General features: G+C 46.4%; 28 protein-coding genes across 52 annotated transcripts; 15 read left to right on the top strand and 13 right to left on the bottom strand.

The window, feature by feature from the left end:
• Positions 1–37332: 37332 nt before the first annotated feature.
• On the top strand, positions 37333–38007 carry LOC1274225 (uncharacterized). Its single transcript, XM_313313.4, has 4 exons — positions 37333–37499; positions 37588–37649; positions 37720–37834; positions 37899–38007. Exons 1-4 carry the CDS (start codon positions 37465–37467, stop codon positions 37957–37959), a joined length of 273 nt encoding a protein of 90 aa, XP_313313.2. The 5' UTR covers positions 37333–37464; the 3' UTR covers positions 37960–38007.
• Positions 38008–38354: 347 nt separating this feature from the next.
• LOC1274221 (zinc finger protein 90) lies at positions 38355–42000 on the top strand. The gene is made up of 6 exons (XM_562406.5): positions 38355–38799; positions 38933–39080; positions 39172–40033; positions 40115–40534; positions 40626–40826; positions 40905–42000. The coding sequence occupies exons 1-6, from the start codon at positions 38680–38682 to the stop codon at positions 41458–41460; spliced, it is 2307 nt and encodes a 768-aa protein (XP_562406.5). The 5' UTR covers positions 38355–38679; the 3' UTR covers positions 41461–42000.
• Positions 42001–42155: 155 nt separating this feature from the next.
• Positions 42156–45356, top strand: LOC4577339 (zinc finger protein 59). Its single transcript, XM_061644194.1, has 6 exons — positions 42156–42447; positions 42521–42653; positions 42739–43837; positions 43906–44325; positions 44400–44600; positions 44673–45356. Exons 1-6 carry the CDS (start codon positions 42322–42324, stop codon positions 45226–45228), a joined length of 2535 nt encoding a protein of 844 aa, XP_061500178.1. The 5' UTR covers positions 42156–42321; the 3' UTR covers positions 45229–45356.
• Positions 45357–45771: 415 nt separating this feature from the next.
• Positions 45772–50646, top strand: LOC4577300 (zinc finger protein 665). 4 transcript variants are annotated; one of them, XM_061641264.1, is made up of 8 exons: positions 45772–45983; positions 46138–46264; positions 46324–47452; positions 47526–47945; positions 48022–48222; positions 48303–49609; positions 49777–50164; positions 50232–50646. In XM_061641264.1, the coding sequence occupies exons 1-6, from the start codon at positions 45858–45860 to the stop codon at positions 48853–48855; spliced, it is 2556 nt and encodes an 851-aa protein (XP_061497248.1). In that variant the 5' UTR covers positions 45772–45857; the 3' UTR covers positions 48856–49609; positions 49777–50164; positions 50232–50646. The 4 variants fall into 4 exon arrangements, with proteins under 4 accessions (XP_061497248.1, XP_562408.4, XP_061497247.1 ...); XM_562408.4 differs by having other exon boundaries at positions 45777–45983; positions 49777–50062; XM_061641263.1 differs by having other exon boundaries at positions 45777–45983; positions 48303–49649; positions 49777–50062.
• An 81-nt stretch (positions 50647–50727) lies between these two features.
• On the bottom strand, positions 50728–56398 carry LOC1274219 (UDP-glucose:glycoprotein glucosyltransferase). Its single transcript, XM_313307.6, has 6 exons — positions 55772–56398; positions 53599–55682; positions 52770–53518; positions 52576–52696; positions 51026–52499; positions 50728–50950 (listed from the first exon to the last, which is right to left on the bottom strand). Exons 1-6 carry the CDS (start codon positions 56016–56018, stop codon positions 50910–50912), a joined length of 4716 nt encoding a protein of 1571 aa, XP_313307.6. The 5' UTR covers positions 56019–56398; the 3' UTR covers positions 50728–50909.
• Positions 56399–56949: 551 nt separating this feature from the next.
• On the top strand, positions 56950–118929 carry LOC1274218 (glypican-4). The gene is made up of 8 exons (XM_061643002.1): positions 56950–59246; positions 104868–105035; positions 114395–114629; positions 114756–114912; positions 115015–115281; positions 115361–116064; positions 116145–116317; positions 116398–118929. The coding sequence occupies exons 1-8, from the start codon at positions 58955–58957 to the stop codon at positions 116808–116810; spliced, it is 2409 nt and encodes an 802-aa protein (XP_061498986.1). The 5' UTR covers positions 56950–58954; the 3' UTR covers positions 116811–118929.
• A 3431-nt stretch (positions 118930–122360) lies between these two features.
• LOC1274215 (large ribosomal subunit protein uL3) lies at positions 122361–126170 on the bottom strand. The gene is made up of 6 exons (XM_313303.6): positions 126038–126170; positions 125440–125632; positions 125017–125185; positions 124014–124149; positions 123256–123645; positions 122361–122997 (listed from the first exon to the last, which is right to left on the bottom strand). Exons 1-6 carry the CDS (start codon positions 126038–126040, stop codon positions 122635–122637), a joined length of 1254 nt encoding a protein of 417 aa, XP_313303.6. The 5' UTR covers positions 126041–126170; the 3' UTR covers positions 122361–122634.
• A 112-nt stretch (positions 126171–126282) lies between these two features.
• Positions 126283–128344, top strand: LOC1274214 (multiple inositol polyphosphate phosphatase 1). The gene is made up of 3 exons (XM_313302.6): positions 126283–126907; positions 126976–127933; positions 127993–128344. The coding sequence occupies exons 1-3, from the start codon at positions 126706–126708 to the stop codon at positions 128186–128188; spliced, it is 1356 nt and encodes a 451-aa protein (XP_313302.5). The 5' UTR covers positions 126283–126705; the 3' UTR covers positions 128189–128344.
• A 141-nt stretch (positions 128345–128485) lies between these two features.
• Positions 128486–129048, top strand: LOC5667467 (uncharacterized). Its single transcript, XM_001688380.2, has 2 exons — positions 128486–128758; positions 128849–129048. Exons 1-2 carry the CDS (start codon positions 128568–128570, stop codon positions 128991–128993), a joined length of 336 nt encoding a protein of 111 aa, XP_001688432.2. The 5' UTR covers positions 128486–128567; the 3' UTR covers positions 128994–129048.
• A 41-nt stretch (positions 129049–129089) lies between these two features.
• On the bottom strand, positions 129090–130088 carry LOC1274213 (transmembrane emp24 domain-containing protein eca). Its single transcript, XM_562397.5, has 4 exons — positions 129940–130088; positions 129719–129850; positions 129412–129647; positions 129090–129307 (listed from the first exon to the last, which is right to left on the bottom strand). Exons 1-4 carry the CDS (start codon positions 130073–130075, stop codon positions 129158–129160), a joined length of 654 nt encoding a protein of 217 aa, XP_562397.4. The 5' UTR covers positions 130076–130088; the 3' UTR covers positions 129090–129157.
• Positions 130089–130327: 239 nt separating this feature from the next.
• On the top strand, positions 130328–131587 carry LOC11175894 (DDRGK domain-containing protein 1). The gene is made up of 3 exons (XM_003436476.2): positions 130328–130581; positions 130651–131141; positions 131228–131587. Exons 1-3 carry the CDS (start codon positions 130488–130490, stop codon positions 131495–131497), a joined length of 855 nt encoding a protein of 284 aa, XP_003436524.2. The 5' UTR covers positions 130328–130487; the 3' UTR covers positions 131498–131587.
• LOC1274211 (histone-lysine N-trimethyltransferase SMYD5) lies at positions 131537–132939 on the bottom strand. The gene is made up of 2 exons (XM_313299.6): positions 132444–132939; positions 131537–132370 (listed from the first exon to the last, which is right to left on the bottom strand). Exons 1-2 carry the CDS (start codon positions 132854–132856, stop codon positions 131608–131610), a joined length of 1176 nt encoding a protein of 391 aa, XP_313299.2. The 5' UTR covers positions 132857–132939; the 3' UTR covers positions 131537–131607.
• An 87-nt stretch (positions 132940–133026) lies between these two features.
• Positions 133027–134712, bottom strand: LOC1274210 (chitobiosyldiphosphodolichol beta-mannosyltransferase). Its single transcript, XM_313298.5, has 3 exons — positions 134073–134712; positions 133438–133998; positions 133027–133360 (listed from the first exon to the last, which is right to left on the bottom strand). The coding sequence occupies exons 1-3, from the start codon at positions 134618–134620 to the stop codon at positions 133147–133149; spliced, it is 1323 nt and encodes a 440-aa protein (XP_313298.4). The 5' UTR covers positions 134621–134712; the 3' UTR covers positions 133027–133146.
• Positions 134713–135395: 683 nt separating this feature from the next.
• LOC5667456 (proliferation marker protein Ki-67) lies at positions 135396–145175 on the top strand. The gene is made up of 5 exons (XM_061643494.1): positions 135396–135737; positions 135824–136137; positions 136291–138090; positions 138171–138326; positions 138479–145175. The coding sequence occupies exons 1-5, from the start codon at positions 135549–135551 to the stop codon at positions 145023–145025; spliced, it is 9006 nt and encodes a 3001-aa protein (XP_061499478.1). The 5' UTR covers positions 135396–135548; the 3' UTR covers positions 145026–145175.
• A 3958-nt stretch (positions 145176–149133) lies between these two features.
• On the top strand, positions 149134–152094 carry LOC1274209 (solute carrier family 35 member F6). The gene is made up of 5 exons (XM_313297.6): positions 149134–149678; positions 149824–149971; positions 150336–150489; positions 151006–151293; positions 151388–152094. Exons 1-5 carry the CDS (start codon positions 149602–149604, stop codon positions 151870–151872), a joined length of 1152 nt encoding a protein of 383 aa, XP_313297.3. The 5' UTR covers positions 149134–149601; the 3' UTR covers positions 151873–152094.
• A 127-nt stretch (positions 152095–152221) lies between these two features.
• Positions 152222–155737, top strand: LOC1274208 (MMS19 nucleotide excision repair protein). Its single transcript, XM_313296.5, has 3 exons — positions 152222–152460; positions 152570–155169; positions 155231–155737. Exons 1-3 carry the CDS (start codon positions 152373–152375, stop codon positions 155432–155434), a joined length of 2892 nt encoding a protein of 963 aa, XP_313296.5. The 5' UTR covers positions 152222–152372; the 3' UTR covers positions 155435–155737.
• A 99-nt stretch (positions 155738–155836) lies between these two features.
• Positions 155837–158141, bottom strand: LOC1274207 (MORN repeat-containing protein 4 homolog). 6 transcript variants are annotated; one of them, XM_061640784.1, is made up of 4 exons: positions 157914–158141; positions 156596–157027; positions 156483–156502; positions 155837–156352 (listed from the first exon to the last, which is right to left on the bottom strand). In XM_061640784.1, exons 2-4 carry the CDS (start codon positions 156779–156781, stop codon positions 156085–156087), a joined length of 474 nt encoding a protein of 157 aa, XP_061496768.1. In that variant the 5' UTR covers positions 156782–157027; positions 157914–158141; the 3' UTR covers positions 155837–156084. The 6 variants fall into 6 exon arrangements, with proteins under 6 accessions (XP_061496768.1, XP_003436523.1, XP_313294.4 ...); XM_003436475.2 differs by having other exon boundaries at positions 157879–158120; XM_313294.5 differs by having other exon boundaries at positions 157905–158120.
• A 7184-nt stretch (positions 158142–165325) lies between these two features.
• Positions 165326–212315, bottom strand: LOC1274206 (tight junction protein ZO-1). 12 transcript variants are annotated; one of them, XM_061641669.1, is made up of 16 exons: positions 211560–212314; positions 205848–205899; positions 197501–198182; positions 180512–180681; positions 179940–180384; positions 178073–179854; positions 175925–176155; positions 175385–175571; positions 174772–175318; positions 174399–174523; positions 174177–174324; positions 173141–173363; positions 172719–173067; positions 172063–172198; positions 167644–169961; positions 165326–166651 (listed from the first exon to the last, which is right to left on the bottom strand). In XM_061641669.1, the coding sequence occupies exons 1-16, from the start codon at positions 212005–212007 to the stop codon at positions 166428–166430; spliced, it is 8067 nt and encodes a 2688-aa protein (XP_061497653.1). In that variant the 5' UTR covers positions 212008–212314; the 3' UTR covers positions 165326–166427. The 12 variants fall into 12 exon arrangements, with proteins under 12 accessions (XP_061497653.1, XP_061497655.1, XP_061497657.1 ...); XM_061641671.1 differs by having other exon boundaries at positions 172746–173067; XM_061641673.1 differs by having other exon boundaries at positions 172860–173067.
• Positions 212316–213231: 916 nt separating this feature from the next.
• LOC1274203 (maternal effect protein oskar) lies at positions 213232–215993 on the top strand. Its single transcript, XM_313289.6, has 4 exons — positions 213232–213690; positions 213796–214277; positions 214365–214461; positions 214539–215993. Exons 1-4 carry the CDS (start codon positions 213576–213578, stop codon positions 215045–215047), a joined length of 1203 nt encoding a protein of 400 aa, XP_313289.4. The 5' UTR covers positions 213232–213575; the 3' UTR covers positions 215048–215993.
• Positions 215994–216030: 37 nt separating this feature from the next.
• On the bottom strand, positions 216031–218016 carry LOC11175468 (uncharacterized). Its single transcript, XM_003436470.2, has 5 exons — positions 217888–218016; positions 217471–217816; positions 217342–217392; positions 216280–217279; positions 216031–216201 (listed from the first exon to the last, which is right to left on the bottom strand). The coding sequence occupies exons 1-5, from the start codon at positions 217902–217904 to the stop codon at positions 216122–216124; spliced, it is 1494 nt and encodes a 497-aa protein (XP_003436518.2). The 5' UTR covers positions 217905–218016; the 3' UTR covers positions 216031–216121.
• A 24-nt stretch (positions 218017–218040) lies between these two features.
• LOC1274201 (abasic site processing protein HMCES) lies at positions 218041–219361 on the top strand. The gene is made up of 2 exons (XM_313287.6): positions 218041–218221; positions 218295–219361. The coding sequence occupies exons 1-2, from the start codon at positions 218202–218204 to the stop codon at positions 219283–219285; spliced, it is 1011 nt and encodes a 336-aa protein (XP_313287.5). The 5' UTR covers positions 218041–218201; the 3' UTR covers positions 219286–219361.
• LOC1274200 (translation machinery-associated protein 16 homolog) lies at positions 219346–220141 on the bottom strand. Its single transcript, XM_313286.5, has 3 exons — positions 220046–220141; positions 219899–219984; positions 219346–219820 (listed from the first exon to the last, which is right to left on the bottom strand). Exons 1-3 carry the CDS (start codon positions 220046–220048, stop codon positions 219367–219369), a joined length of 543 nt encoding a protein of 180 aa, XP_313286.4. The 5' UTR covers positions 220049–220141; the 3' UTR covers positions 219346–219366.
• A 473-nt stretch (positions 220142–220614) lies between these two features.
• LOC1274199 (epoxide hydrolase 4) lies at positions 220615–224683 on the bottom strand. 2 transcript variants are annotated; one of them, XM_061649072.1, is made up of 7 exons: positions 224475–224683; positions 222321–224383; positions 222154–222252; positions 221887–222074; positions 221674–221806; positions 221195–221603; positions 220615–221106 (listed from the first exon to the last, which is right to left on the bottom strand). In XM_061649072.1, the coding sequence occupies exons 2-7, from the start codon at positions 222567–222569 to the stop codon at positions 220922–220924; spliced, it is 1263 nt and encodes a 420-aa protein (XP_061505056.1). In that variant the 5' UTR covers positions 222570–224383; positions 224475–224683; the 3' UTR covers positions 220615–220921. The 2 variants fall into 2 exon arrangements, with proteins under 2 accessions (XP_061505056.1, XP_313285.4); XM_313285.6 differs by having other exon boundaries at positions 222321–223955.
• A 912-nt stretch (positions 224684–225595) lies between these two features.
• Positions 225596–233933, bottom strand: LOC1274198 (elongation factor 1-alpha 1). 4 transcript variants are annotated; one of them, XM_562379.4, is made up of 4 exons: positions 233788–233933; positions 228349–229365; positions 228061–228266; positions 225596–227221 (listed from the first exon to the last, which is right to left on the bottom strand). In XM_562379.4, exons 2-4 carry the CDS (start codon positions 229169–229171, stop codon positions 226862–226864), a joined length of 1389 nt encoding a protein of 462 aa, XP_562379.1. In that variant the 5' UTR covers positions 229172–229365; positions 233788–233933; the 3' UTR covers positions 225596–226861. The 4 variants fall into 4 exon arrangements, with proteins under 4 accessions (XP_562379.1, XP_003436516.1, XP_003436515.1 ...); XM_003436468.2 differs by having other exon boundaries at positions 233744–233840; XM_003436467.2 differs by lacking the exon at positions 233788–233933 and adding an exon at positions 232824–232954.
• Positions 233934–234840: 907 nt separating this feature from the next.
• On the bottom strand, positions 234841–240448 carry LOC3290860 (GRIP and coiled-coil domain-containing protein 2). 2 transcript variants are annotated; one of them, XM_562377.5, is made up of 5 exons: positions 240229–240448; positions 240031–240139; positions 235709–239964; positions 235526–235634; positions 234841–235458 (listed from the first exon to the last, which is right to left on the bottom strand). In XM_562377.5, the coding sequence occupies exons 1-5, from the start codon at positions 240253–240255 to the stop codon at positions 235412–235414; spliced, it is 4548 nt and encodes a 1515-aa protein (XP_562377.5). In that variant the 5' UTR covers positions 240256–240448; the 3' UTR covers positions 234841–235411. The 2 variants fall into 2 exon arrangements, with proteins under 2 accessions (XP_562377.5, XP_061505053.1); XM_061649069.1 differs by lacking the exon at positions 240229–240448 and having other exon boundaries at positions 235709–239962; positions 240031–240105.
• A 354-nt stretch (positions 240449–240802) lies between these two features.
• On the top strand, positions 240803–242102 carry LOC1274196 (uncharacterized). Its single transcript, XM_003436466.2, is given in 3 exon segments — positions 240803–240975; positions 241049–241482; positions 241484–242102. Coding segments are annotated over 3 exon segments (975 nt in total). The 5' UTR covers positions 240803–240866; the 3' UTR covers positions 241916–242102.
• A 117-nt stretch (positions 242103–242219) lies between these two features.
• LOC11175551 (follicle cell protein 3C-1) lies at positions 242220–242826 on the top strand. The gene has a single exon (XM_003436465.2). The coding sequence runs from the start codon at positions 242225–242227 to the stop codon at positions 242789–242791; it is 567 nt and encodes a 188-aa protein (XP_003436513.2). The 5' UTR covers positions 242220–242224; the 3' UTR covers positions 242792–242826.
• Positions 242827–242834: 8 nt separating this feature from the next.
• On the bottom strand, positions 242835–243779 carry LOC4577344 (large ribosomal subunit protein eL42). Its single transcript, XM_001230916.3, has 3 exons — positions 243658–243779; positions 243228–243401; positions 242835–243120 (listed from the first exon to the last, which is right to left on the bottom strand). The coding sequence occupies exons 1-3, from the start codon at positions 243658–243660 to the stop codon at positions 242983–242985; spliced, it is 315 nt and encodes a 104-aa protein (XP_001230917.2). The 5' UTR covers positions 243661–243779; the 3' UTR covers positions 242835–242982.
• Positions 243780–278941: the final 35162 nt, after the last annotated feature.

Below are 278941 nucleotides of genomic sequence, written 5' to 3'. Positions count from 1 at the left end.
AAATAAGAGTGCGGTGAGAGCGTTACGATGGCTTTCGTTTGGTTACTCTCTTTTAATTATCAGAGACGATGTCGCTTCTGCATTATGTTCTATTTCTCATTATGTTCTTTTCTGAGGCCAATCACAGAGAAGGAAAGCACATGATCGAAATCGATCACTGCTACGCCCAGAGTGTTAAATGCAGAACAGAAATTACTTTCTTGCAATGCACAAAGCACAGTATATAAAGCTGATGAGCGTGATGCTTTGGCTTACTATCGTTCTCTCTCTCTTCTGATCCTTTGCGACAATGGTAAAGGCAATGGCAGTTATGTTCTTACCCTTTTTTCCAAATCTATTTGACCTTCTGAGATTAAATACACAGAAGAAGAGATTATAAAATCCATCTATCGAAATCGATCACACCAGCACTTAAGGGAAATTCATACTAAAAAATGTAATCATCACTGGATTTAAAATAAACTCAAATGCCTGATTCTCACTCATCCTACACTTGGTTACAATTCTTTTCATTTATGGTTAGCATTAGATTGCAATGCATTAGACGGCTACCTACGTACATACAAGGTTCTTTGGTTGGTACGTAAAGTAACGACTAATCCTCAAAGCAACAGTATGTGCTGGGGTTGTACATAACATCCACATGATGATTTCTAGTGAAATTAAATACTATGCAATATTATTTATAGAAGCACACTTCTCCGTTTCACAACTAATAAAAAGCATACAGTTCAGTTTTCTCTAAAACCTTTAAGACTTTGTTGAATGCTTTGGAAACAAACCTTGACCTTATACAAGGTAAGGACCTTCCTTCTCTAATTAAAGAAGATGTGTTTAAAATTTTATTTAAAAAGTAGATCCGTAATCATTCTTTGCAGACGGGTACGTTCACTGCAGAATACTGCGTCCGAGAGCTGTTGGACTAATTAATTTGTTAAGTAACACATCTTATCACTGATTCTTCGTCCTTAAGGAATTATGCATCTAAAACCATTAAATTTCTTCCCATTCATTCGCCATCCGAAGTCTTTAGAGCAAACATCTTTGCAACTCCGCAGTCATTATGTTCCAGCAACGAGTAAGCTCATTCCGATACGAATCTTTTATCAAATCCCACAGCTTCAAGTTGACCCCGTGGTGTCGATGGTAAAAAAACAACACCCTAAGGCTAATCTAGCAACAGACAGCTAACAACAGACTGCAGTCAAAATATCGATCAGATTATCCACAGATAGCGATGGGGGAGACTTTTCCGCATGGTTCAATCATTCTGCCACTCACCGTATTGATTTACACTGCAGATTAAGCACTTTGAAGCAAGTAACGCGTGCGTTTTCTGCTTCAAATGGTTTAAAGCTCTTTGTACGTTGCAAACGAGATAATCATGTTGCTATCATCCTAAACGATCTGAATCATCATCATTGAGGTCATGGCAGAGTTTTATCAATAAATCAATCATTCCATTTTTTTTATTTTAAATGTTTCGACTTGAACATTATTTTTGATGTATCTAAGATCTACAAATTTCAACTCTTGAATCATTTCATGGGTGTAGAATAAAAATGCCAATATCTAACATACTCGAACATTTTTGTTTATCAGGAAGGATGGCTTCAGTATAATGGCTTAACATGAATATGTCTATCAAATATACTAAAATCAACGTAAAATGTGCCATAGCGTTAACAAACACTTACATCTCAGTTTAGCTACTATAAAGTCAGTTTTCCAAGTAGCTTTTTCAATTATACTAATTATATTATCTAAACTACCTACATAAAAACATACAATGCTACAGGCTGATCAAATAAATCTTTTCAACCTTAACAGTAAACCTCATCATACATACAGTCTTCTATTCAGCCACCTTTCAAACTCTACCACACCACTTGACTGTTGTTTTGAGTTTTGCTCCAGCATAACAAGCAGATCACTTGAACTGGAAACTGAATCGCACAACAAAAGTCGCTCCAGAAATTTCACACCGCCTCACGCTCTCCGCCGCACACATTTACTACCGAGCCACCCCAATTAAAGCGTCTGTTACGCAGTGACGGCATGTTTCGAAAACACACATCCCATCGTCCCACTTATAGCCCCATTATGTTCAACAGACGCTTGAAAGTCGCACCAAACCGACCCCTCGGTCCCGGTGCACACTGGTATGATGCGAAAGCTCCCCAGCTCCCAATCCACACAGTTCCAGCATTTCTCATCCACCAAAACAAGGAAGCCAAACAGGCGCAGCCCAATGGAATGCCTTCCATCGTCTTGGTCACAGCTTGCAGGGCGCAGAGTAAGATGCGGTACCGTAACGGTCAGACAGTGGTCTCGCTACCGTGGGAGCACAAAATTGTATGTGCGAAGAAATGTTGACATTCGGTAAACAGCGGTATCCCGACTCGCAACTACAGAAATGAAATGAAGGAGACAGCAGCACGAAACAGGCCGGCCGGGAAACCAACGCAACGGGTGGCAAAATTAAACCGAACCCACGGATGCGACGTGTTCTTCAACCGTCCCCTAGCGGTTGGCAAGGACGGCGTTGACATGGACATGGACAATGGTTGTAGCCCAGCCCAGAATCCAAACAGCATTCTTGCGTGATTTTGTTTGCATTATTATTTTTCGTATATTTTCATTCTCCTTCTTTGCCACCGTTTTCCGCATGCTTGTTGTTTGCTGTGTTGTGTTTTCTTGTCTTTCTTTTTCCTTTATTTCCAACTACTAGCCACTAGAGTGCTCTTGCTTACAAGATTATTTTTTTCCAAGAACAGTACGTTACGGTGGCAGCTTCCGCGCAACTGATACCAGTATCAGCGTCGGCTATATTGCCTTCTCTGTCGATAGAAATCGCTCAAAAGCACTTTTAAGATTGAAGCATCCTGTGAAGAACCAATTACCGTTTGTTTGCTGTTACAGAATTAAATTCGCTACGAGACACTACAACAATACAAGACGGTTAAACAAATTATAAGAAACCGGTTTGAATTTCGTTTTCACTTTCGTCGTCATCGGTGACTTGGGGGGAAAATGCGCTTAAATCCGACGCATAAATTGCTTGGCCAAAATTACGCTTGATAAATGTTAATTTTATGCAAAAGTCAACCCAAGTCTTGTAAGCTTGAGGAGTTACTATGAAATGTGTTCGCTGACGGGGATCAAGCCAATGCAAATATTTGTTGCAGGAGAGGGAAAGAGAACAAAACGGAATTGAAAGCATGAGCAATTATTCTTATTATAATAAAAACTACATAAATTTGGATTGCACGCCCCACGGACACTTTTCCTCCACTGCCGATACATTGACACAGTATATGGGTTTGTTTTGTTGTATTCAAATTGAGATGAGATGAAAACTAGAAATGCTAATACTTTCAGGAATAGGGGTACTGTAGAAATGATCCAATTCTTGAATAAAAACATTATAACGGTTTTAATTATTTTCAAAATATTCAAAACCTTGCATTGTTGTATTAAGTTATCAAACTCAAGTTAAAACCTATAGAAATTGGTTCTATGTAATTTTTCTATTTAACAATTAGATTTGATATAAACAACTCAAGCGTAATGGTACTTGTATTGCTCATAGAAAAGGGCAATGCAGCGTTACGGAGTAGTGTAATTCGTTAAAACTTTTTAAATGTCGTTTTAAGCGATATTATTGGCTTCTTCTTCTTCTTCTTTGGCTCAACAACCGATGTCGGTCAAGGCCTGCCTGTACCCACTTGTGGGCTTGGCTTTCAGTGACTAATTGATTCCCCCCCATAGCAGGATAGTCAAGTCCTACGTATGGCGGCGCGGTCTATTTGGGGATTGAACCCATGACGGGCATGTTGTTAAGTCGTACGAGTTGACGACTGTACTACGAGACCGGCCAATATTATTGGCACTAGTCATTAAATTCGGTGGAGAAACTTGATATCATGTAATAAAACATGTTGGGAGCTCAAATCATTGTGGCGTGTAGTTTGGGATAATTAGGCTTAATTTCAGTAGCAGAGTTCTCAGAGCAGAAACTTCTCACACAAAAAATTGCTTGTATCGTATAAAAACCTTTTTTTGCCTGGCGTACCAAGCAAATTCATGAAAATTTAAGTTCTCTGAAAAATTACACAAAAACACTATCGAATCGAATTCAAAATCAAAATAGAAAATTCTGAATAACACAAATGTTTACAATTTTGCTTCGCATCACGCATCACATCTTTTAATAATTTTTATTCCGTATTTTTATTTTATTCCGTTGAAGAGAATTGAAAAAAGATTATCACTACATTTGTTGTACACTGCATGCTTAATGCTAAATGGGCCTTACATAAAAAGAAAGAACGATTTTAAGACACATGTTATCAAAAATACGAGACTCTTATAGTGTACTTCTATTTCGCTTATAATGTACTTCTATTTAAATTCAGGAATTCCTTGATATTTCATTCAATAAGCCTTTACAAGATGAACTAATAAAATAAAAGAAATATTATATCTACTTCACAACAAGAAAAAATCATCACAATCAACTGAGAGTTTAAATCTTACCCTATCTATTAGTATGTCGATGGAAGAGAAAACGACACTACTACAGTAAATCAAACAATATTTATCCTGCAAACATCCTCACATAGCATAATTAAAATAGTTTGTTAGCTTAAAACAAAACTTCGACGACAACATCCACAAAGCGTTATGAGCAAACCATCTTACCAAAAGCGCCCAAGGTAGGCTTCTGCTGCCGATTAGCACTCAAACGTAACACAGTTCAAACAAAGGCACCCCTTTCACGGTTGGGCTCCCAAACGCACCCATATCCCAAAACAACATCAACGACAACAGGTGGCTCGTCTTACATTGTTCATTGTTCATCATGTAGCACCATATTTTAATTAATCATTTCAAGTGTGAACCATTGTGCCACCCTTTGCAAACAGTGCGAACCGCATGTGAAATTCCACGAAGGATAGATTAAGGCCCTGGCTGGCCACGCATTGTCCTATGACTTGGTTATCGCAAGCATTTCATAAGTTCACACTAACCGCAGAACAGATTTACTTGTCGAACTACGGCACGTGGTTGAACTCGTCGATTTTGTGTAAATAATGTTACGTTGGATGCCGGTCTCATGGTACAGTCGTCAGCTCCTACGACTTAAGAACATGCCCGTCATGGGTTCAAGCCCCAACTAGACCGTACCGCCATACGTTGGACTGACTATTCTGCTATGGGGGGTAATCCAAAAGTCACTGAAAGCCAACCCCACAAGTGATAAAGGCAGACCTTGACCGACAACGGTTGTTGAGCCAAAAGAAGAAGAAGAATGTTACGTTGGAGAAGTGAATCCGTTGGCAGCATGGTTTCGCCAGCAATCATCCACTGCACATTTCAGTGAATATGTTTCATCGCAGATTTAAATCTGCTTTCAAAGTTTTACCGCTCTCCGAACAAGGCTCAATTATCTATTTTTTGATCGTTAAGAGTTTCGACATATTTTTAGTTTACGGAAAAAACCAACATTCTATTTCTTCCTCACAATCGCAAATTTAAATAAAAATTTCGCAGAATCGTGAATGCGCGATAAATCCTTTAACCGACACTTGAAACAGTTTACGGTGGAGGGTTTCGCCGTTATTATACCTCCCGTCCATCATCCTGCCACCCTTTACCCATCTTCAGGCGATCCTATCAACACAAACTGCGCGGCCGAACCGGGACTTCCAGAACGTGAACGCTCAAAAGCAGCGAGCCCTTCAACTCTTTCTTGCTGGTTCCATTTTTCCGGCTGGCAAATTTTGACCAGGGATAATTGAACATTACGTTCGGTGAATTAAGCTGAGCAAACGAACCAGCCAACCATCCCTGCCAACGATACTTCTTGGGATTGTGAGTGAGTCCCGTTTAAAGTGAAGAAATGGCGGCCGAACCAAAACCGGAATGAAGCGTGCCGAATGAAACGGGGCCGTGGCGAAAGCAAAGCACCGTGCCCATAATTTCAAGAGCCCTTCTGGGGACGGTTTTGTGCTGAATATAGTAAATGTTCTATGGAGCAATTTCAAAAGTAACGAGCAGTAACAACGAGCACCACACTTCATCCGAGGCGTTTGCAAAAGTGTAAGGCCGGAAAAAGGTTTTCCCCGTACTTCTGTTCCGTTTTTTTTTTTTGCGGTTTCCCTATGGCGAGTCCAATCCATCCTCGATGACTTTCATTTCACATTGACTTTAAGGCGTATCGGTTGGAAACCGGGTAGGAAAAGCCGAAAGAACTCTAAACAAATACGACCCTTTTTTGAGCAAACATTTTTAAATAGATGTTTCAGGGCAATCTGTTCGCAGCGTATCCTCGATCAAAGCGTAAAATGCTTCCCCCCCTCCTAACCAACCCGTTTAAAAGTTGGCTCATCCCATCCAACCCAGCCCAAGTCAAAGATAACCGAATCTCCAGCTGAGAACGCATCCGGAAGAGAAGCACGACGAACGAAAACTTCGTCCGCCCGTATCATCCAATAATAATCAGTCGCCACCGGAGAGCCATCCCCAGTACACGGAGCGAAACCGAGAAGTACCCGAACTTTCTTCTAAACTGTACGCAAGGGTGACGTTTAAATGCGGCTCATCACATCACAGCGCTGACCTTCACGCGCGACGGCCAGCCATAAGGCCCGCGGCAAAACAGCAGCCCCAGTTTAAGGCTTCTGCAGCTGCAATGCATTGTCTGTTTTGTTGCTGATGTTTTGGATCTGTGGGGGGGGAGAATGGGAAGGGAAAGAAAAAGTTAGCAAAGTTTTTCGCACAACAGCAGTTTGACACTTTAGCAAGTGCGACCCGGGGTACTGGCCGGACCGGTGAAAACATCATTATGAATAATTCAACGGCACCTTCGCCGTTTCTCTGACTAATTACCATAATTTTCAATTAACGAAACACTTTTCCAGATCAAATAGAATTACGATGGCTAACTTTGCGTCTGCTCAGCTACCGCTCGGCTAAAAGCACGGTTCGTATTTAATCCCGAATTCTTCCCCAGCTGCAACTGATCTTCCTCCGGCACGGGTGGGAAGAATGAAACTCATTTATAATCTAAACGCTGGTGACAAAACATGCACGGAGTGAAACCAGCAACAATGCGGCGAGATAATGCAAGGGAGAAGTAAGGGAAGCAATTAGAGGACATAAGAAACATCGTGGAAGAATGGGATAAGAAATGGGACCCCTCCATAAAGATCGAAGTCAAAAGCAAACTTTGGCAAATTATAAAGAAAACAGTAGGTACAATTGGTGTATTGTTATTTTTTCAAAAGAGGGTTTCAAGATGATGGTAGCATTGCTAGAGATGAAAATCTCTCAACAAATAAACCAATTTTGTATATTTGAATTACACTTTACAAAATTATAACACCTATTGACTCTAGTTGATGCTATATTTATTAGTAGTAATAATGTTCATTATGAGAAAATAAATCAACCAACGTGTGTCAAATGCATGAACTAACAATCCCTTCACTAACCCTCGTTCAAGGTTTTAAATTTTGCAAAGCGGATCTTCTTAAAGGTATGAAGCTCTATGATTTGTTATTTGTCGATCCTTTTCGATCTTTGTTCTTGTTTAAAACACAATGACTTATAATAAACACTCTACTACCCACGAGAGTGCTTACGAACGAATCAGAGAGGAAAGAATGAACCAGATCGTCACCATTACAACGTGGTTAAGGGCTATGGAGGCGCCTGGTACTTTATTACCCGAAAGAGTTGAATCATTATGTACAACAAAGTAAAACATTTTTTTCGCCGGTCTGGTGGTACATCGTCAATGATTTCAAGCCCCAAATGGAGCGTACCTCCATAAATACGACTGCTTTATTCTGCTATGTGTAATCAGTAAGGCACTGAAAGCCAAGCCCACTAGAAAACAAATTTTATATCAGGCTAAAAATAATACAAAAGCAGCAAATTTTAGGTAGTTTCTCATAACTATACAATGTCTATTTTGTCTGTTGTTGACTGTTATGTTGTTGATTCCCACAATTTCTCCCATTTCATTAATTTACCATTGCTTATAAAAAACACATTTTCCGAGAAATAGTTGAAATCTTACAAATGTCCCAAAATCGAATACTTCTTGCTCATTATTATTACCCAATTATTAAGTTATTCCTTGATATTGCATTTTTATTTTCCATGCCAACGCTGACCAAAGTGCTTGTGGTAACGACCAAACGTAACTTCTTGAAAGTATTTTGGAAAATATCATAATGTCATCGTCAGTGATGGAGGATAGCAAAACGAACCGATAATGTGATGCGATGAACCTCGCACAAATAATCGCCAAGTACCCTGAAAGCTATCATTAGCACAAGCTTTCCCCTCATCCGGGCGCATCAATTTCTAAACTAGTAAGCAGATGTGAATGGCGATTAATTATGCTAAAGCGAAGCAGCCAACGGATTCTCTCGCTACATCCGCCCAGATAAGAACAATACACCGCAAACCTAACCGAACCGATAAAGATTTTCTTAAGCACTTAATAGCGCCAAAGGGTCGTCCCGCTGCCGATGACGATAGATTGCGGTGCAGGGTGTTGCTGTTCCGCATTTCCAACAGCAAAAATTAAATTGAACTCATTGCGCGAAATCCGATTATAAACACTAACTGCAATTTAACTTCCGCGCTACCGTTCTCCCTTCGCTATCAGTCCCAGTCTTGTGCAAAGTCATCCATTTTGCGTCGCGTTAAGGCGCTGCTCTTGTGCTTCACCATTCGGTTGGTTTACGTAAGTTCTTTCAGATGCTGTAAAATTTTAATGGAAAAACTTTGATATTATCATTCCCTTTTGACTTTTGGCCCGGTTCGTGGCTGGGCGAGGTGCATCTGCATCACCATCGCTCGGATAGCGATTCTTTACGGGGTGCTGTGTATGTATGTGTGTGTCTGTGTATCAGTGCAAGAGTTTGGTTGCAAGCAAAAAGACTCCCGAAGGAAGCCGACCAAAAGTTGGCTAAAAGTTTGATTTGTGATACTTCTAGTTTCACTTTTTTCCCTTGGTGCAATACACGTCCTTCCACCTTTCTGCACAAGTTAAACGACGTTTTCCAGCGACACACGATGCGCCTTGCCCTTCCGCGATACCGTACAACAATCGGAAACCGTTCCACGTTCACGCTCGCTATCGCAATCATGAATCTAGCGAAGGAACGTTTAGATGGAAAACGTTTTTTTGTTTTGTGCAGATAGCTGCACAAGGAACGGTGGACAGCAGTGTAAAAGCCTCGAATGCTCACGTTACATGGCCGTGTAGAAGAGGGTAACATTTCTATTCTACCGTACCAAAAACGGTCGCTAAAAACTCGCGCTACACTGTGAGACGCCCGAAAAAGACAGGGCCGCGAAGAAAATTTGCTGTTAAAACAAAAACTTTCCTCCAAACGAATTTGCAGCCTCCGGTCGACTTCGCTGAGGCGCGTGGGGAAGTAATGTGGCAGGGTAAGTGAGCTGGCTTAAAAACAAAATCAGCGAAATAACAAAAATAACACCCAAGCGCAGCCCTTGTGGTGGAAGTAATCGCCAAAACAGCATGAGCCGGGGTATTTGCTGAACCAGAAACTTTATATTCTTTTTCGAAACGTCTTCTATGTTTTGTTTTCACGTTTCAGTTGTGTGTTTTTTTTTCTTTTTTTCAAACTAACTTTTTCATGCCCTTTAAACCATTTACGCTACGCAGCTTCTGACGCTGTGTGCACACATGCATGCAAGCAGCAGAAAAAGAAACACTTAGCGATCATTTCTGATTGCCCCGAGGGACACGATCAATTGCAGAAGTTTGGCGGTGGGATGTGAAACATTACAGCTCATTACATCGCAACAATGTAACACAGACCGCTTTGACGGAAGCCGAATGCATGTGCTAGACAATTTAAACGTTCCATGCCTCGACCGACTCACCATTCCGTTCCACTGTGAAAGCATAACTTTTAAGCTCGCTACTACGTTCGATGGAAAACGATGATACCAATGAAGTACAATTAGCTGAATCCCACAAACAGAAGCCCAATGTAATTATATTGAAGCGGCAATGGATAACATCCGTACTCGAACGATTGCTCAGCAAACTAACAAACGGATTGAATCGTTATTGTGTTATCTAGATGATTATTGATTATAAAAGCACTTAACGAAGCACATTCATCAAGTGCTTTTCATTCGGCTCAACAGAACCGAGATAAACTTCAATGAGTTGGAAAATAACAATTGTTTTTAAACCAACTACTTGAATGTTTTGTCCCCGATTATTCTGTGTAGTTGTTGATTGTTCCTGACCCATTTGCTTCCTCTTCATTTATTTAATATTAAATTTAATGCGATTCTATGCGATTTAATTTAATTTAAGCGTTTTCAAGAAGTCTTTGTATGCATCGCTAACAGTTAATAAAGTACAAGGCGCCCCCTTGCTACTCATCGATGGAGACGCCTAGTAGCTCATCTACACATAGACTAGACATAAGACTAATTATCCAATAAATCCTCGCATAAATGAGTAGCAGTATGTTTATTAAGTGCTATTTTGACCGGTGCTTCATTTCTCGTTATTTTAAATAATTTCTCTAGTCGCTGGAAGGTTTATTTCTTCCAAATACACTGATTAAGGGTGTTTGATGAAATAAATGCATCACCAATTGATATAAGAAGTAAAATAAATCCACAAATTCGGTGTTCATATTTTCCCACGATAAAGTGTTCGTCTTTCCCGATTTGGTGTCAGGATGTATACATCACAAGAAACAAAAGATTTTTTATTGCTTTACCACAACTCATTTATGTAATTAAACTTCCAAAAATATAAACGATGCAAGTTAGAGAGCTTGAGATCCGCAGTAATCAAATTAGTTCCACAAGGGTGCGAACGATTGAAAAAATTTTTTGTTCGTGAATTTAACCAATTTTGCATATAATTTGCCAAAAATGTTCTCAAAGGTGTTGTTTTACTTTCAATTTGGATGATGCGTTGTTGAATTATTCGAAAATTACCTTTTTCATGTGTTTATGAGATGTGTCCATTTTACCCGTAGTGTCCGTCTTTACCTACTTTCCCCTACATGTACTCCATCTTCTTTGGCACAACAACCATTGTTGGTCAAGGCCTGCCTGTAACACTAGTGAGTGGGCTACTTGGCTTTCAGTGACTTGTTGATCACACATAGCGGGATAATCAGTCCTTCGTATGGGAGAATGGTACATCCGGGACTTGTACTCATGACGGGCATCTTGTTAAGTCGTACGAGTTGACGACTTTACCACGAAATTGGCATTATATGTACCTATTAGTTGAAATATGATAGTTAAATTTCTATCTTTCTTACGAAAAATCGATCGATACTATCGTATCGTACGATATATGATAAATTAAAGTGTATATGTCCATGATCAAACATTATTGATTCATCTCTAGATATCGTATTTTCACCATTATCTGTTCAATCTTTTCAACTTCCACAAAATAATTAAAGCAACATCCAAATTACATCGAATACTAAGTTGAAAGATAATGTTGAGTCTCTCATTAAAATATACCGATCACACACACCCGCCCTGCATACATGTACATGTGAAAGGAAAGGAACAAGAAAAAACATCAAGTCAATACAACTCCGTTCTAGTTCCCTCGTATCAAGATTTTTACCCCTTCCGGAAACGAATGCTCCACATCTTGCAAAGAAAGCAACAACAGCCACCAACGCCAGAGGGTGGAAAAAAACGATACTACACCCTGATCGCATAATCATACTGCATGACCCAAGGGGTAAGTAACGGGTAAGTGAAAGCAAGGGAAACCCATTACGTTAACCCTATTTCCTGTTCAAAATCCGCTACGAACACAGTAACGCGACCACCTCAAAGTGGGACGGTGCTCTAAGTGGCAGATTAAACACCCAGCCAAATCCCCTAAATAAAATCATATAATCCCCTGGTGCCCGGGAGCCACCAGTAAACCCGGCAACGCTTCGATTTCTGATACCCAAAAGACGCCGACCGCGTGCTGTCCTGCATCCGGGTGCGTCTTTATCTTGTATCCATCCAAGCTGCGTTAGCTGCCATCCCAAAGCTTCTCCAAAGTGCCTGTGCAAACCATCACGCTAAACCTTTGTCCCGGAAACACACGTTCTTGTGTGTGTATACGTGTGTGTGTGTGTGTGTGTGTATGTGCTTTTTTGTGTGTAAAGAATAACCGGAAATGTGTGCTGCTCGAGCACGGGAAAGGATTCGACTCTTTTTATTTCATTTCAATATCATCAAATTGGAATTTGGACGCACTCAACCCAACGGTGTGCGGTGGGGGGTGAATCGACCGGAAAACGGAACGGGTAAAGCGATGCGTGTGGATGATACCTACCCTGTCGTCTCGTTTCTCGGATTTTTGCGATTTTTTTCATACCAGCTCGCTCGCTAAAGCGTGCTGGAAAGAATGTGGCAGATACGTAGATTTTTTCCCCTCCACGGTATGTGTTTGTTTATCTTTCGCCTGTGAGGGTGTACCTGGTATAAGGGAAGTGGTTGTAGAAGCGACACCTATCGACAGGAGCATAGCTTCAGATGGGTGTGAATCAGTGCATGAAAGTAAGACGCAACCACTAACACTTACATCACATCCAACACATAAAAACGACGAACTTTACTCCACTGCATTATCCCAGAGTACGCCTAAGGGAAAGTTACGTACGCAAATCTATGTACAACGACACACTCTACGTTCGACACACTCAGTAAGGAAGGGATCCTCTCTTTCGTATCGTTTCTGCACAACAGCAGCTAATACAAACCACACAAACACGATCTATCGACTGCAGGGGTAATGTTTCATCTTCCTGACCAGATGGTTGCACCCCATTGCCCGGTTACCAAGCTAGCTTGCCGTGTAAAGCTTTTCTTTTTTGCTGTAAGTACCAGCGTGCGCCAACACTTCGACCTTTATCGGTCCCCACATTTTTCTAGTTCGGGTACGATTTATTGCTTATAAAAATCCATTCCGATACGTCTGCCTCCCCGTTCCACGTGTATCGCGTTCGCTCTTTTTTTTCGCTGCGCTTGCGGTGGCCTTGGGCCGGCGCTCTATCAGTAGGTAGCGCATGAAGTTAATCAACATTTACCCAAACACCCATAAACACTAAATTATGGAGTCTGGCCGGTTCCATAACGATTGAGCAATAATCGTGATTGCCACATGAAGAATATGTTTTCCCCTTTTTCTCCTTTCTTCCTCCACGCTTCCGTTCTTTCTCTTTCGCCCTTCGACACTCGTACGCCCGATGCTCACTACTGGTACGGATTTGGCACGGCTTTTATTTTTCGCTCTATCGGCAATCAATCAAACCAGACCGGGGGCAGCATAAATGAGTTCGAGATAGCTAAAATGCTTTAAAACGCGCAGTAAAAACAAAGTGCTGAAACCATTCATCGGCCCAGCGCGCTGACCTTCGGCTGGTACAGCCCCCGGCCCGCTGAGCGTTTTAGTTAAAAGGCACTGAACGAATTTAATGTCATGGAAATGCGTTTCAATAACGTTCAGGCAGCTCGTTTCATTATCGATCTGCCATTTTGCTGACGGAAGCAATGATTGCATCCCACGAGTAGGTGAGGTGAAAGAGAATTGAAATAATAAAAAGCACAGCTACGATTCCGTACCGAATCGATATCTCGCCAGAGTAGTGGAGAGATAGCGCCTGCCCGAATGTAATGTACCGCTTACTTGCCATTGTCCAATGAGTGAAGGGAAAAATGGCTACAAAAATCATAACTGCAATCAACGGATAACCTCAACGCACTGCCCACCCAGCTACAGCACATTACTCATCATCACAAAAGCAGAAAGACCTTCGAAACGTGTACAATCTGTTTAGCAACAACATAAAACAACATTTACGTGCGAAAGCAAATTCGGACAAGCCCGCACCGAGCAAGACAAAAACGAAAGCATTGGCCAAGAAAAAAAAAGTCAGAAAGCCCCGTGCGGATATCCTGCTGTCAATGATATTAGATAATTTGATCTTGATAATAGATTGATTCGGTCCTGATCAAAGACGACGAATGGCGAACACGTACGAAGCGGCTGAAGCAAATGGCGAAGATGGCTCCACAAGACCCGACCAGAAGAGAGAAACGTACTGCATCGTAACAGACCAGCGACCGACCGACAGCAACGAAAACACAACTATTGCTCCGATTGTGCCAAGGGTGTGTCCGGGACACTCTCTTACTTCGATCAAACACTACCCACCCGACGATTGCTGATCCAATCGGAAACACAACCAACCACCGCCCCGGGGGCATTCGAGGGAGCGGAGGAACCGAACCGGTGCCCCGGGATTAGAATAGCGGCAAAGTTTCCATCCGTGCGCTTTTGCCCCTTTTCTTTTCTGGCGATATGTTTTATTGTGCCTCCGGAACTTTGGTGAGGTTGCTGAGTGCTACACCGTTGAATGTGCGTCCATGATGAGACGATCAGCGCAGGCACCGGGCTCGTTCGCTTCATGCTCCTCGAAGCGCCGACGGCCGACTCAATCTCTTGCGTTGTTTAACTGGCGCGTCAAATGTATCTGACTGACCTAGATGTTGCTCCGACATAACTTCCTCCCCTGCCGGCTGACTATCTGAGGGCGGACTAGGAACCAGTTGACTGACGGACTAGCTGTACTTCTTGCAGCAGCAGCAGCAGCAGTAGAGCCTGTACCGGACGTCAGCTCATAGAACCGTTGGCAAATGAGGAGGCTACAGGAGCGTTGCGATGGGGTTTGTAAAGTGCCTGCAGGACTGCAGGGCGTATGGCTCGCGTGAGCTGAGACGCACACCGTTGGCCCTGAAGCAATCGAGCAACAGAAGCACAGTACTACTGCCTGCCATCAATCACTTTCGTACACATTACGTGTTGGGCCAGGGCGAGAGTTTCACGGTAGAAGTAGCTTGCTACCAACGCTCTGACAAACCTCGGCCATAGTGTTTGTTGTCGAGTGCATTCCGATCGCAATCAAACAGCCATCAAGCAGAGGGGGGTAGTGGTTGTGGCCGTGTTTTGAAACTTTTGTTTCAAAGCGCTATACATTGGACGCAACCTTGCCGGTTGGGTTAGTTGTAGTTCGCTTTTGTATGTGCCTATGGACCATTTTTCATACATCATACTCAATATCTCTCTCCCTCTCTCTTTCTCTGTCTCTCGATCTCTTTCATGGCCGTGTCCTTTGACAAAAAAACGACAGCCGTACCGTGACAGACACGTGCGAGACACGCAGGACACTCGCACAAACCGAAACGGTAACCAATGTAGACGTACTTCAATCATTGCTCTCCAGTCACCGGTTGCCAGTTTTTGGACAACATTGGAATTTCAGTTTCTCTCGAATTTGGCATCCCTGGATCGCCTGCACCCCGGATGGCTGCTGCACGATTCCCGTTAATCAACCAGCAGCACCGTTCCCAACGTCTGCAAACGCACGCCCATTAAAACATCCTCCTTCGGGCGAGGTTGTTGTTTTGTTTCCGCCATCCGTATGTCCATCCGGAGCGACAGTGAACCGAACACTGAGCAGCCCGCTGGTGAACGTTCTGCGTAAAAATAGCGCTCGCCTTTCAGTCACCCCGACAACTATTCGCACAGAAACTGCTGACCAGTGGGCCAGAATAGTTGTACCAGCGCGATGGTATCAAATGCGACCGGGGTAGGGCAACACAATGGCACATCAGGAAGTGGTGCTTCGCACGACGAAACAGAAACATCATTTAACATGCCAACTTGCAGTGCTGCTGCTGTGAAAAATGCAACCTCGCAAAGCACTTGCCGCAAACTTTTCCCCAGCCCGACATCAAACGCGTACGGATGAAAAGTATTAAAGTTCGGTGTTCGCTTCAACTCTTAAAGGGCGGAGTACGCATACGTGACAACGGTTCGCTCTTCGCTGATTGAAACGTACTTCATACGGTTGTAGTGCTTCCCTAGGTTGTAACGCTTAATGTGTTCTTCCAGCTGCAACGCATAGTAAACGCCTGCACACCGCCTGATGATTGACGCGCAAGTCAGTGGATGCTGTCACTGACGGTTGTGTCTGTGTGTTCTTGTGCCTTTCCTCCCAACAAACGGGCTGCTTTGGTTGTTTTTCGCTATCGAAACGACCATCAGACTGCAGCGACACTGGTGGTGGTGGACGGAACCCACCCACTCAGGTACGGCTCTCAGCTCGATGTCAGTGAGTGGTGAACACAGCTGTACCGTGAGATCCGATTTGCTATAAACATGCACCAGAAGACCAATTTTGCCATTGTTTATGCAACAGAATGTGTTTATATAGCTGTTTGTTTTTTGTTCATATATAGGTCGCACAATCATTATGTTTTCAGTATTCTCAAGGGTTAACAAAATTGACTTTTTGTGTTTGTGGGTATTTTAAGCAACTGGTTTTTGTTAAATTCAGAGAGATGCAAGTATTTTCACGAGTATTTGCACGAACAAAAGACTCATAACGATACCACTTCAACATCCCTCCTATTGATGCAATATTTTACAACATATCATACATTTTCCTAAGCACACTAAACATCCCCTCTTTATCATCCACCCAGACAGTAACAATAAAGTTATCTATTGATTATTACCCATCTTTAACACCCACTTCAACTTCTACCACACAGCTGCTGCCGGGAGATTACCTCTCGCTCGCCACTCGCCGTTCGCTTTTGGAAACGAAACATTGTACACCATTTGTTTGATAAGATTTTGAGCTGAATATGATGATTCGAGACAGACAAAAAAAAGAAAGGAAAAAACCACTCAACAAACGATAAACCCGACACGGCAATTCGGTGGTCAGAGAAAACGGGAAAGGTTGATGGCAAATGTAACATTCCAATAACCGTTCGACACGGTACACAGAACAGAAGAGGGAGAAAGGGAGAGAGAGAGAAAGAAAGCGAAGAGCAAAAAAAACACATGCAAACCATGCACGAAACAAACTAATAGCACAAAAGATAAATGATAAAATTTTACCCCAGTGAACACTTTTTACAAATTGTTTCATTTCGCACGTCGGTTTGTATCAACATTCTGCTTCCCTGTGCGCCATGTCCTCCATACATCATCGCTGATATCATCGGCACCAGCGCACATGTGCCGCACGCGTTTGGTCCCGCAACCAAACGCAACACACGGGACGATGAGTTTCATTTCACGACAAGGTGGATATGACATACTTGCTCCTCCAATCCCGCCACCCTCCCTTTAACCCAGCTCCCGAGGTACGGTGATGTGATATGAAAACCCTTGGCATCATGGCACACGGTGGTCGCAGGCGCACAACGCCTGGTGGAGGGGATCATCTCAGCATGATTCTTTTACGACACTGATGTGGTGAGAATGGGATCGGTTCCGCTCACCTTCACCTTCCCATCGCCGGCACGTACCGTGGGCCCACGGTCCGGGAGATGTCGTCGATATATTTTACACTTTATTCAAAACACGTCCTCAAGCTCGAGGGTACACCACCGAGCAACGGTGCGCCGAAGGTGCCCGCACCCGGGCACCGTGCAAAACTTCAACCAACCCGGCCAAACACGGGAGCGTTACGGAGCGCTGCTATAATAAGCTCTTAAAATGAAGCCCGGTCGGCCGAGGAGGGAATGAGAATGGGGGAATGAGGGGTGGTGACCGTCGGGTCGACTCGAGAGCAGCAGCTGAGCAGCAGAAAAGAAGAACAATGAACCATCGAAGAATGCGGGCTGACGAAAGTGCGAAAGACACCGAACACGGCAAGAAGTTCCCATCATCGATGCCTCGAAGGATCGGCGTGTATCGGTTTTTGCGGCCGGGACCGGTACCGGAGACGATAAGAGATCATGCAGCGATGCCGATAGAGCTGCCGCTGTTTATCACAGTTTCCGAAACGAAGGTGAACGTCTTTTGTCTTCTCGGTGTCCCCATCTCCTTCCCCAAACGTGTGGGGAGGAAACGTCTCCACACAGTTGATAACTTCATAACTCTTCGTGCGTCTTCCTGCGCTCTGCCGGCCTCTTTTCCCGACCACCCAGACAGGTGACATGGCAGGTGGCGATGGGACGCGAGCGTCGAAACACCAGCCACAAACCATCGGCAGGCTTCATACGATCAATTTCGAAGCCGCTTGCCTTTCCGAGCCACGGGAAAATGTCCTATTTTATGACGACGTAGCAGTAAAGGCAGCAGCTAGCCACTAAAACGAGTATATAATAAAGTACTTTCACGTGTATCTGCATAATGGCACGGAGGCTCGGTGCTCGAGCGCACCACCATCAACACCGAACGAATGTTCCCGCGTCGTTTCGATCAAACAAGCCTGAAGCGTGTGCGCTCGGTGGTAATGTTATGCAGATTATGGGATCGCTCATCGGGCGACAGCAATAGTACAACCAAACTTTCCTAAAACTAGCACACACTCGCACACTCGCGCGTCATGCTTTTTTGGACAGACAGTTGCATTTTAAAATCATTACAAACACTCGTGTATGCTCACCCTAGAATGGGTGAATTGTACGTTGCTGCAAATTCTATCCAATATCTCGTGCACTCTCTCTCTCTCTCTCTATCTATCTCGCTGTCCAGCGCTGGAAGCCTGTCCCCACGTGAGGTGAAGTTAGTGAGGTAGAAATTTTAATTAAATGCACCCTCCAAATTATGACCAACTGCAGCGGCAACGCCACCGCCGCCCAAATCAACCCACCCAAAGACGATGGTCATTTGATGAAAGTTCATGGTTCACCACACCATGGCGATAGTTTTTGGGTTGTTTTGGACATTTGCACCCCGTGGTTGTGTGACGGTTGTGTCGGGAAGGGTGATGCTTGCTGCTTGAAGCGCCTCTCCAAAAAGGGAGCAAAGAAATTAAAACCAAAACACACACACCCAGTTACATGGTGTGCTGCTACATACTGCCAAATGGACAGTTTGCGTGTGCAGCCACGGTTGCCAGCAGGGTCGTCGCCGTCGGCCATTAGGTTCGAGCAAGAAAACGAACGAACGAACAGCAGTCGGAGATTGTAATGACTGCAGCCGTATAATTACTCTTCTAGCGGTGTAATTGTACCTTTGGATTGCTTCATTCGGTGCGGATTCTACGGTTTCCTGTAGTTTTTAAATCACCAAAGAAGAGAGGGAGAGAGAGAGAGAGAGAGAAAGAATTAAAAATTGACCGAGGGAGTAATGTTTGTTCCGAATCTTTCTCAATGGTTTCAACACTTTTTTGAAAGGCTCTCTGCTAGCACCTTCTTCGCACACTGTCAACCTTCCATCACATAATCTTAAGCCGCTCTTTTGTCATACATTTTCCATCCATGCACTACCATTACCATTATTATTACACAACAAAACAAAAATCAAACTTCCATACAGTGGCTCCCCGGTAACGCCAAACAACATCACTTTCCCTTGCTCCCCAGGTTTCACTTGCTTGCGCTCCAAACACACTCGAGCACAGCAGCGGAACATTAGCTATTAATGCAAGTGCACATTCGCTGGGAGGAGGCAGGGTACCGTTTCCACCGATCTTCCACAAGCCATTGTTCCGTATTGTTGTTGCCAATGTTTTTCCCCTTTTGAATGTACCAAAACGTCTGCATTAGCTGCAGCTACGAATTATGCACGCTATCCTTGCTTTCATAGTAATAAGGCGAAAGGGTGTGCGGCGGTCGACTCATCTCCATTCCAGCAAAACGAACAGTAAAGGCACTGCAAGCCACTACACAAAACCACAATGGAAGCATCGTTTCATCCCACCCCAAAAAGGTCCACCAGGTCCATGGTAGCAGCGGTTCGTGGTACTCCAAACTACAGCATTATTTTGGCCGATGGCTCTGGCCACCAGTCACTGGCAGTAGTGGCTCTCAGTGGTGCGTACTACGGACCAGCTCCTTTCAGTGGTAAAGGATCGATCCAAAATTCCGATGACTTCGTTGCCTTGGCTGTACGGCCTGCATGTGCGCACCAGGGTTGCATGGCCCGTTCCAGGGTTTGTTGTTCCAGAGGCACTAAACTCTGTTTACGGTTATGATACACTAGGCTCTCGGGTGGCGCTTTATGACAAAACGCGTAAACAGTGGCATTAGGGCGGTGATGCAAACCTGAGAGAAAGACAGAAAGCGTAGAGAGAATGGAAAGCAAATGATGGGACATGCTAAACCATAGCCAAATCACGTAACATCATTCCTGCTCTAAGAACGTGTGGTGCAAATAATGCTCCAGCCGATGAGAACATTTAATTACAAGCACAACAATCGTGAAGGCATTTATTTCGCCTTTAAACATGCAACAAGCACCAAACACCAACCCCCACTAGACCCCACCCTCACGATAAGTATCATAACAAATTATACCGATTTTACCAAGCAACCAAATAGACACGTACATTAAGACATTCTTTGACGGTATTTTTTTGTTTTATTTTCCCCGACCATTACCATCCCTGGCCCTCCCCACTGGAATGTCACTGGCGTGTGTCGTATCGCTGTATCATTCGCCAGCGCTTCTAAATTGTATTCATTTTCAAACTACCGCACCTAATCAGTCCATATCATTAATCAACCAGGTTCACTTCCTGCTGCTGCACACCTACACACGGGCCTGGGGTCACCATTTATTGCGAGAAGCTTCATTTCACCCACACCTTTGCCTCATTGAGAGTTCTTAATTTTGCACGCACACACACACACACACACACACACACACACACACACACACACACACACACACACACACACACACACACACACACACACACACACACTCACTCGCACCTTCTCGATTGTGTTCTAGCGCGTGTGTTGCGTGTCCCAAAATGTTATACCGCTTAATATCCCACAATGCTTTCCCTGACCAAACAATGCCATATGTGTTTTCCCCCTATCGGGCCGATCATTTGTATCATTTCTCTAGCATTTCTTTCACCCCCACCACGTGTGAATGGAAAGGAAAAGGGCAGCAGGCGAAGGCGAAGCGACCGGATTGAAGATTGACGCAGCGAGCGGGCTCGTGAAAAAGGTAAATATTTTCCCAGTCAGCTCGCTTCCTTAAGCCAACCGTCATTCGGCTGTAACGTTTCGTTGGCACGCGATCGTAATGCGAATGTAATTTAGCGAAACCTTCTTCCCCCCCGTGATGGGGAGGAAGAGAGAGAGAGAGGGTGCGATTGCCCAGTAGCATTAGTTTCGGGAAACGCAAACGGTGAAGATTGGCTTCGAAGCTAGGTCCCATTTTTTGCTGTTCTTTCGTTTTTTTGTCTCCCTTTTCCCCACATCTACTCGCACCTTGCAGACACCACGATCACAATCGACCCGGGGGAGCTAAGCATGGTTCGCCTTTCCAAAGCCGAGGCTCGCGGTTGTTTGGCCATCAATAGCACACTAACCTATCGACCCTGCCACGGTGCTGTTTAACGAACGGCTACTGAACCATCTATGTATATAGCTGGCTGCTACCGTTTTAGAAGGGAGAGCGGCCGATCGCGACTAAACGTGGCACCACCGGTCGTGCACCACCGCGGGCCATCGTAGCGTTCGCAATGACAGTGTCCTTTCATGCAGCGGGAGTGAAACAAAAGCCCCAAGCAAGCGTTTACGTTGACCAGCATGTCATGAATTGCTAGATTTTATTGCAATAAACACGCCAAATGGTCCATGGTGAAGGGCAACCGGTTGGCATTTTATTGAACTGCAGAGGGCAACAACACCTGTCGTCACGGTCGAGCACTTGTGCTGTTGTTGTGTTTTGCTCCTTCCCTTTTGTTTTTCATTGCCGTATGGTTTATTTTGCTTGCCCCAACCCACCGGAGGAGTCCTCGCCCCATGCGAATGACATGCGATTGTCGAAGTATTTGCTACTTTTTTTTTGCTAGATCGCAATGCATCGCTCGCTTTTGTGCCGGTGTGCCGTCAGTGAAATAAAGCTCGCTAGTAACGCAACGGATGCCGTACTGATAAACGCAAGGGAAGGAGGGGATCGGTTGGCAACGCGATGCGACAGATTGTCCTGGCACATATTTTACCGTACATTATTAGCCCCAATCTCCCTTACCCACACCGCTGTCGCTCCTTGAAACAGAAAAGAGATAGAGAGAAAGGGCCGCTTGGCAGTAGTAGTTGGTCGTCATTTCTTGGAAGGCTGACGTTTGCCTGCACCACTAAACAAAAGGTTTGCGGCCCCGTATGTACGATGACAGAGCTTTGCTTACCGGTTCAGCGTATTGGTGTCGGGCTTGCTTTAGAGCTTTGTTTTTCCGTTTTAACCTGTTTCACCTGTCGAGTCAGCGTGGTGAAACACCCGTTTCATGCAAACGCACAATGAATGGGCAAAACGTGGCAATCAAATATTTATGGTTCAAAGCATGCCCTAAACTGCCCGAAACGCCTGGCCAGCTGGAATGTCGCGCTTCGATACCTTTTTCGAGGTTGACTTGCAATCAATTAATCATCATTTGCCCGAGCAATCAGCTGGAAGCGGGTAAATTGTAATAAATGTATCTACTATTTTTCTCCCGCAGGCAGCAGGGTTTGTTTGTTGTTTCTGCACCAGTCCCAGCCCGTCGCTTTCTGCTTTCTACTGGTGGCGTGCAGATATTTCAAATTCGAATAAATAATGCTAACCGTTTGTTTGATCCATTCGATAGCGAAATGCGTTTGGTAAAGGTTGGTTTGTTGAGTGGCGTATTTGCAGGAATGGATGAGCACCACTACAATTATGGTAAAGTAAACATACACAATTACCGATTTGTACAGCATTGCAAACACGGCTATCGTAAAGCATGTTAGCATATTATACATCGTTACTATCATTTTTCCTTAACAGCACAACAATGCGATAATTGCATTATTACCATCACAAAGCCAAAGAGACATGAAAAGGGTGTAAAATTATTGAATGTCCTACATTGCATACATACTATTACACATATGCATACATTGAATTCTTTATCTCTTTGGTGTAAGCATCTACGCAACTATGCTGTCCGAGACTAATTAGTACCATGCAGCCGGATAGTAAATCCTTCCTACGGATATAGAGTTTTGGTTGGGAAGCCAAGCAACATTTGCTAGGCCTTTTACACTTAAACATGTCTACATAATTCTTTATTACGAGTGTACTAAGCCATAGCCATAGTTTTAACATGTCTTTTGAAGATGCTAAACATGTCTTTAAAGTTGTGAACCCTTTAAAACGTTCAGAAGACGCTGATAGAAGTCTATAAAAACTAAAATTGGAGTTTTGATGGGTGGCTTTAATCAACCTGTCAACGTATTTACAAGCACGTTTTAAAACTCGTTATTTGAGATTAAGTCATCAAGATCAACTGATCTTATTAAATGCATATTTAGTCTTGGCTAAAGGGAACTTCAAACTAACTATTTTGCGGTTTTCAACCATAATAAATTTTATCATTATAAAATATTTCAACAGTGAAATGTTCTTGGCATGGATTTCTTCTCATACGCGTCCGATTTCATGAAAAAAATATCAAAACACCATTTGGCAAATAATTCTCACTTATCTCTTCGTTTTCATTCCTTCATTTCCGTCTTAAGAATATATCCATAGCAATAAGCTGTAATTTTGATAGTTAATTTGCGCTTCACATTTTAAAAGGTAACTGTTTTTAGCTAGTACTCTTCAAAAAGATCTGTAGATGGGCCCTTTCAGTATTAAATGAGTTTTATTACAGCCTTATTACAAGAAAATGAAATGGAAAAGGTAGACTTAATGAAATAATCGTTCAAAAATTTAAAATGCTCCATGCGAATAGATATTGTCCGGCTTATAAAAGACGGTGGCATTTAACACATCAAAATAAGCATTCAAAGTTCCTCAACTATTTTCATAAAATTAAGCACAATACCTATGAGCGTAACCATTAGTAGTGAGCAAAAAGATGGAACATCAGCATAATCAATCCCAAGAATGACATGTATTTGATTTATTTATATGCTCCGGGGCATCTTTTTTTACTTTTATTTTTAGACTGCACTGTGGTAGAATTAGAGTTAAATGGAATTAATTATTTGTATGTCAGTGTTTTATATTGTGTTTCTTTTGCAACGACCCCACCGCATTGCTGCTTTCGTTATTAAAATCAAAACTCACAACACAATAGCCCTTAAAAATGCTTGACGTACGATCAACCCAGCACACCCTCATCGCCCACTACTTCAGCGAAGAAAAAGTGCCCGTCATTTCGCCACATTCCCGAAAGTAATTAAAATTGTGCAAATTTTCAATGTCCCCCACACACACACACATACTCGCCCGCCGCAGCCGGACAGCCCACGCCGGCCCACACAGAGAGTAATAATAAAATGTTCATCGGAAACATCCCGAACGAGCGGACACACCATTAAGAAAGGAAAATATTGTTCTACTTCCAAATATTGCCGAGACAATTTTATCCGCCGAAAGTCTCATACACACACACACATACTCAAACCTCCGCTTCAGCATACCAACGAAGTCCCGCTTTGGAAGAGACAAAGTTGCCATTATTGCACCATTTACGCCACAAGTTTTTGGGGGGGGGGGCAAGGGAAGCCGATTGGGAGAATGGGGATGTTACTGGGTGACGCGACTTTTCTTCGCCCGTTTTCCCTCAGCGCTTCCGATTGGACGGCGTGCAAAAGTGTAAACTCATCTCGTCACCGAACGGTGGGGCTGCTGCTAGTCTCCCTAAGGGCAGACGCTGCCATCCCGCGAGGGGCAATCTGGATATAGCTAGCTGGGAAGGGCATGGAAAGGATCAACACAACCCCATTGCCTGCGCCCGAGAGATTCCGGCAGTTTGTGGCTGCAAGCTTCAAGAACCCTCGTACAAAATGTGCATCCGGGAGGGAGGCGGCCATGTACGCGCGCTAGCCCACCAACAGTCGACAGCGGAAGAAAACCACCATATGATTTATGGATGGTAAGTTTTAGCGTCATTCTTTCGCTCTCTCTCTCTCTCTCTCTCTCTCTCTCTCTCAGCTCTCTCTCTCTCTCTCTCCCTTTATTTCCACTTTCTTTACTTTGCTTGAATTTCTTCATTTCTGTGCTTGCTTGCTCGTTCTTACGACTCATTCGTAAGCGCAAGCCCTTTTCCCTGTAACAAAAGCAATAAGACGTATTGTGCTGGCATAAAATAAGAAAGTTTTGCGATTCACTTTTTCCCCCCGCGGCTGATACTTACCAAGTGGGCCACTAGGCTCCCTGCTGATCCCTTCTACCAGCTTCTGCTTGTTCCCCTCGCGATCAAGGTGGATCAATGCATGGGTCGGTTTCATTTCGCGTGGAGCCTTTTTTTTGCCCTTTCGATTTACTGACAATGACAAGAACCGGGAATTGTGCACAGGACACAGCGACTGTCCCGGGGAATCAGGTTCCCAGGCTACGGGGCATCGATGGTAAGCAGGTGAACTACCACGACTAGCACACATCCCGGAATCGGTGCAAGTTGGAGTGGAAAAACGGAAAAGACAGACAATGTTTGTTGGTCGAAATTAAATCGAGCGAGTCGAAAGTTGAGATGCGAATGGGCAAAGTGTCCGGGACGCCAAAAACAAGCAGCAGAAGAGTAGCGTCCAAACCCGGACAACTGGTGGAATGGGAAGGGAAAGTTGCACATATCGCTTTCGGCATCGCTAAGCTGTCGTGGCCACTAAAGCCAACCAGCGACATCCCAGGGAAGTCGCGCGGATCGATTCCGAATGAAGTGGAACAAAAACGCTTAGCTCGGCAAGATAGCGGAAAACTGGATTCGACCGTGTAGCCGTGCCCGCGTCCGTGCCGCATGGGCACGGGTACGGGGTTTCGCAATTTCCCGACTGGTATGCCCATTGGAATCGGTGCACGCGTCAGATGCAATTGGAAACTGCGGAAAAGCTAATTATTGGCGAGTTGGCGAGACTCTCCGTTGTCTTCGAGAGCGAAATTAAGCGCGAAACGGTGTCCCGTGGGAAACGGCAGGCGACCAGGCGGGGTTTTGTGCCCCGCGAGACACAAAAACCGCCCCGACGAAATGCGCTGGTGGCGTGGGATTCCATCGAGACCGTTGTTTTTGTAGAGCAAAGGGCATATGACGGCAGCGTAAGAAAAAGGAAGTCGCTTCCGTTAAATCCTCCGTCATCCAAGTGAAGGATGGCCAAAGCGCAGCGTAGCTTCTTGTGTGTATGTGTGTGTGCAAGTACCAAAGTTTAAACCTCCGGGCTTGCCGGAAGCTACAAATTAGTGAGCAAATTTACTGCGAGCAGCGTTTTGAGTAATGAAAGAATCGTTTCTGCTAAACGAGGCAGCGCTGCTAAAGTGAGTCGAAGAATGACAACAGCACCACGCTTCTCGGGAGCCAAATTCGTGCCCGGAGAGCATTATCGGAATTGGAGCCCAAAACTCCTTCCTCTATGAACCGGCTTGCAGGGAAAGGTTTCTTCCAACGGTGCAGCAGCCGTCTATCCCTGCAGCGTTATGATCGCTGTATTACAATAGCTGACAAGCTGTAAGCACGGCCCGCACGGCGTGCGTAAATTGGTTGCTAAAGTGGTGCGGTGGGTTCGCTTGAATCGTTCAGCTTTTAAGGGATGTGATTTGTTGTTTAGCGGCTTCTTCGTGGAATTAATTAAAAACCGTGTCAGGGAAAATCGCACCAAATTAGGAGTATTGACCCGAACTGTCGTTAGCTTTTTGTTGTTTCTGTTTGGTTTAGCTCGAAAACAATTGAGCAAAAAAAAACAGATGAATTGCTTTTAACTACAGTAGAACTTGAGGCCCTCTTTCCAGACCTTTAAAGTGATTACGATAGCGCAGCCACAGCGTCATACGATCTTTCAGAAGATAACAAGGCTAGTTAGAATGACCAACGTTATTCTTGGTAAAAGTTGATGAAAAGTTCATCGATCGAAGCTTTTGCTACCATAAAAGGACGATGGACTTGAATGTCAATGTGGTGCTTGAAATACTACTTCTTCTGGCGAACCTTCTTTTATGTAGTGTAGTATGTAGTAGTTTGTTCAATAAAATAGACAATATAGTTTCAGTTATATAGATAAAAGTGAACAAAATGACTATCAAACTACAGATAACCTCTTCGTTATAAATCGAAATTCACACAAATCAATATCACCCAACGTTTCACACTTATTGGTACAGTGGAACCCGTCATAACGAGTACCCTTTACAACGAGTTTTTCACATAACGAGCAAGTATAAATGCTCTACAAATACCCCTCTTTACGTGTAAAATCTCGCATAATGAGCAAATTTATTGTTGTTCCCGATAAGAAGTCGTGATATTATTCTTATTATTCCGAGTGTTTCAATGCAAAGAATCATTAAATATAAAGTTATTTTCAAAGCGGCAATGTAATAGTATTTAAGAAATGTGTAAGGAAAGTGACACACTAACGCCCACTACCAGTCCAAAACTTGAGGCTTGTAGAGAGAGATCGACTGTCAAACCGAGTGGTTGTGCCTTCCTTGTGCTCCTGATTTTTGATGCTGTTTTGCCGTGTTACTGCCTGATTTTCAACATTTGCAACATTGGTGCTGCTGAGTTGCTTGTACTGGCTAGTGCGTGCCTTCGATTGTTATCAAGTTGCACTTGAGTTCTTGCACCTAGTCTCCTGTTATTTCGTCAGTTTTGCCGAGATATTATTTGGCTTCCTGCTCCTGTCACTCATCAGTTTGTGCTGTGTCATCGTTATGCAGTGCTCAACCTGCAATGCACCCACCGATAGTGCAAATTCGGTGTCCTGCGCCGGTGTGTGTGGTTCCAAGCATCATACCCATTGCACGGGTTTGTCCCGTGATTCTACTCGTGAGCTTGGGCGGAATAATCAATTGTTGTGGTTGTGCAAAAATTGTAACGAGTTTCGCAATGGCACAAACTCACTTCTCACAAGTGAGATAGCAGCCCTACTCGAGTTGGTGAAAGCAGATATTCTCACCACGATTGACTCATCTCTCTCTTCTCTTAGATCGGCTATCAAGAGCGATTTGCTTGCTGAGATCCTCGCTCTCGCTGATAAGCTAACACCCATATTAGCTAAGCCGTCTGTTTCTCACGCATCGCGAACGCACACGTCCACTAATGCATCGTCACCCAACGCCACTAATACCAGAACGACTAAAACAGCATCCACTGTTTTGTTCACTGGCCAGCGAACGATACCAACACTGTGGAAGCTTCTGATAGCTGCAACCACTACACTCATCGTACTAAGGTGACTAGTGATATTAGTGCTGGGCACGGCCGAACAAATACAAAATCATCTTCTGATCCTGTTTTGAACCATGATACCACGAACACTGGCATAGCAGAGAAAGTATGGTTATACTTCACGAACATCAAATCGCATGTCTCCGCTGATGATATGCGTGTGTGGCTTAAAGCTGTGCTGCCAACCGACAACATAGATGTTTACCGTCTCACGAAAAAGGGTGCGAACCTTGATTTGATGTCCTTTATATCGTTTAAAGTGAGTATTCCTAAATCACTTAAGGATCTGGCGCTTCAATCTACTATTTGGCCAGTTTCACTTACTGTTCGTGAGTTTGTTGATCGTGGCCTACCAAAGCAACGTATACATGAAAGGGCCCGATTTGACCCTTCTGCGCTTACTTCGCATCGTTCAAGCAGTGCAAATTGCTCTTCAGCTGCGCCAAAAAGCACCGCTCATCCGGATCATTTTTTGGATCATCGATCGCCATCCCCACAGCGCGGGAATCAATCACTATCCCAGATGACCGAGATCCTAGAGGCTATCCAACCGGAGTTTCCTCCCACACCCCCTCAGTTATCACCGGGGGTGGGGCCTCAATCACAGAACAATCTCAGCAACACGAACCGCTCACCACAGATCAGCCCGTTTGCCAAACGGATAGCTCACAATTAATAGACCCCTTCGTGATCTATTACCAAAATGTTCGAGGCCTTCGCACCAAATATAATGAATTGCGCCTTTCTGCGAATGAATCAGGGTTTGAAATGCTTGCCCTTACTGAAACCTGGTTAAATGAATCGATTCCATCCAATATGGTCCTGGATAGTGATTCTTACAATATATACCGTTGCGATCGCAGCAGGTTAAACAATGAACGATCGCGTGGGGGTGGTGTGCTGCTTGCATGTTCCAGTCGTTATCCGTCTGTGGCACTTAACATGAATCAACCTACGCTTGAAGCTTTATGTATTCGTGTTTCTTTTCCTAAGTTTCGTCTTTATGTGGGGATTGTTTATGTGCCACCGTATTTGAGCAGCAACCGCAACTATTTCGAATCCCTTTCTGCTTTCATCAGTGATGCATACATGCATATGAAACCAAATGATCATCTTATCCTTCTTGGCGACTTCAATCAACCGGCGTTAGGGTGGTCGCCTGCAGCCGCAGTAAGGTCAGATTCATCTTTACCTATGAGACATTATGTGCCACATATCTCTTTGAATTCATCCAGTTCCTGCTTTTTGGATGTGTTAAATTTGCATGAACTCTATCAGCTGAACGGGGTGCATAACCATTCAAATCATTATCTGGACCTGGTGCTCTCTAACTCTGCTGTTGCTGCTTGTTCTTCTGTGTATCCTGCTTCGTCACTGCTCCTGCCCCAGGATGTCCATCATCCTGCTCTGGAAATTGCGTTACCGTCTTCTTTATTTAGGGCTAGTAGGGTTAGGAATGAATTGCCTTCTGCTCCTAATTCATTGAGTGTTCGTTATAATTTTCGTCTTACAGACTATCGTAAACTTAATTCTATTCAATCTCGTGCCGACTGGTCTTTTTTTTTATCAGTGTACATCGGTCGACGAGGCTGTCCTATCGTTTAATGCTTTGTTATCCTCTGCACTCCTTTCATGTACACCTATTTTTCGATCCCCTCCTAATCCTCCCTGGTCCAATCGTACTCTTCGCAACCTCAAAAAGGATCGTATGAAATTTCTTAGCAGATATCGTCTGAACCGATCTGCCTACAACTTTCGTTTATTTAAGTACGCTGCCTCTGCGCATCGATTGTACAACAGGGCTCGTTTCGAGGCCTATTCGAGTAGACTGCAATCGCGTTTCCGTTCTGATCCAGCATCCTTCTGGCGATTTGTTAGGGTACGAAGAGGGTGCAATACGTTACCTAACGAAATGGTACTTGACTCTCTAACTGCCTCTACTCCTGTTGAGATTTGTGAACTCTTCTCTGCCCATTTTTCCCAAATGTTTGAGCCACCGGTTAGTGACCCTAACCTTATCGAGGGTGGGCTACTCTACACGCCAGAGAACTTAATTAATCTCTCTGATATTTCAGTTAGCTCTGAAACAGTTGTACAGGTGTTATTTGAGTTGAAACGTTCTTAAACTCCTGGTCCAGATGGCATTCCTGCCTCAGTTTTAATAAACTGTAAGGACGTGCTTGCTCCACACCTTGCTAAAATTTTCAACCTTTCATTTTCTCTCGGGGTCTTTCCTGCTCTTTGGAAATCCTGTTGGCTTTTTCCGGTACACAAAAAGGGATGCCGTAGCATTGTCTCTAATTATCGTGGGATAACTCAAACATGTGCCACAGCCAAAACTTTTGAGCTATGTATCTTTCCAACCATACTTCATAGTTGTAGTTCCGCTATTAGCCCTAAACAGCATGGGTTTATGCCTGGTAGGTCTACTTCAACTAATCTCATGTCTTTTGTTACCAATATTTTCAGATCTTTTGAGGCAGGTACCCAACTTGATGCAATATACACTGACTTTCATGCTGCATTTGATAGTTTGCCCCACTCTTTACTATTAGCTAAACTATCTAAACTTGGTTTTGGTGATGGCATTATTAGCTGGCTGTCCTCATACTTAAGTAATCGATCTTGCAGGGTTAAAACTGGGTCGTACTTATCTGAGGAGTTTTTTTGTACGTCAGGTGTCCCTCAGGGTTGTGTGCTAAGTCCACTTCTGTTTTCTTTGTTCATCAATGATGTCTGTAATGTTTTACCTCCTGATGGTCATCTCCTTTATGCGGATGATATCAAAATCTTTTTACCTGTGTCCTCTTCTTCTGATTGTATGAGTCTTCAGCATTACCTTAATGCATTTGTTCATTGGTGTTCATCCAACTTACTTCGCTTGTGCCCTGATAAATGTTCTGTTATTTCTTTCTCTCACTCTCTTTCTCCTATTTCATTTAACTATACTCTCTCTAACTCGTCTCTCTCTCGTGTTATGTCCATCCGTGACCTTGGTATTATACTCGACAGTCGTCTTAACTTTAAACTGCAGCTTGATGAGGTTCTACTAAAAGCTAATCGAACTCTTGGGTTTATTTTACGTTTTACCTCTATTTTTAGAGATCAAAGCTTCTTAAGAAACCTTTATTGTGCTCTGGTAAGGCCTCTTCTTGAATATGCTAGTATCATCTGGAATCCTCCTACTATTGATGGCTGTTCGAGAATTGAAAGCATTCAGCGCCTTTTTACCAGGGTTGCTTTTCGTCGTTTGTTCGGTGCTGCCTCACTACCTCCCTATGAAACGCGATTGCAGTTATTCAATCTTCACTCTTTAAGCTTCCGCCGCCAAGTGTCTCAGGCATGTTTTATTGGTGGCTTATTACTTTCTGATACTGATGCTTCTGATTTACTCTCGTCCATCTCGTTGTATGTTCCCTCTCGTTCCCTTCGTCCTCGTGATCCTCTGTCAATTGAAACACGTCATACTCTTTATACTTTCAATGATCCTATTCTATCCTGTTTCAGGTTGTTTAACCACTTTTACTATCTCTTTGATTTCGACTCCTCTCTCAACTCTTTCCGTAACCGTATTTTTTCTTCTAATTCTCTTTAATTATTCTTCTAAGTTTCATTAAGTTTTGATAGTCTCTACGCTCTACCTATGTTTTTTTCTTTAATTTTTTTGCTAGGTCTAGACTAGTTTAGTTAGGCTTAGCTTTTCATGAATTATTTTCTTTATTTGTTAGGGTTTATTTAGTTTTAAGTCTGCCTTATTTAGCCTTGATGGCGGATATTGTATTAATAAATGAAATGAAATGAAATGAAATGAAATGAAAACTTACGAAGTCATACAGAAACCGAAAGGCGCGTCCACTCCACATCCAGATAACTTTTTCAGATCAGATTGCGGAACTGAGAGTTTTGCTGCGCTTATCGACAGGTGAAGTAAGTGAGCTAGTGTCTTCAGTTTAATTGCTCAATTTCTTCATTTCTTATATGACAATATTGGAGGCTCTCTTCGGCTACGGCCGTGGAAGTGGGCAGGATGTGGATTTTAGTGTACCTCCCTAAGAAGCGGACGTTTCACAAGTGTGAGGTGTATGGATGAGTGTGTTCTTGCATGCATTCCTCATCTACTTGGACGTGAAGGCGAGAATTTAGATGCAAAGAATTGATGAATGTATTACTGTTGCCACTTGGAGGAGTTATGTATGGTTGTGATGCATATAATCCCTATATATCTACAGTTTTCTTGACCTGGACCAATTATTTCACTTTTCAATTGTAAGAGCCTCTCGCATAATGAGTTTTTCGCATAACATTCCAATGACTCGCGACGGATTATAGTCGTTATGAGGGGCGCCACTGTACAAGCAAGTCACAGACAAAATATAAATTCAAACAGAAAGTAACCCTTGTAGAAACAATGCAGTACAACACCCTCATTTGGCAATTACTCCAAAGAGCCTATTCGAAAAGGGTGCCTTAGAGTCCACGTCACATTATTACATTATTAATTAGATTGAAAGATTGACTACACCTGCTGCATAAAGTAGAAGAAAAAAAGTTAAAAGTCGTAAAAAAGTTATATATTTAATAAAAACACAACGGCCGAAATATAATTCCATGATAAAAATAAAAATAGATTTACTATGTTTTATTTTGACGAAATCTGTAACTAGACGAACACTTGTTAACAAACATATGTTAACACAAGGTAATAAAATACATGGAAATGATATGGAACGACATAAAAATAATTAAAAATAATATTATATAAATAATTTTTCCCAAAAATGTATCAGCAAAAGGTTGAGCTTTGTTCGTTTTATAAAACGATATAAACTACATGTCTAAACTTGTCTTTCAAACACCGATGCCAATTTGTAAACATTTTTATTGCAAATTCCAGTGCCTTTCGGAGAGAGAGTTTAATCTTAATATGAAATGATTAAACAACCAGCCAGTCATTATCACCCATTTTTTCTCCAAATAACGCATTAAACTCCCGCCACATAAACCGCGATACTACTAACACCGACAATCGCTCGCTAGACGATTTCTATACGCTTTTATCAATCCACGGTGCTGTGTTCCAGTAGACACAAAAAAAAACTGCCTCGAAACCAGTAGCAGCAAAAAGCTGGTGAGTAAAATATTGCCAACCATCTCCTCCCATTCCCCTGCGTGCCACCGAAAGCCGGCACGTCATACTTTAATCAACTGGAAGCCTAGATGCATTTTACTCATTCATGGCGGTGTGTTAGCACCGTCTTAACAGTCTTTAGAGAGTTTAATAGTGCCATTATTTCTGCGCACCCGACAGTATCTTGATTTCCATCTGCGCCCCGCGTAACCGCAACCTCCCCCCCCCTCCTTCCCCTTCGAAAACGTGCCCCTCGCCCCATCACAATGCATAGAATCGTCTAGCTCCCCGTCCTGCCTGCTCCATTGCCCACCTCCATTTCAAACCACCAACCGGTCACGGTACGTTGTCGCCCGGTAATCCTCTGCCATATCTCTCGCGGGAAGTATTCAAACCCCGTCCCTGACAGCCAGGCGAAGGAGTCTGTCAAAAAACCCGACAGCATCCAACAGCAAACGCAGCACAGCACGACGGTACAAGGGATAAGGATTTAGGTCGGGATGTGGTTAGGCCCATGATGCCAGTACTACGCATAAAGCTCACCCCAAGTACCCTCACAGTACGCTGAGCCTTTCGCGCTGCCGCCAAACAAAAGCATGCGAACTGCTGCTGGGATTCCGTTGGAACGGTTGGAAATAAACGGCCGCCGGTTGTACCAGAACGGGAAAAATCGAGCCCACAAGCGTCGTAGTGGTTGAAGAATAATATATTTCTTTTTTTTTTTTTGCTGCTAACACGGCAGCCCCTATCATAACGTGGAGATTTTCTTGCTTCGTTGGGTGGTTTCCTACCATCCACCCGGGCCTCATGAGCCATGGGCTGCCATGCATTGTATTGTCCTGTGTGGCCACGATGCCTAGGGATATATATATTCTACACCCCGATGTTCTTAGGTGTCACAGCCGCAACGCTCTACAGCCGGGGCAGCTGTGAAATCTCTTTACGCCTAAAGCTTGATGGGTTTTCCACAGAACAGAAAGTAAACAGTTATTGGACGGTTTTTGGGGGGAGGTTGCACGGCGTTTCTTACGGCTATGGACCGTTCTTTAGAGCAAGATAAACACTTCGGAGTTTGGAATTTGCTGGAACCGGGCAGAGCAGACAGTTATGATTGTGAACGTTTTGCGGCCCCGCAAAAGATTACTTTTCTAATAGCGAACTTATCATCGGTAGCCAGAAACTCTGCTCGACTATTAGTGTACGATTAAATGTACCTTTACATCCAGCGAGTGGCGTCTCGCACCCGTCCAATATCTTTAGGTGCACCGTTTGATAATCAAATTCCGCTAATATTATTCCAAATGAGGCAATTCCTCTGCAGCTTCTGCCCGAAAGTTGTGTTAGTAATGCCTATCCAACTTCCTTTCGGAAATGTAAAACACCAAGCGCTGTCGGCAAAGTTCTCCGAATATCCAGGCGTCTGAAATGCAACCAAAAAAAAAATGCTTCAAACTTTCGTAGTTGCCAAGCCTTCTCCGAGGTAGTCTCCATCGTCCGGCCGCCGTCCAGAGCGCATAAAAAGGGAGTGTAAAATGAAAGAATTCCATTCCATTTCAACTTTTCTGGTTTGTGAGGGGAATATGGTAGCAGTCTAATGGAGCCCACTAGAAGGGAGGGCGTTGAGGCAAGGAGCAAACGTACCTGAATGGTTGGGCCCATTCAAAGCTCCACTCAAACGAATAATCGTGAAAAGAAAGCGGAAACCATGGTAACGGAAATAGTTTGAAACCGCGCCCGCGGGAGGACGCGCGCGCGCACACACTCTTTATACGTCATATCCACGCTTGCTTTTGTACAAACTTAAACATCCTGTTCTCCCCGCCACTGTCACGAAGCCAGCGTCCATCCCATTTCCCTCCCAGTCCAGTCCTTACCCGGCTGTAGGTCACTTTTCCAAATTAAAATGTTCCACTGGAGAGTTGGAATTCATTTGGAAATTATGTCTCGTACAGCGAGCGTAGTGCTTCTCCTTCCGCCCAGACACGGTGTAGCGGAACCTATGTGCCGGATTACGAGCTGGAGAAGCTGAGCTGTTCTTGTGGAACCGGGGGGGGATGAGAAATCGTTCAGATTCTTACTCTCACTACCGTTCATGCCCGGGCAGCGTCAGTGTAGGTAATATACATAAAATTTAACTGAGCTCTTAGCCATGAGGTACGACAATCGCAGTTACGGGATGCGCTACTACACGGAGCGCCACTGCGTCCAGCGACTGGAAGTTCATCCTTCTGGGCTATTATAATCATTTGCTATTAAACACTGTCGCCACCGGTTCGACAGGTTTTCCGTTCGACACTGAACATCGTTCGGTTAAAGTGTGGCCCAAATACGATGCAAAACTTACGTAGAGGATGCTGCCAAACCAGATGGGCGAATGGGAACCTTTTTCCGGGATGCTTACTCTCATATACTTGTAAAGTTTCTTCTCATTAATCCTCCCACGAATCTTGGTAATACAGCGTGAATGGGCAATGATATTAGTCACGTCATTTGATCTACGTTCTTTTAGTAGTGCTTAAGAAATTAGCTGCATCTGTTGGATGTCTTGAAATACTGCAGATGTTGAAGTTGTATGTCTTCTAACAGGATTGTAAACCCTTTAACTGATAACCGAATCAGACTATACAATTAAAGTATTTTTCGGAAAGGCTGACATCGAGTATAATGTGAAATGGTGCGTCTTCTATCATTAAATTATCTAACCGCTCATGTCCATAACGCTATAGTGCCTCAAAGCATGTTTTTATGCCTACAACCTTCTATTTAACTGAAATACAATGTACGTGAATAACGTTTCTTTTTTATTTTTGCTCAATTTTATATTGTTCTTTATCATTCAATATTTTTCTCATTTTATGCTTTCATTTTCATTTAGGGTTTTTTAAATGTTGCATAAAAAAAATACGGTACGACCTTTATGGGCTGTTCCTCCTGAATGAAAAAAAGCTCAACGGTTTTTTTTAATAACTCTTGCAAATACAGTAGAACGTCGATTATCCGGGCAGCTCGGGACCGGACGGTTGCCGGTTAATCGATTTGCACCGATAATGGTCCAAGAAATGTCAAATTCATATCAAAATTATGAAATCCACTATTTTTTCGATTAATTCACCTTGAATCAATCGATTAACCGTTATTAGAATTTTATTTTTGAAAATATCTTTTTTTTTAACTAACAATAACTAGGTTTAACAACTATTCATGAACAAAACTGAATTTCGAAAATACTACTAGACACTACAGAGCTGCACAAAAAACTGGTTGCCCATTTGACTATCGCTGCAAATGTTCGCCGTACGTTCGAACAGCAGTCACATTTATGCGCACAGTTAAGCCGCCCGCCGGTTAACCCGCCCCTGGATAATCGACGTTCTACTGTATATCCACCTTGTCTTCGACGCGTACCGCGTAACTACACATCTTGCGACACATGAAGTGACAGTTTTTGTCGGAAGTTTTGTTGGGATTCAGCCGCAGGCCAAAATCCCTCGCCAACGCTCCAAATCGGTGTGAATTTCCCTCGCTAGCGACACTTTTTGTAAGTAGTTCCCGTTATACATTGCAAGGGTTGCGAGTGATATTATCTGCTCGAAATCCTATAGTATTTTATATAATATTTTTTATTCATAAATTTTATTTTTTGCGGTGGTATTCGTCGAATAGACCACTATTTCTAATTTTGTGGTTTTTTTTAAAATAAAATGTCAAAATTCAGATGGTAATAATGCTACAATTTGCACTGTTATATCTGATCTCGGGGTGCTATAATTATCACTGCTAAAACTAGGGCGAAAATCTACCTAGGCTTGCAAGCTCTTTAATGCGAGAGCTCTGGGGCTTTGAACTTGTATGCAAATCGCTGTCAATTGCATGGCGGGCTGTCGGCAAGTAAAGGAAGGGTAGAGCAAATGAGCGAGATGCAGCGATATTCGAACGTCAAAAACCCTCGCCGTGTAGTACGGGGTTAAAGAGGCCATTTGACACAGTCTCTACAAATAATAATCAAAACAAACCAAAATTGTACGGGCAGCACACAGCTTGTTTACGTTCTGCTCAACTTGCTATCAAGAAATAGTACACATTCCGCTGTTCCTGATAAGCAATAAAAAAATCTAAATGGAGCAACAGGTAGACAACATACTTGATAAAGTGTAAGTAAAACAAACTCGTTTCCTGCTTCAGTTATTACTCCCAGCCGCTGCTTCATACTATTTTGACCATTGACCACAATCGTTTCAGCATGGACGTACCAGGTAACATTGGATGTGTTCTAGCAAACAGTCAAGGACTGTGTCTGGGAGGTAATGTCTCTCTCCGTTACAGTAGTGTTTCATTTTCATCTAATTTGTTTTCTCCTTTGCGTACGTTCAGTGAAAGGCAATGCTTCGGAACAATCAGCCGGAATAATAGTGGCTATATCTGATTTAGCATCCAAACTAGATCCTAGCAGCAGTGCTCCGGTCATTTCATTAGAGTCCAACGACAAGTAAGCCAGAAAGCGTAGTTTTTATCCACCAAACTATCACTAACACCTTTTTTTACCTTTCCAGAATATGTATGATTCACAAGCAAGGGATCACCGGTGCAATTTACAAGCAGAAGGGAGCATAGATGTAAGCGTCATCAGAATGAATAAAAAATAAATTTGTTTAAAATAAACATTTGCTTGATGTAGAACGATCGCGACCAACTGGTTGTTGTATACGAAAACACAATTTAGATATTCTTCGACAGAATGAGAAGGCGATGAGGATCTATTCGTTTTGTCTTTCGTCCATCAATCCAAAACATCGCATACATTCCAATATTTTGTATCTAATCTCCTTGCGCATAAGCAGCACATTCGATGATTTATTAAATATGAGCAGAAGTCTGAGAAAGCGTTCAATTTATTTATGTGAGTAATATCAACTATCATTTCATCCGGAAAATATTTCTTTTTGTTACGCAAAAAAACATAGAAAAAATCAGTTACAAATCGAAACCACTAGTCTGCAGACCACCTTATCTGTCAAATAAAAACATCGCGCATAGTTTATTTTTCGCGAGTGTTGCATTATCGCACAGTTTTAGATAATTAACAGTGAAAACTGTAATCTTTCGTGAATTAAATACTATATTATACTTCAATCCTCCAATCGTTTCGGAAGTTTGTGGTCTTTTTCACTCAAAAAGGTCCTCCAAAACCAAGCCAAGCTGAAGCTGCTGCCCTGCACGCACAGTGCACCCTTCAACAAATCACCAAACGTCAAACGCAGTATTTTCCAGCTTTTGTTTGTGAACACAACAGTAATGCGATACTAGCAAAAATATCCAATTTTCTGGCTAAAAATGGAACAGTTTGTAAATTGCGTACTGTGCTTGACTACCGAGCCACAAAGCTTTCTCAAGGTGTACAATGAAGAGAAACAGGATACAGACATCGCGTCCGTAATAACAAAACATCTTTGGGTATGTAACGCCGCCAGCACCGTTCCCCCCAGCGTTTCCCGTCCACATACGATGCGATAGCATATTTCGTAAACACAGCCCATTTTGGCCAGCACATTAATGCACGCGTACCTTTTGTGATTTGTGTGTTTAGGTGAAACCGGCCAAGGATTCGTACGTATGTGATGAGTGCTGGAAATGTTTAAACGATTTCCACGAGTTCTACACCAAGCTCGAGAACATACACTATCCGCCCGATCCGGAGGATGCGTCATGCAATGCCAAAGACATCCGCCAGTATCGTGAGTATCGTAGTGGTTGCCGTAACGGCCTCCGTGCCTTCGAAAGTTTAACAGTCAAACTGAGCATGCTTTTCTGCGTTTTCCGTTATAGTTTTCGAATTTCATCCCGTGGAAGACGTGAAGATCGAGGAACTGTCTCAGAATGCGGAGGACATGGAAGAAATAGAGTACGAGTATTTGGAAGCATGTAACGAAGAAACCATAGAGAATGAGAACGCCGAACGTTCCAGCGGTCGTCCGAAACGAGCCAGTGCCGCACAGGCGAACTATAAAATTGAAGCGGCCGAATCGGAGTGGGAAAAGGATTACCTTGCGACCAACGAGGACGAGTACGACGACGACGACGACGACGACGACGAAGCGGACGCCGATTACAATGGCGATGAGAAGGAAGAGGTTGACTATCTGGAAGAGGATAATGATGACAGTGAGGTCATTAACTACGATAGTCCCTCGAAGGCAAAGCAAGAGCCGGGCACCAAAAAGGAGCCAGCCAGCGAACCGACGTCACCACCGAAAAGGGGTAGAGGTAGGCCTCCGAAGGCAAAACCCGAGATCGAAATCAAACCGGAACCGAAATCAAAGCTGCGCCGCCGGGGTCGTAAAAGAAAGGTTTCGGTTAGCAGCAGCGACTCGGAGCTGGAATCCGACTTTGACGATTTTATTGACGGCGAAGACTGGAAGAAGTATCGCAACACGTCGAAGGATAAGGGGAGAAGGTCGCTCGGTTTTCGGCAGCTGCAGGAAAAGATATTTTCATACGTAGATGAATTTATCTGCTACTACTGTCCGGAAAAAATCGTCTTCGAGCGGTTTCACCATGCGAATTTGCATTACAAGAAGGTACACAATGAGCCAGCCTTTCTGCGGTGTCCAAAGTGTGGCAAAAAGTGCTTCACTCCGGGCGGATTTGTGAGCCACATGGAAACGCATGAAGATCCGGAGCGGAACAAGTATGCTATCACGAGCGTTTTGTAGGGAGTTTGGGGCCACCTTAATCGCTTATTATTTTATGCTTTCGCTCTTTTCTTAAGGTGTAAAATCTGCGGCAAGGTTACGGATCAGGAAATCACGCTCAAGAAGCACATGCGAGCGCACCAGGAGAACCTGGAGAAGGACTTTCCGTACCCGTGCAGCCTGTGCAATCGGCGGTTCGAGGAGGAGGAGAAGCGAGAGAAACACGAACGGCTGCACGGACGGAAAGTGATCATCAAGAAGGAGAAGGGTCGCGATCTGGAGCTGCTTGAGTTCTACAAACGCATCTACTGTGAAGTGTGTGAAGAGAAAAAGCCCGAATCAACCTCGTTCGATAACTTCTGGGATCTGAAGGTACACATGGGTAATGAGCACAACAAAACGCCATTCCTAAAGTGTCCAATCTGCTTCAAGAAGAATGTGTGCCGCCAGCAGCTAATGGTGCACGTGGATGTACATAATAATCCAGAAAACTATCGGTATGATGAAGCGCTAGCAACTTTTCCATCCCCCCCCCCCCCCCCTCCTGATGCATACTAACTCTCCTGTGTTCTCTCTCTCTCTGTGCAGCTGTGAGGTGTGTAAGGAAATCCATCAGAATCTTGAAAAGCACATGATAAAAGCACACACCCCGGAAACGTCGTTACCGGACGAGAAAAATTACAGCTGCGAACATTGCGGAAAGATGTTCAAATATCAAACGAATCTTAAAAGTCATATCGATCGTGTCCACGGTGTAAAGGATGTATCCTGTGACATTTGCCACAAATAGTAAGTATTACAGACGCAATCGAAAAACGGCGCACAGCTGCAAGAAGCATCACTAATTTGCCTCCTGTTTCACTCCAGTTTCAATAGCAAAGCATTGAGCGCTCACAAACGTTCAGCCCACACGGACGAGATGTTTATGTGCGAACATTGTCCGAAGATGTTCAAAACGCGCAGCGGTCTCGAATCCCACAAGAGTGACCACGACGAAACGTTGCGCAAATCGGTGCAGTGTCTCATCTGTGGCAAGGAGATGCGCCGCGGTGCCAGCATGGCGAAGCACATGAAAACGATCCACTCGCAGGAGGATCCGGTCAGCTGTGATCTATGCGGCAAGGTGTTCCGCACCACGTTCCACATGATGCGGCACCGCGCCAACACGTGCTCGGCCACGATCGACTCACGGCCGTACAAGTGCGAAGTGTGCGGCAAAGGCTTTGCCATGAAGCTCACGATGACCGAGCATATGACAACGCACACGCGCACAAGCCTGTATCAGTGCGCGTTCTGCTTCAAGACCTTCGGGTACATTTCGAATCTGTACAAACACCGGAAGAAGGCTCATCCGCTCGAATGGCAGGAGGTTCAGGCACGGCCTGAACAGGGAATCGCCACCGTAATCGAAATACGCAATTAGGAAGTGTATTTTAAAGTGTGGTCGAACGGTTTATTTAAAGAGAAAACGCTGAACAGTGTTTTTGTTTATTTGTTAACTATGACCCAAAGTGTTTATGCAATTGATTAAATATGTACGCTGCGTACGATTTAAGATTTGTGTACAATAGAGAGCTGCTATGGTTTGTTTTTCTCAAGAAAGTTTAGTCGATATGTTAGAATTAAGTTTCTTTGCAATCTATTAAGCTTTTTTAATAATTGATCACAAAAAAAATAGTTGATGAACAAATCCTAGGTTAATATGTTTTCTTAAGTAGAATCTGTAAAGCAAAGTCATTTATAGTAATCGTGTAATGTAGAATAGGATAGGATGAAGGATAAGTATTTTAAACTTTAGAAATATTGCAAAACAAATCGAAAAGCACACCGTCTAAAGTGTTGAACCGTGGAGCATGAAATTATATTTTTAAACTTTTCAAATTGAGCATAGGTTTTAAGGAAATAATCCAACAAATGTGTGTAAGAAACTTCACTAACGTAATAAACGATCTATCCTGTAGTATGTGCTTGGGTTTTTTTAATTTATAGATTAAAGCCAAAACATTTACAATATTCAAACATTTCAACGTATTTACATTCACCACGGCCGATATCATCTCACCACGGCTCAGAACGTCTCACCACGACGCACGCCGTCATGTATGCAACTTTTGTTGCTTGGGCCATAAAACGTCAAGATGTTTATAGTTTTCGTTTCCCAGAATTTATCGTAAACAAACAACATGTATCGTCCTGCTGTTTGGCGTTTTTAAGTGATAGTTTTTACCTAAATCGTATTTGAATTTAGCTCTTTAACGTTGCTCATTAAAGTGAGTTAGCAAAAATGGCCCACATCACCAGTTGTGCGCTTTGTTTAACAGCCGAGTCCCAGTGGTTCGTTCGAGTATTTGACGAAGCTAACACGACGCTCAATATGGCACAGATCATATCGAAATATTTATGGTTTGATGTTAGTCGCGGCATGTTTTTGCTTGTACAGTTAGAAAGTAGATTTATCGTTCTCTAACTGTTGTTATTTTCAGCTAAAACCGGCCGCCCAGCCGTGCGTGTGCGGTGAATGCTGGAGCAGTGTGCACGATTTTCATCAATTCTACACCAAACTGGAGAACATTCATTGTGACGAGTTAGTTGCAGCGGACAGTACAGAGCAACAACGTGAGCCAAATGCTTCCATTGCCCTTGTCATCACTTCATGCTCGTTGTAATACAATAATTGGCTTAATTTTGCTCTCCATTACAGCGCCTGAATTTGAGCTGCCAGAAGAAACCCACCAAAAGGAAGATCAGTTGCAGAAAAGCATCGATGATGGGTATGAAAGGAAGCATGTTCCCACAGTTGAAGTTATTGACAGCAGCGAGAAGAGAAACAACTCAGACAGCGCTGCGAACGAACCGGCGAAACCCCACACGCAAACAGACGCCATGGACACTATGGACAAAGGAGACAAGAAACATTTCGTGGAGGTGGAAGACTATGCTAGCAATGATGATGACACCGGCGGCTATTGCCCGTCGGATGACAACATGCTGGATGGTGATACACTTAACACCGAAGGCAGGGATGAATCTATCGATAAAAAGCCTACGATGAATAACGTAACCGTTGTCGCCATACCTGTGGAACAGCTCTCCGTAAAGCGTGGTAGAGGCCGTCCACCAAAGCCAAAGCTGGAACTGCAAAGCATAGCAGTAGATGCAAAAGAATCTCCAAAGGATACGAGCGCCTCGGAGCAAACACCTGCGAAACGTCCCAGGGGTCGTCCACCAAAGCGAAAGCTGGACATTTCAAGCGCCTCGCCGAACGTTGCTCAGAAAAGTGAAGCACCGCCTGCTGTAATTGAAACGTCACTTGTTGCCACCACGACCGAACCCGTTAAGCGACGCAGAGGTAGACCTCCGAAAAATGCCCTTACCGCCGTTGCGGTACATTCTGGCCGTGGGAGGAAAGTTCACTCTGTTACTGGCCACAAACGATCGATCGCGCTGCGGACGAAAGTGAAGAAAGAAATAATACGTGGACAGGAGCCAACATACACGGATAGCGGTGAGAGCGAATCGGAGAATGGTTCGGATTATGAAGCGGCGAGTGCTAAAAAAAAGCCGCCAAAGCGTGAGAAGAGCGACCGGGACGAGCGAATATTTAAGTACGTCGATGAGTTTTGCTGCCATTACTGTGTGGAAAATGTGACGTTCAAGCGATTCGTCGATGCGGACCGCCACTACAAGCTGGTGCACAACGAGCCGGGCTTTCTGAAGTGTACGAAATGCGAGAAGAAGTGTTTTACGCCCGGCATGTTCGTGAGCCACATGGAGACGCACGAAGATCCGGAAAAGTATAAGTAAGATCCAGAATCGGTATTCTGGTCGTGGGCACTCGAATTATTCTTTCTCTCTCTTTCTTTGCTAGATGCAACATTTGCGGCAAAATAACGGACTGTAACATCTCGCTCAAGAAGCACATGCGAGTGCATTTGAGTCAGCTGGAAGAGAACCTACCCTTCCCTTGCAGTCGTTGCAAGCGAAAGTTCGAATCGGAGGAGCAGCGCAACAAGCACGAAAAGCTGCACGTGCCCAAACCGCTGGTCAAGCGAGAAAAGGGCCCGGATCTGGAGGTGCTGGCGTTCTACAAACGCATCTACTGCGATGTGTGCGAAGAGCAAACCCCCGATTCGACCTCGTTCGAGAACTTCTGGGACCTGCGGGTGCACATGGAGCAGGAGCACAACAAGGGAGCGTACCTGAAATGCCCGATCTGCAACAAGAGGAATCTGTACCGGCAGCATCTCATCACGCATATCGATATGCACAATAATCCGGAGAAGTATCGGTGAGTATGCTGTAAATGTGTGCAATTGGGAGCCCGGAATAACAAAGAACGGGGATATTTTCGTGACTACATAGGTGTGAGGTTTGCAAGGAAGTCTATCAAAATCTCGATTCGCACATGGTCAAAGCCCACACACCCACGACTGCGATTCCGGCGGACAGAAAGTACAAGTGTGACCAGTGCGGACGAATGTTTAACTTCCTGGCCAATTTGAAAATGCACATTGATTGTGTTCATGGCTCAAAAGACATCCGTTGCAATGTATGCAATAAGTAGTAAGTATTTATTTTGCGATAATAAGCCTTGCATTCAGCCCTTACCGATCACCGCCCCTTTCCGCTTTTCAGCTTCAATCTCAAAGCGTTCCAAGTGCACAAGCGAACAGCTCACACCGACCAGATGCTGATGTGCGAACATTGTCCCAAAATGTTCAAAACACGCGGCGCGCTAGAGGTTCACAAGGGCATTCACGATGATACGCTGGTGCAGTTTACGACCTGCAAGCTCTGCAACAAGCAGATACGGCTTACCAACGTGAAGAAGCACATGACCTCGCAGCACTCCGACGATGGGCCGGTCAGCTGCGAAATGTGTGGCAAATCGTTCCGCTCCATGTTCCACATGAAGCGGCACCAGAAGAACACGTGCGAAGCGACGATCGATTCGCGCAAACACAAGTGCGAAATCTGTGGCAAGGGCTTCTGTTTGAAGCTGACGATGATCGAACACATGACGACACACACGCGCACGAACAAGTACCAGTGTGCGTTTTGTTTTAAATCGTTTGGCTACATTTCGAATCTGTACAAACATCGCAAGAAGGCACATCCGCTCGAATGGCAGGAGATACAGGCACGTCCGGAGGAAAATATTGCTTCGGTTATAGTTGTACGAACGAATTGAAGTTGTAGGCTAATTTAAGTGAAATGTTTAAATTCATGTTTAGTTGTACTTTTGTGTAGAGATGTGCAAATAGGTAGCTTTTAATAAAACATTTATGAAGGTTTGATTACGATCAGACAGTAATCGTATTTTCTTTTCCTCAATTTATAATAAGCTAACTAAATCGATCTTTTAGTTAAAAAAAAAAACAATTATTCATATCACGAATGCGGCCTGTAAATTGATATAACCACGCTTTAGATCGAATCATTTTCACTGGATCTACAGATGATACTGTAATTACAAGTATTATATACGCAAATCAATTTTACACAATTAATTAATGGATGGGTATGGTATGAGATATGTTTTTAATGATTTTGCTCTTCAATTCTCCATATAAATGCCTTTTCTTCACCGTGGTGAAATTTATTCTAAATTAACTGTCATTTTAAAATTGTTCACGTTTCATCGCCCAGCAGCTCGCTTGAAGCGTTTCGCATGCTGTCAGTTTGTTTGGAAAGCGATGCGGTGAGTGTAACCGCGACCCACTCCCAACATGGCTGTCAACTGTCAAGCCCGAAAACATCAAGCCATCAGTCCATCTTTTCATATTTCGACGCTTGGCAGCGAATTAACGCAGCCCGAAAATGAGTAGCGAAAGGGATTGCGCCCTTTGCCTAACCAGCGAATCCAAATGGCTATTGGACGTCTTTAGTGAATCCAACCGGGACCTGCATATGGCATCGGTCATATCGAAACACCTGTGGTTTGATGTAAGTGCAATCCTCCGGAGGTTCCGCTCCATCGAGCGCTTCCAAACACGCAGCGCACCGTAGTGACGCCACAACAAACAACAAGATTGACTCGGTGCGCGAAACAACAGTGCAATAACGTTTCATTGGTTTTGTGTTTACTTCTCCTCTGCAGCTGAATCCCGCCAGCGAGCCTCACATTTGTATGGATTGCTGGACCACCATACACAACTTCCATCGGTACTACACCAAGCTCGAAGCCCTCCACGATCGGGACGATGGAATCACAGTCGATGAGTCGAGTAAGTGTTGATTGAACCTAATGTTTTGCCTGTTATCTGATAATCTGACCGTGTTGCAGCCGCGAACGATGAGATGGGAGAGCTGAAAAACATTGAATTCCTCGAGGAAGATGCCGAGGAGCTCCGGATGCAGATGAAACAGATTCCCAATGCTTCGTACGATGGAAGCGAAGAGCAGGAAAGCCCCAGCAGGGGCTCGGCAATTGAGAGAAATAAGAAGTCAAACGATCAGGAGTTTAGCCTTTTCGAAATCGAGGTCGAGCAGGACGGAGATGGAACGGTTTACCGACTGGATGCATTTGAAAACCACGAACAGACGGACCGGCCCGAATCAGAAACCCGCAAACAGCCTGTTATATTGAACGGCCAAATGAAACCGTCCAGTGCTGGGGAAAGTTCAACCGTCGCTATCGACTTCTTCGTGCCGGAGGACGAACCGCCCGTCAAGCGTGGCCGAGGCCGCCCACGGAAGCAGATCAAAGTAGAACCGGACACATCGTTGCGGATCATTAAAAAAGAAAACAATTCCAGCATGGACGAGCACAACACCTCCCTGGATTCGACGGGTGGCAACGATGAGCAAGTGCCTGTTAAGCGTCGCCGAGGTCGTCCACCGAAGAATGCGAGTGTGCAGCGAAACGCCTCACCAATCGTACCCACCCCAAGGGCAATAAAGAGAGAGGTAAAAACGGAGCGGGAAGACGAGGATGCGCCAGACAGTGGTGGTACCTCACGACCCGAACGGAGATCGACACGTGTGCGGAAGGCAAAATATTTCAGCGATATGGAGCAGGACAGCAATGAGGAGGAGGATGAGGAGGAGGAGGTACAAGAGGAAGAAACAGAGCCGAGCGAATATGAACCTGGCGATGATCCGGAGTACGAGGCGAGGCTGCAGCTTCAACGGGAACTGAATATGGATGATTTTGCCTTCTACGAGTATCAGTGCAGTCTGGAGAACGATCACGGTGCGCGCGATAACAAGATCTTTCAGTATGTGGACGAGTTTGCGTGTCACGTCTGTGAGGAGAAAGTTACGTTCAAACGGTTTGCCGAAGCGCACTTGCACTACCGGGTGGAGCACAACCAGCCGCCGTATCTGAAGTGTCCCAGGTGTGAGAAGAAATGCCACACGCCGGGAATGTTCGTGAGTCACATGGAGACGCACGACGATCCGGAGAAGAATAAGTAAGTTTGTCGTTTTTGGCCAAAAGTTTTGCTTTTAATTTAACCGTCATTACTTTCCCCCTTTTTGCGCCAGGTGCCAGATTTGCGGCAAGTACACGGACTGCAACATATCGCTGAAGAAGCACATGCGCGTGCACCAGAGCCAGCTGGAGGAGAACCTCCCGTATCCGTGCAGTTTGTGCAAGCGAAAGTTCGAGACGGAGGATCTGCGGGAGAAGCACGAGAAGCTGCACGTGCCGAAACCGCACGTACCGAAGGAGAAAGGACCCGACCACGAGGTGCTGGACTTTTACAAGGTCATCGCGTGCGATATATGCGAGGAGGAGCAGACCGACTCGCCGACGTACGACAACTTGAGCGACCTGCGCGCCCACATGGTGAAGGAGCACAACAAAAACATGTACCTGCGGTGTCCCTATTGTTCCACCAGGCAAGTCAACCGGCAACAGGTTATCACGCATATCGACATGCACAACAATCCGGACAAGTATCGGTTAGTATTTGTGAATCGTAACGTTTCTATTTAATATCTCTATTAATATCGCAATGTTGCGTCGTTCTGTGCACAGATGCGAAGTCTGCAAGGAGGTGCACCAGAATCTGCATCAACACATGATGAAGGCCCATGCGCCTACTACGGCGGACGAGGCGGACAAAAAGTACAAGTGCGACCAGTGTGGAAGGTCGTTCAACTTCCTGGCGAACTTAAAGATGCACGTGGATTGCGTCCACGGCGTGAAGGATGTGAAGTGCAATGTGTGCAACAAATTGTAAGCATCCCACATTGGATTGCGTCTAGGAAGATGAGTTTAATCACACATTCTGTGCATTTTTCCACCCCCTCCCACAGCTTCAACTACAGAGCCTATCGGACGCACAAGCGTACCGCGCACACCGACCTGATGCTGATGTGCGAGCTCTGTCCAAAGATGTTCAAAAATCGAAAGTCGTTCGAAGTGCACAAAGCTTCGCACGAGGGCCTGATGCTGCGGATGACGAACTGTGTGCTGTGCGGTAAGCTGATACGCACCTGCAGCATGTCGAAGCACATGAAAACGATCCACTCGGAGGAGGACCCGGTCAATTGCGATCTGTGCGGCAAAATGTTCCGCACCACGTTCCACATGAAGCGCCATCAGAAGAACACGTGCGAGGTGACGATGGATTCGCGCTCCTTCAAGTGCGAGGTGTGCGGCAAGGGTTTCTCCACCAAGCTGACAATGATGGAACATATGACGACGCACACGCGCACCAATCAGTATCAGTGCGCGTTCTGCTTCAAATCGTTCGGCTACATCTCGAACCTGTACAAGCACCGGAAGAAGGCACACCCGCTCGAGTGGCAGGAGGTGCAGGCGCACCCGGAAGAAAACATTGCATCGGTAATCGTCGTTCGAAACTGAAGTGCTGTGGTTTTCTGTTTTCCTTTCTTTTGATAAACTTTCATTTTGGCCGTTTACTGTACAGAACTCAGCAGTTTCTTTTCCACCCGGCCACATTAACAGATGGGACTTTTGTAAGCGAAAGCGTATAGTGAGGACTAGTTTAGCAATAAAGTATTTTCCATATTTGCGCTCGGTGGAACGCATTTCGAAAGTGGTGAACAATGTTGCATCGTAAAACAAATTCCGAAAATCCATCTCAAATGTCCGTTGCACATTTCGAATGCAACGGGATTGCTCACACTAACACACACTCACACGCGAAGGCACTTTTATCAGCAACGCTACCCGAAGCTCGGGCGCTGAGAACTCCAGTTTACGCTCTTTGTGGCCACGAGTACGGTCGTTACTTTGTTGGACGATATTCAGATTACGAATCGTGTCTACGACGACGACGGTGCAGTAATCCTTCCGCTTTACACTTGCATCTACACTTGCGGATGCAGGTCGAGAGAGAAGCGGGTTGAACGCGACACTGGGCCGAACAACAGAGCAATTCGAACGCTACAGCTGAACCTTGGCGGAGGTACATTTTCTCGTAGTGTTACAATTGAAGCGAAGTGTGGATAAGAAGGCCGAGCGGCAATTAAGTGATAAGCGACGACGACGACTATCAGAAAAAGCACAAAGTATAATGGTTCGCCTATTGACCTAATCGCCAAAGACTTTCGACGGCGCACAGTGGTGTTGTTGCCGTGGGCAGTGAATCTGTTTGGTAAGCAAGATTACATCAAATCACACAACGCAAGCGCAATGTAAGAGTGCCGATTATGTCCGATGGCATCAGATGTTTAAACAGTGTGTTTTAAAGCGTTTCCCCTCTCTCTCTCTCTCTCTCTCTCTCTCTCTGTCTACCCGCCCACACCGAATCGAACCGAGTAGTAATATGTGTCTGGAACAAAGCGAATGAATGGTGAAAGTGTTCATGAGCGGTGTGTTCATTTGAAAAAGTGCACCCAAAGAGAGACTGCAACAGGCAGAACAAGCGTGATCTTTTGCATTTCGACAGAGGCACGACAGTGGGCTGAGTGTCCTTTTCGTCCTTCTTTACCTGCGGTCCAGGCAAGGACGTGCGCTATTGGTTGAGGGAGGCAAACGAGAAGGGAGAAACGCAGCCGAAAATGTACGCCAAGCTGAACGGTCGCACTGTTGCTGGGAACGGACGAAGGTACCACCAACAGCATAGCTACTGCTGGCTGCTGGCCTGGATAAGTGCAGCATTTTTGCTCGCGTCTAGACACACCGGCATAATGCCTTGCCTGAACGTACGGTGAGTTTGAGCGAACGCGATTTTTAATTTCCATCTCTCTTCAAACCGCGTGCCACTTTGCTTCCAGAAACAATGAATGCTCCATCTGTCAGCACAATATTGCCGGGACGCAGCGGCTGGAGGCGCTCTGTGGCCATACGTTCCATCGCCACTGTCTGGCATTGTGGATGCGCACGTACGCCTTTTGCCCCGACTGTCCGCGAAGGATGTAGCTCATTAGAGCGAGCGAGCGTGACGAAAGTGGGGCGCATTATACTGGCTCTGACTGATTGGCAAACAAGCACGGACCACAGAGCGTGCGAACTCAACACGCCCCTATCCATTGGGGGATCAACAGCTTATAGTTGTAAGGTTTAGAAAAGATAATTTAGTTTCTTTCTACTTTTTGTACGACTTTCTACGTACCGCAAAGTATTGTACTTTTTAATAATGGTTTGTAAAGTGAAAATAAAAATGTGTGTGCATGGCTAAGGTATTTGAAATTGGTCGCGAATCGCGTTGGCTTTGTTAAAGATTACTGCTTAAGGAGTTCGTGTGAGGAATGAAACATCAATCCGTGTGCATTACTGTTCCTTCCTTAACATTTGTTCGCTCCCGTTTTGTTTTATTCCACAAACGTCTTCTCTACGCCTAGCTCACTCACACATACACACACACATGTACACACACACTTTCTCCCGTCTACACCATGCGCGGACCGACCGATCGATCGGACCGGTCAGCACCCGAAAAGCACCGAACGCGATCACAGCTCGGTGTGTCGCGCTTCCGCATTCGTCTCTTTATCTATACGGCAAACAGACAAACAAATACATAAACGAATGAAATGGGGCCCTTCATTGGGGGTTCACAATTGCTTACCTTCGGTGGAATGTACGTTGCTGGGCTCGTGGCCCATGGTGGAAGCCTCAGCCGCCGCTGCCGCCGCTGCTGCCACTGCGGCCTGCTCCTCATGCTCCCGATCGTCAACCTTCGCCTGCAACCGTTTGATTTCCGCATCGTAATTCTTCCACTCCGGCACGATGCGCTGCGCCGCGGTCAGCTTCGCCTCCTTCGTGAGCGGATTGTTGCACAGATCGATCGTTTTGGCGTGCTGCAGCGTGTCGCTGCTGCACCACGTCTCGCACCAGAGCCACTCCTGCGGCAGCGATTTGATCGCCACCTGGTGGATCATGTTGTTCGGCAGATCCTGGTCGAGGTTGGACAGACTGTTCGGGTCCTGGCTGAGCGCCTGGTACTGGCCCCGGATACGGTCGCCGGCCGCTATCTTGCGGAACCGCCGCAAATCCACCACGTACAGGGCGGAGATGTGGTACTTGCGGCCCTGCAAATGGTTCTTCCAGTAGCCCTGCTTCCAGAACCGGAACCCTTCCATCTCCTGCCGCGAATCGCAGAACGGCGTGTAGCCGTACGGCGCGCCGCCGAGGTCGAAATCGTTCAGCTCCTTCATGTCCGCCCGCACGATCTGATCCGCATCGACGAAGATGATCTTCTTCACGTCGAGCGGGAACAGCACGTCGAGGAACAGGATCTTGTAGCCCCAGATGATGCGCTGCTTTTCCGTCTGCTGGTGCAACCAGCGGGGCCACTTGTACTGTACCAGCTCGTACTGGAAGCCGTACTCCTCCGCCATGTGGGGCAGAAAGTCGATAAACTGTGGCGACAGGTAGTTCTTCAGGAACCAAAACTTGACCGGTGTGCTGGTGTGCTTCAGCAGCGACAGCATCATGATGCGCAGCAGCCGCTCGTACAGATGGCCCGAAGCGACGGAGAAAATGTTCAGCACTTCGGTTTCGCCGGTACCTCCGCTGGCAGCACTATCGCCACCACCGGTACCGACGATCGAACTGATCGAGTCCCAGATGCCACCCCCGCCGGCTGCATCCTTCTCGTCGCCCAGCAGATCGACACCGGCCATGCCCGGTTTTTTCGTCACGCGCAGCTTCAGAACGTGCGAGCGGAGCGAGCTAATGATGACACGCGTACTCTCGGCCGTATGCACCGTGTTCGGTCCATCCGCACTGGTAATGTCGTAGATGTCGGCACTCTTTCCATGGCGGAGCTTTAGAATCCATGCGCCTGGGTTTGCTTTCAGCTGAAAGTAGCCCAAATTCGCCATAACGATCGTATCGACGATGATCGGACGATCCTCCGTGCCGAGCGTGATCTGTAACCCGCGTGGCGGTGAGCCGGTGGAACTGTCGAAACAGTGCCCCTCCAACAGCAGATACTCCAGCTCGTACTCGGAATGCACGGGACCGTTGATTTCCGACAGCTTAATGTTGTCCAGATCGTATACCGAGCGCACCACTTCCACCATCCAATTTTCAGGCACCTGTGAGGGGCAAAGGAACGACACATTGTTGTTTAAACAGCTGAACGCACAGTTTTAATGCTGTGAAAATGCATACATTAAGGCTTTGCGTGAGCAGAGGATTCGCTGGTAGTCCTACGAACTTGGCGGATGGTCCAGCCGACAGGCGCCCGTCGTTGGTGAAGTGTAATTCCGGCTCCACAACGAACCGATAGAACCTACAGCGGGTTAATAGAGGAAAAAGAAGCCATTATCGAATGGGAAATGAAAAAAGGTATGCATCGCACGTACGTTTTAACCGGCATGTCGCTGTGTTTATCGATGGCACAGAAGAAAATTTTCATCTGACAGTTGACGACATCGCGCAACAGCAGCAATAGCGAGGACAGCTTCTGGGCACCGCGTGATGCCGGATCAAGCACGGCCACAATCTCGAAGAACGGCTGATCGGTACGCTTCGGAGCCAGTTTCACCACGGTGCGACTGTCCTGCACATCTGACGGGATGGTGTAGCGCGACTTGGACTGCTGTCGTGGCACCAGAATCGAAACCAGCTTCATTACGGTATCGCTCGTCATGGTTGGCGTATCGTCCGCGTCGCCCTGCGAAGCTTGCTTCATGGCGGTGCGTATCTTATCCGTGTACTGCAGTGCGTTGAAACTTTGCAGCAGACCAAAGTCCTCCGTATCGAAGAATTCGTCCTTGTCGAACAAACCTAAAAGCCGCCCGTTTGCCATAACTGTGCTTGCCGATGCTTTCAGCTTGAGCACACGCTGGCAGTAGACACGCAGCATCTTGAGATGCATCTGGGTGGCGGGCAAAAAGCCAAGCACTGAGTCCGGCACCGACGACGAAACGGTGCTGGGATCGGATTCGTATGCTTCGAACAGTTTCATCACCTGATCGTACGATTCATCTGCCTCCAGCGTGTTGATGGTGGCCCATACTAGTGCGTTGAGATCCTTTTTCAGCTCGGAGCGTACCGCATCCGTACCATCTACGTTCGGGATGAACGCAACACGTGTGCCAGATGACGATTTCTAAAACAAATATGGAATTGTTAACAACAATATTACCCACCCGGGAGGCCAAGTGATTGAGAGGTAAATCGTACACGTACCATAAATTTAAGAGCATTTTTAAGTTGCTTTCTTGCCGCCGCTAGCCGCAAATCGCCCACCACCCAAACCGTGAGGAAATGAACCCGATAGCCGAGGAACTTTTGGTAGGTAGACTTGCCACCGAAATACTTCAAATTCTTCATCAGCGTCGCCGTCAGATCGGGATTCGAAAGCTGGCCCAGGGCAGTGACATCCTCCAGGTCGGGATGCGCTCGCCCGGACATGTCGATAAAGTGCGGTTCGTCCTGCGACAGAATGCGCTGGTTCAACCGTGGCATCACGTGCGGCTGCTTCATCAGATAGTCGATGACCGGTTCGCCTTCGTGCAGGTCTCCCATGTACACGGCTTTCTGTAGCGTTGGCGTTTGTTGCATTATCTCCGTGAGAATTGTTTCCTCAAACTCATCGCTCGTTAGGGTGGACTGTGGCAAAAGCACACCGTTCAGCAGCGCCTGGGGCACCGTCTTCAGGCCAAGCCGATCGATAAACTCCTGCGCCAGCTGCCGCCCGTAATCAAAGTCCGAGTCTTCGCCCAGTATTTCGTCCACCTCTTCCAGCTTCAGCCGGTTGAACTTCTTCTTCAGCACCTGGCGCACGTCGGCAAAGCGGATGACCTTCTGGTCGGCGGTGGCAGCATACAGATCGGTCAGAAAACCGAGCGCCTCCGTGGACGATTTCTTCTGATGCACATAGTTAAAGCCGCACGTTACCGCCCGGTAGTCTTCCCCCTCGCCGGTTTTAAACACCAACCCGATTCGGACGGGTGCCATATGGACGACGAAACTTTCCGCCAGCTTCACAATATCCCGCCCAGCACTGTCTCCCTCCACCGGATCGACGATCAGTACCAGATTGAACAGATTTTTGCGTATGTTGCGCAACATCCCGGGGAAGGTCGGTCGGAGCAAATCCTTCAAGCTGCCCGGCCACCGCCGGTACTGGGCGTCGTTTTCCAAATCGTTGATCCACGTAATCGCCGAATCGCGAATGTCGATTGCGAACTCCTTCGCGCTGGAAGACAGGTCCAGCCCAAGCAGGGGCGTGGCACTTCCGCCCCGGATGTTGATGCGGTTCAGCCCCTCCAGCACGCGCATCTCGGAGCGCAGCGTGTCCAGCAGCGTGACGGTGTCGATGGTTTCCGCGTCGAAAAACAGCCCATTCAGGAAGAGGGCCGAGTCGGGCGGCTGAAGGTTTAGGTTACGCCCGAACACCTCGATGTTGTGCCGCATCTCCTTCTTAAACTCTTCCGGCACCGTCTGCGTCAGCAGCGATTTGGCCTGCGTGGGAAAGTTTTGCGAGATAAACTGTAGCATTTGCAGTGCCTCGTCGCCCTGCATTTCGGCGATGCGACGGGCGGCCTGCAGACCGAGCTCCTGAAACTCCCACGCCTTCAGCGGTGCTATTTCTTCGTGCTGTTCCAGCAAAGCGCTCCGGAACCGATCCAGCGAGTGGCTCAGATGGGGGAACCGTTTTTTAAGCTGCCCAAAGTCGAACCCTTCCACCTCCACCTCCAGCTCGTCGATCGGATCGGTCCCGTCCGCACCAGCCGCTGCATCCTGCGGTCGGGGCGAATCATCCTGGCTCTTGTACTCGGTCGATTTCAGGTGCAGCTCCACACCGTACCCGGACAGGCGTACCTTTCGCGACGAAACCTTTCGCACGTAATGGCGCAGCACGTAGCGCACCGTACCGCGTTCCGTTTCCGCTTTCACGGCGGCATGGAACTGCTTAAACTCGCTCGTGCCGATTTCACCGTACAGTACCACAGTCAGCGAGTTGTTCTCCGACCCGGGATAGATGTGATCGATCGCGAACGTTTCAACGGTGGACGGGTCTTTGGCTCCCGCGCGCAGGATGCTCCGTAGATCGTCTACCGTGCACGCAACCTTGCCGTTGATGCTTGCAAATATCGTCGTCTCACAATCGCCCTTTGCCAGCACCTCGGTGGCCACCTGAAGGTGGGCCTGCACCTTCGGCGAAAAGCTGTGCAACGAAAGCGCCAGCTTAAGCAGCCCCATTTGGCCTTCTTCGAGAATGTCCGAGGCTAGTTCGAGCGACTTTCGATAACGCTTCTCCTCCGTTTCTGCAACAATGGACAACAAAATAGGTATTATTATGATGCACTTCAACCATTATGGGGTAGTGTTTTCTCCACCCTGCCCAATTGCTTACCGAAGCGATACAGTCCATCGGGAACGTTGTTCAACAGCTCCACGTAATCCCAGAACGAGTTGGCACTTTCCTCATCGATGAATTCGGCAATTTCCAGCTGAGCCGGAGTGATACCCCATTTGGCCGATAGCTGCGTAGTGATGGGATGACTCTTCGGTTCGGCATGGACCAGCAGCGCGGCGTTAAAAAGGCACAGGATGCCTACCGCCACGATTGCCATCGTTTGGGCTAAAGAAACCCTACGCATCGCGCACGGTTATCGAACCGACGAAACACGACGAAGTAAATGACCGCACACAGCGCGTTTTGCTTATGCCTACGTATTCTATTCTTCCTCACTGTCCCCTTCCCTAACCTGCCCACTCCTCCGCTTAACCTCAATCAAGCCGCAAATGGCACTGCACCACGTAACACTTTACTGCTTGCTGCTAGTGCATACTGATAAAAGGATGTTCACGAGCGGGAACACCTAAAGCTGCCGTTTGCTTACTTGCTAACGAAAAACTAACATAAAAAATGCACTTTATCACCGCCGTACGTATGCGCTTTGTTTCTATCGTTCCGGCAAACGAAGATTCTTTTCAGATTGTTTTGACACATCAGCCGAATCTTCCAACAAGGCCAGGACGGACAGGTGAGTACATTGTGTCCGCTTCACGTCTGCCATATTGCGATGCTGTTTGAATGGTAACCGACGAATTTTACACGTTTGCTTTGTGTTTTTGAAATGCTTTTTCACATTATAAAAACAGTTAACTTTTATCGTTACCTGATTCTTACACTTCAACAGGTTTTGGAATAAATATCTTTTAGATAAAAAAAAATATTGATCTTTTTTTTTATTCAGAAGGAACGGCTTTGCCGTATTGCTTAAAAATTGTTAATCATAATGAAAGGTAAATTGTGTAGTAATTTTTCGTGTTAAAGAGTGTATTATTTATAAAATCAACAAACCATTCCTGATCTGAATTCTGTTAAAACTGCTTCAAAGATTCTACTTAAAATAAGAATAAAACAAACCGCTACACTGCCTCTAATCCAACCTTTACCTTAAACCTGTCTCTCTCAAATCGTAATTCTCTCAACACAGCGAGCGAGAGATAGAAAGAGAGTGAGCGAGAATGTGAGACAGGGCCGCGCAGCATGGCAAACAGCATAGCAAAGCATAGCAAACATTAAAACCTCATTTCTCGCAGTACAATCGAAGAGTGCGGACGTGTGCGTGGATACCGGTCGCGGTTAGATTTTTCGTTCGTGCGTCCCAACGGAAACGAACGTGCGCGGTGTGCGACTAGTTGCTTTTCGTTTGCAACTTATACTGAATTAAAGTTAGTTCATTAAACCTCTCGTTTACAAGTCAATAAAAGCAAAAAAAAAATACTTTACACGCACCCGATTTATTTACGTTTTGTGTTGTTGTTCCGCGCGCACGCATTGCTCACAAAGAATCCGTTTCGGGAAATCGAACCAACGCCAGTACAAACTTACTCTTTCTCGCAAAATAGAAGAGGGCAAAGAAAGTCTGTTCGAAATTAATAGCAACGGGGCATACACGGTTTACACATGCGGTCGTAAAGTGAACAGTAAAGCCAAACCGCAAACGCCGTGCAGTTGGGGTGGCCAATTTCATTGAAATCGTGAAGCAATCGAAAATCCCATTCCGAGCCGCAGCAAGTGCGCGAAAGAAACAGGAAACGGCACGTGAAAGAGTTGACCGACGCACACCCTTCACCCCCTTTCCCTCCTTGATTATAAATCGTTCTCTCGCTAGACATACCGAGATCCGCCTACCCCCTAGCATTTTCCCGTCCGCGGAAAAGGAATCACTGAGAGGGAGAGCAGCATCGAACGAGAGAGAGTGTGTGTGTGTTCGCGTTCATCGGAGAAAATATTTGCAAGGTGTATACATACACCGTCGCGACGGTAGAAAAAAAAGTTTGAGCGAACAAACACACAAAGAAACGAACGCGGCGTCACCGGGGTAGAGTGTGTGTGTTTTATTTTAATTTTTTTCGTATTCCGTGGTGTTTTTGGTTACTTCTAATCGATCAGCAAGATAAAGCCCGCGAGATACCGCACCAACCTCTTTCCGGACATCGGCCTGCTGAAATCAAACGCGTGTGCGTTCGACCAAGGTGTAGCGCTGCATCCGCGCGTATCAACAATCGCAGTATGTGTGTGTAGGTTAGTGCGCGAACTTAACTGTGTGTGTTGGTGAGGTACAAAAGGTACATTGCCAGCCGCAACCGTCTGGCAGCGCAAAGCACAGCAACATTAGTAAGGTGAAAAGTGTTCGTGCGCCACCGACCACCACCGCCGGTGTGTCTTTCAAATGCCGCTGCGATAACAACCCCCAGCGCATGTGGACGCGGAACCGTTGAGCCGGGGATGACGGTAGTAGAGCCCTTTGCCGGGGACCGTTCGTGCCGTGGTTAGATGCCATCCGTTCTGGCCGGTGCCAAAGAAAGGCAGGAAAAAAGGCCGTAACGCCGATAGCGGCAGCAGAAAAGCCACCATTATTATTTCCCCTGCACGACAACACCTTGGCTTTTGTGATCGTCCGCACTCCAACATCCCGCGTCACGGTATTCGGACACGGAAGCTAATAAGCGGCGTGCTGCTCTGTCAACGGTGTTGTTCCTCTTTTGGAAGGGAAGAAGGTCAGGTCTCTTTTCCCCCCTTTTTTTTGCTTTGCTGCACCAGAACACCGGGTCATAATACACGTGTCTCATCGTCATCATCATAGCGCGCCCAAGTACAGGAACGGAAATGCGGTTTTTCATGTGATATATGACAGCAGCGACCAAGGTACCGGAACCATCCACAGGAACGTGTCGCAGATTGTAGTGCTTCCCGGAAGAAAGGGAGAGAGAGTGGATAACCGCGGTCTGAGCAGGCGTGAAGCGTGAAGTGAGCGCAAATTCGGTTGCCAGGGTTGCCCGTTGTGGTTACACGTGGAAGCTGTGGTGAAAATAGTGATAATTCTTTGTTCAGGTATTAAAGTGATACTTCAAGCGCTTTGTTGCTGCTGCCGTGTCTTGATGGTTCCACTGTGAAGCCCACAAGTGTGTCGCTACGGTTCGGTGTTTAGTGTGAGTCACAGAGTGGTCAGTTGTTCGGTTTACGCGCGTTTCGATTGACGTCCCTTTAACGTCCAGTAGTGGTGCTGCTTCACCAACCACCATGGCAAGCCAACGACGGACGATGCAGAAGCTGGCGAAGGGTGCCGGTGTGGTGCCGGTTAACTTGTTGCTTTTGGTGTCGGTGTGTCTCATCGGTGCCTTATCGGGAGCCGGTATGGTCAGTGCCAGTGCCATTCCGGCGGCATCCTTTCCGTCGAACGGGAACGGAATTGCCAACAGTGCCTCGGCCGATGTCGGCGGTCATCATCGCCGCCCGTCCTGCGTAGCTGTGCATCCGCTGCTGAAGCAGCGCGGCGTCGATCCCATCGACATGCCGATTGATCCCATTCCAGGTGAGTAAACGAGAAGCACACTGCACTACTCTTGCTGCGATATCGTTGTAGAAACACGGAATGTGACGCTACTTTAAGTATCATCATTGTCAACGGAGCTCGCGCGCATTGGACCTGCGGTATGGCTGCCGATCAGCGTTTTGTCGTTTATCTTATCGCGCCGCAGAGGGTGGCTCGGGGGAGGACCTTCCCGTCGTCGGGACTGTGACAAACGCAACCACGACACGGTGTTGTTTGCCGGAGCCCGAACCGTAACCGCATTAGCCGTCGTGTTTCACAATTATTGATGCGCAATCGTGTCCCCAGTGCTTCTGGCTGGAGTAGCCGGGGACTTCTTTTTTTCTTTAAAGAAACAGCTATCGAACCATGCTCACGTTCCACGGCAATGCAAAGTCTAAGCATGTTGTCAATTGCCCAATCGGGCGCTGTTCTTGTTCGTTCTTCCCCAAACGCCCCGACGACCGACCCCATGCGCCGCGGCAACTTTGCTTCGTCAATGCGTGTCACGTACGGGCAGGGAACGACGGGGTGACGGTGCATTAATTCTCTCGGAACATCGGTGAGTGATTTATGCTTCGGCGCGAGCTGGAGGCGGCGCACACACTACTCGATATTCCGCAGAAGGTGGCTGTACCCCGGTGTACATTTGAACGTTTTGCTCATTAAATTTGTTCAAGTAATGAAGTGCTCACGCAAAATCATAAACCATCAACCAAGTGACAACCGTTCGGCGGCGCAGGTTCGTGCCCGGAATAAATGCTCTCATCCATGCGCCTGAGGACAGTCGGAACTGCTCGGGCAAGTGGTCGCAATACTGCTTGTCTGTGGTTGCCGTTTTTTTTTTTTTGTTTACCAACCACAAAAAATTAACATTTCTGCCAGATCAAAAGCTGTAGCGACATGAGCTTTTTTTGTTGTTGCTTTTAGTTTCTTTGACACCATTACAATCTCAATCACCTGCTCCCCGCTGGCAATCAGTGTGGCTCACTGGCAAATGGGCGACACACGTTACATGGGTTAGAGAAAAGGCACTGCAAAATGTCACAAGAGCTAAATGACATAGCCGGCAGCTATTTGTTCAGTCGAGTGAATCGTAACTGGCACATCCTGCTAGGGCAATGGGATGCTTTTAGCCCGGGGAGACCCTCCAGTCTCGGGAGCAAAACCGATTCCTACCCCGGATTACCTTTCAATGTTTGCTATTCTGGCAGCATCCGGGGGATATTATGTGAATCCTGACGCAAAAAGTATGCTTAGGTACGTAATGAACTCGATTAACTATTAATCGCAAGAAGATGGCCCAACGAGGGTAAAGCCCGGCTGGATGGACAAAACCCCCTTTCCTTCCAGAGTCTGAAATACGACTCTTTTTAACCAAAGCGAGTGTGATTTGTGGAGCATATTATTTTTTCATTTTTTGCTTTCCTGCCTAACACAACTAAAATTGAGTTGTTTTTTTTTTGTTGGTGCTCCAAAATTATGTCCAAAATTATGAAGCATATGGCAAAAAATGGGTTTGATCGATTGTATCATCTTTCGATTCGCAAACATGGTGGCTACAGTGGTTGGTGCAAACATTGCTACACTGCTTCAAAGTACCACAAACGCTGTGCCGTGATGATCGGTTTAACACTCGATTAGTTACACCATTTTTACGGCATCTAAATTCATAAACACGAACCGTTCAAGTTTACCAACTCGTGTCTGTGTGTTTGTGTATGGCTGCGTGTGTGCCCCCATCAAATCAGTTCAGAAGCTAAAGTATCTATTTTCTTCGAGCTTTTACGGGGACCGATTTTGGTTGGTGCCGTCAAACGATCCGTTAAAATACTTTTTTTTGTGTGTGTAGGGAAGCCCCCTAAACGCGCCCTAAGGGCAGAGTACATTTTTATTATTTGCCAAGGCGAATGATTGGGATGGACGTTGGGTTGAAATTTGATACATCAGCTCCCCGCATCCCGGGACAGCCGGGTGGAGCGTGGAAGTTAGGCAGGACTAGAGTCGGTAAGCAAAAATCGATTGCTACTCAATCGAGGGTCGATCAGTTGTGTCTCCCCGACCCAAAAAAAGGGGGACTCCATAAGGAAATGGGTAGCCAGGATGGTTGATTTAGATTGTTGGGGATGGGGAGGGGGTTAGGGGCAATCTACTTACGTTCGAAATAAATCGGGCAGAAAAAAAATCTGGTCAAATGAATCGTTACACATTTTAAGGTACACTTGCGTTTGCGTTCAGCTATGACTGATTTCAATTTGAGCTTTACGTTTCCCACTACTGCAATGGCGATACAAGCAATGGTTAAGAACGGTCTGTAAGTAATGGTGGAGAGTTTACCAGCATCTTTCATCGGTTAAATGTGTTGCAAGCAAACAACATTTCAGCCCCTCTCAACAGCGTCCTCATCGGCTTAAGACTAATTTGCTCAACAATCACTATTCACTTTAAACTGTCCCCATCCATCCCTCCTCGTGCCGCCTGCCCAAAGAACTGGAAACAAAAATCATCTTAAGCATCGCCGGCACTGGCAGAAATCCCGCCCCTCAAACGTTCTTTCACCGATGGATGGATTAGAATCGATTTGTGAGCTTTTGTTTGCGTTCGGTTTAAACGGTAAACAATTACGGCACGGCACATTGTCATCGCCAGCATCATCGTCATCATCATCATGTTAAGCTCTTCCTTTCCTTTGCGTTGGTCGTCAGCTAGGATTAGCTAGGCAATTTAAATGGGTACATTACGGTGCATGGAATAGGACAAATTGGGAAAAAAGCTCTTAGGCTGCGATTTTTCCCGTTTTTTGTTACAGCCACGAATTTAAAATCCATTAATCGCATAGGGCTTTATTTGGACCCTTTTTATTGTTGTGTGCAGTCTGGTACTCGATTCTCCTTTGTGAGCTGGCCATTCAGGATGACAGCGCGTACTCTGACACATAATGTTTCCTTCTCCGCTTCAGTCTGTGTCATATTAATGCGTCTGTTTGTTAACATTCAGTTCTAACGATAGAGGCTTGTTAGAAACGTAGAATCCTTTTTTGTCGCTGAAGCGTTAAAGCCAACAACGTAGACATGCCCGCGAAAGTCCATACCGCGTTGACCCAGTTTAGGAGAATCGAGTGTTTTTTTTTGCTACAGAAATGACATGAAAGAGTGTAATCCTTTTGCTAGGGCGCAGAACTAGCCGAGAAGAACGATTCATTAACATCAAAAACACTTCATTCTGTGCGATGCTAAACAGGACACTCTTCTCCGTTGCGCCGCTAAATCTGCAACATTTCCTACACACAAATGGCACCCACAACAATTTTCTCTGCCTCATCAAACATCAAACAAACTCCCGGTACGGATGGCAAAAGCCACCATCGTATTGTGGTGAAAACACACATCCTTTTGGTGTGCGGCATTTCTATTCCCCTTTTTCCCCGGTGCTGCATCCGGTTGATCAAAGTGATAAAAAGTTTTACTACTTGACGCAACGGTCTGGGCCCTTTTTTTCCATTCCTTCGCCGTGTGAGTGTGTGTGTGTGCTTGTATGATTGTAGGAAGAGATTAACTCCTCGCCAAGTACCATTCCACCCGCAGTACCCACCTTCCCACACAGGCCTACGGTGGTATTGGTAGCCAAAAATAATAATTAAGAGATTTACCACTTCATCTGCCCGGTCGTCTCCTTCCAGCGTGTCTCGGGACGTGTTCTTTTTTTCTCTCCAATGGCAATCGACACTCCCGGGCTCGGACTTTGTCCCTTCGAGGTCCGTTTGATCGTCGTTTTTTCCTTCTCATCTCTTCTATCCTCTCTTCCGTCTTTGTTCTTTGAAAAATTCCTACCATTCACGAAAAAAAGAGCAGACCTCGTCGCTGCACCATAAACGCTTCCGAAAAGCCGAAGAAGGATCGAACGGGAGGGAAGCTACTCGAGCGTCTTGGGCGCGGCGGACGCTGGCAAACCTGAAAAGGTACGCCTGCTTGCTGGCTGGCTGGCTGGCTGGCTAGTTGGTTTGTCCGGCCTATAGGCGCTCTCGTTCGCGTTGGTAATGATTTTTCGAAATCCGTTGCCGCTGTGGTCCCGAAGCCTCCTCACTTCCCTCGTCAGGGTGAGCTAGGAAACGACGCTAACGTCACCTCATCGCCGCCCGCGCCACCCTCTCGAGAGAGGTGTTTTTTTCTTCTTCTTTATTTGCCCTTTCACTCCATCCCATGCCTCTTCTCCATTGTATGGTGTAGCGAAAAAAAAACAACACAGAAATAAAAACATACGCTTCTTTTCTTCGGCCCATTCTCGAGTGTGATTTGAGCAGGCAAAAAGGTAAGGCGCCTTCTCCGTGCTTGACGTTTCTTGTTCCCTTCCATGCGGATCAGAGTTCCAATGGGCTGGATGGAAGGAAAAGGTAATCTCTCCCAGCATTCCGGGCCCTGCACTGTGGATGGAAGGTGAGAGAGAGAGAGAGAGAGAAAGAGACAGAATTGTGGAAGTGAAGCCATTGCATAGGTGTATTGTTGAAGAACATAATAATCACAGTATAAAAATCCTTGAAACATTTTCAACAAATTGACGAGAAAGAGAGAATAAAGCCTGGACGTCTGTAAGAAGCTGTGGGGAAGCTGCGAAAGAACGAAAGTGAAAGAATGCAATAGAACATGGCAGGAATGTGATGGAAATTATGAAACGATGCTCTACCTTCCTCCTGCCTAGTGCGAAGGTACGTACCTGTTTGACACTAATTTTCACCAGCCAAATGCACTGCATCCCATGTGTGTGCAGGTTTGTGGTGCCAGCGACCAGAAGGATCTGTCCGTCCCATGCTGACTCGAACTCGAATCCCATCTACCTGTTCGAACCAACTACATTTTCCCTCTGTGCCTCGGTTGAGAAAGATGGAGATGGAGCTAAAATATGTAGGACAAACATGGGCAGGAAAAATAAACAGCATAAAGCAAGCACTCAGCCGGCCAGCATCCCGGGAACGGGCCGGTGAAAAAGGGGACGCGGGATGAGCAACGAAACTGCTCTGCATCCTTTGGCGAAGAAGCGCGCTCCGTGTGATTAAAGAGCCTAGTCGAGGCTTGTTTTCTGAACTCAACTTGTTCCACCTTCTTCACCCGTGGTAGGTAGGAGACACCCGTTCAGCACTGTAGATCTAGAGCTGCTAGAACACTGAACTACCGTGGCATACTTCTGCTGTGTTGACACCTTCTGCCGACAACCTGCCACCTTCGTTCCCGGGGAGGGAAGAGCAAGTGCTGCCGTTTAGTCATCTCGTGATTGGAATTTCTTCTCGTTGCATGTGCATTGTTTCGTAATGGAACGACTCGATACGCGTTTTTTGTTGTCTGTTGTGCTGTTGTTGAATTTCCTGCTTTGTGCACAATCGCTGCTAGTCGCTGAAGTATGTTAGTCGGTTAGTACTGACAAGATCTTGGAGTCTTTGATTTACATCCAAGTGATCCCTTTGCGTTGACACCACCCTCACAGAAAAAGTGTATCATTGCACACAAGTATGCTTAACGACTTTCAAATTAGACATGAAATGCGGTTGCCAGCTATGTAGGTATACGTTTGTGTAACTTTTAATTAACCACGAATGAGGACTACTAACCGGAATTAGGGTGCATTGGAATTTCTATCCTAAACATTTCGTTCAATCCGTGCTGGTTTCACTAGGGAAGTTTGAAATAAGCTACAATCACGTTAATTTTATGCAGTTCCCTCTCTCCATGTTGGAAGTGATGTTGCTGACGGGAGGAGTGAAGTAAAAAAAAACGTAACCGCCGGTATATTATTTTCCCGCCCTGCACGTTTAAACGTTTATCTCCGACGGGGTGGAAAACTATTCCGATGCATTTAGCGTTGGCATTTGGCGTTGGTGCAGAGCGCTGCGTGTCGAAGGTTATGATTTTGCTTCACCGTTTGCACCACCATGCCAGAACCTCCATGCTGCAGCATTTATGCTAAAGTGGTAAATTATGCTTTATCATAGTTACGGTCTCACACAGCCACACAAACAGCGCGCAGAAACGGGATCGAGCGAGGTGAAATCGGCGTTTGTTTCAGTAGCCTACGGTCAAACACCACGGCTCTGTGCTGTGCTTCGAGTAATTGTGTCAACAATGTTCACGGATCGAACACATTCCGGACATGATGATGAGCTCCTTCAAAAAGCGCTCCCCATCAGCTAAAGCGCTACACAAACACACTACGGTAGGTGGTGGTGGTGCTGTTGATGTTGGTGGTGGTGATGCTAGAGATGCTGTGGCGCATGAAAATCTACGGGCCCGGCGTTTCTTCCATAATTTCTTCCGTACATGACGGTACAGTGAGGCCTTCTTCAGGGAGCCAACGAGCTGCCGTTAGCCTGGAAGCCTAAACAATAAACTCTTTCAACATAAACAATTTTTCAGTACTCACTCATCTCTCTCGCTCGCTTCCATCATCTCGGGCACTGATTTGCATATACATTGCTCGACGAGTGGGGGTCGTGGGGGTTTACGTATGACTTTTTACATTTTCGCTTCTGCAGAGGGAGGTTGTGTTTATGGTTTATAGTGTGTCTGTGTGTGTGTGTGTTTTTTTTTCGATTGATTTACGAACCTCTTTGTAGCACGTATCAAATATTTCATTTATATAGTCAGTAATTTTAATCTAAAAAATGCGCACATTTCAGATGTTGGAAGCTTAAGATCACTTTTTATAGTTCACCTACAGTCCCTCGTTGATGGCCGAAGGTGGAAGCGCATCGGGCGTCGCCGTAGAGGAAACCATGGCGCAGAAAGTGAAAATATCTCAACACAAACACAAATTAAAGCAGAACCAAAAGGCAGAGACGCAGATAATAGCAAATCCCCATATGCCGGGGTGATGGGCCGTGCTTTATTTTGACGCGTAACGCTTACCGTGACCACAGTCCCCGCGACACCTTATTTTTAACCGCAAATCGTAAATATTTGGTCTGTCCACTGCTCTCGTACCCGGCATGTCCCCTCCCATACACTCACCGAAGCCGATAATGGGACAGACAATTGTTCAGGCCCGCGGACAACCGGCTGACAGTGTGCGAATAATTGTGGGTAATTAAAAGATAAGTTAATCTGCGCACGTCTTTCGCACCATCCAAGTGGTGCGCCCTCGGTGACGGCCTCCTTTAAGTGTAGGTCCCAGATCAACTCACGTACTCTTGGCCAAACCCCTTCCATGGAGCACTGCGGACCGAACGCACCGACAACTCGACTGCAGGACGTCCACATTATCTTGCCCACTACTATCTCTCTGTGCACACAGAGCAGAGGTGCAAGGTTTGAGACGTTGGATGCTCCGGCCCCGTGTTACATGTTAGTCACATGCAGCGTGGATGATGATGCTGTTTGCCCGCCCCATCATCATGTAGAAGAGGGTGTTTTGTTTTCAGGCGAACCCAAAACAAATGGCCTGTAAAAATTCCCACAAATCAAAATCATATTTGCAATAACCTTATATTCGCCGTAAAACGGCTCACCGCCACCACCCCTATTCAAGAAGCTATGCTGTGTTCTCTTCTGTCGCTACCTTTTGGGCCCGCCGTCTGGGTGGGCTTGTTTCTTGTTTTCGTCCGTCGTGTTCTGTAGCGTACGGAGAAGCAATCGTGCATAAATCTTCGTGGGCAAATCCCTCCCGTCTAGAGCATATGTGGCTGTGGTGCGCACCCGAAACAGGCACAGATGTATTACGGATTGTTCTTCAACCCTAGGGCGCGCAAACTCCCCCCGTCTGCAGAAAATGTTAAAGGTAGCGAGCGAATTCCCTGGAAACCAAAGATTACTTTCTCCCGGTAACGCGCGCGCGTGCGATCGAATTCCCAACCCATCGTTTCGATTTGTTTGATAAAGTTTATGTTTCTGTGGTTGAATTTAGAAACTCTTTTTATCTCGTCCACCTTTCCAACCTTGCTCGATCCGATTACGATCGTTTGTAATCCTTCGATCGATCGCATTTTAATCGTACGCTCACGTTTACGGCGATTAAAATGTATCGCCCAATTTAACGACGGGCGCTCTCTATCGCGCGTTGATGTTGACATAAAGACGTACACAATCGCATTATGACAACGATACTGCTGGCCCGGCCACCGGTCAACGGCAGTTGTTGCGAACGAAGCGATACAGCACGACTAAGAAGTGCCGTGAGAGCATTGGAAAAGGCGAAAGGATTTGCCTTATTGTCAGCGCATTGGGCTCTTTTGCTGTTTCGCGTCGCTGGCCGACACTGTTTCGTCCGTCGGCTGAAGCGTCTATATTAATTTCTTTCTTGGTCGTGTTATGCCTTTCTTCTGCCTTATCTTGTGACATTCTCACTAATCCTTGCCAGCCAGCACAGGCCTCTTTATGTCACTGCGGTACGGTTGTGGTTGTGTGGATCCGCTCAGTTGTCCCAATCCCTTAAGCGCTACCATCCATCGCTTTGGTTTTGGTGTGTTTCTCATTCCCTCGATAGCCATATTCCTCCTGTTCGCACGTACCTTTGGTAAAGGAAGCACCGGCACGGGAAAGCGAAGATCATTCGACGTCTTTGCGGTCAGTCTGTTAAGATGAAAAATGAGATCACATTAGATCGATCGATGACGACCATCCCCGAAACCGTGTGGCGGTGGTGTCCCCCGGGTATGCATATCGACGTCGCGTATCGTTTCTGTCCCGCTGATTGTAGTGTGTTGGTCGTCGCCCTTTAGCGTTCTGTGGGCCAGTGAGAGCAAACTGGCCGATTTGGGGACGGTTAAAACTGTCCGTCTCTTCAGCGCGCCTGGTGGCAATATATCTTCACGTCGGTTACTTGATTCGGGCTCGAGTTTGAGAAACTCAATACACCAAAGCACACCGGCCTTGTGTTGCCTGTGTGTGTGTGTATTGGGAATCGAATGCATGCGCTCCAAAATATCAAACGGGCAGATTATGCTAATGGTTCGTTAAAAAGTCGATAAAACATCCTCAAACCATAAGCGGGGCAGATCATTGTAGATGTTTTGTTTATTGCCTTTGCGCTCTTCTCTGCGTTTGGAGCGGCCTTTGTTGTGTTAAATAAATCTTTAATTTGGCTATTATGAACCCATCACAATTGAATTTATTTAATTGCAAGGAGGGCATCAATTTAACACAGGCTGCATGGATTTTGAGCATGGAAAAGAATATTGATATATGTTATGAACCTTATCAATATAACAAACTTTGTGTACCGGGAGAAAGTTCCCATTTCTCATGAGACATTGTGCAAAGCCGTGGCAGGACAGTTCCACCGTTGACCATGAATGGATGCGACACGATAGAATTCCGAAAACCAGTTAATTCTGAGTTTTTTTCCCTTTCCATTATCTTTCTCTCTCTGTCTTTCTCTCGGGGAAAAAAACTATCACCCCCGCCGTAGGGCAGCAGGAGGAGGGTTGTGCAACGCAACAACAACGAACATAAACATGTTCAGTCTCTTAATTTTCACCTCTTCCGGACCGACGCAAGCAGCATCCCTCTTTCACTCGTTTTGTTGTCCCTTTGTTGTTCGATCGGTTGGCGCTTTGCTAAACACCAAAAATTGACCGAAAACATCCCGGACACACACACACAACCCACGAAGAGAGGGAGCGGCGGTGGCGAGAAAACAAGCAAGCCCAAAAAGGGACACTTTTTCTCCTCTCATGCCATCGCTTTTTTGTAGTTTTACAGAGCTCAGAAAGGAATCAGAGGGAAAGCGCGAACACACAGAGACAAACAGACACAAACAAAGGGAAAATGCAAGTGCAGCCAGAGGAAGGGACAGCCGGGAGAATCACGGAGCAGAATCTGCACCGTTTTTAGAGTGTGAGAAATTGCCGGTGTGTGCGTATGTGTGTGTTTAGTTGAACATCCTGGATGGACCTCCTGCAACATTCCAAGCATTTGCTCACATCCATTTTGCTCACTTTTTTTCGTCCCCCTGTTTGTGTTGTAGCCCTTCTCCGTCCGTCAAACGCTTTTGGGCCTTTTTATACATCTATCTGAGTGTGTGTGTGTGTGTATGTGTGCTGTGGAAACAAATTCGACTCCCTCCTCTTTCACGGGGTACCGTTCACAGGGCGGTGATGATCAGAATCGGCGTTTTTTTCCAGACAGAGGTATCGCCGGGGTCGGTCTGGCTGTGTCGGCTTCCCGTCTCCCGTTGGGTTCCGGTGATTTCAGTTTCCTGGACGACCGGGCCCGACCCGACCAACGCACGGCGACCGAGCGCCTCTATCTAAACTCTTCATCTTTCGTCTGCCCAGTTCCTTAACTATTTCTGGATAAATACAACAACTGTCTTTCGGCTGAAATACGGGCGTACACCGCTGGAAGAGGCAACGGTTATGGCGCTCGGTTATGCTGTGGTCAGTTCTGGCGCGAATCGTGCAATATTGATGTTTTAGGGATGTTTTAATGTGGATTTAAAAAAATTGGAATCAACACAGCCGGTTATAAACAGGACGAGAGCATCTATCGTTTCACTGACCATTGATCTGATGTACGATAATTAATTCGATAACACAAAAAGGATCATTTCATGGGGAGTCTACATCTATGTCCCTTAAATCTCAAGTATGCCAGCCTTTTATGACAGCTGAGACACAGTACAATGTGCCTCAACGCGTCAAAAGGAAATAAACAATAAGAAGCGCAAAAGCGGTTGAGAACCATCATTAGTTCTAGAAGAGAGGACGCACGGCGATGGGGAATTTCTATTGACAGCAGTTCATTCAACAAAATCGGTGTCGGCGATGCTCTGCTACAGCGAACCCTAGGCAAAAGGTATCTATCAATGTCTCACCGGTCACCGGAATGAACATTTGGGATTGGTGGGTATACACACACACACACATACACACCAGTTAGAACCAGTTAGGAGCATCATGGTTGCGCCTGACTTCTTACCCTAGCTTGCCTTTGTTTTGCCGTCAACGGCACGGAGAGATCCCTTTTTGTGAAAGGATCATTTTCGAATTCCAATACATGAAAATCGGTTCAATTTGATGCTCCTTCTCTTCCTGCATACCACCACCACCACCACCACCACCTACCTTTTCGTGCGGCTTTTCCCGTCGACGGTGTTGTCCTTTTTGTTCTTCTCTCCTCCATCTTCATCCATTTGAGCCCTCACACTTGCTGCTGGCCGAGGGTTGTTTTTGTAGCGCATTTTCATAAGCTGCTGTGCTTCGCTTTTATTTTATTTTAATTTCTGTTTTACCACCCGGCTAATAACCACCGGCAGGTGGTGGTGCTGTGGCGCTGTTCGTCCGGGGCTGCACGGACAGCAGTATGTTAAGGGTGTGTCTCAAACGGCCTGTGTATGTGTATGGTCAGCGATGTTTTTTTTTTCTCGCATCCGTTTTATGGCGGGGGTCAGTTTCGGGAATTTACATGCCAACGTTAAACTTCTCACACAATACGCTTATTTTGGGGTTTTTTTTATGCTCTCTCTCTGCTCTCAGTGTCTCTTTCTGCTTCGTTCTATCACACCGAACAGTGTGAGCGGTGCAATGCTATGCACCTCTATGCACCGACACCGCCGAGTGAGGTAAAGCAAACAAGGACATACAAGGAGCGAGAAAGAACAAAGGGCGCACCAATGGGCCATAAAATGTGTTAGTTTCTTTTACTCAGGCACTAATTATTACATTTCGCTGCTGGCTGTTCGGTACGGCGTGAAACAGATCATTTAACGGAGCATGGTTAGCATTGCTTTTTTACATGTTTTTACTGTTTTGAAATGTGTTTTTTCGTTTGTAATAGAACAAACATTCTGATTAAAAAACGGCGTCAGAGTTTTGAAATGATTGAACCGTGACTTGTACTCCTCCTGAAATAACGTCCCTTTTCGTAACAGATATCGGATATTGCAAAGAAAAAACATCCAAGAACCCGTGCAGCAAAACATGCACAACCGCAACTGGTCTCGGGCTGTCCAAACTTGCAGCGCTCGGCGAAAAGTTGCCAGGAGCAACAGTTGGTCACAGCCCAAAAAATGCATGTGGGAAAATAATGCTGCACCTTCGTCCTCGCCGCGTCGGTCTTGCATCCAGCACCACCAGCACCACCACCACCACCGCCAACAGGTTCGACGCTGACGCCACCAACGGTCAGTGTGCTCCTTGTGAGTGTCTGGCTGGCTCACCGAAAACCATTCAACCTGAAGAAACCGTGTGAATGCACTCTTGGCCCAACACAAAGAAGCCGCGCTGCTCATCCATCCTTCCCTGTTCATGTGCGTGCGTGCGCGCGTCTGTGTGTGTTTGTATAAACGAGTATTCCTGTTGTTTCTCTTTCCTTTTCCCCCTTGGACCAACCCGTCGGGGCGGAGCTTTTGTTTTGCCCTGTTGGACAGCGCAGCAGTATTGCACCCACTATCCTGCACGCGGCCTCCGGCACACCTCTGGCATGTCCGTGGCCGCCCGGTACAAGCAAACACATTCATTCGCGTACTATCATCATTCATTTCGCAGTGGAGATGTGCCTTTTCGGCCGACTCTTCCCCTTTTCATCCTTTGCGGTACACCGGCCGGTGTGCGTGCTTGTACGTGTGTGTGTGTTTGTTGGTCGCCGCTGCACTGTATCCCTGAAGGGAAGGTGTACAGACAGCGCAGCGCGGATTTCATTCACGTTCAGACATTTTTCCCATAGATCGAACGAGATGGAATGAAAATAGCAGCAATAATGACAGAAGCAATAACGACGATGGGCTGCCGCTGCCTTGCTTTGCGTGATGAAATGGGCTGGCGAACGGAACAGGGCGTCTGGTTGGAATAACAAAACGCATCGCAGAAGAACACAACAACAACAAAAAACACGTCCCGACACGCAAAGTGAGGCGCCACCGAGGAAATACAGCGAAAGCAACGCACCCGGAGGTTCGAAAATCAAAAATTAATAGCGCAAACAACGCGCAAAGCCACGCCAAAGGTTTTAAGCGCAAGCGGTGGTAGCACCCCAAAAACGCAACAACCCACAGAGACCCCCGGGGGAGGCTTGGTTGGGTCCACGCCGCTCTGGTCTGGTGGCGGGTTTGATGGCAAACGTTTTGCTCACACCTCTCGCGTTCGTGTTGCGATTCCAGTGTCGTCGGTGTTCCAAGATTTACAGTTTGTTTTCACCGCAGGCTCTCCTTCCCGAAAGCGGGTTTCGCGGCCTGGTGAGATTTTAAACAACCGATTAGTGGCCGCGCGATTGCCGGGGCTGTGCAATTTTCTCTCCTCGCGTCGTTTTCGTCCTGGGAATGGTACAACGCCAGGGAAGAGTCTCGGGGGAAGGGTGCGTGCGCCCGGGTCAGACCGCGTGCACGGGTGGAAATCGTGACTCTGCCGGAAGTGATGAATGAATCCGCCACCAATCACCTGTTTCCGGAGTAGGTGAAAATCGTAAAAATTGGATAATGATCGAGCCAGCGGCGGCGGCAGCAGCTGAAGAAGGATGGCGCAACAGGGACCGAGAGGATAGCCTGCTTGAGTTCGGTGCAATTGAAAAGCCCACAAGTGTGTTTGTATGTGTGTGTGTGTGCAATTGTACAAATTAGAGAGAGAAACAGTCGGAGAGTGTCCGAAATCATTGTTTTTTTTTCTTTGGTGGGAAAATTAGAACCATAACAACCTAAACAAAAAAAAGCTGACTGACCGCCACTCAATTATGTCCAAGAATTTGTTGAATTTATGTAAAAAGGAGAAAGAGCCAACCTTAATTTGCTGCTTCCGACAGAGCCGCGCATGAAGGTATGAAGCTGTATGCAGCAGCAGCAGCAGCGGGCAGATAATGCTGTTTGTTGTAAAAGAGTGCTCAAAGCACAACGCAGCATAAAACATAAATGGCATTCACTTTCTGGCGGCATCCCACGATGCATTAGCGTTTCGAGCAAGGTGCGAGGAGGAGAGGGCAAGAACGGTTGATCACACACATTTCATTACAGCCAGCGCATTTCGGTCGGTCACGGTTCATCAAAGGGGTGGGCCGGTGGAAGAGGAGGGAAGCGCTCGTCCTTGTTGTGTGTTGTTTGCAAAGGAGCTCATCCGCTGACTCGGCGATGTGTGTTTGTGCGCGCTGTCAGGATAAAATATCTCCTTTCAAGCAAAACAGGACCAACAAAAAATGGGAAGAAAGGAGCAACACACGGTTCGTGTTGTGGTGAAAAATCTGTGTTAATTTTCTGCCAACCCGGCGGGTCCGTTCTGGGCAGATTGCGCGCCGTTTTAATCTCTGCCCAGGCACCCGGGCACCTCCTCCGGGTTTTGCTGTAGATGTTGCCATTTTTTTTTTTTTTTTTGTCGTGGCTGTTGTTGCTTGTGAGTGTCCCTTTTTTTTTGTGGCCACATCAACCTGGCGGCCCTTTTTCTCTCGGTGCACCCTTTTTGATTTGCCAACTCATCGTGTGCCACATTTTATTGTTCGTTTATTTCATACCGGCCTCGCCAAACGTGTGTGTGTGCGTGTGTCAGCGCACCAGCAGCTCGCCGGTGCCACCGCCCCGGGCGTCGACGGGCTGCAAAGGAATGTTGAACCCGGACCGGATGATCTGCCCTGAGAGTGTGTGCGGAAGAGAGAGAGCGAAAGAGATGGTTTATGAAGCGAGATTTGGTTTTTTTTTGCAACTTCACTTTCCCATCGACAGAATGGACCGCATGAAACCGCAGTAGAAGCGGAGAGCACACTCAGGCCGGGCCTGCGGGACACGTTCTAAAGCTGTTGAAATTTGAGATGTTGCCATGGCCGTGGCCAGGAAGCGAACGAAGCGAAGAAACTGCAACATTCGCGAACACAAGGAGAAGCGCGAAGATGAAAACTGCCCTGCCTGCCTTCGGCCAGCTCCGAGCTGCTCCCCTGACGCCCCCGGACCGTGGGCAGAGTCCGGCTTTCGGTTGACCGATGCGGTGCGGCTTGGAATGGTGCGAAGCGAGTGTGAGCTAAATTCCATCGCTTACCTTCTTTTATCATTAGCTTCTTTCGCTGCTGGATGCTGCTGCTGCTGCTGTTACCGTAGCGCCCCTCTCTCCATTTATTCTGCATATCCACGTACACTTCACTGTCACCCGGCTCAACTGGAGGGGAGTGGTAAAAAGGGGTGGTTCTTCTCCGTTTCGTGCTCCCTGTGCCCGCTGGATATCTCGATCCCATTCGCCACCTTTGCGGAGTTTGCGAAATGCCGATGGAATTCGGATACCGCTTTCGCGGGACCCGGTTTTTCGCGAGCCAGCAGGCACACATGAATCTCCGCCGGGCGTGCAGATTGTGGCCATTCACCAGGGCCATCGATGCGCCCCGATCGCGTCGGGTCAGCTCGATCAATTCTTGTCGTAGCAGAGTGACGGAGAGTAAGGAACGTGTGAGTGAGAGATATTGCAACTGACGGAGGCAGAAAAAAAGGAATCCGAGAGAGAGAGGGAGAAAGAGAGTGTATGCTCGTGCACAAAAGTTCATTCCCATCAGCATCGTTCCTGATCTTGCCGTAGGGTTTTTTTTATTGCTAGTTACCGATTCTTTCACACACATACTGACATATCGATGGGACGACGGCATTGGCTGATAAGAAACTCCCTTGAGCCCTTTGTGCATTGGAACAGTTGTCTGATTGAACTTTCTGAGCATTAAAAAAACGGACAGCTTAGGCGCTTCATAATCCTTTTATCCATATTTTTGAACCGTTCAACGCTTAACGGGTATACCGGACCTGTTCAACCTTTATTAGCGAAAAATATTATCCACTTTTTGTGTTGTTGTATTATCAACTAACCTTGCTTCATTGCGCTATCCCCAGACCCGGATAAAATCTCTCATGCGGCCGGAAGCACAAGCATAGTTTCGGGTGTTTACGATGAAAGAAAGCATATCCCATCGTGCTTGGGAAACAACAGGGCGCCGATCGGCATTGCCTTGTGTGGAGCAACATTCTCAGATTTCTCACATTAGTCAGCATTTGTTTGCGGACAGAGGGCGATCAGGCAGCGAACCCTAGCAGCAGCAGCAGCAACAGCAGGCAAATTTCCGTCCAAAGCGGATCGCTGCATGAATGGGAGATGGGCGTTTGTGTGCGTGTGTGAGTATATCTCTCGCGCACAGCGGAGACAGGAAGGAAGCAGCAACCACGGAAAAGTGATGTACCAAAGGTTCTGCTGTACAAACCCCCCTCCCGTATCCGTACGCGCCCCACCACGAACGTACTTTATCCCTTTTACATACACTCCTCATGCTCCTTTCGCATTACGATAAATGGGTGGGTTATATTGTTTGTGCGTGTGTGTGTATATTTCTCCCTTTTTTCACATGCTCTACCTACCTCCCGTGTGCTGTGCGATGATGGTGTTGATGATGATGATGCTGGCGGCTGGCTGCATTCCGATCCTATTGCGTTTTAAAACTCCCACCGTACTTGCTGGGGGTATCCTTTCATTCTTCCTTCTGTACCTCCTTCTTCCTCCACCCACCCCCCCCCCCCCTTTCAGAATCGGTCAAGTCATGTTGATTGGGTCTGCTTGTGTGTTTTCTTTCCGTGTGTCTTGCTGGTCCGCTTCTCTGTGGCAGCGTTTGCCAAATTCCATCCCAATGACTAAGAACATTTTGGTTTCGCGAGCGTTTTTTATCAAGCGATGCGTGCTTTTTCTTTCTTTCTTTCTTGAGGTTCGTTTCCTTCGCCTAATGTCGGCTGCCGTTGTTGTGCCCATCGCGCGCTCGTTTCTTCCATTTGCGCGGATGCGCTCCGATCAGATTCAAAGGCAAAAAAGGGCAGGCGGCTCCGGTAATGGCACCAACGCGGTGAAATAGAACGAGATAATTATAGGCTGTTTAACTACGCACGCCACTATCACGGCTGCTCGGTTTCGCGAAATCTAGCGATACACGGCGATACTTTTGCGATCAAACCAACCACCACACATGCGCTGCAGGCGTATGGGAGCGGGTTAGAGAAGTGATCTTTTTATTTTAATTTTAGACCCTGCATTTCGTCGGTTCGCCTCCCGCCTGCCCCCCGTTCCAACCAACAAGGGTGCTTTTCGACTGCTAAATTAACTGAGAACTGACTGGTGTCTATCTAGCTGGCCCCGGCTAATGCCTCGAGCGAAACTGTCTTAAGATGGCTCAGTGTTGGGCCACGCACGGCCACGTTGGGCCAGCAGGCAACGGGGGAAGTTGTGTTGAATTAAGTAATTATACTTCCTGTCGATTGAGAGCGGCTGTCCAAACCAACCCCCCCCCCCCCCCCTCCCCAACGCCAATGATCGTCCGGTGGTCTGGCCAGAACACGCAGGCACGCAGCGCTACGAATTCAAATGTTTCGGATGGTAATTGAATCTCGATTTGGTATTTCGTTCGATTATTATCTCATCACCCGGACGTCGGCACTAAGGGGGAAAAAAGGGTAGAACACTGCGCGGCAACTTCGGAGGGAACTGGGGAGAATTCCAAACCCAACGCTTAGATGTAGGAAGGTTCGTTTTGGGTGGTGGTGTTGGGGTTGGTTGAGCAAAGAGATGTGTAAGTGAAGGGAAATAATCTACGATGTTTATAGAGCGAAATCGACCTCATGCTGCGGCATCCCCTGGGCGATTTCAGCACCGCGAATTGAATTGTTGTTTTACTGAGCTTGTTGCTGCTTCTTCCCTCGGTGTAACGACCTTGCTCGGGGCCGAATTGAACTCAGAATCCACTATGTACTAACTCTAACAGTTGTACATTATGACTTCTGCGCGTCCTACTACAGCTCCCCAGAAATAGTTCTTAAACATACTTCATCACAGCCTACAGTTCAAAACATTCATCGTGAGAGGAAAGGTAAAACCAACAAACATACTTTTGTTATAACTCTAAATCAAAATCCTTTTTCGTCGTCGCTTTGTACCCCTTCCGGTATGCGTTACCGGTACCCAAGCCTCCACTCTATTAGTTAATCTATAAAACGCTTCGTGTCATTATGTGGTTTGCTCGCAATTTTACCTCCGACCGTATCGAATTCACGAACCACGAACATGAAAGCCATTTGTGTAATGGCTCAACTAATCGACTCCATCGGCAATCCGACCGGCGATTGGTGTTCTGGTAGCGAGCGCTCGGTGGAACTGTGAACTTGATCCGTTCCGTGGGGTTTGGGAAGGTATAGCCCGATGAAGAAGTCATGAAGTCATGTCTCTGCAGCAAATCGATACGATGCGTTACGCGTCGGCATTTCATGGTGCGTTAGCACGCGGAAAGTAGCTTCTAAAATTAATTCTAATCCAAACATGCTGCCGCACGGTCGTACGGAGAGACACAGCACGTTGTACAAACACCACCACCACAGTAAAGTTGACCGCAGTCATCATCGTCATCGATACTCCGGTGGGAACTCTCGGTTCTGTTGGCTAGAAACCAAGGAAGAATCCGCGTTCTCTTCGCCGTGCTCTCTCGCTGTGGCATTTGGAGAACCGCGTTAGGACGGCGTTTACGCAGCACCAGAGCGCGGAGAACGAGTCGAATTTGAATGAGTCATTCGAGTAGTGCGTTTCATCACTCACATGGGGCAGAGAATGGGTGAAGAAAATTGGACATACCGCTCGGGAGTTTGGCCACTCTCGTAGCGATCGACGTTCGGTACAAAAACGCCTGACTTGCTGCCAGTAAAGAAGGGGGTTAAAGTGAAACAGAAACTACCACGACCGCAACAATAACAACAACAACAGAAAACGACCTAAAATCAAAAGCATTCCAATCTCTGGCGATCAATCGGGAAGCGAAATGGGAACAGAACGAGGCGAAAGAATTAAGACATTCCTGCAAGCCTAAGCAACATCCGCGTGCTCGCCGGGGCTGCGCATAAAAGGATATCGCAACGGCACGATCGTCTCACCATAATCGACGCGCTGATTGAACGTGGAACGCATTACGGTTCATGGTGAGCAATTTGATTATTTTTCAACCGCTGCTCTCACCGCAAACCTCCCATTCGCTATCACGCTCTAACTGGCTTTCTGTGCATGAATATGTGTGCGCTGGAATCTCACCATCCCAGGCGGCGCGAATTCGCGAAACGATTCATTCTGCAAACGTTAGCTGCAGTTCTCATAAATTTGGATAGATTATGGCGTTGGCTCGCAGCGTGAAATGGATAAACTTTTGCCTTCCCACCAGCCGATACTTGTTTGCGATAAATAAACAACAACAACCGTTCAGGAACTGCATTCCTCCTTCGCCCCGTGGTGTGGGACGTGAAAACGTGCGCTGAGCGTTACCATCCGCTGGCTACACAGTTGCTAAGCCATTGTCTGGTAGGTAGATGTTGCAAAAAAAATGCGTACCGGTGACGTCAGGGTGTGATCATTTAGCACAAAAAAAATCCCAAATTTGTGCACAAAATATTGCCTGCATAATTTCTGCCAGCGAAGATAGACATTCTTTCCAACGACCACTTTGCCAAAGCAACGAAAGAAAGGAGTGCAAAAATCCATTTAGCATACACAAAACTTCCCAGTCGATCGGGTATACGATCAGGCACAGCCCCTACTCACGCTGGCGGCCAGCTGTGTGGGGTGTTGCAAAAAAAATAGTAACCCCACCCTAAGCAAACCTGTCTTTTCTGATGCTGCCAAATTGGATGTGTTAATTTATTGCATAAACCACTGCTTCAGCCGCCCCCTCCGCGCTAATGCTCCGCGCGGGACGGGGAAATGGGTGGCGGGAATAGCACGCAGCCACACAATCACGGCAGCCGAACATGCTGCTCCGTCCATTTTGTTTACACGATCGCATTAAATGATTTATCTTGCGTTCTTTTTTTTTTGGGGGGCGCTGTATCAATAAATAAGTGCAGAAATAAATAAATATGCCCCGGGCCCGGTCGGGAACCGATCACCGTTTGGCCCGTCTCGGGTCGATCGAGGAATTTGGTCAAATTGTCTAATTTGGTGCTAATTTAGGGATGGCCGATTCTTTCGGGTGACGTTGGTGTGTGTGTGTGTGTCTGTGTGAGCGTGCAACCGGCTCCAGCGATAACTTCAATGATTAAGTGCGTGTGTGTGTTTTGTTTTTGCAAAAATATTCGCATTCGAGCATTTGCTTTCGGGTGTATATTCGTAAAATTTGAATAAACTTGATAACCGAACTCAACTCTCGCTGCACGCGTGCTTGTGTGTGCTAATTCTTCATCGCAATCAGCAAAACCGTCCGATCAAATCGGTTTACTGCAAATAGTTAGCACAAACAAGACGTAGTCGATGACAGCAGTGTGCTGCTGGAAGTTGCAATTTTGAATTTGTTTTTTTGTATTTCGCTCGGTTCGTCGCTCTCCATCCCAATCTCGGACAAATGTCAACGGATGACGCACCGTTTTGGTGCTATCGTGCTGCCTGGCGTCACTAGTACTGCATGTGCCGCTCCACGCTACACGCTCGTACTTCATCGATCGGCCGGCGCGGTATCAACCGTGTGTGTACTTTTGATGATTGATAGCTTCGTTTCTCCATCTCCGGCGCGAAACCGATGCGGCGCGCTGATTACGAAAACGCATTATAATTGCCGCGCCCGCGATGCGTGCATATGTGTGTGTACGTGCGTAATGGGAATTTGATGATAATTTGGCACAAGAAGAGCGTGTGCGCTAGATTAGACGACGCGTTGCGTTTTTGGGGATCGGTTTTTGGTGTTTGACGGTTTGTTGCGTAGCCTGTTGCGTAGAGCACTCTTTTCATAATTTCACCCTTTCAACGCCTGCCGCGATAACGTACCCATTCGCTCTCGGACATTCGAACATAGAATTGTTAGTGCGAGTGTGTGTGGATCATTAGTCAAGCTTCTTGACACGTGCATTATTCTTGCGTCCGTTGCTGTCGTTCCGAGCGCTACAGGGCGCCTTACATCAAGCGCAATGCTCTTATCAGCCTTTGCTGAGCTGAAAATGGGTTAATTTTAATTGCCCAAAGTGACTGGATGACATTTTAACGATGAAAATGAAACAACAATCATTCAGCTAATTTAATAAGTGTACTAATAGTGTATTTTTTTCTCCCTATCTTTCGCAGGTAAGCTTAACGAAACGATGAACCAAAGTCTCAAATGGTCTGTTGACTGTTGCCAGGTAACTGGCTGATCGCCGTGACCGTTTATTCGAGTGATCAGCTGAAATTTCTCTACAATTTACCTACCTGCCTAAACTTTAATCCGGATCGGGGTCTTATCCAAAATCGGTCAGCAGAAGAAATGTATCTCGTATTGACTTTTCACTTCCTTTCTTGACTTCCCAAATATATTTCCTCAAAGAAGGGTAGGCTTGCATCAGATTAAGGCGTTCGTTAAGTCCTAAGCATCAGGAAGTGTGGTCCCGTGGGCGTATCTCAAGATTTTAATCTGCGTGAGAACCACAGTGCTTTATATTCTCCGTTGCGATAGCGTAATTCTTGCTCATTCTGGAGCTGAATTTGGGTTAGTAATATGATCCATTCCACCCAAGAGCCCGGGCGAGAAAAGCAAAGGCGTTTTATGTGTGACCACACTGTGCATATTTCTGCTGCCCACACAATGTTGAAGTATTCGCAGGCGTTAGCCAAGGACAGCCAGGATGGCAACGTCGCCAAACATCCCAGTGGGTCTGTGCCGGTGTTTTAACCATGTACGAGCTCTGAAGAGGCTTGAAGACTCATATCGCGTAGACGGGAAGTGTCTGTTTTTTTATCATTTTCTTTTCCTCGCTGAAGTGGTCCCTGTAGCCCGGTTCGTGCCAACATAAAGAATTTATGCTACTTCATGTTCCCGGTGTAGCTTAATTCAGTTGCCTGCGCGCCCCCCCAGTGTCGCTAGTGTGCTGTTCCGCTCGGGCGTGTGTTTGCTGTGTAGAAGGATCCTGTTTGCCCTGCTTGTCTCACTGTTGCTGTTGCGTCACCGCGTGGTCAGCGCAGGACAGCGCACAGCCACCTTCACGATTTCATGCCATTCATGTGCTGCTGCTGGTGGTGCTCCGCCTGGCCGTGCCTCCATTCTCCCTTGGGACTGGTGTGGTGCGCTCCTTCCAGCCAAAATATCGCATTCCACAACTGGTTGTGGACGGTAAATAATGAGGGGAAAAAAGAAAGAACAAATTGTAAAATAAAAAGCAAATCAAAAGTGAATTAAAAAGGCGAGGTAACAAAGAGTACAGTGAAGTAAAGCAAGAACAAAAAAAAAACAGCATTCCAGTAAATAAAAGCAAGAACAAAAAAAACGTTTGCAAAAAAGCACATCGTCTTTCGGTGCTTGAGAGCCGCCGTGCTTTAAGTGGGAAAAATAAGTTCTGCAGCAGTTCAAGAATGCGGATTTTTGTGTTTGTGTGTGTGTTTGTGTCGGTTTGGTTCACCCCACACTGTGAAGCAAAAGTGTGCAATGGTGCATTGATTCAACTTGCAGAAAATAAAGCGAACGAATTAAACGAGGTTTTGCTGGCTGTGGCAGTAGCACACACATACACAACAGTGGAAAGGGTTCGCTCGCAGACAGGTAAAGCAACGAATGGTGGTACCAACACACAAACACACACACACACACACATACAGCCCTCTATTGGTGGCAAACGGTGAAAGAATTGCAGTAAAGATGGTATCGTGAATTTGAGATTCAGCCGTCTCATGGCGAGTGTGTTGTGCGCTGACTCGCCATCGCACCTGATGTAAGTAGCAGAATGCAGAATGTGCAGCGAGATGCACCGGAAAGGAAATAAAGCCGGAGATGACGGAAACACCCCAAATAGCATTGGAGCGTTACGTTTCGCGATTTTTGTATGGAGGCGTTACTGCTCGCTACCTGCTCATAACACTGCTCGATAGCAGTCCTTAGTGAGCAGGTAGCGTGTAACATTCTATGTAAGCTCAATGAAAGCTCAAAGCTCAAGCGTTACTTAGCGAGTGCACGAACCACAGTATAACGCTGTGGGTTCTGTATTCGGATGTAAACAAAAACACACACACTTTTTTTAAATTTCGATGCACATTGTCCAGTACAACGATAAAATGTATTTTATTTAACTATTATTCAATACTTACATGCCAAATATATGGTTTTACACGTTTATATACGATTTCAACCATCACTTTGGATGGTATCAACTGATGCCGACGGCGTTGTTGTCTCTGCGTCAAGCACATGTATTGTTGCCGCTTCTAATGCTCGGGTCGTTTTTTCGTTAGCAGTAGCACAACGATTAAACGCAATAATTGTACCACTTGCAAAGCGATACAAATAAAGTAAAACACATAATACACCGTACAACACACTTCTTAACAACACTTGCACATAAAAACCACTTGTCGATGCGGTGATCCAATGTCCTGTTTGCAGTGGAAAAATAACAATGAAAGATTAGAATGCTTTCAAATATGACATTATTTTATAATACTTTCCTTTCCATGCTATTTTGTGGTGTATGGCAACGTTGGTTTGCTTGAAGATACACAACGACCGGTGTGTTGGTCCAGTTGAGAATGTACCGATCACGATCACAGCCGGCTTTAGTGATTGTTGTGGAAACTGTAACAATGATCAATATCATTAAATCTGCATTATTTTTACAATTCATTGTGATTTCATGAAAAAGTAAAGTGAAAAAGTAAAGTAAAAGTGAAAAAGTAAAACATTTCATCTTACCGGCGTCGTATTTCGTCGGCATACACACACACACACAGCTGCTCGATCATACTCGGACGAATGTTGCCAAATTTCGGGATGAATTGATGTTTTTCCTGTGGAATAATGTGTTCAAACATTAAAAGATAGTTTATTTACTGAAATATGCACAGAACACTTACCTTTTCCCGAGTTTTCACATAAAATTTTACGATTATTCTGCACACAATCTTTACGGGCGGTTGTCCGTGTTTGTTTACGTTTCTGACTTGACAGATATGCGCGCTGGCATGTGACGAAGTGAAATACATTCAAACCTCGCCAATTGCAAGTCTGCTTTTTCAATTGAATACAAAAAATCCGAGTTGTTCACATAAATATGAGAAAAAGTCAGTTTATCCAGTTTGTATAAAATAACAAACATGACAAAATACGCAGACATTAGTCGTGTTACAAAATTTCTTTCTAATAAACAAAATCTATCTTTTTTTTGTAGACATATGATATAAATGCAATTAGCGAGTTCTAATTGTATCATATATATTGCTATTTTCAAAGCGGTTTAAATTAAAACAAACATCCGTGTTTTTTTAAATAATCAGAAAGATAATTATATACTTAATAATGATTAAAATGTATTTTATTACATTTATGTACAACGATAACCTAACTAGTAAGCATGTTCATGCACGTGTGTAATTATTTGATAATTTTTTTGTGATCCCTATATGAATGTTATTAAGTAAAACAGACAATTTACTCTGTTCCTTTTTCAATTCTTCAAGATAAGGTTTTTTTAATAAAAACATGTAAGTTTGTTTAAAAAAAACATATATAAATACATATATATAAACACACATACATATATAAATATAAATATAAATAAATATATAGATATATATATATATATATATATATATATATATATATATATATATATATATATATATATATATATATATATATATATATATATATATATATAGGCATATATATATATACATATATATATATATATATATATATATATATATATATATATATACTTATATATACATTTATTCATATAGTATATAATATTATAATATATATAATATACTATATATAAGTTGTTAATATTATTATTTTTATATCATTATACCGATGGCGGAAACCTTTAATTTTTTCATAAAATTTTAGTACAAGTTTCTGTTAATTTTGTTTTAAAATATGTGATCTGAATCGTTATGAAATATCCATCACTCATCTTTTCCAAATTCAGTTAGACCATCTCGCTTTGATTTGAATTCTAAGTCAGAATGTATGGGGTGCGCGGTACGGGTAAGAAGAACATAAACGCATCACAACACCAAAGTCTGGGTGAGACGGTGATGGTGTGAAACGCTTCTTGCTTCAAGCTCTTGTGGTAACAGTGTTAAAAGCAACAACAACAACAGAGAATAACGCATCGCGTAGAAACAAACACACCGTTCGTGGGTATGTCAGGGGGGGAAACAACGGGAAAAGCTCAATTCTCTCTCAGCGATGCCGCTTGGGACATACAAACAGTGCTCTCGCACTAAACGTGCTCCAGAAGCTGAGGAACGCAGGGTAGAGACCAGGAATGCATTCTTTGCCGGTCCGTTGCAAAGCACACTTTGGCCCTTTTTCGACCCATTGGGTGGGTGGAATGCGAGCAGGAACGAGTATGCGGACTACTTGTCCTGTCCCGAGGGGGGGGGGGGGGTGAATAGGCTGCCACGGTGTTTATGCTCGCTTCTTCTCTGTTCGTCTGTACCATGTGAAAACTCAATACCACCTCTCCCGTGCACCTCTTTCTCCTTGTGCGAATGAGGAATTATGTGGGAAATGTGTTCGGTATTTGCTAGCTGCATTGCCGAGTATATTTTGCTGGCAAAGTAACCAGTGAAAGGTTGGTACTTGCCAGTGGGATTTTTCGCTGTGTAAATTATGTTTTATGATGGTCTGATTAAAAATTCGCGAAAAAGCATGCAATGGAAGCAACTGACTCGTAAAACAGCACAATCCAATCAATCATAAACATTAACGTTCATTGATTCGCGTTGCCATTAAACCGGTCAAGGGGGTTTGTTCAACTTCGAAAAGCTAATCTGTTTCGATGGTGTGCTGCTTCCGTCCGATTCAATTAATGAATGTACCAATGTGATTGCAACGAAAACTTTCTTCCTCCTCGTATCGTATTCTGCGATTGTCGTTCGTACGAGCCTGATTGAGAACGAAGCAGGCGAACAACGGCAGAAAGAAGCTTACTCTGGGTCACTCAATTAAGCTGCACTGTAAAATTTCTCCATTTTGTCGTGCGATTATAAATGTGGCTTGCTGCACTGCTATTAATATTATTATTCTTTAAGTTGTTAAGCAAAATTCCGCCCCGCGCGGCTCGATAAGCGCATGTAAACGCATGAAAGCAGCACAGCGAAAGGATAGCGGAAATCATTGCAAAATATGTACATATTTCGAAAACTTGTCCCACCGACCGTTTTCGGCGAACAGCGGGATCTTGATAAATGCCCCACAATGGTTGCGTTGAAAAAGCACGAAGGAGACAGTTATTTTTTTTTCAGTTAAATGTTGCATTTTTTGTGCATTTTTGTTCCAACATGGGTTGACTTCTTGGGTTTTTTGGTTAAATCAACGCTTCGATTTTAATTATGCCAACAATCTCTCCCTCTCTCACTCTCGGGGTTGAATGACCCGGGAGAAGCGCAGTCAAAAAACTGCATTCTTTTCTTGCTTTCTTGTCTTTATTTATACCATTTGCAATTCCCTCGATGACTGGTGGTTGAGGTTTTTTCTTCTTTTCGTTGTACCTTCGTGAAACAACTCCTTAGCAACATTGTTGAGGCAAACAGCAGTGTGGACCACGCGCTTGCAGCACCCTTCTGTAAATAACATCTCGGTGAGGTGGAAACGCGGGAAGCTGATAACATTTTATGATGGCAATAATATTTTAACCGATTCACCTTGTTGAATTCCGCACCGACTGCCGGTAAAAAATGGTTTTTGATGAACACTACAGTGTCCAGAGTTTGTTGAGGAGCGCATTTTGTCAATAGAAAAATCGCAAATATTGAAAAAGAAAAAGTTTAAATATAAAGTGAGGATTTGGAAATCGTTTGGAGATCGTTAGTGTTTATCTCCAAGGTATTTCGTTAATGGATTAAAAGCGCCTTCGGCCGCAGTAGGGTGAATTTAATCGTTCTGCACGATAAATGCGCAGTGAGTTTTATGGTATTTTGATGGCTTTATTACCACCTTATTGAATTTGACAGGAAAGAAAAGTTAAATGATTATAATAAGTACCATTTGGTTTGATTGCATGAATGAATTATATAAGTTTTTGCTCATAACTTCATGCTGTACAAAGTACAGAAAACATAAAATAAATCTTTAACTTTCCTTATTGTGTTACATTGCTTTATCTACTACTGCATAAGATTTTGAACAAACAAAAAGTTGAACAACGTTTACAATCAAACGTGAAATGTGCGAAGAAGTAATAGGATAAAGCTAATGATTATAATGACATACAAATATGCAAACTCTTTCCCTTTATTCGTGAAGATCGCATTCTAAATGGATAAAAACAACGACATCAGCATCAGGGTTAGAACAGAAACACAAAACGGGCAGAAAAAAGAGTCTAAATTAAATACCATCCGGGTGGTTGACCTGTCAAGAGAAGGGTGACTAAGAACTCACGGAATAAAAAAAAAATCTCTATGCAAATTAATCGCATACTGATGAGCATCGTTTCTGGAAACGGTGAAGGTGAAATTGTAAAATGATTTTGGCACAATTTGTCCAATTATCAAATATATTCTTCCCGCGTGGCTGTTGGATTTTTTGGCCACCGGTGGTGCATCTAGCAAGGTTGGGATAAGAGCCACCAAGCCAAAATACCACATCAGCGGGCAGCTTGTTCAAGGCTTAATTTTAGCTTGAATCAAACCTGTTGCTAGGAATTGCAAATTTGCTCCAAACCGATGCCCAAATAAGGACGGAAAAATGTCATTGTACAAAACGACAAAAAAAAAACTAACACACAGAGTGTCGCTTCTTCTTTCGTGACACGGTGGGAGAGCCAAACCAAGGCGCAGGCTAAACAGACCCGGCGTGATTTACACAAAAGATCCATCCGCGACCCATTGCGCTACGTAAATTGTGTTGACCGGTTTTCCTCTTTTGCGAAAGGAAGTGTGCGTCCTCCTAATTCCGTTGCGATCATGGCGACATCGTACAAAAAAACTACTGAAGAAAATGTAAAAATCTATCCTAATTAAGATAGCAGCTGATGGCGCAAGAAAGATAAAATGCTAAAAATCTAAATAGGATAGCGATACAGAAAAAGGCGATTGCACCCACTCGCCTCCCTCCTGTCCCCAACTCGTTGACGGGTCTTGTTTTGGTCTTGCGAATGTGTGACTGCTTTTATCCGGCGATTCGGCCCGGCTAGCGCCCGACTGGGGTATTAAGTTCCTCTCCTTCGCTCGTTTCGGGTTCTCTTGTTCGTCTCCATCGGCGAACGCCGCTTGCACAGGGTACATTTTCCGTTTGATGTTTCTTTAAGTTTATTAAATTATAAAATTATGCAAAACGGTTCGGTTTCGTTTGTTTGCGGGTTCACCTCAAAAGCATCGAGTACGGTGTGAGAAGGAAAAAACCCGAAGAATCCAAAAAGCTACGCCCCAACTTAATACGAACAATAAAGGAACTTTTAACAAATATGTTTGCCCATAGTGACCACAGAGCACCGCCGAGAATGGTTGACCGCGTTGGGCTATCTTTTGAATAATCTGTACATCTTGGTCCGATCTCGCGGGTGCGTGCTCAACTCGATGAGAGGTTTCTAATCGCGATTGAAATTATAATTGCCGATTTGTCTGCTTTATCTGCTATACCCACCTATTGCTGATGCTATATCTGAATGGCTGATCATATTTGTGTGACAACACATTGCTATATTATTGGTTAATAACTATTAAGCAGACTCGAGATTTTATCGTGAAAATCAATATAGTTTATTTATGACTTGGGATGGCAACTGTTTCATGCGATCATGTTTGACAGTCTCTAAATGTTGTGAATGTTTCATTGTTCACCTTTATCAAAGATAAATGGCATTTTTTCAACATGTTGTACAACCTTACACGAGTGCGCTGTATTGAGAGACAAAGCTGCTGTGAAGTGGTGCACCGGAATATAGACATCCGACGAGTTTCTTCCTGTCACATTGCCGGCACTGCCAGACGACAGCTAGAACAGAAAGCCGGTACATCGGGCGCGTCAATCGAGAACGTCCGCTCCCGTTTGTTTATGTCTCGGTGCAACAAAATCAAATAAATACGTACACCGCCGTCGTCCGCCGGCGAGCATATGCCAATACCAAGGCAACCGGGGTCGACCGGCAACGGAAGTAAGTGTCAAATGTGTGTCGAAAACCAGGATGTTCCGTAGGTTTTTGGCCCGCTTCCGCTTGCGCCCTAGCAAGCTGTCAAGTACTCGGCCTGCTGTACACTTCAAAGGCGAACCCCGAAAGAGAGACAGCAAAGTTTCGCTTTCGTTCATTTGATTTTTGTGTTGTTTTTCTATTCTCATGCAAGAAGTGGTTAGCTGCTGAGAGTGGTGGTGTGGTCCCGGGAACTGGGACGATACGGGTTTTGCTATTATGATTTCGGCATTCGTTGTCTGTTGCAACTTTGTGCGTTATAGTGTGGGTCGCATGAGCTATAAATGTAGGGTGCATGGGGCAAAAACAGAAGCAGCAGCAGCAGCTACGCTTCATACTGATGTCTTAAAGCCGGAAGTGAAAAGGAAATGGTACCAAATTGTCACCGAAATCACTGTTGACAGATTTGGTCCGTTTTTTGTATGACATTCTTTCCCGTTGTTTTGCGCAGCAAATCGATTTTATCGATTAAGATTTAGCGGAGATTATGCTTTGGTTTGGGTTTTGGAAACTAAATATGCGGATTTGGCCGGAGCAGATGTTGGCCATTGGGAAGTTATTAAAGTGGGAAATAGGGATGAAAAAAGCAGTGGAGGTTTTAGGACTTCCTTTACGATGACATTAAATTGCAGCTACCTTTGCTCTAATAACAGGTATGAAACAATTCTTTGCTGTTAAAAATATGTTTCCATTTACCTAAAACCGCGTTGTATAAATCTGCTTTGTTGAACACGGTCCCGAACCCGATCTTATCGACTCAAACCTTCTCCCCTTCCCAAGCTTGATTGATCGGCTGCTGTGCCACTTTAACAACGACTGATCGACCGATTACACCCTGTTGCTGCTGCGAGTAGGTGGTGACGAAATCCACAAGTTATGTTATCCACGGCTAATCTCCCACACTCGGTCGCGCCATCCACACCGTATCGCTCCATCTGGACTAGTTCCAAGCAACACCACCACGCGACTGGCTGTTTCTCTTCGGCCTGTACGATACGATCCGACTGTTAATGAGACAAAATCATTGTAAATCTGCAACTGATGCTCGAAATGAAATCATTAAGTCTCCCAGTCCCAGAATCGCTCTTTAGCCCTCGCCCGGCATCTGAACACACGCTGAAGGCTTTATTTCTATCAAAGCTTTAATCTAGATTAAAACACGCTGCTTCTTCTCACCCCAATCCTGGCGATCGCGGCACAGACTCCAACCACCACCATAGTATCTCGATAAATATTAATCACTGTCGCTTTTCGATGGGGTCTGCTCGCCGTAGTGGACGGCCGCTTGTGCACGTATCTAGAGACGCGATGGGGTTTAAAATTCTTTCCGCTCCACGAAAATGCGCGCACTGGGCGCTGCGTGAAACGTACGTTTAGGTCGAAAGTTTAGAGGGAAAAGGAATTCCGTGACCACACACACGGGAGGACCGTTCGTGTTGCGTTCTCGCACAAGTTTAAGGGTGTCTGTATGTATTGCCCTCGGTGCGTGACGGTCACAGTGCTGAGGATTGAGAATTCCCCGGACAAACGAAAAACTGAAGGAACAGATCTTGGAGCGAAAGACACAACAACCCAAAAAAAGAAGGTAGCGCGACCGGCCCCAGTACCTTTGGGTGCATTCTTTGCACGGAGAGGATCAATGATTTGGAAAAGCGAAGAAGAAGCACACACGAAACGGCGTAAAAAAACTGGATGAGATAATACAGTGCGAGGCAGAGGCAATGGAGCGCGCGCGTGAATGTGTGTATAGGTTTTATGTGGTACAGGAGGAGGAAATCGCAGCAGGAGTAGCCGAGGAAACATGATTTATTTGACTGGTAGATCTGTGAAGACTCCCGGATAGGATGGGAAGGGTGGACCGATAGAGGCAGTGCCGCCTCGGGATTCGAAGGCGCATACCTTGCCGGTTCTGGCGGCGCCCGCACACTCCTAAATCACCTAAAGTGGACTCATTATTTAGAGATTAGGCCAAGAAACATGTAACCCTTGAAGCATTGACTATAACATTGGTCCCCTTTGTCCAGTGTAAACCAACAATGTGTGCTAGTTTATCAGTGTGGTTGCACATGTGGAGCTCTTGTTGAAAAGCAACCGATAGGAACTAGTAATTCTTGGAAAGTGTTGCATTTTTTTCCTACTGCTTCCCTCGGTGGCGTTAACATTACCGGCACCGACACTAAAGTTGTAAGAAGATGGCTCATGCACAACCACACATACACACTTGGGAATGACCAATCCCACCGGCAGCTGGGGCACACATGTGACAGGTGCATTTTCTGACACTTTCTAGTCCGAGTTGAAACCGAAACCTATCCACAGCGGTTACGGAATTGTACAGCATACGGAAGGTAGAAGGTCATTAATGGTTCCGGGCACCAACAAGGGGGTCGAAATAAAGAGAAAATAAACTTCATCCCATGGTGCCTTAACGATCTCTCCCCAGCTGGCGCCAACCAAATTATCACCCAGTATCGTGACACATTTCACTTCCCTCCCAATTGGTGGCCGTGTGAGCATATGCCGTTTGGCGTCTGATACAACTACAACCTGCTGCCCCATAGGGAACGGCATTCTTGAACGATCATTCTTATCTTAATGAATCAGACCGAAGTCGAAGGGAAGAAAAAGCTATCTACATTTTGGAGTGTGTTAAAAGTGTAAGCTCTTTGGATGTTGCATTGCCCCCAGGAAGATATTTTAATGAGTTCATAATGTAAGCATAATAATGGAAGTTTAGTAAGTGTGTCTGAGATCGAAGTGGACTTTTATCACGGACACATCAGGTCTATCGATTTGTTGCAGTCATTAATGAATCAATAAAATACAAGCTTAAGATTCCTGTGGAAAGTAACTAGAAAATTGATCTCAACACTAAATTCAATTTGAAGCTACAGTTTGACACTGTAGTATGCCAGTATGGGTCTCGAACAAGCAAAATTTATAACTCTTTTACACATCGCACTGGCTGGTCGCACATAGTTTCTAAACCCGCCCTTTCGGAATCCATTAAATAATGCAGCAAACCTCCCTTCACCCTCCAATTCACAAAAGCACTCACAGATGCGCACTCACGAAACAATTCCATCGTGTGCTTCTCTCGCTCGCTTCACCGGTGGTCACGGGCAGCATGATCAAACGCGGGAACCACTTTAGGCACAAACAACCACCACAACCCGTGAAGGTAAGCGCAAGGAGATGCTAGTACACGCCACAAGGAGGGTGTGAGTGGCGATCTTGGCTGGCTCTTTCGCCATCCCGAAAAGGGTGAAAAAGAGCACGAGATCCAGCACACAAAGGAGGAGGAAGCATCAAAAAGTCTATCATGATGACGAGATAACAGAGAAGAGGTGGTCAGCAAACGGGTTTGACGTTTCGTTTCGATTTTTTGGAGTCGGAATTTTCACCTTTCTTTTGTGGCGCACCGTCCAACCCGTGGAAAAGGCACTTGAACGTACAGTAGCGGCCGAAAAATGTTGTTAGCAGTGATGGCGATGGTTTGATTTTTCTGGGTAACGAACACAATACATTGCATACGGTTTTAAAAGCAAATGAAACGTTTCTTCCTTCCAAACGGTAAGAACAGAGCATTTATATAATCAACATATTTTGGTAGCTACAAATGCAATCGCCATACTCTTCGTTTAATGGCAAGCAATTTAGCTTCAAACGTACTGTAAACGGAAGCAAAACGATCAAACGCGAATATGGGACTGGCCGGACGCGAGGGGAGCGCAATAGCGTTTCGCGATCTCTAGCGATTTAAGTTGATTTTAAAGCAAAAGATGAAAGGAACCACAAAGAAAGAGAGTGCAGTGAGGGAAGGAATATGTTGGCTTTGATTGTCGCCGCCTAACATGAGCGGGAATGATTTATCTTTCGAGGTGAGTGGCGAGCAAACGAACCGGCGCAAAATGGCCAAGCCCCGCGCGTTCGTTTGTGTGGGGACTGTTGTGTCTGTTTTTTTTTTATTTCTTCGTATTTTGCGAAAAGGGAAATTACTTTCGCAATCGCGCAGCGTACGGCGCAACCATGGCGAGGTTAAAAGTGGCAGGTTCGAAGATCCCATTCGTTTGGTTGTTTTACTTTAAACTTTGATCAACGTGCTCGATTGAACATGGCCCAAAAGCACCACCGCGTGATTATACTACACTTGAGCGAACGGCGGATGCGAGAGTAAGTGGGTTGGGAAAGTAATAAGTCGTAAAAGATGCAAGATGGGCTAGCTAATCTAAGCATGAGTACGTCAGAAATTGATTCTGTTTTTATAAGCTTGCTAATCGCAAAGTAAACAATATTGTTTAACGTTAACAATCACCTCCCGGCTTGGGAAAGAGCTGTTTGAGCTTGTCTAACTGTTTGAACAAAGGAATTTATCCTCGTTTGGTAGTCGCTTTGCGTAGAGATAAACTTGATAGATAAGAGTGGTGATGGTATTTCGCTTTGCCGTTTGATTTTGCCACTATCCCCATAGTTCCCCACCGAAAGCCGCGGCGTATACAAACACGTTGCAACGTGATCATAATGACCGATCGTCGATCCTGCGTCGCCTTCCCTCGAAAAGCGTTCGAACACAAATGAAATGCAAATTCCAACCAGCTGTGTCCAGCCGCAGCACGAACTTCACCGGCCTTCGCCAAAGAGGAATCGATCGAGAATATCTACAAAAAGAAAAAATTAAGTAAAATAAAAGCAATCCGTTTTCCGTTCCCTCTCTGCGCGGCAACACGCGGACGCCGTGTGCTTTTCGCCCTGTTGGCCTCAATCAACAGCTCTTCGGTTCTGTTGTTTTTTTTTCAACTCTTTCTTTCTTCGCATTAGTGTTAATTCTTGCTGTGCCGGCGAATTCGTGCCCTGGACAAACAGGGGGGGGGGGGGGGGGGTTGGCTGCCGGGAAACTGCCACGACCCTCCTGTGCAGTCACCGTCTCCAAACCGAAACAAACACGCCATCAAACGGGACGGCGGTGTGGCCGAGGGGATGAAAAAGGATTGCAAATTAAATTTTGGATTCCACAAGAATCCACAAATATTTGCACATTGATTGAGTGATGGCCTCCTGTATTAAGTGGTGCAATTATGTCTGCGGTCGTTTTATTCAAATGGGATTCATTTGATATGCGCGTGTTGTTTGGGCCCGGGTGCGGTTCCGATATGTTCTTGTTTTATGGAGTGTGGAACGAAGGGAAGAAAGATGAGGAAACGGAGCATCTCGCGATACACTCTCACAAGAAAAGAGTCAAACACAGGTTTTCTGTTTCCTTCGTTTGGTGTTTATTTGATGGGCAGCGTTGGAGCGTCGCTTGAAGAATGTTGTTGTCAGAGTGAGTCATCAAATTTTCTTATTTAACTAACGATATAATGCTCAAAACTTTACTGCATTTGAAACATGTTAAAGCCATGTTCATCATATTACTTTTCTTGAAGCTTCTGACTTCCGCTCCTCCACCATCTCGCACAGTCGATGAATCACGCACGCACAAAATGGAAGGCTCCCTATGGGAGCACCAAAAACTAATGAATGAAACTGTTCGCTTTGGAGAAGGTGAAAAGCAAAACAAACCAGCAAGAATACAATGCCCGAGATGAAGACGATTGGGGCCGTTTTGTGCACACCAGCCGAAATGATCAGCCCGCCAGCCATTTGGTATGATCCATGCTCATGCTCATGAAACAGTAAAATAAGGCCCAGTACCGGACCCAGCACTCCAAGTCAGCCAATCCTCTGAAAAAGAAATCATTGCCACGGAGGACCGAGAGAGACAGAGCGTGTGATGGGTTCGGAAAATGAGACTCAAGAATGAACGGAGAAAATCCGTATCTATCTCTGCCTACCAAAGATCCAAAAATTCCTCACTCACACACATACAAACACGTGCACGTGATCATCTTGGCTTGGTGGATCCATGGTTAGGGTGTACTGTGCATCGGCTCCTCGATCGCACGATCGATGATCCCCCTTTCCACCCTCGATCTCAGGTGGAGTGGCCCGCTTCCCGTCGATGAATCGTTCGCATCGTTTATTCGAGCGCACATACACACACACGCGCGCACACCTTTCTCGACAGAGCTCCCACAAGGGTCAGTTCTTCAGCAAGCTTCCCCTTGGGCCGGTTTGGATGGGCGATCGAAAAGGATGATGAAAGAATTTTTATTTCCCATGGTCGTTACTTAGCTCCTTCCGTCCGCGGACGCTTCGAGCCTGTTCCGACCCGCGGTACCGAAACATGTTCCTCCCTGCCTTGCATTCTTGTGTCTGTTTTTTTGTGTTATCGTTCGCGTTTCGACTTGATTCGCGAGTCCGTTTTCTCTTTGGATGGGCTGCGGTTGGGCTGCTTGGGCTTCAACGCAAGCGGGATAATATATCCACCGCGCAAGATCAAGCCACGAGCGATTAGTGAAACGGTTCGGACACGATCAGGTTCGAACGCGTTGGTCTCTGTTTCTGCGCGATCGAACCTGTTGGCGGGCGATTATGCTTCATCTGTAGATGGAATCGGAACAAACCTAAAAAAAAGGTAACAGTTTACAGTAGTTGTTCAAAGTGTTTTCACATAATGCAATATTCATATTTGCAGTTTGCCCACTTTGCCACGTTTTATTGACAATATACTGAAGATAGTTTTAATTTTTGATCGTCTTTTAAAAACTGCATACTAAAGATAGTATTTTATCTCGCTCTCCTTACCTCTCTCTCACACACACTCTCTATCAACAATAATTTATCTCTATATTTAAAATTGTTTAATATTCCAACCAGAACGCACCAACCGTACCCCACTGAGCTTTACTGTTTCTTCAGCCCTGTATTGTGTGCTGCGATCATCTTCGAACGCAAAAAACTCACCCGCAAAAGGAGCTCCGCACCCGTCGCAGGTCCCCGGGGATGCATTGTTTACCCCGGGGTTTCGATGCTCGCCACCATTCTTTCCTTTTCTCCTGTTCGCTCACCGGCAACCCGGCAAGGTATGGCGAACCCGTGTGGTGGGTTCACCCTCTCGGGGAGGTTATAATAATCAACGCATTATTAGGCACTTTGGATTGGGCAAAAGTTGGGCTGCTGCCGGGGCGCACCAAAGAAAGATGATTTGGTATTCGGGTGAGGGGTGGGGGCAGAGCTGTGGGACGAGAAGGGGGCGCGGATCGAAATGAATTGGGCTTTTTTATGGATCTTCGGGTTGTGCGAACGATCGCATAGCGCAGCCTGTTTGTAACGCATCGAGCAACGGGACCGAGGCCGGGCAAGGGGAGAAAAAGAAGAAAAATCCACACCGAAGTAACGAGCAACTGGAGAAGGAAGATTGAACAAAAAAAAACGGTTAAGAAAAATGTTGAGGCATAGTAGAAGGGTGCTGGCGTAAGGAGAGAGGTTCGATAGCAGAGAAAGGGAAGAGATAAGATGCTACACGCGAGCCTCGCGACTCGATCGAAACAGCGCATAACACCACCACCACCAAGTGTAAACACCGTTGAAGGTAGGAGAAAGGGAGAAATTCTAGACAGAAAAAGGTGCAGAGCTTATACACAATGGCACACGAATGTATGGAACCAAGGGAGAAAGGAAAATAACCCCACACACATACACACTAGACTTCCTACTGCGGTCATGGGGAGATGGAAAGTGTTGGACGAAAGGCAAGGAAAGGAAAACCACCAACCGGAGCACACACAACCACAACCACCTTTATCGGCATTAAATTGAGCGAATAACAGCTGCATTAAAGGGTCAAAACGTTCTGACATGAATGCAGCGCCAACAAGAACGGATGGATGCTTTGCGGAGGGGATGTGGAACGTGGGCTGGCACATGCTCTCTATCCTTGTCAAGCTAACCGTTGCTCCCGTGGCACCTACCAACAGGCTCTGGACACCCTCAGGAAGACACCTCTTGAAGGACATAGCACATCCCTGCAACGCAAACCTAAAATGTAGTCGTTGGGCGCGCAATAATGTAGCGATAAAGCTGTAAACAGAAACTGTCCATTTCCCGCCAGCAAAAACTCGACTGCGAATGAAAACAAAACTCCCAGCAACCGATGCAACTAACCGTGAAAGGATGGTTGGCGCGCGTTTTTGTGCTTATTTCACAGCTCTTGGCCAGCCGGACGCTCGTCTAGTGCCCCGTGTACTTACAGTTTTATTGTTTTATTAGTTGCGGTTGCTCGTTTTCGGTGCTTGGCTACCTTAATAAAACAAACCCGCGCACCCCCGAAAAGGAGAAGGAAGCCACGGCAGTTACGGCATTCATTTTCTCGCTTAGCTCTGTAGGCCAACATGCGATCGGTAGCCGGTGAGAACCGAAGCAACGACACTCAACGCACAGATACTCACAAAAAAAAGACTCTTACATTTGTTATCTTTATTATGATGCGCGAGAAGTATACGCTCAAGAAAATGTGAATGGTGATCAGCGTTTTCTTTCATTGTGATCATTGTGGCTACCACCAGCACCCCGCCGTCCGTATCCTTCGACTCCCCCCATTTAAGGGTACGTCCTAAAACCCATACTTAAACGCACTGGCTGGAGCGATTATGAGTTGCATATTTTTCGAGCATTAATTCGATCGCAAGACGCTTTTCAACGGGCTTTCCTCTCTCTGAGTGAGCGTTCTTTATTGTTGCCCCCTTGCCCTTGCGGGTCGCTCCTCGCACGGCTCCTCCCCAAGTGCAGGTTCGGTGGGAATTTTGGTGGGATAAAAATCGTCCATCTCACGTTTGCGTCTAATCTTGGATTGTGGTGGCTCTGCCCTCTTCCCTCTCTTGTAATCAAATTTCTTGCCAGCATTTTCACAGTCGATTCCGGGTCAGGTTGGACTGTTTCTTGTTGGTGTGTTAGTGCTTGTCTTTAGCGTTACACCACACACCTCATGGCGCACATAGAGAGCGTTGCTGCGCGTGTATGTAAAGTCTTGTGGCTTATTAAGCGCTTAATTGCTGATCCCCGGGCCCCCGGGTTGGAGTGCTTTTTTCCCAATTTTACACCTTCCCATCTCCCGTTTCCTACTTCCGATGGGTCGGGCAGGGGCAATCGCTTCCTTACTCTGCCGCCTAATATCTTCATTAGAAGAAGAAAACAAGACACGCGAACGCAATAGGAAACAAAGACGTTGGGAATTATGGGCATTGACGGGAAAGAAAAAAACACGAACAAATCAACCCCAAAAATCCATCCCCGCCTGCCCTAATACACACACACACACGCACAAACAAACTTTTCTCTGACGTCATGCAGCCACAGCAAGAGCGTGAAAAATCTGGCATCCAACCCCTTTTTCGTGCCCGTGAACCACGTCAAGAACGAACCTGGAAGCTGGAAGCGATCCAATCAACGAGTTCAACAGACTTTTCGCCCAACCTTGACTGGTGGGCCGCGCTGGTGCTTGTCAGACTGAAAGGGGGAAAATACAACAAAAAACTGCAACACATGACGTTTTCTGCTCAACAAAGAAGGGAAAGTTGGCATTCGACCTGAGGATGTTGTGTACAGTACGGTTTTATCGAACAAAGTTCGAAGGGACCGAATTCGTCCTCTTGTTGTGTGCTGATGGAACACTCAAGTGGTCAACGCGGGAATGCCGGTGGCATGTACTTGGCGTCGATCGTCCCCAGGATGCTACATTCTTAACAAGAGACTCTCGATTTCATTTCGTCATCCCTCAAAAGCCGATTACTTGTTGAGTGTTTGCTGAAGCTGTTAGAAGCTTTGTAATCGTTTTTTAAGGCATAAACTCGGTGTGAGATTTAGTTGTTGAAATTGCGTTCACCGCAGGAGTTCTTGCGTTACGTTGTTGCAACGTTCAACAATTAGATAAAGCGAAGGGTTGTAGTGATGATGTCATGGCTGGGAGTTGAAAGAAAACTGATGTTTGATTTAGAGTGACGAAGAATTCAACTGTTAATTTGATTGCATTTTATTTACATTTTCTAATGCTGATTTCCTGTCGCAACAAATGTTCGCATTTCGAAATTGAATTCAATTTCGTAAGATTTCTGCGTGACAGTTATGTTCAATTGCCGCCACACCTCTTCTTGCCTTGACTTTTTTTCTCTCTCTGTCTTTCTGGGACGCCAAAAATTGGAACACCGAAGGTGGCAAACAGTAATTGCACTCTAAACGCAGTTTTTCCTCTAAATTTAACAATCAATTGTAAATGAGGTACGCTCTTTCGATGCGGGCCGTGCCCATCGGCCGTCGCCGGTTGGACGGACCATAGCCAAAAACCGTACCCAAACACGGGTATTTGTGACCGTGTTTGTGTGCTGTGTATGTGTGTGTGCATTCCAACAGCATTAGGCAGCATTGGGCTTTTGGTGGCCGCTCTGGCACGGGGGTTACATGGCTGCCGCCTCCTTCTAAACCGCACACCGAGCGTGTCCAATTAAGATTTGTAGCCAGTTTTATTATTATTTCCCATTGTGTACGATTCGTTCCTGTCCCGCTGTCCCCTGTTCAGCTTCTTCACGCTCTCGTACCACCATGCTCCTTGCGCTTTGAAACTTTCGGCGTACGATTTGTAAGCGCAGACTGGATGCCCAGCTGAGGCCATTCTTTCCGATTCCGAGTTCCAAAGCGCACCAACAATTTTCCAACACACCTCTCGGCTGCACTCTCGCACTCCAGACGCGTCCGGTGTGCGTTGTTGTGTGCGTCATGTTTTGTTTCTTTTTTTTCCTTCTTCCCGAAATTCCTCCACACGTCGTCATCGATTTTAGGGAGGTGTTTTCCTGCATTTCACGCCACACCATGGTGTGGTACCTTTTTTCTCCCTATGGTATATTGTGTTGGTCGCCCAGTTTGCTTAACCTTTCTTCGGGGGACCACCCGCACCACTAATTCCGCATCGATGATGAGGCTAGAATGACTTCCGATTCTCTCCTGTGTCCCGGCTTTCATTCGATGCCGGCTGGTGTGTCAATTATGATCGTGTTGGGTTATATGTGTGTGTGTGTGTGACACCATAGGTGTGGAAAATTTACACCTTATTCTACTGCACGGGGGGAATTCCAGCAACCGAATACCGGCTTTCCTTTTTTCTTTCATTCGAAAAAGGTGCTTGCTTCTCCAACGCCTCCGGTGGCGACGTACAGCAAATCTTAATTATTATCTCAAAGGTCAACCGAAACGATCGCTAATTATTACCTTTGCGGTGTGCGGTGGTCCACTGCCTGCAGACCATCCTCTGCAGTTGTAGTTTTTGTTTTGTTTTTTGCTCCACGCGTTGTGCAGTAGGCGGATGCTGTCTGCCTCGGGTGCATCTTCTTGCACTGTGCAGGGATAATTGCTTATCAAGGTGTCATAATGACATGTAAACTATAAGGAAACGTTCGAAATTTCCCTCCAAGCGGGGAAAAAAGCGCATCCTCCCGGGGGAAAAAGGGACCTCCTTCTGTACCTTTCTGCAACCGGATGACGATGGTGTTAATGGTGATTTTGTACCCTGTCTTGAGCGATGCCTACTGTCAATGGCTGAAAGAACAAATTGGTTCTGACGGCAAAAATTGACTCATCTCTTTTGCAGTAAAAACACAAGCACACGTGGTAGGTACGTTTGAACGGAAATAGGGAGTAAAAAAAGGAGCGGCGAGCGAGATCGATTTCGAGACCGGAACGAAATTCTCAATGATGCGTTACGCACTTTACATTTTCACGCTGCCGAAAGACACCGGGACACAGTTTGGTCGTCGAATCTACTTTTGGACAAAGTGTTTCAAGTGTGAATGTGTCTGTGAGTGCGTGTGATCGCTTTTTAAATTGTTTTTCACGCCAGACTAATTGCTCAGTGAGTCAGGTGCGTGCGCTTATGGGCGTAAAATCGACATTATTCGAGGTGTAGGAGCCGGCGTGGCTGTTGTTTTAACAATCTCAACTTGGTTGGTGTGCTATATAGGCACCAAGGGTGACATTCGGGATACACTATTTCCAAAATATCGACCTCTTTCCACTGCAAAAATGAAGCAGCATTTTAAATTCATTCAAAAAGATTCATTTAAAAGGAAACTACTTTTACCCTCAAAGCGTCAGACTGCTTCCATGTGTGCCACTTACTCACGCGGTATCGTCGGTGCCGGTAGAGTGTGTGTACTTTTGCAAATGCTGACAAACATGTTTTTGAGCATCGCTTCCTGTATCCGTCGAGATCAGTTGGGCGATCAGGTCGGAATTAATCGGACCAATGATTGCTCCACTCCGAGAGGCGAGCGAGAGCGATATAGAAGAAATAAAACGGGAAGGAACGGCGGGAAAGCACAACAGCAGCATCAGCAGCAGCAGCAGTAATTTGCTGACCATCTCCCTTTCCAATGGCCGAAAAATGATCCCCGAGAAAGGCAGGAAGCATCTGGCCAAACGTTCACCGAGCACAAAGCGCACCAGAAATAGAAGCAATCATGCTCATACACGGGGCAATTGATTGAACATCGAATAGCCGGGCAAGATACGGTCGCGCATTCCTTTCGCGTGAGACTGCTCCTCCTCCCGCGTACCTTCTCGACCAGATGCTCTGCTCACAGCATTCAAATTTCCCACCGAAAGCCGAAGCGTGTGTGTGTGTGCGGGCAAATAAGCTTCAGCCAACTGAAAGCCAACGATATTCCACGGTGTAATTGCGAAGGAAAAGTGTACCGAACTGAACGCATTGCGTCGAATGCTCCCTCTGGCCGCAACAGTACCTAAGCAACCTAAGTTAAGATAATTTACAGCAAGATTGCTCATCCGATCGATTGCTGCCTATCCGTGCCTGCCCCTGGTGAGTTTACACCACAAGCACTCACAGGTGAGAAGCACACTTTGATGTCGTCATCTGTTGGATGTTATTAAAGTAACAATAGAAGAAAAGACTGAGACAACTCACAGACCACCATTGAAGAGGCTGGCCGGGGCGACGACATGTTGCTGTGAGGATCAAACTCCTCTCTGGACTTTCCGTTGCAGCAACTGCGCAGACGAGATATGTAGCAAGTACCAGTGCCTCATATTTCCCAAAAACTTTCTCGCCTTAGCGTAATTTAAATTGATAGAATGCCCACATTTTGTATCGATTATCTATTTTGAAACATGCCACTAGCACAACCAAGCGATCAAATATGCATAAGCAAAGGGAAAACTGCTTCCGTTCCGTGCCTACGCTACATCATCGTCCAGCATGCAATCCCCTCACGGTGATACTCCGTTTCCCGCATGTAAAAAGCTAAAAATATTCTCATGCCAAGAGAAAACAGAAAACGGCTCTTCGCGGTAGCGGCACTTTCCAACGACGGGCTGCAAGTGTCATCTTGCGGTTTCGGTTTTGGCTCATTGACCCAAAATTACTGCACTTCCTCATCCAAAAATAGTGTGTATCTGCATTACTGCCGCAGAATGTGTCTGTCTTTTACGAAGTGAAAAGATTGATCAATTTGGAAAACTACATTTGGATGAAGTCGTGTTTCGCAACAATTCAAAAGAGTTCAGTACAAATCAAGTGGTACAGAAGTGGCGATGCAACTCACCGACCTGCAGTATCTAAGCGGTAGGTTCATTCTGCAAAATTGAACATATTTAAAGCGTGTTTTTTCCAACTCCAAAATTACAGCATCGTTGGTTGTATAGAGAGTGATGATGAATTTTTCTTTATGCACAAAACTAACTAGTTTATTTAGCCCGTCCCGGAAAGTGACCCCGTTCTGGCAAGGCGGGAAGAGGTGCAAGAGTATCGGAATTCCTGCGCCAGTGTTTATTTAAAACGCACAAATGTCTGGCCCTGACGCTCTCGGCGGGAAGAGAAGAGAGGGAAAAAATATACAACCACGCTCACTCGCTGCAAACTCCTGGTGTGCTGTGTTGCATGTTCTACGCGGGTCTGTGCAGACCCAAACCGTGGAGCCATTTCACCATTATTCTTGTTTAATTTAAATTCCCGGAAATTACTTTCATCTCTCCTATCCCACTCGCTTTCCTATCGTTCTTGCTTTCTCCTCGCATAAGTTGCTGGCTTATTTTCGGTGCGTAGTTAAATATCATGATAATCATTCTCTTGAGAAAGAAACTCCTGTGCGCTAGTGGAGGGTCTCCGGAAAATCGGAACATATGTTGCTGCGCTAACGAAATTCTTCGTCCGTCGGATTTTGGACATGTGTGCGAGCAACATAAGACAGGTGTAGCCGTGGGTCGGTCTACATTCTGTGCACACCGATCTGCTGCGATCTACGTGTGGAAGTGATCATTCCCTGATAGGCTTTCCCGCCAGACGGTTTGAATATTTTATACCCGCAACGGTTTCCATCTTTTATGGTTGATTTGCACCACCAGGTTTTCAAAATTCGAGACATGAATTATTAAAAGCTCATTTTGGATCAACTTCAGCTCTGTCTAACAGCGGGTCGCTGGTAACCGCTTGAAAGTATGGATTAGGTTTGATAGATTTGCGGCCTGCTACCGCTGCTGCTGTGCATTATTTTGTCGCACAAGAATCGTTGGGACGTCGGGCGCCCTAAATGGTCGTGTGGGATTAAGTAGCATTTTACAAGCTTAAAGATACATCATCCTCCGTATTGGGTGGGATTAATGCGCACGGTTACTATCGCCCAACGACTCTATTCCGTTCAATTCCGTTCAAAACCCTTCCCCTGCAAACGAGACACTCTGGGCGGAATCTTCTCAAGAAACGACAAAGTACTGTAGCATTCGCTGCTCTCAAGCTTAATCGATCGATCTTCCGTCTTAACCGTCTTTAGACATAGCGTCGTAAAGAAACGAGAACCCGGTTAAATTGTTGGGCACGATATCGCCAGGTTCCCACCGAATTCCATCCTTCTCCACAGTGGCCACACAGCCTACGGTGCCATGGGAAATGGGGGATATGGAGACTTGTGCGCGCTCCATTGGGTTTCTGCGTGCGGGCGATAGTTATGTTTCGGGTTTTTTTATACTCCACCACTCATCGTCCAGGTGTTAATAGGTACGGACTTTATTAGGCACTAGTGACATAGCTGAAGACGGTATGCCTCTCTCTAGACACACACAGACACATACTGGAGGTAGAAGTCAAGTTGTGTTCATTTTATTCTCTGTCGAATCGATTCGAGTTTTGTTACCCAATACGTATACGTACCAGGGATAGCACGGTAATTATAACCACTTAATGAGACCAACAATGGGAAGAACGCGGCTCTGTCGCTGCGGTTGGCGTAGGGACGAAAATGGCCGATGATGGCGCCCTTACCGCCGCTTCTGACATATCCTTCCCCACCATCCTGCACAGTCAGCCGGAGATGGAGCGTGTGTGCGTGCGTGTGCCGTACTCCAAGATGTCCACGGCGTTAAAGAAGCCGTTATCTTTACGATACACGGCGGAGAAGCTTTAATGGGTGTGTGAGTGTCGAGTGGTTTCGCTCTGTCTCTTTGCCAACCCTGTACAACCGTCGCGCAGGTCCGTCAAACGGCGAGCGACGTGCGTTCTCGTGTGGGAATTCTCTTCATTAGCCAGCTCATAAACACACATTAGACATCCAGCCCAGCAATACCTTTAGAGGTTGCGCCTTCAAAGAATGCGATGAAACTGCTGGCGATTATCGACGGCTTTTCTGTGCGATTTCCTTACAGCTCCCCAACGCCCAAGTCGATGCACTTTCGATGAGATAATGTATTTAACCACGCAAGTAGTTACGATAACAGTGTGTTGCGAAAGATTCTTTCATTTGTCTTCTCTTTTCTCGTGCTTCCGAAAGCGCCCCAGCTTTCCTTTCCGTTTCTGAGCACTGAGCAAACATACTTGCGCTTTTGAGTAACTTCCACCGGGTGACACAGCACCGTTTGTGTCTCATGCATTGGAACAAAAGTAGCCGCCATCCCCGTTCCCGTCTTCTCTGTGTACTCGATGGAAAGAGGGCAAGCATACACACATACAATAATGCCACATTATACATGCAGCGTAAAATGGTGTCTGTAATATTCCGACGGAATGAACATTTCCTCGGGACTGAGTAAGGAAGCATCGCTTTCAGCGGAGACACCTGCGGGAAACAAATAGAGTTGCCCTTTGATGCGGAAGAACAACATTTCCCTCTATTGGGGGACCCTTTCGGCGGCACCGAGGAAAGTGGCTAATCTAGGTGGCACCTACCCCCGACAAACATTTGTCGACTGCGCGGGGGTGTACAGTTTGTGTGGAAGCTTTCTCGAATTTTTCCGCCTTCCGATCTGTTTGCGAGGCGTCGTGCCGACAAGAAGCGGGTCTTTCCTGCTTCCCTAGTAGTATGCACGGTATTTATTCACCTTTTGTAACACATTGCCGCCGTTACAAACATACACCGCCGCTGTGTACCAATTAAACCAAGCAATGTAAATTAATTGTAGATGCCGTCGAAATTAGAGAACGATTGAAGAATGCATGCTCTTCGCTATCCGCGCTGAGGGGTAAGAGATTTGCGCTGGGACAGTTAGTTTATTGCTGCAGCTATATTTTTTTGTAGACCCTTAGTCTTCAAGAATGTGAGCTAAAAAGCAAATACAATGCTTCCGTTCTTTGGAGTTTCCCGCCTCCGCGGTAGATAATCTATGTTAATTATTAAAGAATGTTGTTAAATAATGCATTATGTTTTGTGCCCTTTTTTCCAGATCTAAACCTCCGACACTGCGAGGTGCCACCGGGCGGTGGAACCTGCTGCACGCAGATGACCGAGCACAAGCTCGCCCTGCACACTAAAACGATGGTTGAGCGCAACATCAAAGACAACATCTCCAAGCTCTCGTCCGTGCTCGGCACCCGGGCTCAGCGTTTCAACGGTAAGTCAGACAATGGCCAGTGCCACAGGTTCGTCGTGTGTGTCCCATATTTATGGCAAAATGGCACGCGTAATTAATGCACCGGCACGGTGACACTACCGACGCGCAAAGCTTGTACTGTACGGCAGGCATGTATGTATGCGCCCGATTGCATTCCAGTGGCATGTTACACTGTTCACTCGGTATGAAAATGGTAACGCTTGTTTCTTGTGGACGAACCTGGGGAATCACTCATGTACTCGCTTTTAATCCAGATAAGGCACCATGCGGAGTGCAGTCGTGCGCACATAAGCACACAGACGATACACGATGTCCAACAGGTGCTAAATTGGCCCTACTTGGCAAACAATTAATGGCAACTAAATTTGTACAACAAGCATTCCCTCTGTAACGACTCCGTACGCCGACAAAGTCGACCGATGTCCGGAAACAGATGTTGTCCATAAATGTCAACTTCATCGATTCGGCCCGATCTATTGGCCCAATCAGCTGTGTTGGGACGTGCGTGTTGGAAAGTGTATTTTGTTTCACTTTATATGCATCAACCATTTCCATGGGTGTTTCCTTTTTAGTAGCCTAATGGCTAAATTAGCACGCTTTGTGATTGTGCACATGGTAAGCGATCGCCATCGCTCACGATCTCCTGGCCCCGGCAGATTGTTCCATTCCATTTACGTATGCTCCAGGCATGCTGTTGATGGTTTGTGTAGCATTCGATCGGAAAAGCAGCAACGCTGGAAGCGTGGTTCGTTCGCTCAACGAATGACACTTAGCGTGAGGCATCTACAATTTCCATGTCACTGGCACGTCAACCTGCCACCCTAGACGGTGGAGAATTTCTACTCCATTTTACTGTGTAGCGATGAAAAACGTTCTCCCTAAAGTAGATAACTCTGCTTGTACACATTCCGCGTTGGTCTACATTCCGTGTATCGAGTAACAACATCTGGTTGTCTGGACGCATGTCCAGATGGGTCTGGCCTCCTATGCGCGCCCTCCCGTCTTCCCGGTACGTCCGGCAGCGGTACAGCAACGAAGATCGCTCGAAGTGTAATCTGTGTTGACACGTTGCCTCACAAAATGGGACCACAAATTTGCCTGTCAAGCCTTGACACCTTGTGGGTCCGGGCTTTTGAAGATTGAAGGCTTTCGTGCTCGGAGCAATCGGTTCTCCCTCGTGCAATCATCCATTGTGTTAGCTCAATCGTTCGTCTGGGACGTGCGATTTGGTGTGATTTCTCTTAACAAGTACCGGAACGAAGTACGAGCTGCCGGACATTCGGGGCAGGGCGTAGCTCTGATGGCAATTCCGGTCAGCAAAGGGAGAGCCTGAACTGTGCAAACCGTGCGCATGCTGCAAGCCGCCGACTGGATGACTTCAGGTTCGTTTAGTCAGCATCAACGAATGGTGCTGTAATTACCGGATGCGTTACGTGAGACAATGGAGGTCCAATATCAACCTTCGAGTGTTTTTGTGGATGAGTACAACTTAATCCATAGCATCCAATCACGTTCCACGAGAATTGTTTAAAGAAAAATAGGGAGCGAGAGAAAGAGAGGAAGGAAGGGCGAGAGGGAGAGAGAGAGGTACTGGTCACCTCACATTTTTTCTCGGGTAGCTTGATTTGCTTATCTCAACAGCTTGGCGACTCTCCACTCAAGTACCCTGTTGGCCGCTGATCCTCTTCACCACATTTTTTCGTCCCTTCCAACCCGCATGCCTTCCCATTGCTTCCTCTTCATATTTGTCATCCAGACTGAACCGCGCAAACCATACGCTGGTACGTGTTTGCCCAAGTGGCCCCCGTAAACTGCACCGTGGAATCCGTTCTTGTGTAATGTTTGGCATTCTACACGGCGTTGTAAATTCCCAACCTCCATTATCGCCCATCGTCGGCACGTACCTCGCGCCCATCTCCTGGTCACCTCGTTGCGTGGAGGATCCATTTGCGATCGGATGCGATCGACGGATCGGTGATGGAGGTAGGTTGAAAGACCACCGGTGCGCGTCTGCCGTACAAGTGGATAAGCGAGTGCACCTTGGAGAGAGAGAGAAACGGCCCGTGGTGGGGTAAGATGTGCCAGGAAAGGGATGTCGCGACGGACTGTGTAACATGGGCTAGACTGATCTAAAGTTTGTTTAGCTAACCGGTCGTTGTCGTCCGTGGCGTTGTGTGGTGTCACCGAATCGTTAGAATTGTGTGGAATGCGGAAGATCCAACAACGAAACGAAGAAAAGGGGGAAAACGACAAAAACCGAAAGGCAGTGTACTCTGTCAATTGCTGGTGGTATTTAGGAATTAAATAACAGACGTCAGCAAGAAAACAAGAGTGCGATGATCGATACAAATTTGCCCACTGTCTGGGCTAGAACGAGAATGTTCCTGGTGATTATACGATCACACCTTTCAGCGTGTGATGGAAACTTTTTAATCAAACTGTAAATCAACATCCAGAACCCAAATTGTGGCTGTGGATATATATATCCAAAGCCATTCTTCAGTTCCGTTGCAAGGAGAGTTGTTTACTTGTGCCCCGGTGTGAATATAAACTGAACTGGGAAGCTAAGATGAGTAAGTGAACATGCCCGAGGTGCATTCAAAAGATTCATCATCGTTAAAGCTTCTTCGTCTCCAGCTTAACATCGTATATGCATATGATGATCCATTTCCTCATTCCCAACCTCGTCGAAGCTACAAAAACGCATACGGGGCGCGAGACAGGCGTGGTGACAGAAATTTGAGCATAAGGGAAAAAAGGAACCCAAGCGGAAGGAAGGGAATTGGAGTTTATTTGTATTTGGGTGTGGAGCGGAGAATGCCACCAACACTCCCCCCCTTCTTCCCCCTTCCCCTTTCTTGTCATCCTCCACCAAACTCTAGCTTCGAACCCTCGGAACGCATTCCATGCTTCCCACCGACGACCATCGATCCTGCCGAAAGATTTATCATTTACTTTCGCCTGGGCGGGCCTGGACGGAACGCTTTCCTTCTCGTTGACGGTCGGGTTAGCTAGGGTTAACCGGGTTTCTGTTTGTACAAACCCCTCGCACGGTCTTCCACCGAGCTACCGGTCGATTCGTTCCCGATTTTTTGCTTCTTGGAAGTGCCGGACCAACATGGAGGAAGTAATAGAGGACATCATGCTCCTCCATCTCGCGTTTGCGTTCTACGCACGTTTCAGGCTTGGCCGCATCGGTGTGTTTGTGTGTGTGCGCCTGTGGTCATATAACACCGGCTCGTCCACTGAGCCCCAGCAATGCAGCAGTACCCGCTGGTGATGGTCTTCAAACGCACACAGAGCAACGCAGTCGCTTCGCAAACTGCTGCTGCTGCTGCTGCTGCTGCTGGTGCTTAGGATGTGATGGGTTGGCATTGTTTACTTTAGGCAATCGCATCGCGAGTTCCGACGGCTTCCGATACTGCCACAAACCCTACCTCCCTGTGCCATGCGAAGCGACTTCGATGAGCGGTAGCCACACAGTATAAACCCGGTGGTATGTTGCACCCCGCAGAGGAGATGCATGTTCAATTTCCTTCTCATGCATGCCCAACACGACGGGACTGGGAAAGCAATGGGTAATGGGTGATGGAGGTACAGGCCCGCCGAGCTGGCGACACTCGGCCATCTATCCCAAGATTCCTTAGCTCCATCATGGTATAGCAAGCACGTTCAACGCCTCCTCCGTCCGGGTGATTAAGAAAACTGGTGGCAGTTCGTTAGGTTCATACTTTTCCAGTTTACATTTTCAATGTTTTTTTATGGCTTCACGATGCCCTCGCGTAGGGGTGATGATGAAAGGGGTGGTGAAGTATTGGGGTAAAGGACCTGCGCTGGTCAGGTTCTGGTTTATATAGTCGTGGTTTATTTGTCTTAACATCTTTCTCCCTCCCTGCCTGCAGACGGGGCAGGTTCAGTAAGCTGTCAAAGACACTATTACAATTGAAGTCATTTTATTGTACGATACGGGTCCGGTGCAGTATAATGAGTCATGTATTTAAGATACTTAAAATAGGGTTTCTAATTTCTAAATTGAATCTCAAGACGTTTTCACAACATCCAAAGTGCTAAAAAATGTCATTAACACCACACTATAAAATATATCTATATCAACTGTGCACCTTCCGCATGCATTCCATCAAGGGTTTACGGGAGGTTGTGCCGTGCCGTTGGAACGGTGGTGAGACCCGTCCAATTTATTCATAGCTTGCCGTTTTTTACGCTCCATTTTAATGACATTTCGATCGGTGGCTATTAACCCGATCTCCCGACCCTTTTTTTTCCTCTACTCGCGATACACACCACATCGTTCCGCGCGGGATGTGTGATTTTATTATCTGTGTTCGCCCCTACCACTGTCAGCGTGTGTGCCGTTTTGTAGGGCTGCCGGAACCCGATTACCTGTTGTGCCACGGCAGTGACGGGTAGCTGATCAACCCACAGCCAACCTCCATGCCAGGGACAGGAGAAGCGACGTCGCCTACGACGTTCTGCACGGTCGTACAACACTAGAGATGGTACCAGTGAAGCCATTTTTCAAAGCCAACGAAATTGTCTCCTGCATTCTCTCGCTGCCGTGACCGTGCCACATGCACATCATCGCATCATTTGCATCGTTGGAGCAGTTGAAAAACCCGTTGTGTGCACCTGGCTCTCCAACATTACGGGGTACACTCACTCTGTCTGTCCCTATTTCTCTCCCCCCAATGTAGTGAGTGGTTTCATTTATCCTTAAGTGCTGGGTCGGGATAAATGATTTCCAATGGACCAGTGGATTGCCTTCAAAGTTGGGGCATGCTGGTAGGGGAGGGGGGAGACACTGTGCGCCTGAGTGAATATTTTATAGGCAATGAATATCAATGATTTAATGATAATGAAGATAGTACCTGGTTGCCAGGAGAAAATGAACATCGGTGTCTTCGGTCTCCGGCCGACCATCCTGCTGCTCTTCTGCGTGTAGGTTGCTGCAGCACCTACACGTCAGATCAGCTTAAACCACCACCCCTTGCGTCCTTCTGTACAGCATAAAGTAATTACATACAGTCACAAAAAAGGCAACAACGACTCAAAAAAAAACATCCCACTTGATGACACTGGCCTCTTTGTCACTGGTGGCAAAATGTGTCCTTCGGGGGGCTTGATAATTTTCAAACCACAACACGTCGCCAAGCTGTGTAGGAAGTTGGTTCATTAACTTTGATATCGTACATCGGTTACTGGCGGCATCTGGAAGCCACTCACCACGTGGCTTGTTTCAGAATTGACCACGGCCACGACTACTGAACTTTAAATTATACCTTCTGCGACAATCGCTTATTGTAGCAACTGCTTTGTTAGCCGAATGCCCTAAGCTATGCTGCTTAATTTGCTATTCTGAGCTTCGATGTCGCGTTCATGCGCCGTCAGGAGAGGTAAACAGGATAAAAAGCAAGCGACATCCCACGATTGGCGCCCACACGCCCATCACAATGCATCAACGGTAAACGCTGTGTGTGTGTGAAGATTTTTGACGATCCCACCATCAGGTCGTGATATTTCCATAGGATAGAAATGTTACATTAATCTAGTAGCTTAATATGTACGAGTCAAAAATTGAGAGAAAAAAAACATTGTTGCTACCCGTTGCCCAAACAGTTGGGAAGAATTACAATCCAACCAACTCCCCGACTCCGACAGGGTACAGCATCTTCCAGGTTAAAGCTCTAACTCCTAACACAGCTTCCACAGCCTAATGCCGTGCTGCTACTTCATCGATTCCAGTACCCCATTGATCATTAATTCCTTTTTGTGCAAGACATCTACTTCTTCACCATATCGCACTTTGTCCTCATCTCTTCTCATTACCAACGATTTCGAATCCCATGCAAGGTAGTCTTGCACCATCCTACCTGTTGTGTTGTCTTACTGCATTACCGTAACCTGTTGTCAACGACCATATTCGGCACTGGCTTCCGTTCCCCGGCCAACAGGTGGTGCCTTACTGTCCCAATACCCCACGCTCTACCCGTTTGCAACGCGGGCCGGATCAGGTGACGAGCAGCGAGTGATGAGGCAGCTGACATTTTGGAACTATTTTTCTTATTTTGTTTTTGGCTAGAGAAATCACCATAAAACAAAAGTATGACACCGAAGCCCAAACCCGCCACCCTGTCAATGGACCGTTTGGAGAAGAATGGTAAAGACGTATAATAATAATACCCTAATCTGCCCACACCCTCTTGTCTTGAGGTGCTCGCGCGCGCTGTGGACCATCGGGACACGGAACACACGGGGTGTTACGGTGGTTGGGAATGTTGCTCGATCATTCCACTACTTCCTCGCTCTCATCCCATTCCCTGCCCTGGAATCTGGCAAGCTGGGCAACCATCTCTCTTTTGGGCCGCCAGCAACAACTACTGGTGCGCCGCTGGGAAACGGACAGCAGTTTCGTCGACTCTGTTTGCATATTTCATCCGGATAATTGAAATAATATGTTAATTTGGCTGCTAATAATGACAAACGATGGGAACCCCGCGTTGAGCGTTGAGTTTGCGTTCGGTGCCCGAGCCCGGGACAGACTTCAGTTCACCCGTTTCGGAACCGACCGGTCAACCGGAGCAGGACCCTGCACGAGGGTAGCTTTTCGTATGGTGTGTCTCTTTTAACTCTTGCTTTGGGGTTGCTGGGTCGCGCTTACCGTTTGACCGATGGCGTTAAGTGGAGGTACGTTTGTCTTCGAGCGCGGTTGAGTGTTTTGAATGTTGCGAATACCTACGCGACTCTGAGGTGTTCGATCCGATCGTGTTCGGTGTCTGTGTCCTGGAGCAGCATTTTAGAAAGGCATGATACACTATTTTGAAGGGTTGTTTTCCGCCCTGCTTCCTGTGCCGAAATCTCGATTATGAAGGTAATGTTCATAAAACGGGCACCCAAACACAGTGCCCGATCGCAGTACCACGCTCCCTGTTGCACATTAAAGTTTCGCCGTAACAACGGAACCGAAATGATTTAACCAGAACCATCAGTCTGATTCGAGTTGCAATTTAAACCAATCAAGCATCCAAACGGTCACTTTGGTCGTAAAGCTCTAACGATCTCTGCACCGTCTGCAAACGACGAGTGGTGGTCGTCTATTTTATTTAGTTTTTTTTGTTTTGTTTTTAGTAGGCGTTTCGAATTATTAACCACGATGGCGACGGCGTCGGCAATCATTGTCAGCTAAGTGCCTGCCAAACTTTGCCCCATCCGCAATGACGTCAGTTTAGCAGCCGTCCTCGGGGAGGCACTGTGGTGATCATTGTGTTGTTGTTTTTTTTTTGTGTGAGAGATATTGCATTTCATGTTGGTCACCCGTCTTTTTGTCGTCCGTTCGGCGAGTCAATTTTGTGTTCAAATTTATTTATCAGTGTGGGAGAACTTGTTTTGCCGGTGATGTCCCTCCAACAGCAGCAGCAGCAGGGGGTGATGGGGGTTCGTTTCTGCGCGCGTTTGACACTTTCTGATGCGGTTTCGATTAGGTTGCTTCGCTGTGTTGTCGCACGTCTTTTTGTGCCCTTGTGTTGGCTATCTTCGGAAGCATTTTCGTTCGATTTGTCATCATGAAGAAGCCTGAATGTCATATCAATTTATCTGATGTTAGTATATTCTTCCAATCGGTGGGCAGTTTCCAGGAGTGCAAGTATAGTATCATGTGTGGCTATGCGTGTTTTGTGTGTATGGCCAATAGCTAATTTAGTCTTCCAGACATCAAGACAGTAAAGCCACACAACGCACGATCATCATCATATTCCTGGCACGATCGCACGCAACAATGAATGATCGGACTTTAGGGTTTGAAATGTGTTCGTGCAAAAAGCAGGCACACGACATTTCACAAGAGCAATTCCCCGAAGCCTCAAACGCGACGCAATGCATTTTCAACGTAGAAGCAAATGGCCACGAAAACAATATGCAAAACTAAAACCGATCGAAATGATCGATATGCGTACATGCATACGAACATTACATTATGGTTGCTAGATGATCATTCCCATCGTGTCGCTCACTTGTCTGCGAATGGTCGTAAATATTTTGTATCGTGATTCTTCGATCGTGTCTGCATGTGTCGGAGTGTGTGAGAGACAGAGACAGTTTAACAACATCGTCTAAAGATGGAAGCGGCCAGATGTTTTCAAAGACACTGAACTTTGTCCTACTTTAACCGGTGCTGGGCGATCGGTGCAGCCGCAGTGTGTACTTTATTATGTTTATACCATTTTAAAAGTGTTAGACCATTAAACTTTTTTCTACCATGTTTTATTGATGTTAAAATGATCTCAATCTGTGTATGACACGAGAGCACACCAAGGCGTTGGTTAATTTGTGTCATACACCGACAGATAATTAAGCCTAATTTGACTTCCTCCACAGTCCATCATTTCAATCTCACACTGACAACACCATGGACTCGATGTGATCTTGCGCGGCCTCTTGGGGAGAAGAAGATGCTCACTGAATGGTGCTTTTAGCGCTTCTATGAATTTCTTCGATAAATCAGAAATCTGATACAGTTCCGGGGAGGTGCGCGCGGAAACACCCGATCGTGACAGATGGCACCGCCGCAGCGTTCGCTGCGTGGTGCGATTAATTAAATCTTGATACGAAAAACGTTTTCCAGTGGCCGCCGGGTGTGGTAAAACTAAATTAAAAAAAGAGCGAAAGAAATGGAACGTAACGCCGTTACGGTGACGTTTGACTTAAACCACGATCGTCCGACATCACGCTGAAAGTCGATTGATATCTTCTTGCAAATGGACGATCCAATAGGCAGCACACGCCGTCGCTTCACGATCCGATCCGCGCCTATGGAGCGGCCCACAGGAGGACGATGGCACGGCAATTTATTTCTTTATTTTGTCTAATAAATCCCCCCCGTCTTTCCAACATCCTCAAACTAAAATCTTGCCCGTCCATTGGGCAGGTCGTCTCGCGCCTCTGGTCGGCGGGAAGACGTTGTGTCCTCGGTGAAATCAGATAAACAATACGCGCATCATATGTGTGAGTGTGTGTTGTGTGCTCGGGGCCTCCCGCGGATCGATGAGATCATGCCTAACGGGGCACCGGGAAGGCACCCTATTGATAGGTTTTAATTTGCTCCAAAATCGCACATCTGTAAATCAGATGCTCTCGATCGCAAGAAGAAGATTTTCGCTACGCGGGAAGGGGATTGTTTCCCGTAGAATTGGAAATTGGAATGGATTATCCTGCGTTCAAACAGCTTTGCTAATAATTTAGCGGAAGCTTAAAATTCCGTTTGTGGTTAGAAATTAACAGCTTTGAATCAATTGTCTCCATCCAGTCGAAAATGATGTTTATCTGTTTTTTCCCTTAATTTCTTTCAGAATTCTTCGAAGAGCTGCTGGTTCAATCCAAGCACGGGTTCCACGCCATGTTTAAGCGCACGTACGGCACGATCTACGAGCAAAATTCGTACGTCTTCGCTGATCTGTTTGCTGAGCTGGAGCGCTACTATGCCCATGGCAAGGTGGACCTGTCCGAAACGATGGATCACTTCTTTAACATACTCTTCCAGAAGATGTTTACCGTGTTGAATGCACAGTACACGTTCGATAACAAGTAAGTGCGGCATTCGCTGTATCGTAAATCCTCGTAAATCTACTTTCCGCCGAGCTCCACTGGCCATTAAAGGGTGTCTGGTTTGTAACCTTTTTCTTTATTAAATTGTTTCTCCCTTCTGCGCAGATATCTTGGCTGCGTTAGTGAGCACATGAAGGAGCTAAAGCCGTTCGGAGACGTACCCGACATGCTGTCGCTACAGATCAAGCGTTCGTTCATCGCGACCCGCAAGTACGCGCAGGCGCTCGCATCCGCAGCCGAGGCGGCTCGCAACATGATCAATGTAAGTGTATTGTGTCGCCGTGGAGGAGCTGCTCTTATCTGCCAGCCTTCCCCATCGGTTCGGTGCTTTCACTAATTTCCGTTTTCCGTTCTCCTTCCGCAGGTGCGTCTGTCGGCCGAATGTACGGCAGCCCTGACCCGGATGAGCACGTGCAATGTGTGCGCCGGGCAGACCAAGAAACCGTGCGAATCGTACTGCGTAAACGTGATGAAGGGGTGCTTCCCGAGCTACGAAGAGATCGGCACGGAATGGGACACGTTCGTGAGCAAGATGGAGCGCATCGCGGAGCGGCTGCTCGGTCCGTTCAACATCGTCATGGTGGTCCAGCCGATCGATGTCAAGATCTCGGAAGCGATCATGAACTTCCAGGTAGGGCGAGATCGAAGGACGCGCGTCACCTTTTGGGCAATTGCTAATAACAATAACAATTTGTCTTTCGCCTCCTTAGGAAAACGGTAAGGATATTTCCGACCGCATCTTCCAGGGCTGTGGGCAACCGGCACTGGGTCGCATGCGTCGCTCCGCCAGCAAACAAGTGGCGGACAGCTTCGCAACGAACGGGTTCGAATCCCAGCCACGCTTAATTACAACGATGGGCCAACAGCAACTGCCGCTGGTGGAGGGTATCGGCCGGCGGGCGATTGCACTGCCAGCCCCCGATTCGACCGAGTCGGCCGATTCGCAGTTTACGTTCGAAGGCGAAGAGCAAGACGAGGACACTGCGGCGGACGCATCAGACAAGCGTATCAGCAAGCGAGCCGCCGGCACTAATGCAGATGGTGGTGATTCGACCAGCCGCGAGCTGAAGTACGAACCGCTGCAGTTCTCAGACGGCGACGTACAGTTCACCAACAGCAACGGCCCACCGGTTAGTGGATCGACCGGCAACAGTGCCGGCAGCGGTGACGGCAGTGCTGCTGGGGCACGGGCGAATCGGCGCAAGCAAAAGGGCGGTCGGAAGCAGGCGAGCGAGCAGGACGAGCAGGACATTCAGGAACCGATGATCGATCGTATGGTGCGGGACATCCGCCAGAAGGTGAGCAACTCGAGGCGATTCTGGACCCAGCTGCCCTACATGCTGTGCAACAATGAGGAGGTTGCCGAACCGCCCGCGAACGATGCCAGCTGCTGGAACGGAACCACGGTTGATCGGTAAGTGTGTGATGTGATAATGGTGGTCTGCTTGCTCTGCGCATCATGCTAACGATAACGAATCTTCTGTCCATATCCAGCTACCAGCCTAATATTATTTTGGGCGAAACGGACACCAATCCGGAGTTCCCGAACAGGGTGTTCCAAGGGCGCCAGAGTACGATCGTGCAGCAGCAGCTGTTCATCCTGCGCACAGCCATCAGCCACCTCAGCCATGCGTACGTCGGCCACGCTGTAGAGTGGACCGATCAAGGTAAGGAGCGCAGGCGAAACAATCCAACCCATTGCACACTTTGCCAATCTATTTCTTGCACCTTTCCTTTCGCCCAACAGAGGATGGCTACTATGGTAGCGGGTCCGGTCAGGGCAGCGGTATCGATTATGAAGAAACGGCCGGATCCGGCATGGGTCTGTGGGAGATCGATGTGCGGAACGAGCGGCGACCAGGAGCGGACGACGTGTTCGTGCCACCCAAAATCAGCTTCGACAGTCCGCGCGGTCCCAGCGGTGGCATCTCCGAAATCGGCCACGGCCCAACCACCAACGATCTCGACTACACGGCATCGGCCGGCGTGCCGAGCGTTGCCGGCAGTGGGGACGCTGCGGGTAGTGGTGGAGCCGGCGGCACTAGCACCGCCGGAAGCTCGCACACCACGCCGGTGCTGTCGATCGAGCGCGCCCTACTCCAATTCTTCCTGCCCATCGTAATGGCGTGGTTTGGTGGGCTGTTTGCCGAATTGCTGTGATTTGTTTCTAAACACTCTCGAACCCCGTGGTGCAACTACTACTTCTGGGAAGCTGTGAAAAGGGGCGCGCGTGCGCGTGGACTCGTCTCGGGCCCATTTTCATTTTTCCATCCTAGGCATCCCTGCATTCTGCTGGGGATGATCGTATACATTCGGATGTGATTTTTTCTTTCTTTCTATGAAATTGGCTCGGAATGGCTCCCCCATTGTGTACATTATGCGCAGTTGTACATGAATGCGTCTGCTAGTTGTATTTATTTTATTACCTTTTGCGAGCGCCGTAAGCAAGGATTTTAAGTTAGCAGTTTTGCTAGAAACACTTCAATCGAACGCGCTACTTAGCAGTTGTTTTTTTTAAGTTTCTCCTCATACCATTCAACGAAGCGCACATGCGAAGAGGGGGTCATTCGAAAATTGCGAACCAGATCTGACTAACACATAGTTACACAGATGTATTTGGTCCGTATTCTGGCGTCCCTTGGCAAGCACCATTCCACCAGCTTCGGCCCCGTGTTGCAAAGCAACAGAACGTCCCAGATGGGCAGCTGTAGCTGTGCATTTGAAATGGTGTATTTATGCTTCTATTTCAATACTGCGCACGAATGCATTTTGTTTTTTTTAAATAGAAGCTAATTTTGTTTACATATATTGAACAACATTAGCATTAATGAAACAGGAGAAAAAAACATTAATTTGTCGGTCAGATTCCATTCTTTCCATCTTTGCATTTACTGACCATGAGATTGAAATTGATTAGATTTTGACAAGACAAACCCCAGAACAAACCACTTCCCAGAAATCAGGAGACTTCCAATCCCTGCCGGCAGATACCGAACCGAACCGGCAACAGCCGAAATCGATTTCATTACTAATATGCGTTTAGGCCTTATACATTTTCCCATCTCTAGTCAAATTGAATAGTTTAAATGTTCCCCGCGAGATGCTGTTTGCCGGTTTGTGTCGCCCTGCGCCAGCGCTCCTGGTTTCCTGGGTGGTGGTGGGAATGTTCGAATCAAGCGGTACCGAACGGTTCTCCTTTTGCGCGGTTCCCTGAACTGATTGGTTTTAGTGTGCACATTTACGCCTGCTTTCTGCTTGCTTACTGACGCTTCATTGTGATTAGTTAATATCAAATTACTGTGTTTTTTATCTATGTACATACGTATCATTAGATGTACTAAAGTATAAGTAGGTGATAAAACCGTAGATAGGACTGAGTAAGAAATAACGGCAAACAAATACATAAACAAAATATCATCTAACTATTAGACACCAGGAGAAGGGCGCAAATGGCATACTTCTGCGATAGATAGGGCATTGGCAGATTGGTAAATGCCAAACAAACGCAATAACAAAAAAGTGGAACACTCCCGGCCCCAAAACGATATCGAATAATCTACACCATCAGCTGCGATCGACGGGCAAACGGTGAAAAATTTGGCAAACGAAATATTTATCAATTATGTTATTTTATGCTATTTTATTGTAACGGATTAACACGTGCGCTGTACTGTTTTATCATTTAAAAAAAAAGTTGCACAAGCAGTGCTACAGTTTTCGTTCGCACATTCGGTCCGTTTTGTAGAAAATGTAAAAAGTAACCGATCAAAACCGAGAAGAGCACATGTTGATACAGTATCGACCTCAATGCTGATAAGTGATTAGCTGTGATTCCTTTTTGCCGGACCCGGAATGCAGTTTGCTTAAGATGGCCAGTGTCCCATAGCATCCAGCAGTAGTCTGCCAACCTTTCACATTATCGATGTTGTCCAGCTCAAGAAGAACCGAACCAGGAGGGGAGTTGGAAGAGTATTAAAAACAATAGGAAAACAAATATTTCTTTTTTAACAACAGCAACAAAATTAATTGGCAAAAAAGCATCCACGCATAGGTCGGCGCTTAGGATCAGGAACGATGAGCCAAGTGAAATAGTAATTGTAAATAGAATTACAGTAATATATACTTATGCATATAGCGATATACATGCTCCAGCAACTCACTGCGGTGGGATATAGACTCCACTAGATGTATCTGAACAGCAATCGGTTTAGCACCCAGCCCGAGCACTCATGTAAGTTGTAAATCGATATGAATGAGATAAATATTGAGCAAAACCCAAGCAAGTAGTGTGTGCGTACTGCTGCTAGCACCGTAGACTGTCCGACCGAAAAAAAGCCTTTCCAAGAGTATACTAGTTGTGTAAAGCGTGGTGTTGTGAGGCATAATGTCGATGGCACACAAGATACAATCCCTATGTAATGGATGATGCGAATGCGAATACTAAACATTACGAAATAAGTTTTCTCCCCCCCCATAATGAATGAAAACGGAACGTAAAACTTAGGTAATGTGAGTGCGTGACTGAGAAAGCGGATTAATGGAAATGAAAATAAAAAATTTATAAAAAAAAAAACTGTTCATGTACCTTTTATTTAATCATTTCAACAATCCATTAGTTCATGTTTAAAATCATGTCCATTATTTTAATGTTTTATGTGAACATTGTACCCGTCGTCTGTAACTGATTTCTTCAACGGTCTAATTCAAATTCAAATCGCTTGTCAATCTCTACAGCTACCATTATAAACGTTTACATTTTGGTCTGTTTTCCTGTCAAATATACAGACAGAGAGAGGCTATCTTCTTTCTCGCTTCCTCCTCTGGCTGGCGGATGTATTTCGCATCTTCCGATTGATTTGTGTTGTTGATGTTACGAAAGTCGTGAAGGGATTTTGGTCAAAACAAAATATTTACTCTCTTCACTGCCCGCCCGCATAAAGCTGACGAGTTCGCACTACCGATCATGGTGCTCCCACAGATCTTAACATTTGCGACGTCGTTAAGCATCGTAGCGCTTGCCGCAATTGGTTTGATCTACTATTTCGAGAATCATACGGAACAACGTCGAGCGCACACCAGTAGACCAGGCAATAATGGTGCGGGACAACGTTCGGATTTTACGGGCAGATATAATCCTCAGGATGAAGAGTAAGCTGATAAGACTGTGGAGGAATATTGTTGTTGCTGCAATTACTCATGCAATCACTTCGTCGCCCTTCTACAGCATCTACTGCACCATTTGTCTGGAGGAAATAAGGCCCACCAGCCGATGGACGCTCCCTTGCCGACACTCGTTTCATCTGGATTGTCTCGACAAGTGGATGGTCAATAAGCAGGAATGTCCCAACTGTCGAAAGCAAATCTAACCTAAACCGGTCGTCGATTTTTCTCATCCCTCCTGGATGGAGGTCCTAGGGTAGCGTGCTATACACACTATTGCTGATTAGGCTAATTGGTAGAATAATAGTTGTACATGTTTTTAGAAGAATGTTTGAGTCGAATATCAGAATAATGCCTTATGAATGGAGACGGAAGGACAATCCATTTCTTTCCTATTTTCGTTTACGGCAGCGCCCGTTTGATATATTTAGCTTTAGATGGAGACTGTTCTTAACGAGATAGCAATACTACCAGTCAATTCCCATTCAATACCAATCCTTTGCTAATTCGATTCAAAGCAATCTATCGGAATTAACCATACTTGCTACTGACGTTCCGGAACAGAATTCGTTTGGGCGAAAGCCATACAAACATAAAAGTGATACAGCATGGTTACATTTCCGAACAAAAGAGCAATTCTCTTGATCTTGAATGTAATAGCGAGAGTTATACTTGTTTTTCGAAAGCTTCTGTAAGTAAAAGATGAATAAAAAATCTTAGATCAGGAAGAGGAAAACAGAACCCGTCTCAGGCCCTCTTGGTCTCTATGTATGTTAAATTTAAGAATATTTCTTCTTTTTTTTCTTCATTTACGCACGTTCCGCCTGCATTGTGAAGAATCGCACCTCTAGGAAGCATAGTTAAAATGATGCAAATTAACAAAGAAAAACAAACCAATCAGTCCGTCATTGAATGCAGATCGATTCAGCTTTTACAATCAATGCGCACTAAGATCTCACTGATGGGGAAGTTGTGTCCCATTAACGATGAAAACAGTAGACCATGTAAAGAATTAAGTAATAACAACGTTTCTTAACGAATCTCCTTTAATAAAATTGTCAACAATCACAACCAATGGTAAAATTCTGTTCATCGAAAGTCATGAGGGTTTACAACTAAACAAAATCTCCATGACGTATAGTCCATTATCACATCTAATATCATACAGGAAATCCGATAAGCGAGTAAATTACGTAAGCAGCTGCAGTACATTTGTCGCGAAAGTGGAATTTGTTGGTAATCTCTTTCAGCTATTACCCGGCCTGTCCGTTGAAGGCGCTTGCAGTGAAGCCATGTGTTCACAGGTGAAGCAACTTTGGGAAGCAAACAGGCTCAAACATTTTGCATGATAGCAATGGCCACAATCGAACCTTCTCCAAGTACTTTCATCTCCCATCTGTGGTATTTCGCATACCTCACACAGTGGATCATCACTATCAACGCCATTACCCGATCTGCAAAAGCAAAGCAATAGAAAAGACGCAATTAGAATGCTGGTGCTAAGTGCGGTAGGATCAATCAAACAAATGCTACTTACCGCCGTCTTGGTGCATCACGTACTGCTCGGTGCTTACTTTTAGTAGTAGTATGCACAACAACGACAAGAACAAAAGTAAAAGGATGTTATTTTCTCAAAAACGTAAAGATTTTTTAAGTGGCGGTCATTTTTAAGTTTACTTACGGGTTGCGCTGTGAGTTTAGCTGCACAAAAGCGACAATAAGTCCAACTAAAGCAAAAGCTGTTCCGATAATTTGACCCCACATCGGTAAAGGATTGTTATCGCATGCAACTACAAATTGTTCTCTACTAGCTGTGTTTGCCTTTCCGCGTATCGTAGCCGCTGAAGTGCTTTATGGAAGCATTTGACTTGGAAGATTAAGGAGAAGAAATTTGAATGGGTCAAAGTCTGTTGATATTTCTGCTTGGACTGTTTATTTTCTTTCGTACTTGTCAAGCAGTTTGTGCGTGTGTGTTAGTATTGTCAAGCAAATGCTCTATGTTTAGTTCTACGAATTCATTCCTTTCAGCGAAGTGCACCGGCCACGCACAATGGGTGCGTAAATATGAAACCGGACCTTTCCAACTGAATTATGGTGTCGTATGCGAAGTCGTAGTGGGGAACGTGAATTTACTCTTTCGAGTTTCAATTTGGTTTCGATTCGTTCAGTGCGTTAATAATTGATGTTAGTTTTCATTGAATCGATGCACGAGTAGAGCGGATCGAACATTTCATTATATTAACTATAGCTGGGGTTTGTTTCTGGAGCGATCAATGCGCACGTTTGGAGCAGAGAAAAATGACGATTTTATCGATTAAGCTTAAAGAAAGACAATGCCCACGTCCTTTCCTTGAAACAAATCATATCACTTTTCGCTCGTAGTGTTTTCTTTTGCAATTTTTATTATAATTTAATCAAATTATGATAGTATTTACACGATTCATACGATACCAATGGAAACCCTTCGTACGATTGAATATGATCGAAGAAGCAAAAGCGAAAACGAAATGAACTTCTTAGTATTTTGAACATCTTAAAACAAAACACAGCTTTCGTATTGTTACAGTTGCTACCTCTTTGGTAGAACCTCATTATATTTCACCGAGTTCACGAAAAAACATTCCAAAGCCCAGAGGCACAACACCACGTGCTGGACACGTGTAGGCGTTTTTCAGCACAGGCCGCGGAATGAACAGCTGCTAGGATCTAATCGGGAACAACGAAGCCCGTGGTAGCAGGCGGCGTCCGTGCTTTAGACTATTTTTTCCTGATTACACCCGATGCATTGATGATGATGACGACGATGACGATGCGGCACGAAGGCTTATGCCGATGGCTTGGCAGCGGCAGCAGCGGCGGCGGCGGCAGCCTGAGCCTTCTCCTCGCGGATGCGATCCTTCTTGAGCACGCCGTAGTAGGCGCGCTTGTCAGCCGGCGTCTGGAAGCGACCATGGCCCATCTTCGACGAGGTGTCGATGAACTTGAGCTTGATCTGCTCGAGGGCAGAGCGCTTGGTGTGCACCAGCAGCGATTTGCGCAGCGTGATTACGCGACGCTTGGCACCGATGCAGCAACCCTTGATCATGAGGAAATCCTGGTTGATCTCTCCGTAGAACGGGAAACCACCCATCGGCGTGATCGACTTGTCGGTCAGATCGTACTCGGTGGCAGCGCTGTTCTTGATGACCTGTGTACGAGAGACATAACAACGATTCCAGTTAGTTCAAAACCAATCACTCTTAACAAAGTTATTTCATTCGATGCAGAAAGCTTGCTACGCCTGAATATCATCAGTCCTATCATTTGGTATACACAGTGTGTTCATGTATTATATTAGTTTGATGTCGGCAATAGGGTAAGTTATCATCATTTACGACATTTAGGCTTTGTTTGGCGATTCACAAGTAAAGGGGAGGACAAAAAAAGTGCTTTCGTTTCTCCTTACCTTGCCATCCTTGGTGTGGATACCGGCACCCAGGCGGTAGATCTTCTTGTTCAGCTCCGTACGATGATGGTAACCCTTCTGACCGGCACGGGCGACGGTGAAGGCAACGCGAGACGGATGCCACGCACCGATACAGGCCACCTTGCGCAGACCCTTGTGCGTCTTGCGCGGCAGCTTCTTCGTGTGCCAACGGCTGGTCACACCCTTGAAACCCTTACCCTTGGTAACGGCAACGCAGTCGATCATCTCGTCCTGCGAGAACACCTGCGACACCGGAATCGGCTTCTCGAGATGCTCCTTCACCCAGTTAACCTTGTCGGCGATGGAACCACCGTTCAGCTGGATCTCGATGATGTGGGCCTTCTTCTGACCCTGCTTGATCAGACGAATCTGTGAAGAGAGAGAGGAGAAACAAAATGTAATTGCAATAAATGCCATAAAAAATGGACAGAAAAGAGTAGGATAGGGAAGGAAATGTGAACAGTATGGTTTATCTCCGTGATCATCGCCCAACGGGACGAAGGTACGACGAAGGTTAAGGAATATACCGTTCATCGCCACACTTACGAAAAAGAAGGACTTTTCCGAAGGGGCAATTTAATCTGCGACATCGAGGAACAGCCCTGGATTGAACTACCATTGCCGGCCCCCGAACGGTAGGATTCAGGCAAGCTGATCCCTCCGCGAGGTAATTTCCTGTCGCTTTTGTTTGTGGAAAATGTCTCGCGATGAACAGTTTCATAAAAGGAAGCTCTTACCTGCGAGTGTGCGATGACACGGATGAACTTGCAGTAGCGGACCATCTTCTTGAAGGTGTCCTCAATCGACTTCTTGCCCAGATCGTCGGTCCACTTCTTCGAGGCCTTGGTGAAGGCCTTCTTCTTGCTCGCGTGCCTTCAAGAAACAAGAACATCCACATAACGACACACTTGTCTGGGGGGGAGTACCGGCAATCCGATGCGACTCTCGCATGGTGTACTGACGCACGGTTCACGCATCGCTCCATTACATTTGCCCGCTTCGAAGCACAACCTGGGCACCGCGCACCGGACCCGCAACCTTTCTATCAACCTTTCATTACGGGTTTGCCAAGAACCGTGGGCCGTGGGAAGCCTTTCTTTTCGATTCGCCGTTGGCATGAAAGAGAAGAAAAGGGAACCGGCCTCATCGTGCTAGACAGTGGTAGATGATCGCTCTGGACAGCGCGCTTTCGTTGCTCTTCCATACGATATCCACCAGCACCACCGCCAGCAGAGCGGAGGACGACATGTTCCCTCGGCATGGTCGCCAAATAGTTCAACCGAAAAGGCACTTCCGGGGGAATGCCCCCCTTCCGGCCTCAGAGTGTCACATACTTGGCTCAGATGACCAACCGATGATAGAACCCTCTTGCAGTGATCGAAGGGCTTTACGATTTGGTGATTAATTAATTGCAAGGCACTACACATTTATTCCGTATCAGAAGAGGTACACAAATAAGTGTGTCCTGAATAACGCATACGAGCAGCAAGCAACACGCTTTGGCTAACACGCTGATCAGCAGGAAGGCAGCATATGTCAGATTCTTCGTACATGAATATTCAGACAGTTTGCCACTAGGGCGAATTCACATCATAAGAGCGTGCAAGACAAAGCGTACCTTCATTTGTCGCTGATGATCGCATGAGTTATTCCAGTATGCAACCTCCAAAAGATCGTAACATGGATTTGGCGATCGTTTCGCAGGCGCGTTCCAACAACTACGAGCAGTTTTACACTTACCAGTTCTTGTAGAAGCGACGACGGCACTCCTCAGACAGATGCTGGGCCCAGACGTTGCACAGAGCACGCGGTCCGAACGGCGTTTCGATGTAGCCGACGGCACCGACAACCACCAGTGGCGGGGTTTCGAGAATCGTGACCGCTTCCACGACCTCCTTCTTGTTAATTTCTGTAAAATGGAATTAAACCAAAGAACGGATGTTATTCTCCCATGTTCGCGTACAGTCCACGTGGTAAAATGCAAATGTAAACCAACGCTGGAGAATGTGTTCATCAGACAGCCCTAGTTCTAACTGGTTTGTCTCTCAAAGTTGTTTCAGAGAATTTAACCGTATGATAAAGATAATCATCATATTAAAACACATTAGAGTGCGGGCCTGCATGTTTGGTGGTGGGAAGAAAGAATAGTGCTATCGAACTTACTTGAACCTGGACGGTCGGCTTCACGCACGATGTGCGTCATGCCAGCCTTGTACGCCAGGAACGCGGTCAAATGCACCGGCTTGGAAGCATCGTCCTTAGGGAACGCCTTCACGCGACCCTGGTGGCGCGAAGCACGCTTCTTCGGGTAGAAAGCCATGGAACCATGGCGAGGTGCTGAAAACTTACGATGAGACTGAAAGCAGAAGAATAACGAGAGTGAGGTTAGGATCACCGCATAGATATACGCTCCGCTCTCCTCCAAAAAAAAAAGGCTATTTCACGTTGAATGTTAAGGCATATAAAATCAAACGTTACAAGACATCCAATCAACCTTTGGGTCTCGTTGTGCGATCGCATTATTAGATTGAAACTAACAATTAACTATCATGTGTAATTAGAAATGCCACATGGATTTTCAACAGCCACTAAAGTGAGGTTAAGTTTCACAAGCTTATTGAAACTTTCTATCAGCAGCATTGTAATTTTTAGTTATAATTGCTATCACTCGATCAATTAAGCGAATCTTTTTCACGGCTTTTAGTAGAAACTAATACCTTACAAATTCAACACATTTCACTACAAAGTTACACCAACTTACCATCTTGAGACACAAACACTGCCTCCTTCCTCGACGAAGAGCAAATCGGAAAAGAAATGTGACCGGATTTGGTTGTCCGTCCAAGCCTGTGTAAAATTCTACGGAAACAAGGTATGATCGTGTACAGTTTTGTGACACGTGCTTTTGACAAATACAAATCCAATTTGCTTAGAAATGTCAAATACAAATGTCACAATTAGCCAACATGAACACAGCACCAATCATGGAAATTAAAAATTATCCAACAAAATCGTGGTATCAATATTCGGTTGGCTCTTAACCTAACTGAAGTTCACAATATCTCCTTTTTCCTAACATTTTTGTTGTAAAATTTATGAGAGATGGATAAAAACGTTAAAGTTAATAATACAGTTTCCATTTTAACATGATTAAGAAATAATTAGCTTTCGTAAGAGATCAAAAGAATCAAACAATACTTAAATTACAAAGACAATTCTTTTTAATTCGATCATATCTTTCAAAATTCGGCTTTTGCTTTCGTTACTTCGTTCTGTCAAACGAAAATGGATGGAACCGCCCAACGTTGAATTTACGTTGAACAGTAAACAATTGTTTATTTATTTATTCCTTCTACAGCATGTAGAACTACGTCTTGAGCACATTGCAAACGCTGTATCCGGGACAATTTTTACGTTCATTTAAGCACTATGCTACTTCGCACTGGACCCAATATTGTTTTACTTCTTGCGCTACTTGTAAGCTTCTCCTCCATCCTGCTGTCGTCCTCCGTCGGTGCTGAAAGATGGTGTGCAAATAATCCCAAAGATACCATATTCCGGCGGCTTGGTACCAAAACTCCGTACCGCCACGTACAGAACAAGGATGTACGCAGCATAGCCACCGTGAACGGTAGGGGGGAAAAGCTTGCACTGCAGAGAATAATGCAAACATTTAAACTTCTCATTCTCACTTCACAGGCTGCACTGTCAGCAAGATATGGGGCCTGTTTCGCCACGGTACGCGAAACCCATCGAAAAGTATCATCGATCACATGCGCACCACACTTCCGGAACTGCAGCGGGACATACTGGAACATGGCCATATATGCCGGGATCAGCTAGAGCTGTTCGAACGCTGGCAGCCCCGGGTTACAGTCGAAGACGCAAAGCTACTCGTGCGCGAAGGAGGCGACGAACTGTTCCAGCTAGGACAAAGGATACGTAAACGGTTCGGGACGCACATTCCGGAACGGTATGATGAACAAGATTTCCGGTTCAAGTTCACCAAAACCGAACGTGCAGAGTATAGTGCTCGGAATTTTAGCCACGGTCTTTTCGGCCGTGCCGAACCGATCCAATATCCGGAGGCACTACATCGCGACCCGGTGCTACGGTTTTACAAGGGTTGCGAGAAATGGAAGAAGCAGGTGAAGCAAAATCCATACTCGTACCGCGAGATGGACCGTTTCGGTAGCTCCAAGCAAATGAGAAGCGTGATTGAGAAACTGTCGAAACGAATCGGAACGTTCGTCAGCCCGGAAGAGGTACACGCCATTTATCAGACGTGTGCGTTTGAAACGGCCTGGAGCGATCGGGACATCTCACCGTGGTGTTTGCTGTTCGATAAGGAGAGCATTTCCACGATGGAATACAACGAAGATCTGAAGTACTACTGGATCGATGGATATGGTTATGATTTAACGCATCGGCAGGCATGTTCCGCTTTTGCCGATCTGTTCACCAATTTCAACGACGAGAATGGACCTCGTTTCACGTTCTACTTTACACATTCGGGTACGCTTCTGAAATCGATCGCCTTTTTGAATCTATACAAAGACAACGAACCGCTGAGGGGGGAAAGCATGCGCCACAAGCGAAAGTGGCGCGTCAGCCACATCGATGCGTTCGGAACCAATCTTTACTTTGTGCTGTATGGGTAAGTGTTGATAGGTTTGATTTAAGAGGCTTCTGCTAATATAGTCTGGCCCTTTCCAGTTGCCCTGATGGAACGCAATCGATCGCATTATACCACCAAGAGAGGCTTACCAATATACCAGGCTGCCCGGAAGATGTGCCGCTTTGCAGTTACGATCATTTTAAACAAATGTACGCCGACCGTATTGAACAGTGTGATTTGAGTGCGATGTGTTACGAGCCGCATGTGCCTAGCAGTGAAAAGGACGAATTATGAAACTATGTTTAAATAGTGAATTTTATTTATTTTATGCGCTATTGTGCTTACTTTAAATACAAAATGACGCTTTTGTCTGCAGCTTGCGAAGCACGCAATTTTGAATCGAATAAATACAGCACACCGGCAATGTTGTGGAAACAAAACAATACACAACGTACCGTTTTAATATATCAGCGATTATTTTATCTGATCGTTTGTGGATCAAATGCTTTCTTTCCCTCACTTCCTTCAGGTTTCTGAGTTGTTGACAAAATCGGTTATATCTTATCTTATCGAAGCGATACGTAGTAAAGCCAACAATACGTTCTCCGCTGTTCCTCAGCAGTAAGTGTACAGCGTGCGCAAGCTAGCAAGCGATGCGCCGTAAGGCTGAAAAATGAACTTCTCAGACGTTGTGTTGGAAACTCCGTTGATTGTGGAAAAGTCCAAATTCACAACGACGGCCATTCTTTTCCTGCAGCGACAGAACAGCCAAGAGGTGTACTGTGATTTTGTCCCCGCCGCCGACGAACCCTTTCGTCCCAACTATGACCGGATTAAGCTGAAGCGTTTATCTGTGTTGAATTTGTAATGCAGCGAACAGCGGATTCGTGCGAAGCTAGGAGAGTATGTAATGCGTCTATTTTTCCCCTCTTTCCGTTCCCATATCCCAACTAGATCGATGTGCGTTATCTGCCGCTGCGACATTAAGTACAACAATCAGCGAAGAGCCCTGAAATGTGACCATGCATTCCATGCAAAATGCATCAAGCAGTGGACATCCTTCCAGAACATTTGTCCGATTTGCAGGATTGAGTTGTAGTGAACCACGAGCTAAAACCCCCGATTTCGCAATAAACTTTTCGATTTGTTAGTTACACGATTGAGTGATATTCTGCTAGAAGGGACACGATCATACTTCAATGTTGTTTTAATTTATTTTCACAAAAAGATTGTGACATACCTTGTCGTACGATATTCGTTCGTTTAAACTAGTTTCTTTGCTTCGAAGAAGCTCTTGAGATGCCTCATCTGCCACACGCCCATTATCAGCAGCACTACGGTTTGAGCAACCGACCACCACAAGACACGCTGGTTGGTACTGTCGCTGGTTTGTCGGAAGCGTTCTTCACGGTACTGTTCCGGGGAAGAAAGGAAATAGGAAAAATGAAAGGCATCCATCCCAAAAGCGGGCATTATTTGGCTGCAACTCAACATTCTAGCAGCTAGGTTCTACTTACTCTCTGGTAGTTCTGCTCCTTTGTGATTTGGTCCACCTGGTCGAGAAGTTGACGAATGCGCAGCTGCAATTCGGTTAGCTTTTCCTTCTGTGCCACATTAGCGTAATCGATCGTGTGCTCTCCGACTTGAATATCGAGGTGCACTCGGAGCTGCGATCCACTGAACCAGGCGGTGCTGTTCGAGTACATACACAGCACGTGTTCTCCCGGTATATGGGAGGTGAACGAAATACGTCCTGCAAAACGAGTTCATACGTGAGTAAGGAAGCTTACGCAAAGCCTGCACACACACTGTCCTTTCACTTGCCTTCGGAGCTGTAAACACGGGAAAGGATCGTCTTGTCATCCGGATCCTTGATTTCGACGTGCATTCCAATACCGGGCGATGATGGCATGAATCCACCGGACCGTGGATCATACAGTTCCACCTTGTAGTTAGCTAAAATAAAGAGAATAAACAGCATTATCGACCCATGGACATGTTGCTACGCTTGTGAAGATTCGCCCTTCCCGATTTGTTTGCCTTACCTACTACGGTGGTTTCGTCCGGTATTTCTTCGATGAAACATTTGCGTTCGGTTTCACCGATGTGAAAGTACAGTCCATTCGAGAGAGGAACAATGAGCAGCGTGGCTAACACCACAAATAACGAAGGGTTAAACATTTTAACCACGATACAAGCCAGCAATGTAGAATACCAATTTTACCAACAAAAAAAATTCGAGAAACGAAGCAATTTTCTGCCGACACGTCAATAGAAAACGCAGCCTTTTGACAGCAAGCAAGAGAAACGTCACCGTGTTGCCAAGATGTGTACGATAGCGGTGGAGGCAAGGCATCAACATAAAATTCACCCCAAAACGTACCTAACCGTTGTTTAAACGAAAGCAATTGGAAAAAGGATTTTTGTGGAATTATTATCAATTCAATTGCACAATCTTCTTGGTCCTACAAATGCATCCTAGGAATCAAAATTGGAACAACAAATAGAAAGCCAAGGTTTATATACGAAACAAAACGTCAACACATCCCGCAGCAGAGGAAGAAACGCACATAAACAACAGTGGTGCTCGGAAATGGATTTAATCCTGCTCGCTGGAATTGCAACTGCACTACTCGTAGTGCTAATAACTCTTTTATTACTTAACAAAAGCAAAGCAAAGAATGAAGGTAAGTTAGGCAATAAAAAAGCTGGATCGTAACGATGCTTCATATCGCCCTGCCACTTTCTCTCTACAGTCCCTCCTGCAGCAGCTCCTGCTCAGGCCGAGGAGAATGTTCCACGTCGCGCCCAGGTGGTACGCAATCAAAGGAATCGGGCCAGAGTCGCTCAAATAGCGGAACCCGTGGAGGAGTCAGAGGAGGAAGACACGATACCGCAAGCGCAGCATGATTATGCGGGCGAAAAGATCGGAGCCAAAAAGCGAGCCAAACTGGAAGCGAAGGCACAAAAGAAGACTGAGCGCGAACATGAGCTGCGCTTACGCGAGGAGCAGAAAAAGCGCGACGCACTGCTAGAGGAAGAGCGCCGTAAGCAGGCAGAAAAGGAGGACCAGGAGGAAAAGAACCGCGAGGAAGCGGAACGACTGGCCCGGGAGGAGAAGGAGCGCAAGGAGCACGAGGAATATCTCATGCTAAAGCAAGCGTTCAGCGTGGAGGAGGAAGGCTTCGAGGAGGAGGACGCAGATGAGCAGCAAAACACTTTGCTTGAGTTTATCAAATATATCCAGGTACGAATAGTGCGGGTTCGGGAGAGAGTATGCATTTTGTTCACACATCGGTTCACATTCCGCCACTTTCCCCTCTTCGCCCACAGGATAACAAGGTCGTAGTGTTGGAAGATTTGGCAGTGCAGTTCAAACTGAAGGTACAGGCCGTTATCGATCGAATCGGAGAGCTGCAGAAAGAAGAACGCATTACCGGCGTAATTGATGATCGAGGAAAATTCATCTACATCTCGGAAGAGGAGCTAAAATCGGTGGCCAAATTCATCAGACAGCGGGGCCGTATATCCATCACGGAGTTGGCTGAAAACAGTAACCAGCTGATCCACTTGGCCCCGGTGGTGGCTTCCGAAAGTGCTTAGCGATACGCGCAACGAGTTTTAGAATAATTAAGCTGTTCGTTTGCTTGGAAGATGCAAATATATTGTCGCATTTGAGGTACCATTTCAGGACACTGCGGGTTAACGATTCCTTAGTCTGACTCTTCCATATCATCGTCGTCCTCGTCCTCTTCCTCCTCGGACGTTTCGTCAGGATCGTTAATTTGACTTTCACACTTTTCGCACTGGCAGATGAAAAGGTAGTAGTCTTTTAACGTTTTCTGCCGCGAATGGCGCGACCTCTGCAGGTTGCACTCGTCCAGGTAGGAGATGCAAATTTCTTCACCAGGCTGTATATCCCTCGTAGCCCTCAACGCTAGCATGTGGTTCGACTTGGGAAACACAGTCTCCGCGTTCGGTGCACAGCTGTGGTTGATTTTGCTCTGTCTAGCGAACAAGGCCGAGCCTTCGTTGTTCAGAAACGAACCGACGACATCGTCCATCTTGGCGTACAAATCATCGATCAGCTGATCCACCGCCTGTCGTTCCTGGTCGCTCATTTCGCACGCCGTGACATTCTTCACCCAGTCCCCGAATGAGCTCGTACCTATACCCTGGCCGTTCGTTCCTACCAGCGCAACAAGACTCTTGAATCCTTCCGGGGTTAGCCAGCTAAGCCGCTCGTCCGATTCGACCTGGAACGTCTTGCAGAACAGCTCGTACAGTTGCTCGATCTGTTGGGTAAACTTTTCGCCAAGCATTTTGTGGAATATGAGCAAATCTTCGTTCACTGATTTGTGCACAAAATCTTGCAGTTCCGCTTGGAGAGCTTGTGGATCTGCCGCCTGCCGAAACATTCCCACAATCTTCACGAACAGCATAATCCCGCAAGTCTCCGGTGGATAATGCATTTTCCTGCGGGGGGCAAGAGAGCGAACAATTTAATCAGCATTAACATTTCCTTGCAGTAACACCATTTCGGACTTACTTCCAGAACTCCAACAAAGCATTCACCGGATGCTGCTCGTTGTGCGCCTCGGAACCTAAACAAACCGCTGTATGATATCGATTCGCCGCTTCCTGCAGACAATCGGCGCTGCAATACAGGGCGCCACATCGTTCGCACTTGGTGTGGTTGGCCAGGTTCGCCTCCACCGGGCAGCACTCCGTCCGCGGCAACATAATGCACGGATCGTTCGCCAACCGTTGCGCATTTCGTTCGGCTGTTTCCAACGGGCGGAGACAGTACTCGCACGCCAAGTACCCGTAGGCGGCATTCCACGAGTATTGGCAAGAAACGAGCGGCTGCTCCTCGAATATGGTTCCACCCTCCGGGATGAGCTCGGCGGCATACAGTCCGCGACCCTTTTCAGCGGTCGATTTTAGGATCACTTTTTCCATATTTTACACCAGCAGCAAAAACTAACGTGCACGATGTGCTGTTTCACGCGGTCGCCTCCATCTGACATTCGAACAGTGTGGCCAAACATAACAGCATGCCATGACATTGTTGCCAACGCAGGCAGTCGGTTTCTTTTGAAAGAGGAATAATAACCGTTTCGTTTGAGCGATTTGCGTTTGGAAAAAAGGTATTTTATTAAATCAGTCCTTTTCTTACTGCCAACAAACGTTGTTAATTACTTACTAAAAAACCACAATAAGCAACAAGAACAATCCTTACATTACTAAGCCTATTTTTTAAACACTGGCAATGCGACATTTCTCCAATTCTCGGTCCATCTGAGCGTTTGGAACTGCTTCAGGTGCTTCTGTATATCCTGCTTCATGTTCGCCAAGGCAATGTTACTGGGGAAGTCGTAGAACCAACGGCCAATTTGCTCAGACAACTCCTGATGGTGCTGAAATACGAAGCCATTCTCACCGTGCTTCACAAGTTCGTTGATACTGCCGAAACAAGAGAAAACATGTCGTTTGTGAAAAATACATCCCTTTCCATTACACATTTCGCGTTTTGCACGTACCAATCGAAATGGATGGCACAAACGGGCAGTCCACAGCCAAACATGTCCACGACCTTCATCGGCAAGTCCAGTCCACTAGAGCTGTAGTGCAGGCATACGCCCAAATCGCTGCTCGCCAACAGTTTTGGATAGTCTTCATTCTCCAGCCAAGGCATTTCCAGCTTCACCATCTTCCACGATTTTGAGTCTACAATTTTGCGGTACTTTTCCTTAAGCGGCCCCTTGCCCGTAATAATGCACACCAGATTCGGGTAGTGCGCCGGCATTGCTGATGCTTCTCGCTCATACTGATCCAACGCGCTGAGCAAAATACTGAAATCTTCATCCGGTGTCCAGCTGGTGCTGGAAACCAGCAGGCCAGGTCTTGAGTCACGAAGCTTGATCTCGCCATTACGGTGCTTGGTGGTGAACGCCGTACACTCTACAATATCTTCACCCGCTGCGTCTTGTGCGGTGCGGAAGGCGCTGACACTTTCTCCAAGGCGCAAAAACAGGTTATGCTTGTCCTGAATCGAGATGCTCTGGAATTGCTGTGGTGGTCGGTCGTACAGTACGGTTGCTCTGAGGGAGAGATAATTACAAGACGTGTTTGACGGTTTTTCTTACATAAAGTCACCTTTGTGGGTATGGGTTACCTAACATTCCAACGCGTGTAAAGATCATCTTTCATCGCTTTAGTGACGCAAAACCCGTCGGCTGCCCTTGCGCCAAAGAATGATTCCACCTTTTTCGCAACTCGTACGATCAGTGAGTCTGGCGCCTCGAGCTCCAAAATCGAATACGTGTAGTTATGCCAATCAATAATCAGCTTCGAGCGGGCAAACAAGCAATAGAGGTATGCCACAATGATCGCCGGGATGGCCGGAGGATTTTGGCAAAGAATAAACTTCGGCTTCCGTATGCTGATTAGAGTAATGAGCAAACCTAACGCTTGCCATATCGTTTTAAAGATGTACTTCAGAATGTTCGGCAATTCCAGCTCCGGGAACGGGTTCAGCTCGTGCATTCGCACATTGGGACTGGCTCTGATTTCTTCCAACGGTGGCGATTGTACGTATCCGATGAAGTCCACCGAGAAATCGTTCTCAGACAGGCTCTTCACATGGTACTGCATGCGGGGGCTGCGTCCAATGTCGCCCAGGACGATAACACATGCATTTTGCACCTTACTCTTATCGTTCATCCTTTCGCTTATCGATGCACTTGCAAATTCATCCAAACATTGCCAACTAGAACGTGGCGCAACAAGCTGTTGTGTGTTTTGGTTGTCATACTGCTGTCAAATTCTGCAGCTGCTTGTATTGCAGTTCTCTTGGCTTTACAGTAACATTCGTGCCAACACTTGCACGCCGTAATAAATGATAAAGTTAAAATATGATAACAAAGCAAATTTATTTACGAAACATATGTTACACTGTATCACAAGGCACCTTTTTGCGAGTAACACAAGCGGAACTTCATATAAAAAATGTTGTAGTAAAACTTTATTTTTTAATTGAAGTTTTGCTAGCGACTTTAGCAAGAAACCGCCATGTGGACACAGTGTTAAACAATCCTTAAAATATTGATTTGGTTGTAACTGAACGCAACTCGTCATGATTCTCCAGATTCTCCTACTAGACCCACACATTTATAAATTGATATGAAATTTCTGTGCTTTGATCAAATAAATTGACTACAATACAACAAATTAATTTGCTCTCGGAAAGCTATGACGAGTTTATTAAGATCATATGGCTTCTATAGGAACAATGAGTTATTGTGCCGCCGTATTCATTAAAGTCCGTTTGTTAAATTTATGAAATTTTCTAAATTTAATGACAAAATATTCAAAATAATACGATTTTTTAATTCGATTGTCTGCACTAGCCCAATACATCGAACACACCGCCAAATGCTATGCGATGTTATTGGCTGTCAGGTCAATGATGACAGCTACGTTATTGCAGTTTCGGAATCAACGGTTTTTGGCTGTTTCTGTTGAAAACAAACGCAGTTGTTCTTGGGAAGCATCATAGCAGACATCTTGCGAACAGCGGTGCAGCTGCAGAAAATTGCTCTTTTTAAGTTATTAAGTTTTTTTCGCGTGTCTATGATTAATTAAGCGCGAAATGAAGATGTTTTCCATACGTGGTGCTAACATATTGATCCTTAATAAGGAAAGTGGTGAACAGACGCGAAAAATCGCTGTGAAAACCGATCGTGTAACAATTGGCGCCCATCCGCTGAACAGCATACGGCTCCACACACTCGAAGCAGAGCGGCTTCACTGTAAATTGTTTGCCGATTCATCGAATTCGGTAGGTTGAACGATACATTGGGCTAAACTTGCATTACATCTAGAGGGAATATGCAACGGTACTAATGGGTTAGTGTGGCTTTCTAGGTTACTATCCACAACTTTTCTGTGCGTAATCCGGTCCTGCTGAATGGCGTACGACTGGAGGGCAAAACAGTGATACAGAATGGCGATAAATTCGAAGTGGCTGGCTACTTATTTGAGTGGAACTATAATCCAGCTAATATTAATGCGGTTCGTAAATCGACCAAACGCGCCACTTGTCTGCCCAGTGTTGGAAAGCCCAAAACATTGAAACGCGTAAGAAGCTTCGGAGAACTCGTTAAACAATGTTCTGTAAAAGTTCCGCGTGATGTTGGTTTGATGTTGAATGCCATTCGGAAACGCAGAACAATACACAGGTAAGAAACAGAATTTTCTTTTATTGTATTACATATTTTTGTATTTATTTTTTTTTTTGTGAAACATCGCCATCTCCTATCGATATTTCCGGGAGATGTTATTCTTTTCATCATATGCATCATTCCAACGTTTTTTACATTGTTTTTATATAGCATCATTGTACCTTCATTGAACCGGTCCCCGGAATCAGATGGAACGCATGAGAATGTCCATTTAACCGATAACACTCATGCGCAGGCCGATACCACCATGCAAATGGAATTGAATGCCGCTAATCCTGTTGCAAACCCCAACGAAATTTCAACAATTGAAAAGGAAAACGTTACATTACGACACGAAATACCCAAACTACAGACTACAGGCGTCATGCTTACATCGTACGTTTCTTTAGCAGAAAAACGACATTTAACATGTAAAACACCGGTCGCCTCACCTAAGCGAACGCCACTGCGACACAAGAACGCAACTTTTGATAAAACAGAAATTGAAGAATATCTGGTAAATGTGTCCAATCCACACGATTCGATGCATTTAATCGATCTAACAACGCCTGTTAAATCGCGGCCCACAAGCGCAGTGCGCAAAATTTTCTCCGGAAAAGTGGCCCAGTCTCCTCGTGTATTGGACGCTATCAATTTGATCTCACCAAGTCCGAAGAAAGTTAATCGAACGCCTAATTCGGTGAAAGCTGTAGCACCTTCAACACCTAAAGTAGCATTGCTTAAATCGGCCATTAAAAATTCTCGAATACATGCTTCGGACACTAAGAAAACACCGTTGGCGTCGTCTCTATCGAACAAGAAGACGCCAAATGTTAAGATCAATACGAGCGTACGGACAGATCCACATAAGGTGACACCGATTTCTAGCAAAACTTCTGCGGTTAAGTTGCGCAAACATTTGATATCGTCGCTGAACAAAAAAGATTCTAGTGACACTCCAGTTCCAATCGTCACTGCAGAAGCACCGACAGATCCAAACACTACTCCAATACCAATTGTGACAACCGAAACATTAAGCAAACATTCAACACCGGTACCCGAAAGCATCCCTAGGGACCAACAGTCGCTACAATCCGTAATACCCGAATATAAAGACGAGATAATCGCGAATGTTGCAGATACGGGTGTTGAAGACACGGCAGTTGTTATGCCGATGTTTGATGTACAATCAGTTATAAAGAAGCCCAACAGGACAACACAAATACGATCGGCAAAATATTCAGATGTCACGCCTCATGAATCCTTTATGGATGGAGTAACACCAGCTGTTGTCCCGCCGGAAGAGAATGCGCTTGTGTTGCATGCGGACATCAACGAACCCGTGCGATCTAACACGCTAAATGAAGAGCTGAAAAACGTGAACGACCTACCTACATGTACCCGCCTGAACCGTAATTCTTGCTTACCGATTAGTACTGCGCAACTTACGCCCCAGCCAACAAAGTCACGGAAAACATTTAGCGCTCTCGATTACAACAGTTTATCCGTAAGCCCGATGAGCCGTGTTAGTATCCCGGAAGATCCGATAATAGATTTGGATTTAGATTCGGAGCTCAGTTCTCTGGATGATCAAGTGAATGAGGATGAACTTTTGGCAAGTAGTGATTCAGAGCCTGTCCATGATATAGAAATATTACCCGCGAAAGTTAGTACACCACAGCTGAGGGATTCGTTGCGAGATACGCGAAAATTTATTGGTAGCGCTTTTACGTCCTTAAACACATCAAGACCACAGCTGGACTTGACAGCCGAAATAGATGAAAGCCTACTGATTAATGAGGAAGAAGAACCGGATCAAGGTAATAATAAGATGTACAACATGCAAGCAGCTCATGAGTCAGAGTTGCCAAATGAACAAATTATTTCAAATGCCCTTGTCGTAAGTGATGACACGGCGACGCCAATGGAAACGAAGCCGAAATCATCTTCAGCATCAATTCTTTCTAACAGGTATGAGAAAACAGTTTCTAGAATTACGTAAACGCTTTTAGATATTTTTGATAATTACCGACATTCATGTATGTTTCTAGTATGCGGGAATGCTTTTCATCTAAACACTCGAAAATAAATGACAATCGAAGGAATACGCTCTCCACTGCAGTTCTACCGGATTCATCAAGAGGATTGACGAAAGAGGACATAAATTGTGTTTCACAATATATGGAAACGACTCCATCTGAGGAAGAGTAAGTTTTTGTCCTTTTTTCGAGCTTAGTTTTTTTTTTTAATATTTTTCTTGTATTATTATTATCATTTTAATATAATGCTATTATGTACATATTGTTGTTGTTAACTATTTTTAAGAATGTGACTGCTAATTAGTATGCTTATTTTTTAGACCCAAACAATTCTCTGATGTCTCTGTCCATGAGCAGCTGCAACCAGTTGATGCTGATCTCGATGACAGTAAGAATATGCTGAATCCTGCTGCAGATTCCAACCAACTGTCGCCTAACTATAGCTTAAAGATCATTACGAAAACACCAACACGTTTGCCGGAATCTGCCAATGAGCATGTAAGTGAAACTAAAATGCTGCTTAGCACTCCTAAAATCGCCGATGAGTACATACAAGAAAACCGTGAGAATATGTTCAGCACACCGAAAGCAATAGAATCATCTGAGGTGGGCTGCGATAGGGTATCAACGTGTATCAATCTGATAGGTGTTAAGGAAATGCTTAAGACTCCTAAAGTCTCTCATTCAGACGTTAATTACTGCCATGCGATGGAAAATATGTTTAGAACACCGAAATCCGTAGTTTCATCTGAGACAGAGAAGGAAAACAGTTGTGGTAATGTTGAGTGTAATGAAGAATTGCACAACACTCTACCCGAACGCCAATCTGATGGTCAACAATGTGAAGAAATTCAACATGGTATTAATGCTGAGCCTACATCGCCAAGCGCTGAATTAGTGGACATTGACAAGATGAAGGAACTGAGTAGCACACCTAAGTCGATATCTTTCGCTGATGCAGATCAAAATGACTCATCTTGTATCGATCTGGAAGATTCTGTTGACCCTTTGTCGTCTGCTGTTGATATCGAAGGCAATCGTCAGGTCGAGGAGATACCGAGCACACCGAAATCGATATCCACTATCGATGGAGATCAAAATGAGTTATCCCGTGCGGATCTGGTAGAAGCTGAAGACGTCGAGTTGCAGGAGTTAAACAGAACACCGACGCCAATATCTAGTATCGACGTAGATAAAAACGAGTCAGTTTGTATTGAACTGGCAGTTGGGGATGATTCTTTATTGGCTGCTGCTACCGTAGAAGATACTTGTGAGGTTGAAAAAATACCCGATGAACAGCCAAGTGCGTCAACCTGTACCGATCTTGCAGATGTAGTGGAAGATGTGGCATCAACTGGCAATATTGAAGAAAACGATGAGGAGAATGAGTTGAACAAAACACCGAAGGAAATTTTGTCTATGCAAGTAGAAAACGAGAAACACAATTGTGTCAATCTGGTAGGTGTGAAAGAGCTGCTTAAGACGCCTAAAAAATGCAACGTTGATGATGCAGATTATCGTGAGCTTCAGGACATGTTCAAAACACCAAAGCGGTCATCTAAAATTACTGCTAAGGGCTCAGAGACCTGTGTAAATTTGGTCGGGGTGAAAGAACTGTTAAAAACTCCTAAAAACATCGACATGGATGCTTCAAACTTGAGTGCGATTCAAAATATGCTTAAAACTCCGAAGCTGGTATCTTGCGATGACGCAGATTCGAATGAGTCAGTCTGTGCCGAAGTGATAGATATCGCGGCGTCTGTATCGCCAACCAATCAGGAAGAAAATAACGAGATTAAGAAGTTGATTAGAACACCGCAATCGATTTCCTGTGCTGATGCAGATCAAAATGAGTTATCTTGTATCGATCTGGAAGATTCTGTTGATCCTTTGCCTTCTGCAGTTGATGTCGAAGGCAATCGTCAGGTCGAGGAGATACCGAGCACGCCGAAGCCGATATCTGCTATCGATGAAGATCAAAATGAGTTATCCTGTGAGGATCTGGTAGATGCTGAAGAAGTCGAGTTGCAGGAGTTAAACAGAACACCGACGCCAATATCTAGTATCGACGTAGATAAAAACGAGTCAGTTTGTATTGAACTGGCAGTTGGGGATGATTCTTTATTGGCTGCTGCTACCGTAGAAGATACTTGTGAGGTCGAAAAAATACCCGATGAACAGCCAAGTGCGTCAACCTGTACCGATCTTGCAGATGTAGTGGAAGATGTGGCATCAACTGGCAATATTGAAGAAAACGATGAGGAGAATGAGTTGAACAAAACACCGAAGGAAATTTTGTCTATGCAAGTAGAAAACGAGAAACAAAATTGTGTCAATCTGGTAGGTGTGAAAGAGCTGCTTAAGACGCCTAAAAAATGCAACGTTGATGATGCAGATTATCGTGAGCTTCAGGACATGTTCAAAACACCAAAGCCGTCATCTAAAATTACTGCTAAGGGCTCAGAGACCTGTGTAAGTTTGATAGGGGTAAAAGAACTGTTAAAAACTCCTAAAAACATCGACATGGATGCTTCAAACTTGAGTGCGATTCAAAATATGCTTAAAACTCCGAAGCCGGTATCTCGTGATGATGCAGATTCGAATGAGTCAGTATGTGCCGATGTTGAGGATGTAGAAGAAGAGCCTGGATCGCCATTCGATGATATTGATGATAATTGTAAGGTCGAAGCGATATCCAAAACACCGAAGGCGCAATCTGCTTCTGTCCTAGATCAAAATAAGTCAACATGTGTTGATATTTCTAACGACGTACAGCTTGCGTCACCAAGCACTGATATAGAACACCATGTTGAAGTTGAGGCAAAGGAGTTGTTACAAACACCGAATCTGACACGTCAATCTGGAAAGGAAGATCAAAACTGCGGCAATCTGGTAGGTGTGAAAGAGCTGCTTAAGACTCCGAAAAACAGCAACGTAGATGATGCTGATTACCGTGAGCTTCAGGACATGTTCAAAACACCAAAACCATGCAAACCGGCAATTTCCGGAAAAGCAGAAGATCCTATTGTAAATTTGGTCGGGGTAAAAGAACTGTTAAAAACACCCAAAACTACCCACAAAGAAACTCAAGACTCGATTGCGATGCAAAATATGTTCAAAACTCCGAAGCCGGCATCTTGTGACGATGCAGATTCGAATGAGTCAACCAGTGCTGAAATGACAGATATCGCGGCGCCTGTGTCGTCAACCAATCAGGAAGAAAATAACGAGATTAAGAAGTTGATCAGAACACCGCAATCGATTTCCTGTGCTGATGCAGATCAAAATGAGTTATCTTGTATCGATCTGGAAGATTCTGTTGATCCTTTGCCTTCTGCAGTTGATGTCGAAGGCAATCGTCAGGTCGAGGAGATACCGAGCACGCCGAAGCCGATATCTGCTATCGATGAAGATCAAAATGAGTTATCCTGTGAGGATCGGGTAGATGCTGAAGAAGTCGAGTTGCAGGAGTTAAACAGAACAGCGAAGCCGATATCTACTATCGATGAAGACCAAAATCAGTCAATTGAACTGGCAGTTGCGGATGATCCCGTATCACCTGCTGATACTGTAGAAGACACTTGTGAGGTCGAGCAAATATTCGATGAAAAGCCAAATGCGTCAACCTGTACCGATCTTGCAGATGTAGTGGAAGATGTGGCATCAACTGGCAATATCGAAGAAAACGTTGAGGTGAATGAGTTGAACAGAACACCGAAGGCAATTTTGTCTATGAAAGTAGAAAACGAGAAACAAAATTGTGTCAATCTGGTAGGTGTGAAAGAGCTGCTTAAGACGCCTAAAAATTGCAACGCTGATGATGCAGATTATCGTGAGCTTCAGGACATGTTCAAAACACCAAAGCCGTCATCTAGAATTACTGCTAAGGGCTCAGAGACGTGTGTAAGTTTGGTCGGGGTAAAAGAACTGTTAAAAACTCCTAAAAACATCGACATGGATGCTTCAAACTTGAGTGCGATTCAAAATATGCTTAAAACACCTAAGCCGGTATTTTGCGATGATGCAGATTCGAATGAGTCAGTCTGTGCCGTTGTTGAGCATGTAGAAGAAGAGCCTGGATCGCCATGCGCTGATATTGATGACAATTGTAAGGTCGAAGCGATACCCAAAACACCGAAGGCACAATCTGCTTCTGTCCTAGATCAAAATAAGTCAACATGTGTTGATATTTCTAACGACGTACAGCCTGCGTCACCAAGCACTGATATAGAACACCATGTTGAGGCTGAGGCAAAGGAGTTGTTACAAACACCGAATCTGACACGTCAATCTGGAAAGGAAGATCAAAACTGCGGCAATCTGGTAGGTGTGAAAGAGCTGCTTAAGACTCCGAAAAACAGCAACATAGATGATGCTGATTACCGTGAGTTTCAGGACATGTTCAAAACACCAAAACCATGCAAACCTGCAATTTCTGGAAAAGCAGAAGATCCCATTGTAAATTTGGTCGGGGTAAAAGAACTGTTAAAAACACCCAAAACTACCCACAAAGAAACTCAAGACTCGATTGCGATGCAAAATATGTTCAAAACACCGAAGGCAACATCTTCAGTTGAAACAAGCACCGATAAAGCAGAATCATCCATTGTTAATCTAGTTGGTGTAAAAGAGCTGCTCAAGACTCCTAAAAACTCCGTAACAGAGACGCAAGATTTGTCTGATATGCCAGATATGTTTAAAACTCCAAAACCTATAGCTGCAAATAAGTTAGACAACAAGAAATCAGTAAAGCATGATGATAGCGGAAAAGAGTCCGTCGAAATGGCAAAGGAGGAGACAAAACTTGATCCAGCAACACCTACGAGAACGATGAGAAAGCGAAAGCTTTATTCAAGAAAAGATGAGGAACTGAAAACACCAGACAACTTAACGGCTCCAAGTCCACAGCGTGGTGTTTCAGATGCAGAGTATTTGAACATATTAAAACTCCCAGCCGCGAAGGAGAATATTTTAACTGAAAAGTTTTCGGAATCTCCTGCTCGAAGAGATATGCCGAAACGAACATGTCGTCAAAAAATCGAAAGTTTGTCAGAGGAGGTTTTGGCCGGAAAGTCTCCAGCCCCGAAATACTGCAAACCACCAGCGCAGAAAGAAGATGCTGCTACGCCAATCATAAAGGAAGAAGTAGATGCGCTATTAACAATTAGACGTGTTGCATTCGTTGATGTTGTAAACGTTAAGGAATTCAACTCGCCAAATATTGTTGGGGATGTAATAAAGAACGTTAATAGACAACCACGTGGAAGGAAACGTATTACTGAGGCACATGATTCGTTGAATAGCTCAGAAGAAGCTACGGAGCAGGTGGTTGAAAATGTCAAGAGAAAACGTGGGCGACCTGCCATGGTTAAGGAGAATTTGGAACAACCGAAGGCAGTTGCCACGGGTGGTAGTCAACGAATAACTGAATCTAACGCAACTAGCGAGTCAGAGGATTTAGTTAGCGACCAACAAAGCTCGGATGTCACTAATGAGGATATGGGGCTTGTTGATACAGAGACAAAGGAGAAAAATGAAGATGAGCAACCCACTGATGTAGCTGGTATCGAGCAGAAACTACCAAGAAGACGGCAACAAACAAAAGGGCTCAAATCAGCATCAGCAACGAAGCACATTTTAAGCGAAGAAAGTGTGAATGAAAACGATACACCGGTCAAGAAACGGGGACGGACACAAAAGAAAGCGTCTGAAGTTGATGTTTTGGCTGAAACATCTAATAGCACACCTTTGAGAAGGGGAAGGCCTAAGAAAGCTTTGCAAATAGTAGAAGAAACAGCCTCAACAGATAACCAGAATAATGAAACAGATAAACTAGCACAGGATGAAACGAAGTCAGTTGATGAAAAAGCTAATGTAGAAGTAAATAACGTGACCGAATCGGGGAAAGAAGAGCAAGATATTGTAAAACCTGTTGTAAAAGGACGTAGACGTAAGATAGAAGCACACAAGGAGGAAAATACGGGGCATAAGTCAGCGGAAACTGTACCAGAAGCAACAAAGCCTGCCAGCAGAGGCCGTAGACGTAAGGTTGAAGAACCACAGGAGAAAGAATTGGAAAAAGAAGTTTCAGAAACAGTGCAGGATGAGCCGAAAGTTGTTGGTAGAGGCCGTAGACGTAAGATAGAGGTACATAATGAAGATGAAGCGGTAAAAGAAGATGTTGTAGCAGTTGCACAGCAAACGACGAAACCGGTAGCCAGAGGCCGTAGACGCAAGATTGAAGAACATAATGATGAAGAACCGTTAGAAAAAGTAACAGAAGATGTGCAGGATTCATCTAAATCTGTTGACAAAACTCCTCAGCGTAATACAGAGGTATGTGTCGAGGAAGATTCGGCCAAAGTAGATGTCGCTGTTGCACAGAATGAAACCAAGCCTGTGCGTAAAGGTGGTAGACGTAAGCAGGAACTAATTAAAGCAGAAGACACAGAGAGTGAAGATGCATCAGTTATAAAGGATGAAGTGAAGCCTGTCGGCAAAGGGCGTAGACGTAAAGTAGAAGTACAGACAAAAGAAGAGCCGACTGAAGTGAAAGCTGTCAAAGGTCGTAGACGTAAGATAGAGGTGCCGGCTGAGGAAGCGGAAGTGGAAGAGAAACATGAACCTAGTGAAACTCCAAAACGTGGTAAGAGCGAAACTGTTGTCGTCAGTGGATCGCAGCAGGATACAGGCGAACAGAAACACGATCAGGAAACTAGCGCCAAAACCACGACAAAGGCAAGAAAAACCGCCAAAAAAGATGAAGCAAGCAATACTGATGATTCGGTCGCAGTAGAAAATGCTGCTGATTCAAGTCCAAAAACCGAGACAAGGCCGGTGAGAAGAACTCGTGCTAAACGGAACTAATTCGTAAATGGCGTGGTAACATCACCGTTTATTTTGTTTGGTTCATTCGTTTTTATTTTACGATATACATATTATCTCTTTTGTGTTATTTCGTTTGTGTAATGCGTATGAGTGATTTGAATACACTTTATTATATTATAGTTTTTATTACATACTGTGTTGTATATGTTTGCAATCAATGAGAAAAGTGCATTAATTTTTCTTGCTTAAGAGTGTTCAAGGTCAATTGTGAAAAAAAAAACTGCATAGATATCAATTAGACCCATCCTCTGCTAAACATCTATTGCATTGATTGATAAAAGAAAAGAAAAAACTTAAAGGTATGTAAAAATAATATACAGTGCTTCGATTTGATTTCAACAAGATGCGTGAATTAATGAAGCTTTAACATTTAAAGCATACTTCGCCGGATAATCGACGCTCGAATATACTGTAGTTGTATATTATTTTCGCTGCCCAAAACATGACGTGAAGATCGTCACCGGACAGGTCGGACAGGAGGAGGCATATAAACCAACGATTGGAAGCTTCAGCGTCCACCAGCTGACAAACGACAACGGCCTCAGGCTGATAAATTTTGCCTCCTCCAAGCACATGAGCATCCGCAGCACCTTCTTCCAGCATGCACACCGCCTTAGTTACATCTGGAGACACCCGAGGGGTGATTCATAGTCCCAAATTGACCACGTTCTGATTGACGGTAGGCACTTCTCGGATATTATCGACGTTAAAACGTATAGAGGCGCAAACGTCGACTCGGACCATTTCCTGGTCATGGTACAGGGTTTTCCAGGAGTTCTCATAGCTGTGGGACACTTTATTGACTCTTTCTTAAGTGAAATGAGCTTAATGTAACGGGAATTGGATTCTATAGCATCCTTGTTGGACAAATCCAATAGGAATTTCCAAGCAGTCTGTCCAAAAAGGGTGCCATAGACTCCAATTACCATCATATGAGGTTCACTTCTCATACAGGGTTTCCCACGATTTATTGGTCAGTTCCCATGATTTTTTGGTGCGTTCCCACGATTTTTTGGTCGTATCCCATAGATTTTTGGTTTGTTCCCATAATTTATTGGTATTTTCCGATTGGATATCAATACAATTGCACCAAAAAATTCTGGGAAACGACCAAAAAATCGTGGGAACGCACCAAACAAACATGGGAACCCACCAAAAATTGATGGGAACCAACCAATAAATCGTGGGAAACCCTGTAAGAAAGAGTTGAGGAAGTGGCCCACAACTATGAGAACCCCTGGAAAACCCTGTAAAGCTGCGCCAGAAACTCTCCGTGGTTAACAACCAACGCAGTCAGTCCACCCAAGGCTCAACCAGGACCGGTTGAAGTGTGAGGATGTGGCGGAGGGTATGTGACAGCGCTCGGAGAAGCGCTTCCGGCCGACAACAACATCGCCGCGATGCCCCTCGCAGATCACTGGCGTATGGTATGGTATGAATGAGCCATCAGCACTGCAGCCGAACACAAGATCGGCCGCTTATTACGTAGAGAGAAAAAGGAATGGTTCGATGATGAGTGCAGACGAGCACTATCCGAGAAGAATGCAGCGCGCGCCCGCATGCTCTTTTCTTTCTTCTTTGGCTTAACAACCGTTGTCGGTCAAGGCCTGCTTGTACCACTTGTGGGATTGGCTTTCAGTGACTAATTTATTTCCCCCCATAGCAGGATAGTCGATCCTACGTATGGCGGCACGGTCTATTTGGGGATTGAACCCATGATGGGCATGTTGTTAAGTCGTACGAGTTGACGACTGTACTACGAGACCGCATGCTACGGCATGAAACTACCGGAGGAGTAGAAGCTGGGTGTTATTCTGCTGGATTGCTCGAATTTTCGAGCCATCATAGTCCTGAATGCCGCCTACAAGATCCTTGTCCCAGATCCTGTTTTGCAGACTTGCGCCCCTTGCTACAAATTTTGACGGCAGCTACCAAGCTGGGTTTGCTGGAGGCAAATCCACTACCGACCAAATTTTCACTCTACGGCAGATCCTCCAGAAGTGCCGAGAGCGCCAGATCTCAACGCACCACCTGTTCATCGACTTCAAGGCGGTCTACGACCGGCCATAGACTGCAAGGAGCTATGGAGCATCATGCAGCAGTACCACTTCCCTGGGAAGTTGATTCGTCCGTTAGAGGCCACAATGAACGGGCTGCAGTGCAAGGTGAGAGTATCGAACTTGACATCGAAATCGTTCGAATCTCACAGGGGTCTGAGGCAAGGTGACGGACTCTCCTGTCTGCTCTTCAACATCGCCCTGGAAGGTGTCATTCGAGGCGCGGGGCTAGACAACGACATGCGTGGCACGATCCCTTAACGATCTCTCCAATTTCTTGGCTTCGCGGATGACATCGACATCATCGGCAGGACAACAGCGAAGGTGCGTGAAGCGTACACCCGACTCAAACGCGAAGCAGCAGGAATTGGATTGAGAATCAATGCGACGAAGACGAAGTACCTGCTTGCCGGTGACTCAGACCATCTGGGAAGCAGTGTATTAGTTGACGGCGACAGTCTCGAGGTGGTAAAGGAGATTTGCTATCTCGGGACGGTCGTTACTTCGGACAACGACATCAGCAGCGAAATCCTGAGACGCATTGTGAGAGGAATCGTGCATACTATAGGCTTTACCGACTGTTGAGATCCAGAAGACTTCGAGCACGCACGAAATGTACATTAGTTCGCCCGGAGGTCCTCTACTATTCGAGCGGAGGATGCAAATGCTCTGGGCGTGTTTGAGCGACGCATCCTCCGGACCTACTTTGGCGGTGTGTTTGAGCATGGAGCGTGGAGGAGAAGGATGAATCACGAGCTTGCTGAGGTGTACGGCGAACCGAGCATCCTGACGGTGGCAAAGGCTGGTAGGATACGATGGCTGGGACATGTCATGAGAATGCCGGATTCATGCCCCACCAAGAAGGTGTTCGACAGCGATCCCAGTTCGGCATAAGACGCATGGGAGCACAGCGAACTCGATGGTTGGACCAGGTGAAGCGAGACCAGATGAACCAGATTATTGAGAAATGGTAAGTCTTTCTTAACTCGTTGGATTAATTGAATTTTAAATTACAGCACTCCCTCAATGGTTGGATTGTCTCTAACAAACAACGAGGTAGCTTTTACAGAAAGAAACACCGGCATGATAGTCATGGAACTATTAAGCAAAGCCATGCGATTAATTTCCGTTCAAATCATTTAGGCTTCAGATTAAAATCTTTCTGTGCCTTTTTTATTAATCATATTTTTGCCGTTTGTCAAACAACCCCACTATCGAATGTGAACGCACTAGTTGACACGCAATCATATCCCAACCAGTGCAGTCATACTGTATCATTAAAAGATTAAATATTAAATAAAAACGTTTGTTTCATTCAACTTCCCGTCTGGACTAATCTTCATCTGATATTTACCAGGAATTGTGGTTTATCTGCATGGAGTACAGGAGGGTTCAGGTCTTGGCTAGCGATCAAAGTATAATCGAACGATTTTACTCACTACGATCACTGAGCAGCATGTTTCTAAGATACGTGGTTAACGGGTTTCAAATTATATCAACGTAATATTAATCAATGTGATTAATGTGATGTAATGCAATGTGATGTATTTTTTTCAGGATCACCATGGCTTTGGTTTTGGTTTTGGTATCTTAAGGGGTGGTCATAAAGAACTCATTTTAATTAGGTTTCGAGACCATTGTTTTAATTGAAATTAATTTGCGTAGCTCTGTAATCTGGCGAAATCAACTAGAATTAATCCAAAATATACCTAATATATGGGTGTTATGATAAAATTTGTAAATTTAGATTCTAAATGGATTAATAAAAAAATACTCGTGTGCTAAAGTAACATGTTTATCTTTTTTATATAATGATTCTAACATGGCGAAATGCTAAATATCATTGGACACTTTAAGCGTGAAATCGATACAATCTGCCTGCCCTATAGACAGTCAAATTGCAAACCCCGGCTACAGCAATAAGAACAACAACCAAGCTGAACAAGCAGCATAGTAATTGCTCTCTGCAACGGGATGCCGATCAGCGTCCGATAGCCGTCATACAAAGCATCGCTACGTTTTGTTAGTTGGGGAGAAATGCTCATTGGGTACAGTGTCTCTTTCCATTTGCGTTGCGATCAGCTGTGAACGCTACTCGCACGAACGACAAGTTGCTGTGTTTTCTTTGCGCGATTACTTGCAAGGACGCAGAGCGGTGGAAAACATATCGATCTGCTTGACGAACAGTTTCCCCCGCAAGTGTTCGCGTACGTGAAATAGGCGGACAACGAAAGTGAACAAGTACAATCATCTCAGCAGCGCCCGCACTGGTTGGGCGTCAAATTCCTTTGTCATCGCTGTACGCGATGGTAGACATGGTGTAGGGAGCAGCCATTGCAGTTACTTCTTGTTGTTGTTATTGGTGGTTGTGGCAGTGTCACTGTGTTATCGGTATTCGCGTTTATTTTTTTTTGTTTTGTGAAGCTTTTTGTTTATCCTGTGTAATTCTACAATTTTCTGTACGTACCATCGAGCCAGAGAGTGCAAACGAAAACAAAATGGCCTGGTCGCAAAAGCAATTCATATTCGCGCTTACCATGGTGGTAACAGGCTCCATAAACACGCTCAGTACAAAGTAAGTGAAATTAGCGATGTTATTTTTTAACGCGCGAAAGAGAGAGAGAGAGAGAGAAAAGCCATCGACCTTGAAAGCGGAGTATGCTGGCTTTATCGAAAAGATCGTAGAATGCATAAAAATGAGTTTTAACCATACATTGCAGATGGGCTGACAATATCGAATCGGAAGGCTCGGATGGTCAGGTGCGGCGGTTTGTGCATCCGTTCGTGCAAGCGTGTGCAATGTTCCTTGGAGAATTCCTTTGTTTACTTGCATTCAAAGCCGTTTACTATCATCTACGTCGCAAGAATGTAAGTTGTTCGCTCGAGTCGCTCGACTTCCAAGACGGTCACGAAACACGAGTAACCACTTGCACATAGCCTACTTGTGCTACGCTGCTACGGAATCGAAATCCACTAAATAGTGATCGAATACAACACACAGCTTCATAGCTTCCGCCCGATGACAGCAGATTCAATCATGACGGCAAGCTGTATAATGACTCCATCGCAAACAGGGGGCTTATCAGCAGCCGCAGCAACGGGTTGCTCGTGTTTCGTTGTACTATCATCCGCCTTTCCTGTGTTCCGTTTTTGCTGCACCGCATTTTTGCTGTGGTCCGTTGCTTTTTCTTATTGTGTTTCGTTTTGCCTTTTTCTCCCGCATGATGCACAGAATGGTTCCGAGGACCGGCACGATCTTGTGCAGGGCAACCGGGAGTTCAGCCCCTTCATCCTATTCGTGCCGGCAATGTGCGATATGCTGGCGACCTCCATTATGTACGTTGGTCTCAATCTGACCTACCCCTCTAGTTTCCAGTTGCTCAGAGGTAAGTTTAGTTTCAATGGAAGCATAACAAGCTATTTATTATTTAATCTGCACCCCACTTGTTTAAAGGATTTGGCTATTGATTGGCGTCAGGTCATTACTGATTTCGTTGAAATCGTAAGTCGTGAAATCAGAACCATTACCGCTTTTGGTGTCAACGATTGCTTTGTTGCATTTGTATGCATGTGCTAGCCCACAATATAGTGGCACCACGGATGATTCATGCCTAATCAACTTTAAAAGCGGAGCAGCAGACACCTTCAATATTGCTTTTTGGTTCAGTTTTATTTTAAATCATTTTTCTTTCCATCTTTTACCGAGTAAGGCTGCAATTCGTATGCACGCTCTTTGCCTCATTCCGATTAATGCCTACAACACAAGGTTGAAGCCTTTAAAAATCAGCGACACACTGGACGCAACCTGTTGCGAAACCATTGTTACCCATAATGCCCCCCCCCCCCCCCTCATTCCTTCTGTGTTCCTTCACTTACATGCCTGCTTTCTTCATTCTTCCCAGGATCGGTCATAATCTTTGTCGCTATACTGAGTGTAGCCTTCCTGAACCGCACGCTGGTGAAGCGGGAATGGTTCGGCATTGCCTTCATCATGGTTGGCCTGGTGATTGTTGGCATGTCCGATGTGCTGTCGAACGATAATACGGGATCGCAGTACACTAGGAACAATGTCATCACGGGTGATCTGCTTATTATACTGGCACAAATCATTACCGCGGTCCAAATGGTGTACGAGGAGTATTACGTGACCGCGCTAAACATCCCGGCACTGCAAGCCGTCGGCTGGGAAGGCAAGTATTAGCACCACCATCCGTGTGTACCGTACGAAAGCGCGGTGGAAGTTTTTTTTCTAACGAAACGTGTTCTATTTTGTTTGTCCCGCAGGTTTCTTCGGCTTTTCCGTGCTGGGGGCGCTTCTGCTGCCGATGTACTTTATCCACGTGATGTACCCGTTCAACAGCAACGCGCACGGCGTGCTGGAAGATTTGCCCGATGCGCTCGCCCAGATGGCCAACAACTATCAGCTGATCATAGCTATTTCGGGCATGATTGTGTCGATTGCATTTTTCAACTTTGCCGGCATTAGCGTGACGAAGGAAATCTCAGCCACGACGCGGATGGTGCTCGATTCCGTCCGAACGCTCGTCGTGTGGGTAGTGTCGTTGCTGCTGGTTTGGCAAAAGTTCCACTACCTGCAGCTGATCGGGTTCGCCGGCCTCCTGTTCGGCATGTGCCTGTACAATGACATTATTGTGCTGCAAACGTACCGGCGCGTGAAGATTGCGCTGTTGCTGCGCATCGGACGCCAGTCGTCGGACGGAATGGGCGAGGTTATTATCAACCGGCAGGCGGACGAGCCAGATCGTTAGACTGAGAGAAAGAGAGAGAGAGAGAGAGAGAGAGAGAGAGAACGCAAAAACTGTGGGTGTAAACGGATATTTGGGACTTTTTTTCGTATGTGTGTAGTATAGTAAAGCTCCTTGCGCTGATACTCTCTGTTGTGTGTATCAATAACAACAAAAATATCTCAAAACAAATACAAACTCTTAACTGATAGGGGAATAAAAGTGAATCCAATGTGAAGCTACTTATTTGATTGGTTTCTTTATTAAGTTAAACGAGTGAAAACTGCTTGTCGTGATTAAAATAATAAAATATATAAAATATATTTTAACGTATCGTTTGAAGTAGCAAAATGTCATCCACGCGACTGTTTCCTATTCCTACGAGCAGCGCTGCTGTTTCTTTGTTGTCTTCGGTGACAGCGGTCCACCGACTGCTTTGTTGTTATTTGCCCGTACGTTGAAATACCACCATCGTGCTCAACAAAAGTCTGTCGAAAGTTGTGTGCTAATTTACTCGCCCAGCAATGAAGTTCCCGTGGTCGCACACGACAATAGTGGATATGATCAAGACTGATCAGAAAGTGGAAGAAAAGTGCCACCAAGTTACCACAGGTAAGCGTTCGTGTTTGACTGCACTGGACATCCTCCCTTTGTTGGCTCGATGGCTTTGTTGGAGTATACTGATCGTTGTTTCATTCTCCCCTCCGCCCGACACTGCTAGACATTATCGCTGGAAAGCTAAATGTGGCCGAGTTTGTAGAGGAGCTAGGACCAGCGCTGACTCACACCGATGCCTCCGTCCGCGCCAAGGGAACGACGCTCTTGTCGAACGTGCTGAAGGATCTTCCACCGGACGCGCTGCAAGCGAATCAGGTGGAGCTGCTCTGCACGTTCTACATTGACCGTTCGCTTGACCACCATACCGTGACGCCGATGGTATTGGCGGGCATCGAAGCACTTACGCACATGACCAACTTCCCCGACGGTGCCGCCGTCCGGTTGCTGCGGGCGCTTTTCGAACGAGTGCCCTGCCAAAGCCAGAAAAAGCCGGAACGCACGCTGTACTTCCAGATGATGCTAAATCTCGCCGAGCGAAAGGTGGACGAGCTGAAGGCGTGGGGTGTCGACTTTGTGTACGGTGTTATTGGTGCGATCGAGGGCGAGCGCGATCCGCGCAATCTGCTGTACCTGTTCGAGCGTATGCCCTCCTTCATCCGGACCTTCCCGATGTACCATCTGGCGGAGGAAATGTTTGAAACGTTCGCCTGCTACTTCCCGATCGATTTCCACCCGAATCCCAACGACCCGGTAGCGATAACGCGCGATGCGCTGGCCGAACATCTGGCAAACTGTCTGTGCGCAACACCGGAAATGGCGGAGTTTGCCGTGCCGCTGTTGATGGAAAAGCTCGACAGCAGCTTGATCATGGCGAAGCTGGACTCACTGTCACTGCTGCGCAGGTGTTTGGAGCTGTTGGAGGTGGCAAAACTCGAGGAACATCATGACGAGCTGTGGACGGCGTTGAAGAAAGAGCTGCTTCCGGCCGGTGGCACATCCGCCGCGGAGAAGGAGCTGGTCGAAGCCACATTTGCCGCAGTCCAGGCACTGGCCAAAAATGCTTCCACCGACGAGCCGTCCGCAAAGGCACTGCTCGACAAGATACTGCTCAGCGTGATGGGCGGCCTGACGGATGCCAGCTCGAAGCAGTTCGAAATGAGCCTGCGCGTGGAACTGAGCTGCGCCCAGGGGAGCGTGTACTGTGCGGTGTATGTAATAGAAAAGCTTATCCCGATGCTGCTCGCCCAGCTGAGGCACGTGGAGACGCGTGTAGCGAACGTGCTGGTAGACGCTCTGCAACGGCTGTGTGCCGTTTGTGCCCACTGGTACTGCATAGACCGGCTGGACCCAGCGCTCGTGGGACAGATGCACAAAAAGCTGATAGAGGTTGTGCTGCAGGAAGCCGACGGTAGCGAGCAGAAACGATCCGCCCTGCTGGCACTGGCAGCCGTACCGGAAATGGTAACGAGCGAAAACCGCTACGTGGTGTACAGTGCGATGGTAAAGATTTTGCTAACTGCAACGGAACAACCGAGCAAGACGATCGATGCGGCGCAGGAATGCTTGTTCTCGTTCGCAATTCGCTACCAGCAGGAGGTGAAAACGGTCGTGCTGGAGAAATTAATCACGCACGATTACGCCAAGGCCGAGACGTCGCTGGTGCAGCTGGTGTTTAAAACGCTCGGCAAATTCATCCTCTACCATGGGTACATGGACAAGATGGTAAAATTTTTCCTTTCGAAAATATTCGACCCCGACAACGAGCGGCTCGCCATCATTGCCATGGATACGTTGACCGATGTGGTTGAGAATGGGAATTCGAGTCAGCTGGGCAAGGCCGAGCTGTACGAGCAGTACAAACTACTCGACCGGTGCTTCGAGTACGCGAACGATAAGCTTAGCTCGGATTGTCTGCACGCAATGGCGCAGCTGATCGGTGCCGTCGTCAAACAACTCCCAGTGGAGGAGCAGCACCAGCTGATACTAAAGCGATTGCCAGCGTTGCGACTGCAGCAGCGGGCCGATCTTTATTTAGCGTCCGGTTTGCTCGCCTACCTCGACCAAAGCGTACCGCTGGTGGATCACTTTGAGAATCTGGTCACCGATCTGAGCAAGCTGGCACTCGAAACGGACGACGAGCGGGTGCGGGACGTATGCAATCGGTTGCTGTGCAGTCTGTTCAACCGGATGCCGGACGATGAGCATCACCGGGGTGTGCTGAAGCGCCTGCTGAAGATGATCCGCGAGGAGCTGAAGAAACACAACCACCAGGCCGTGGTCATACTGAGCTGGATCGGCAAGGGGCTGATCGCACGCGGCCATTCGGAGGCGGGTGAGATCGTCGACGATATTGCGGATCTGCTCGACCATCCTACGCTCGGCCACATCGCAGCGCTGGCATTCGAGATCCTGTCGATCGAATTTCCCCAGCTCCATCTGCCCCTGCTGCGCAATCTGTTCAAACAAAAGCTGTTCGTGTGGGTCATGAAGAAGCTGGAGCAGAAGGTGGAACAGTACGCCGAAACGCACCTGAAAGCGCTAGCCTTTGTGCTGGCAGCGACACCGCACACGGTGCTGAAAATGAACCTGTCCAAGGTCGGCCCGGTACTGCTGAAGTGTCTCGCTCAGACCGACGACAAAACGATACTGGAAGCGTTGACGATCGTGCTGCGCTTCACGCGCGAACAGGACCCATTTGTGCAGGACCATTTGCAGACGCTCATACCGCTGCTGCTTAAGCTGACCCTGCACCAATCTTCAATGGTATGGTGTATTGCCGCTTTTTTCCATCCTCCATATTCTTATCCATTTCGTTTCGTTGCAGAAAATACGCATCGGCGCGCTCGAGTGTTTGCTGTACGTGTGCAAGTATCCCACGTTTCTGCTGCTTCCCTTCAAGCAGAGTGTCCTGCTGGCGCTACAAAAACCGTTGGACGATCGGAAGCGCTTGGTAAGAAATGCGGCCGTCACTACGCGGCTCCAGTGGTTTGTCGTCGGTAGTGCGGAGGACACGAAAACGGACAAGTGAGCCGGCGGGAGGATGCTGCAAGCCCTTGGATGCTCGTAACGAACACACTACCTCCTCGGAAGAATTCCTGCACAGTAATGCGTTGGTCGTTCCATCACAATGCATTGCCGCCCGCAAACAATAATGCATTTGTTACGGACATTTTCTGTTTCTATCGATGGAAATATGCGTTGAAATCAAATTTCAACACTGTAAGCGTTTTCCGACTCTTTTTTCTTATTTCCCTTTTTGTTGATCAATAGTAATCTTAGTTTGTAGCATCAAATAAAGGACGAATTACACGCGTAACTCAAGTAAAATGTACTTTCTCTGAATTATGTTGGTTGAAAATGGTCACTTAACTTTCCATTCGCTTTGAAGTTTATTTGATTTACCTGCACTACGAGATAGAAAACACACATATTCAACGTTGGCCTTGTATTTATATTTATTCGACGAATTCAATTACGGTACATATTAGCGCTATAGCTCTGCCTGGTCGACCCTTATGTACATAAACTCCTTAAAATATCACGAAACGAAAAACTAACGAACACTCCACTAAAACACATGTTCAAAAAAACAGAACAACTTGTACAACAAACAAAAAAACGTAACAATAAAAAAGGAACCAATCCTTGCAGCTGCCCGACGCTGACACGCTGCACCACCTAGCTGCCCTGGTCGCACTGGGCGCGTGCCATGAGTGCCACCTTCTGGGCACGGTTGATCACGTCCGGGCAGCGCTTCTTCCGCACCAGCCGACAGTCCTGGAAGAAGCCTTCGTTGCGCGGGAATCCGTGGCTCTGGTCGCTGAACGTAATCAGTCCCAGACCCCAGATGCGTCCGCCGCGAAACTCGCCCTCGTACTTCATGCCGTCCGCCCGCCAGAACACACCGTGACCGTGGAACCAGCCCTGCATGAATTCACCCTCGTATCTGAAATGATGAAGGGGAATAAAGATTTGAAATCAATTCGACCAAAAAGGCACCAAACTCCGGCCCCCGGGGGTTCTGCGCCAAAAAGGGCATAACCGGGTGCGTTCCGGAAGCGCTGCGTCCCACATACTTGGCACCGTCGGGAAAACACTGAAACGGAAAGAAAGGCGTGTGCGCGTTGAGTTGAGTGTGTACATGCAGCCGGCCTTGTTTGCGTGCGTGCGCGAAGAAACACTTCCTTACCATCACGCCGAGCCCGGAACACACGCCATTGCTGAATGCTCCGTCGTACCGCGTGCCGTCCGAGAACATCATCGAGCCCATGCCGTGCTTCTGACCGCGCTGATTCCAATCGCCAATGTAGCGCGTCCCATCGTCATACCGATAGCCGCCACATTTGACCACACCCGTCTGGACGCTGTCCATCATTTCTGCGCCGTGCTCTAGCTGGGGGGGACCTCTGCTTTCGAGCGTGTTAGAACGCGGCCTGTTCCGATCGCTAGCTACACTGTGACTGCCGCAGAGCGCACGGTACGCGTCAACCAAACCCGGCACCTTGTTGCGTTTGGCTTCCCTAGCTCGGTGGGATAGAGAGCTACGATACGGCGGCAATCCGATTTACCGAACCATGCGCGATGGATGGTCGTGAAATGGAATTATTCTTTGTACGATTTCCTACACCGAGCACGCGAACGGAACGTGGAGAAGGCACGTGGGAAAAGGGCAAGGTGACAAATCTAATTAGTCGTTTGCGGAGTTTGGGGAGAATTTGAGAAGAAAACTGCCTTTTGTGGTGTGTGTGTGTGTGTGTGTGTGTGTGTGTGTGTGTGTGTGTGTGTGTGTGTGTGTGTGTGTGTGTTAGTTATGCGATGGATAAATGCACAAACTTCATTCCCTCTATTGACTCTGTTCCTTAGAAAAGCATAAGCTTGCTAACCGGAGTCACCCAAGCCCATCGCAACCACGCTTCGCAATGCCTCTGTGATTGTGGGGCTCTTGGAAACGTTTAAAGCGCTTTTGTAGACACCATAAATCGATTGCAATTGTAACACAGATAGCTGCGATCGGATTTTTATTTGCCAGTGGGAGCGGCGTAAAAGTACGATTGATGGTGTGGAACAATTTTGCAATCGATTTAACACTTTGATAAGAAACTGTTTGACTGTATCACAAATCGAACACACCGATGATGTTTTTTTTTTTTTTTAATATGGATTGTGTATTTTGTGAATTATGTGCAAATTTTAAACACTTTTTAAACTACTTCGTCCATTAAATTCAACCATCTTGATGCAAATTCCTGTGCACTATGTTTTACTATCACATTTCAAATTGCCACAATCAAACTGCATGCTCACGGGAAACGCATCACCGTAACAGCTTGTTGCGCACTCTCTAACCACAGTTAAACCGGTTACAATGCGGATCGTCTGCTCCGGTTATGTTTCACTGAGTAGCATAAATGTACGTTTACCCTACCGGACCCCACCGGATAGAAGCACCTGTATTCGAACACACACACACACCCGTAAAAAGTGGTCCTGTCTGGTACCCTGCTCACCGCCTCCACTATCAGCTCCGTTTTCACTTTCAGCACGTTGACGCTAGTACACACCAAATAGTACACCAACTACCTACGACTGTTATACCCGTGTTGGTTGCGAGCGTAACCCTTCGGGAGGGATCCACGGTATCCGATCTGGCCAAGCGCGCGTCACCGAGTGCGAGTGCGTTGTGGATTTGCACGAGCATGAGCAACTACCACCACCACCATCATCATCGCAACAGCCAGGAGTCAAAGTAGGCGCATGAAACAGAGTAGGGTGGGTGGGTCTGATGTTTCCCCCGCCACATCGCAAGGTACGCACTACAGGGGTTGGAAACAGGCGCACCAGCGACATGCGCCGCGAACGCATCATCCAAGCAGCCGGCGGAAAAAGCGCTTACACGTGAAGAAGAGTCTGCATTTTCCGAGACAAGCGCTATCTGGCACAGTATCTGGGGCACGGTGGGATAGAAGGAGGAACGAATTTGGGGGTAGTATTTTTTATTAAATTAAACTTAAATTATAAAACGAATTAAATTATCAAAGAGAATCGTCTCTCATCGACACGCGTTTCGTGGCGTAGCTAGGACATTTACAATAAATTTAAGGGCATTCCCTGTCACCGCTGGATATTTAAGCGGCGCAATTAGGGGAAGGTTGGTAAAGACGGACACTGCGGGTAAGATGGACACTTCTCATAAATGCATGAAAAAGGTAATTTTTGAAAAAATCAACAATGCAGCATCCGAACTTAAAGTTAAACAACACATTTCAGAACATTTTTGGCATAATATATGCAAAATTGGTTAAATCCTCCAACAAAATAAATTTTCAATCATGTGCACCCTTGTGGATCTAATTTGACTACTGCCGATCTTAAGCTCTACAACTTGTATTGTTTATATTTCCGGAAGTTTTATTTCATGAATGGGTTGTCATAATCATTAATAAAAAAAACTGGCGAAAGAACTAGAATAAAAGCAATACAAAATATCGTTATCTGGTGGTTTAAACATCCTAACACCAAAGCGGGAAAGACGGACACTTTGTTGTAGGGAAAGATGGACACCGAATTTATTGATTTATTTTACTTCTTATATCAATTGGTGATGAATAGATTTCTTCAAATACCTTAAATAAGGATATTCCGAAGCTATAAACCAATTAGAAACTAGAGAAAGTATTGAAATATGCGAGAAATGAAACATCGGTCAAAATAGTAGCCATTCTTAATGCTATTACTCGCTCGACGCTGATGAGGCGCTTTACGAAATCCAATATCTTGGATTAGTCGCGACTTGGACAACTTTAAGCAATAAACAGATTAGGCATTGATACGATATCGTTCAGGAATAGATGAGAAATTCTATGGGATTACAAATATCAAATGTTGAATTTTCACATGGTGGAAAATGGCTTAAACTATTAACAATTCCAAAAAAAAAAAAAAAATACTGGGGTCGTGGACTTTCCGCGGAGTAATTTCCCAAAAGGAAGTTCTTGACTGTTGTTCTGTAAGCAGGAGCAACGTCAGCTGCTAGTGCGCGATATTTAAATAATGCGTTAGATGCTGCATGCTACGATATATTACAAGCACCGCTTACAATTTCTAAATTCATTTGAATTCGATTTGATTTACAGTCGTTGCAATTGGCCTAGAATTGGTTTATGTACGTACCATGAAATGGAAAGCAATAGGATATGTTAAAATACTATAAACTTCTGCAATTTCCAACGTTTTTCCATCTTTGTTTTTCCATCAACGTGTCCACCTTTCCAATATCAGGTGTCGGTCTTGCCCGAACATTTCAAAACTTCACGAAAAAAATCATGTTTTTCATTCATGAAAAAAAAACGCAAAAATCGATGAAAACTTAAAAGTTTCAACACATTTTCTGATAAAACATGAGTGTAAGATAATGTATGCACATTTGCATGGTCATTGCAGTTATATATCCCTAGATTTTTACCATTTCCCTTAACGTGTCCGTCTTAACCTACCTTCCCCTAACTACTATCAATCACATCACAAATCGGTACGTGAAAAAAAAATACAAATAATATAAAATGTCCACGTGTGCGCTCCACCCAATGTCCACATGTGTGCTCTATACTTTCCCACCGTGATCTATGCTGGCAGGACGGTGCACCGTCCGCTTGTCTTCACAGCCACTAATCTCGGTGTACGAAGCAATGTGGGTTGATCGCTGACGTAAGAGCAGCTGGGGTTAGGGTGATAATTAATTTTATCGTTCGTTTTTACTGTTTAATCAGCAGTTTTCTTTTGTTATAGGTATGCTACAGGTATGGACAACATATGGCTGGATCGATTGATGTGACTTGAGGCAGTAAAATTATTACTTTACTACTAGCTGCAGCAATTTGCCACACTTTTGGACCTCATTTTGCGACATTGCACTAGATGTTGGTTCGTGTTTGTGCTCGATCTTCAAATTTCAGGGCACTTTTGAACGGAATGATCGTAGGAGAAATGTAGAGCAAATTGATCGATAGGGGATTTGTAATTAATCGTAGTACAATTTAATTCAGAAGCTTGTTGCAAAAATGAAAAATACGAAAAGGTCTTCATTTCAAGCTGTAATATGAGATTTTCATTTTTAAGTTTGATTTTTATTACCATAAAAAGAGTTTTTTTCATGTTATTTTTATTCATCTTGTACTATAATTGTTGACGAATGAGAAAAAATATATCTTTCCATGATAGCTTTTCATTTTGATCATTTGTTTCGGTTTTGATCTTGTTAAGGATCCGAAACGTGGTGCCGCGCAACTCTCTCCGAACGCCACTAAATATAGTTCGTTTCAAAACACTCAAACAGCACAATAAAAGCTTTACAATTATTACTTGGCTTGGGGCAGTGATCGATGCAGCAAAACCAATACAATAGGCTCAATTCGTCTCCTAGCCGACGTTACTGCACCACGCGGTGGCTCGAATGCTACTGCATCCTAAGGGCTTACCCCATATAACGGCCACTTTCGAGAACGCCTCACCACGTAAGGAGCATCTTTGCTGGTGTTGTTTCCCTTTGTTGGCCCTGCCGAAGATGATTCAACTCGATTACGATGCAACCGCTTCTTGCACGCCCTGGCTGCGGTAATCCGTCCCATGCGCACTACTACTAGCACATGCCGATACGCAACAGCGAATCGTGCACCAACCACCGACTCACGGATTAAACGGACCGCAAATCTGTGGCAGCAAAGCGCGAAACAGGCGAACAAGGCAAAATAGATGAGTGGTATCTATCTATTCACCATTATTCCATGCGGCTGCGATGGTTTTGCGCCAAATGGCATCGACCACGCGTGGTGATGGTGGCCCCCTTAATCTGCTTGGGGGCAACCAGCTCTAATCAGCAAACGGGTGCAGTGGCCGGGTAGAGCAAAATCAAAAAAGAAGAAAAAAAAAATGGGCACAAACAGTGGCAAACACTCATCGAACATAATTACTCTTCGAACGGCGCCAACCGACCGATTGGAATGGGTAGGAAGCATGAATGCGAGCATTACATTGATTGATAAGGTGCAAAGCAAATGTTTTGATGTTTTCTTTCCTCGTCACTCTTCATATCAGATAAACAACAAGGTAAATAATAACTGTCCATTTTACTTACCCTTTCCTCTAATTAGGCTGACGATCTTCTCGTCACTCTCGAAAGGTTGTTCCCTTTCTGTTTCCGCGGCCACTTATCGTTGCTCGTATTACAGCACACTCCCCCCACGGCGTTACGATGCGAGAGAGTGTGGGCGCTTGTGTTGTTCAGTCGCCAAGTGGGCGTCCTAAAATGAGGCTCGAACCGATAATGAATGAAAGTGAAACACTCCAACCTCCCCAAAACGGCCCAGACAGCTAACCGGCACAGCGACGGAACGGGGAAGCAACCGGAACTCAAAAACCCTTTCCGGTTGCTTGCACACTTGCCGTTCGCGAACATTTCATTGGCGCCAGCGATCAAGACGGCCATGAAACGGGCTTACAAGATGCACCAAACGGCGCGCAGTAGTAGTAGTACAGCGCCCGTTGCTAAGACGATCGCTCGGCTAGCCAAATTAAATCGCCCACTGAAACGAATGTACATAAATTCCTACCGGCCACTTACCCTCTCCGGCACCGGGCGCTGATGGGTGGACGAGCGCGCCATGGGGTGGAAAATTACCAACCGAAAAGTAAAAACATTACGTGTGTTCCTCCTCCTCGGTCTGCTGTCCGGATTATGTTCGTTGATGCACTAAGCTGCGTGCTGGGCCAGTGAGTGGTGCGGTAAGCGCATTGGTGAGACGAGCGCGGACGGACTCCAAAATCTGTACGGCACACGTACGTTGGCAGCTCTTCGGTGTTAGTTACAGTGCTGGTTCGAGTGATGGAACAAAAAAACTGCACCAAACCTGCCTACTTGGATTGAAAAGTTCCAAGGTTGATTTCTCGATCAACGAATGTGGGGTGAGTAGATTTAAAATATTTAAACTCACAATGAAAAGACCGTTGATGACGATGACGTGCTTTGAAACATGTGGATCATTTCTCAAAAGATCAACTATTTTCCTTCCTTGAAACGTATCAATTCGAAAAAGGTATGTGTGTGTGTATGGGGCTAACGATGGACCCTTGTTGGGATGCTTTCAAACAACCCCTACAGCACATGTTGCGGAGGACTTAAGCGGCGATGATGATGCACTCTTCAGCTTAACTTTACAAGCGAATTATGTAACTCACTGGTTTTGCTGCAGCTGCTGCTGTTATTTCATCCAAATGTTCGGATATGTGTTTAATAATGGGCCCCGTCGGTTGTGGGGCACACGGAATGTGGTGTTGCCTTTAATCTTCAAAGCATATTAATTGTCGAAATTTTGTTTCGTCTCCCCTTTTGCTTTGTGGCTGCATCTGAGAAAGTTGGCATCAGAGCAGCGAGGGGCATCATCACGCGGTATATACGACTGGTTAAACGCCCACGTGTTGTTCGATTTATTAAATCAACGGATTCGCGTTGATAAATCACAATAGCGGCCGTATGTGATTTTGCATTTTAAATTTGATAACAATTGGGAGGGTCTTGGAACTTTTGCAACTTTTGCACCACTAGTGGCTCCTATCTAATGAATTTCTATCTACGTAAGGGTGGTAGACTAACTAATGCTGCTGGCGGATGTGTTGCTCCGTTGCAGCGCCCAATGCCGGTGCTTTACACCGAGTCGGGTATATTTTTCCTTCGTCGACCGGAGAGTGCCTCCGACTATTAAGAAACGAGCGATTCTGACGTTTGTGTTCGAATGCGCTTACTTTATTTAGGTTTTCATCTCTTATATGCTATTTAGTTGCTAACCACATATAGGTCAGCTAACTGTAATTATAACTATTTTGATAACAAGTTTTATTTATACTTAATGCGACATGTACCTATGGTTTATGAATTGCGTAAAGTTACTTCCTCGTTTGAACCGTGCGAACGGTTGACTACCTGTTTATGTTTGTTGCGTTTCTGAAGCGCGCGCTATTGCTTGAGGCGTGTTTTGCTTGAACCTTGTTTTAACTTGAGGTGTTTTATCTTGAAGTGTTTTACTTCGCTACATCTGCATATATCCTTTACTTCATAATGAGGTCGTACGCAACACTAACATTGGCTTTTGAAGCTGTCAAAGATTTCACTTGTCACGGGTCAAAGGTCAGCACCGACAACAGCTGTTGGTAGTTGAGTAGCGCGCAAAAATGCTGACTAACAACCGGAAGTTCTATACCCTGAGAATGCAGATCACGCCAAAGAACTAGGACAAAACCCCCATAACCCAATTGAGAAGGATTTTTGGTCCCGTATTAGTCGGACTTGAACCCATGACGGTCATGCTGTTAAGTCGTACAAGTCCCGAATTGACCGTGTCTCCATGCGTAGGGCTAAGCCCACTAGTAGTGTGTATAGGTAGGCCTTGACCAGCAGCGGTTGTTGTGCCAAAAGGAAGAAGAACAAGAGGAAGGAGATGTGTAGGACAATGGAGTCGCTACAACGAAGAGCTATATGAGTTGTATGAGGAGATCTCACTGTCTTGCAGCGTATAATGCTCGCCATTCTCTCTCAGGTGAGCTTGTCCATGAACCAAGTCGATCCAGTCCGTAAAGTCCTTTCAGACCGCCCCACAAGGACAAAGAGAGAGAGAGAGAGAGAGAGAGAGAGAGAGAGAGAGAGAGAGAGAGAGAGAGAGAGAGAGTTCCTCTTATTTTATTTAGCGAAACGTCCTACTACGCCAGTGGTTTGCAACCTTTTTGCAGCTTTTCCCCCCATGAGGGTATAGGATGTATGTATGTAGAATTATATTCCCCCCTTATCATTTCAGTGCAGAGGCAGGGTTTCTAGACGGTTCAGTATAGTAAGAGCCCATGAGTTTTGTCTATCCTGTTGTACAATTTCTAGGCATGTAGCAACTGTAGCAGCATTTCTAGGCATGTTGACCTTGATACTTAACCCTCTGTTGATTTTATGTTGCTGCTAATCTACACTTCTTCACGCGGCTTTCAGCGGTTCAAAATTGAAGATTTGAAAGGAACGTGTTCAACATTTGTTTAGCCCAAACATTTGGGCATTTGAGGGTTTATAGGAATATTTTGATTCTTTCCCACGAATACCACACATGTTATTTTGGTTGCCACATCTATTGTCTTGAGGTTGGTCTTAAGTTGCCGAAGCCGTTTTCGCAACATTATACAACGAATATAGCAGATCGGAACCTGAAACGCTTAGCATATTGCTTATTTCTGCAGCAAATCATTTTGTAACTTTATAAGCTTAATTTGGATTTAATAGGGAGTTTTTGCACTTCCAATTTGAGTCAACACAAACTTCTACAATGTTCAACCACAAGCAAATTATTGGATGAATATTCGTTTTTTCGATTCTTATTTTTGAAGATATAAATATTCTAGTTAAAGTCTATTGAATTTTGTGAAATTTTGATCGAAAATTACTCCCTTGGAGGGTATTCTTCCCCGGTTGAAAACAGCTGTCCTATCCGGACATGCATGCAGGCCTATTCAGTACCACGCAACCGAATAGTCTCACACAGTCCCCCCCCCCCCTCCCCCTTGCTCCAGGGAGGACGGTCCCCATTCTAGGATTGAACCCACGACGGGCATGTTGTTAAGTCGTACTAGTTGACTATTGTACCACGCGACCAGGACAGAAGGGGAGCGTAGTAGGCCCAATTTGAGGTAGCAAGATGACGTGGAAGCGTGCGCCCTAGGGACCGTGATCACACGGACAACAGCAGATGACAATGGACTGGACTAATAAACCAATTTACTAAATTTTTCCACGAGGATTAAAATTTACATCGCCTAGATATGATTAGGAAATTTTCTCGCATTTTTTTCGGATAAAATCGCTGGTGGCATAAAATAGCAAACACAACAACACAAATTCGGTATTATAGTTCCATACTTTATTCTTTCATTAACAAAACATACACCGTCGTACCTAAAATTTATAAACTTGTTTTCACTTTGTTTGTTTTTTTTCTCCAGAAATAGGGCTAATAAGAAAATACTTTCCGATCTTGTTTTGTTATATTATAAAATGCTACGCACTTCGCTCTGTGTCTCTACTTTCCGGCTTTCTCGGTTTGTACCACTTTCACACATGGTACATGGCGCCAAAGCGTACTGTGTAAACAAACACATTGTGTCTCTCATAATGGCAGCGGAAATCAATGGACAATGATGTGGTCCCCTTTACGTATCCGTCTTGATTAACTATCGCTTTCCTGTATAATATGTCACCGGTTAACTCTGTCGGCTGTCGGGATTACCCGCGGTTCTTTCGCTCATCTAGGTATGGCTGTACAGTGGGGAAGCTATCTATTCACTAATCCGGATCTTGGGGAGCAGCGTTGATTCACGTGTCAAGAGAAGCGAAAAAGCATGGTACACCATATGATCGATGAACTCGATCCGGTTCTAGATTTTAGCTATTTACATGGTAAAACTATCACGAAAAACTGTGGCCTACGCCTTATCTTTTTTTTGTTTGTTTGTTTTTTGTAAGATAATATAAAACGTCTACTGCTTCCTCCACGGTGGATGCAAAAGCACACTTCATCAAAACGATGCATTTGTTCGACGTCCGATGCACCGCCTTTGCTTTTATGTACAGAGTTTGTCAAAAAGTGTGTCAGAAAACGTCCCTGCCTTACACCTAAAAAAATGTGTCTATTCTACGATAAAATGGCAAAGATGCGTTGGTAAGCAATACACACAGTTTAGATTTTACTATTCCTACTCCGCTCCATCCTCTTTCGGGATGTGAGAGCGGCCCTAGACTGACCCCTGGATCAAACCTAATTGCGGATGCACACTGCTGCAGGGGAAAAGGCACTACTGTTCAGTACGGCTTGTAACATTGATGGTAATCATCGTCATCATCATGATCAATTGGCAGGAAGGACAGCAAACGCTATTTCGCCGAACAAAATGCTAAGCTGACTGCGGGGGTAGAACGATTCCACAACACTCGTTTGCTGTTGTTAAAAGTGGTCCACCTTGACCGAGACGGTGTGGGCCGCCGTATTGCTGGGCAGGTCGATATCCTCCCAGTCGGTTTGCAGGTTCTTCTCGCTGTCGGTGGCTTTAAGGGAAAGGCCCAGCGAAGCGGTGCGGCCGGCACAGTGTGGTATGTTGAGCGTGACCGGTTTAAGAAACTCCGTTCCCTGAGGACCACACATTACGAGTGGCGATAGCATCGTTTCACCTGTGGCAAGACAGAACATTCGTTTGTTAGCACGGGATGCAGCGATAGTAAGGGGCGGGTGTTGTTACACTGCATGCTCTTTGCGGAAGGAGAATAATTTACGATTGCAAGCGTGAGGATGGGTGAGGATGGTAAATGTATGAAAAAGCAAAGACACATTTAAAGTAAAGTTAATACTAAACAAATATAAACATGCATGTATTAATACAACATTAGTAACGTAAGGTGGATGAGCAAAAGAAGAACAAGATGAAATTTAAAATAATGCACCATGCAAAACCAAAAAAGATAAATAAATAAATAAATAAATAAATAACTATAAAATATACACTCGCACACGCACACATACACACACATACAACTAATGCACACAAAGATGGATACACAAATCTCAGAAGAAAATACAAAATTTCCAAAAATAAATGATGATGAGATTGATGAAAAATGATAAATAAAATAAAAAAAACGCATACAAGTCACACATCAAAATGATATAAAAATTAGTTTAAAACTGAACAAAACTGCACACACACATACATTCTTAACAATGGAAACAATCCATGTTGTGATATACAAAATAAAACATAGAAAAAAAGTAAACATTGTGCAAAACTGAACGAACGTTTGATGAAAGTGAACAAAATATGATAAGAAAACAATACAACAACAACAACAAAAACGTAAAAGTGTAACAACAAAAAAGTGATAACAAGCTGAATACAAACAAAAACATTGCAGCTTAAAACGTAAGTAGCGTAAGCGCAAGGTAACGCGCGAAAGGCAACAACGGTGGCAAATCATAAAAAAAACAGGCACAGGCGCACAACACGTGGTATATAAAACGCGATACAACGGGTGGACACCGATATTTAGTGGTTTTGGGGGTGACAAAACTAGTGTTTACTAAATAGAGCGTGTGTTTGGTAGTGTAGGGGTGAGACAGAGAGAGAAAAGAGATAAAAAGAGAGAGAGAGTATTATCCAAAAACCAACCATTCTCCATGTCCAGCGGTGGTCCGCCGACGCTTTCGCTCAGCCGCGGATCAGTGACGGTGAAGTAGATCTCCTGCTGCACACCGGGCGGTATCGCGCCGGGCGGAATCTGCAGCGAAACGTTCCAGATCGGATCGGCCAAACTGCCGCCGGACGCGTCGAACAGCCCGCGCCGCGTAATCGGTTGCCGGGGAGGCGGTAGCCCGAGGGACAGTTCGCTGGCAAACGGTGTGCTGGTCGCGTTCGGTGGACCGATCGGAAGGCTCATCTGCGAGCCGGTGGCCGTTGAGGTGTACTGTGTTTCGATCGAGGTACGGCTGGCGTATACTGCTGCTGTCGCTGGTCCCGCCTCCTCCGACGGTGGCAGGCTGGGACGATTCAGCGCGGTCGGTGGTGGTGGAGGCGGTGGCATGACTGGAGGAGCGGTTCGTTTTAGGAAGTTTGATATGTGCGTCGCTCGGATGCTTTTCGGCGTGCCCAGCGCGCTTGGAACGGGCGAGGACGTTGCTACCGGGCTGCCGGGACTTGGGACCACTCCCATCGCCAGCTTCTCAAACACGGAGTCGTTCTGATTGCTTACGGTAAGTGTCCGCTCGTCACTCTGTTCGTGCTGCTCCTCATCATCCTCCACATCGTCGTCCTCTTCGGCGGCCAATGGGGCACTCAAATCTTGCGGCTTTCGTCCGGTTGAGGGTGTGGACGGAGTGGTATGTTTGGAACTAGCTTCGGGCTGTTCTGTCTTAGCTTTCTGTCCACTATTCTCACCGGCAAATGGTTCGGGCAGGTTCAGGCGAAGCCCCTGCATCTCACTGACAGGAGCGTCCACTGCTCCGCCCGCTGAGGCAACGGAGGCAGACTCGTTCTCGTTCTTCGACTCGTAGATCGGTTCGTGCTTTAGCTCCCTGCGCGAAACGTACACCGGTTCGGCCATCGATTCCATCGCCTCCTTGCGGGACTGATAGATCTGATCGCGCATCTGCGTACGCCGTTCGCGCATTTCGCCACCATTGCGCGAAGACGAGTAGCCGCTTTTGCACGAACTGCTCGACGGAGAGTTGGGTGAACTCGAGTTCGAACCGCTAGCAGTACCACCACCACCGGTCAAACCCTGGCTGCGCAGGAACCGATCGCTCGCAGCGGAGGTGGTTGTCCCACCCACTGAACTGCTGCCATTGCCCGAAGCGGGAGACGAACCGTGTGGCGGCTGGGGTTGCGTTTGAGCCGGCGCCACCATCTCCACCATTCGGCTTTGCTGGATGCGATCCTGCATCTGCTGCTTACTCTGGTACAGGTGATCACGGTGCATTTCTCGCCGGCTTTGGTACACTGGATCTTCGAATGCGCGCCGGTTGTGCTCCCGCGCCTCATTGTACAGGAAGGAGCCGCTCTTGCTCTGGTAGATCGATTCGTCGTGAGCGGAGGAACCGCGGCTTACGTTCGCATTCGCCATCGCCGTACGATGATGATCCACTATCGAGGCATGATGGGGCGCTCGCTCCGAGCCCATTCGCCGGCGATTGAGCTGATTGAAGCTGGGAGACGGAGCGGTACGATCAGCCATACTGTGACGACGCACTATGCGCCGACCAAGCGTGCTGACCGTGGCACCCGGCCCAAGCGGTGCTCTGCTCCGTTCCAGCTCAATGAGTGCCCGATTGGCGTACAGATTCTCGTCCGTTGGGTAGTAGCCGGGCCCTTCGCTTTGCTGATCGTAGTAGCCGCCTCTGCCCTGGCTGTTGCCATACATCGATTCCATCTCCAGGTTCTGATAGGTACTGTTGCCATCCTTCGGGTAGTATGGTTCGTGCCGCTGGTACGATCGGTTCGGCTGTGGCGAGTAAGGTCCCTGGTAGGACGAACCGTACCGAGGATCGTTGTAGTACGCCTGCTGCTGCATCTCTTGCGCGTACATCGAACGCTGCTGATCGTACAACTGTTGGTGCTGCTGATCCGGCATGCGCATTCGGGCCGATCGTGGTTCCATCATGGAATGCTGCCGTTTCAGTATCGGCCTGAGCGATTTCTTATCCGAATCTCCCGCCAGGCTTACCTGTCGCCGCAGTGGCCGGGTAGACTTGATGAATGCGTTCTTGATCGCTTTCAGTGGTGATTTGAGAATGTTTTTCTTCGGCGGTTTCGCCGGTAGCTCTGGTGGGAGGGATGGATCGTGCCCTGGGTAAGGGCCACGCGACGTCGGCGGCGGAGGTCTGGGTATGGGCGGGAGGGGCTGCTGCTGCAGCTGGCGCATCCGTTCCTGGTGCATCAGATGCTGCTGGTGCTGGTTGAACTCATGGATCGACATCATTGGCTCCATGTCTCTGCAGGAGGTGGGGGAGGTTGGAAAATTGGGGCGGGCGGAAAGTTTTGGAGTGTGGCGCATTCGTGGTTTGGGAGTAGGGAGTGGGAGATGTTGGTTGATAACGAATCATTTTATTATATTTTGGTTTGAAACAACGTTAGCGCGCTAGTAGTAAAGGTTTGTTCGAGGTTTGCCCGAGGGATTAGGTGCGCCGCGTTTATTTGTCGTTAAAACAGTGGTGAAAGGAGGAAGCTTTGGGATATCACACAGTGGGAAAGTGTAGAGAGAAAACATCGGGAAGAATATGTTCGCAAGCTTGCCGGTGGCAAGTGCTGCGGAGAACAACTGAATCACATTAATGCATTGGACTGCATGCACTAACTTTTTCCCCCATTTGTTTTGTTCGCTTTTCTATGCTATCAGATATATTGGGTTCCAGTGGAAAACGCAACGTTCAGTTCTTGTTTATCATAGCTAATCGTTCGAAAAAACAGATACGAATGTAGCACGATCTATTCGCGCTTTCGTGAAGAGCTCTCAAAGTACAGATCATTATGCTCGATACACACAATATGGAGCAGAAATATAAACGCAACCACTCTCATACTCACGCACACACATACAAACACGCAGACACACATACACAGCACAACCATACGTTCGTTCAATATTTAATACGTAATACAAATTAACCTATTCCCATCAGCCTACTACATTAACATTTACCTAAGCCCGTCCTGTTTAGCCGATTGCATACATTTAGGAGGAAATACCACTAGCTAATGGTAATTAGTATGTAGAGAAACGGAAGTACGGAAAAAGAGAGTAGAAACGATAACCAGCGGGTTAAAGAAAACTTTGGAAGAAAAGGCAAATGAAACTATGGCAAGCTTCACATCTCATACACAAAGGTCTAGCCAATGTACTCGTTTTGCCTGGTTGTGGATTGTGACCGCAATAAAAGCAGTATTTTAAATGTTATTTGCAGAAAACATGTGAAGCTGTTGGTTAGTATGTAAGTGCCAGGCGGTTGGAAAAGGCGAGCTAAAGCAGCGCCGCTGTTTTTCTTCTGTTTAAAATTTTGACTTTTTTCAATCTCAAAACAACAAAAAGCCACTCATTTATTACATATTCTTCTTTTGTTTTTAATCCATTCCTCCAAAGAAAGTCAGCAATTATGTACATGCCATCGTTATGCTATTTTAAAGACAGTTTTCAACGATACCAGCTTTTAGAAGCAGTAACTATATTAAGCAAAAGAGTCTTGAAAGGCCATCACTGGGAGTAGAAAAGTTGGCAACCAACTAACGGTAGAATACACAAAGTAGAATATTTTTTAAATACACTGCTCAGACAGAAAAAGAAAACAAAAATGAGGGTAAAAGTTAGTGCGATCTGTGTCGTGCGGAAAGGTAAAACGGTTGACTTGAATTTTCCAATGTTCATCGTTGCTTCAAAGGGTAGAATGATAAAGATGTTTGGATTCGATAGGGGATGTGTTGTGTCGTTGAATTTAGACAAAGAGTTTTGCTCCTTTATTGGCACCGGTCAACGGTCGTACGTAATTTAGTCGTATGTCGTAAGTAAGGACGCATTATGAAAGCGATTTAAAGCGAATCAATTAACCAGTCGCAGGAGGTCTTAACAAGTGTCAAGTATGGCCGCGAGAGGAAAAAGCGTTTAACAATATTCTCGATAAACTTTTTATAGTTAGTATAATAGCTGTATAAGTCACAACGCCATTTGCCGTGGTTAGATACGAATGCAGGCACGTATGTCCATGTTTCCTTAGTCCACCATGTAGCTGATGTAGTAAAAGTACAACATGCTTGTATAGAGTGCGACACGAAAGTATGACACGGTCGTGTTTTTGCCACGGTCTTCGTACAAGTTTGTACGATATGTCTTTTTCCGGTAAAGCCTCGTACAGTTAGTAAAGGAAAAAAAAACAAATGTCGGTAAGATCGCATGGTCCTTCTTCTATCGAGGTATGTAATGGTAGCAGTGGAAAGTTAAGTCCGTCCTTGGGAGCAGATTTGAGTTAGCAAACGAGGGAATGAATCCGAAGAAAAATGTGAGGCCAAATGTGAAGGAAGTAACGCAATGTGTGCAGTACTTACCGTATGTTGTGGTGGTGCCCAACCATCGTACCCAGTTGCGGTTTGCGGTATAGCTCGAAGGCAGATCCGCGTTGCTCTCGGCTACCGGCGAGATCGAGTGCGTGTCGATCGGAGGGATGTAATGCTGGCATGTTGCCTAGGGAGCAAACATTATTGATTAGTCTCATTCTGTAAGCCACGTGTAAAGAAAAAAGGCATTCCAACGCTTAAATGCATGAGTTAAGAAATGAAAATAGACTCCTCCAACTGATATTTGCTTTCTAGTGGAAACATGAAGTGAGGTTGGCTGTGCAACAGATAGCTATAGGTAATTATTATTTTAAATCAAATGGTAGGTGTTGGAAAGTATTCACAAAGGCGTTATTACGTTATTGTACCCCGAATATGTTGTGTGGTTTTATTATTTAAAATCTTATCATAAAAGAGTTTGCTTTCCCTTTGGATTGCTTGCGATGTTGAACATTTCCACTGAATCATGCATTTAAGAATTAAAGGACAAATCATACATGTCAAGGAAAGGAATGGGGGATATAAGGTTGATAAGTGGCAAGGTGATGGTAGGTACGAAGGGTTAGTGGAAGAGTTTCGAACTATTTGGTTGGTCAGTGTGCGGGTGTGTGTGTATTGCGAGTGTAAATGTAAATGCGTGTTGTTACCTATGCCATGAGTTCCAGCCCCATTACCTCTATGCATGTAAGTATTGCCGTAGGGGTATTGTGCGTTCCCGTTGTTATAACCATTGCTTGCCCCCATTGCCCCCATGTCCCTGACACCATTGCTCATATACGAATGACTACCGTTGGCGTTTCCGTTGTACATGGGGCCTCCGTTGCCACCGTTCGCACCATTGCCGACCGTGTACGGATTGTACGGATGCATGCCCGGTGCGTGGGACCCACCGTTATTCGGCGAGCTTGGTACATTGTGAGCCATGCCCTGATGGTAATGCGATGACGCCATGGGAGGATAATAGAAACCATCCGGCGAGCGAGGTGAAATCGGTTCCTGTAGAATGTGAAAATAGTGTAACCATTAATAGATGCCTCTTCACAATCAGCTTTACAAACATTATGCTTACCCCATTATCCCACTGTCCGGAATGGTGCATTCCGGCGCCGTTACTACCGGAACCTCCAACAGGAGGCCGATAGTTTTTGGGTTTAGGCGGTGGAACAGGCTTAAACGGTGCGCCATTGCCCATATTCGCTCCCATCGCACCCGGTGGCGGTCCTGGCGAGCCAATCATCGACGGTCCTTTGTTAGGTTTGGAGTAATCTGCCTGCGATGCTGAATTATTTCGACTATACCGATTAATAAAACAAAGACATAGATAAATTCAGTTAGTTATGGTGATTCAAAACCTCGTTCAACCAAGATGCTCTAAAAATAGCTCTAATTAGACCATGGGATGTGTTTAAACAATTTGTGCACAGCTGAACATGTTCATACAATGGTGAGCGTTGTACGCGTGTTCAACTAACTGGGAAGTGGGGAAAAAGTTACCGGAAGCTGAAACCGGGATAAAGGGGGCATTCATGTGACATTGCTCAATAGAATGGTGTGATGAAGTGTAGACAAGATAAAAAACGACAACATTTATAAAACATAAAATGAAATAACAATCGGTGCTTTCTAAAATGAAGGAACGCATGAACAGTATGACCAAAAGCCGCATAATTCGCATGAAAATACCTTTGAACAGTCCAAAACGGAAGAAGTCCCGCAGATAAATGGAAACATTGCAAATAATAGTGGAACTAGAAACAATTGAACCGTGGCTTTCCGTGGCTTTCCTGCCGAGCGGAAACGTCCAGCGCTCAAACTAGGGTATCGTACTTGGAATGAACTAATCTACGCCTGTGCGGGCAGCACATTGTGTGGTAGTGTAGATTGGGTTGCGATTTGTTTATAAACAGATATTCCCGCATCTGTTGTCGCGACCTTCATCAGTTCGCAAGAACAATACGTAATAATGCAGCATGAAAGAAAAACAAAGCCATCAATCATATCGTTCGAATCCGCCGGCGGTACTAACCTACATCATGATCGTTCGAGCCTAACAACATATATGCAGTATATCGAAAAAAAAACATAAATGCAATTGTGTTGCTTACCTATACTTCCCGTAATCCGTTTTCGTTTCAATAATATGCTTTCTGGGACTGTCAAGCACAAGATTGGTTGGTCTTTGGGGCATGTTCATACCTCCGGCCGTACGATCGCCCGAGTTCCGTTGCGTTAATGTTTCATGCACTCCTGTACCTTGAAGGAGAAATATAATTAACATTATTTACTGTGCATGTTGGTCGTTGCTCATCGACATGATAATAACAAACCGTTATAGTTACTTCTAGCCGTGGTGAGTAGCATGTCGGACGGGGCGTTATTTAGCGCAGGATTCCGCCCATAGTCTGACAACCCGGAAACATTTGCTCCCATTGCATGGGCTCCATTGCGACTGCTACAACGATGAGAAAAATTGGGAGCAAAGAGGAAAATATAAAATTAGAATTTGTGGCAACCATATTCGACACAAATTTTACAAGGCACTTCTATAGTACAAACAACTAAAAGAATATCAACGCTTAAGGAATGAACTAAACAGTCTAATTTGAAAGCAAATTTAAATGGCTAGAATAAACAAGCAGTCCAAAAGTGAAACAAAAAATAAACCATTGCTTGCCAGGCGGAAATTCGGTATAGACTTACTTGGGCACCGATTTCAGATCATCGGGTGCATTGGGTCCTAACCTCATATTCTGTGCGGTCAGCTGCGATGACGTGTTGTACGAATCGTAGCTGGAAACGCTGTCGTAAGATCCGTTCGCTTTGCCCGATGTGTTTTGTGGATTGTTGCCGGGATGATGATGGCCAGCTGAGCGACCGCCACCGCCACCGCCGCCGCTACGATCCAGCGATGTGTTAGCATTCGGGTTACGCTCTAGCGAACTAGCAGCGCCGGGTGCTGTCGTTCCTCCGTTCACCATCGGTGGAAGCGTTGGCCGCTTGTCGCCTGCTCCGAGCCCCAGCAGCTGATTTCTACTGCTGTACTCATCCTGCGCGGACGACGTGGGATCATGCAGCGCATCGGTGGACGATTGCTTGCCATTGCCGAACAATCGTTCCTGTGCCGAACGGCCGAGCGTTCCGCCCGAGCTTGAGTTGCGTGATGGCAAGGAAGAACCGGACGTACTGGGCGCACCGGGGGCGTTCGCCGGTTTGGACGCTCTATCAATACGGGGTGGCAGATCTGGAACTGTGCAATGGACACGATGGCAAATGGTTGGACTGAGCGTTATGTGCAAAGCCGGCAGACTCTTACCTGTACCGAAATGTGGCCCATTCGCTGTTCCCTGAAGTGGTGGCGCTGGTCGTGATGTGGAAGAACCGTAAATGGCATCTTCAGGGTTCATGGACGGTCCGCCTCCTACTCCATTTTTGCTCGATGAAAATCCGTACTTATTATCCACGGTCATTCGCCGAGAGTGTGGCCCATGTTCGTAGGGATTCTTTACGTGCGATGTAGCCGTAAAGAGAGAGGGAGGTAATTGGAGAGAAAAGTTATTTATTTAATCTACTATTTTCTTGTTCTATTTAACGTATGCATATTTTAGTCACACATTAGCCAAATGAGGATGAATGACTTAATATTAGAGAGAATGATGTTGATATTAATAACGAATTGTGACTTTTACAAATTATGATCCGCCACGGACACAGCATTGGCCGATACATATTTTGCAAATATGAAAGAAATGAAAGAATGCATAATTTAAAGAATGGAAATCCTTATTCAGCATACTCAGTCTGGTATAAATATAAAGATATCGTAAACCATATAATGGAGATGCTGTTAGCTTACCGTGTATGGTGGTGGCATGCCGTCACCGAGTTCTCTATCCCTATCCAAGTTATCCTGATTAGTGGCAATCGATGGATCGGAGCTGGATTTCACTAACTGTGGCAAGTTGCCCAGCGATAGTGACGCTGACGGGCCCGGACTCAGCTCCAGGTCCGACTCGGGGCTCGAGGCGTAAGAAAGACGGGATGTGGTCATGGGGAAAAGGAAATCATCGGACAGGGATTCTACCGGCTGCGGGTTGATGACAGAACCGGCCCACAAATACAACGGATAGGAAAGGGAGGGGTGGATTCACATACGACGGGGATAGCGTTACAGGTTGAGTACCGCATTGTTCGCGACAAAAAGGAGCATGATTGAATAGCATAATTATACAAGGGAAAGGATACAATCATTATAAAAAAGGGAAGGGATTTTCAGCGCACACACACGGATATAGTATAGTAGATGTAGCGTTTATAAATGTATGTTTGGCGTTAGTTTCAACAAACACGATTGTTGTTTCGTTGTACAGCCACGGGGGACAGTATTTTTTGGGCACACAGTAATGTGTTTTTCATATGTAGAAGCGTATGTCGAATGAGTATATATATGAAATTAAAAAGAGACAGAAAAAATCACACTGTTAGATTCGTTCAAAGGTCAATCATGAGAATATTGAAGTATTGAAATGATAACAATACCCTAATAGGAGCATGCAAACATTGTTAGTAATGCTAAGGCTGGTGATACGCATGTTAAACAAGTGTGTATAATACATCAAAGTGCTATTCGTTTATAAATTGTACACAAGTATTGTAAACCTTCCAGCGAATGAAAATAATCCAACGGCAGCAACCCGTAAGCTGCATTCAATTACGTTAGTTATCAATGTAAGCAATGAACTGGTTTTGATCTTGTACGTGATTTCCGTTAACATCAACGGAGGTTAGGTTGTTAGAGCCACGCAAAGAACCACCGGCCGCAGCCGGTCTAGAGCCGTTAATGGAATACTCGTTTTCGAAGCCATTTCCAACGCCATGACCATTGTTAGTAGCATTAGTAACATTTGTGTACGATCGAGTACGATCGTGCAGCTGCAAGTGGTCGGGATTGTGATAGTACGGGGTAGCGTGAACGGTGGCATTAGTCGATCGGCCACTGTTGTCAATGCCTATCGTCGCCGCTGGTTGTTCGTCGTCATACAGCAGCTGTTCCGAGCTGCCGGTTGTTGCTGTAGACGATTTACCACCATAGGACGAGGATGCATGCAGGCTGACAGTCGAGCGCCGGATCGTTGGTGTCGAATGATGCAACCCAGCGCTGTAGCCCATCCTTCCCGGTCGTCGTCCGCCGACCGACGGGGATGCCATCCGGGCATCGGAATGCATCATTTGAGCAGCAGCAGCAGCAGCACCACCACCGATCTCACTACCGAGTACAGTGTTTGGTCGACAGTTTTGCAGCGATTGCGTGGGAATGGATGCGATAGGTTTGATAGCATTGAAGTGGTTAGCGTAATTAGGCTGTGGTCCATATTGTGCAGCAATGGGGACTGAGTGGGCGGTCAGCGAGTTGTTGAAGCTTGAAGCGGGTAGCGAGTAGCGGTAGGGATTTCTGGACATTGCTCCAACACTAATTTTGGCAGGCGGTAGAGGGGACACATAGTTACAGCACGACAGTGGGCATGGAGGAGGAAGATAGGGTAGAAAGATATCGGACGCCAATTCCACCCGCTAGCGAATGTTAGGAATCATGATTTAGGGATGGCAAGAAACACGAACGACACGAACAAAAGTAGGAAAGTTTAAGAAGGACCGCACGTACACCGACCAACACCAAATGATAAATGTAAGAAAAGAAGAAACAATGTAACGTAATTAGGCATGATTCTATATCAGCTCAGCAAGATGTGCATGTACTTCCACCGCATGTAACGTCAAATTTAAATATAAAATTGAACACAATTATCCAACATGTAGCGTTCTTATGTATGAACGATTTACACGCACTCGTGTATTCGGTATGAAATCTGAAATTTAAGAGAAAAAATGTCCTATCCCACAAACTCTCCCACCAAGTACCAACTACTCCAAAGAAAGAAAGAAATCCCATATCAACCACTACCACCATAGGACGCCACGGAAGGGGGCAGCAGGATGGGTTTACCTTGGTCTCGGACATCCACACTGCACCACTCTGCTGCTGATCGATCGAGTCCCTCAGCTTCCGGTACCAGGTGTCGGGATCGTTCAGATTGATCGTTGTGCTGAAGACGTGCGACCAGACGCGTTCCAGCTTTTGGCACTGCTCGAACAGCTTCTTGCTGCTCTTGTGCGCCGACTTGGGCAGCCCCTGGCGCATCTGCTTGATTGTGTGCTTGGTGTCCGCCTTCAAAAATATCACTATCGGGTAGAACTGGGCGTAGTTCAGCCGGTCGACCGCATTCGGCGTCACGTCCAGCAGCGCATGCTTGCCCCGGTCCATGATGTCGCGTATGTTCGACAGGCGCACAATGCCACCGCACTTGGACGAGCCCTTATCGTCGTCCTGCAATGGGGCCGTATACTTGTCGGCGAAATCTTTCATCAATCGCTCGCGCGCTATGTCCGCCACCGGGCCGAAAATGACCACCGGGCGCACGAAGCCCGGATGGCGCAGCACGACCCGCTCGTACGCCGGGAACTTGGAGATGGCGTCCGAGAACACTACATCGTCCCAGTTTTCGCGCGACAGCGACTTCGAGCGGCGGTGCGTCGAGCGGCGTCTTCGGAAGAAGCTTACGCGCGACTCGGATGCGTTGAGCTCTTTCTTGCTCGCGTTAAACTGCACCGTGGCGAGCTCTTCCGCTCGTGCCTTGTTCGGAATGACGCCCCGCTGGAGCTCTTGGTGGCCGCGTCCAATTCGCAGCACCTGCCAGGCACCGACCACACCATTGTACAGCGTGTCGATGACCCGAAACACGTCACCGGCCTTAAACGACAGCTCGCCCTTTGTCGGGGCATCGCAGTGGAAGTGCGTCTTGATGTGGAACGAATCACCGCGCTGCTGGGCGGTAATGCTGTCGAACTCCTCCTTGCAGTACTGCACGATCAGCTCGATGCGGTCCTGCAGGCTGAGCAGAAAGAGGACGGCCTCCTCCCTGGTAACTCCGTTCATGTCCATATCGTTCACCTTTAGGATTTTGTCGCCCGGCACCAGGCCCTGGGCCGAGGCGGGGCTGTTCTGCTGTACCGCCGTCACAAAGATGCCGACCTCGTTGCCGCCCGTTAGCCTGATACCGACCGAGCCCTCCTTCTGGAATGTGATGTACCGCGGTTCGGTAGTCGGTGGCTTCTCGTCCATCAGCTGACGGCGCGTGGCGTAGAAGTCTTCTCCCCGTGGGGGCGGTGGCCTCGGCGGCTCATCGACAACGCTGCGCGATCGCGAATGACCTGCCCCGTCCGCCGTCCGACTGGACGTTCCCGGCGGTGTGCTGGGGCGATCGAGCTGCTGCAGCGATATATCCGTCAGCGGTCCCCTGGATCGGCCCCGCGGTGTAAGATTGCTTTTATCGTCCGCCAGCAGCGTACTCATCGCGGACGGTCTGGTTGGGGGTTGTACGTATAAATTCTGACCAGAGTACGAACCGCCGCCGGTCCCGTTGAGATAGTTCTCGTCCATGTTGCTACAGTTGGACACCTGGGCTGTGTGCGAGTAGACGGGCGATTGCATACCGGAAGCGGTACCACCACCACCGGCTGCACCCCCACCAAAGCCCCCGGCAATGCCGTTCGGTTCACGGAGCACCGCGAGCGTTAGCCGCTCCTTGCAACCGTCAATGATTTTCTTCGCCTCCTTCAGGCTCATCGAGTCGTTGCAGTTGGTGTTGTGGATGCGCGTCACCAGATCACCTTCCTGCAGCGAGTACCCGTTGGCCGCCAGCTGATCTTTCGTTTTGGAAGATATTTCCTGCGGAGAAGAAGCATGAAGGTATCGCGCATTAGACCCACGCTCACATCCAAAACAAACCATTTTTGCCTTTCCATCAGCTTACCCGAATAAACAATCGGCAGCCAAGCACGATACCAAAGTCGTCCTTTTTGTTTGCCTTCGTGACGATCACTTTGATTTGCTGCTGAGATCCATTATTCGCACCGAGCCCCAGACCAGTGGAGCTGATGCTGTGCTGATGCTGATGGGAATTCATGCCAGCTACGCCAGCCGGCATGCCCACACCCATCGCACCAGCACTGGGTCCCCCTGGTGGTCCACCGGACATACCGATACCACCACCGCCGCCGCCGCCGCCACCACCACCGGGCCCAGCCATGCCGTGCATATTCGCACCAGGAAGTGGATGCATCAGACTGTGATTTGGTACGCGCCGTTTCACCACCAGTGTCACCGTGTTGCCACTGTCACGCAGCACCTGTACGGCCGTGGCGTACTCTACGTTTTCCAGCGACACACCGTTCACGGAAATGATGCGATCGTTAACTCTGTGAAGAAGAGATAGAGAGAGAGAGAGATCGAGTGAGCATGCAAAGTGGATGTAAATGTTGACGGGACCGTTTGTCAACATATTGCCATTTCCTATTTGTACGAAACACGCAAGAAAGCACTCACTGTAGCTGGCCCTCGGCGGGACCATTCTTCAGCACGTCGCTAACCGCGATCGACGGATCACCGTTGGCAAAGTGTGGATTATCACGGCCGCCGGAAACTGCTATGCCGAACCCGTAGCCGGTCACACGGGAAAGTGTCACCGTGCTATAATCCCATGACGTTCTCTCGAGCTGTAATTGGAAAGGAAAGAAGAAGAAAAAGAAATACATGTAAATACGTTTACCAAAACAAAAACAGAAAAAAAAGTTAGGTAAGGCACAATATCTTATTTTACGGCTTATCACAGGAAACGAAGCTATCATCGAAAGGGAAGAAGCGAACCTTCCTCCATTTCGAGGTATTTCGGGGTATAAATTAAGCAAATAGGGGAAAGTGCACAAATATCATTGTCAGCCCATATCTCGAACCAAACCATTGCGATTGTTTATTGTGTGTACTTTTCTTTCTTTAGTCATAATAAATTGGCGAAACTTTCTCCCGGGCAAGATACGATATAAAACTCGTGCGTGTGAGTGTTTGTGTAATTCAGTAAGCGGCCTGTGTGTACATTATATGCCAAACCTGGAACGAGTGTGTACGCGTCGGAACATTCAACGGTCTTTCACGGCTTGTAGGGGAGAGAAAATAGCTGTCGCATGCATGTTTGTGAGCGCACCCGCATACCCATCATGCTGTGTTGCTCGTGCTTAATCCGGCATGGAATCTGGATGGTGCAGCATCAACAACGATGCCCATTGACAAACCATATAACCATATTTCCGTGCCACGATCGAGTGGAAGACGCATCATCATGTTGGACGGAACTACAAGTCGATCTTTCTCAATGGCAAGCGGCTGGCAGTGTAGCCCGGAGCATGATTTTAATCAAGCTTAATTCAATTAAAACTCAGAACCTCAACGTTGGCCTCGCGGCTGCCGTGGCGAGGCTCGAAGATCGTCCGTCGTCCGACGTGTCTGTCTGATCGATGTTACCAGCCGGTTGTTTTTTACTCAGGAAAGGATCGAAGGAATGTGGAGTCATTATTGTATGCTAAACAAACAGTCAAAAGAATAAATAGCAGTGCTGAGGACTGTGTGTGGGGACTTTCGCAGCATGTCTATCATGCTAGCTGATTAACACAAAGCTTATTAAGAGAGACACTTTTCATAAGCTTATCCTCCACCATCAAGTGTCAAGAGAAACGTAATGATTTGCGCATTATTTTATGCAGGAATCATAAAGCTTTCGTCAAAAATTGGATACTAATTAGCTGCCGATTGTTCCGCAGCCCGATCAGCGCGCGCAGCAATCTTCCACACAACCAGCCAGAGGGGACACACATTTACTGTCAACCGTAGCGGAAATTTACACTTTCTCCGATTTCTGGTTCGGAATTGGCAGCTGCTTATGCTACGAGACAAAGGCACTAGTATGCAATCGGTGTGCCGCATTGTGTGGACCGTCGTTTGTGGGTTTAGTGGGCGCTTACTGTTAGCCATGTGCTAGGAGTGATTTGAATGGTTGGAAAGAAAATTGTGATTGGGAGGAAATGTTAATTCAAACTGTGGGGTGAAAGCAAAGCAAATTTCGCACAATACACCTTACGGGCAGTGATGGTGGTGCCAGACGACAATTAGTTCACCTGTCCACCAAGCTGACCATGCTATCGCAGATACTATCACGGAACGAATGAAAAATCCGAACCACCATCGACAACACAAAAGGCTACTGGACAGAGCAGTAGAAAAGGTAAGCTAGCGAAGGATGACTTTAATTATTACTATCTACACGGAATGATTAGCCGTGCCCATGCTATTATACATTAGAAAATGCCGTCGCCCCCGTTTTCTGATGGTGAAGGGCCCACATCAAGAGAAGTATTTCATCCACCAGTTGGACTCTAACAAAACCGTCGAGCGATCGGACACAAATAAGCTGCTCACACTATTATCGTTAGCATCATTAGCGTTATCATTCCGTTCGACGTTTGACAAATCGAAACGACCGGCAAACGAAGCACGTGATGTGGTGGCCCGCATTGAAAAATAAAAGAGAAATCATGTTAATCACGGGTGGTAACGGCCGTCGTCATTGATTTTCTAGTTGCTTTAGATAGAAAAAGGAAAGCAAAAAAGAATGGAATGGGTGGAAAAGAAATAGGAGCCTTTTAGATACAAGCCTTTTAGAATCCATCCAAACTAAAATAATGATGTCACGTCACCAAAGTCCCAAAATGTGATCAAAAAAGGCAATAAAATCGGGGGAAAAAAAGCTCACTAAATTCACACGATCCAACCACTAGTCGCCGCTTCTCGCTTCGTGTCAGGCGAGCGATCACGTGCATAATAAGCGAGCCAAATGGATTTCGTTCAATTTCATGCAACATTCCTCGACCGCCGATCAACGTGTCTTGTGGCTGCACCGATCGATCGCGAATCAAGTCAGTTTCGCGCGCGCGGTCCGGACAGATTTTGTGCGCCACAAACCCATTAGACAGGAGTGAGTGACCACAACCGTGCACATACCACCACCGCCATCACCGTGACTGACTACTGATCGAAGTTGAGCTACAACCATTTCCCCCCCCCCCCCCCCCCCCCCCCGGTGCCCGCCTCCATGTCACAGGCAGGCTTGGCCAGGCGGTTCTACCCTTTGTGGGAAAGCTTATGCACGAAAGAAGCGAGCGAGCAGCATGCGCCCTTCGTCGCTGTATAATGGCATCTTTCTAGCGCATTGCACCACCCCAGAGAAGGCGTTATTCGCTTGCCACCTCCCTCACATCCCTCTCTTTCTTTCTCTTTCTCTATTGTCCTATCTGTGCGGGGTGGTGTGTGGCCGTGAAGGAACTTTTGCCTTTCTTTTTATTTGACCATTAAAAGGTAGCGGCCAGCACATGCTTACGGGTTTTGCCTCAAAACATTGACGCAAGAGGAAGTGGGGAGCGAAGGGAGTAATGCTGTCGATCGATCGTAAGTGGGACGCTAACTAAAGCCGTGTGCTACTACACTATTACTACGGTGTGTACGGTAGGCCGGCAGTGCGCCAGCAACAAAGCTAGACATTTTAATCGATTGTGTGGCTGGAGAGGAGGAGGGTGGCCTGTTGGTTGGTCACGAGGCCACGAGTCCGTTGGGCCATTTAAAAAATGACGTACAACACATCATTGTGGCTGCGTAAGAGAGGTAAAACCAACGTAAACGCAGCTGTTTACTGGTGTTTGTCTAAGGTAGTATTAGACTTGGGCAGGAAGTATAGAAATAAATAAAAAACATTCAAACACACCAGCAGAGGCAGGTGGAAATTAGTAACATAATGTAGCTTCCCTCCTCCCTGTGCTGTGTCGTTCGTTCATGGAAAAACGCACAAAGTTTCACTTTCTAAGACCACTTACATATGCATACGATGCGACACGCTCCAACCGGAAGAAAGATCCTATCGATCAACCGTTTGCCTACCCAGAGAGCTTTGAGCTTTACATATCGCAGCCAACGTGGATCACTTCGTTACGTTACTACGTCCGCTAGACGCTGGCAAGACATCGCGCAAGAAAGTGTGTCTGTGTCACTTTCCTTCCCTGATACGCGCACAATCTCTCATTAGCATCACGCAATCGATCGAAATCTTGCGCGGAAAGTGACCGATCGGCTGGTGGCTCGCTCATCGTTTAGCCGCGCGGCTGTGCAGTCGAGTTGTGCTGCTAACCGGTTGGACGGAAACACGCATTATCGAAGCCTTCTTCATTAGAGCGTCAATCGTTTATGCACTTTCACCGTTTTCTACGCACCCCGCATGCATGCATTGGGCGCCGTAGGTTGTTTTCAAATCATCAGCATTCGCCTCGTACGCATCTTAGTCGGTTGGTGGTGGTAATGAGCCGATCGCGGCCTACATCTGTGAGCCATCTCGTGTGTGTTCCGCCGTCTTGGGTGCGTCCCACTGGGTACAGGTACGAGCGCATGAGGGATAAATATGTTTAATGTGTCAATTAGTGGCAATCTGGGGGTCGAGGGGGAACAACATACACACTTCCCCGCACGATTACATCACTTGGACAATTCCCTTGTCTTCTTTCGGCTTCAGCAAGTGGCGTAGGAAGAAGAGCTGAATGCGCAAAAACACATGCGAGTAAACACAGATCGTAAAGCGCTGAGCAAATACACTCGCTAAATGGGGGTTTATTTTTATATGGTGTGTAATGAGGCAAAGATTGTGGCGAAACGAACCCATATAAGGCGGAATAAAGCGATCCTCCTCGACTCATTGACGATAAATCAATCATAAGAAACGATTTTTCAATTGTTCAATTTGGGAGGGAATGTACGCCTTTGACTTTCTCTTGTTGGGGCTGCTGTTGAGATTATCTTTGGCAATCATTGTAAAACATTTTTAATGCATTTCCACCCGGTTAATTCATTTTTGTTGCGGTAGTGCTAGAAACATAACAAGCAGGGCATAACGCAAGCAATGTACATCCCCGTTCCTTGACACTTGTCCTCCGAAACTTACCCACGCCACCTCCAACCCATGCTGTTCCTTCTCCTCTCCTCCTTCTGCTCCATCACAAAGCAAACCGTAACGGCAATGCAGCAAAATGCATCGGCGAATTGGATTGGATTGCATTTGCCTGTGCACCTTGTAGCAGCCAGCGTCTTCGAATCCCCCAAGACACGTTTCATTGCCTCGGAAACCCGCCACATTCCGCACGCAACACGATCGTATCGGGAGAGCGAGGGAGCGAGGAAGAAACAGCCAAGACGTGAAGCAACACACTCCCGGCATTAGTTAAGCGCGAAGGCGCGCACGTTCGCGTACACACACACACACACACGCATGTGGTGAGAAAAGGGCATGAGGGAGGGAGGATCGCGAAGGGACACCACGTGAAGGTGGACATTGTTGCCACGAAGAAGTGGTAAAACTGGTCGGGCGAGTTTTTCCTTCTCCCTTTGGTTGGTGTGAGGGGGATCGTTCTCTTCTCCCTTACTCCTTTTTTCTCGTTGCCACTGGCGTCGTCCGTAGCAACCTCCCCGCATGCTGCCTAACTTCTTCAGTGCCATGGTGGCTTTGCGCTAAGCTCTCCGACGAGCTGCCAAGGCTTCGGAAAGGTGCGCGCACGCGCTTGTTTGTGTGTGTTGTAGCGTCTTGTGGCTTGTACTGGCTTTCCTCACATCGCGATTCCTCAGCACCGGTTTCTACTATCCGCATTACTACGACCATTACTGTTACTACAAACACCTCCTAGAGAGGGGGGAGCTGTGCAAGAGAGCCTGTTTGCCAAGATTGCAACCACCGTGATTAATTTATTGATATATTGCTATGATGCAAACGCGTGCCATTCGAGCAGTATTTAAACATTCCGAGTGCAAGAAGATGGCGGTGTTTGTGTGTGTGTGTGTGAGTTTGAGGATCAAATCCATTGCAAACGGGTTGCGAACGGACACATACACACACACAGGCGCCAAAGATTAGCCATTTAAAGTTGTCATTTTTCTAGCAAAGCCATTTCCTTCCATCGATTACTGTAATGTCCTGTCTCTGCGTGCTGTGCATGCTAAAGCATGCGCAATGCAAACATAGTCGATGGACACATACCACACTGTTATGCTGAGTGTGGCATGACTTTATGCTTTCCACCAGTTGCGCACATTGCGCACTAATGGGTCGGTTGCAGCGTGACGAAACATCAATTTTTGCAGACAACACAAACTCCCACAAGAGTGCCATGTAAATGAAGGGTTAATTACAGGGCTCGGGTCAATCGGTAATTAGGAGTAGATCATTGCAATTTAAATGTGCAAATCCAATGCATTTTTAACTATTACTTGGAATCTAAAGGCAGGATATGTTCCCATAGTTTAATAATAAATCATAACTGACTGATTGAAATAGCAGCATACATCCCACATCACACATTATAGAAAGAGAAAGGACAATCAACATCGTTCGTTGGACGTTTGCAAACATTTGCCAACTTAAGTGCAGCAATGCATTCGTTTGCGCGAAGGAAAGAATCCTATGCCGGGGTTGGATCGGATGAAAAACGCGTGCTAAGCTAAAGATAAACGATGGATAATGGTTTCCTCGCGAAAGCCAACGCCCGTCTTGAGCGGCAAAGCGACCCCATCCCACCGACGACGGGAAGGAAGTGCACCGCACGGAGATACGCATCGTCTCGAGACGCAGCCAGTATGCAGTACGCAATGCAAAGATGCTGCAACTGCAGCTGCCGGGGCAGTGTAATAATGATCCACTGGTGCAATGTGCAAGGTAACCGGATTCGCGGCCAGTGTGCGCGCGCGCGCGATAAAAACAAACCGACTGTGAGCCAACGTGTGCGAGTGTTTTATTTCTCTCTTTTTACTTCTTTTTTTATACATAAATACCAACGATATGGGGCTATGGAATAGAGGAAATGAACGCTCACTTCAGCCCTCCGATGAATCGCTGCCATTGTGTATGACCATACACTGTGGGGTAGACGGGGCGCGATATTTAATCCCCAGTTTAACCGAAGGCGACATTAAGCGAGATCTGTTTCAAGCAGGGCCCGAAACGTGTATCTCTAGGCGAGCTGCGTGTGTCTACGATAATAATAAGACAGCGTTCCGCATGGGCCAGGGGGGCATTTAGCAAAAAAAGAGCCGGGCCATTCATGAGACCAACCCGATTTGTGACATTTTTCGTTTCAAGCGCTTCATGCGCTACAGTTAAAGACTGTTTGTAAACTTTCGGTTTCGTATAAACATTCCAAACCCGTGGACGACATTCCTCGTTCCATTGCAGCCGCCGCCGCCGCCGCCGCGTAGAATGTGCTTGCCCCGTAAACAAGGCATTAATGCTCCCCTCCTCCCCTACGTTACCTGCGAGTCGCTGTGAAAGTGGTTGTTCGGCAACTGGTTGCCGCCGCTCGGCGACCCGAGCATATCCATCATCATCCTGCTGTACTCCCCCGCCCCTTTACGAATAGGACCGGGTCCGAGGGGCGTACCGCTTCCTTCTACCACCGGTCACAACCAGACCCGACGCGCTGGACACTCCGGATCGCTGTACACATCAACAACTGTACCGATAATTCTGTTACTGCTACTGCCGCTGCTACTGCTGCACCTAAAACAGGTGCGTTCAGCATTCCTTTCGATTCACCGCCACCGCCACCCGGCACACCACGGCACACCCCCACACCCACGCACGAGACGCTTCTTCGCTGGTTCTGGTTGGTTTCTCGGCTCGATAGAAAGCAGCGAGCCACAGCGAGGTAAGCGAGTGGAGTGTGGGTTTCTATGTCTCGAGCGAGAAAACCTTGAATTTATAATTCAGCCCCGGGGCGAAGGAGCGGAACCGTGGCGGACCAGTATTTGTGAGTGGTTTGGGCGTTGGGCGGGATGTGTCTGGCGATTAGTTCGAGGTGGGTCGAGCAAATAATCATAAAGGTTCGGTCGGAACACCGCGTCGTTGATTAATAAACTAAGAATTCGTTCTTCGTTGCACTAAAATTCACTTTTCACTTCGGATCACTTCTCGCCTTGGCCAGTGTGCGATCATCCAAGGCACAGAGAGGTACGTTGTTAAGACCTACGAGGGAAAGGGAAATATTTTATGACGGTTGCGCTGTCGGCCCGGCAGGTACACCGCACCACCACCAAGCCATCACTCCAGAATCACCAGCATCACCAACATCAACATCATTCTAAACGCTCCAGGCTCGGACACAACAAATCTTAACCGACGGGACCAGCGCATTAACTCGACGAAATGCACATAGAATCCGACCATGCACACACACACACACACATACACACAAACGACCATCAGAATGAGCGTCAAACAAAGCAGAAGACCCGGCGAGGGTGGCGTTCCTTCCCTATATCGATGTGGATGTGGAACCGCAAACGACCGAGACCGGTTTATCTTATGTGTGTTTTTATTTTCGTTCCGTCCCCGTCCCACTCTTTTATGCTGCCGTCACCGTCACCACCATGGCATGCTTCGGCCAAAGGAACCAAAACTTCGAACACAACTGGATTTTTGTTTGTACCTGTTGATTTGGTAAAGCAACGAGGCGAGAGTGTGAGAGAGAAAGATACATTGGGTGACGAATATACACCCTGTCACTCTCACTCACACACACACACATATATACACTTTGGCTGCGGGCTCCTGCAGAGGGGTTCCTTTTTCCACCCTTAACCAAAGCTCGCACACATACACAGGCACAAACACCACGTCGAATATGCGCACACCACGCACAAAGCTCACGTATGCGCACGGACACGCAACGGCCTACTGGCGTGCTTGAATTTCTTCAATCGCCATGGCGACGCGGTTTGCTTCGCGACGACGATGACGACGAATGAGACAGCGAATCGGGCAGCTTCCAAAGATTTCAGGCGATGACAGTGATGATGATGATGATGATGATGATGATGATGATGATGATGATGATGACGGTGGGATATTGCGTTGCTTTTGCTCTCTTTCGCTCGCACACACGTTTGCCATACACACACACTCATTCCTTTGGTCGCGAAATCTTAAGAAGCTTTTGATTTTCTTCCCTTTCTTGTAATTTTGTTGTTGTTGTTGGCCAGGCGCGGTGTTTCGACGAACGTTCTCTTTGCCGAAGCGCAACACACCCCTGAGAGGATACACACACACAAGACGCGTACACTTCTTTTCTCCTGTCTTGATTGTGTGTCTTTTTTCAGTTTTTTTTCTTCTTCAGCCTCCTTCAAGCATCAGCCCCAGGAACATTGGCAAACTATTTTCAAATGCTATTTAAATATGCTTTTGTAAAGCTGCTATTCTTCGTCATGAGCCACGACGGACTCTGCAGGATATTTTCACGAATTATGTACTGACGGACGCCCGGACACACATGCACACTGCGAACAGATTCATTCCAGCATCATCTTATGGGAATTTTGCAGCGTGCTAAAACTTCAAGTGGACGCCACGCTGCAGACCCTTCGGGCAGAAGAAGGAAATCAACTTATCGATGCTGGTCGCGTCAAGACAATCATTCATTTCCAAATTTTCTATGCTCATTTTCACCCACACACATGCACACACACACAAACATACCACAAACGCTATATAGGCAATTACACGAGAGATCCTTTTTACCGTACTCATTCACCCTAAATATACAAGATTATCCTGCTAAAACGAATGCACATTTTGGGCACGGTTGCCAACCACATACACTACGAACAGAACCACCAATAGCACCGCTTACACCAGAGTCAGCACAGTCAGAAATTAAAAGCCCACGGGCAAAAGAAACCACGGCCGCGCAGGATCACGCGACAGACCCTTGCCGACCGCTCGGAGACACGAAATAAAATGGACGACGCGAGCGATTTGATTTGGACCCCGGTCCAAACGAGCCGAGGGAAAAAAGCTGGCCTATTCGCTTTCTCTCCGCACGCACTCCTTCAGTTGCTCTCTGTCGCACACCGTCATCGTCATCAGCATTGCCATCATCGCGTCGTGAAGTCGCAGGCATGGTTGATTTATGAAAAAAAAACCACGACCCAACAAGGGTCCGAGAAACGAGAGCGAGAAAGAAGGAGAGAGAGAGAAGGAGAAAAAAAGAGAGAGCCCGCAGTCATTTAAAAACATGAGACGCAACAGGCTTGCGAGACACACCAACACACATGCACAGTCCCCTTGGTGGCCCTTCATCGACAAGCGTTTATTTGCATTAGAAAAAAGAGACAGACAACAAGAGAGGAAAAGGGCAAAGGGACGGTACGAGAGTGAGATAGAAAGAGAAAGAGAGCTAGAGAGAGAGAAAGGGAGGAGAAGGGAAGAGCGAGATAGCGTCGTACCAACATAGGAATGCGATATTTATGTTCGTACGGCCAGCAGAAAAGCTTTTCGCGTTAATCTTGCTGCGTACAAAACGCTGCAACGGCAGCGCTGAAGCTTTGGGTGCACCAACTGCATACACCGACTTGTAGCCGGATTACCAGGCAAAGGGCAACACGGGTTGGCATTGGGTGTGCAAGACCGGGGCACCGAAGGACGCTGGAGGGAAGCAAAGATTATGAATTCGCGACAGGGCCCGCCCGATCCGAAAGGCGGCGAGCTTATCGTGTGAGTCACGGCATTGCCAAAGCGGCAACACTTGCACAGCGTGCCGCAGGAATGGTGTGTTGTGTATGTGTGTATGGACGATGGAATGGCCACACTGGGCATCGTATTTTTTGCCGGTTCGATCGTAGGATCATGCAATGGAACTAACCAGCAGTTTTAGCCTTTTTTCTATATTACAATTATCTATAATTTGTTTCTACAAGTCTTATAAGAGTGAAGAGCAATGATATCTGTTTTTTAATTGCTAATAATTATTGACGCATCGAGTCTGTTGTAGATTTAATCCCAAACATTCTCAGAAACAAGGATTAAGCAAGATAAAACTTTTCTGGTGCCAGGATATTATTATAATACCTAAATTTAATTCTTGAATTAATATTAAATAAAACAATTATAGGTAATAATAGGTAAGTCAACCTTATGTAGTAAAAAAACAACAGTAAACGTTTAAACGTTAAAAAAACGGAAAGAATAAAATTCATATTACACACAGTAATACAAATACGTACAAATCGATGAAATTTATTCTGAAACGATACGTGCTTTCAATAATACCGATTTAAATCATCCCCAAAACCGTCTCAGCTGCAAGCATGATCCACAACAACGTGCCAAAAATATTCCTCTCTCTTCCTGAGCGGCCGAGACCGAATTCTTCGCCGATGACGTTTGTCGTTGGCAATTCTCTGAGACGATTCTGCTTTCTGTTCTTTGTTGTGCTTCCAATACACTACAATCCACACGCTAATAAAAAAGGCAATTCTTTCATAGAAGAATACATGTCTGCAAATTTTATTACCAGATAGTATTTGCATAACATACAGAGGGAAAAGTAAATAAATAAAAAAACTGTAAGGTAAAAGTAATAAATAAATAAGAAAGTAAAATACTTTACATTAACAAAATAATGCGATTACAAGAAACTGTATTTTATTAGATAACAATTGTTTCGTACAAACAAAATCAGAAAAATGGATAGCCCGCATTAGGAGCACAAACACATGCGCCACAGGGTGCGATTGACGAAATGGTAGTTGACAAAGGTCAAACCGTCATCTTGAGCTTGATTCGTTTTAACCCCTATCCGAAGTGGCTACTGTTGTTGCATTGTTACGAAGAGATCAGAGAAGCAGAAGCAAGCAAAACGCATGCTATTTTCTGTCCATTTTCATTTTTTTCAGTAGTTTCATTTGTGCCAAAAACCAATCGGCACACATCGCCATTTATCAAAGTTTTATATCTGTTAAATTTCCATTCCAGTCACAATAACCTTTCGCAGCCAGAATGATCGTTGGCAGCCGGTAACACCACCACCACCACGGACACACCCGTACGAAGTTCGCTAAAAATATAAGTCAATATTGACAGACGGACAGCAACGGACGACAGTAAAAAAAAATCCCCCCGAACGAAACACCCAACCACAGCGTGCCTCAAAAAAACCGGTGTGTTTTAAAAACTTTTGCTCCGTCAACCATAAATCCTTGGCTTGACGGAGGATTTTTGGCTGTTTCGTATTGAATTTACATAAAGAAGGTTTCGCTTCGCTACGTTCGTTTGTTCTGCGAGCCTCTCCCCGCGTGCTCATTTTGCATATCGTCGAGAAAATGAGAGTCGTCACCACGGAAGAAACACAGAACGAAAGACTTTAACGCCCGACCCTACGACGAATGGTGGAGACAGACAGGGAACCCCACCCCGCGCTTCTGGTCTGTGGTCTGTGAGAGATTTTTGGCACACTCAAACAAACGTTAAATTTTGAAGAATGGTTTGCTTTTTCCTTGTGCTTTTTTTGTTGCTCGATTTCAAAAGCACGTAAATTCTCTTCAGTCATAGCACAGTTTAAGGCGAATAATGCCACGTAAAGCTATTTTGAAAAGGGGAGAGAACGGGCAGTTTTCCATTAATTTGCTGCAATTCAGGTAGCTTCACTAATAGTTAAACTTATATTTTCTAACATAGTGTGTCCACAATAATATAACCTCAAACATATAATAACCCATATTAGCAACTCAATTTGAGTTTGAGAGCATCATAAATATTTCAACTTTTTTTTTCCAAATAAATCATGTTTTAAGAATCATTTTCACAATTCAAACCGCTTTAAGGGCCTACCTGCTGCAAGCGTTTCTGGAGATTATGATGCTGTACCAATTGCATACCGTTGGGCTGATATTGCTGTTGCGTGTATTGCATACCATTGGGTGGATGATAGTGCTGTGCCAATTGCATACCATGCGGCGCTATGGTTCTATTGCGAACAGTACCGTTGTAGTTAGGCAGTCCAAGCGGATGCAGATGCTGCTGCTGCTGGTGCTGTGGCGGCGGCGATCCGTAATAACCCGCGAGCCCGGCTGGATGTGCACCCTGCTGCTGATACGGCACACTCCTGAACGAGGCAGGCAGCGTACGGTAGCGTGCCATTTTGTCTGCATCCTCCCCGCGGCCGTCGAGGTGTGCCGGGGTTTTGAAGAAATGTTCCGCAGGGTAAAAGTTTTTCGTCGTTATGGCGGACGAAACGTACGAGTTTCGTTTGCGCTTCCCCTTCAACGAGCCCGAGCAAGATTTGCGACGGTGCCGCTGGCTGCCGCCACCCCCGTCCGAGCTGTGCCCGGACGACTTCACGATGCTCTTGACGCCCACATTTGATTTGGGCGTACGCCTTATCCACTTTGGCAATTTCATTCCTGCTATGCGTCACACCGTCACACTGGGCAAGTTTGCTCGAAACACAAACCCCAAAAATCACTTCATTCTTAAACCGTTTCTTACAACAGCATTTACGTTTCTTCGATTCCTTCAAGCAAACACTTGCTACACACACACACACACACCCTGTTTTTCGGCAACACCGCCGTCTTCGCGCGCGCGTTCCACTCCGGCTAATTAAATTAGAACAATCTCATTTCCACCGTTTGCCGGCAGGCGCACAACGCTCTAAGAAAACAAACAAGAGAACAGCACCGTTTCTTTTTCAACGACGACTCAAACACACGCGGTCGCACTTGAAAAAGGAAGCGGGGAAGGCATGAAGCCACAAGAAAATTGATTTTCTTATACGCTTGCAATTCGGTACGCCCTCCAAAGCCAGCTAGTAGTTCAGCGTACAAACAACACGTATATGTATGTATGTGTGTGTGATCGGCCAGTGGCTTATGAATGGAACAAGCTGACCTTTCAACCCCTTTTACACTGCCCAACACACCGCCCCCTGCACCATTGTGTACGCGTTGTGGTCAGTAGCTACGATTTGCGATTTCATCATAATTTCACGCACGAAGCACATCACGGCGGTCCGATTGACCAACAGCACACACCGTCACACAAGCAAAAGGTAAAAAACAGATATGCGCCACTAATTTCGGAGGTTCGGAGGTTCAAGTAAAGCCACCGAAAGAACGGTAACGATTATGGATGAGGTTTGTGAAGGCCACTGGTCGGTGCTAGAGTATTGCCGGTTGTAGTTTCGATTTTCTTTCGGCACCACACTCTGCTGTAAGCCCTAATCGCACTATGAAAACGCCCCTTTTCGATACGCAACAGTAAGCTCGAGGAGTGCGGATGTTTTTAAAATTTCAAGCAAAAGTAATGCTTCTGATTTTAGTATTTTTAAACTGAGTATTAGTCATATTTCTGGACACTTCTTATGGGTATTTTAAGAACAATAAACTACACAAACTGTCTACTAATACTTTGCACTTTAACAGACAAACTCAACACTACGAAAAAGCATAAAGATCAAAAAAATAACTTTTTAGTCCCCTTAAACTGACACGTTTGTGTCGAAAACTGACGTAAATTGCATATCCGAACCACCGAACGAAACAAGGACACTTTACACATTCACGCCACTCACAAACCGAAGTTAAACTGCGCTGTACAGGCCAAAGGACTAGAACTTTTACGCACGGCGTGCTAGAAACGACTGGCTGCTAGAAGCGAAGTGTTACAAACGACACGCGAGATATGGCACACGACGACCGCGTAGTAAAAAGCACGAGACTTCGTCCCATCGTCGTACTCGAAGCTGTCGTACTGGCTGGCTGGCTGGCTGGCAGGCTAGCCGGCCCCTGTCGTCTTCGTGGTAAACGTTCGCTGTCCATGAAAATGGAAAATCGTTTCCACACTGCTATCGCTCGTGAAAACAACACCATCGCACCAGCAGCAGCGACTCACACCATCGCTGAATTTCCACCCTTCGCCGTGCGCGATATAGCCGCGATGATATGGTGGATAACCCACGAGTGCCGCGACTGTTTTTTTATCGAACGCATGGCACAGTTCGTCCATGAGGTTGGTTCAAAAGCCTTAGGACAATTGTACAAAATGTATTGCCAATTTATTTAATATTAAAATGAAGCACTAATTGTTGTCATTATAAAGCTTGTTGTCATAAGCATTATAAATGTTTAGTTTTGGTAACCTTTTTGTAGTTAATCCACAACAGCAACTTTACATAGCAGGAATGTCAGAGTTACTTTAATGAAAACAGTACTAAATTAGTATTTTTTCTCCACAATGGATATACATTTCAAACAAATGCACGTCCCAAAAGAGCCATGTAAAAACGATGTTCTTTATAAAATAATAACAACATGAATTACATAGCCTTTCTTTACCAAAAAAAAAAACGCATAAATAGGTTAGTTTTTATTGAAATGTTTTGTGTTGTTATAGACAATGTAGTAATGATTATGTTGTATATGAAAAAAGAAGCCTTATTCTGTCATGATCGTACGGCTTTAAACTTAATTTTTCAAAGCTTGTGCAAAAAAGATATGATATTTTCACAAACAAATAATGCTGTATAGCACAGAACTACCACATCAACCAAACATGCTTGTCCAAATAATATCGACTACAGGGGCAAGTTTGTCCCATCGTAGGCAATGCGCTTTCTCCTGCATTCACCCGCGTGCTATCCGCTACAAAGTGTCTTCTTTTGCCCCCTGCGCGTCTAAACTCACCCAACGGTTAAAGGACGAACGATGGTACAACCACCCTCTCCTACACCTGAACGTCGGGGAGTGTTTGCCGCTTCACGTGTGTTCAATTCCCTACCGATCCTTACCGTCATCATCACCCCCAGAAGTCGAAGCGGCAAAATGTAAGAAAAAAAAGCAAACACGATACATTCTATCTCGAACGGTGTGAACCTACTGTAAGCTACAGTTTCGTAGATGCAGGAGCAGGAAGAGAACACAACCTCCCCCTGTAGCTCACCCACAACCACCGTGTGAGGTGAAGCCGGTCAACTGGCTGGCAAAACCGTCCAACAATCCAAACGTGACCATGCGCACTGCCAATGTTTTCCTTTGCCGAGCAGCGTGCACTAGGAAGGGGAGGATGGATGTAACGATCCCTGCGCTCGGGTCAGACTTCCGATTCCGATATACAGTACTTCCGCTGGCCCCGCGGGTGGCCTACAGCCTACCCTTCCCTCCCGTCCAAGTCCGAGTGCACTTCGGGAGGACAATTACGATGCCTAGACGCCAGTTAACCGACCATATTGCTCCGACACGCACGAGCAAAAACAAGATCAAACGCACACGCACAACGGTTGTGTCCGGCACAGACATGGATTGAATTCAAAACGAAGGATCCGTCTGCCGGTTGCAGAAAGGACAGCAAGGTAGGCAGGCAGGCTGGCAGCCGAACAGTCCACGTCCTCGTTGCCTTTCAGTTCAATCCCCCACACCGCCCGTGCACTATGCGCGCTAGGTTATCGTCCTTCGATCAATGACCCGCTCTCTCCCTTTTTTCTCTCCACGTGTCTCGCGCATTGATTCGGAAGATATCCTCATCGAAACGTGTGCTCCTGTGCGGCTGGTTTCGATTGATTGGATTTTTGTTGGTTAATTTACACCCATATCCTTTTCCATTGCCACTCGAATTACACACACACACACACACACGTACACAAGCGCATCACGTACACAACCACACCGCCGGTCAGAGGGTAGTTTACGAGAGGGGAAAGTAAAGTGTGATGACTCTAAGCATGGATCCCCTATTTTAGGGCGAGCAGAATATGTTCAACTAGCGTTATCCTGTGCCATGAAATGCTGGCGCCGCATAGCAATGTTTCCCGCCCCGGCCAGAGGAGCAAAATGCGTCGCCGTACGCCAGCGCACTATATTCCCACATTTCTGCTGCACAAGTATGTGTCCTATGTGGGTTTGTTATTGTTTTATTTTCCACTCTTTAGCATAACGCGGCAATCCCTTCGAAAAACTGGGTGCGTAACCTTCTCTCTCTTTCTCGCTCTGACACTCTCCGTCCCTCTCTGCTTCACATTCTTCAATTGGCGAATCCATTTGTTGACGGTCGGTATGGGTGTGTATGTGTGTTTGGGGCAGGCAAACGCCTTCAACCAGGCCGCGCCCGGTGCATACAAAATTAGCATATTTATACGCCGGACGTAATACAATTAAGAACCAGACCAGACGGTATGACTTTTTGAATAATAAACAAACATGGAGTGGCAAATGGAGTACGAAAAAAAAATCCCCACCGTAGGATACGCGTGTGCCATGCAGCAACATGGAAGAGGAATCGATTTCTCGAATGAGTGTTTATTTGTAGCAAAGAGATTACAAGACGAACCAAAACGATGTAAAGCAGCGATTGCGAGGTGTTTGTTATGCTGTTGCAAAACATAGTAAAATGACCATCATTGCGCTTTTCACTGCTTGTTTTTAGACGTTTTTTTAACTAGTTGGAAGTTGAGCAAGAAGGATTTACACCCCATCCAGCACTGTCTTGAAAACGCCTGAAGGTAGGCAATGCTTTTGAAAGTCCATTAATTAAATTGCATTATTTTGTTCCTCCACCTTTTCGTAACATTGCATAAACGGTACAAACTGACTAGCGAAAAGAACAAGAATAAATCAACATTTCGGATTACTTACCGCCTTCTCGTCCTCCACCACCTGATCGGCCAGCACCTCGATCGCATCGTTCACCGACCGGTACGTTCGCTGCTCCTTTTTCGACTTGCTGCGGAACAGGCTGGCCGTTTTGTTCTTCAAGTTAAGTCGCCGATCAGTCGTGCCGCCAAGGATTTCGCCGAACGGCGGTGAGCTGAATCGCTTTGGATTAAAGTAGGAGTAGGCGGCCGATTCCGACTTCTGCAGCCGCTTGTTCGACGGCGGCAGGTGGTGCCCTTGACCCAACGCCTGCCGGATACTGCTGAGGACGCTGGCGTCGGGCACACCGCCATTAACGGTCGCGGAACCAGCGACACTACCGCCGTTCGATGGTTGATGGTTGTTGTTGCTTTGGTTGTTGCTACTGCTGCTACTGCTGCTTAACGCTGAGTTGTTAAAGTTATTGTTCGAAACGGCAAACTTGCTCTCGCCGAGCTCGATGTGTGCTGCCGCCGAACCGACTAGCGCTTTCGATGGTAGCTGTGGGATCGGTGGTGGTTGCTGCTGGTGCTGCTGTTGACTGCTGGCCGCTGACACGGTGGCCGAGATGAGTGATGATCGGCGGGAGGAAACGGTATTACCGATCGGGACTGTCGTAGGAGTTGGTGTCGATGTACCACAGTAGCTTGTACTTCTACGCGACCGATTCGAGTCGATTGTATCCCTTTGGGTAAGGAGAGAGAACATAAAAGAAGAAAACTATTAATAAAACATCCATTGCAAATAGGGAAATATGTAATGCAAAAGTAAGCCTTATTTGTTGTAAGAAAGCCATTTAAATACAAATCAGACACGCAAAACAAACCCAATCCGTTCCACACTTCCAGCATACCTTTTCCGAAACTGTGGACTACGAAAAAACACGGGACTGATCGGCACGAAGTAGCCCAACTGTGGTGGACCACCGTCGGGCGGATGGTAGGCCCCGATGGCGGTCGGGGTGGGCACGGGCGTACAATCGTCCGTACAGTCTTCGTCCGTGGTCGTCGCATTGCTCGTGGACGTTGTTACACTGTTCAGGAAATGTTCGTCCGCATCATCACCGTACGATATTGCACAGTTTTCCGGCACCGTGTAGCAGGACAGATTGGAAACAGGGCGCCGACAGCCGGGATAATCGCACTGTGTACCATCGTAACCCGTGAACCTTTTCATCTGGTGATAGTCCATTTTGTGTCACTTTTAGGAGTTGTTTTACCCACTTTACTGTACACAAAATGATGTCTTTAATTACATCTACCACGTTCGCGAAGCTCTGCGTTAAAAGTTAATTCTCCATCCAGTTAATCTTCAACACAAAACGGTTCTTCAGAAGAACATAACGCCAGAGTTAAATTTCTTGAGCGCACCTAAAAAGCAAGGAAGCATACACCGGCAGCATCGATCAACCACATTACATTCGACAAAACGACGCTAGGAATGTGGTCGTTAGCGAATGGGACGAAATACGCTAACGCCTGGCACACGGTTATTGCAGCGAAAACGAAACACCTTCTCCGTAGGGGACATCCCTAACGCTCTCTTCGTCTGTGTCCCATTCATATTCTTTCGTCGCTCGCATCTATAGACACACACACATCCACACACAAAACAACAACAATCCATTTCTTTTTGGGTTTTGTTATGCCTATTGCTGCATTTGTCGCATTCTTGAAATTATTTCGTGTTTTTTTTTTCTGTCTGTCTGTACACATACTTTCGTACAGGGCAAGACCACAAACCAATTTCTCAATGGGAAAAAATAGAATCAAGCAAAGGGAATGTTTTTATCTCTTAGAGACATTTCATGGGTTTTAGAGACAGCTTTTCCGGATACCTGCTGTGCTCAATATTTTGCTACAAATATTGCGAAAGCTCGCAATTTCATATTCAGTAAATTGTTTTGTGTAAAAAAAAATTTTATGTGAAGGAAAAAAATCTATCTCTATCGTAAAATATTGTACGATGATTTTGCTCTTTATGAGCAAGCATCATTTGGAAATCACTTTCACTTCTCCAGTTCCTCAAACATGTTTTAATGGCGCTGCAGGCTGCTCCAGTTTTCACTGTGATTGATTTTGTTTTTACTCAACACCCCCCCCCCCCTCCATTTCCACCCCCACCTGAGGTCACGATGGGAAATTGAAATGAAAACTAATGGCATTCGTGAGAGCGAGTCGGCCAAAACTGATCACGAAGATGATCATGATTGGTGGGTGTGTGCCGCCGTGGCGCAGAGTGGTGAAAAGCATTAGCAGCATTATACATCTTTCCGTTCAAACTGCCTGAGCCAATCTGATCGATTGAAACAAACGGTACATTTTCGATATCGGTACAGCTTATCATCCTTCCTGTCCCGGCCACGGATACGGAAGCGCGAACGAAAACGTGGTAAAAATGGCGCTACTATGAAGTAGCGAATTATCAAGCAACAGTAAAAACATTTAAATCATCTCTCCTCCACCACCGTTTCCCTTCTCCATCTACCCCCGTTGAAACAACCCCTTTCTAGCACTCCAAAAACAGGGCGAATAAAAATATCACACAGTTGCCCTAAAAATAATACCACATTTTAGCTTGCCGCCCCATCGACGGGTTGAAGAGAGAACTGCTGCCGAACCCGTCGGAACAGTCATCGACACACCCGATGTTGATGTTGGACCACATATGGACAAACATAATACAGACAGACAGCTGAGCTTATTAGAGACCAGCCCCGATGGATCGCACACCGCACATGATGGAGTTTCGCAGTCAAATCGCTGCGCTGGCCTGGCCGCTTCGCTCGAATGATCGCACTTCAGAACGATACGCGGGGCACAACGCTGAAACACACATCCACCAGCAGCAGAACGACGACACGCACAACCATGCATAGGAATGAAGCATTTTATCTGCGTAAAACTAACATGCGAACGAATTGTGCAACGCGAAGTGCTTCTGCCTAACGGCGATGCAGGAGCATGGTGGAACCGATCGAATTTCGAACAAAATAGGTTCAGTTTCACATAAGCTACCGTGTGATGATCCCGGCACGCATTCTTGTGCTGCTGGCTGTTGTCGTTTTCCCATTTCCCTGATTGCTTTACATGCGGCCAGTGAAGCTCGTGGTTACACTTTACTTTGTTTTAAGCCATACCATCATCTCGCTTGTTATTCTAGTGTTCCGGTCATTTGGGATCGTTACTTTTTCACACAAAACTGTAACCATAAGAAAAAACAACAGAAAGAAGAGCGTTTAAGCATCATCAGCTGAACAAAAGTAAATCTAATCGTTTTCTGCATATCACAAACGTGACGTTGTTACATTACTTCACTCATTCTTGTTCGACACTATTTTTACACTCTACCACTTAACATAAATTACATTCATCCACCTCTTTTGCTCCATTTAAGCTCCGTTTCGAAGATTGCTTGATTCTATCGTTCGCCTAACATTCATTCGTTTCAAAAAGTTCCCATCATTCACGGCGTGTGTCCGCAATTGCGCAATCGAAATCAGTTCGCTTGGAGGAAGAAGCGGGCGCACTTGTTACACTTGCCGCCTTGAGAGTGCTAGCTAGTGGCCACGGTGCCTGCAACTGCAGGCGATGCACAACTGCAACTGTCTGCGGTGAAGGAGTTTGTCTAAATATAAATGTAGACGGGTGGTGCGGTTTCGTTCTGGATAGGCGACACTTAAGCGCCACACAGGAACGGCGCGCATTCAAATCGGTGGCGCATCGAGGAAGAGAGCATCGCCAGAGCCAGAGTGTGAAAATATAGGTTGAAATCGGGTATCGGTCGCGGCCGCGCTGTCATGTGCATTCATTTAGCCGTATAAATCATTTAGAGTGGAGAGATGGAGATGATTTATAAACTGCCATAGAATATGGGCCTAACAACCCACTGGACGGAATGTGGTTGAACAAATAAGCACACAAAAAAACACGATGAAACTTTGCATGCAAAAAATATGGACCGATAAATATGAGGACAATAAAAGAAGCAAACGTTTACTGCTGTTTTTTGTAACACATTTTCTTGTACAGTGTGTATGAACTTTGTACTTCTTTGTTCCGCCAATATGGCCGGCACTATAAACAATGTGTCGCGCGGTACGAGGTGTTACGATGATCTAGCGCAAAAACACAAAAATCACGGAAAACCCACTATCACTGCTTATTCACGGGACATTGCACTGTGCACGGGTGTGCGATCACGGCAGTCAACCAGTCACCGCGTTTTTCGCAACTTTTCCACCGTCTGGTGACAAAAATATACTTTTCCGTCTGGCGGCCACACTTTGCTCTTGTTTTATTTTGTGCTTGCCCCTGCTTATAATCTCACTTTTCTTTTCGATCTTTTTGCACGCATTTTGTTGCTGTTTCGTTTCACAGGAAAAAGCGCACAAGCTACAACCACCACAAAATAGTTGCTTCAAGGGACAGTCTGCCATAAGAATGTTATGGAACGTGACAGAATTGAATGTTGTTAAATTCAACACAACAAATACAGCAACCGCACAGCACGAACGAACACTATTTTTGCCCTGTTTTTGTATGCATTTCACGTTCGTTTTAATGCATAAAAATGATTGAAATCTGCTCACAACAGAACGGGAAAAACAAGTCAACCTGACGCTAGAGACACACACGAGATCTACACCGCGTTCTAGACAAACCGAATCGCGACTGGCCACGACCAGCAATCCGACCGCGTGCGTGCGTGAGAGGATACTGCTTCCCCCGGCGAGAAAGGCCAGGTTTGATCTCGAGCAGATCCTCATCATCTGCGCACACAAAAAAAACCCTCCACTCGAAGATGGGTATAGCGTGCGATGGGCCGGCGCGAGAAGCATCACAAGTGAGTGAGTCTCCCCAGCAAAATACAACCTCCCTCTCCTCTCCCGCCCCTGCCTGGTGAATGGCCTCTTTCCGTAAAATGGTGATTGAAAAAGCAAAACCAACCAAAACAACAACAAAACAGAAGGGAAAAGAGGAAGCCCCAAACCCATGTGTTCTAATTTAAAACATTCGGCTGTCGGCAAAACTGTCACGACCGGAGGCGAAACACGATAATCGGTTTCATCGCGTCGCGCATACGAAGCGCGTCACACAAACCGCGGCGTGAGAGGCTTGAGTGAATCAATCGCCCGGCAGATGAACCCTCCCCGGCCGCCCCAACGGGTTTTTGCCGGGATGACTAGGCAGGAGCATCACGACGTACGTGGCTCGCCCGTGGGAGACGTGAAAAGTGGACAATTGACAAACGCAGTTTCGCGATGATCAGTTCACTGAACACACACACATACTAATGTGCTCGCTTGCCTGGTGACGCTTTGAACCAAGTGGCCAGTAGTGAGTGACCGGTAAATGGAAGGTAATTAATAAATTTAACTCATTTCGCTCTTTGATCCTACCAATGCAATAGCAATGCGGTTCGCGATCTTGTGAGTCAGTAACTCGCTCTACTGACTCACAAGATGAAATCAGGCCTAAATAGTAAGCTAACACTGGGGCCCTTCACGATTCTAGTCAGTTTTTTGTATGGAGTTTGACAGCTGGAGGCTGAAATCATGTAAACACTCCATACAAAACCACACACAAAACTAGCCTGTAATTTTCTTCTTCTTCTTCTTTTGGCTCAACAACCGACGTCGGTCAAGGCCTGCCTGTACCCACTTGTGGGCTTGGCTTTCAGTGACTAATTGATTCCCCCCCATAGCAGGATAGTCAGTCCTACGTATGGCGGCGCGGTCTATTTGGGGATTGAACCCATGACGGGCATGTTGTTAAGTCGCACGAGTTGACGACTGTACTACGAGACCGGCTGCAATTTTCAGTCTAGATTATTCTAGCCTCAAAGCTAGAATTAGATTCGAGTACCTGCTCAAAAATGGCAAAAAAGGTGGTGTTTACATTTATCCCAAGGTGCATTAAAGAGATCTGGTGATAGAATCTAGAATCAAAGTGTATGTAGCCCAGGTGGTCTCATAGCATGTTTTTATAAACAAATTTGAATATCACTTTTTGACAGGATGGGTGAAAACTTTTGTTCAAACAAGCTTTCTGGATGCTTGACTAATACTCAACACACTCTTAAAATCTTCATTCAGAAGAAGAAGCGATAAAAATCAACCTTCTAAATTCATACACCTTGGGATAAGCCCACCTGTATATTATACACACTTAGATAGCTGCTCGAAAACTGCTATACAATGCAAACAGCTGACAGGCTGAAATTTCAGCCTAAGAACTTAAAACGGAAAGGACCCCACTGTAAGGATAACACTCGTCCTAGAGCTAACAACGGTAAATGCCAATAAAATGGAATCAATTGATTAAAAGTCATTTACTTCCATGACTTTTTAAAGGCAAGTGGATACAAGATCCTCCTTTTTATTGCTTGCTTTTCAATAATTTCATTAAAATATAAAAAAATAGTACAAACTCATCAACTGTGATCATTTTATACGCTCACTTTATTCCACGATCTTTTAATAAACACAAGTGCGCAATAATACGCTGCAACATTGTGTTTCAATGTAACATTCGTCCTTTATTTATGTTGCTCAGAATGATCGCTTTAAAGCATATTGGCAGTATCTTTTTGTTATTTATTTCTAGAAGCTCGTAAATCATACAACGTTTTGTTGAAGTAAACACAAACAAAGCCATACGGAGATGGTGATTGTGCTAAACGATCTGGTAAAGTAAACAGAGTTCTTCAATTCTACATAGAACCGAAACCGTTGATTTGCTGCGATCAAATGAATTTGGCTCTGAATAGGCCACACATTACATCACAAGCAGTGTCCCACTTTTGGGGAAGGTTGACCAATGCTGCATGTTTCATTGAAAAGAACCCAAATCAAGTCCATTTGTGAGAGTAAACGATCAACAAACCACAAAAGAACGAATAGCGACAAATTTTATACCAACAAAAAAGGGCCCATACATTGATGGTAGAAGCAACACACACACACACAAACAAGTGCTGCTTCCGGCCACCCGACCGGAACACGGAAAAAAGTCATTAAACTGCAGCCGATTAAAGTTTATTTACGGAGTGTGAAAGAGTTAACGCGGGCGCCCGTCTATCTCCCCGTGTTTCTTCCATAATGTGCCCCGTCTTTCCACCGACCGGGCGAGGTCGGGCGGGTAACCACCAAAGGCTAAATCGCATCGTTTTGCTTCTTACCTCACCACCACTGCTTAATGCTCTCTCGCTCTCTCTCTCTTCACCCTTTAATCCACCACCAGACCCTGCCAGAGCTTGCATCAAAAACCGTTGACCGAGGGAACTGCATCGTTGGCTCCACCGTGGGAAACACTCGCCCCGTCCTCGATCGGGGGGCCTAATGCCGGTGTTTCTAATCCTTCACTGGTTAGGTTTATTTGTGGGTAAAGTCACACTATCCTTCTATTTCTACACTGGGTAACAAAAGTCAAAGGTAACGATGACAGGGTGGTTTAAATATTTAATGCATCAAAGCGCATCACAAGCACTTGATACGTCTCTATGTGTGTGTGTGTGTGTATGTGGTGTCCTATTCTGCAGCCTTTTCTAGAACACAGGCTGTTCCACACACCAACTTGATGCCACACACGCCTGACACAGGTGTAGTGCTGAAAAACGAGCTCCCTGTTCATACGTCGTCCTGGGGCACCATATCGCATGTTTACACGTGCTTCATTAACCTACATTAACAGGACTCTTAAGAAAAGGCTACCCTCCTCACACACGTTCCAATGTTGACACACCGTCCGACGGGAACTAATTTAAAAAGGCTCTGTACATAACGAAAAAAACACATCAATTTCAACCCTGCCTGAACTCGGGTGTGCTCGGGTTAAATGACCTACACCACGGGTTAATGGCTGCAGAGGAACTAGCCAGCAATTGATGCTCCTTGATGATATCAAATTGCAGTGACAGTTGCAGCGTACAAAAACAAGGAAAAAAATCCCACATTGGGCAAAGCGAGAAGTTGCTAAACACCTTGATAAAAAAAACACGGACGGAGTTTCTTGGCCATGTGCAGATGCACCAGATGGTAGAAGGTCACCTTTCCACGACCGTAATAAGCAACGCGTGTGTGCATGTATCGATCTCGTTCCTGTCTCTTTGTCGATGTTTCCTGCTCCACACAATAATTCCCAAAATTATGCTAAAGTTTGTTCCGGTCAAAACGCACGATCGTCCTTTCGTTTTATTATGCTGCTTGCTACTTCTTCCGTACAACAGGTGGGCCACACACACACATAAACACACTCCCTGTTGTTCGATGTTTCGTGCGTTTTTGGAGTAGAATGAAGGAACGCTGATAGGAGAAAAAATCGTTTTTGCTTTTTCAGCAGCGCCTTACCTGCCATTCTTGAGTGACGAATCATCGTGCGTGACTCCAGACATATCTGTCCCTGAAATTCAGAAAAAAAGAAAGAAAAGAAAACCATCAATAGAGCAAAATTGAAATATTCTCGTTCTTTTGACAGTGGTAGTTGGGTGGTAATAACGTTGACATCACCATGCGAGCTCACTCGACACAGTTCGTTTGCTGGAACGTGGAACCTTGATGCAATAAGGCAGGCCCCCTTCTATTACCGGCGGAGCCTGTTACCAGGGGAGTGAGAGAGCCGGGCAGAAAAGAGTTCGCAAGGAAATATGACCACAAACCAGCTGCGAATTTCGTTTAAGTTGCATCGGAGGAACATGAGCAGAGCAAAACCCGAGCATAGCAACAAGCGTGAGGAGAGAAAGGATCGCGGGTAAGAGGTGTTTCTTCTCCAAACTGGCCTTGACGCGGCACGGTGGTGTCGGTCAGGTGTGTATCTTGCCTAACTCACACACACACACGCTGCACAGTGGAGCAAAGCTTGCCGAGAGCTCTAATAACACGGCAGTTAGTATTGCTTCTAGTCTCTCTACTTCTCCTTCTTGGGTACACCAACCCTGACGAAGTACTCCTCTTCTTGGGTTGAAACAATACGAAAGGAGGTTTAGCTTCTTGTATACATTTCTACCTTCACAGCTTAACCTAGCCGTGTCATTCTAAACCGGAGGCTTCTCGGTCCGAGCCAGTTGGAAAGGTTAGTCTACAGCGGCGGAGCGCCAGGGATGCCTCCATCCCCCCACCAGCGAGAACGAACCGAATAATAAATTTCCAATTGTGCTTGCTCGATAAGCGGAAAATAATGGGCGACCGTTGGGAAAACCGGAAGATCCGCATCAACAACCGCACCGCGTGGCGGCGACCCCGGTCAAGATCGGTCGATTTGTGCAAACCGTCGGGGGGAAAGGCCGGCTCTTGGAGTGCTGGCGGACGAGCGAGTGTTTGCCCACGCTCGGTGAGGAAAGATGAAATTGGTCTGGAGAACTTGGACCGCGGACAATGGGCTGGGGGAGGTTGAACTGTGTGCCATTCTCGTGGTTTGGGTTTAATGAGTGCGAGCTTCGCTTAATTAAAAATGGAACACCTTCCGTTGCAGTCATTTGGGCTGGGTTTCTGCGGTGAAATTCTAAATGACGCTTTGGTTTCGGTTGCCGCGTTCGAGACAGGTCGACGGAAATGGCCAACAGATCTGTCTGCACACCGGTGTGTGCAGTGGCGCAGATAGGTGGCACCGAGAACAGTGTAAGAACATAATTTAGCAGCATAACCAGAAGGGAAAATTAGTGAGCCGGGGGGTTGAGATTGTTCTTTGTTCAATTATGCTTTGAAATGGTGCAAAAAATAATAAAGCAACCCTTTATTTATAATCTATTGTAAATTAAGGCTCATAATTCTTCGCCAAAATTACAGAGCCACCGAACGTTAATGTTAAAGACAGCTGGATTTATGACATTGTAATCGGTTTGAATGCTATAAAAAAGATTTGGATAGAAAACGATAGTAAAATCTAACAGACAAGAGAATGGTAGCGAAAATTGTCGTTCTAATAGGAAACTGCGTAAAAAACGAATTTGATTCTATCTAAAGCGAAATCTATGCCTTGAGTTCTCTCTAACCCAAATTTGTACTGTAGTCGTTTTGACTGCACGAATGATTTTGTAACGATTGATGTTGCAAAGACTAGCAATGGCTTTTTTAAAATACTACAAATATATCGGTATAATCACACAGCACATCCACTAATAATGCGTACGAATGCGTACATGTTAACCTCACTACAGTAAACTGTTGGAGTGTGGTGCCCTTGTTTGTAAACAGTCTAAACCTCACCACAGTCATCCAACTTGCCAAGGCAAAGGCACAGCAAAATTGTCAGCACAAACCCCTTTTATGCCTACAATTCTTTATAACCCAAACAACGTGTTTTTAACAAAATGTGCTTATGCTGTGCAATAAATGCTAACATAGAGAGTGAGAGAGCGAGAGAGCGAGAGAAAGAGAGAAACATTTGCCACTTCCGCCCAGTATGTCAACATTGCAACGAAACATATGTAGATACAGTTGGCAAAACAGTTCGATTAACCTACGGCAACAATTCGGCCGGGGGTCCGTGTAATCAGCATTCCGAACGAATGGTCGATTACCGGCACATCACAACGGGCTCGTAAATTTATTACTTCATTCTTCTGCCTTTTGAGGACAACTCGGGATCGCGAACGCTCGCCAAAAGGGGAACGACGAAAGCAAACAGGGGGTTGCCACCGCAGCCAACACAGCTCTAACAATGCACTTCATTATCGATTGATGCCCATCGACAAAATGAAGGTGTGTCCCGATTACTGGTCTTACATTTTCATCATTTATCTATGCATACAAACACTCCCCCAACCAGGCTAACCCTTTAGGGGTTGGATGGGTTGTTTGTTCGATGAAAAAATCAAGCTACCTTGGTCACAAAATCTGTTGTGTCCCCACATGCCCTGTGCGCCACGCGGCGTGTGCGTGTTTCGTTTCAAATCCGCCAGGAGACAATTTATCTCCGCTGCACTTCTCAGGTCCATAAAACCCCCGGGTACTGTCACCGTTTCTACCCTACGTCGCTCCCACATCCCAAGTAAACTCCACGCATGAAATGAATTGCTCATCCATCAGAGTCATGCTCCAATGGAGTTTGCCAATCGTCTCACGGGCAGAAGAGTTCGTTGTTTGCATACTGAATGAGGGTGGAAGAGGATCGTTTGGGGGAAAAAGTACACACACACCGAACTCAGACACACACACTTGAGCACTTTTTCGGTGGTTGAAATTGTCGTGCCATGCTATACGAAGCAGAACAAATTGTTGGCGAGTTGTTGGCCACAACTTTTGTGTGACTCCAGGCCCGATGGTGTTGTGCTCACCGCCCGGTGTCGCTTGTGCTGAGCTAATCGAAACATTACACCGCAACGCCATACCGCAGGGAATTAAAACGTGCCAAACTCACCACAAACCAGTCCCGACCGTCCGGTGGAGTAATTGAGTTTTGAATAGTTTTTTTTTCAAATGATGTAAAATTAATTGATCTCGATAAGGGGCATGGGTTGGGACACAGTAACCGGCCAGCCAATGGCGGGGCTAATTTCGTTAGTTTACGGGGACCTGGCCCTGGCTTCGATAAAGCTTTTGTGTTTGTATCATTTTATTTATAACCCCTGTTATACCGTCCCATACCGTCTAAAACCAATCCAATTCTCGAAGGCTTTGTCCACCTTAGCACCTATGGAAGCACCTTCGAACAGCTTCGGTGTCAGAGCACAAGACGACACGCAGCCGCGTTAGGCTACATCGTTGGTTGAAGGCAATTGCCGGAAGGCCGGAGTGCCGCGCGCTGTGGTTTTTGTGTGGATTCTTGGTTACACTGTGTGTTGTTACATCATTTTCTGGTTGGCTCTCAACAACGATCTTCCCCGTTACAAGTTTCTTTGGAAAACAAAAACTACTCTCAAGCTCGCTGGCGTGAAAGTCGCGGAATAAGCAATGCTTTTCCATCTACAGCGCGGCATCGGCGGTCTTCTTTCTTCCTCCGTTTCTGCTCGTCTTCATCCATTCTTCTGTGCTTCATTTCCTGTGCTTCCCGATCCGCCCGATCTTCGATGATCATGATCATTAAGATCGTCAACACTGTAACCAGTGTGCCCTACCTCCTACCCTTAAGGTCCCATACCCTGTGCTGATGGATACTTGATAGTTTTCCATTCGTGCTGGACACTTCCACATCCAGTTTTTTTTTTGTTCTTCTTCATCAAGCTGAACCACGAGAACGAAATGATCGTATTGTTGCCTTAATTTTCTCAGGCTATACAAACCTTCCTCCCAGACTTCCTCGGCAGACTCTTTTCCTTTCTTCTCATCCAATCTTCTCCAGTGTCTCTCAGTGTCCAGATCACGGCAGAGGGACGATCGGTGGGCTCCTTCGCATCCAACAAGTGGACTAATTAGTCACCTTCTAGACTCCTCACAGCCATGGTGCATGGTGCTGCCCGGTGTTGGTATTTCCGGACGATCGTCGGCAACGACGCCCGGGCCGACAAACGGTATCAACAGGAAGTTGAGGAACCGGAATGATCGGGTGGCAATGGGAATGTTTGCTTCCGTTCCAACCGGTCGGATTCTTTTTCAAGACAAGGGGAAATGTGACGTATCATTAAGAGGCATTACGACATTGTTCGGCAACATAGTGTAGGGTGCGAGCAAGGGAAAATTGTGAGTTTTTGGCAATGACTTCAAGAGATGGATGTTCTATGCGGGCAACGTGTTATCAGTGGAAGCTATCGATCAAACAAACTGGGCTGTTGACAGGATGATAAGCAAAATCTTTCCTCAGTACAAAAGTATTCGAGTCTGGATCATCAAGCAGGCGTGGAGTTTTGGGCCGGCTTGAAGTTTGGATCGCACGGCTTTTCTTGCACTGCCCAGACTGGGGAAGCTAAATCAATGTTTATGCTCTCAGCATACACCCTATTGAGTGGAGTGTTCCTGGTCATGTTTCTCATTCGCCGGTTTCGGTGGGAATCATATCATCCATGCATTACGATCGCATCTCTCTTCACTTGCTGCTGAATTGTTGATTGTTTTCAATCGCATCATAACTTCTTGCGTTTTTTGCTTTTTCAGAAGTAGCCCCGAGAAGCAGCTACTTGCCGTTTCTCTCTCCCGCCCTCTCGATGGCTGTAAGTTGTTTATTTTTGTTCAGCGTCTAGCGTAAACCCTTCCAGCACCAGAGGGCAAAGTCGCTGCTAGAAGGGAACCGATCTCACACGCAATAGATCCGAGAGGCTCGTTACTAACACACACACAGACACACGCACGTGACTTGGATTGTGAGTGTGTGTCCGTGTGAGCATGGCAGCATTGAAAACCAACAGCGGCACACACCCCGAGGCAACGATAGAGAGTGGCCGTGGTGGTGGTGGTGTGGCCACGATCTACGAAGCGACATAAGACAGACGCCGACACAGACCCTTTTCCCCGGCCTCCGCCACCAACCCCCGATACCACCCAGCATATTAGAAAACTGGGAAAGAAAGGGAAACGGGCGACTCGGTCGGGTGCCGGGTTGGACAAATTGAAAGGAAAAATAATATGTGGAATAAAAAAAGCCCCTCGCGCCCGTTCGACCGGCCCCCGCCCGACCATAAGCAAAAGGCGCAGTGTGTGTGTGTGTGTGTATGCCTGCGTGTGTGCAATGCCGCTCGGTCGGTCGGTCGGAAATGAATTACATTCTGTGCTGTGGGATAATTTCAATTCATCCGAATTTCCTGCCTCCGTTGCGTACGGCCGCCATTCATCGCCATCCGACGGAGCTCTGCATCGTTTCCATGGCAACGAAGGCAAAGATCTCTTCATCAGTGGACGCGATGATGAGCCTGGGGCCGTGTTGTTGTGGTTGCTTTTAATGGAGTTTTCTATCTTCGCCGGAAAAAAAGCATTTGCCCTGCTGTGTGCTGTACTCATTTTCCATCCGCGCTGCCTTGCTGCAAATTTCACTAATGACACTGTTTCAGATACTACTGTTTACACATTACGGACAACAAAATTGGCACACTTTCGGCATCGGATGAAACGGAAATCGCACAGACACACGCACGCACGCACTGCCAAGCAGCACACTTTCTTCTCACTTTCACGCAAACAGAAAAATACACTTACCATCAGCATTGACGAAGGAGGCTACGACCGGCTCTGGATCTCCTGGCTGTACGATAGCCGGGTGGACAGCGCCAATGTTCAACGGAACACCGGCGCTAATATTCGCACCACCACCACCGTACCCAACACCGACTTGCTCCTCCTGCAGCTCCTCCTCCGCCTGGGACAGTTTATCGTTGATCAGGTCCGAAATTAGCTGGCTGCATTCGGACTCGATGGCGTAGCAAAACTGTTTGAACTTTTCGAACCCGTCGCGGGCAATCAGCTCGATTAGCTGATCGCAGCGCGCATCCAGGCTGGGCTCCCCGGTCAGCTGTTCCTCCTGGGCGACCGTGAGGACGCCCGCCTTCAGCAACACCTGCACCAAACTCGTACCGATCAAATCACGCACAATCGACAGCCGATGACGCATCAGCAGCGACCGCACTTCGCCCGTCTCGTCGGCCATGTTTTGCTGGCGAGGCTTTTGTACCACACACTACCGCCGTAAGTATTGCAGGAGGAGTAGCGCACACCAAATAAAAGCTAGCTTCTCTCGGTCACCCACATTGCCACGCCAGCCTGTATATGCAAACACTTTTGTACGTTGGTTTGTTTTTTATTCTACACCAAACACCCCGACCGCTAGGAAGTTAAATTAATGCACGAAACCGCGAAACGACGGCACGACACAACAAACGCGGCGCGACGCTTCGAGCACGCTACGGAGAAACGGCAGCTGCGTCTACCTGGACGCGAACATTTACTCTGAGCGCGCTCTCGCAGCGAACGCCCTCCAGCACGTCCATGGAGAGGATGCATCTCGGGTTTGGATTGCAGGGTTTTTGTGCCGCGTTTGCTGTTGGTTTAGATTACGTTGTGAAATAAATTCATTCAATCTTCAGATATCGTGTAGATCGAGAAGGATAACAATTGATGTGTTTTATGAATGTTTTGAGAATAAGCTTAAAGATTTAGTAATGAAATGTTAAGAAGCGATGTCGAGTAAAAAAAGTAAGTTAGTTGGTTAAGTTTTTATTGAAACCCTTTTTTATCAGGAAATGGAAAACATACGAATGGAAATACATCGGTTTGTGTTTATAAAACACTGTAATCGAAGTTTAATTTCATTAACTATACTGTGACTAACATCTTACCAATATAAGCTGAACACCCCTGCATAACTCTATACTCTTTACTCACGTTAGCGTCTGCAAGTGTCAGAAAGAGACACACGAGTTGTATTCATTGTAATTGCACGTGTAAAACGAAATTGGAAGATAAATTTGCTTTATTTTGAAAAATTGATACACTTTAATAATAAAAAATATATACAAAATAAATATTATGTAATTATTATTCACAATTTACTTAGACGAGGAAACCCATTTTTTTAACACAATTCAATTTTATAAGAAAGCTGGGTTCGAATTGGGACTTTTATTCTTCTTTTATTATTAATCGTCATACCATATATATTTATTTACAACTAATTATTTTATTTCTACTAATTTAAAAAAAAAATACAGTTTGACTTAGTGAACATTGAAAATTAGAGCATTTACATTTGCACAACTTTGCTTTTTTAAATTCTATTCATTTAATTATTTTATCTACGTGTTTCCCCCACCTCGACAAACCTTGACCGACGGCCTTTTGGAAGCTGCAATGTTTGCGAAGCACTATAGAGTGAGAGCTATTAGTACAGCGCCCGCTAAACGAGTGCCCCTTCCGGTCACAGAAAGCCTTTGGCGAGTGGTGTGTGTAGCCGCCGTGTGCCTTGCCTTAACCGAAAGTCTATAAATGTATCCTCCCGCACCGCAGTGAGTTCCATTTTCGCATTTTTTGTGCGACGAACAGTACCCCGGTGCGAGGATCCGTGCACGCTATTGCCACGTGGCAGCGGCGAGGCTGACGGGCTACAACACTATCTACCAATTTTCTGTGTGATACTTTACTGGGTGCAGTGCGTGAGGTCTGTTTCAACTCCAACAGCCTAGAAAACAAACAAAACAACAAAAAAACACACTTACCGACATGGGTTTACTCGCACCGACCACATCCTGCGACGGCGAGGAGGAGCTGCAGGTACAGCTGCGCAGCGTTATCATCACCCGGTCGAAGGCGGGGGCAACGGTGGACGAAATAATAGGTACGGCGAGCACGATCGAGCACCGGAGGATCGTGCTGCACTGGCTGAGCTGCGTGCTAATGTGTGTTTGTGTGATTGTCCTCTATTTCACTACCGTTCACGTAGACGACTATCGGGAGCTAACGGGGATACACCTGCTGGACCGATTTTACACCCATTCCGCGCTGCTAAACTACCTTTTCGGGATGGAGGGCGTTTGGTGCTCGACCGACGGTGCACATGGTTTGATGCTGTGGTTCTGCCGGACAGCCCGGACGAAGCACGTGGTCGACATGATACAAGCGCAGCGGTCCCCGCGCGGCGGCCCCGGCGGCAGCAATTATCGACGCTACATGCCACGTGCAACCGGGGCGCCGGTGAACAACTTTCAGTACTGCTACTCGACGGCCGGCACGCAAATGGGCGGCCCCGGCACCGTGGAATCGGATGGCCTTTTCGGCGATATGATGCCACAGCCACAGCCGGCACGGCCCTACCGTGTGAGGCGTGCGCCCCGCGCCGAGAGAAGACATCCGTACACGCGTCGAAGCGGCGGCCAGCACCGGTCCGCAGGTTGGAGACAGTCCCGATCGGATGAGCTTGATTTTGTAAGTATTCATATGGGGAAATCCATTCCACGCTGGAAGGTATCTAATCGGTGGCGGGGATTTTGGTTCCTTTTCTCTTCCTCACAGTCGATGTACGGACCGTCGTACCATCGTCATCAGCTGGTGGGAGACGACTTTTTCCTAGCCATAGCTAAATGGGAGCTCGGATTTTCATTCGATCCAGGTATGTGTAGCTGTAAATGAACGAACGCATGTGACGCTCAACTTACACTTTTCGCATCTCTGCTTCGACACCACCAGGCCACGACATCGATATGAGCGGACTATGCATCTCAGGACTAACGCTCTCGGAGGCTGCCAAACGCGTCGAGATGGCGCCGTTCATCGCGGACCACGTGCTGGTGAACGTCGGCACGGTCGATCTGCTGCACGGACGCGCGATGATCGATCTGATCCATGACTTCAACCAGCTGGTGGCCCGGTTCCGCGAGCGTAACGTGGAACCGATCATGACAACGCTGACACCGATCGCCAACAGTGGCGGCCGCACGACGATGGCCGAGCGGCTGCTCAAGCTGAACGAGTACATCTGCCGCACCTGTCCGCGCACGATCGATCTGTGGAAGCACTTTGTGCACGCGGACGGTACGGTGCGGTTCGAGTGCTTCCAGCCCGGACCGCGCAAGGTGTCCGGCAGCATCATGCCGCACGTGCTGTGGAACAAGCTCGGCCGGCAGCACATGCTCGGTGTGCTGGGGAACGAAATAGCCGCCCAGCTGACCACCAGCGAAGAGTGGCGATACTACTGACCGCGCGCAACCCTCAATCGTTCATTTGCCCCGTACCGCCCGTCCCTTTCGATGGGGTGGGGGTTGGGACGTCTTTGGTAGTGTTAAGATTTCCTCCTCGCAGTACGGGGCCTCGCACCATTTCCCCCCCCTCGCACGCGCACCCAGTTCCCACCGTTTTCTTTTAACTTGTTATATTCGTGTTATTGTTTCGCGTTGGTGTCCAGCGTCTCTTATCCTTTACGTTGTGAATAAGTCGCGCGCGCGCGTATTTTTGTGCTTGTTGTTTGCTTAGTTGCATCGCTTTTAATGTTAACAACAAACGCGGTATCGGTGCCAATTGTTCCCACCGTATGGCAACGCGGCACTAGAACGGCACACTGTACACCTTGACCCCGGGATCAAGCGCATCGTACGGTGTGCTGTTCCTGTATCACCCTCGGGGGAGTGGTGGTGGTACGGGCACGCTAGCACGAAGCAGCAAGAGTTTGTCCTTCCGGAAGACGAATTGGCTTGATGCTTCGCAACAACTGTGCTGGGCCCAGATCGTGCCCGTACCCAAGCCGCACCGCTGTGACGCCAGAGGCAGTTCCAGTTTGGTGGTTCTTCAGCAGATCGGCCGATGTCTAGGAGAGCCAGTAGCCTCGAACTCCCAGCAAGCTTCGTTGCAGTGCGGTAACTAGTAAATTGACTTGCCAACGTGTGCCAGCGACCGGTCCTGTTGTAAGTCAGTTGCTAAAAACCCACCGCCCCGCGGTGCGAAACGTTCGTTGCCATGGGTACGGAACATGGCAGGCGCACGATAGAACCTTGAGCGAACATTATTTATCCTGATCATGGTCAGTTTCAGTACGCGCACACCACCTGTAACCAATCTTTATGTTTATGTGTTTTTATAGTGTCTCTCGTGTTTGTGCACGTTTTGTGTCAATAAAAATTGTACTACCCAGTGCAAGTCAACTGAAAACCTGTGCGTGCTTCTGTCGGAATTATTTAGCGAAATGTTTATGGGCGAATTTTGGGTAGCACCACCCAACAACGGATGGCGTTTATTGTGCGAAAAAGGAACGATTTAATTTGCACATGCTCGTGAGTTCATGTTATATCCTCAATACTTTTGATTTGTGTGTGGGAGCAGAAATACTCATCGATGTATTTTCGAATGAATTTTTTATCTAAAAAAAACAAACAAATAAAGAAAATTAATTAAATTCATTGTTTAAAAAAAGCCCATCCCACAGACACTAACTTACCCGGATACTGATTCTGGTAGATGATACCATCGGCCAGCCGCTTGGCCAGCTTTTTAAATAGAAACCTATTTCCTATCAACCCATCGTTCAGCGGTCGCATCAGGGCCTGCACCACCCATTTGGCTATGCGCTGCCGGCAGCTCGATACCAGCACCTCATTCAGCTCGATCGAGGGACTGTACGGGCCAAGGTCCTGCTCCTCCCCATCGTCCGCACCGAACAGGGTGACGAACTGCGTTTGTACCAGCCGCTCGTACCGGCGGTAATTGTCTTCCGCTATCTTTACCAACAAATTGCGCAGCCTCATCCGCTGCCTGTGCAACTCACACGGCCACATGCTGCAGCGCAAATCGGGCGGCTGCTGTGCGCCGGACCCGACCCGTGGTGAAGGGTCCGGAAGTAACGCTTTTCGATCGAGCGCTGGACTGGCGGGTGCTGCCCTGCTGCTCCCATACTGCCCCTGTGCTTGGGTCGGTTTGACGCTTTCAATCTCGTTTATGATTGCTTTCACCTGGGCCTGATCTTCGCTCCATTCGAATATGTTTACCTCGTCCTCGTCCGCGGGTTCAAACATTGCCTGTAGCTCCTTGAGTATCGCATCGTCCATGGCATCATTGCGGGGCCGTGGGCCTTCCATCATCGAGCCGGTGGGACCGTCTACCGTTAATGGCACACTGTTCGACATTTGTACTGGCGTGGTGTGTGCGATGGGTTCGTGCTTTTGCACCGAACGTTTCGTACTGCTCTCGGCGTATGATGAATGTTCTGAGGTGGAGTGTTTTCGATTAAACAATTCCATCTTTTCTTCTAAGCTTATCTCGGGCAGGTTGAGCATCGGTACGGTTGCATTGGGGAATGCAAAGGATTCCGCCGCTTCACCACAATCGGTCTGCACGCCCACGTGACACTGTTCTCGCTTTACGTATGCCGGTTGAAACTTTACATCGGTGAGATTCGGATGAATGAGTCCGAGGGTGGTTTGTTTTCTGATTTCTCCAATCTTAAACAAGCAAAAGGTTGACATTAGAAAAAGAAGCATAAAATATTCGATCTTTTTCTCACCTTTTGGAGGATAAAGTTTTGATACAGCGATGTAATCATACACGATTGAACCTGGAAAGCAGACAAGAGAGTGAGAGAGATGTAATTTAGAACTATTTTTTTGTGCTGAAACCCCCACACCCTCCTTACCGCTCGCATTTCAATAGTTTCTGCACACTGCCGCAGCTCGCCATCTGAGAACGGATTATCGCCAGGGTGGCCGCTGTAAGTCGATAACCAGGTATGATAGTTTTTGCGCAAAACACGCTCCAAATAGTACAGATACTGTTGACGCACTTTCGCCGACAAACGGTGGGCAGGGAGCGGAATGTCCTCGATCAAGTCCTCCGCGTCCGCTGCTGCGGCACTGAGGCGTGACTGTTCCTCGACCGTGGGCACTTTGTTCGAGTCCTTCTTGTACGGGTCAAACACACTCCCGCGGTAGGCAAACTCGAATGGATTCGATTCGACATCGCCACAGTACTGTTTGTTACTCCTGAAACGAAACGAAAAAGTATGAGTTTAACTCTAAAAAAGCTCTGCAGCGATGCGATGACACAATCGTACCATTTTCGCTTCAGCATCTCCAACAAAATTCTGTAAATTATCGATCGGTTCTGAAGGCGCTTCGGACCATGCTCGGAGAAAAGAAGATCCGGCCCGTTGCTATGGAAAAAGAAGTTGTTTGTAAACAAACGCCTGTCAGTGCGCGCTCGCGTGCATTATTGCGCTTGTCAGTGTGGCGGCGTTGTGTGTTTTGGTAACGGCGCAATTGAACAGCACCACCATTCCGACGACGAGCGACGCTACACACCCGAAGGCCAAAGGCAGAAAAGCGTTTGCACGTTTTGTGAATTGTTTGATGAAATTACTGGAAAACCATGTGTGGCCGCACGTGTTTGTAAGTTCCTTTGCATTTAAATGTTTTTAGTACTTCGTATGTAAACACCCCAGCTCTTCCATCTTCCCACCAGGACACTGGAACCGAAAGAGCTGGAAAGCTGCTGCAAGTACAACAAAAGCGGACAAAACAAACCGAAACAACCGCGCTACCGAAATGAGTTCAATTGTGGGAAAAAGTACGTCCCTTCGTTTAATGTAGCCCCGACAGACGTAACGCCAGTGCTTGTTTCCGCCCTGCACTTTGATGAGTCGGCCGACTCCGCCGATCGGTTGCTGGTGCCTATGATGTGGGGCATGGTTCCACGCTGGCACAAGGGTGACTTCCGGAAGCACGGCCTGACCACGAACAACTGCCGGCTGGAGGGTTTGGCGTTCTCAAAACTGTACGGACCACCGCTCGCCTCGGGCCAACGGTGCGTCATACTTTGCGAAGGCTTCTACGAATGGCAAACGGTAAAACCGCTGAAGCCCTCCGAACGGGCCGCCTTCTTCGTGCACGCGCCGCAGGCAGAAAAGGTCAAGATGGAGGACAAATCCACCTGGCAGCTGGAGACGGGAGGGCAGCTGCAGTTGCTCCGCATTGCTGGGCTGTTCGATGTGTGGAACGACGAGAACGGGGACAAGCTGTACAGCTACACGGTGATCACGTTCGAAACGGAGGGTCAGTTCGCGAGCATACACCATCGATCGCCGGCCATTCTCGAGACCGATGCACAGGTGGCGGACTGGTTGGATTTTAAGCGTGTGCCGGCGAACAGAGCGCTCAATCTTTTGCAACCATGCCAAGCGCTGAAGTGGTACCGCGTGTCGAACGTTGTGAACAACTCGCGCAACAAATCGGACCAATGCAACAAACCGCTCGAGCAGGGCAAATCGGGTGACGGAAGCGGCAAGTCTGGCGTCGTTCCGAAAAGCAAAATGATGCAATCGTGGCTGATTGTTAAGAAGCGAAAGCATGACGAGGGCGAAGAACAGCCCCCAGCTTTGGAGGGTACGGTAAAGCAGGAATTGAAGACGGAACCGGTGGACAAGAAACCGAAACCGGATCCCGATGTGCCATGAAGCAGATAAGTTACCTTAAATTGTTTATGAATTTTTCGAGAGAAATAAAACTCTTTGATGTATGTTGCTACCTGAATTGTGTTATTCCATCATTTTCTCTGCCTCGGCCTCCTTCTTGGCGGCGCTTGTTTTGAGCGCTTTTCTCGAAATGAACTTTAGCTTCAAATGCTGTATGCTTGCCGCACTGCCGTCCCACTCTTGAAACAGCTTAAAGTTAACCGCATCGCACAGATCGGGCAGCTCGATGCCACCTCCGGTGTTGAAGTTAAGCTTTTCCGTTTCGATCGTAGTTTTGATCACTGCTTCGCGTGCAGCGTGTTGCGTCGCGCGATGCTTGCCGATGGATTGTACGATCTTGATTTGTTCCAGCTCTTGATCGAACCGCTGCAGGTACTCATCCACCAGCGCTTCATACTCGGCAGGCATCAGCGGGTCCTGCCGTTCCAGCAGCCGTTCCGCAAACCATGCCAGCTTTTTACCGACGATATTGGCCTTTGCTGCATGTCCCAGTTTTGTTTTCTCTCGGTTGTTTATTCTGCGGAAAAAGATAAAGAAGTGTTGATTGGTAGCAGGCGATTCTTGGCATGGCAGAACGTATGGTCCGCGTACTTACTTTTTGACCTTACGGGTAAGGGCTAACGTTTTCCTACTTTTAGGATGTTTGCATTTGGCTAACTCTTTGAGAATGGTTTGCTTAGGCTAAAAAGGAAAGGATATTTAGCTCGATAATAAGATTATAAGTACATAAGAGAATTCTTACCATCTTTACAGCTGAACTGAACAGCGCCAACAGAAATTTGGTCGCACATGCATGTGTTTGACAATGTTATTGTTTATGTTGAGCTGTTTTATACCGAACTGTCAAACGATGTCGGTATAATCGAAAATGCTATACCTAAATGAACGCTTGGATGACAAAATGATAACATTCTAGGACTCCAAAATGCAACATTTCCGTCTTTTGGGAAGCCATTATCTAGACCTAAACGATGTATTCCGGCAATCTTTTCACTTTAGCTTGTTCCCACAAGATCTTCGCCATCCCTGTGCTCAGGTCTTTACAGGGGTTACGAGATGAGTCTTCCGAACCCATATCGATAAAATGACCAACGGAGACCAAAAGATCCTGCATGGCATCTTTCACGGTTTCCGCTTTTACATACACAATATGGGATGTCTTTACTTTGCATTCAAATATTTGATCATCTTTCTATGCGCTATTAAGAGCAGCAGTCTTTTGTCATCGTTTCGGCACAAATACAGTCAGAAGTTTGTATTGATTGTTTTGGGAGAGCTGGCGGTTGATAAAATACATTTTTACAAGAAGACTTACAAAACACGTAGATACTTTATTTGCGTTCCGATATAATTAAACTTATTAAGTTATTTTCTGAGCAATGGAGGTCAATGTATGATACTTAATTTATATACACGCACACACTCACACTCACACACATACTCTAAGTCATAGCTGGAAACACTTTGCACATGCTTTAATGTTAAATATTGTACAGCGTATGGAGCACACCATTTAATGACTAATTCTGAGCGCAACAGGTTCCAGAGACCTCTGCTCTTTTTGTGTGTTTGAAGTGGTGAAGAAGTAGTAGCACAAAAACGACACAGACACACACACTTATCCTTTTATCATAAAATTTGGAACATTACTGAGCGGATTTGCAAACGCGTACGTTTCTCGTAGATTATTGCCCAGCTTTACGGTGTTGTTTGCAACGGTTCCAATGCCTCCAAACATCCGACCCACCAGACCACGCGCTTGCGCCGGCTGCACTTCGGTGGGTTTTTGTGAGAACTTTTTACCTGCAAGACAAAAAAAGGATAGAAATCAAATTTGCATTCCTCCATTGAAACTCTCAGCCGTTGATTTTACATGGTTTTCATCATTTACCTATTAAAAATTTCAGCAACGTGCTGTTAAACTCGGCCGCCATCTCCTGGTGCGGTGCTCGGCCACACTGCTCGATGATTTTTATAATGAAGTTCTCGCAAAACTCTGAGCTCTTCACTACCGACTCGAGCTTGTAAAACCGATCGTCGTTCCCCGTTATGATCAGACACGGGCACTGCAGGATCTCGCCATCGCGCACACGGTAGAACAGAAAGTTGCGATAGTAGTTTAGCGGACCCCGCCAGTCGTCCGTTTGGCAGAAGCTGTACAGATACGCCTCCATCAGGTTGTTCGTCAGTGTGCCGTTCGTGCCGGATAAGTAGAGTTTTTCCTTTGTAACGTGAGAGTGACAGCGGCGCAGCAGTTTGTCGGCCGTGTGCTTTAGCTCCATCTCGGGCAACATTGGTAGCTGGAGAATGGGAAGAAAAAATGTCAGTTAATTGTGAATTTAAGAAAAAAATGAATGTTATTTTTCATACCTGTACAAATTCTAACCAGTTTCGGTTGAAGGGTGAACTTTTCGGAAGATTGTCCCACAACAGATTCGGGTGGGGTGTCGAAACGCTTACAAACTTGTCCACCATTTCCGGGTTGGTGTGGGCAAATAACCATCTAGTGGTAAAAAAAAAAAACATAAATCAAAACCATTAAACACTGAGAAAGAAGGTCCAGGAAACAATTCTCGGCCTTACCCAATCGTTGCCCCCAGATCGTGCCCAATGATCGACACACTTTTGGCACTGATCGCGATCAGGAATTTGCGCAAATCTTCGCACACCTTTTTCGGCGTATACTCGAAGCGCCAGTGCGGCTTGTCCGAGTCATTGAATCCCTTCAAATCCAGTGCGATAACGTGAAAATAATGTGTCAGCTCCGGTATCTGGAATTAGCGGGCGATTAGTTTAGCGTGGCGGAGTTGTTTGGATGCGGACAGGTTGAGGTCAAAATTCCACACCCACCTGATAGCGCCAACCGAACCAACAGTCGGGAAAGCCGTGCAAGAGCAGCACGATGGGATTGCTGCGACTACCGGCCTCAACGAAGTGTAGTTTGGTGTTCTGTTTAAGAATATAAAAAAAAAAACACATGAAAGAGAGCAATGTCACACTCGGAGTGGGCACATTACCTCAAGCTTCACGTACGAATGCCGGCCAAGGTTGGTGTCGGTCATGAAGATCGGCGGCTTGTTGGGGAAGTCGGTCCGTTCGATGGTGCGCCGCATGATCGCGGTCGGATTCACCTTGCACTTTACACTCTCGTAAAGCCACTTGAGCAGTATCGTAAAGTTGGCCAGCAGACATCGCAGATAGATCTTGGTAATCTCCCACTTCGGCACTATCTCCAGCACGTCGTAGTCGCGCTTCTGACTGCCCATTTTTAAGCGGGACGTAAAAAATGCCCTCGCTGCTAAACACTGTCCGCACTGTGCGGTTAGAATGTAAGAGAGTGCCGTACTTTACACTGTAGTTCCTGTTTCGTTGCTTTGCTCGATGCTGTCACAGCAACCCGCACGGCTAGAACCTGGGACTGGTTATTTGCCGCAATTATAGATTACGCTAATCACACAAAAACAGTCGCGATCGCGGTACGACATCGCACGATGTAAATCCAGGCGAGCGGTGACACTAGCACGTGTTGCTCCGGCAACGACACCAACGGTCACTGGATGCCATCGGGTGAGTAGATGGTCAGCAGATGATAGTTTGGGTTTGTCGATTAGACAGACACACACATACACACAGGCTCGTTTGATTGCGTCACACTTGTTATAGCGAATGGGACCTAACACCTTGCTCACCTCACCTCTATTCCATGTGCACTTGAACCACCGGGATGATAAGCCACCCCTTAGAATGAAGTTGTTCACTGCGCCGGTTCACGTACGAGAGTGGCCGACTGGGATGGTTTCCCAGTTAGAGTGGTTGCATTCAGTTGCACACCCTCCAGACACGGGTCATCGATGGCTACTGACCGTCGATCTCACTATCTCCCTGGCCACGGCGTTACACGCTGATGACGTTGGCAGTGTGTATTATTTTTCTTTCGCAAAAAACACCCCTTGTGTATGGTGTTTTTTTGCCTCACTCTTCTCTTTCTCTCTTTTTCGCCCGATTCCGTTCTGGAACACGATGCACTTTAACCGGTGGAAAGGAACAAACGCGCGCACACACACATACATCATCTACGAGAAACATCCGATGCCGATGCCCATCCGTAGTCAGCGCAGAAGCTGCGCTTCACGTAGCACGCGGGCGCAACAACACCACGCGCCCATATAGCCAAACTGTCCAAATGATTTCCAGCGGCCCGCGATTAACCTCTGTGCATATACTGTGAGCGAAAACCGACGGCGCGATAACGGCCAACAAACAGTGCCCATCGAATGTCCGATCCATCCACTAAACGGGCTTCATTTTCATCAAAGACGCACAAACACACACGCACGCACTGCGAAAGGAAACGAATTCTCGGGGCAAAGATTCTGGACGCTTATCGCGGCATCGATTTTCACGTTCACTGCACGGGGCTGCGCGTGCTTTTATGGGCAGTATTTGTTCCACATCTGCACGTCCAGAGTTGAATTTCACCTTTCACGCTCCGCATGAACGCATGGACTAGCAATAGACAACGACGCCTGCTGCGCGCCGTTCATGCTCGTTTTCCTCCTGCCATGGTTGATGGGCACACGCGGGTTGCACGTTGATGGAAGGAAGCAACGCAGCGTCGACGAGAACGCAAAAAGCAAAACAACCACCTTTCGCTATCGTTGAGGGAAACAAGAAAGAAAAAAAACTCACACTATTACACATCCCAAACACACATACACACACACTCTTCCCTTTTGGGCCCTTTGCTGCGCATACTACGTCATAACTACAGCACGCACAGTTCGAAGGGCGCATGAGAGAAAGAGAGAGAGCAGGAAAAGATGGTCCAAAAATCAACGCTAATCTGAATCTCTGCCCTCTTTCTCTCTCTTTCTCGCTCTATTTGGGTCGGTGTTGGTGAGCGCAGCATAACACAAAATTATGTCATACGCAACATAACCGGGCTAGCGCCGCATCGAACCATCTGATCTTGCAATGACCAAGCAACAGACGGACGGCGGTAGGGTCGAAAGTCCAGCCGCTCGTCGTCATTCGCCGAGTAGCCCGGTGACGTAGTTTCTTTTTTTGTTAGGCGGTTGCCCTTCGCAACCAAGCAGAAGCGGGAGGGATAGATCAAACTGTGATGTAGAAGGGTACGTAAATGTAGGTCACGCGCAGGTTTAAATATTTACCACAAGAAGACTCGAACGAAGCACACCGCACACGAGATTTGGAAATGTGTAACAACAGTTCGCCCCAGACCATCTAACTGCTGGCGTAAGGTGGCTTCGGGTGCTTCCCTTATGAGTTTAATTTAATTTAACAGCTTATGGCGCACGAGCGGCTTCATGCTCGACGAACGTAACGCTTCGGCAGCACCGCGTACACTGGCCGCCCAAGCTGTGTTGTTTCTCACGAGCGAGATTCTACCGAGATTCACCCCACCCCTCTTCGTAATCAGTGATTAAAACCATCCTGTGCCCGCCCCCCCCCCCCTCCTCCATCAAGCGTTTAAATCAAAGACCCAAACAATCTTGTCCCTTATCTCTGCCGAGGTGCTAAGTGTGGCCTTTCTTTCATTTTTTTCCTCTCTCTTCTTCTATTTGCAAGCATAAGACGGACCATAATTGGCGGAGCGAAGGAAACACGCGTACGAGCGATAGCAAATTTCTTTTAAGCCTTTTTGGATTTTTATTGATAGCTTCTTAGGGTCCTGGGCTTTGCTTTTCCATCCTATGTGCTGTCCTGGCTTTTCAAGTGTGAGTACATTGAAGTTTCACATATACGTTTAAATGTGTTACGATTTTTTGAATTGGTTTCGTTCCAATCGCGCTTACACACTTATAAGGGGAGCGCCGCTTACGTTTCGCCTCCGTTGTCCACGGTCGGAATGGTAAGCGGTCCAGTGGCCGGAACGACCCCCATCGTCCGTGCCCCCGGGACGCGGCTCAAGACAGTACATGCGCGGATGTGCGGCGCGTTCTGTCAGAGCCGGAACCGTGCAACAACGGGGGCGTAAGCTAGCTAGTTATGTAGCAGCAGGCAGCCAGGCAGGCAGGCGGGTGATGATTTTGAGCTCCCGCGCGAAGAGGACATCCCATTACTCATTGTCGGGGGGAGGAAGTGAAAAAAAAAGAAACTCAAATGCAAAGAGGTATAACATCGGCGAAATGGTAGAGAGAAACGAAATGAAAAGTAAACACAAACCGAAAGTGAACAGAAACAGTGAACGAGGAAGGACCATACGTGACGTGGGGTCCATATGAAACACAACACAAGAGAACAAAACAGAACAAAAGAAAAAAAAACACAGTTTTAGGATCGTAAATGGTCTTTTCTTGTTTCTTTTTCGCTCGAATTTTTGCGACGAATTTGCTGCTCTCATGGTTTTGTGTTGAGTGCGTCTTTTTTTGGCTTGTTATAGCACCACCACCATCACCACCAACCACTGCGATGTTGTCCCGCGACCAACGAAGCCCATATTTAGCTAGTAATGTTGCGCTTGCACAAATCAAAAGCCTGGATTCCGGTCCTACAAGGAGCAGCGGCAGCGGCAGCGATGGCGACGGCGGCGGCGGTTGGCTTTTAAAAATCTTTTACATAATTCTTTGTCTTTTTGGGCTGTTGTTGTTGTGTCTGTTTGCCTGGTGCAATTAGTATGTTCAGGTATGCTTGATTCACAGCTTGCTGGTAATAGAATCGCTAAACCGCCGCTTGCTTGCCGGCCTTCACATTCCTTCCTGTGTTTCTAGTATTCTGATGGTAGTCGCGCGCATATATCCTCTGGCCCTAGTCTCTCCGGAGAGTATCATCATGATCGTAGCGAAGCCAATGAATTGGTTCGAAGCTGTACTAACACTACGGTAGCGGTGGCGATCATGCTGCTAACTGCAGGCGCAACGACGACGAAGACGATGCTGTGCACAAGGACGAGGGCGGTCGCGATGGTGTCGACCAGCAGCTGGCGGTATTGCTGACCGTGCGGCGACGCTACGGCGATCGCGCGCCGGCCATCGATGCCACCACTTTTCCTCCGAAATGCTTTGCGATGGTGGTAAAATAAATTAGTTACCGATGAAAACAGTGACAGTGAGGGCGATGGTTTGAGGGAGAAGGTGCAGCCGGTGGTGCCCGTGGCCGCCCGGTCCGCCCGGTCGACATCGCCGACGGCAGCCGGATAGGGCGGGGCGGGGCGTGCCGCACCACTTCCCCTGGTTGACGACGACGATGAGTGGCGTTTTAAATTATTACAATTATAAGTGTTATCAGTAGTAGCATGGTTAAGTGGTAATTTATCATTAATATTAATTCTTAGATTATTATTTAATAATAATAATAGTGAATGATTTTTCTTCAGCCACGCCATTACCACCGACTCGTCGTCCCGTGCGCGATCAGCATCATCTTCGTAATCATCATAATTATTATCTTCTAATAATAACGTAGAGAATTGGATATCCTTTCTTATCGCTGTTGTTGCTTCTGCTGCTGCGACTGCTGCTGTTGTTGTTAGTACTGCTAGCTCATACTCATATTCCTCTGCTTCTACTACTAGTGACGGGTGTTGCTGTGTCTCTAGTTATTTCTTCTTCTGGGCCTTTTCGGCGGCCTTCGTTACTTTACCACCGGAAGCCTCCTTAAAGTTGACCGACTTGATGACGCCGACGGCCACCGTCTGACGCATGTCGCGCACGGCGAAGCGGCCGAGCGGCGGGAACTCCTGGAAGCTTTCGACGCACAGCGGCTTGCTTGGCACCAGGTTGACGATCGCAGCGTCACCGGACTTGATCGACTTCGGGTTCTCCTCGGTCACCTTGCCGGAACGGCGATCGCACTTCTCCTTGATTTCCGCAAACTTGCACGCAATGTGAGCGGTGTGGCAATCGAGCACCGGCGTGTAGCCGTTGCAGATCTGGCCCGGATGATTCAGCACAATGACCTGCAAAGGGAAGGCAGACGGAGGGAGACTTCGTTAACAACACGTGGAACTTGTATTTTGGACATGAAAGATGATTACATGGCTGATTAATGGTGGCCTGCCACGGAGCCACACCAGGATTTTGCGATGTGTGCTACGGACCTTAGGAATGAAGAGCGCTGCAAGCTCCAGTGTGCAAATGATTAACCGAAAGGTCAGCCATCCAGACGGTTAACTTATCAGCCAAAGCCACGAAACGTGACGTAAGTGTTAAACGATGGTACCAGTACGAGAGTTTGGACTGTTTCCAAGATTAGTTCGACACTGGTTTTCTTGCAGATTACTCTAATCGGCAATCAACGGGACCCCCAGTTGTGCCAAAAAAGAAGACAAACAACTCCAAAAACCGTGAACTGCACCGACCACATTATCAACAATTTTGATATTGGGCCACCACACAGTGATAGGGATATTACGAAATAATGTGCTCTCTATCTCCGGGTTGCTTGAAGCAGGAAGTAAATCGTGGCAGCCTTTACAAAACCACGTTTCTAGCTGCTACACCACGCTGTACTCATTATTGTTCGTACAGGCGTGCCACCTGCAAGCCGATATTTTTGTCCACGACGTCAATGGACTTTGTCGGATACTAACAATGGCTGGTATTTATTTTTTTACTTTTTACGTTTTCTACGACGCAGTGTAAAATTACATCCAAAATTAGACATCCCCATTTTGGCTGCTGACGTTTGCGCATTTCACTTGCGCGCTGTTTTGCGCATACGAGCAGTTAATGGACCGTTGAAAAATATCGAACAAAAAAATATCTCTCTATGGTATTTGTGCAACTTCTTCCTTACCTGAGCGGTGAAGTCGGAGGCACCCTTCGGTGGGCTAGCCTTGGAGTCACCGGCAACGTAGCCACGGCGCAGCTCCTTCACCGACACGTTCTTCACGTTAAAGCCAACGTTGTCACCGGGCAGAGCCTCGGCCAGAGCCTCGTGGTGCATCTCCACGGACTTTACCTCAGTGGTGATGTTGACCGGAGCGAACACAACCACCATACCTGCGGGAAAGAGGTGAAACATTAAACAGTGTTTTAAACATTTTGACATCAAACCAACGGTGGGGGAGGGGGCCACACTTACCTGGCTTGAGAACGCCGGTTTCAACACGACCGACCGGTACCGTACCGATACCGCCGATTTTGTAGACGTCCTGCAGCGGCAGACGCAGCGCCTTGTCGGTCGGGCGCGACGGCGGCAGAATGTTGTCCAGGGCTTCGATGAGCGTCTTGCCCTCAGCCTTGCCCTCCTTGCGCTCCACGGCCCATCCCTTGAACCACGGCATCTTGTCCGACGGTTCGAGCATGTTGTCGCCGTGCCAGCCCGAGATCGGCACGAACGCCACCGAGGCCGGGTTGTAGCCGATCTTCTTGATGTACGACGACACCTCCTTCTTGATTTCCTCGTAGCGCGCCTCATGGTACGGCGGATCGGTCGAGTCCATCTTGTTCACGCCGACGATCAGCTGCTTGACGCCGAGCGTGAAGGCCAGCAGGGCGTGCTCGCGGGTCTGGCCGTTCTTGGAGATGCCGGCCTCGAACTCGCCGGTACCGGCGGCAACGATCAGCACGGCACAGTCCGCCTGGGACGTGCCGGTGATCATGTTCTTGATGAAATCGCGATGGCCAGGGGCGTCGATGATCGTCACGTAGTACTTGGACGTTTCGAACTTCCACAGCGCGATATCGATGGTGATACCACGCTCACGCTCCGCCTTCAGCTTGTCCAGCACCCAGGCGTACTTGAACGAGCCCTTGCCCATTTCCTGCGCCTCCTTCTCGAACTTCTCGATCGTACGCTTGTCGATACCGCCGCACTTGTAGATCAGATGGCCGGTGGTGGTCGACTTGCCGGAGTCGACGTGACCGATGACGACGATGTTAATATGAGTCTTCTCCTTTCCCATTCTGCGGCCGTTTACGGGGTCTGCTACTGCTGGCTCAAAACAAAATCCAACTAAAACTCGCTCGCTCTCTCTCTCACTCTAGACGCTTCCTATTCCTTTAGCAATATCCGTTTTCTTTTGCTTTGTGTCTTGCTGATGCCGGGTTAAAGGGGGGGACACCAAACGCTCGCTCACTCGTACGATTTGCCGAAAATCTACAATTGAAATGTAAGAAAGAACACCGCCATATTACTATTTATGTTGACCAAACTTTCTCATATAAAGATTTTAGAAATGTTACAGAATTGTTCCACAAATTGTTTACAAGTTCACTCATAGCTATCCATATGGTCGGACCTTTTCTTCCTCCTCGCATTTGATGTGCTTAAACCGGGCCGTTATCTGCTTCGACTGGACCATCAGTATCCAGCAGACGTAGGACATTAGAATCACGTGAAAGATCTTCATCTTGATCTGGCCCAATACTACCCTCTCTAACACTCACAACCCCACCCACAGCGCTGCGCACTTGGACAGTTTCGATTTCTTCTGAACGTGATGGCAAACACCCGGAAGGCTTCCAGCAAACAGGCCACTTCCAAATGCCAACGAGTCTGCGAGGTGGTGCGCGCTCCTTCGCACAGAATGAACAATTCTAGACTGATCGCGATCATCGCAGACTGGCGCTTGATATGGGTCCGGCCCGAAAAAGCGCATTTCTGTCGGGTTCAACGCTGCTTCGCGCTATCGCAACGCGAACGTATGCGTACAGTCTGAGCAGCGGCCGGGAGTGAGAGTTTAAAAAAAGATGCCTTTGAAAATACGGAATGATTGTCACGAGGTTGCGTTACTCTGACACTCACTCCCTACAGTGTGTGCGTTCAATCGAGGTCAATTTGAACGATTTTAAACGGTTTAGTTAGCTTTCTAGTGTATAGGAATTGAGTTGTTTTTTCGTAAATGTTTATTGAAGCATACTAGGAGGATTATTGATTTTATAAGATCGTTATTTGAAATATTTGAAACCCATTTTTTGCTGAGAAATCTACCGTTTCGCTAAATTTGAATTATTTGCTTATCGAGAAATCAATCTTTGCTGTTGCTCTTATGCATAGTCAAAAATAAAAAAATAAATAAAAAAACAACGAGTCATTCCAGGATCTTAGGCAGAATGATTGTACGTTTTGTTTCAAAACAACCTGACATAATGCCTTTCATCATGAAATGAGTAAAGCATTTAGCGTCACATGTAAGTCGCTTATCGGGGGATTTTTCAAACCTCTTCTAGACTACGTTTTACAACGATTTGTTTACCATACATTTAGCGATTTTCAGTGCCAAATTCGAGAGATTATTAACCTTACAGTGATGATGGCCCAACCCTGACGCGTTACCAGTTGCGACCGGTTCAATTCTATGTGATACTGGTTTTCTTAATCCTTGCTGTAGCGTAAGCAAGCAAGCCGAAAACATGTTTTGATGAATTCCAGCAAATACTCTGGGTAGTGTAATTATACATAATTTTGTTTTCTTAGCCTCTCTTTCCCATCAAACTATACAATATTTTTGTTGTTTTTTATTTTGTATTTTAACAAAAATAACATGTCACTTTAAGCAATACGGCCTTTTTGGACAGTTACTCCTGAATAAAAAAAAACGTGTAAATCACTTGCAGGAGGGCAAGCGTACTAACGCATGTTATAGATTTCGCTAATAAATAAACTAATGATTAAAAAAACTATCTAAAAATGCTATAGCCTTATATGGACAAAATGAATTTGAATAATCTAAACAATTTATCATTTCGTTACTAAAGAAATATTCATATTATATTAATGCCAGCAATATTTTTATATTAAAAATAAATTACTACACAGCTAAGAAAAGTGAAACGTTATACATTATTGTACAATTATCAAAAGTGATGTAAACCAAAACATATAGTTCCCATATCCTTACTCGCAGAACACATCAAGGATATGCTCAAAGATAGTCTTACACTCTCCCACTCTTGCATTCTCTCTCTCGCTCTCCCTTTCATTTTCTCCCTCTCTCGCCCGATGTGTCTATCAGCAAAGCAATAAAAATCGATATACAACATTTTCCATGATGTGCATGCTCGCTAATGGTCACCACCGCCGATAAGCTTCCTCCCACACACGATGGAGACGCCCGGTGCTGGACAATTGACACGTGTGTGATTGGAAATGTTCATATCAGTTGTATTTTTAACTGACAAATAAGTTCGATTCGACCGACGTAGTCGCTTTTCGTATCGAGATTGTATAAGAATGTGGCCTTTCTCCTGACCCCACCAGCGAGGAAAGAGTTGGCGGAGGTCGTGGTGAAAGAGAACTCTACAAGAAGCGCACTCTGGATGACGCTCATGCGCATGGACCTGATGATGATGGTGATGATGACGTGTGGGGGAGAAAAAGGTTTTCTTTGGTTCTGAACAAACAGTAAGTACAACTAATTCAATATACTCTGAAGTAAAATAGAATGCTTCCTGTGGGGAAAGTGCCTTTTTTCCAAAACTGTGGAAAAATAAACAAATAATCTTCATTATGTCCAATACGTAATTAGTGAGATTAAGGCGATAAAACTGAGAGTCCGGCCATCTTTTGTCGGGTGCCATGCCCACAATGCTCCAACAATTGTTGGATCTTCAAAAAAAAACTAAATATTTTATGAAACATGAAACATTCAGCAACAGCAAAGTGTTTCGTACTAATGCAGTAAAACTGCGCGTAAAATATGAACACATTTAATGTAGCCAATCGGCACCGGCATTTAATTTTCACAGAGAGCCTCCCAGAGTTGAAGAGAGTTCAATGTGATTTTACTACCCGTTGGATATTGATTTTTGCCGCTACGTACATTGGTGTGTTATAAAATTGAGCATGGTTGTCAACGAAGCTCGCCGTGGTATCCAAGTCAGCCATGTTTTATGCGTTACTCATACGGGATAAAAAAAAAGATTTCAATAGAATATTAAAGGAACTTTCTTATTCAAGAAATACATATTAGTGTTATTAATTATTGGAATCGAAAAGTTTTCCAAGAAATAACGTTCTAACTTAATAACGACAATGAATCCAACGACGAGTTTCGCGATACACGATACCCGGCAAACGGTGCTGTGATCTGTGATGCTCTCTTCTATCCCAATCCCGGCAGACATCTTGCTTTTCACAGTGTGCTCGCACAATTTGACGAAAGACAGAAGCAAAAATCTTCATCCGTCAACCTGTGCTCTTGCCGCAACCAACCGCCCCTTGTACCACCACTCACTCCACTCCCCCTCCTCTTCATTTCGCACACGCCTCCCAGTGCCGTCTTTTGCAATTCCGCGTACCGAGAGACATTGTCTCCCGCTGGCGTGACATGTCGGCGTGTATAAATATAGAAAAGCACATTTTCCACTCATCAGCCACGAGGTGGAACGTTTCGCGAAAACCTAACCTAAGATTTACGGGCCGCAGAACACGGCCCACATCGACCAAGACCGCACAAACCATGTGGGCCGGGTGGACCGGCTAGTTTCGGCTAAGACTGCACCTCAATATGCAAATATGTTCAATAAGGGGGAAAAAAACCTTCGAGACTACTACTTACAAAGGGCAATTCTTCCCAAATGCACAACCGGTAAGATCAAAGACGACACACTTACACGCACAGAAACACAAATCCTGCCTCTTTCAGGGCTGCAAACTGTTCCGGAATGAGAAAGGACGAAACTGCACCAGCGCACGTTCGCTTTCAATCGTGGCGACGAACTGAGCTCTGCTGGGCTCCAGCCGAGGTTTTCACAAGTTTCCTCTTCGCTGAGCAAATTGCAAGGTTAGCTAGTGCGTTCCCGCTCGCACATACCTGCTGGCAGGCGTGTGTGTCTGGGGGCCGTTTTTCCCCCAACGGCTAGAGCTATCCTTTTCTAACATTTCACGTTGCCCCGGCGCGATAGCAGCGACTTGAAATGGATTTCAACTGCCGTCTAGATGGTTTCTCGATCAAACAACACCAGCACCCACCCTGTGCGGGGCAACTGCACGTTGCAGAAAAGCAAAGAACGTCATTTGCGATGGTGAAATAGTTTTCATCCAGATAGCATGCCATGCCTTTTCCATCCCATCCATGCCGCAGCCGCAAATGGTACCGGGGGAGGGGTGTTGGTGGGAGTGTGCACACATGGGCACTAGAGCAATATATCAGCAGAAAAAAGGATTTTCCTCGAATTAAAAAACACACACACACACGGAGACACAAATTAAAATATGCTGTCCGCTAAATGTAGGGATGGTGTGGGTTTTTTTTGTTTGTTTGTTTGGAAAATCCAGCAACACTTTATACAGCTGCCGCCGGCTGCAAGTGTGGGCACCGTGCCAGGACTGGTCACACCAGGTTCCGGCACATGCAGAAACCGGCAGGTATTGCAACACCTTCCGCAACGCCACAGTTTGCACCAAATTTCTGCCATTCGATAGCGTTAAATCCACCGCCGGCACAACGTTTTCTCACGGTTTAGCACAGTGCTTAGTAGCCGTTCGGTGGGTTTCCCGGTTGGCCGATGATTTTCCAGAAATTTTCACAAACCTTTCACAAATCTGCAGGAGCACACAGAAAAACGTTCCACTTACCACGAGCACAAAGGAGTGAAAGGCCGAATTTTCACACGGCGTTCAGAACATGCGCGACCAACGTGACGAATGAACCACCGCTCTCCACCGAGGGGGGAAGAACAAGCAACGGGTGTTCATCCGCGAATTCATCTTCGCCCCGAAACCGCACATCAGGGCGAAGGATGGCCGTTGTCAGTTTAAACGTCCACTCAACATATGTTTTGGAATTTTGCACACATTTCTTAGGACGATTGCAGCTTCATTTCAAGAATTTCGATAGCATGGAATTGGTTCATGCGGGTTTTATAAAAACTGCAAAATGTTTAAAATTTCAGTTGTTATTAAGCATTAATGTTATTTGTGGATATATAATGAGTAATGGATAAAACAATGTTCACTTACTTTTATCAGGAACTATTAAACAGTGGCGCTGGTTGACGATCTTCATTAATTTTTTTTCTCAAATTTTCCCATTGAAAAAGTTCTAATGCACCGAAAACACTTCACTTTCCTGTTCCTGTAAAGTATAAACACGATCTCGCTAGATCAAATCAATCATTGGTGTTCATTTACACGTCTTTCAGTTCTGGGCGTTTATGCTTGGTTACGCTCTTTACGCCATATAGTCGCACGCAACGGAACGAGACAGCATAAGACAGCATAACACAAACCCAGCGCCCAGACAGATAAAGTGCTATGAATATATCTTGCCCACCGGCCTTGCCCGCATCCCTCGCAGTTCCGTTCCCCGCAGGCCAACCGGAGCACGGGCCACACACACAGTGAACACGCGAGGCGATAAAATTGCGCATGAGGAGTAGCGAACTACCACATGAACCCGCGCGTGTACCCCGCTCCCGCAACGAAAAAGGAAATGGATGAATACCATTTTCGCACATGCCAATTTGCTGAGATTTCTCAGTGCACGAGACCCGTTTTGCACGTTTCTTTCATTGCTTCATTTAAAGAGCCTCTCCGGGGTCGGAGAGAGCCGGTTATTTTTGCGAGTCCGTGATGAACACGCGCCCGATCGTACGCATGAAGTACGAGTGGTGAGATGTCGTCTGTACCTTTTTGTTTTAAATGTCTGTTTTGTATAGTTTTTATTGCACCTTCAAGAAATGTTCTACCTAATCTGTCCTTATTTCAAACGGAGTCCAAAAGCTAGCTATAATAAAGAGCTAACAACCAAATCGTACAGTACAATAAACGTTAACTCATAATTTTACCAAGGACACAATGCATTTATAGAAATTGGAATCGAATCGGGATACTCTGGGTATATTACGGCATGCAGAGAAATGTAGTTCATAGGTAGTAAGTTGCAATAATTAATTAAAACCATATTAATAACATATTATAACCGCTCATTCCTAAACGCTCTCTATAGTTCAGTGCAATTGCCGATAAAGAGTGAGAATATAGGAATAAAATTGCAATCAGTTTCTTTCCACCCTTTAAACCTTACCAAATTCGGACGGGTCAATCGAAAGGCAAAATGCTTCAATCGATTTGGCAGTGGGGGGGATAGGGGTACAAACTGCCGTAGGAACTATCTAACAAGTACGGGATAAAGGTTTAACACTCTTCTACTATAAAACCAGGAATGGAACCAGATGGGGGCATAATATTCGATGCACTTTTAACTCCACAACAAACCCGTCCATCCACGGGCACTAGGATCAGAACCTACGAGGAAGAGAATCGAAAAAAAGCGTCATTACAATCAATCCATAGCTACGGCGGGTAAACGTACCTTTGGCAACGTTCTGCAATTTTTGTGTCTCCTCGGGGCTAAGCTTAAGTATCGTGTTTAGAACCGGCACCAGCCTAGACCGTTCGTCTCCATTGCTTAATGTTACAAACTGTCACGAACAAATGGATGGAATTAGTATGCAATCTTGCTATGTACCACACACACGGTTCCACCAACACCTACCTTGAATATCACATTTTTCAAATACTCCGAATTGTGTACATGCGCCTCCCGCTCGATCGAGCGCTGCTGCCGCCGGACCTCCTCCTTCAGCAGCTCGTTCAGCTGTGTTAGCTTGGCGAGATCCTGTTCCGCTTCCGCCAGCACCGCGGTCAAATGGCGTACCCTGCTTTCCTGCTTGCTTAGTTGCTCCTTCGTGTGCTGCAGTTCGACCGTGGGCGACGAATCCCTACCGAACAGGAGGCCCTGGTGCTGCTGCAGCTCATGCTCGTCATCCGTCATAGCAACCGATGCCGAATCGTCGAATGAAGTGTTTAGCAGCTCATCCAGCGGAATCACGTCACGACCGCTACGACCGAGACGGGACGAGGTAGAAAGCTTGCGGCGCAATGTGCCAACCGTTCCGCCAGCCGCACCCAAGCCGGTGCTTTCCGAGCCTTCGCCATCTTCCCGTTCCATTAGCAGCAGATTGATGCGCTGTTCATCGGTGAAGGTGGCACGATTTGCACCACTTCCCCCCGGCCCCAGCAGTGGGCTTTGCAGATTATTGTTGTTCAGCAGCGTGCTACGCCCGGCGACCGATGATAGACTGTCCAGCGTAGCCTCGGGCCGGCTGCGCAAGGTTTGCTGCAGCTGCTGCAATTCCCGGGAATGGCTTTCCTGCTGCTCCTCGAGCTGCTTCTTGTAGCACTGGACCAGCGTTTCATTCTGAATGCGCTGCGTTTTGAGGGCTTCCTGGTGGTCCGAGCTTTGTTTGCGTGATTCTTCCATCAGCGAGTCAATGTGCAGCCGGTTCTCTTCAAGCAAAGCTAACAACTCCTTGCACCGAGCCTGCGTGCGGTCTCGTTCATTTTTCAAATCGTCATTGCTGCGCGACAGGTCGCTTACTTGCTTAGCCAGCGCTTGTTGCTTGCCCTCGGCCGAATCCAGCGAACGCTGCAGTTGGCTCACTTCCTCTTCTAGCTCCTTCTCGCGGCTGCTGTCCTTGTTCTGGTTCTGGCGCAGTACGGATTGGGCGCGTATTTTGTAGCTCGCAAATTCAGTCCGCACATCATCCAGCTCTTGCTGCTTGCCGGCCAGGTCTTTTCTTATTTCGCTTAGCTCACCTTCCAGGGCGACGTTGCGCTTGAGCAGTGAATTCTTTTCCACTTCCAGCGAACCACAGGTCTTTTCCTTGTCTGCCGCTATCTGTTCCAGCTCGACGCGATTATTTTCAACCTTCTGCTTCAACCGTTCGTGCTCGTCGCGCAGCTCCTCCAGCTGATCACTGAGCTCTATGCGCTGATGTTCGCTTTGACGCAGTTTGCCCTGCTGGGCGTCCACCTCTTGCTTGAGCTCGCGGGAATGCTTTTGCTGCGCTTCCAAGCCTTCCTCCAGTATGGTCATCTGCTGCTTCAGGCTCTTCATCGTACGTTCCTGCACATCGATCGTGCCTTCCAGCTCTTTCACCAACGTTTTCTTCGCCTCCAGCTTCGTGTTTAGCTCGGCCAACGAGCGCTCGTACGCTTCCATTTCAAGCGTCAACACGTTCGCCTTCTTCACTGCCAGCTTGGACCGTTCCAGCTCCGAGCGTAGCTCCTTCTGCTGTTCCGCCCCTTCGGCAATTTCCTTTTCCTTTGCTTTCAGCGAGGACTTCAATCGTTGATTTTCGGCGTCGATTTCCTTCTTCGCCAGCTGGAATGCTTCCTTTTCGCGCTTTAGGTTTTGGATCTGTGTTTGATACTCGCGGACAGCGGTTTCCAGAGCGCTTCGGTCTTTGCTCGTTCCCTCCACGTCTTTCTGCACCTGCTCCAGCGTGGTCAGTTCGATCGATTTTTGCTCCAGTTCCGCGCGCAGTTTTGCCATCTCCTGTGCCATACCGTCGAGCTGATCTTGCAAACGATCATTTTCCGATTGCAGTGTTTGCACATTTTTATTCATTGCATGTACCGAGGAATCCGATGACGAAGTGGTGGTGGCACTATTCGGAGCAGCTGACGCCTCCTTTTCATACTTTTGCAACAGCACCGTCTGTTCGGCTACCTTCTTTTTAAGCTTCACCGCCAGCGACCGGAGCTTAATGTACTTCTCCTCGAAGCTTTCGTCGATCTCCCGCAACCGTGCCACGTCTTCGACGCGCGAAATCGTTGACGTCGACATGACGTCACTTTGCGCATCGAAGCTAACGTTGGAGCGATTGATGGCGGTCGTTAGCTCATCGCGCTGTCGCTCCAATTCCGCCTCCTTTTCCGCGACCGTGCTTTGCAGCTGTTCAATCTGTTGCTTCAAAGGTTGCATATCGACCGTTTCGGCACGGGACAGCTTGTCTTGAAGTTCGGCTATTTTGGAAAGCTGCAAATTTATAACCTCTCCACGGTCTTTCAGCATTTCGTTGATCTCCTTCAACTCGGACAGCAATTCGCCGTTCTCCGTCTTCAGCCGGTCGCAACTTTCCGACAGGGTGGTGATTTGTTCTTGCAGCTTTTGCACCTGGGACTGCCTTTCATCTACCAACTTATTATCGTTATGCTGGAGTTTAGTCTTTAATTCTGCCAGCTCTTTTGCAAAACGTTCCGTTTCTTGCTCCAGTTCCACTATTTTGTCACTCTTGGTCTGCAAATCTACCGACAACTGTTGACACTTCTTATCGTTGTCGGTGCGAGCTTGTTTCACCTCATCTAGCAGGCGGGTCTTTTCCGACAAAAGTTCCTCCAGTTCGAGCTTTCTGGATTCGGTTTCCTGCTCAAGGCGCTTGCAGCGTTCCTGGCTTTGTTTGAACTTGCCAATGCTGCCCTTTAGCTTTTCGGCCAGCTGTGCCAGTTGTGCTTCTAGGTTTTGATTTTCCACTATCAGCTTCTGCATTACCTGCTGGTTTTCCTCTGCCATCTTTGAGGCTTGTGCCTGTAGTTCACCTTCCAGCGAGACGATTTGCTTCGCCAATCCTTCCTTTTCTCGCTCCATATCAGCCAGCGTTTGTGAAGTTTCGTTTAGCTGCTTCTGTAGTGCGACCGATTTTTCATCACCTTCAGTCGACATCGATTCTAATGCTTCTTGCAGGCGATGGTTTTCCTTTTCCATTTCGCTCAACTTACTGGTTAGGCTCGCAACATGTTCTTCCAAAGTCTGCTGTACCTTACCGTGGTGCTCTAACTGTTGTGTTTGCTTTTGAAGTTCTTCTTGTAGTTGCTTTTCTTGCTGCTCAAATGCACTGGTTTGTTGTTTGTACTGATCCACCTGTGTGCTGAGGCTTCTTTGCGATTCCATGCTTTCCGTTAGCACTTCTTCCTGCGCTTGAATCTTTGCTTTCAACTCAACAATAGTCTGGTTACATACTTCAAGGTCCTTGCGCAGATTCTCCTTCTCTTCGGAATCGGTTTGTAATTTGGCTTCTTGCGCTGCCAGTTCCGACTGTTTATCCGCTTCCATCGAAGCAAGCGAGGAGTTCAAACGTTCTATTTCCGCTCGCAATTCTGCAACCTGCGTTTCGTTACTTTCTCCGTCAGTGTTTCCGTCGTCAGTTTGATCCCGTGAAGCTAGCGAACCAGTTTCGATTTCACGCATTAGTTCCGACACTTTACGTTCCAGAGCTTCGTTCTTCTCGCGCAACCCCTTCTGTAGCTCCTCGTGCTGTCCAACCTTTTCTTCCAGATTGCTCTTTTCCAGCTCGAGCAGGCGTATTTTCTCAAACAAAACGTTTGATGCGTTTACCAAATCTTTCTGCCACTTCGGTACCTGGTCAGAGTACTCTTTGACCGTTTTCAGTAGAATCTTTCGGTCGGACTTTAGCAGTAGCAGCTTTGCGTTAATTTCCTGCACCTTTGCTTTGTACAGCTTTAGCTTGCGGATCAACTTCTCTTCCCGCGGTGTGGGGGCTGAATCGCCCAGCACAGTTTGGCTGCCCTTGAGCTTGATCAGTTCCTGCTCGAGTGCTATTCGTTCCTTTTCGAGATTAGAATTTTCCTCCCGCAGCTCGGCAAACTGTTCCGCTGAGCAGGTTGTAGCGTCCCGTTCCAGCAGGGCAAGCTTTTCCTTTAACTGATCCATCTCTAGGCGCATCGTTTTGGTTTGCTGTTCGTGCGCGGATACTTCATCTGCTAGCTGGGCTTTCAGTTTCGTCATTTGCTTCTCTAGCTCGTCCACTTTCATCGTTGCTTGCAGCTTTTGGTCCATGTACGAGTCGGCCACCTCTTGCATGGCCTTGATGCACTCCTTATCGGCATTTTTCTGTGTTTCGAAATGACCAAGCTGTTCTTTAAGGCGGCGGTTCTCCTCTTGACACTCTGAAAGCAAGATAATTGCGTTAAAAGTAATCAAACCGCAAGGTTACGAAGCGGGTTCTATGTTACCATCTTTAGCTTGCTTCGCTTTTTGTGCTATTCCCAGCAGCCCTTTGCACTTTTTCACCAGATCGTCTCGGCTTAGGTTATCGAACGGGCTGGGCTTCCGTCCAGAATCCTACGGGGAAAAAGCGGGTCATCAAGCGTTCTATTATTGCATGACATCAGCAGCTGAGCAAATAATATCATGAATCGTAGAATTATCACCTGGTCCGAGCTTTGACTAGTGTTCATGGTTTCGGTATTTAGGCACTATTTAGTAGGTGAACAAACGTCTAGTTCAAGCTTGTCTACTTTTAAGATACATAATAGTTAAGTAAACGTGTAAAGATAACGCAAGAAATGTAGTTAAACTTGAATTTCGATGCGACAGAATCACGAAAATAGAGTCAATTTCGCAGAAATTGCCAACTTTATTATTTTGATTACGCTGACGGGTCGTGTCAAACCGACGGCAAATGTCAACGGAGAAGGCGAATAATGTACAAAAATCGATCGCGTGGAAGACAATTGGTTCATACCATTTTATGGATCTGTATTTGAAGAAAGATTCATTTTAGAATATACTGGTTAGATAAGTAATTTTTAACCTGTCTTTTTCGGAGTTATTTCATACCATTTTACTTCCTATCTGTTTTCCACATTAAATTCCGCTTCCAATAATCGAACTGCGCAAGTTTTGCGCACGAGTGTAGCAAAGTTTATCTGCCCTTGCTGTCAACATGGATTGTTTTGTAAACATTGCAGGCCGCCGAACAAAATAAAATAATTGCCGGTACGATTTTGCTCGGATATCAGCAGCATTTTAAAGGTTTTCGTTAAATCATTATACCTTCCCTTTCGAAATGTTCAGCACACAGGAACGTTTGAAGCGCAAAACTCCTGCGGGAGGAATAAATCGAAGAGCGTACCTGTGCCTGCTGGTGGATGAGTATTACGAAACGTCCAACTTAGGTAAAACCCCTACAGCATCTCACAATCTCTTATCGTTTCCTAAAATTATGTTTTTTTTTCTCCACTATTTCAGAAGCGCAACAGCAAGTGACTGCCAATTTAGCAAACTTTGCGTACGATCCGATCAATTGGACGTTTCTGCGCGAAGCAAAAGCACACGAGCTGTTTTACGATATCGTTCAGCAGTCGACGGGAAGCGTAGTGGACCGGCTGCTTCTTTTGCATGCAATCGTTGGGCTGGCAAACATTTGCCTCGATCCAGCGATTGCAGAATTTATCGAGCGAAGCAACGGATACGATCAGCTTAGAGCGCTGCTGGAGAAATATCAAACCGACTGTGAGATTGCTTGCAACGCGCTAACGTGCTATTCTTTCCTGCTTAATGACTCCAGCACTGACCAGTTGAAGAAGGACAAAAGGTTGGTGCGTTTGTTAGAACGTTTTAAGCAGTCAGGAAATCCACGAATTGCCAATATTGCTACCGTACTTGTGGCCGATCTTCAGTAGCACTATGCACGGGCCAAAGCTAGTGCGATGGATGAGCGCCACAAGCGCCCGAGTGCAACCTACGGTAGGGACGGTGTTCCGTTTGACGAGAACATTCCGCGAGACCGATGTTAAACAGTTTGTCGCTCTAACCGGTGACAGCAATCCAATCCACGTGTCGACGACGAACGACGGTGAGCGCAAAGAGCAGCTGTTCGTGAATGGAGCCTTCCTGAACGGCGTCATTGCGGGCATCATTGGTTCCAACTTTCCCGGTTTCGTGGTGACGACGCAGAACTTTCGCTTCCCGAACCGGTGCCAGCTAGACAAGGAGGTGCAGTTCAGTGTCACGGTGGAGGAAATGCGGAAAATCGTAACTGTTTCGTACGAAAGCAAACAAAGCGATCGCGTTGTTTTCGAGGGCATTGCGAAACTGTTTGCGGTGCGGAAATGAAAACACAGTTAGCGTAAAATAACAATGTGAATGCTACTTTTGTGCTGAATGACGCATCTGCCAAGGAAACATATTGCAGGAATGATGTAACGGCCAGATGTACAGCTAGCACTGTATACTGGCTTGAAGTGGACTATTTTAGGTAGTTTAATCAAACAAACAACAATAAAGTATGTTGACCAAGTAAGCTCCTTTCCTCTCGTCTGCAGACGACGTCGCACCTTTTCCTCTAAACGTTGATGTAAAAAACCCCCGTATTAGCTCACGTGTAGTTAGCCACGTTCAGTTACTCATAGATTACCGCCCGAAATGGATACACCAAGGAATCGTTGTACCCTGCTCCGACTGCTTACCATCCTCGTCCTGATACGAGCGGCCACGGGTGGAAAGTACTCCCGATTTCGACTAGCTGACGTGCAGCGCAATGCAGCCACCAATGTGCCGTGCACTTGTGCCATCTTCCTCACCGGCCAGTTTAACCGTTTCAATCGCACGGAACAGCCGAAAGGAAATCCTGGAATACAGCTGGAGCTGATGCAGCACTTCCCCTGCACCGCAGCGGGCAACAAGCAGTGTGCGAACAAATGTTTGGACTCGATCGTGAAGCATCTGCACAACTCGCAGAACGTCATCTGCGCCACCATTGATCGGGACTGCTTCCGGGAGCGAGCCTACCTGTTCTACCAAAACTGTGCGCCCCGCTGGGTGAACAGTAACCTCTCGGCGGGCAAGGAGTTCTGCTGCCAGAATGACAAACCGATGCGATGCAACCTGATGGCGGAGCTGATACGGCAATCGCTGCTAGAAAACGAGGCCACCAACAACGGCACCACCAGCAGCGGTAGTTCCGACGAGCAAAGCACAGCCAACCGGTGATATATCTTAAATAAATAGCGCACACATCACTACAGTACAGGCGTTTGAGTTGTTCTTCCTCACATCATCCCTTGCTCGTCGCGGACGCCGGGGACAGGGGCTGATCTTTTATTCCCGATGCTTTTTTTCAGAAAGATGCGTTCGTACATCCGAATGCGCCAACGCACGTTCCGGAGGCGATAGATAACAGCTTAGAACTGGATCATCTGTCCCTTGCGCTTCTTGTCACCGCCGAGCTCGAAGTGTTTGCAGCGCTTCAGTGGGGTCTGTTTGCGGTACTTGCACTCGACACATTCCATACGCAGCACGATTTTCTTGGTGGTCTTGGCCTGGTGGGGTTTGGAAGAGGAAAAGCACGTAACGGTGAGTGTGAGTGTGTGAGAGTGAAGTTGGCTCGGCGCGGAACAACCCCACCACGGTTCGCCGGTCTGCTTACCTTCTTCCTGAAGATGGGCTTGGTTTGACCACCGAAACCCTTCTGTTTACGATCGTAACGACGACGACCCTGGGCAGCCTGTCGTTCCTTGGACTTCTTGTACTGCGTCACCTTGTGCACGCGGTGAACCTTGCACTTTTTGCAGTACGTACGGCGCTGCTTCGGTACGTTTACCTGCAGAGAACAGAGGAGAGAGGCACGGTGGACCACAAACCGATTAGTATAGGCGCACAACATAACCTTAGAATCCCGCACACACACAAATCGGTGCCAGTAAACATCGTTTCTAATTCATCGCTCGAACGTCCATTTCACCGAACGCCTTCATTTCGGGCACTTGCGGAATGGTTGGCTTGGCCATTGCATAGCAATTGTACCTTCAATAACGCGCAAAGGGGCAAAAATATCGCAAAATTTAGCCGTCACGTACCATTTTGGATGTTCTCGTCGATTCAGTCACAAACGAAAAGAGGAAGCACAGAGCAAGCGGTAAACGTCAGTCGTCCAACGACAGATGACAGAACGCCTGTTTCCGGGATTGACAATTTGAAAGAAAATTCAAGATATGAGATGAACATTCAAGCAAGCGTACGAAGATGAATTCGAGCATGAATTCGAACATGATTCAAGATGAACGTTCGGAGAGATGTGATAGGGGAATATGTTATGATTTTCCTCAAATTGTTCACTTTATGCTTCTTTTACGCAATCTAACGATAAAACAAGCAATTTAATTTTGTTTCTACATAATGGCAAATATGTATTTACAGAATATTCTGTTGCGTTTGTGGAGCGTATTTTAAAAATGATTTTAAATGAATAGATAAAACACCCCAACAAAACTTTCAAACGCACACTGTGTTGTCCTTTGTAATGAAACATGCTAGACCAACAATCGCAGCGCGCTGAATAGTGGAAATTGGACACCAATTTACTGTTCCCATCAGCTAAAGCGAAACACTTGTAGCTCGGGAATTGCTTTCCCGATTTGTCCGATTTTACCCCGACCCGTACACGGGAACACTTGGCCATTTAGCACTCGGGAGGAGAGTGAATGTCACCGCGAGACACCGCATCAAATATCCATAAGACCACCTTTACTGCCGACTCATTACCGTAATGTCCTCCGTTGGTGGTAATCGTCAACCCGTCGGTAAGCAATCACTGCTTGGATCGGTCCGTGTGTCCTGCGCTTCTTATCGTCCACTTCTTTCCATAATTTGAACCACACATACACCGACACACACACGGAGACAAATATACTCACACTTTTACATCTGGCCTGAATATAAAGTCGCTGGCGCCTCGCTTACATCCTCTCCCTCTTGCACCATCTTTCCCTGCTCGCCCATCGTTTGCTGTACCGTTCGTCCGTTTCCATTCCGTTTCCTTTTTGGAGGACAACCATGCGCGCACTCCTTCGGGGCCGATCGGTTGCGGTACGCAAAACTGGAGAGCGTCTTCTTCGCACATAAATTGTCATTTTATGGTTTTGATTGGAGTAGAAATTTTTTATTTACTCCAAACACACCGCAATCACCACCCCGGTGTGAGATCACAACCCTCCATTGCCCCCTCAATTCCTTCCATATTTTCCTGGCTTGTTTGTGCTGGACATTCTCCAATCTCACGCTCACTCTCTTTCCCCCCTTGGTGCCATGTTGCCCATCCCTGGCTTCTTTCCCCCATTAACCTGGGTGTCCCTGTGTAGTGGTGGTGGTGGTAGCTCTCCAAACGCTCCGTTGAATGTTGGATTACATTAAATTTTACCTTTTCCTCTTCTTATTCTTCTTCTTCTTCTTCTTCTTCTTCTTCTTCTTCTTCTTCTTCTTCTTCTTCTTCTTCTTCTTGCTCTTCCACTTCCAGTACTCAGTGCAAATTGGTATGGAACCGGGCAAACCGAACGATCGTCCTTACCGATGCCACACAACTGCCCATTGCCATCGTCATTGCCGTCGATTCCTCCGCACAAAACCACACCACCACCTGGGATGATGGTGCGCACCGGACGAGGACGGGGACAGAAAGGAGGGAAAGATAAATAAAATAAAACCTTACCCCTCTTCAAATGATACTTCATCCCTGGACCACTTCTGGGAATGGGTCTGACGCAACGATCGAGCGAACGAGAGGAAGCGAGCGAGCAGGCGAGCGAGCGACCCACCACTCCTTATCACGGCGAGGGGTTCGTTCTCGGTTTCCTCGCCTCGGTTCTCCGATTCCGTTGCTGATTCCGTTGTTTATTTTATTATTTCTCCCTTCCGACCCTCTACTTGCCCGTTCATCCCGACGCGCTATCCCTGTGAAATGCCCAACCTCCGCACGTTCCACCGTGTGCATCTTCCCGGTTTGAGAGTTGGAGTAGTTTTTTTTTGTTCCTGTATTTGGCCTCCTTCCTTCAAAAAACCTTTCCCACCGGCCACTGACCGGCTCTCACTCACTGGCAGCGCAACAAACTTTCCTTCACACGCAGAGCACGAACGAATCGCTCATCGCTTTTGCGCACCATTGTAATCTTAACAGCCTGCTGGCAGTCTGATTTCGATTGCGGCTTACGCATTCATTTGCAACATCACTAACCAAGCACATACACACACACGGACATGCCCAAACACTGCTCATTACAAGGCTTTTCAACTGCGCTGAAAGGAATCGTTTGGTGACTGTCCCGCTTTGGTTTCGACGAAGTCTTCGAAATAGGACCACCTATCACCTATCACTTATCAAAAACGGTGCCTGCCCGGCTTTCTTTTGCTGAACGTTTCGTGGCTTGCTTCCCGACACCTTTAAAACGACTTTCAGTTTTTGCGTTGCATTCAGGGCAGCCTGCTTAATTGTACATCAAACGCATCTGATCGAATGGTGCGCCATCGTTGCCGTTGCCATAGTAGCCGAACCCTGGTGCGCGCTTCCATTCAGGTGTTCGCATCTATCGTGGCGAAATGGGGAGGATAATGTCGCCTGAAGCGAACGATCCCTCACAGACACTCCGGAGTAGTGATGGGTAAAGTTGGCAAATATATGGAGTCGACTCCGATCCGACTCCGTTAAATTCGGAATCGATTCCCAAAGGTAGGTATCATACGGAGTCGTCCGGAGTCGTCCGGAGTCACCCGTAGTCATTCGTCGGAGTCGTCCGGAGTCGTTCGGAGTCGTTCGGAGTCGTCCGGAATCGGTTGCAGTCGAAGTCGTCCGGAGTCGGCCGGAGTCGGCCTTCGAAATCGTATACGATTCGGGGGGGTAATCGGGGGATTTCGAAATCGTATACGATGGCCTGTATAAGAACCGCTCGCACAAGTGAAAAACAAAAAAAAACACGGCGAAATGAAATACCTGATCACAAGAACATTAAACCAAGGCTCCTATTGAGTCCCACCGATTCTGATTTCGGTCGACTTCGGACGACTCTGGACGACTCCGAATAACTCCGATTCCGGACGACTCTAGACGACTCTGAACGACTCCAAACGACTCCGGGCGGCTCTGGACGACTCCGACTCCGAACGATTCCGACAGACTCCGGACGACTCCGGACGTTTCCGACTCCGGACGTCTCCGGCTCCGAACCACTCCGGACGACTCCGAACGACTCCGGATGACACCGGACAGCTCCGGACGACTTAGGACGACTCCGGGCGACTCCGACTCTATGTGAATCTTCTTCTTCTTCTTCTTTTGGCTCAACAACCGTTGTCGGTCAAGGCCTGCCTCTGTACCACTTACTTGTGGAGTTGGCTTTCAGTGACTAATTAATCCCCCCATAGTAGGATAGTCAGTCCTACACGTATGGCGGCACGATCCATTTGGGGCTTGAACCCATGACGGGCATGTTATTAAGTCGTACGAGTTGACGGCTGTACTACGAGACCGGCCTAAATCTAAATCTGGGGGTGAATCTAGTGGTTCCATTTTGCCGGAGTCGGGATTGAACTAACAATAGTCGGAGTCGGATCGGAGTTGTGGATGCACTCCAGAGATCACATCACTACTCCGGAGAGATGGTCCGAGGACGGCGCACACACACGCACACGGCCGATAAACAAATCTCCAATAAAGGAATCTCCACAACTGCTCCGCGCACGAGTGCGATGGGGCAACAAGTGTGCGAGCAAAAGGAAAAAGTGCATCATCCATGCATTGGATTGGAGCACGCGGTAAGATCGAATGGGATGAAGGGGAACGAAATAATTTTAAACCGATCAAAAACGCTTTATCGGTAGTCATTTTTCGTTACTCCCGAAGAGGGAAGAGGTATTGATGGATCACGAACCGGAGCATCAGCAAGTCAGCGGCAGTTGAAACCCTCTCCCCAGCCACAGCACTCCAAAAAGGGATCTGCTGGTGCGGGCCCACTCACCGGGCACAATTCAATAAAATTATACGACCCCCACCGCTCCATTTGCATACGCATATTCGTGGTCGATGAGTTGATGAGAGTGGCTGGAGTGGCTTTCCGTTTTCGGTTCCCGTCCCTTACTGCATTTCTTTCTCTCATCCTGTCGCGAACGTTCGAAGCGATTCCATCGCCAATGACCCATTTGAACCGGCGGTGTCCTCGAGACCTCGCTGGCCGAATATCTTGACCCTTTCGGGTGCACTTGGAGCAGTGGAGTGAATTGTTGGAGTGTGCAACAGACAGGCGAGCAGGGCAACGGGAAGACATAACCCATACGGGAGGGCAGGATAGATTACTTCCCGGAAGCACTCGGCCACGGCACAAACCGGAGGTGGGAGAAAAGGAGCCCGGATAAAAGATGGAACCCGGAAATGGAATGGAATAAATTAGATATCAAAACTCCGTTAACGGTCCTTTTAAAAGCGGCGAAATGACAGTGGGAAGGATTGCAAAAACGAAGTGCCAATGCAATGTTGACTTCAAATAGAACCGTTACTTCTTCTTCTTTTGTTCACCTACAAAAGTATTTAAAATTGGCTTTTAGAACGTTAATTGAATTCGCAAAATCAAATCCAAATTAAAAGTTACAAAAAAAACTCCACCCAACACGTGTTTTGCGCTCATGTTTTGCGCACATGTTTGCGCACCGATTATTGCGACCGATCGATAAAGATGCTTCCGGTAATGGGAAAGACAGTTCGCCCCCCCCCCTTCGACCCCTCTGCAACGCTGCGACTGCATGCTAATTAGCGATCGAGAGAGAGTGAGAGGGAGCGACGGCTTCTTCGTATTTGTTTTCGCACGGGAGGACGCAACAATTAAACATCAGACACATAAATGCACGCACGCAGCAGCACCGCGCGTATCTCTTTCCCTCTGTTCCCTTGGGATGTTGCAAAAAAAAGAAGGCAAAAGAACCCTTAAACCGAGCAAGTACAGGAAGGCGAGCCACACCATACGCTTGCAGAGTGATGGCCAGCAGCCCGGCTTACGGTAAGGGGGGGTGGAATAAACAACATGATGAAAAATCTAAAGGAAGTGAACAGACGAGCGAGATGGCGTTTAAGATAGCCGACAGAGGAGGTGGAAGGGGGGGGGGGGGAAGAAACGGGGACGAATAAAAGTTCAACTCATAAATTAATTTACCTCTCGTGAGCTTTGCTTTCATTTCCTTTTTGGTGAGATTGGAGTGTTTGGTTGGGTTGGTGCGATCGTTCTTTTCTTTTCCTTTCTTTTTTCCATTTTTTTAAAGTGACTTTGTTGTTCGGTAGGGCTGAGAGTGATCAGCATCCTGCTGCTTCCGTTATTTGACGAAAGGGTATCACTTTGCTGCTCTTTTACATAGTTTTAACTTTTTTCTCTATATTTGTAGGATTGTTTTAGATCTCTTTGTTTTTGATCGCGAGTTTTTTTTTTTGACGATCGCACGAAACGTTTCTTGTTGATCGCGTGTTGTTTTTAGGTGTGTTTTTTGCTGAGTTAGTTCGTTTGCAAAGCAAATAGAATTATCTTTATTGCTACCTACGATTGCAGCCTTTTTTGCTCTTACACGGTACAAATTTCAAGCATCGTTATATCCCATACGCCTTCATCGCCTCTCGCTGATGAGCTTTTAATCGTACGGCATTTTTCCAGAACTCATCTCCAAAAAATACTGACAATAATCCCTCGCATCGCACATTCTTCGCGCAATTCGCTATCCGTAAAATTCCATTTCCGTGTCTTTATTCTGCTACTTGCGGGATAATCCAACACCAACACGAAAATAAGCTCTTACGCCACAGGAACACAGCGGTCCGCCCACCCTACAGGTACAGGCCTTACTTGGAGCGACAAAACCAGGACTAGTGAAGCGGACACCAACGGTTACACACTGTCGTACCCGGCGGTGTAATGAGTAAATAGTAGCTAATCATCGTTGACCTTCGTCGCTCGTTTTCCCACATAAACCAACAAAAATGGCCCTGTCGCACTGATCCCATGGATGGCACCCCACCAAACATTGATTGTCTAGGCTTGATGAAAGGAATACCGATGTGTGTGTGTGTGTGTGTGCGTTTTTTTTAATTCCACCGTCCCTCATCCACGTCTCCTAGGCCTCTGTTTTGGATGAAAGGATCCGCCATGCTTTCCACCTGATCGTTAGAGAGCCCCAAGAACCGTCGCCGTCGTCGTCTAGGCCCTGTTAGTGAACGAACGAACGCGTACGAGCGGACGGCGGATATTCAATCAAACGTGGAATTAATGGTTTACGGTTCGGCTTTGCGGCTTTGGTTCTGGTGGAGTTTTATTGGGTACTTTGCGCGGAAGGATTAACACTCATAATTAGAAGAATGAATCCAGAATTTCGGTTCCCCGGAGTGAAGCGGAGATGCGATATGAGGGGAGGGATGCATGAAATAATAATCCAAAAAGCGGTGAAACCAAAACCCGGGAGTATTTTGCCCGTAAGTAAGCCAAAATTCTAACAATCTGGAAGGTAGGATCATCTGGTCCAAAAACGACTCGGCACTGGTCGGTTCAGCAGGCAATCCTCATGGCTGGACTGTTGAACCCATTCGCCATTCGCCGAACAATTGCACATAAAACAAGTGGCCTGTTCCGAATATTCGTCAGATTCTTCATTGCATCAACAGATGAAAGATCCATAATGGCGAGGGCAGCAGAAGAAGAAGAAGAAGATGAAGACGAAAACACGAAACGCACAAGAAGCGAAACCTTGTACATCGTTTAAGGAAGGAGCAGTGCCTCGGCCCCGACCAAACGATCGAGGCGAAGGAAAGAGAACGTACAGTAATTATAAACGATTTCGGCGAGGTCGTAAAACGTCCCCAACTCAACGCCCGGACCAGGATGCATAGTTATGATGCAGGGCTTCGGCAGAGTGGTCCTTGGCTGGGACCCGGCCACCGCACCGGATGTGTCGCACCCGGAACCGTACGATGAACCCGCGTACACAACCCGGAATCAGTGGATCAGTGGACCGCCCAGCCCACGCCCAGCCTGCCCCCTTAGCTTAGTTGACAGCAATAGCTTTTGAGCAATAGCGCATAACGCGATTGGCTGGGAGGTTAGCTGTTCCATAAGTCACCAAGTCGTGGGGGATGGTTGGAGAGGAGCAGTGGTATGGGGCCCTTTTGCAGCTGCAATCTGTTGCTGGAGTTGGGTGGGGTGGAGACACAAGCAGGAGGGGTTGATTCCCGTTCCGGTTGGGCGGTTTCCGTACGATTTAGTCGGTGCCTCGGCCACGGCCAGTCCTACCACGGTTCAGTCCTCTCGGACTCGGACGGTGCTGCCACGGTTGGGTGCGTCCGGTGATGCGTACACGCGGCAAAACACACCCTTTGGGTTGGGTTCGGAAGGTTGATTGTGTGTGTGTGTGTGACGTGGAATGTACGTTGGCCGTGCTGGATTGCGGCCTATGGCGGCGCTGAAGTTGGGTGAGGTTTGGCAGTCCTGCAGACATTAGCTCCAAACGTTGCTTATTAGTGGAGGCGGCGACGGCGGCGGCAGCAGCAATTGCACAACACGGCGATCGGGGCAACCAGCCGTGCGTGAGGCACTGTGTCGTCCATCGCCGTCCGATCGTAGACGAAGGATTCCCCAGGCAAGCGAGTCGGAACGGTGGACGCGCATCGCATCATGTCGCGGCTAAAGTACATTCCTGTGGTTTGCAAGGGATTTTTAACCGGCGAAGAGCGTTTGAGCGAGTGTGCGAGAGTGGAACATAAATATGCTGTTCGCAGCCAGATCCGTGACACTGAAGCAATTTAAATGATCCAGTTTTGAAATCGTTCGCCATGAGGTCTCTGGTGGAAGACACAGGATGGTCACGATCGGTCCCGTTTGTTTTGAATATCATCACTTTTCGAAAGCACACTTTTAGTCATAAAACCCAGTTCCAGATGATAACGGTGTACTAGTACCATTTATCTCTCTCTCACTCTCTCTCTCTCTCTCTCTCTCTCTCTCTCTCTCTCTCTTTTTGATTTACTCATGCCTGCTACCGCTTCACCGATCGAGCATAATTCAATCAGACAGTTAACCGAGGGTGAAAACGATCGTAAAACTCATTTCGGACGCCTCGCGCATCGCGGTTTGGCTGCATCGAACTATTTACGATCGTTAACGATCAATCAAATGCGCGCGCCCTCGAAAGAAAAAAGAAACACTCGCAAAAGGGAAGGCAATCTGTTGTTGTTTTATAAAGTTCTTTTTTTGTGTGTTTGTGAGATCCCGAGAAAGGTGATCCCGTTGTCGATTGCAAAAGGAATCGAGTGATCCGAGGCTGCGCACACGTCAATAAATCGTACGCAGTAATAAAGTGGCCGCTAAAAATGAGGTCACACGAAAAGGACTCACATTGATGTCGGTGTCTAATGGGTGTCTCTCCTTGCCGCTCATTTTCAAAAACAATAAAAACGGTTGCAATAAACTCACGCTCGGACGTTAATTGCTTGTTGGAAGGACACCACCCGAACGGTGTCCCATAGGTAGCGCATTTTTAAATATGAAGAAAGTAGTCACAATCAATCGCAAAACACGAAAACAACAACACGCTCGTGGGGCGCAGAAAAGGATGCAAAAGGTAGCGCGAACAAAGAACGGGAGAAGAAGAAGAAGAAGAAGCGAAACGCAACATTTAGATAGCGAGAAAGAAAGACAACCCCGTCAACCGACGATCGTAGCAACCGAAAACCTTCCCACTCTACACTTCAGTATTCCAGCACGAAAAAGGGCAAAGGAAGCAAGAGCCGACCAGGCTGAGCGAGTAAAAAAAAAAGAATAATCAAAGAAAAACATAGCAATCCAGGATTTTTATGGTGTAGAAATGTAAATGACTCCGCGACATCAGCAGCCATAAAACAAACCGCACCGTGTGTGTGCGTGTGTGCCGTACGCGTTTGTTCGCCGGGAGAGTGACTTGGCCGGGGTTGGATAAATAAAGGCAATAATAAAAAAACAACCTCCAGCCAACGTTTTTAAACTGCGGGCCCAGTGCGAGCAAACTGAAGCAGATCAGCGCATATACTCAACATCCCATTCCCCACAGATTCGCCCGGGTTCCTAGATGGGACCGGAAAGGAAATGATCGCGAAATCCGTGCTCCGACCTCCGATGACAGAAAGCTGCTGAAAGCTTCCTGCGCAGCGCGCGTTGTCTTCACCTTGAGAGCCAAGTGGTTTTTTTATTCATTTACCTGGTCTTATCCTATCGCAGTTTAAACGTACACTGATAAGCTTGTTTTTGATGATTTGTTGTCCCCAGCAGAGGATGTGTCCTAAAGAGGGCGATCGCAAGGTTTACGTTTGCCGATGAAGATGGCAAGAAGATGGCTGTGGAGTTTGTCGCCTACTGCAATATCATCTGAGATCGATATCGCACTCCAATCGAATGCTATGGCAAAAGGAATAAAACGCAAAACCAATCAAAGCACGGTATCAACAGAGCAGAGAGTTGCAGCATTTGCAGATCCTCGGTCGATCGAGCAACTCTCAGCCGATGACTGTTGTTAAGAAACCATTTCTGTTCCTTTGCAATAGTGCGCGGCACAAGATTTGCAAGGGAACAAAAAGGAAAGCAAATTAAAAAAAAGGAGATCAACGAACAAATTAGTCCGACGATCCAGATGGGTACAAAGTGAACGGTGAGTCTCACGTTACGACATGAGCTTTTAATGTTCTTTAGCCGCTCGATCTTTTCACCCTGGCTGGCGCAGCTCGGGAGGGTTCAGATATTTCTGCTTGGCTCCCTTTTAGCGTCTCGACAAACGTGGCACTGGATCGTACTCCAGTTTTCGGATCTAGGATCGGGAAAGGGAAAATGACATTTCTTTTTCCATGGTGTGTGTGTTTTAACCTTTTAATTCCAGCCAACTCGCTCCGTATCAACTATATCTTTTCCCTCCAATTTCAGGGTTTCGGTCCGACTTTGTTTCTGGAGCGTTTTTGCTTCTGGACTGAGCTGTGTGTTTGGATGATCTTCGTAACTTTCTCCCCACACACGATCACACTTCCAGCCAATTTCCACCTTTTCCCCGCGTTTGGGCGTGATTTACTTGCCCCGGACGCCGGACGTGTTAAGTGTCGTATCATTCGCTTGCATTTTACGACCGGCAAAAGCTCGCCCGGGTAAGCCACACCAGCGTGAAGATGGTCGCTCGTTACGCCCTTTTGAGTGTGGCCACAAATCAGCCCCTGAGAGTAAGTGAGGCGTGAGTGATTTTGGAGCCATTTGTCAGTTTGACGCATTGGGACTTCTACTTCCACTGCTGCTCCCAGTCGGGTGGTTGTTTGTGCGATCCTGCTCGTTTTTCATGCCAAATTTAGGTTGCAGGGTAAATTAATGTAATCAAACTTGTCCTTGGAATACAACTTTCAAGACACATTCTTTATGTTGTTGTACTGAATGTTGCAGCTAGCTGACCTTTCCCATATGGTTCCATTGGAATGTGAAAATGGGGAAAACTCTTCTAAACACGATCCCTCTTGAGCACATGGCTTCCGTTGCTCTAACTCTTCTCCGTCCGGACTTATGCTCCACTGCGTTACCGTCCCAATTTCCCAATACATTCCTTTCTCAAAGCCTCAGTACCCAACCCAACCGAGACAGGGAAATCATCGAAAAAAAACCCCGAACAACAGCGAAAAAAAATAATCAAAAAATAAAAATTAACCGGTCACTCACACTGCCTGCGCCTTGCTGTTCCTTCCCGGCCCGATGTTTTTCGTTACACAGAACGGCTGTTCTCCGCTGGCTCGCAGAAGCTCGGGAAGCGGGCATGAAGATGGCGCAACTCCCGGGGGCAGCGCAGACTTGACTTGAACGTTCCTAGACTTTTCTATTCCTGCACTGATCAGCCGTGCGGCGGCTCGCCGGAGATCGCCTATTATGGGAACGAACGAAGCGCGAAGCGAATGGAACGAAAAGCCTCGTGGAAAAAGATTGGGGATGCGATGCGATCATCACGGCAAACCGGCAAGAGAGAGAGAGATCGCGCGTGTCGATGGCCACATGGCAGGAAGGCGGAAAGCCTGCCCAACCACACAGCGCTGGCTGCTAGGCGAGCAGGTCCCCCCCAACTTCCCACATCCCTCCCCGAGCACTGTCCGGCTATCCTCCTCCATTATCGGGCGCCGCCAGTGTTTCGTGTCCGGCATACCCCGGAGGCCCAAGTTGAATGACTTTTGCGTTTTCCTTTTTTCCTTCCACAAGCACTGGGCCGTTTTGTGGCATGGAACGATCCCTATCTCGCTCTCTCTCTCTGTTTTCTTCGGTTTCACGATCCTGGTTTGCCGTTTGGGGAGGAAGGCAGGAAACTCCACCGACCGGCACTCGAATCCCAGGCCTCGCGTATTGGAGTTGATGGGTAAGTACTCTCCAACGTTGCTAGTTTGCTCCTTAGCGAGGCGTCCCAGCATGAGAAACGACTCAAGCTGGAGCCTACAGACACACACAGGGCAGGATGCTTCCACACAATCAGGTTACGATCTTGCCGGACGTTCGTTAGCAATCCGGTTCGGGTGTGAGGAGAAAGGGGAGAGCGGGAGACCTGTCCTAGACGATAGAGCCGGGGTCTATCACACGATATCCTGAGATTCCAGTTCGGGTAGGTTTTCCTTGTTGCTCCAAAGCAGTAAATTGGGAACAGCTGCAAGGTATGGGTATTGGGGGAGAGAATGCTTCAACACCAGAAGAACCTGCTCTCGATCCACGCTGGAGAGGATGCAGTGGTTAAGGAAGCTGTGCTCCCTACCGTTTGGAGTTGGGAGCCATTGGGCAAGTAACTGTTTTTTTCCTTCTGCTTGCTTCCACTCTACCACACTCTCAAACACCCGGGCACGCAGGACACTTTTGTGTGGCCGTGGAGATTCGCTTTGGCTACATTCCTTTCCAACGAGCCAACCGTACCAACGAACCCATTTGCTCTTCAAACGCTGCTCTATTCCCCAACAGTGCACCGGTTCGGCCCAGGAGGATGACGTTTTGTTCCCTTTCACTGTCGGTCCGCTGCTGCTTAGCGGATTTAGGGAAGGCCCACATTAAATGCCTCTGGTAGACCTTTACTCGCCGACGGTTTTACGACGACGATCATTACCCTAATGGTTGCGGTGCGCCGGGATGAGACCCGGATTCCATAAAATCGCTAATATTCACGAGGCCTTTAGCGGGAAGGCTCGAACGCTGGTGTAACGCTTCTATAAGGTTAACTACAATCGGCCATCGTGCCGCGCGTACACCACCACTTGTGCCCGGTTTAATGGTTGTTTAGGAGGCCGCTTTGCATAAGCATGCATTTAATCCAACCCGTCCTATTCAATAGATCTCGTCCCTGAAGGCCGTAAAACGGGGCCTCACATGCAATTGAAAGTTGTCGTTGCAGCCGCTTGCACTGACTTTCGGCATATTGTGATGATAATAAAACGAAGAGCCCGTTAGATGTGCCTGGACCATAGGTTACATACTCATATTACTATATGGCGAGGGTGCATGGCCCCGCCGAAGAGGTGAGCGTAGAGCGAAATTAATTCTTTTGGTCTTTGAAAAATAATAACATAATCTTCATTGACACTTTATTGCTTTATGTTTTGACAAATCGCCTTATTTATTGCGTTGCGGCTGTTGTCAATTTGTATAGTTTGCCCTCGCAATTGACGCTTTATAGCAAAACACACACGCACATGCACCGAAAAGCATTTATACTCCATAATGTTTATCCTTCAAGGAACCGTTGGAAGGGACCCACGGCACATTATTTTCGTGTTGCTTTCACCTCGGTCGGTCCAATGTTGCGCAAACGATATCCGCGCGGGATTTAAAGACAAAGCCCACCCGGATCCCGAACTAAAGGAAAACCCCTTATCAGACGTTATCAGAAACCCAATAACAATCACCATCGTATGGGGTAAAACGGTTTCGTTCGCTCTGTGGTCGGGACCGGGACTGGGAGTGTGGGAGTGTTACAATCGTTGATTTTATGACCGGCTGCTCCATCTGCAGCTATATTGCACATAAAGTGCAATGCAAAAGCTATGCGTAAGTATATCGACACACTCTTTCTTCCTCGCTCCCTCGCCGCTTATCGCAAGCTACCATTACTTGTGCGAGCCTTTTTCTCACCATTTTTGTCAACAAAACTGAAAGGATTGACCATCGTCGTTCGTTGCAGTTTTTGAGTGTAATTTATGGAATACGATCACCACACAACCGCTCGCGCTCCGTGTCGGTGGTGGCAAAGGATTAATTTGCAAATGTAGCCGGGAAAGAGGACGACCGAACCGACGAAGCGCCCCGGGAGTCCTCCAGACAAGCCAGCACACAAGGCGGTGATTGCCGTTTGGCTACTGAAATGGCAAAGAATGATGCCGCGCTTGAGTGAGATCCTTTCTCTTGCCCTGCACAAGCAGCTTATGACGTGTGCATCCGATTGAACCGATTTAAGCGATCGCACCGAATGACGATGCAACGATTATGCTGCGATCATTGATGGTGCACATTTGTGGCGGCTGTTTGAAACAATCGGAAATCAAACGGAAATCGAAAACCATCGTCGTTAGCCGTAAGTACAGAGACGACTTTTGTAATTATTTTTAATTAACCGTCTTTGTTTATCCTCTCCCTATTGAAAGGGCGCCCTTCCACTGGTAGCGCATGTCATCGACACCGTTGCTACAGGCAACGCGCGAATGTAAAGGATACTCGACTTGGTTCCGACTTGGCACCGTGCGATCGCACGGCCAAACCACCTTCACCCCCTTTGGAGAGCCCAGGCGTGCGCAGATATTCAGGACACGTTAACCTCGGGCCGCCATTGAGCGCCATAAAATGGAATACTTTATTTTACGTATTATAGCAGTTATTGTCGTGCCGCTTCTTATGGGTTTATAATTTCCGTCGCCGCCTATGGAATACGTGAGGAGGATCTTTACGCGCTGCGTTCCCGTGCACATTTACCGTAACCGGAGTCGATGGGGCGTCTTATTACTTTAATTCTTACTTTTGAAATGAAAAATGGAAGAATTAAAAAAAAATCATTAAAGAATAGCAAAACTGAATTTCTTCGTTTTTTTAAATCAGCAAGTCAACAATAAGACTCATTCTAAAGATACAAAGGAAATTTTTTTTCTCCTTCAACCGAAAATTGGATATTGGAGTTTTTTTTAATTTCTGCTCCTCCACCTACCTCACTCTATCCTTTTTTTTTTGGGATACAATCTTGTCCTCAATTTGCTGTCGAATGTTTTTCAGCTTGCATCATCTTCGCCAGCGAAAGGACAGAAGGACAGAGCACATCGCGTCTGGCCCCCCCACAGAGAGAGAGAGAGACTCGAAACGATCTTCTTTCTTTTCATCCCAGTTTCATCCAAAGTCGTTAAAACACACTGCTACATTTCAATCCTATGTTGTACTTGTGTTCTGTTTGCGCTTCTTTTCTTCATGTTGGCTTTTTACATTTTTTGTTTTCGTTTCAATCCTCGTGCCTTGGCCTTATCCTCACACACAAGCCCACATACGAAGGAGGCAAAATTTGAGGAGTGTCCTTTTGAAGAGACAAACTGACGATGATATAACCCCTTGCAACGCCAGCACCGATGCGCCTTGGCATGTACATGCGATCGCTCCTCCATCGGGCCAAAACCTTGTTTGATGATGTTTTATTTGTCTCTCCTTTGCTTTGCTCCAACAAAAGTCAAACACTATAAAAATACGTAAGAAAGACACAACAAAACTGGACTGGAGTTTGGAATCTGCGCGACAACTCATAACGTGCGTGAGGCGGTGTGGTGGATATGGAGGTGAAACATTCCCCCCACAGAACTAAAGTCAACCGACAATGAGCGCTTTAAACGGTCGTACTCGTCGTGATTAAGGGCGTACTAATCGTTTCATTATGCAGCTCTGCTGCGGTCCCCATCGACAGCGGGGATTATTGTATCAAATTGTTTTGCAGCACGTTTGGAATTTTATTTCTGCTCAGCAAAACGAGCAGCAAACATCCTTGCTTCTTCACCATTGGCGGCGTTGTCCTGTCCTGGTGGCTTTGTTCGCTCATCACAAGCTGTCAAATTGTGGCCAACACGCGAACAATTGTTCCGGGCGCAATAAAACGGTGACATTCGAGCGCTGGGCATTTACTTTCTGCACCACCGTTCCATCTACATTTATTTCGCATAAAATAGCCGAAAATGTGGCATATAATCTGTCACCGGTGGCACGAGAACGAGGTGAATATTAATTTGCGTGCCCCGTTGAATGCGTGCGTAGCGGATTCGTTGCTCCCTGCAGAAGGCGAGGATTCCAACTTCCCGGCTCATGGTTGGGGCCTGAATTTGGTTACCTTACCTTTATGATGACGATGATGATTTCTTTTTGTGCCTTCTTCCGTTGTCCGTTGTCAGCTGTGTGTGTGTGTGTTTTTTTTTGGTTCTTTCTTCTGTTGCTGTATTGCTCGCAGATATTCTGTCGGTTTATGTCGTTTTGCTTTCCCACTACCTACTGCTTATTGTTATTATGTTAAAGTTCTTTTGTGCAGATTGGTACCTTTGCTTTGTTGCTTCTTTCTCACCTCACGCATAAGCATAACCCGGGCCTAGTACGTCCAAGAGCAAGCAGCCTCGGGGCAGTATCCTGAGGACAGTTGCTTGTTTTTGTATTTTTTTTCTGGGCCGTTGACTGGAGTACACAAAAAAGAAAGGAACGTCAGCGATTGAGCATTTCGAGTGCGTTATTGATTTGTACGCATTATTGGTTGAAAAGAAATTCAACTGAGCATCATTTATTTCAACCGCGTACCACAGTCTAGCAGGTAAAATGATACGAAAGCATTGATAAGACGAAATGTTGCGAAAACACACATGTTGTACATGAATGTTTCGTCCATTTGCATAACTGTGAGAAATCGCTTCGTTCTGATTATTATTCAAGATTTTGAGTGAAAGATAGAACACCAGTAAAGGATCGCTTTCTTACCAAAGGAGCGAGCATAGAATTAATTTTAATGTACAATATTCGATTCGTGACTGTAAACAGAGGTAAAATTTACAAAACAATAGTAACATCATGAAATAATTAACTAGAGACAATATTAGAGCATTACAAGAAGTATAAATTTAACAGTAAAAGACATACTATGTATGCCAATTGATCTTATGCTTTAACAATGATTATTTACTACCTGTATCCAAGGATTCTGTGAAATATATTCACTAAAGTGCTAGACTGTGATATTAGCTTGTATAAATTTGATGAGAATGAGAAGAGTGCACCTTAATCGCTGGTCTGTTTGCAACTGTGTATTCGTTTGTCCCATAGTTCATTACATAATTCATTACAAAGTTCATTCGTGCAGTTCGAGCAGTTCATTTCATGCAGTCCTAATTAGTCAAGTAGTTTTATCTATATCCTATGGTTTAGTTCCTTCTAATTCGACTGTGTTTTCCTGTTTGAATTCATATTCGAAATATTATTAATAATCCAAAATCCAAAAGATTCAATCACTGTTTACGTATTAATTATATTCAATAAATATATTTTTGTTTTTTTTTCCTTTCAATTTTGCTTAAAATTTTAACCGATCTTCCTTTCGAAAAGATCAAAAACATCTCTGCAATCATAGGTCAGGATTGCATAGATCATAGGTTCAGGAATCATAGATTAATTTACAGTTCAATCAATTTCTAATCTACCGGCATCCATCATGCACGTGCGTGTGCACTGCTGTGTCCGTGGTCTCCGTGCCATTCGTCATGGACTCCCCAATAGCCTCCGAGATAAACGACTGCCAGCATCGTAACTCATGCGCCGCTTCTCCATCCGCTCATCCATTCGCACTATTCCCCCTCTGCTTTAGTTCCACTACCCGCTGAACCCGTGGTGGCAGTGCCGGCAACAGCAGCCCGGACTGAAGTAGGTCAGCTGAGTATTAATTACATTTCCACGCAACCACGCACAACGCGAAGCCTCACTCTGCGAAGCAGTAGCCGGACAGTGGAACGCCGATTCGAGTTAGAAGAAAAAGCTATCCCCCCCTCAGGAGCCACTTGTGCTCGAGCCGCTGTTGGGGGCCATATGTCAGATGGAAGCGGGCAGACCTTGGCTCTAGGGTTCGCCGATTCCCATAGGCGTCGGTTCCAGAAGCTAGTCATCTGCGCCGCTGCCATATTGCCGATCGTGTGCTCGCTTCTCATCTCGCAATGAATTGCTAGAAAGATGGATGAAACGCTACCCTACGTTCTAGATCGTCTAGAACGGTCGGAACGGTACGTAGCCAAACCACTGAAGGGAAAAGGAAGAGACCATTTCCATGTAACAAATGATTGTGTTGAGTAGCAAATGTGTCACATGAACCCCTATAGCATCCGTGGTCCGAACCGGAAGTTTTATTAGATCGCAAAAATGTGTTAAAAGCGGGCGGACCAGATTTCATCATCAAAGAAACACTTGCAGCACAGTTTGATTATGTGCGATACTGGGTTCAATCCGGAGTATAAAGCGGTACCGATTGCAGATGTTTCTCTCCATCCAGTAGCTCTATCTCTCACAAGTACTGTAAGGAAGCAACATTACGATCGTACAAAAGAAGGAAAGACACTTCAAACACGATCCCGCTCAGCTGCAATAACAAGCATCGTCGCAGAGTCGCGAACCCTAAACACCGTAACTCACCAGCAGCCGGTGTTCGCATTATATGACAACTTGTTGCGGCCGGCAGTTCGTCTGGTACGTCCTACTGCCCCAAAGAAAGCCCCTCGTCGGTGCTCACTGACTCATTGGCCAAGTCCGGGCTGCCGTGTTTTGTGCAGTCGTGGCACGAACCCGCATGCAAGGTTCACAAACAAACCGGTCCACGGTGGGGAAACGGACTGGGTGTGACAGTAGAGAATCAATTAGTAATTTCCGAATGCGTTATCTGTGTTGGTCTATCTTATGGCCTTTTTCTAACGTCATCGGAACGAGGGATCGTTCTCGCTACACTGATACAGTAGTAGTTCGATTGTTTCATATCATTATTTAAGTTGGAGAATAATTTCCTTTTCTTGAACCTGTAAATGAACTTAATACATTCTTGAATTTTGGCCCCACTTCTTTTAATGAAAAACCCTTCTTTTAATGATCTATTTCTAAGTGGTAGAATCGTTCGAGAGGTAGGATTTCAACCACCTCTTCTGTTGAATTCCTTTACCATGCGCACGCATTTTTCGTGCTACATTTGTCACATTAGGCCGGTCTAAACGATCCCATCGATACCGAAGCTTCTGCATTAGCTGCTGGTGCGAATGATGGAACTCATAATCCTGGTTCCGGGACACAGCCACGGGGCAAACGCGTCTCGATCACATTCATTTACATAATATCGTTACATTCGCCCATTTCGTTCCATTCATCCATTCATTCATCGCAATATTCCGAAGCGGAACAGATAGAAACACACGCACACAACGAAGCTGTAGAGCAAAAAAAAAAACTGACGCACAAGCCTTCGTTGCATGTGCAGTCAACCTCACTCCTCACTGCCATCCACCATCCCTTTGCCCCAAAACGGGTGAGTGGGTTGAAGCCTCTGCGCGTTGATGCTGCAGGACGTACTGCCTGCTAACCGTGGCAAACATTATGCACGACACCAATCGACGCCCCGTGCCGAATGTTAGTTTGAAAAAAAAAACAGAGAGATAGAAAGAGAGAGAGAGAGAGAGAGAGTGAGAGAGAAGGCGAAAACGCAATCGGTAAAACGGCACCGGTGAGTGTTAGACGAAAAAATATGCACCTGTAATTAGGATCCCAAGGTTAGACCTGACAGACTGACACGAGATTGGCGCACCGGGGGGTATGCGTTTGGGGGAGAGAAGGGGAAGAAAAATAGCGGGCCATGTGTGGGGAAGGTTGCGGACTTCCAGCACAATGATGTGCCCTCTCAACAATAGGTGGTTACGTAGTGCAAACTGCAGTTTCGCCTATCCCAGCAACGTTTCACGTGCAGGGGTGTTTTTTTATCTCTCCTTCTCTCACTCTCTCCCTCTCTCTCGTACTCTCTATTTCAGGTCGAGGAAAATGCCTCGCTCGTCCCTACCTTCCACGCATGCATCGCTTCGGAGACATTAACAAAGGGTGGCCTGCACTAACGGGGTGGAGGGAGGCGGCTGATCCGTGGTTAGTGTTACGGTGCCGCTGCTGCAGCTACTTACAGATGCAGATGGATGTGCGTTTTTTCCACCTCTTTTTCCTATTCGCACTGCACAACTGCATCGCGAGCGTTGCTGTGTGGCGATGGCAAGTGGGCTCGAATAGGCCAAGGTCTACGCTGCACTGCAAAATGCGCCGAGTCGCGCGTTTGCCCCACGGTAACGGCGCTCGGTGCCAGTCGGGAGGCTGGCTGGCTCGGTGGTATTAGAGCGAACGGAGCATTGTGCAGGCGGACAAGGGAAGGAAAGGATGTGTGCAAAAAACTAATTAAAAGCTAGCTAGTAAAATTCAAGGCGTTCTCACACAGGATCAAGCGACGAGAGCGATAAAGACAATGAATAATAATTTCTCACCGGTTCTGTTCAATGGGAGAAACAACCTACGGGAAGCGTAATCCGTCTTCTAGTCGGGCGAGTAGCGTGGAGCGGTGTGAAGGAAAAAAAGTATTTAATTACGGTGTTTTAAGAGCAGCCCGGCGTCCTGAGCTTGTTAGAATGAGCTAACGCGTGTAATTTCAATTTATCGACCAACAAGACGGACAAACAAATCTGAATAAAAAAACACGAGCCACTGCTAATAATCGCCACTGATGAAATCGATCGTGCTGCATTTAATCGGTCCTGCTGTTACGAACGGAAATGAATCGTTGATTAAGATGAGTAGTGGAAAAACGAATCCCTCCCTTCTTCAGCCAGGAGCTGAAGGACACGCTACCCCGCCAGGAGTTCAAGGCCACCGAGCAGGCCACCGGGATCAATTGTGCGCGTAGGCAAAGCGTCAGGCTTTGAAATTGACTCCTTCATCAAACACGATCGGACGCGAGCTTTACAAATACGCCCAGAAAACAGACACGCCGTTTCGATTTAAATCTTCACCCCAAAGCGAAGCCTAGAGTCGGTCGCGATGGGCAGTTTTCAATCAAACTCCAATTTCGGCTCCCCTACGTCTAATCATAGTTCCCCACCTCTCCGTCCAAAGATCATCTCCTATGTGTATTGACCATTCGAGGAGGGTTGCGGAGGAGGAGCAGCGGAAGGCAGAACAAGGGGAACCGCGTAAATTTGTGGCTTGGTGGTTTGAGCCCACTTCCTGTCCCGCGCTACGATCGCGTTTATCCGGCATCGATCGTGCGTCCACTTCCTACCACCGCGAACTGATCGTGTAGATAAATGCGCGGAGGGAAGAACGAGAAGAAAAAGAGAGAAAGAGAGAGAGACACACACACAGCACAATAGTAAGACATCGACCAGAAGGAGACTTGCTCAAGGGAGGGAGCGTTGAAGGCGATGATGGCTGTAGGGTGATCATTGTCACAAACAACGAAGCCGCAATTGAAAAGCCGTCAAACGAAGGAATGAATGAACTGTTGTGGGGAACGTGCGGCAAAGTGTGATGACAAAGGGGGAGGGGGAAGCGAAAGGGAGAGGCAGCTTTGCGGGAAGTTACAGTCAAAGCACATCAAAACATCAACACTTCTAGCCTATACCGTACGTCAAGGGTTGAATAATATTAGACATGAGATGTATTCTCAAGATAGTTTGGAACTTTAGAGATTTGAAAATGAACTAAATATAGATTAGAGAATGAACTAAGCAAACAAGATCTGTGGACTGCTTAATACACTTTTTGAGGAAGTTCCACAATTTCAAGTATTACTCTTGCCAATCCCCAATCCCTTTCCTGGCAAACTTCAATGTCAGCGACGAGTACACAATTACACTCGCCCGGAACCGTTCCCAAATTGTGTGCAAACAAAAATTGAAAAGCATCTCCCCAGTTTACCAATCGTTTCCTTGTACTTCCCAAAATCGTACCCATCGTTGGCAAATGGGGAAACCTGGATGGCAATTATCTTTCCTACTTCCGTTAGACGACTCCGGCGGCTAGAGCGAGACACGATTCATCCGGTCCGGCCACAGTCTCCAGAGCACACGAGGAAGACGACGAAGACGACGACGTCGAACCGCAGCACTGGCGGCCTTTCCACGGTTTTGGTCTATTTTTATTACCACTTCTCTTGCCTTACCAGTCTGGCCATCGTGCGGACGGTGTCGAGGATCTTGGACGCGAGATTCCAGCAACTAGCCCTCCCTGTCTCTCGTTACTGTTACATCTTTTCCAATTCTAGGATTTTCAACCCATCTCTGTTCCTCGTTCTTGATCGTCTACAGACATGCCGTTCTTCCATCCTTCTACCTTTGGACCACTAAAGGTAGTAAAGGTATCACCCATTAGCGAAGAAGAACAACAAGTCCGCACCGACCACACGAACCTTTGAGGAGAGCACGGTTGGGGAGGGCTTGGGACGGGGGAAACATTTCTCAGACTTTCCCCATTTCCGTCACCGGCGTGTTCCGGTTTCAGCTCAGTTTATTATCTCTTGCATTGCCTCGTTCGTGGCACGGGCACTCTCTTTCTCATCGCTGCCACCAGGTCGGTCGGTCCTTCGAATAGGGGCTCATCTTTCCAGCGGCACCCCCACTTTGCCAGTGCATCTTCACTCTTCCGGCCTTCCCCAGCACCAGATGAGAATGGCGGAAAAACGGTGGAGCGAGCAGAGAGATAAATTCCCTTCCAATGTTTAGCCTCCCCAAACCCAGTTCAGAAGGCTAAAAGAGCAACAGCGGGAGAAAGAGATGGAAACGATCACAGACACCGGCAGGATGAGGGGGGAGGGGGAGCGACACGATCTCGAGGCATTCCAGATGCTTCGGCTTTGGGAAGGAAAATTGATTTACTTTTCCCTGGCCGTGGAGCGCGAGGTTCAGCTCACTCGAGTTTCCTTCCGCGCTTATTAGGCTTTGTTTTTCGTAGCATTTTTTTTTGGTGGTGGTGGTCCCACCCGTTTTCTATTGTTTCACGTTTTCACGTAATCTCCCGCGGTAAGGAGGCCGTGCCATTGCCGTGTTGATCTGTTTTCTCAGCCAGCCGTTGTGGTCGGTTTTCTTTATGCAAGCGAGATGTTACCTTTAGTTGCATAACGCCAAAAGTAGTTGATAAACAGCAGCACTTCCTTGATCTTGAGGCAGTGAAAGTAGCTTTGCTAAAAACACATTGGAACAAAAAGTGTTAATAAAAGATCACTGCAAGATTAAGTGCACGCCCATCGTGATCTAGGCTCAAGCTCTTACATGAGCTTAAGATGTATACCACCCCAACCGTTCGATCTACCGTGTTTGCTTTCACCGTAGTAAAGCTTCCATTCACAAGACCCTTGCCATCTTGCAAGTTCATTCATGTTCAAACGATCCGCTCAGAACGTCACACGGCTGTGGACTGCGAACTGTGTTCAAACGAGGACGAATCATGTTTTCTGGAAATTGATCCACAAATACCAATCCCTCCCGCAAGCAACAGCCAACTCCAGCGTATACCAACATACATTGAAAGCGCTGTTTCAACTGCCCGTCCATGGGTGGCCGGTATACCAATCGCACCCGATATTACACTTTCCCAGCATTCCCGTTAATCCGCACGGCTGTATGCCTCAATTTGACGTGGTTAATGCGGTTTTCATGCAATTTTCTATTCGATTCTCCGGGCGAAACCGGGCGGCAATCGTCGCTTGGGCGTAATTCTTTACGCATCAGTAGCGACGGCCATTCAACAATCCCCGCAAGCCGTTTTGTGTGTCGACCAACCAGGCAGCCACCACCAACACAGGCTGGAATGTAATGGAAAATGCGAACGAAAATGGAGCGCAGTGGAGGAATTGAATGCTTCTATACACGAAATCATTGACAAAGCGGGGTTTTAGGGCGCTGTGTTTGGGTGGATTTAGAGTTGCAGAGTTGCTTCATGGTTGTTTTGTTCTGTTTTTAATTTTTTTTTTTCATTCCGCAACAATATTCGAAATGAGATTTTGTAGAATGTTTTGAGTTCATCGAACAACATTAGGACGTCTAACTTCAAAAAGTGAGTTAAATCAAAAATAATCAAATAAAATCAAAATAAGGCTGCAAATCTTACTATTGGTGACATTTGTTCAACCATCAATTGCTTTTTTATCTAATCCTGTCCTTCAATTCACAAAAAAAAACAAGATTATGCAGAAAGTCTTAGCATTCTGAGTCCACAATCAGCTCCATTTCAGAGATCATTTACAGAACTGATTATAGAAACAGTCGCCTCTATCTAAACCTCGTATGACCTTCCTCGTCCTGTGCCGGGTACGTTTCAAAAGTTCTACAAACAAATCAATTAAAGGATCGCAACCAAACACCGATCTCCATCTCTTCCAGCGTTGCCATCGCTACCTCGTTCGATTCGGATCAAATTTATGTCCACTTTTGCACGTTTCATTTAACGTTCCTTCTCTCGTGCCCGGACAAATCTTCTTCGATCGGATTTAAAAACGGCACACACGGATACACGGACACAGACGATCAGTGCAAGACGAATGACAAATGGACGAGGGAGAGAAAATTCTACCGAAACCAAATGGCAAATAGATGATCAATTTTCAGGCCACGATCAGCTTTCGTCTGTCTATTTTTGCCAATCGCGCCAAGTGGTTAGATGGAAAAAGAGCAAAACCACAAAATTGATTACCATCGTTTGATTTCCACGTCATTATTGGGCGATGGGGTAGGGCATATTTTGGAGCTTTCGGATTTTAATTTATATGCATATATGGCTGAAAGCCAATCCTACCCCGAGTGTACATTTCGGGTTGTGGTTTTCACAAGAATTATTCGACGATGAAAACGATTGTATACCAAGGATTGAGATGGAACGGGATCCTACGCGACTGATAGGATAGCTTGACAAGCGTTTGGTAATAAAGAAATGAGTGAAACATAATCGATAGTTTACATCTAACATAAGAAGGGTCCCGAACAAAATAGCTCTGGGGTGTAAGAAGTTATTAGAAAAGGATTAGAACAGAATGTCTAGTTCTTAGTAATAAGTATTTGCTCCACTCGTTCCTACACTCTGTCCAACATAATGTTCTAATACATCCAATTCCAATAATATTCATTTCCTACTAACCCGCTCTCCAAAGGCTTTTTCAACTACCACAAAAAAAAACCTTCTGCCAGTGACGGTGCAAGCAAACGCTGCCTGCTCGCGACGTCATCCGGAAGGTGGCACACGAAAACCAACGGAAGATTTACCGTTGTCCGGAATAGCCACTTCCCTCATTTTCAAGCCGAACGCACGCCGGCTCTTGCCGGCACGCGCGAATGTGCCCGGAGACAGGAACATTCGTCCAGCGAGTGGGGGAGGGAAAGGGTCGCGTCTGTTGCGGAACCTCTGGGAAGGCTCGCGTCAATCCGTGGTCTTTGCACGATGATCTCGAGCGGATTGAGAACATCCGGGCGCGGGATTCCGGACGCTACGGTGAAGGAATTATAACCTCCACGCCACGGGTTCAACAATCCCCACCGGTCGGGTTGTGCAGGAAAATAGTGTGGAGCGGAAAAAAGGAATGAAAATGAAGTGAAAGAAAACAGAGGGCGAAAAAAAGCTACGACCCCAGAGCTCAGAAACAGTGCTTTCTCGGCACCCGGGAAGAGTGACTTCCGATCCGCGGGTGCTTCGTCACCGACGTAATACGTAAGAAGCCGCACTAATAAACCTGGGAACTCCTTGGCAACCCGCGGGCGAACCTGCGAGAATTGGCCCCCGCTCGAACGCGTATGAGGAAAAGGTTGGAGGGATTGTCATTGTTGCCCCCTTCTATCTGACTGAGTCTCCTTTTTTTCTCTCAATCACTCTCTTTCTCTCTCCCTTTTTTCACTCTTTGAACTTAACCTAATGCGTAGACTGTAGCAGGAAGACGGGTGACGAAAAGTTGGTACTTTGCGTCAAAGTACTGGAATAAATTTAACCGATCGAGTCGAGCAGGAGTCCCACCACAATCACAATGGGGCAGAATGACAGAGAACGTCACGAACGTCGCAACCCTTGCATGTTTGCTATCATTTTAACTAGAGTTTTACAGCCCCTAGAACTACTGAAAAGTAAAATATTCCTTTTAGATTATTCGTTAGCTCTTTTCAATAAAGTAGAGCAATGGCAAGAACAACGAGTGTTATTTTTTTGAAATTTGGAAATAAATCCTCAAAAAACCCCTTTATTTATCATGGTAGCTCACACAACAAAGTACATCGCACTAAATAAACTATCAAATTTAATCAGAAAAGTAAATAAATTTCAGCTTGTGCGCTTCTATGTTAAATAAAAATTATCTTGAAGATCGCTGATTGCATCCACGCTACCCGTACTGATCGATCACTGAAGGGTTAATGAATGAGTGAGTTCGCGATCCTGGGAAAAGGCACAGGACGGGTGTTAATTAAAACGCAAAACATGAGATAGCACCCTGCACTAGCAGAAGGGTAGAGAGAGAGACTGAGCCGCCGTGGGGCTGCACCGAAAGGCACCAAATAAAAATCAAAACATGAAACCGCCTCCCAACCTTCCATCCATTCGCGCACCCGATCTGTTGTGGCGGAAGCAAACTGCGGGCTGGGGAAGGAGACGGTGCGCACATGAACCGTAATCTGCCGCGGCGAGCCGCTTCCATCCCTTTATTTTCCTTTCATAACTTCTTTTCCCCAGCTCTTTACCGATACGAGCTCTGCACCGCCACTGCATCCTGCCCTGCCTCCCTGGACGGAGATGGTAGGACCCGGGTATATAATCTACGAATTTACATTCGAATTTTCCCATCGTTACCGAGCTGCAGCCGTGCCAGCAAGTGAGCGCACGAGCGATTGCTCACTCCTTCCGCACAATGCTTTGTGTGTGTGTGTGTGTGTGTGTGTGTGTGTGTGTGTGTGGAGGGTGGTTGGCGATTTATGCTGCACGCAGTTTCTCCCAGTGGTTTCAATCTTTGCCTCTCTTTTTCAACATTTGGACGGGTGTAGGGGAAAGCGGAGCGAAATGGCACTGTTAAGGCATTTGCTCTGCATCTCATTGAGTAAACCACTTTATTTCAGCGTCTTATTCATGAAACAAAAATTGTAGTAGCCGTATTAACAACAAATATAAATTTATAATATGAAAAAGTCATGAAAATGAACTGTGCGGGGTAAAATGGCTTCGCTAACAAAGGGGCAAAATGGACCACAACATGGGCCTTAGGCTTTGGTTTAAGCTCTTGCATCTAGGTAGAATCGTAAGGGCAGAGATATAAGATTCGTATTACAGATAAATTATTTAGTAAAATGTTGGAATATTTTAATAATTCATGAGTTGTGAGTAATTTTTCTTATCGTTAAATTATACATAAAGCACAGTTTTATTTTTGTAAAACAAATATATTGTAGCGACCTTTGCTAAACTTTGCCCATCAGAAAATACCGACCATTTTGCCCTTAGCGACGCAAACTTTTACTTTCAACACTTTACATTAAATTAAAATAGTAACATTTTCCAAGTAAATCATACATGATCGTCATTTGCCTGGATACACATCCTTTATTTCTCTAATTATTTGCTAAATTCTTACGAAAGCTTATATTCGAGACAGTCAAAATAACATCGTTTTGACCAATTATTTTATTTCTCAATTTTTTTCTTTATATATAAAACGTAAGTTATGAAATTTTCATGGTGTGCATCATTCATTGTATTTGATGCATTCAGAATTCATTTTAAACTAGTTAACTTGCCAATAATGCAGATGACCATTTCGCACCACCTATCCATTTTGCCCCGCTTTCCCCTACACATAGCAACGCACACGCACAGGCGCACCGAAAACAAAAGGCAAGCGGAGCCAAAAGCTGTCCAAAAAGGTACAAATGAATGCAATTATTGCGTTTTGATTGGGGAGCCGCGTTCGATTGGGGCGAGTTGAGTTGAGAGTTTATGACATAAGCGTCTTTGTTCGGAAAATCTTCTTCAGCTGAGGTTTGATATTGTTTGCTGAACTGAAATTGAACCATCCGTTATTAATTTGTTGTTGTTTTTTGCCAAATTCATTTAGCATTTTTTAGGATTGTATAATAAAGCACTGAATACACTCTTGCTGGATTCTATGGAAATATAATTGCGTTGAAAATCACTTCCTGAAACCATTACTAATATTATTTTATTCCCTCCAACTTCTCACAGAAATCAGTGAACCAAGCAGCAGGTTGAAAATCAGGAAACCATTCTCCCAGGACGAAATTGTATTCTATCCTTTCATAACTATTTTCTTGTTCCTTGTTTTCCCACCACCTTCACCACAAATTTATGCATTTATTCACCCCGCCATTCGTACGGACCGCGACTAATTCGTCAACTCGTTTCGTTCCGGAGCATGATTTTACGTTCAACCTATACTGCCGAATCCGTTCAAATCACTTCCTTATCACTGTCTCGCCAAAAGCGCGCGAGAATGAATAATAATGAGCGTCACATATTACAATATTGCCCTTTTGTTGTGGCTTATTAGCTCGTGTTCGGTACCGCGTTGGTCCCTTTTTTCCCACTCATGGTGAGAATATGTATCTTATTACTATTCCACAAACTTCTAGCCAGTCGTCAAAGAAGGAATGGTTGTCTCAATTTGCACACAAGATACATCATCTAGGATTGTCTAGAAAGAACCAGGATCCAACCAGGCTCTCACCGCAAAGAGACCGTAAAAATTGGCCTAAATAATACACAGCCACCAACCAAAAAAAAAAACCGCACGTGAAATCAAAGGTACTTTTAATGGAGCTGCGGCGGCGCATTTCCCGTAACGGTTCAGCGTGCGCGCATTGTGCCCGAATGGTTTGCGCAAACGGCTCGGCGTTGCGCAAATGGACATTTGTAGTTAAGCGTGTGTGCGTGCGTGCGTGCGTTGTGTTGCCGTGCCGCTTGTCCAGTTTCTTACCATTCTTTTCACCATTCGCAGCACAATGAAACCTAAGCTCGCTGGTTATTTGCATTTCAAATGCTCCATTCTTTATGGTCCCTTTCCTGGGGGATCCCTAGCGATTGGAGGCTTGCGGGTAAGTGACGAAAAGGGGTGGAACAAAACGAGCTCAGCTACACCCTTCAGGTATGTTGGGTTGCCCGGTGTTTTTTATTTTATTTTTGGTGGTCGGCCTATTACTCGACATTGTTGAACCGGAGGTTTGAAAGGTTTTGCCAATTCCTTGTTTACCAACAATACTGACGGTTTAATTGTGTGTTTGGTAAATAAATCCACAACGATCCCGTTGTAGTGTAGGTGCATGATGAAATGGTGAAACTAATTTGCATATTTGGTACTTTTTCTAATTAAAATGTTGAGAATGGTTCTGATCGCTACTCAGGCCCTTTCCCGTACATTTAAATGCATTTATGATCCGCACTAAAAGAGAGAGAAATGTGATATGATAATGTGATTTTCTAGAGCTCATCGTTTTTGTTCTGGGATTCTTATCGGCGGTCAAATTCCATACTATTGGATTATTTTTAGACCCACTTAATGCAACGCTCGCCCAGGGATGCATGTTAAAATGAACTCCAAGTTGATAGATTCTTCCTCAACTCTCTAGAAATCACATCAGACATCAACATTATAACAAACATTAAGCAAAATTAACAGTTCGAACCAACTACTCGACCATTTACTTCACGAACACGCCAAGCCCGCATGTTGCTGGAAACGGGGAAACAATGGAATGTGAAAGGAAGTTGACACAAAACGATGTAATAACTGCATAAAACAAATTCGACCCGCTGAATGGCCACTTACCCCGTGGGCTGTAAACACCGAGCACCGAAATTAGTTCATGAATTGTTGGTCGTATCAAAAAGCAACACAAAAACCTGTCGCTTCTTGCAACATTCGTGCGATGAGCGGTTACTGACCCGCGGGTTTGGGAAGGGGGGAATAGGGATAAGATACCGATTGGTGTAATTTAAAACCCAACATCATCTCGTCATAACATTTTGAATTTAAAGTATTTAAAGTACCTTTTGAACAGTTCATATTAACCATTAACCGAAACAATCTTCTTTTAACAAAGGATATTTCTGTCTTTCTGTCTGGTGTGTGCGTGTGCATCGTACTAGCTCCGGCACCCACCATCACTACCACAGACATTCACTCGCACGGAAAATGCCACGCTCGACCGGGGGGGTTGGAAAAGGCAATCGACCTGCACAGGCTGGTAGGGAAAGCAAGGAGGGATGGAGAGCGGAAAGACGGGACGTGAACGGGAGCGCTTCCACTGCGTGTACTGAGGGTGAATAATAAAATAATTTCATAATAACAATGCATAGCATAGCATCCCCACCACCCACAGAAAATCCTTCTCGTGATCTTCATGCTTTTCGACCTCTCTCTCTCTCTCTCTCATTATTTTTCTCTCTTTTCATCTCTCTCTTTCTTTCTCTCCCTTTCGTACACACACAGGCATACACACAAACTCTCTTTGTTTCTCTCGCACTTGTGCTGTTTCGTTACAACCCTGGCTCGTTGACTTCTGCAGTTGTCCACGCGCAGGAGGATACCGATCATCGTTGCATTCTGATGCACCCCAACGGACGCACACACCAACACACTGCACAGTAACAATGCAGACGGCTTTATCCCTGTAGCAGAGTGTAGAGTGCATCGCACCACCAGACGGCCCCAAAGTGATCGACCCCATCTCCCCCATCCGGTGGAGGATGTACAGGGCGACTAAAAAGCAATAGCCAAGGGTGTGTTTACGGGTGGATTGGTGACGCTCTGTGTGTATGTGTGAGAGTGGCTGTCTCTCTTTGGGTGGGGCAGCGATGGAGTTAGTCGAGGATGAAATTCACTGGCGGAAACAACCCCCACACTCTCCCGCCCCGCCGATGGAATCTCAGGCCCTGAGAATGGACGATCTACGCTGAGCTGGGGATTGAGGGATTTTAAGGCAAAAGGTTCGTTGTGCAGTAAATGGTTGTTGAATTGAAATGTTTTGTTGATATTCAAAGAGTTTTCAAAGTTGGTTCAGCTAGTCATTTCATATTAATAAATTGAATGTATGTATTGGTATATCGACTAGTTGTTTGCAATAATATCGCTTAATAGGACACGAGGATTTGATGCAAATTGGAACTGAAAAGTAGGGGGAAATACAATTTCAACAATAAGAGCAACTCTATCTTTCTATTTTTGTGGTGCTTCTCTTTCCCTCCCGTGCAGTCGCTGAAGATGGGAAGGAAAAACTGTGCAACAGACGGTGGAGCTTGGCCGGGGACCCTTTTCCCAGCAGTGTGTCCCGTGTGAGCAGATCCCAGCCCGCTAGCCACAAGTGCAGGGCAGCGAAACGGAGCTAGAAATGCTGTTGCTGTCGAAAGTCCAAGCACACCAGCGAGATTGGAAGGAAGGAACCGGCAACCGGCAAAACGTTGCGGTCGTGTTAGGAGAGAAACTGGAAAGGAATGAACGAATAATAGATCGAAAGGGTATCGATAGAGAAATAAAGAAAGAAAGAAAGAGAGAAAGAGAGAGAAAGAGGCAGCACGAGAGAGAAAGAGGCAGCACGAGAGAGAAAGAAACGGAGAGTAAAAGACGCTAGAAATAGGTTCGTCGCAGCGACGGAGGGAGGCCGCGGTTCGTTGAACTCATGCCGTGCCTTGCTTAATCGCGCTGCGTCTTGGGTACGCGACCGGAGCAACAAAGGATGGAGGATGGTAAAGGATGGATGCGTTTTTAGGGGTTGCTCGGGTGTGTTTGTGTGTGCTCGGGCGTGTATGTGTTGGGGTTGAACGTGGAAGAAAGCAAACGAAGCATAATAATAGCAACAAATCTAACCAAAGCCGTCCGGGCGACTGGAGTTCGGATGGTTGGAGGATCGCACGCGGCATGGCGAGAGTCGTCCCCGGTGAAGGAATAGTTGAAAATGAATTATGTATACAAAGCGTGGAGCTCCACGAACAGAACGAAGGAGAGAATTCGTCCGGATCAGCTAAATTGGCTGCTGTAGGAGAAGGGGGTGGGTTGAGTGGAAGAAGGGCGGTAATAGAGATAAGAACGGAGGACAAGAAGAAGGCACGGGATCAATGTGGTGTGAGTGTGTGGCAGGCCAGGAATAGATCGCAAAACCTGACCGATGGCCTCAAGGCGAGAAAGGGAGAGTGCGTGATTGAGGTCCAATGGGAGTGAGAGAGAACAGTGCGAACGATGTTCGATCCGCAATGACACCAGCGTGCGCTCACCACTCGTTTCGTGCGAGAGGACATCGAAAGGCACCAAGTCAAGAAGGACCCGGACCCCGGATCAAACGTTAAAGACGAGGCCAAAGACATCAAATCATGTCGTTGCATGAACGCACGATTGCGCGGTGGGACGACACAGCGGAACAAAAACCAAAATAAAGATTGACATTATCACGCATGAACCGATCGGTCCGGGCGCGAAGAGTCGAACCAACAACAACACAAAAAATTGAAATAAAAACAGTAGCCTAATTGGAGGATTTTTTTGTTCTTCTCCCTGCTGCTTCTTCTACCACACGCTGTGCTGGTGCGCGTTACTAATTTGAAGGTTAGGGACACAGACATCGCCACAGGATGGTGGCTGCTGACAGGGACGGTTAGTGCTGCGTGGACAGGGTGCGACGACACGTGGAAGGACGTGTCCGGGAGACAGCGAAGACCGGGAGAAGTGGCGTGCACACGGAGGACTTCGACGGCGCAGGCAGTGAAGCGGGAGGACAATTAGGACAAAACCCAAAAAGGGACCAGTAATGTGATAATAATGCAATCATCATGATGACTTGCACGCCCCTACCGACTGTGTTCGCGATCGGACTTGTGTGGGGCATTCCCTCGAACGATGATCGTGCACGGCAGCAATCCAGGGGGAAAGGAAAACAAATTAAAGAAGTAGCCTTTAAAAACACGACGCAAGCATCTGGACGGCAGCGTGGACGAACGCATAGAGCACGCCGGTATGCAAATTGCGTGATGAATTAAACCTGCCCGTGCTTCGTTCCGGTGGGTTAATGGTTTGGGCCCCATCGGACACGGTATGAATTTTGGCACTTTGGCCGGCGGTCGTCTGTGCTAAAGGATTTTCTCCATTTTGGTATTAGACGGCTAGCAGCGATGAGCCTATATCGATACAACACACGCCGTTGGGAAGATAATTAAGCTCTCCGGTTGATTTGGATTTATTAAAAAGGATGACTACAAGTGATTTGTTGGATTCCTGATTTAATTTTCGTCTAAAAACACGATTCTGCAATCATGTTTCCATCTGTGCGCGCAAACTCATCAACCGATGATCAATAACGCAAGGGCAGGGGTCATTTTTACGTTATCTTTTGCTAAAAAGACGTTCTAACTTTTGCGTTCTAATCTTGATTTGGAAGGAAAATAGAAGCCATAACTATGAATTTTTCCAGCATTCTAGTATTGTGGGCAGCATTACATGTTCTTGCAAGTCGCATTTGAGAACTAGCTTGGAGACCTGTACGCTAGAAGACTAACGTCAACAATATTGACATACTGGGGAATTCATAATTTAATTTGAAAGAATTATTATTAGTTTATTAAGAAAAATTACATTGTAATAACAGACATATACTGCATGACCTTGTCTTGCCTCTTCTCAATAAAAATTCCTTGCACATACTCTCCTGTTCTAAAGTTCCTGAATCTTTTCAGCTATTTCCTTAATCTGTACCCTAATGATAGCAGTTATTGATTGAATTCCACTTGGTGGGTAAAGGACACTAAATAGGAACAAAATAAAGCCAGTAGCTTGCTTGTCTCAAATATTCCATTAGCCCAAACAATCCATCCTGTAACTTCCGGATTCCACTACAAGATATACCCAAACAGGCGCAACGATAATGGGCTTATCACTTAGACGGATTCCTTTGGTTCCATCCCTTCCGTCCGTTTTCACGTGGTGCCTCCCATGGAGGGTCATTTTCGTCCTTGATGGTGCGGAATTGGCTTGCGCGTTGTTTGTTTGCCAACGATGTGCACATGTTTTCCGATACGTCCGTATCAGTTTCCGATTACGTTGTCCCTCAGCTTTGTTTAAAATGTCACTGTGAAATTTTTGGGCAAGCAGGAAACAGGAAAGGACACATTTCGCTACCGCTCGAATACAGCTAATTGCATTACGCTTACCAGCGCAGCACTCTACTGTCTGTCTGGCGGTCTGGATGTTATCAATTTGTGCACGATGTAGAACGGAAATAGTGATGGTATGAATGCCACATTATATGTAAAGCCTAACTTTCATCATAATCTGTGTAATTAGAATAGTTAAAAGATGATTCTAGTTTGAAATGAAACAATGCGTTTATTTTTAAAATAGTCCTATAGCTCTTTAAAAGTTCTGAATTAAATACTTTGATAAAATTATCTTTTAAAGGTAAAATACTATTTATATTTGCATTTCCATCAGGCGCATTCTACAATTCGTAAAAACTAACTCTACCTCCAATTAACAATCTAACACAAAAACTGCTCATCAAATCAATCGAATCATTTCATACCCGAAGAGGAAACATTTCGTACCGTAAATCCCCGCCACACCCAGCCAAGAAACGCATCGACAGTTCGTCAAAGTCTCGTCCAAATCGAGGCCGCCGGCGGATGGTCCGAGCGTCTAACGGAATGCACAATAAGGAGCACAGGTGGACACACACTGGCCAGTCCGGGCAGGACCGGGTGCCATATGTGAAAGCACCCTAACCAGTTTCACCTGTCCAGCCCGGTCCGGCAGGGGTACGGAAATCGCGCGCGCCGGTTTGTCCGAGTGGGCCGACAACAATCGCCACGTTTGGGACGGTTCGTTTTCCGGTCGACGGCTGAAAACGGTGCCACTCTGCGGTCTAGCCTTCGCCCGTCTCCGGCCTAACTGCATCCGTAATTGCACCGCGCGTGGCTGCAATCGTGCCTGCAAATGCAAAGGGTATCCTCGTTCTCTTTCTCTCTTTCTCTCCTTCTCTCTATGTATCTCGACGTAACGGCTCAGGTAGCTGACACACAAAGTTATTACCATCAACACGCACACTCCCACATACCTACATCGGTGGGCTGCTGGGTGGTGCCGTTGCTGGCGAGAACAATAGACAGAACAGTGTCTAACGATCACCAATCACCGGGCAAAGACGACGTTGGGCCAAGGTCTTGCGTTTGCCTACCGCCGTAGCATATTAATCAGTAGCGAGATGTAAGCCACCATTATGTAAGGTTTATCGGTAGCCGATGGAACGTTCAGGCGATAGAACCGTCGATAACGAAGAACGCGAGGTAAAACAGATTCCTCATGGCGATGAGAGTGAAAGTAGGCCAATGTGTAAGCATCGTGAGGGAGTGTAAATAGCACTAATGGGTAGGAATTAGCTTGTTAACAGGGTTTGAAGTACTGTAATATTAAAATTAAAAAAATAACGATTTAGCGATCATATTTAGCAAACTTTGAGCAAGGCTCAATTCGAATGTGTCTAAATATGATCTTAAATCAAGACATTGATAACAATATGCAATCGAAGGCAATTGTAATAAAGAATATTTCCTTTAATCATATCCTCGGGAGTAATATTATACTTTTAGACTGTAGCCAAAATTTAATTAAACTTCAAAATTGCATTCAAGAAGATCAGCTACTTCATCCCTACCAACGATAGACGAAAAAAGGAACTCCTACAACGAACCATGGGAAAACCGTGAAAATTGAATCCTGTTCCCAGGACCTGAACCTGGACCCGATGCGAACAAGTGCCTTCCTTATGCAGGTGCAAAATTCTTCGAGCGCATAATGTATTCATTTTCAATTCGTATCCCGGAAATCGGAACGCGATTGTTACGACCCCATGTACGGAAGGATCGCCCTCAAAACGTACTGTGCTCCCTGCGTTTGCTATCCCCGGGTCATCCAACCGGCAAAAACCTCGCAAGGTCCTGGGAAATTTTCCCCAGCCATTCCCATAAAAATGAACCTGTTCACTCGGGTGCAACCTCGATTCTCACATACATTTGCATTCATTTGTCGACGTTCACTACACTTCTTGTGAGGCTGATTAAAACATCCTCTGTTACGGTAGAAGGATCTTACAAGGACCTCACCAGAGTACGACCGGAGCTTGAAAACCCCCCTCCTCTGCTCGCCAGAAAGGAAACACAAAGGACGATGGCAGCGACGACTTTCTGACGCTTAATGGTCAATTAACTTTTGACTACCTTTCGTTAAAACGCACACTCACGTGTAATCATCAAACTTCCC

Source organism: Anopheles gambiae, chromosome 2 (assembly GCF_943734735.2).
Source record: "Anopheles gambiae chromosome 2, idAnoGambNW_F1_1, whole genome shotgun sequence".
Taxonomy (NCBI): domain Eukaryota; kingdom Metazoa; phylum Arthropoda; class Insecta; order Diptera; family Culicidae; genus Anopheles; species Anopheles gambiae.
The sequence above is the reverse complement of the archived record's forward strand: the minus strand, read 5'-3'. Positions and strand labels throughout refer to the sequence as shown.

What these genes read in the sequence shown, in the direction of transcription:
- LOC5667467 (XM_001688380.2), top strand. Translation starts at nt 128,568, where the DNA reads ATGAACTTCTCAGACGTTGTGTTGGAAACTCCGTTGATTGTGGAAAAG. An exon ending in CGTTTATCTGTGTTGAATTT is followed by an intron (nt 128,759 to 128,848) that starts GTAATGCAGCGA and finishes TATCCCAACTAG; the next exon opens with ATCGATGTGCGTTATCTGCC.
- LOC1274201 (XM_313287.6), top strand. Translation starts at nt 218,202, where the DNA reads ATGTGTGGCCGCACGTGTTT. An exon ending in ATGTGTGGCCGCACGTGTTT is followed by an intron (nt 218,222 to 218,294) that starts GTAAGTTCCTTT and finishes TCTTCCCACCAG; the next exon opens with GACACTGGAACCGAAAGAGC.
- LOC1274200 (XM_313286.5), bottom strand. An exon ending in CTTACCCGTAAGGTCAAAAA is followed by an intron (nt 219,821 to 219,898) that starts GTAAGTACGCGG and finishes CTTTTTCCGCAG; the next exon opens with AATAAACAACCGAGAGAAAA.
- LOC1274208 (XM_313296.5), top strand. Translation starts at nt 152,373, where the DNA reads ATGAAGTTCCCGTGGTCGCACACGACAATAGTGGATATGATCAAGACT. An exon ending in GTGCCACCAAGTTACCACAG is followed by an intron (nt 152,461 to 152,569) that starts GTAAGCGTTCGT and finishes CGACACTGCTAG; the next exon opens with ACATTATCGCTGGAAAGCTA. An exon ending in CCCTGCACCAATCTTCAATG is followed by an intron (nt 155,170 to 155,230) that starts GTATGGTGTATT and finishes GTTTCGTTGCAG; the next exon opens with AAAATACGCATCGGCGCGCT.
- LOC1274207 (XM_061640784.1), bottom strand. Translation starts at nt 156,781, where the DNA reads ATGATGGACAGCGTCCAGACGGGTGTGGTCAAATGTGGCGGCTATCGG. An exon ending in GTTCCGGGCTCGGCGTGATG is followed by an intron (nt 156,503 to 156,595) that starts GTAAGGAAGTGT and finishes TTTCCGTTTCAG; the next exon opens with TGTTTTCCCGACGGTGCCAA. An exon ending in TGTTTTCCCGACGGTGCCAA is followed by an intron (nt 156,353 to 156,482) that starts GTATGTGGGACG and finishes TCATCATTTCAG; the next exon opens with ATACGAGGGTGAATTCATGC.
- LOC11175468 (XM_003436470.2), bottom strand. An exon ending in AAAACTTTATCCTCCAAAAG is followed by an intron (nt 217,280 to 217,341) that starts GTGAGAAAAAGA and finishes TGCTTGTTTAAG; the next exon opens with ATTGGAGAAATCAGAAAACA. An exon ending in CTACCAGAATCAGTATCCGG is followed by an intron (nt 216,202 to 216,279) that starts GTAAGTTAGTGT and finishes TGTTTTTTTTAG; the next exon opens with ATAAAAAATTCATTCGAAAA.
- LOC4577344 (XM_001230916.3), bottom strand. An exon ending in AGCCCATCTTCAGGAAGAAG is followed by an intron (nt 243,121 to 243,227) that starts GTAAGCAGACCG and finishes AAACCCCACCAG; the next exon opens with GCCAAGACCACCAAGAAAAT.
- LOC1274215 (XM_313303.6), bottom strand. An exon ending in AGCCGACCGTCCAGGTTCAA is followed by an intron (nt 125,186 to 125,439) that starts GTAAGTTCGATA and finishes TCCATTTTACAG; the next exon opens with AAATTAACAAGAAGGAGGTC. An exon ending in GTGTCATCGCACACTCGCAG is followed by an intron (nt 123,646 to 124,013) that starts GTAAGAGCTTCC and finishes CTCTCTTCACAG; the next exon opens with ATTCGTCTGATCAAGCAGGG.
- LOC5667456 (XM_061643494.1), top strand. Translation starts at nt 135,549, where the DNA reads ATGAAGATGTTTTCCATACGTGGTGCTAACATATTGATCCTTAATAAG. An exon ending in AAACGCAGAACAATACACAG is followed by an intron (nt 136,138 to 136,290) that starts GTAAGAAACAGA and finishes GTTTTTATATAG; the next exon opens with CATCATTGTACCTTCATTGA. An exon ending in GCATCAATTCTTTCTAACAG is followed by an intron (nt 138,091 to 138,170) that starts GTATGAGAAAAC and finishes GTATGTTTCTAG; the next exon opens with TATGCGGGAATGCTTTTCAT.
- LOC1274203 (XM_313289.6), top strand. Translation starts at nt 213,576, where the DNA reads ATGGGTTTACTCGCACCGACCACATCCTGCGACGGCGAGGAGGAGCTG. An exon ending in AACGGTGGACGAAATAATAG is followed by an intron (nt 213,691 to 213,795) that starts GTACGGCGAGCA and finishes CCGTTCACGTAG; the next exon opens with ACGACTATCGGGAGCTAACG. An exon ending in CGGATTTTCATTCGATCCAG is followed by an intron (nt 214,462 to 214,538) that starts GTATGTGTAGCT and finishes CGACACCACCAG; the next exon opens with GCCACGACATCGATATGAGC.
- LOC1274206 (XM_061641669.1), bottom strand. Translation starts at nt 212,007, where the DNA reads ATGGCCGACGAGACGGGCGAAGTGCGGTCGCTGCTGATGCGTCATCGG. An exon ending in TCGTCACTCAAGAATGGCAG is followed by an intron (nt 198,183 to 205,847) that starts GTAAGGCGCTGC and finishes CCTTACCCAAAG; the next exon opens with GGATACAATCGACTCGAATC. An exon ending in GATCTGAAATCGGTGCCCAA is followed by an intron (nt 174,524 to 174,771) that starts GTAAGTCTATAC and finishes TCATCGTTGTAG; the next exon opens with CAGTCGCAATGGAGCCCATG.
- LOC1274218 (XM_061643002.1), top strand. Translation starts at nt 58,955, where the DNA reads ATGGCAAGCCAACGACGGACGATGCAGAAGCTGGCGAAGGGTGCCGGT. An exon ending in CCGGGCTCAGCGTTTCAACG is followed by an intron (nt 105,036 to 114,394) that starts GTAAGTCAGACA and finishes AATTTCTTTCAG; the next exon opens with AATTCTTCGAAGAGCTGCTG. An exon ending in CAGTACACGTTCGATAACAA is followed by an intron (nt 114,630 to 114,755) that starts GTAAGTGCGGCA and finishes CCTTCTGCGCAG; the next exon opens with ATATCTTGGCTGCGTTAGTG.
- LOC1274221 (XM_562406.5), top strand. Translation starts at nt 38,680, where the DNA reads ATGGAACAGTTTGTAAATTGCGTACTGTGCTTGACTACCGAGCCACAA. An exon ending in CAAAGACATCCGCCAGTATC is followed by an intron (nt 39,081 to 39,171) that starts GTGAGTATCGTA and finishes TTTCCGTTATAG; the next exon opens with TTTTCGAATTTCATCCCGTG. An exon ending in GAAGATCCGGAGCGGAACAA is followed by an intron (nt 40,034 to 40,114) that starts GTATGCTATCAC and finishes TCTTTTCTTAAG; the next exon opens with GTGTAAAATCTGCGGCAAGG.
- LOC1274199 (XM_061649072.1), bottom strand. Translation starts at nt 222,569, where the DNA reads ATGGGCAGTCAGAAGCGCGACTACGACGTGCTGGAGATAGTGCCGAAG. An exon ending in GGTTCGGTTGGCGCTATCAG is followed by an intron (nt 222,075 to 222,153) that starts GTGGGTGTGGAA and finishes CGCTAATTCCAG; the next exon opens with ATACCGGAGCTGACACATTA. An exon ending in GTTGCTGAAATTTTTAATAG is followed by an intron (nt 221,107 to 221,194) that starts GTAAATGATGAA and finishes TTTGTCTTGCAG; the next exon opens with GTAAAAAGTTCTCACAAAAA.
- LOC4577339 (XM_061644194.1), top strand. Translation starts at nt 42,322, where the DNA reads ATGGCCCACATCACCAGTTGTGCGCTTTGTTTAACAGCCGAGTCCCAG. An exon ending in GAAGATCCGGAAAAGTATAA is followed by an intron (nt 43,838 to 43,905) that starts GTAAGATCCAGA and finishes TTTCTTTGCTAG; the next exon opens with ATGCAACATTTGCGGCAAAA. An exon ending in TGCAATGTATGCAATAAGTA is followed by an intron (nt 44,601 to 44,672) that starts GTAAGTATTTAT and finishes TCCGCTTTTCAG; the next exon opens with CTTCAATCTCAAAGCGTTCC.
- LOC1274211 (XM_313299.6), bottom strand. Translation starts at nt 132,856, where the DNA reads ATGGAAAAAGTGATCCTAAAATCGACCGCTGAAAAGGGTCGCGGACTG. An exon ending in GCTTTGTTGGAGTTCTGGAA is followed by an intron (nt 132,371 to 132,443) that starts GTAAGTCCGAAA and finishes TGCCCCCCGCAG; the next exon opens with GAAAATGCATTATCCACCGG.
- LOC4577300 (XM_061641264.1), top strand. Translation starts at nt 45,858, where the DNA reads ATGAGTAGCGAAAGGGATTGCGCCCTTTGCCTAACCAGCGAATCCAAA. An exon ending in CGAAACACCTGTGGTTTGAT is followed by an intron (nt 45,984 to 46,137) that starts GTAAGTGCAATC and finishes TCTCCTCTGCAG; the next exon opens with CTGAATCCCGCCAGCGAGCC. An exon ending in AATCACAGTCGATGAGTCGA is followed by an intron (nt 46,265 to 46,323) that starts GTAAGTGTTGAT and finishes ACCGTGTTGCAG; the next exon opens with CCGCGAACGATGAGATGGGA.
- LOC3290860 (XM_562377.5), bottom strand. Translation starts at nt 240,255, where the DNA reads ATGAACACTAGTCAAAGCTCGGACCAG. An exon ending in CTAGTCAAAGCTCGGACCAG is followed by an intron (nt 240,140 to 240,228) that starts GTGATAATTCTA and finishes TTTTCCCCGTAG; the next exon opens with GATTCTGGACGGAAGCCCAG. An exon ending in ATTGCAGAACGTTGCCAAAG is followed by an intron (nt 235,459 to 235,525) that starts GTACGTTTACCC and finishes TCTTCCTCGTAG; the next exon opens with GTTCTGATCCTAGTGCCCGT.
- LOC1274210 (XM_313298.5), bottom strand. Translation starts at nt 134,620, where the DNA reads ATGAACGATAAGAGTAAGGTGCAAAATGCATGTGTTATCGTCCTGGGC. An exon ending in TACACGCGTTGGAATGTTAG is followed by an intron (nt 133,999 to 134,072) that starts GTAACCCATACC and finishes TCTCTCCCTCAG; the next exon opens with AGCAACCGTACTGTACGACC. An exon ending in TGTGCCATCCATTTCGATTG is followed by an intron (nt 133,361 to 133,437) that starts GTACGTGCAAAA and finishes TTGTTTCGGCAG; the next exon opens with TATCAACGAACTTGTGAAGC.
- LOC1274219 (XM_313307.6), bottom strand. Translation starts at nt 56,018, where the DNA reads ATGCGTAGGGTTTCTTTAGCCCAAACGATGGCAATCGTGGCGGTAGGC. An exon ending in TGCTCACGCAAAGCCTTAAT is followed by an intron (nt 52,500 to 52,575) that starts GTATGCATTTTC and finishes TGCCCCTCACAG; the next exon opens with GTGCCTGAAAATTGGATGGT. An exon ending in CAACGTACATTCCACCGAAG is followed by an intron (nt 50,951 to 51,025) that starts GTAAGCAATTGT and finishes TTTGCCGTATAG; the next exon opens with ATAAAGAGACGAATGCGGAA.
- LOC1274198 (XM_562379.4), bottom strand. Translation starts at nt 229,171, where the DNA reads ATGGGAAAGGAGAAGACTCATATTAACATCGTCGTCATCGGTCACGTC. An exon ending in AACCGGCGTTCTCAAGCCAG is followed by an intron (nt 228,267 to 228,348) that starts GTAAGTGTGGCC and finishes TCTTTCCCGCAG; the next exon opens with GTATGGTGGTTGTGTTCGCT. An exon ending in CCTCCGACTTCACCGCTCAG is followed by an intron (nt 227,222 to 228,060) that starts GTAAGGAAGAAG and finishes TTCCCTTTGCAG; the next exon opens with GTCATTGTGCTGAATCATCC.
- LOC1274213 (XM_562397.5), bottom strand. Translation starts at nt 130,075, where the DNA reads ATGTTTAACCCTTCGTTATTTGTGGTGTTAGCCACGCTGCTCATTGTT. An exon ending in GGACGAAACCACCGTAGTAG is followed by an intron (nt 129,851 to 129,939) that starts GTAAGGCAAACA and finishes TCTTTATTTTAG; the next exon opens with CTAACTACAAGGTGGAACTG. An exon ending in CCGTGTTTACAGCTCCGAAG is followed by an intron (nt 129,648 to 129,718) that starts GCAAGTGAAAGG and finishes CTCGTTTTGCAG; the next exon opens with GACGTATTTCGTTCACCTCC.
- LOC1274209 (XM_313297.6), top strand. Translation starts at nt 149,602, where the DNA reads ATGGCCTGGTCGCAAAAGCAATTCATATTCGCGCTTACCATGGTGGTA. An exon ending in TAGTTTCCAGTTGCTCAGAG is followed by an intron (nt 150,490 to 151,005) that starts GTAAGTTTAGTT and finishes CATTCTTCCCAG; the next exon opens with GATCGGTCATAATCTTTGTC. An exon ending in GCAAGCCGTCGGCTGGGAAG is followed by an intron (nt 151,294 to 151,387) that starts GCAAGTATTAGC and finishes TTTGTCCCGCAG; the next exon opens with GTTTCTTCGGCTTTTCCGTG.
- LOC1274225 (XM_313313.4), top strand. Translation starts at nt 37,465, where the DNA reads ATGGAGCAACAGGTAGACAACATACTTGATAAAGT. An exon ending in GACAACATACTTGATAAAGT is followed by an intron (nt 37,500 to 37,587) that starts GTAAGTAAAACA and finishes CAATCGTTTCAG; the next exon opens with CATGGACGTACCAGGTAACA. An exon ending in TCAAGGACTGTGTCTGGGAG is followed by an intron (nt 37,650 to 37,719) that starts GTAATGTCTCTC and finishes GCGTACGTTCAG; the next exon opens with TGAAAGGCAATGCTTCGGAA.
- LOC11175551 (XM_003436465.2), top strand. Translation starts at nt 242,225, where the DNA reads ATGGATACACCAAGGAATCGTTGTACCCTGCTCCGACTGCTTACCATC.
- LOC1274214 (XM_313302.6), top strand. Translation starts at nt 126,706, where the DNA reads ATGCTACTTCGCACTGGACCCAATATTGTTTTACTTCTTGCGCTACTT. An exon ending in CAGCATAGCCACCGTGAACG is followed by an intron (nt 126,908 to 126,975) that starts GTAGGGGGGAAA and finishes CTCACTTCACAG; the next exon opens with GCTGCACTGTCAGCAAGATA. An exon ending in CTTTACTTTGTGCTGTATGG is followed by an intron (nt 127,934 to 127,992) that starts GTAAGTGTTGAT and finishes GGCCCTTTCCAG; the next exon opens with TTGCCCTGATGGAACGCAAT.
- LOC11175894 (XM_003436476.2), top strand. Translation starts at nt 130,488, where the DNA reads ATGGATTTAATCCTGCTCGCTGGAATTGCAACTGCACTACTCGTAGTG. An exon ending in AAGCAAAGCAAAGAATGAAG is followed by an intron (nt 130,582 to 130,650) that starts GTAAGTTAGGCA and finishes TTCTCTCTACAG; the next exon opens with TCCCTCCTGCAGCAGCTCCT. An exon ending in AGTTTATCAAATATATCCAG is followed by an intron (nt 131,142 to 131,227) that starts GTACGAATAGTG and finishes CTTCGCCCACAG; the next exon opens with GATAACAAGGTCGTAGTGTT.